Below are 267,161 nucleotides of genomic sequence, written 5' to 3'. Positions count from 1 at the left end.
TGTATAATTTGTAGGCTTTGTAATAATTGAATGCAAGCGTGGAAATTTAGGCTGAACTCTCTATCAAAAGGAAAAATGTGGAGGAAAAGGGAAAAATCAGGAGGGAGGATTGCTTCATGCATTATTTATCTCGACCTTTTAGGGGAGAAGGAACACCCCCATTCTTTTAAGAGATTAAAAATAAATCAACAGTCTGAAAACCTAAGCAGACGTGGAGCATTATCAGGATCAGCCACACACGTGTTCCTTTCTATTTATTATAAAGAAAATTTTCATGGGAAAAGTATGTATTTTTTGTATATCCTACAGAGTTTATTCTAGTATGTATTTACATCTTGAAGAACAAGATCATTGTTCTTGCAATTAAACTATAAATAAAGTATCTAATTTTCATAAGTTTTGTATGTTGTATTCTAACTTTTTCTTGCTTATGTGGTTTTTAGACGCAGAATGAGTTGTGTTTTTCTGAAGTTCTCCCCATGTCAAATTGAATATAGTACTTGTATTTTTTGGCAATGTTTGTGTGTAGAATTTCACTAAGAAATTACAAGAAACTGAATCACATTTGAGACCGTAACACTGAAAGAAGAGTGTAACTCTCAATACAAACACAAATGTTGTTTTTAAGAAATCAATTTCGGAGTAGACAAGCTGAGCAAAAAGGAAGGGGGGGAGAGGAGAATTTAAATGATAATTAAATCACGATAAGCTCAGAAAACCTAGATTAAAAAGTAGTGAAGTTGAGATTTCTTTTATATATATATAATATTATCTCCCCATATACATATATAAAATATCTCTGAGTGCCTATTATGTGTCATTCAATTTAGACTCTTTTGGTGGGGGGCTGCTGTCCAGTGTGGGGATCTGAACCCTTGACCTTGGTGTTAGAACACTGTGCTCTAACCAGCTGAGCTAACTGGCCAGCCCGTGAAGTTAAGATTTCTTGATAAAGTGTGTAGAAATTTGATTCTTACCCTTTACTCTCAGCTTCAATTCTCTTCTGTAAGTGGAAGGGATTGGACAGTGATCTCCAAGGGCTCCCCCCCACCACCATCCAGCTCTAACATCTGTGATGTAATAGTGTTTATAAATTCGTTATTGGAAACTGATTTTGTATTAGCCATTTCAACAAGCTAGTTGGTCTGAAAAGAAAACTCCTAGAAAAAGGAGATACTGAGAATGAGTTGGAATTTTTAAAAATCTGAAAGAAATAGATCTACTTTTGAATCTCTGTTAAACTAATTACATAGGCAAAACTTCATAGACAAAACCTCAAAGAAGAAACAAAAATGTTTTAACATGCAGCTCAATCTCCAAAGCAGAAACGAATGACCTTTGAATGGCCTTGGGTCAGAAGTGATGAAGTAAACCACATTCTAGGTTTAAGCTCCTTGGCAGAGGGTATCTACAACAACACAAGCTAAAAAAGATCACGGTGGTTAAAAAAAAAAAAAAAAAAAAAATAAGTTGGTTGTTCATAGCCTCTGTTCCCCCTCCCCCCCATGAATGTCATATCTGCTTCTGGTTTGAGCTAAATCCTCCACTCCTCTGCATAAAGCAGTGGTAATTTCTCCTGAGATGTCTATCTGAGATTACTCCTCCTCTCCATCAATATGGATAATATTCTGTTTAATATTTAACAACCACGCTTTGTTTATCAAAGGAAGAACCAGCTCAGGGTTTTTATTTAGTTTCATAGCTGGACATAAGAGACACCTGTTGGAAAATTCCTTCTAATTTAAAGATCATGTTATTCTTAGCTATTCTTTTATTATCTGATATGTGGAGAAGTGATATTTCTCTTGCATTAATTAACATTTCTGTTTCTAGGGTTTAAAAAGCCAAGCCAGTGAGCAAAGCAATCCTAATGTGACAGTTTGAAAACATCAGTTTTGATGGTGAACAACACTTCTGGTAATGATACATATGATGATATATGGTACTTCCATTGGGAACTTGCCAAAGAAACAGTTCATGGCAAGGATCTTGGCGAAGACCCTTAGGGTTCAGTTTCTCTTCCAAGACTATGGGAAATCTCCTCAACTGGTGAGGCCATCCCATAAACAAGTGACCGTGATGGCTTAGTTGGAGAGGCAAGGATGGGTAGATGGTCCAATAACATAGCTTTGAGTAAGGGTAATACAGCTGATTTAACTCGATCTAGCAGAATGTAGCAGCCACTTCTACAGTTTCTCCAGGCCCGGAGCCTTATCCACTTCTCAGAGCTGGAGCTTGCAGGTCCTCATACACCTCCGAATAATGTCATATATTCCGGGGGCTTCCTCTACCATCATTCCTTTCTCCATCTAGAGCACACCTTATTTTACACTAAATTGGTGAAATTATTTTGTATGGTGTCTAATCATCGTTAGCGGTTAAGAATGACGTTCTTACTGCCTTAGGCACTGGGAGTTCTCCCCAACCCACGGCAACGTCCACAGCCTTTGTGCTGAGGCCCAGTCGTCTTCTCCCCATCCTGATGGAGATGAGCTACAATTACCAAGGGCCCAAGCCATTGCTTCTGCCGTAGGACGCGAGGCCCTTTTTCCATTTCGTCCAGTTCCCTCCCCACATTGTGCTGGCGCTGTGATGAGCTGGGTCTGCCTGCAAAGCAGGCTCGAGAGCCGCGGAGCCAGGCCGTTCTATTTCTGGCGACTCTCTGATGAGAACTATTTCAAAGAAGGCTGTAGAGATTTTCTTCTGGTGACAGTCCCGCCCTGCCGCCGTTGCTAGATCTTTCCAGCGCCACCGGGTGCGCAGCGGCGCTTTTAAGCGCCCAGAGGCGCGAAGGTTGGTCCTGTCCTCGTCGGGGCGTCGCTTCAGAGCCGCCGGGGCTCCGGGATTGCTTGCATTTGTTTATTCTAAAGTGTCCGGGCCTCTTGTTACGGTTCATTTTTCCTCCGCCAGATTTTAAATACATCCATCTCAGGGCCACGAAGGAGGGAAAAAAGTAGAGAGGCGGGCTGCCAACGGCTGGGCCCCGGAGAGCGGGATCCAGGCCCAGCCCGGGGCGGGAGGGGCCGAGGCTCCAGGGGCCCCGCCGCACCTGGCACCGGCCGGGTGGGCGCCCTCCGCGGCCGAGCCCTGCGAGCGCCGGCTGAGGCAAGGGCCCCGGTAGGCCCCGGGCGGCCTTGGCCGAGAGGGAGCGAGGGCCCACTCGGCCCTTCCCCAAATCTAGTCCGATGGCCCTGGAAGGGCGTCTAGGCCCAAGGCCGGCTTCAGCCGCGCTCACCGGCCCGTCCGGGTCGCAGGGGCTCTCGGCTGCGGAAAGGCCAGGCCTGCGGGCGAGGCCGGGAGCTGCGGCGTCTCCGCCCTCCGGGGGCACCCCCTGCTTTGCACAGCCTCGGGCCGCTTGTGACTTCTGGGCACCGACACCTGGAAGCCGTGAAGGCGCCTCCTGCTCCCTTCGCGGCCTCGGCTTCTCCCCACCCCCTCGGGCTCCCGGGCGGGCTTTGAATGTATTAATTAAATAAAGCGGGCCGCCCTCAAATCGCGCCAGGGCAGGGCGCTCCCGGGAGCGTGAAAGTCCCGGCCCCCGAATCCGCAAAAGAAATGTGTGAAAAGAGAATTAGTGAAATTAGGTTAGACCAATAAAACGTGAGGGCTCCAGCGACTCCCCCGCTTCCCTGCTCCCCCAGCCTGGGGCTGGAAGGGCTATCTGGGCTGATCTATTGTTTCTCGCCCTGGCAGGGGGTTCATTGTGTGATAAATAATTCCCCCTCCACTTTCTTTTATTCTTAAAAAAAAAAAAAAAAAAAAAAAGGTATTTGCATAATCAGCGCTTTGATGTGGCCAGAAATCGGAGGTTTGGGCTCCCCAAGTCTGCTATCGGTAGCGAAGCAACGAAGCGGCCTCCAGATCCTTCACTGCGCTGACAGCGTGCGGGGCGGATCGTCAGAAGCAGCAGCGTTAAGCCGCTGCCTCCCTTTTTAAGGACCCACTTTAATGATTAAACTTAAGGAATGTCCCAAAGGGGGGGGACGAGTGTTCACAGCCCCCCATCTCTCCCTGTCCTTCAGAGTTCATTGTTCTCTGCAGTTTCTTTTCCAAAGCTTTTGGGTTGGGGAGTGGTGCGCCCCCCTCGGGTGGCACCGGCAGGGGTGCCCGGGACTGAGGAGGACGAGGACAGCAGGAGCGGTGCTCCACGCCCCACACCCGCTCATTCTTCCCCAGTCTGGTTTATCCAGCCGAGCTGGGGCCCGTCTTATGGAGGATGCTGAAGTGAGTCGCTCTTTAGTCCCCGAGTGGAATGGGGGGAGGGGGGACGTTCCCTGGGAGAGCAGCTTGGGGACCGTTTCAGATGGTCCCAGACATGAGAAGCGAGCAAAGAAATTCAGTCATCCGGAAAGCAGAACGCGAAAGCCAGTGTGGCCGGAGCTATTATTTCCCTGCAAAGTGGCGTGAGTCGGGAGGACGGAGTGGGAAGGATCCTGATGGTGTGTGCGCGGCAGCAAGGGTCGGGGAGGGGAGACGGGAGCGCTGCAGTCGGCTTTCGCTCACATTCTCAGCTTCTCCTGTTATTCCGAGCGCTAAGAGGGAAATGCCAACTTGGATTGCTGGCTAGGAACACCATGCGATCCAGCCTGGGTCGGTGCCACCTGCGTGAGGGCCGCTCCGCCTCCCGGGACCCGAATGTGGAATGAATAGGATCCTCGCAACCCCCGGCGTCCAGGGTCTCACTCTTCTTCCCCAGCCTGCATCTCACCGAGCTCACCCTGGTCCATTCTTCACGTGTTCCACTAGCTTTTGGATCGCAGAGCTTCAGCTGCGGTTAGCTCACCATCAATTCTCTCTTTATATATCTCCCCCCCCCCTTATCCCCCCAGGCTGTAACTGCATAAGCACTCAGTTTTCTTTATATCAATTTTCTTATAAAACACAAGTGATGTATTTCTTAAGAAATAAAAGGACCTGGGGTCCACGGATCTTCCCACTGGAAGCATACTTTTAAGGTTCGACCTTGGGGGCAGCGGTTACAGGGCCTGGACACTCTACTGCACACTGGATTCCAGGGTTGTAAGAAATCAAGAGGCAAAAAGTTATTTCCAAAGGACACACACCTCCAGGAGAAGGCTGTTTGGAATGTAGATGGCCTTTAAAAGATTTAATAATGAGTGTTTATCTTCTCTTCTAAGTGTAGATCTTATTGAATAGTACAGCAGGCTGTGTCGCCAGTGTTTTTCTCCATTTTCCCCTTTCTTTCTAATGATTTTATCATCTTCTATATGTTTCTCTTCACTCTCCACTCTGTCACTATGAATTCAAACTCTCACTTCCACCTTTACTTTCTTTTACTCCATACCTGGAGGCATACCTGAAGACATTAAATAAGGGAGCAAAGAACCAAAACTTTTCACCTATTTTATTTGATGTAGAAACAATTAAAGTACTGAAGTCCATGTAAAATGGAAACAGGGAACTTTAAAATATAGAGAGAACTGGGGGCTGGTTTCCATGGCAGCAGCTTGCAATAAAGCCTAATTCTATGTGACAAAGAGGTCATCTTCCTTTTCAAACGTGTTTATGATCCCTTTGTGTATTGTATTTTGGCGTAAAAGCTTCTCTGCACTGTCAAGGCTCCATGGGCAGCTCTATGACTCTCAAGGGGGTTTATTGCCTCCTTGGCATAAGAATAGCCAAAAGAAGCCAAACTAGTGCCAGTGTGACAAAAGAGTAACCCCACAGGCTTGCCATTGCTTTCTTTCTCTAATGCATAAATCTTGCTATGCATTGAAGTAATCAAAATGAAGGATTCTGGGATAATTTTAATTTGATTTTGTGTTTTTTTCAACTTTTTACATCTACTGAAATACTGCATGCAAACAAATACAAAAATATTGATTCAATGTGAGGATACAATTAATTTATTTTCCTGCCTTACTTTCCAGAAAATTTTGAAAAAGTCAAGTGAGGTGAAACCTTGACCATATCTGTGAAACTATCTAGAGGAAAGTCTAACTAAAAACTTTAGATAAGCATTGTATTAATGCCTTAATACTTCTTTCATGTCACAGTGCTTAGAATAAAAACATTTTTTTTTTTGATGGCTGTCTGGTAGGGGGATCTGAACCTGTGACCCTGGTGTTACAAGGCTGTGCTCTTACCAACAGAGCTAACCGGCCAGCCCCAAAATGTTTCTTAAAATTAAACCTATCTAAATTTATAATATTTCCCTTAATTCTCAAAATTACCAGGCAACATCTCAGAATCAGATAAGGAAAAACATGATTTTGCTGGTAGAACAGTAAAGAAACTCAAAAGTCCTGAGTTCAAATCCAATTTTTCTCTTGAATTAGATGATTTCGTACTATATCTGATTGACAATGGACATGTGCACAGGCAAACATTCCCAGTACAGTTCTTGATGACATCTGCAATGGAGGCCCTAATCATTTTCAGTAGATCTAGAAAACTCCATCTGACATCTTCAGTCTGGAAAGTATCATAAAGGGTGTAGTGAAAAATGAGTTTTAATATTCTATGAGCAAATAATTTTAAAAGGGTTGCAGTTCTTTGGTAGAACTGTTCCAGCATCTTAGACTTTTCTGCTATCCTATATTGGGGAGAGTTTTCTAGATGTCCTAGAGTTTTTTCAGAACAAAACATTTCTGAACTGTAGAAGGTAAAGCTGAGCAACTGAAGGCACTGGCCAGTGGTACCCCCTCACCTCCACATTACTCTGACTCTTGCTGAATCTCCATAATAACATGTACAGGATGGTAGTGACCATAATACATACAAAGCAGGCTGGAGCAAATTCTGATGGTGACAATTGCTGGTAAGGGATCTCCAGGTAATTGCTGTTTCTTTATCTTTGTATGGGAAAAAAAAAAAAAAAAGCCAAAGTTCAATTTTTTAATAGCTTCCTTTTCCTACTCCAGCAAAATGAATAAAACTCTCCCCAGGGGCATTCTGATCCTGATGCTACCAGATCTTTGGTGAGGAGCTAGCAGGACAGTATTTATAACATTGAGCTTCTCAGCCTTTTAATATTCCTGACACACTTTCAAATTCTAGAAATTTTGTTAGCAAATTTGAAGGGATTAAGAGTCACAAAACAACATTAAACAAAGCAGCACAGTGATTACACCACAGTATCTCAGCAACTCACAGAATCTTTGAGACAGCCATCAGACTTTTCACTCAGTTCTCCTTCAGCACTGTATCACAAGAACTACAGTATTCTTGTTCTAGCAGGGCTCTCCCATATATGCTAGGCAATCTCCCTATGTGTTCCAGGAAATACAATTTCTCTGGCACTATCGTTAGACTCTTATCTAAAGCTTGCTATTTCATTTCATTCCATGATGTTAAATTGCATTATATCTGACAAAACACTGGAGGACATTCCTAGTCTTCAGTGGCAGCTGATTTTCTAACCCTTCTGGTCATGCTCAGACCTCTTATAATTAGGTGGGGCCCCATCTCTGGTCTCTATCTTCCTCTTGTCTTTGAGGCCAAAATGTTAAAGCTAGTTGGGCTTCTGAGTGGTCATATAAAGAACAGCAGTCTTCATGAGTCATCTAAACTCACAGTGGATGTTGCAGGAGGGTAAAAACCATGTAAATTAAGCAATTAAGATTCGGTGTTGTTTGTTATTACATAATAACTTAGCCTACCTTGATCAATATGAACATATATTTATTTGAGGAATGTCTAAATTACTTGTTGCAAAAAAAAAAAAAAAAAAAGTTTTATACATTGACCAAAACTTGGTGGCCTACTTGTGAAGACTTTGAAGATTCTGTTACAAAAGCCATTTTTATTTTTATTATTTTGGACCATGCAAGAAGTCTTTAATGCCTTGAAATTTACAGCTGTCCTAAAAGTGAGTTTTAAAAAACCATCTTAACCATTTTTAAGTGTATAGTTCAGAGTGTTAAGTATATTCTGTTGTTACGCAACAGATCTCCAGAACATTTTCATCCTGCAAAACTGAAATTGTAACCATTAGACAACAACTCTTTTTTTTCTTCCTTTCCCAGCTCCTGGCAACTTCTATTCTGCTTTTTGTTTGGGAGAATTTTATTACTTTAGGTACATCATATAGTAAAAGCCATTTTTATTTTCAAAGCATTTAGTGACCGTGTCCTCATTTTTCTCTATCGCAATATAGAGCTGTCCTCTCCCTTGCGTAGTGTTATTGACTAATGGAAGGCAATTTTTTAGGAAGGAACCCATTATCTGGGTACTTGCTCCTCCTAAAAAAGCCATCTCCTCTTGAGAGAGCCTTGCAGGTAAGTATGTTTTCACCTCAATCTTTCCAGAATGGGCCTGAGGTAGTTCAATGGGTCTGGAGGCCAGTTTGAAGGATAGAGTGATTCATGGAACATCATGGGTAACATTCTCTGGGCTAATGTCATTTGATATTGTTTTATCTAAAACTAAAAGGGGAGAGCACGGCTAAACTATACATTAAGGAACTGTAATTAGCTTATTAACTTAGAGTATGTGCTGAGGTTCTTTTCATTTGGGGGAAGCCAGTGCACTGGGTTGAATCAAGAGGCTGAATTCATGGTTAGAGCCACTTCTGTTACTGAGTAGCTCTATGACCATGAGTAAGTCTCTTAGCCTGGTAGGCCTGAGGTTGGACCAAATATTTATGATTACCCTAAATATTTCCAAAGTTTCTTCTAGCTCTGATTTTCAATGTTTTTAGGAAATGCAATAGTTTTGCTTTTAGAAATTCTTTTGAGCAAAACCTAATGATTTTATTTTGATATCTTTTCAGAAAGATTTTACTTTTCAGAGTCCATATTGATTTTCAAAATTACATGAAGAAACTAAATTTTAAGTAGCCTTCAATGTCTTTAAAAATGAAAACTGGAAGCTTGAGGAAGGCGACTGAAATGTTCCTCAAGCTAGAATATTATTTAACACTGATGTCTAAGACTTGCCATGTACCTTGGATTCAGCCTTGTTTTTCATGCAGCACTTGAGCTGAACAGAGGTCAGTCATTTTAGGTGGGGAGGGAAAGCAAATGTTTGAAAAATGATTTCTCTCTTTTGGGCTGCTTCCAGGCACGGGATGATGATTTCTTTTATTCAGTGACTCATATTCCTTTATCTTCCTTCTTTCTCCCTGATCTTTAAAGGTGTCTCTTGATTTGGGCATCATGGATCTATAAACACATCACACAGTAATTTAAAATTGTTCTTCTTGGGGGGAAAACAGATTAAGTCTCAGCTCCCCGTGAATAGCTCTGCTCTCTTTTTTAATAAAGAAGAGTTAGACTGGACCAGTGCCGATGGCGTATTTACCTTCATGAACTTAAAAAAAAAAAAAAAAAAAAAAGTTAATTACTGCTCGGAGCAAGTTAGTCTGGCTGTCCTGAGCTGTCTTTTATTAGTTGTCCCCTTCATTAATTTCCCTCACTGGATTTGCTGCTAATAGCTGCCTGGTCCCAGTCAGCTCAAAGCCGCATCTGTGCCATTGAGCAGAAAAGTAGGAGCCTGGCCAAAGGGGGCTGGAGATGGGGTGAGGGAGACGCTATTTACAAATCAGTTCTTATTAACATGATGGTCTGAAGCTCTGAAGAGGGGAGAGGGTGGCCTCAAAGCAGGGAGTTGCAGAATAGAGGAGAGGTAGTGAAATCTGAAGGAAACAGCCCCAAGCATGGTGGTTTGGATTTTTTACTTCACTATGAACCAGTGTTCCCTTAGCATCAACTTACAATAATACTTTTTTTTTTTCTAAGACTGGATGAAGTGTTCTACTCTGTCTCTAAACTTCATGAAAAGTTGCAAAAGTAGTGATATTTTAGTAAGGAGGATTGATTTTCTCCATATGGTACAGAAACTTTGGGAGATTCAGGTCAACAAATGATTTTTTTTCCTCCTTTATAAGCTTACACTTTATTTTAGACATTAATTGAGTTAGAGACAGCGTACTGAATGCATATACAATTTTTAATCCTTGTTCCAGTTATGATGTACATTACTTTCATAATGCCTGACCAACAAGCACACTATCATATATTTTCTTTTGTTATATTGTCTCTTCCTGATTAGAATATAAACTCTAGGAGGACAAGTGTGTGTGTGTGTGTGTGTGTGTGTGTGTGTTTGCATGTGCTTTGTTCATTGCTCCTGTTTCTAGCATCTATAGCTTGCCTCCCACATAGTAGGAGCTCAATAAATATTTGACTTAATGTTGATAAATGAAGGAATGTTTTATAGAGAAAAGAACACTGAGTTCTAAATTCCTACTTATAATGATACTTATTTAAGACACATCTCAATGACCTTTTTTATTTTTGATAGGCATAAAGTAGTTGGCTCAAGTGTTAATCCTTCCCCAAATTCCTTCATAAACAGATGTTGTCATAAATGGGTCTGCTTAAACAATCACTTTTCTTCTTTATACAATAGTTCATCTCTTCAAGCTGTACCGAGAATCTTCCAAAGCAGAGAAAAGAATACTTGCAATAATACTGTGAGGTAGTGGATGAGGTAGGAGTTAGTAGATCAGAATCTATTCTGTGTAAACACAATTGCTTGAATAGGTTAAGAGGTTATCATGCCTTCCTATATACATTGTAATATACTTGAGTCTCCATTTGTGTTGCTCTATTACGATAAAATCAAAAAGCTAAATTTGAATACTGAGTACTAGTGCCTAAGTTTGTGAGCCAATCAGCTTGGGTTCAAATTCCACTTCTAATATTTATTAGTTGTGTGGTCATAAGCACCTAAATTTTGGCCTTAGTTTCCTATTTATAAATAGAGATAAATGAGCTAATATGTGTTAAGTACTTGGCACATAGTAAATTCTAATAAATGGTTTTATTGTTACTATTTTCTAGAAATAGATGAATATAATGAATAGATGAATATAATATATATATGATATCTTAAGTATAAAAATTATAGTCTTCAGATTTTTAGTTTGTTAAAAAATAATGTTAATTTTATTGAAGTATCATAGAAAAAAATCCAGATTAATAAAAATCTAGAATAATTGTAACTACCATTGAGTCAATTATTAAGAGTCAGAAATTTACAGTAGCATTATTTGTATTTAATGAGTATAGTTAATATAATTCTTCGAAGAGGCAAAATAAAATATTTCATCCTTTGATGACATATCATGGCACAAAAGAGGAGCCTATGTGAGGTGATTTTGGAAGGAGTGTTTCAAATATTAAAAACCATATATTCTTTGAAGGAGAAATTTTATTTTAAGGAAGTTATCCAATGAAAAGTCTTTCTCACTCTGTCTTTGTACATATACACAGACACACAGACACACACAAATGAAAAGATATTTATTATAGTGTTGCTTGTAAAATGAAAAGTTTGGAATCAATTTAAATGTTCACCAGTAGGGAGCAGGTTAAATACAGCATGGCACACTCATGTGGTGCAATGCTATACACCATCATGTAGGACTGGAATATTGCCAGGTGAACTGACTTACTTGGGTGACCACAAGCTCATCTTCCATTACTGATACTGCTAATGCAGCCTCCAGGAAGCATTGACCTTACATTGTCCTCAAACCTGGCTGATCATCAGAATCAGACATGTTATATTTTATAGATTCCTAGCCCCTACACCAGATCCATGGGATCAGACCCTTTGATGTTAGGGCCCCAGAATCTGAATTTTTTAAAAAAATTAACATGATTCTGATATGACCAGCTTTGCACCAGTTCTGGGATCAACATTTGGAAACTGTGAGGTTAGAAAATAAAGATGAATATGAAGGATTATTTTCAGATAGCCTTGTTTAAAATTTGCATTTATAATTTGGGAGGGCTCTTATGTATTAGCTGTGGTCATACTTCTATTTACAATATTCCTAAGAAAGTCTACCTTGGGCAAAGTTGGGAAGAGATAAATTGTTGACAATATTTTAATAAATGAAAACGTCAAGTTGTAGAGCATTATCCATGGAATCATCCAATTTTAATAAAAATATCAACATTTAAATATGTATTTGTATATTCATATGAACATAGAAAAACATAAGAAAGGGTGCACACCAAATGATAACAGTAGTCACTGGGGAATGGGACTGGATTGGCGTGGTAAGGGAGGCCCTTTACCTTTGTACTGTTTATAATACAATACAGCATGAAATTTTTTGTTTGTATCACCCAGGCAATTAAAAAGAATCAATGAACACATTAAAATATGGTTGGGGCAAGCTTTGCAAGGTTCTATTAAGGTGTATATTTGGCACTTACCAGACTGGGAGATGACTGCCTTCTCTAAACTGGGCTTCATTTTTCTTTAACAACAAGCAAAGAGTCAGAAATTTAAGAACATCAAGAGACCTGGAGACCAGGCAAGGGGTTACCTGGCTGATCCTTTACTCCCTGCTTCTCATCCTTCAGCTTGCTCCAGTCAGCATCAGTCCCCTCCTTTGCAGATTTCTTCCTTTTACATCTATCTAAACAAATCCAGACTCACCAGTAGGGTTTGCCCTCAAACTGGCATCTGCTTCAAAGTCACAATAAAGTTCCCTGTTGGGCAAATAGGAGGGGCAACGATTACATCCAGTCGCAAATTTGTTGCTTCATTTGAGTCAGGTTGAAGTGACAGGTAACGCTCTCTTGTTTGATAGCAACATTAAACAACCAGCTGGTATCAGTTTTGAACAAATATTACCAAAAGGAACTTGGCAAGCATTATGTTCCCTTTGTTGCTCTGTTGTGGGTCTTCTTTTCTTTCTGAGAAAGGTGAACAGCAATCATGCGGGAATTGCTTGAGAATAGTTACAATATGTTATTTAATCTTTTTATAAAGAGATGGGAAAAGTCATTAAATACATTTTGAGTATTATGGGGACTTTAGGCCTATGAAGGGTGATTTAACTAAGGATCTTCCATGATAAGATCACCACATATTCAAAACATCAGATATGCATAAAGCTTCTGATCAAACGCTGGTTTGAGAGTAAAGCAGATGTATGTGTTGGAAAAAAGGGTTAACTATAAGCCATTTGCTGGGACAACTGACATAGGGGAGAGTGAGAATTCTTTCAAGCTGAAAAAAGTCCTATCTCCCTGTGACATTGTGCAATATGTATTTGGTCTTTGCCCCTGTTTCCTGGCATACAATTCTTAAAATCCTTAGAATCTCCAAGGTGCTGTCTTTTGGTATGTTAATTAGTTGACCGATGGTTGGCAGCCCTTAGGTAGTTTCAGGATGGGAGCTGGTCACAGGAGAGACCAAGGCAGGATTAAAGGGTTGGGACTTTCAGCCCCACCCACCAAACTCGGGCGGTGGGGGGGGGAGGTGATCACCAACAGCCAATGATTTAGTCAATCATGCCTATGTAATGAAGCTTCCACAAAAAAACAAAAGGACAGACTTCAGAGAGCTTCTGGATAGCTGAACATATGGAAGATCCTGGAGAGTCGTGTGCCCAGGAAGGAACAGAAGCTCCACACCCCTTACCCCATACCTGGCCCTGTACATCTTTTCCTCTGTGTCATTTGTGATACCCTTTATAATAAACTGGTATACATAAGTACTTGTTTCCCTGGGCTCTGTGAGCCACTCTAGCAAATTAATCAAACCCTAGGAGGGAGTTGTGGGAACCCCAATTTAGAGCTGATTTATCAGAAGTTCTAGAAGCCTGAATTTGCATTTGGCATCTGAAGTGGTGGCAGTCTTGGGGACTGAGCCCTAAACTATAGGCTGTAACACTATCTCCAGGTAGACAATGTCAGAATAGATTTGAATTAGAGGACATCCAGCTGTTGTTGGTTGCAGAATTGCTTGCTAGCTTGCTGGTGGGGAGAATTCCCCACATATTTGGTCGCGGACGTCTTCTGTGTTGATTGTTGATGAATAAGAGTATAGGACAAACACTTCAGTTTGTTTATTTATATATTCTCACTCCCAAAAGAGTCAATGTCTAACCACAGATCCTCTTGTCTATCATACAATGATGGTTAATGGTTTAATAATCAAAAGGACTATATTGAGAGAAAGAAAACAGCATTTATAATCAGAGTCAGGTTTGAGTTTTGTCTTCCTTTGTGTAATTCTGAATAAGTTTCTTAGCTTTTCTTTTTTTCTTTTTTCTTTTTTCTTAAAAGATGACCAGTAAGGGAATCTTAACCCTTAACTTGGTGTCAGCACCATGCTCTCCCAAGTGAGCCACAAGCTGGCCCCTAAGTTCCTTAGGCTTTCTAACCTCTCGGTTCTACACCTGTAAGCTATATTTAGACTGTTTCCAGGGTTTTTTTTTTCCAATATGTGCAATGCTGTGATAAATAGCCTTGTAGGTAAACTTTGTACTCACATTAATTTTCTTACAATGGAAGAGCGCCAGAAATAAGAAATCATGTGTCCTTTTAAGGACATGGAAGTATTTTCCCAGAACATTGTTAGGTTAAAAAGAGCAAGTTATGTTAATGTGTATAAAATTATCGCACAATAGTTATAATAACAGCTAGCATTCATCACATGCTTACTACATGCTAGGGCCATTGCTAAGTCATTTACATAGATTATTTCATAAAAATTCCACAATAACCTTCTGATGTAAGCACTATTATTATTTCAGTTTCACAGATAAAGACACTCAAACTTTAAATATTAGTAATAATCCTCTTGGTGGTTGAATCATGGCTATTTTAAAATTTATTATTATTGTTTACTTGAAATTTTCAATTTTTCAGCTTTGAACACATTGCTTTTTATTGTGGTCAAATACACATAACATAAAATTTACCATTTTAACCATTTTTAAGTGCGATTCAGTGGCTTACATGCATTCACAGTGCTGTGCAGCCATCACCACTGTTCACTGCCAGAACTTGTTCATCATCCCCAGCAGAAGCTCTGTACCACTGAACGACTCCCCACTGCCCTAACCCCCAGCTCCTGGAAACTTCTATTCTACTTTCCAGCTCTTGAATTTACTTATTCTAGGTAGACCGTATAAGTGGAATAATACAATATTTTATTTCTTCTCAGATAGGAAACTAAAATTTTTAATTAAATGTAACAAAATTTATTGCCACCTAATAGGACTGCTATGAAGTTTAAATGATACAGTTTGTGTATCTTGGAAAAGTACAACATGCTATCTGAATATTAATAATTATTTTAAACAATGGTTTCTCTTAATTCAGTTAAAACTCTCACTCTTTCAAGTATTTAAAGAAAAAACCAGAAAGACACAATTTCTAGTTTGTTGAAGGCTGCTGGAGGAGGTATTTTGTGGCAAATGAGCCTCAACAGAAAATAATGGCTACTTACATCTCTGCGTCTATGTCTTTCATTGGCAGGAATATGTAAGGCTTTTTTTTTAAACAATAGTTTTTGAAATATCCTTTCATAGACGAGCTGGCTGGGGCACTGGTTCATGTTATTCCACACTAATATTTAAAAAAATGATTTTCTTTTGTAGAAAGAAATGTTTCTTATATTTGTTACTTAAGACTTAGCAACCACTGATCCTTCTCAAAATTAATAAATCAGTAACAAACAATATATAAATGAAAATCTCAGAAGCAGCCCATCACGTTTATTTCCGCAGCTTTTTTTTTTTTTTTTTTTTTGTACATGTGTGGATTTGGATGCATGTAGTAATGTTGTAAGTGTGAGCATGATATATATAGTCATACTTTTTGTTAGTAAAGTAGTTTCTAGTTTTAGTACAGAATTAAATATTTCAGCTTTTCATTGTGGTTCTCAAAGAGCAGCATAATTTGAATTTCTCTGCCACCTGAACTGATGAGAAAAACTTGCTAATCAGGTAATAAGGTTTAAAAACATGTTAATAGCATGAGAAATCTTTCTAAGGAAGTAATTGTGTTTGGAGAAATATCTCTATACTTAGGCGGTTTCAAGATGGCGGTGGCTGTGGCGGTTGGCGCGGAGTAGCTGAGGTGGAAAAGGCGGCCACTGGGCCTCAGGTAGCTGGGAAACTTGTGGACCTTCCTCTCGCCATCTCTTAAGGGAGGACCACTGCTGGTGGCCGTCGTGGGGGCTGACCGCCACTTTGCCCTCGGCGAGAGGCTGCCTCATTTACAGGCAACAGCTTTGAGGTATGGAACAGGAAAAGAACTGTTTCGTAGCTGCAAAAGTGAGTCTCTAAACAGGGAACATGGCGCCAGGGCTGCTGTGGATGCAGACAGGATCCTGGAGGACGGGGCCGCGCTGAAGGTGGCCAGCTGCCCTATTCATGATTTGAGGTTTCAGGCCAGCATAAAAGAAGATTCCTGGGAGCACCCAAGCCACGCCGCAGGACCGAGCAAGCAGCCTGAGGCAGTGGGAACCGAGAACGGGGAAGGCAACAAACCAGAGGCAGAGAGTGAGCGCCTGACCTGGCACAGTCCTGTGAGTGACCCCTGGCCCGGCCCTGCTTGGGGGGCTGACGCCGACCCGGCTTCCGCCTGCATCACTGGGCCACTCACCGCCCCTGGGCTGCCTCCATTTTCTCAGGTGGTGGCAGCTCCGGCCCGGCTCGGCTCCTCTCTGAGCCTTCCCACTTGCTTGCCCTGGCGCGGGGCTTCCCGGGACCTGCGGGCTGGCTTCCCCTTCCACTCCCTCCGTGGTTCTCTGACATGGGGCGTCCCTGGCCGGTGTCGGGAGGGCAAGGAAGTACGGGCGAGGCTGACTGTCACTCCACCACACCCTGGACTCTGGCCCCTGGTAAACTTCCTGTTACTGGGAGGCAGATACCATCTCTGCGGCCACCAGTTTGGAAAAATGCCTAACCAATTTCTGGTTGGGAATAGTGTGGTAGGAGAGTTCCCAAGTCCACTTAAACCTGCCGGAGAGCTGTCTGCAGGCCGGCACTGGACTCCGTGCCGGGGGGATACAAAGGTGAACCGTGTGCTGTGGGCTCCTCCCCCGAGGAGCTCACACTCTGGTGTGGGAGATAAGACAAGTTCACAAATAACTGCGATACCAGGAGGAAGGTGATAAGTCCCAAGAAAGATCTACACAGTGCTACAAAAGCACCCAGAGCGACCAGTCGTCTGTGCCTAGCAGAAACCTGGTAGATTTCCTGGGCGAGGTGGTGCCGAGCAGGATCTTGAAGGCCCAGCTGATAGATGAGGGTTGCAGAAGACACGTCCCAGCCCAGCACAGTGTGCACAGAGTGGGGAGACGTGCGGCCAGGGAGGCGGAGACTTGAGAGAAACCACACACCCTGTGGGGTCGCCACTGCATGATCCAACAGCCTTGGCCAGAGCACACGGAACAGGGAGAAGTCCAGCACGGGAAGTGAAAGAAGACATAACAATCATAAATATGTATGCACCCAATGTTGCAGCAGCCAGACTTATAAAACAAACTCTATTAGACCTAAAGAAGGAAATAGACACTAATACCATAATAGCAGGGGACCTGAACACCCCACTGTCAATATTAGACAGATCATCTAGGCAAAGCATCAGCAGAGAAACACAAGATCTAAACAATACTCTAGACCAATTGGACTTGGCAGATATCTACAGAACATTCCATCCAACAACCTCAGAATATTCATTCTTCTCATCAGCACATGGATCATTCTCCAGGATAGATCACATATTAGGTCACAAATCAAGTCTCAATAAATTCAAAAAAATTGGAATTATCCCATGTATTTTCTCAGACCACAATGGTTTAAAACTAGAAATTAATAACAATCAAAACTCTGGAAACTATACAAACACATGGAAATTAAACAGCATTCTACTTAATGACATATGGGTCCAAGAAGAAATCAAGCAGGAAATCAAGAAATTTATTGAAACTAATGAAAATAATGATACATCATACCAAAACCTGTGCGATACTGCAAAAGCAGTACTAAGGGGGAAATTTATTGCATTAAATGCTCACCTCAGAAGAAAGGAAAGATGGCAAGTGAACAACCTAACACTTCACCTTAAAGAACTAGAAAAACAAGAACAATCCAAACCTAATGTTAGCAGACGGAAAGAAATCATTAAGATCAGAGCAGAACTGAATGAAATTGAAACCCAAAAAACAATTCAAAAGATCAATGAATCAAAAAGTTGGTTTTTTGAAAAAATAAATAAAATTGACAAACCATTAGCATGGCTAACAAAAAAAAGAAGAGAGAAGACTCAAAAAACAAAAATTACAAATGAAAAAGGCGATATTACGACTGATTCATCTGAAATACAAGGAATCATTCAAGACTACTATAAACAACTATACGCCAATAAATTTGAAAATCTGGAGGAAATGGATAAATTTCTGGACACACACAAGCTCCCAAAACTGAACCATGAAGACGTAGAAAATTTGAACAGACCAATAACAATAAAGGAGATTGAAGCCGTTATCAGACAGCTCCCAACAAAGAAAAGCCCAGACCAGATGGATTCACAGCAGAATTTTACCAAACATTCAAAGAGGAATTGACACCGATTCTTTACAAACTATTCCAAAAGATTGAAACAGACGCAAATCTCCCAAACTCATTCTATGAAGCAAACATCATCCTGATACCAAAACCAGGTAAAGATACAACTGAAAAAGAAAACTACAGGCCGATATCCTTGATGAATAGAGATGCAAAAATCCTCACTAAAATACTAGCAAACAGAATACAGCAACACATACGTAAAATTATTCACCACGATCAAGTGGGATTCATCCCAGGGATGCAAGTTTGGTTCAACATACGCAAATCAATAAATGTGATACACCATATTAATAAAGTCAAACACAAGGACCATATGATCATCTCTACAGATGCTGAAAAGCATTTGATAAAGTTCAGCACTCATTCATGAAAAAGACCCTCTATAAGTTAGGTATAGAGGGAAAGTATCTCAACATAATTAAAGCCATATATGACAAACCCACTGCCAATATCATCCTGAATGGGGAAAAGCTGAAAGCTTTTCCTTTAAGAATAGGAACTAGACAAGGATGCCCATTCTCACCACTCCTATTCAACATAGTGTTGGAAGTACTAGCCAGAGCAATCAGGGAAGAGAAGGAAATAAAGGGCATCCAGATTGGAAAAGATGTAGTCAAACTGTCCCTGTTTGCAGATGACATGATCCTATATATCGAACAGCCTAAAACCTCTACAAAAAAACTGTTGGAATTGATAAATGATTTCAGCACAGTAGCAGGATACAAAATCAACACACAAAAATCAGTAGCATTTCTTTTCTCCAATAGTGAACATGCAGAACGAGAAATCAAGAAAGCCTGCCCATTTACATTAGCCACCAAAAAAATAAAATACTTAGGAATTGAGTTAACCAAGGAGGTGAAAAATCTCTATAATGAGAACTACAAACCACTGCTGAGAGAAATTAGAGAGGATACAAGAAGATGGAAAGATATCCCATGCTCTTGGATTGGAAGAATCAACATAGTGAAAATGTCCATACTACCCAAAGTGATAAACAAATTCAATGCAATCCCCATCAAAATTCCAAAGACATTTTTCTCAGAAACGGAAAGAACTATCCAGACATTTATATGGAATAATAAAAGACCACGTGTAGCCAAAGCAATGCTGAGCAAAAAAAATAAAGCTGGAGGCATAACACTACCCGACTTTAAGCTATACTACAAAGCTATAAAAACCAAAACAGTATGGTACTGGCATAAAAACAGACACACTGATCAATGGAATAGAATAGAGAATCCAGAAATCAACCCACACACTTACTGCCATCTGATCTTTGACAAAGGGACCAAGCTTATTCACTGGGGAAGGGACTGCCTCTTCAGCAAATGGTGCTGGGATAACTGGATATCCATATGCTGGAGAATGAAACTGGATCCATACCTCTCACAGTATACTAAAATCAACTCAAAATGGATTAAGGATTTAACTATACACCCTGAAACAATAAAACTTCTTAAAGAAAACATAGGAGAAACACTTCAGGAAATAGGACTGGACACAGACTTCATGAATACGACCCCAAAAGCACAGGCAACCAAAGGAAAAATAAACAAATGGGATTATATCAAACTAAAGAGCTTCTGCACATCAAAAGAAACAATTAACAGAGTTAAAAGACAACCAACAGAGTGGGAGAAAATATTTGCAAAATATACATCTGACAAAGGATTAATATCCAGAATATATAAGGAACTCAAACAACTTTACAAGAAAAAAACAAGCAACCCAATTAAAAAATGGGCAAAAGAGCTAAGTAGGCATTTCTCTAAGGAAGATATACAAATGGCCAACAGACATATGAAGAAATGCTCAACATCACTCAGCATCTGGGAAATGCAAATTAAAACCACACTGAGATACCATCTAATCCCAGTTAGGATGGTTAAAAGCCAAAAGACCCTGAACGATAAATGCTGGCGAGGTTGCGGAGAAAAAGGAACTCTCATACATTGTTGGTGGGACTGCAAAATGGTGCAGCCTATATGGAAAACGGTATGGAGGTTCCTCAAACAATTGCAGATAGATCTACCATACGACCCAGCTATCCCACTGTTGGGAATATACCCAGAGGAATGGAAATCATCAAGTCGAAGGTATACCTGTTCCCCAATGTTCATCGCAGCACTCTTTACAATAGCCAAGAGTTGGAACCAGCCCAAATGTCCATCATCAGATGAGTGGATATGGAAAATGTGGTATATCTACACAATGTAATACTACTCGGCTATAAAAACGAATGAAATACTGCCATTTGCAACAACATGGATGGACCTAGAGAGAATTATATTAAGTGAAACAAGCCAGGCACAGAAAGAGAAATACCACATGGTCTCACTTATTGGTGGGAGCTAAAAATTAATATAAAAATTCACACACACACACACACACACAAAACCAGAGGGGCGGGGCAAGAAGATATAACAACCACAATTACTTGAAGTTGATACGACAAGCAAACAGAACGGACATTGTTGAGGGGTGGGGAAGGGAGGAAGGAGGGAGGTTTTGGTGATGGGCAACAATAATCAGCCACAATGTATAGCGACATAATAAAATTAAAAAAAAAAATCTCTATACTTACCTGGAGCCTGGATGTTGGCTTGTACCTTGGCTTGGAAAAGGAGGAGTTACTCATCAGAGAGACAGGAGAGAGATTTAAGATTTGAAATTGAAAGATGAGTTAGGTATGTTGATAGTGCCTGGTACTCCATGGTTATAGAATGGCTACTGAATTTTAAGAATGGGGTCATGTACTGAACCAGTTAAATACATTTGCTTTGCTATCATAAAAACTCTTCTTAAATCTTTTTCTAAACTTTTCATTAAGTATAATATGTCGGTGAATGCTTTATGTGGGTAGATTTTTTTGTTGTTGTTATGGAACTTGAAGAGATGTCAAGGTTTACTACTGGGTCAATCAATATAGTGTAATCCAATCTGTATGGGCAAAAACAGGAGACCATGTGGCAGACAGTGCTGTAAGGCTGCGAGACCCGTAGGAGTTCTAGAAATCATGGAAGAGGGATTTGGAATTGAGAAGCAGTTGAAACAATTAACCAGGCTCTTGGGGCAGGAAGATCTTCAGCTGACCTGGGTTTCGAATAGATTAGGCAGATGATAATTGAGGTCATAAGATGTAAGACAAGTGAGTTTCAACAATATTTGATTGGAAAAATAAAGATATGACAAAGAGAAGCCTGGCAGTGACACCGGACTAAAGCAAGTTGGTCTAGGGCAGTCGGGTGTCCAGGATAGCTGCTGGGAAGGCAGGAGAGGGTGCTAATTGTAGAAAGTCCCTGAAGACAGACATTAAATTTCCCCTGCTTTACAAGCTGCACAAAGACAGATGGCTCAGGTGAACTTGTTGCTGTATGCTGCTGAAATGAGATGTGCTGTTTCCAGCAAGGAGAAGATAATATGAAATTTGGAATTAACAGATGAAAATTTAATTCCAAATTAAATTACAGATCTGGCCAGCCTTTTCTAGCCCTAGTCTTATTTTCAAGCCCCAGAAAATGAGTCTGGTAACTTCTGACTCATTTCCTAATTCATTAGATCACTATGATTTCTCCCCTTTGCTAAATGCTGTTTATTGGGGCCCAATTTTCTGCCAGCTATTATGCAAGGCAAGGGAGCTATAAGAATGGATGAAAATTACTTTTGCCTTCATGTGGGAGAGACTGACCACACAAATCAATGTTCACAGAAATTGTGAAGTATTATTGTAGAAAAATGACACATAGGAACACAGAGGAAAAGCACCTAGAACATTGTGGACTGAGAGAAAGGTATGTTAGGTTAGAGAATATTTGTAAAATGAGCAGATGCTTGAGTTGTTATGAATTCTGAATGTTAGGAAAGATGTGATCTGAGAGTATGGGATGATTATATGTTTGGATTTATCATTGAAGAGGTGGAATTTAAGCCACAGGTATGAGTCACATCACCCAAGAACCATATATAAAATGAAAAGTGTACTTGAGAAACACCTTATGGAATGCCAATATTTAAGAAAAATGGAGAGTAAGAGGAGCCTGAAAAGGAGAAGGCTGAAAGGTGAAAGAAAAATCAAAAGAGAGTTGTCAGAATGAGGTTTAATGAAGCAAAACGTAGTCCACACATCAAATGCTACAAAAGTAAAATAAAATAAGCATCTAAAATATTCATTTCATCATTCAGTTAGGGGCTCACTGGAGATCCTAGCAAAGGGAGCCTCTGTGGAGAGCTGGAGGTGATGGCATATTGTAGCAGATGGGAGGTAAGAAGTGGAGACATGGAAGACAGAACTCTTACAAGGAGTTTTAAATGAAGCAAAAAGAGGTGGAGGTGGAGAGAAATCAAGTGAAGAGCTAGCTTTTTTGTTTCTAACATAGTAGTAGCTTGAGTAAACTGGCAGAAGAACAGATGACAAGTGATAGAAAGGGAGAAGTTGAAAATAGAGAACAAAAAAGTTATATATTTTTTCTTACCAAAATGAAACGCTACTGTGCATACTATTTTGCAACCTGTGTTTTGATCACCTTGCATTTCAGTATATTTTAAATCTTATTAATATTTTGAAATTTTCCTGAAAATGTGTGGTAGAATTTTAAAGACAATATATTTTTGTCTATTACATATTTATGTCCACTAAATAAAAATGGAACATGGAGAAAACTAGAAAGACAATTATCCACATACCACTGCTCCAAAAGGTTATCTTAACAATTTTGCGTATTCATTTTATTCCAGTTTTTACCTATATAGATACTAGGTTGCTCTGTGTGTGTTTTACATAGTTCTGATAATGCTTTACACATAATTATGCTTTTGGCTTTTAATAATTAACATTATTCATAAATATGTTTCATGGGTCTGCATCATTTTTAATGGCAGAATATCAGCATGTAGCTATACCATCACTTTTATTTTTCCCATGGAGTTGGACATTAAGGATTCAAAATTTTCATTGTTCTAAATTCTTTTTTTAAAAATTTTTTTAATTAAAAAAATTTTTTTAAAATTTTATTTTGTCGATATACAATGTGGTTGATTATTGTGGCTCATCACCGAAACCTCCCTCCCTCCTCCCTCTCCCCTCTCCCACCCAACAATGTCCTTTCTGTTTGCTTGTCATGTCAACTTCAAGGAATTGTAATTGTTGTGTCTTCTTCCCCCCTCCCCTTGTTTTTTAATTTTTTTTTGTGTGTGTGTGTGTGTGTGTGTGTGTGTGTGAATTTATTTATTTATTTTTAGCTCCCACCAATAAGTGAGAACATGTGGTATTTCTCTTTCTGTGCCTGACTTGTTTCACTTAATAAAATTCTCTCAAGGTCCATCCATGTTGTTGCAAATGGCAGTATTTCATTCTTGTTTATAGCTAAGTAGTATTCCATTGTGTAGATGTACCACATTTTCCGTATCCACTCATCCGATGATGGACATTTGGGCTAGTTCCAACTCTTGGCTATTGTAAAGAAAGTAAATGTCCTTGTATGCGAAACTTCTTCATATTTAGAATTATTTCACTAGGGAAGGTTCTGAGAAGTTAAATCAGAGAACCGGATAATAAACATTTAAGGCTTTTGATATGTATTTTCAAATTGTTATCCAAAAGTATTGCACAAATGCATACTTCCATTTTTAATAATTAAAAAATTCATTGTCATATTAGTAAATCTTTTGCTAACATGAAAAGTGGAAAATATCACAATGTTCTAATAACTTGCATTAATATTTGCATCATTATTTAAGTTGAATATTTTGCCATGCTGTTTAGTAATTAATTATATTGTCTCTTACATGAATTGTATTCTTACACATTTATTAATTGGGGTCTTACTCTATTTCTTTCCGATTTGAATACATTCTTTATACAAGACAGGTATAAATTTCTTGCCTATCATATTCTCTGGTATTTTGTTTGCTTTTTAATTTTGGTGTATAATTTGGTATGTAAATTTAGAAAGGTTGATTTAATTAAACCTGTTTGATTTCTATTATTGCTTTAAGGTTTGGAAATTTCCTTCTCTCCCTCTCCTCTGTAATAGTATTCATTACTATTTTTTTGTTTTGTTTTTATTTCTTTAATCTCTAATATGTTAATATAATGAATACTTTAAGATTAAGTCTCAAATAGAATTTTCCAAAATAGCTAACCAATTATCCAATGACATTTTTACTCTTTCTATTATCAAATACAATTTTTATTGTCTTTAGCATGTAGTAAATATTTATTCTAACTTCTGTGCTGTTTGTTCTACTTATCTCTTGTTCATTCTCAAACAGCAGCACTCTGTTTTCAGAAAGCGTTAAAGATATCTTAACTTCTGATAGATTTTGTTTTCCTTCTTTACACTTTAAAACAATTTTATCTGCTGCTCTCACCTGTTTACTTGCCACATGAAATTTAATAATTTGTCACATTTCAAAAGAAAACTTGTTGTTCTTTTAGTAAGAGATATGTCATCCTACACATGAATTTAGAAAATGTGTGAAGTACAAGGGACTGAAAGGCTGATCTAAACTGACTACAGCTAAAAAAGAAACATTCTGGCTCTATCCAAGGATTATGTTTGGCATCAAATTCAGCTTGACCGGGGGTCAAACAGGGTGATCAGGACCCAGTTCTTCTCTTCCAGCTCTCAGGAACACTTCTCAGGCATGGCTGCCTTCCCGTCACACTTGTCCTTTGAGGCTTCAAGACAGCACCAGGGCACATACTACCAGGTGCCAGTTCGGTGAAATAAATAACCCAGTTCCCTGATTGCTCAAACAGAAGTCTGGAAATTGAGCTCAGTCCTACAGGGTCACCCCTGTAGCTGGGTGGATGTTGAGTGGATACTCTGTTGGGCCTTGTCAGGGCTGGTTTGCCCATCCCCCAGATGCTGGGAATATCAGCTGCCAATGGCTTGTCCACTGCTTAAGAGAACTGACTAACCCAAAGTTATACCCCCTCCCGGGGGTGGCCTGAGCCAATGACTGGCTAACATGGGGACATAAAAAACTAGCTCCCTCGCCTCATATTGAGTCATGCCGGCTCAATAGTTCCCCAGAGAAACAGCTGACACCTCAATTGCAGCCACGTCGCTATTGCATCAGCGCGTCCCTCCACAGTCCTGTCTTCCTTGGGTCCTTAAAGATGTCTCTCCTGAGGGCACCCTCCGATAAGCCTGCTGCATGCCATGTTTTGTCTCAGAATCTGTACCTAGGGAATCCAATCTAAGATGGTGGCCCATCCCACCTGAAACACTTGGCTGAGAATGGAGGAGGGGGTATCTCAAAGGAAACTCTAGGTACTGCGGGCATAGGTTGGGGTGGGGAGGGGTACATTCAAGGGGTGCTACCAGCTAGGGCCCGCTACAAAAAGGACAACATTTTATGACATGCAATATGCTCACACAGTACTGTGGCACAACTTTCTGTTGCTAGATTCTCTCAATAAAATTTAAAACTTTAAAAATATTAAAACTTTTTTTTTAAATAAGTTTTTTTAAATAAGTTTTTTTTTAAAATAAGTGTTTTCTGCTTCTCTACATAGTATATTTTAAAAATTAATATCCCCTTTATAGCTAGCTTTTCAAACTGATTATTACTGGTGCCTTGTAAAACTGTAAGTAGGGTTTGAAAATATTAATTTTTCTTAAAACTTTTTAGGGATACACATATTTAATGCAGCAACATATACCTTTGTGACATTCTTTGGGGAAATTCTGAAAATCAATTTGTGGCTTTTCAAAGGGTAATGTGAGTTAAGAACAAGACTAAAATTTCTCTCAGATGGAGTCATTTGGTATAGCAGGATTTTTGAGTTGCCAAGAAACCAAGATTGGTGAGAAATGCCTCTAGGGGGTTGTTCATTCACCATGTGCTGTATAGTTACTCTGATTCCTTGTATTTTAAAAAAACATCAGACTATAAAAATTCAAGTGAGCAACAGAGTCACCAGCACTATCAACTATGGCAAGAGTGAGTCTGTGTGCCTAAGAGATTGTGTACTGTGTGTTACTCTTTGAAAATCTGCCTGGAAAAAGCTACTACTCCCCTGTGAATTTCCCGACAGGCCTCAGTTGTGCCACGAGGCACTGCAAAATCAATTCCATTGAGGCAAATTTGAGCCGGATGAGCCAGCTCCTCCCACCAGTGCCACATTCCCTCCTCTCTCATTCTGTTGAACAAATTGTCGTCTCCTAGTTGTTCATAACTATCACCAGGAATTCCTAGAATGGCACAGACATTTCAGTGCCAACAAATGTCAGCTTATGCTAGTGAGCCTTGCTGGATTGCATTGGAGACTCAAAAAGCACTTTGCCAGTTTCAGGCCTTCTTCAGTTTTGTCAAGAGCAATAGAAGTCCCAGAAAATTTTCACCTGTTCTTGCAGGTGGTGATGGCAATGCATTTGGTAAAGTCCATGATATAAAATCACTAACAGTTCTCTGTGTGCGAGACTTTACCAGCATTGCTTATTTAATCCTTGGGGAAAACCTTATGAGTAGATATTATTATTCTTATTTTCATTTTACTTGGGAAGAAATGGAAGCTAGGGAAGCTTATGTAACTTGTCTAAGGTCACACTAACAGTTGGTAGTGTCAATGGGAGTTGGGGATGTGTGTGGAAATTTCAAGACGAGCAGTATTGCAGTATAACTTTGGGTTAAATTATATATTTCTCAAAACCTGGCATTAAATTTTTTTTCTGTCAATTTTTTATCAAGTCTGGGCTGGAGGGACCTTGTCAATTTATACCACTAACTAGTAGGTATCTAAGCCCTAAATTCTTCCCCCCCCCCCACACTTCTTACCTTTTCTATATATGAAGAAATATTTAACATGAGAACTTTGAGTAACTGCAGAGATAGGTACACATGGGCCTGCTGACATATCTGACTTGGACTTTGCACTTAGAGATAAGTAAACAGCTTTTTCCAATTGCAGACTATGAGCTCTTAGAGTCTTACTATGTTCCAACCACCTTGACCTAAATGGAAGCCCTGTCAAGTGCAAGGGAAGAAGCCGAGAACCTGCTACCATTATAGCTGTGGCTATTATGCCATCTGCTTAGCATTTTGCAGCATATATTCAATAACCATAATAGCAACAATAACAGCAATGGTGAAATGCTAGTTATTGAGCACTTACTTCATACAAGGCATTAGACTAAGAGCTTTACCAGCATTACTTATTAAATCCTTGGAAAAAAACTTATAAGTAGGTATTAGTATTCTTATTTCAATTTCACATGGAAAAAAAACTGAAGCTAAGGTAGGTTAAATAACATGTTCAAGGTCACACAAGTACCAGAAGAGGGAGATTTGCATCTAGCCTGAATTGCTTTGGAGCCTTAGTGTAAACACTATGCCAAATGTCAGTGTGATTCCAAAGAGAAATATTGTAATAATAACCTTATGGTGAATGTGACTAAATTTCACCTTATGGTGAATGTGGGGCTAGATTGGAAGGTTTATCCTTTTACAGTAAGGCTTATACTGGCCTAAGGTAAAGTGGAAGTAATTAGTTCTGTTCACAAATATCTGAATTTTTCTCTCATTTTAGGCACACAGTAGGGTTTGCCTCCCTTTACCTTTAAAATTATTTTGGCCATGTGGTTTTCTTTGATCATAAATTGTGTGTGAAAGTGGCATTTCTTTTAGGAAGAAGCTTTTAAAAGCCAGTGTATCCAGAAGACAGAGGAGTGACATCTTTAACGTGGAGTAATATTTAAAAAAAAATCCACTTAGAATTCTATACTCAGCAAAAATATCTTTTAGAAGTAAGTTCAAATAATATAAACATGTGAACACTGAGAGAATTCATTGGCAGCAAACCAGCACTGCAAGAAATATTAAAGAAAATCCTTCAGGCAAAAGGAAAATGATATCAGATGTAAATTTGAATATATAAAAAGAAATGAAGAGTATTGTATGGTAAATATTTGGGAAAATACAAAAGACTTTTTTTTTTTTTTTTAAATTTATTATTTATTTATTTATTTAAATTTTATTTTGTCGATATACATTGTGGCTGATTATTGCTCCCCATCACCAAAACCTCCCTCCCTTCTCCCTCCCCCCTCCCCCCCAACAATGTCCCCCCTGTTTGCTTGTCGTATCAACTTCAAATAATTGTGGTTGTTATATCTTCTTCCCCACCCCCCGGTTAGTGTGTGTGTGTGTGTGTGTGTGAATTTATATATTAATTTTTAGCTCCCACCAATAAGTGAGAACATGTGGCATTTCTCTTTCTGTGCCTGACTTGTTTCACTTAATATAATTCTCTCAAGGTCCATCCATGTTGTTGCAAATGGCAGGATTTCATTCGTTTTTATAGCTGAGTAGTATTCCATTGTGTAGATATACCACATTTTCCGTATCCACTCATCCGATGATGGGCATTTGGGCTGGTTCCAACCCTTGGCTATTGTAAAGAGTGCTGCGATAAACATTGGGAAACAGGTATACCTTCGACTTGATGATTTCCATTCCTCTGGGTATATACCCAACAGTGGGATAGCTGGGTCGTATGGTAGATCTATCTGCAATTGTTTGAGGAACCTCCATACCATTTTCCACAGAGGCTGCACCATTTTGCAGTCCCACCAACAATGTATGAGAGTTCCTTTTTCTCCGCAGCCTCGCCAGCATTTATCGTTCATACTCTTTTGGATTTTAGCCATCCTAACTGGGGTTAGGTGGTATCTCAGTGTGGTTTTGATTTGCATTTCCCGGATGCTGAGTGATGTTGAGCATTTTTTCATATGTCTGTTGGCCATTTGTATATCTTCCTTAGAGAAATGCCTACTTAGCTCTTTTGCCCATTTTTTAATCGGGTTGTTTGTTTTCTTCTTGTACAGTTGTTTGAGTTCCTTATATATTCTGGATATTAATCCTTTGTCAGATGTATATTTTGCAAATATTTTCTCCCACTCTGTTGGTTGTCTTTTAACTCTTTTAATTGTTTCTTTTGCTGTGCAGAAGCTTTTTAGTTTGATATAATCCCATTTGTTTATTTTTCCTTTGGTTGCCCGTGCTTTTGGGGTCGTATTCATGAAGTCTGTGCCCAGTCCTATTTCCTGAAGTATTTCTCCTATGTTTTCTTTAAGAAGTTTTATTGTTTCAGGGTGTATATTTAAATCCTTAATCCATTTTGAGTTGATTTTAGTATACGGCGAGAGGTATGGATCTAGTTTCATTCTCCTGCATATGGATATCCAGTTCTCCCAGCACCATTTGCTGAAGAGGCAGTCCCTTCCCCAGTGAATAGACTTGGTGCCTTTGTCAAAGATCAGATGGCAGTAAGTGTGTGGGTTGATTTCTGGATTCTCTATTCTATTCCATTGGTCAGTGTGTCTGTTTTTATACCAGTTCCATACTGTTTTGGTTATTATAGCTTTGTAGTATAGTTTAAAGTCAGGTAGTGTTATGCCTCCAGCTTTATTTTTTTTGCTCAGCATTGCTTTGGTTATGCGTGGTCTTTTATTGTTCCATATAAATGTCTGGATAGTTCTTTCCATTTCTGAGAAAAATGTCTTTGGAATTTTGATGGGGATTGCATTGAATTTGTATATCACTTTGGATAGTATGGACATTTTCACTATGTTGATTCTTCCAATCCAAGAGCATGGGATATCTTTCCATCCTCTTGTATCCTCTCTAATTTCTCTTAGCAGTGGTTTGTAGTTCTCATTATAGAGATTTTTCACCTCCTTGGTTAACTCAATTCCTAAGTATTTTATTTTTTTGGTGGCTATTGTAAATGGGCAGGCTTTCTTGATTTCTCGTTCTGCATGTTCACTATTGGAGAAAAGAAATGCTACTGATTTTTGCGTGTTGATTTTGTATCCTGCTATTGTGCTGAAATCATTTATCAATTCCAAGAGGTTTTTTGTAGAGATTTTAGGCTGTTCAATATATAGGATCATGTCATCAGCAAACAGGGACAGTTTGACTTCATCTTTTCCAATCTGGATGCCTTTATTTCCTTCTCTCCTCTGATTGCCCTGGCTAATTCTTCCAACACTATGTTGAATAGGAGTGGTGAGAGTGGGCATCCTTGTCTAGTTCCTGTTCTTAAAGGAAAAGCTTTCAGCTTTTCCCCATTCAGGATGAGATTGGCAGTGGGTTTGGCATATATGGCTTTAATTATGTTGAGATATTTTCCCTGTATACCTAACTTATAGAGGGTCTTTGTCATGAATGAGTGCTGAACTTTATCAAATGCTTTTTCAGCATCTATAGAGATGATCATATGGTCCTTGTGTTTGAGTTTATTAATATGGTGTATCACATTTATTGATTTGCGTATGTTGTACCAACCTTGCATCCCTGGGATGAATCCCACTCGATCGTGGTGAATAATTTTTTGTATGTGTTGCTGTATTCTGTTTGCTAGTATTTTAGTGAGGATTTTTGCATCTATATTCATCAAGGATATTGGCCTGTAGTTTTTTTTTTTTTTTTTTTTTTGGTTTTATCTTTACCTGGTTTTGGTATCAGAATGATGTTTGCTTCATAGAATGAGTCTGGGAGATTTGCGTCTGTTTCAATCTTTTGGAATAGTTTGTAAAGAATCGGTGTCAGTTCCTCTTTGAATGTTTGGTAAAATTCTGCTGTAAATCCATCTGGTCCTGGGCTTTTCTTTGTTGGGAGCCTTCTGATAACAGCTTCAATCTCCTTTATTGTTATTGGTCTGTTCAGATTTTCTACGGCTTCATGGTACAGTTTTGGGAGCTTGTGTGTTTCCAGAAATTTATCCATTTCCTCCAGATTTTCAAATTTGTTGGTGTATAGTTGTTTATAGTAGTCTCGAATGATTCCTTGTATTTCAGATGAATCAGTCGTAATATCGCCTTCTTCATTTCTAATTTTTTTTATTTGGATCTTCTCTCTTCTTTTTTTTGTTAGCCATGCTAATGGTTTGTCAATTTTATTTATCTTTTTAAAAAACCAACTTTTTGATTCATTGGTCTTTTTTATTATTTTTTGGGTTTCAATTTCATTCAGTTCTGCTCTGATCTTAATGATTTCTTTCCATCTGCTAACATTAGGTTTGGATTGTTCTTGTTTTTCTAGTTCTTTAAGGTGAAGTGTTAGGTTGTTCACTTGCCATCTTTCCTTTCTTCTGAGGTGAGCATTTAATGCAATAAATTTCCCCCTTAGTACTGCTTTTGCAGTATCGCACAGGTTTTGTTATGATGTATCATTATTTTCATTAGTTTCAATAAACTTTCTGATTTCCTGCTTGATTTGTTCTTGGACTCATATGTCATTAAGTAGAATGCTGTTTAATTTCCATGTGTTTGTATAGTTTCCAGAGTTTTGTTTGTTATTAATTTCTAGTTTTAATCCATTGTGGTCTGAGAAAATACATGGGATGATTCCAATTTTTTTGAATTTATTGAGACTGGATTTGTGACCTAATATGTGATCTATCCTGGAGAATGATCCATGTGCTGATAAGAAGAATGAATATTCTGAGGTTGTTGGGTGGAATGTTCTGTAGATATCTGCCAAGTCCAGTTGGTCTAGAGTATTGTTTAGATCTTGTGTTTCTCTACTGATTTTTGCCTAGATGATCTGTCTAATATTGACAGTGGGGTGTTCAGGTATTAGTGTCTATTTCCTTCTTTCGGTCTAATAGAGTTTGTTTTATAAATCTGGCTGCTCCAACATTGGGTGCGTACATATTTATGATTGTTATGTCTTCTTGATGGATCAGTCCTTTTATCATTAAGTAGTGTCCCTCATTGTCTCTTTTTATGGTTTTTAGTTTAAAGTCTATTTTGTCTGATATAAGAATAGCTACTCCAGCTCGTTTATCTTTTCTGTTTGCATGGTAAATCTTTTTCCATCCTTTCACTCTGAGTCTATGTGAATCTTTATGGGTGGGGTGGGTCTCTTGTAGCCAGCATATAGTTGGGTCCTCCTTTTTGATCCCCTCAGCCAGTCTGTGTCTTTTGATTGGGGAATTTAAGCCTTTTACATTAAGAGTTGTTATTGAAAGGTGTTGATTTATTCCTAGCATTTTATTGGTTGTTTGGTTGTTTAGGTGTCTTTTGTTCCTTGCTTTCTGATTTGCTGTTTGGTTTCTGTGTTTGTTGGTTCCTTAGGTTGTAGATAGCGTTTTTGTTTGTTTGTTTTCTCTTCATGAATGCCATTTTTATTATACTAGTGGGGTTTGATTTTTCTTGGGTTTTTATGGCAGTGGTAGTTATTTTTCAGGAACCAAACTCAGTACTCCCTTGAGGATGTCTTGTAAGGGTGGTCGTGTGGTAGTGAACTCCCACAGTTCTTGTTTGTCTGAGAAATATACTATTTGCCCTTCATTTCATAAGGATAGCCTTGCAGGGTAGAGTATTCTTGGCTGGCAATCCTTGTCTTTTAGTATTTTGAAAATATCATCCCATTCCTCTCTAGCTTTTAGGGTTTGTGATGAAAAGTCTGTTGTTAGCCTGATTTGGGCTCCCTTATAGGTGATTTGACGCTTCTCTCTTGCAGCTTTTAAGATTCTCTCTTTGTCTCTGAGTTTTGTCAATTTGATTATAACATGTCTTGGAGAAGGCCTTTTTGGGTTGAATACGTTTGGAGATCGTTGAGCTTCCTGGATCTGAAGATCTGTGATTTTTCCTATACCTGGGAAGTTTACTGCCAATATTTTGTTGAATATGTTTTCAATGCAATCTCCGTTTTCCTCCCCTTCTGGGATACCCATGACTTGGATATTTGAGCGCTTAAGGTTGTCTGATATCTCTCTCAGATTTTCTTCAACGTCTTTGATTCTTTTTTCTTTTTTTTTTGTCTGCTTGTGTTATTTCAAACAGCCCATCTTCAAATTCAGAGGTTCTCTCTTCAACTTCGACAAGCCTGCTGGTTAAACTCTCCATTGTGTTTTTTATTTCCCTGAATAACTTCTTCAGTTCAGCAAGTTCTGCTACATTTTTTTTCAGGACATTGATTTCCTTGTACATTTCTTCTTTCAGGTCCTGTATACTTTTCCTCAGTTCATCATGATGTCTAACTGAGTTTTCTTGTATCTCATTCAGTTTCCTTAGAATTATCACTTGAAATTCCTTGTCAGTCATTTCAAGGGCTTCTTGTTCTATAGGATCTAGAGTTTGAGATTTATTTACCTTTGGTGGTGTACTTTCTTAATTTTTTGTATTTCTGGTATCTTTTTTTGATGTTTATTCATTGTGGCAGGGGGTTTCACAGTCCACTGGTTTGAGACTATTGACTAACTAAGATGTTGTTGTGGTTGCCAATTTGGTAAGGCTACCTCCGTGACTGCTCAGTTGGCCTCTAGTGCCTTGTGTGTGTGGTTGCCTCGGGTCTTGGGCCTCTCCGGGGAGCCACCTCTCTGGTCAGCTTGGACTCTGCTGGGCTGCTGGATCACGGGCGGTACCACAAGGTGTGTGGTCTCTGCTGAGCTTCCACTTCCCGTGCAGGACTTCTCCCTGTTCCATGTGCTCTGGCCCGGGCTGTTGGATCGTGCAGTGGCGACCCCACAGGGTGTGTGGTTTCTGTTGAGTCTCCGCCTCCCTAGCTGGACGTCTCCCCGTTCTGTGCGCACTGGGCTGGGCTGGGACATGTCTTCTGCAGCCCTCGTCTATCAGCTGGGCCTTCAAGACCCTGCTCGGCACCGCCTCACCCAGGAAGTCTACCAGGTTTCTGCTAGGTGCAGATGACCGGTCGCTCTGGGTGCCTTTGTAGCACTGTGTAGATCTTTCTCGGGACTTATCACCTTCCTCCTGGTATCGCGGTTATTTGTGTACTTGCCTTATCTCCCGCACCAGAGCATGAGCTCCTTGGGGGAGGAGCCCGCAGCACATGGTTCCCCTTTGAATCCCCCCGGTGCGGACCGATTCCGGTGCCCACCCGCAGTCAGCTCTCTGGCAGGTTCAAGCGAACTTGGGAACTCTCCGACCACACTATTCCTAACCAGAAATTGGTTAGGCGTTTTTCCAAACTGGTGGCCGCAGAGATGGTATCTGCCTCCCAGTAACAGGAAATTTACCTGGGGCCAGAGCCCAGGGTTTTGGTGGAGTTACAGTTGGCCCAGCCCGTACTTCCTTGCCCTCCTGACGCTGGCCAGGGACGCCCCACGCCACCAGCCCCGCCAGAGAACTGCAGAGGGAGTGTGAGGCGAGGCTGGCCCACAGGCCCTGGGAAGCCCTGTGCCGGGGGCAAGCAAGTGGGAAGGCTCAGTGAGGAGCTGAGCCGGGCGAGGACAGGCTTGGCCGAGCTGGGCTGGAGCCGCCACCACCTGAGAAAATGGAGGCAGCCACAGGGCTGGTTAGTGGCCCAGTGAGGCAGGTGGAAGCCGGGTCAGCGTCCGCCCCCCGAGCAGGGCCAGGCCGGGGGTCACTCACAGGGCCGTGCCGGGTTGGGCGCCTCCCTCTCTGCCTCTGCATCATCTCCGTCCCCGTTCTTGGCCACCGTTGCTTCGCGCTGCTCACTCAGTTCCACGGCGCGGCTCAGGCGCTCCCAGGAATCTTCTTTTATGCCGGCCTGAAACCTCGAATCCTGAATAGGGCAGCTGGCAGCCTTCAGCGCGGCCCCGGCCTCCGGGATCCTGGCAGCATCAACAGGAGCCCCGGCGCCCTGTTCCCTGTTTAGAGACTCGTTTTTGCAGCTAAGAAACAGTTCTTTTCCTGCTCCATAATTCAAAGCTGTTGCCTGTAAATGAGGCAGCCTCTCCTGCTGAGGGCAAAGTGGCAGTCAGCCCCCACCACCGGCCACCAGCAGCGGTCCTCCCTTAAGAGACAGCAAGAGGAAGGTCCACAAGTTTCCCGGCTACTTAAGGCCCAGTGTCAGCCTTTTTCAACTCAGCTACTCCGCGCCAACCGCCGCAGCCACCACCATCTTAGGATCCGCCTAGCTACCTATGTGTGAGTTTTTCTAAAAATTAATGTCAAAAGTATTCTAATACAGGGTTAGAACTTGCTCTCCTGTGATGGAACAACCAGATTTTCTAAAACAAAACAAAACAAAACAAAAAAACTTGATTGCTCTTAATACAAAATTGCAAAAGTTTTTTCTTTGTCTTTTAGATAACGGGCCTGGGGATCTTATTTCATGCTTTATCATGATAAGTTCTTGTGCTCTCTGCCTTTAAAACCCTTTGTCACCTTGGTTTTATTTTTTGTAGTAATTTGTGATTTTATTTAACTAAATCTTTTAAGCTTTTTGTTATTTAATCAAGCTTTCCAACACGAAATTCTGAAAGTTTAAAATAACTTTGAGGAATTCCAAGGGCCGTGGAGTTTCTCAAGGGATATATAAAAGATGTATCAAAACTAATTGGCTTATTTAATAAATTAAACTATATGGGAAAGCATTGTCAGTACTGAAGGTGTTATGGATATGTGTTCCAAAATCTTGTAAGGTTCTTAAATATCTGTGTCTTGATATAAATTGTACCTGTCATAATCTTGGTTTAATTAGAATTTTAAAATGTTATGTCTTCAAATATTTCATAAAAAAATTCTGATAGATACAGTTTCCTGACAAACTTTGAATTCACAGCTTAAACTAAAGTTCCAAAATTCTAATAAAGAAACTGATGGGTTTGTAAAATTGTTCACTAAGGTCAAAAAAACAAAAGTTAATTGGTAAACTAATTAAAAAGTATTATGTGTTTTTACAATTTCCTTATTTTAAAACACTGCTGGTTCTCCTCATGTTTTTCCAAATGTAAGAAAACTCTCCCTCTCTCTCTTAAACTATCTTTAACTAACAACAGTTTGGTAAAATGTCATTTAAAACAGAGATAAAAGCATTTGTTTTCTCCCTATTTGAGCCCCCCAAATTTAATAATTTTAAGTATCCTTATAATTATTATGGCAATGTGGCTATTTTTATAAGTTCAATGAAAATTAACTCTCTCTTTATAGCAGGATATAATTTAAAACTTTGGATATAAGATAGCATGTCTCATTTCCATGTTGCTAACCCCTTTTTTATGCTTGCCATAAATTTGGCCTAAACTGCTGCTTCATCCTGCTGTTCATCCTTCCCCCTGACGTGGGACAAAACACAACCTGGGGAACAGTCTTCCCAGCAACGTGGGACAGATCACTGAAAGAAAGTGAGCTGAGATGCTTCTTCCTATCACCACCTGGGGAAGAGCCTTCCCAACATTGAGAGATTTATGCAATGAAAAGTAAGACCTTTTCAATCTAGGTATTGATCATCAATGCTTTTATGAGGAATGGCTTGATCATAAAGGGGGAAATAACATCTTCTCTACAAAAGCAGCTCTCTAAATTTTCCTGGTCTTAAAGAGAATGTTTATACCTTGGATGAGACATCCTGTTCTTAAACAAAAACTCATAATTGATCAAAAATCTTACAAAAGACTAGATGCTTTGGAAACAGTAATGTCCTGGGAAGTTTTAACATTAACAAACTCCCTGAATTAGAATCAACTATTACATGGAGAAGAATCCCTTTCCTGGAGTTTCAACAATTGCTAATTACACCCAATTCACAGCATCTGGAGTGATGCCCCTGCAGCCGCCCTGAGAGATGTTGACATCACCAGTCCTCACCTGAAGTAAATTAAAAGGACTTGCCATGCTAAATGATACTAACTTTGCTTTAACAAAATGCTTTTTATCTTAACTATGCCAACCTGATCTATAGATTTTGCTTTTTTTAAAAAAATAAATAAAATGGGAGAGATGTGGAATATACTAAAAACCATATGCACTTCACAGGGCCTGGTTTTCCAAAGCCTTGCAGTTTCAAATATTGACCTTGTGGAGGACTGGAAATTTCCCTCAGGCTATAAGTCTCTGTTGCAAGATAAAGATTGTGGCACAGCAGGTTGCTGGTTCAAAAGACAGACTAGTTACTGATTGTTATGTAAAGATACTGAGAAATTGCTGTTAAGAAGGCATGTTTGCTAAGATCAAACTGTTATTGATAGCCTTACTGGAATGTCATCTAGCTTGTTTCACTGAAAGTTACCAGCCTATATTGTTAAACTATAACCCCACCTTTGTTCTCTTCCTGTAACTTCCTGGTCTGGAAAATAAATGCAGGAAGAGAAGCCAATTTGGTGTTAATTTCCCAAGGAAGGGATCCCTCTCACTTGAGGGTTCCGGTGGGAGATTAACCACTTTGGGGCCTTATTACTGCTCAGAAGAGATGGGCTTTGAGTAATCCTTTGCATCTCTGTCACCCAGGGGAAGTGGGGTGACAAATCCATGGGGGGCGAAGTAGTGCAAAGCAACAGTGAAACACTTATGTTTTCCTCCTAAGATTTGACACAAAGCAGGGGTGTTTTTCTCACCATTTTCATTCAATATTATATTGGAGTTTCTAGCCAGTGGTATATGGCAAGAAATATAAATAAAAGGCTAAAGATTGGAAGAGAAGTAAAACTGTCACTGACTGATGACATGATCGTCTATGTATAGAATTTTAAGGAATCTACAAGAAAGCTACTAGAACTAATAATTGAATTTAGTAATATCAAAGGATACAGTTCACTATATAAAATTTAAATATATTTCTGTTTACTAGTAAAGAAAAACTGGAGATTGAAATAAGAAAACAATACTACGTAGAGTGGCATCAAAAATATAAAATACTTAAGAATCTGTTTAACAAAATATGGGCAGGATCTGCATGATGAAAACTATAAAACATTTATGAGAAAAATTAAAGAGGACAAATAAATGGAGAGAGGTATGGTACCCATGGGTCAGATGATTCTATATTTGTTAAGATGTCAGTTCTCTCCTATTGTGGTCAGTGTGCAGAGGCAAAATGAACCCTCTGTCTCATCCAAAATTTGACTTGGCTGTTGAGACGCTGTTGAGACTGAAGATAAAAAGGGCATAAAAAAGTTATTTCTCACAGAATATGGCCTTCTGGGGAGAAAAGGGCAGGCTCCCAAGCAGGTCTGAGACAACTTGAGAGAATGGGAAGGGTGACTGGCTTTGGGTTTTATGGTGGTTAGGGGGTACGGCTGAGGTGAGGGTTCTTTTCATGAGCTTGGGCTCATCTTCTTGGAACTTCCTGTTGGTGCCAAAGTAGAGAGCACCTGGGCTTCCTCGTTAGCTTGCCCAGACATGGGACAGAAAGTTAAGGGGGAGTGAGGGGTTTCAAATTGTCAATAATCAAACATAAAAAATGGAGACTGATGCCTTTTTAGATTCCCAGTTTGATTTATAGACTCAACACTATCCAAATTAAAATTACTCTTTACACCTGATACTAGTCTTTATTCTGAAGTCTGTAAATACAGCTACTACAGCTTTTTTTCTGATCAGTGTTTGGTGGTATATTTTTTCCATCTTTTCATTTTTATTGATGTGGTTGGATTTAAATCTACCATCTCTCTAATTACTTTCTATTTGTCCTATATGTTCTGTTTCACCTTTTTTGCCTTTATTTCGATTAATCAAATGATTTTCTGATTCCATTTTATCTTTGCAATTAACTATTAATTGTACTCCTATTTAATTTTTTTCATAGTGCTTGCTCTAGGGTTTACAATATACATCTTGAATTTATCACAACCTATCTTCAAGTAATATCATTTCACTTCATGTATAATGTAGGAACCTTATAATAGTAAAGTTACATTTATTCTTACCCATCCTTTGTGCTATTGTAATACATTGTCACAATTTTTGCTTCATACAATTTTTTTTGTGATTGAAAAAAAAAGAAAATCATCATTTACTTTTATTTATTTACATCATTTTTGGCACTCTTTAGTTTTTGTAAATTTGAGTTTCTTTCTGCTCTCATACTCCTGCATGAGGAAATTCCTTTTGCACTTCTTGAAGCAGGTCTGTTTGTGATAAAAGCTCTCAGCTCTTGTTTTGCTGAAAATATTTTTCATTTGTAAAAGATATTTTCATTGGGTATAGAATTCTGGTTAAAGGAGTCTATGTTCCTTGCAACTAAAAACCTTAACACTTTTATGAAACCCAGAATCCCAGAACCAGGAGAACTGAACTCACATTGTATGGTAGGAACAATTCTAAAGGTGGCCTTCCAAGATTCTCACTTCTTGGTTATTCAAACAGTAAATAAGTATTGCTATGTAACTGAAGTCCCAACTCAGGTGCAATGGTTTGAATGTGTCCCCCAAAGTTCATGGGTTGGAAACAATCTCTAATGCAGTAGTATTGGGAGGTGGGGCCTAATAAGAGGTGATTTGTTCATGAGGGTGAATAGATTAATGGCATTATCATTAGAGTAGTTTAGTTGTCTTGAGAGTGGCCTTGTTAGAAAAGCAAGTTTGGCCTCCTCTTGCTCTCTCTCTCTCATGCACACACTCTACTGCCCTTTTGCCCTCTGCCCTGGGCTCAAGCAGCAGGAAGGCCCTTGCCAGATACAGGCCCCTCAACCTTGGACTTCCGAGCCTCCAGAACTGTAAGAAATACATACATACATACATACATACACACACACACACATACATATGTATATACACACACACATATGTATATATGTATAAGTAATACATATATCAGTCTGTGGAATTCTGTTACAGCAACCACAAAATGGACTAAGACATAAATTGACCTGAAGATACAGAGATTATACAGGTAGGCCTGACTAAACCAAGTGGCCCCTTATAGAGCAGAAAGTTTTCTATGGCTGGGAGCAGAAGTCAGAGAGATTTGAAGCATAAGAAGAAATCAATGTGCTGTCATTGGCTTTGAAGGTGGAAGTGCCTGTGCAAGGACCACAGAATAGCTGTAAGTAGCTGAGAGCAACCTCTGGCTAAAAGCTAACCAGGAAATGGTAACCTCAGTTCTATAACTGCGAGGAACTAAATTCTGCCAGTAACAGGAATGAGATTAGAAGAGGACCCAGAGCTACAAATGAGAACACAGCCAGCTGACACACATTGGTTTTGGCCTTGTGAGACCCTGAGCAGAGATCCCAGCTACACAATCCCAGATTTCTGACCTATGGAACTGGGAGGTAATAGACTGGTGGTGTTTTAAGTTGTTAAATTTGTGATAATTTGTTACAGTAATGGAGAACTAATACACATTGATTTCAAGCGAAGGAAACCCTTGGTAGCTGTATGATGCTACAGCCCTGATCGTCAATAATTTTGTGATTCTATGTTATCAGAATCAAATGCTTCTGGAAAACCATGTTTTCATAATCAGATAGAAGATTTATGATGCTGAATGGACTTACAGCAGAAATTGAATCATTGAAAACAGGGTGGAAATACCATGAAAGAAAACTTGAATGAGTGAGAAGGAACTGTAGAGAAAGCAGATTCTATCAGTAAACAAGAATTAGGACAACTGGTGTTCATACAAGAGTTAGCCTTCGCTCGAGTGGAAAACAAAACTAAGGCTGCTAACTGCAGCTCTGCGCTGGTTGAGAGGATGGAAGGTTGATGGCTAAATAGTAATAATGATGATAAAACCAGTAGCAACAACTATTTATGGAACATCTACTCGTGTCAAGCTCTGTTCTGGCCACTTTACATGTACTTTTCCTAATTTTTACAAAAACTTTGAGGTTGATACTATTAATCTTCTTTTAATCCTTGGGTGGTGGTAACGAAGAATGATCTCGAGATTAATCAGGAAAGAAAGAGGAAAAGAGAGCAGTATTTTGGCACAAGAAGTTTAAATACCTGTTTTAGTTTCATGATGTGCCCTTAATCTTGGAGTCTCAGTGATCCTTAGCTGCTCTGGATAAAGGAGGAACTACATTTTACTTCATGGAACTTCAGCCCCCCGCCGTCCCCCCCCCTTTTTTTTTTGGCACTGACTGGTACAGGGATCTGAACCCTCGACCTTGGTGTTGTAATACCATCTCTAACCAACTAACTGACTAGCCTCGCAAATACCCTTCTTAATGCACTTAAAACAATGCACTAAACCAGAACCAATAAATTAGGCCTTCTTTATCACCTATTTTTAAAATAATTCATGCTTTATCTGAAGCATATCATGTAATAATGTGGGTTAGCAACATTTACTGATCAACTTAAAAAATTGGATTATTAGTATATTTTGGCCACATAGTAAAAGAGTACTCCTAGAGATAATAATGCCATATCACTAGAGTCTCAGAACAGATGGTAATCGATTTCTCCATTGTTATCTGGTTTGCAGACATATAAAAAATACTAAAAATTAACAATACTACAATGCTAGTAATAATTATTTTTCCCAATTTTAATTTGTGTTTCACAAATAGTTTAATTTTTTTAATTAAATAAGCACTAAAATAAAAATCATAGAAGAGGGTACCAAACCTTCCTAACTCTTGGAGTACTCAAGCTTTTTGGCTTTTTTTACCCAGACAAAAAACAAATAACAAACAAACAAACAAAAAAAACCTGTCCACCCAGGAGCTAATCCATTTTCCACACTCATTATTATTCAGATGAGTCTTTTGTAAGACAAAGATGTCGGCATAGCTTTTTTCAGTGTCTGAGAACGCCTTTCTTGTTTAGATTGTACAAATAAAGAGGACCCTCTGGATCTAATTAAGAGATTTTCACCTGCCATCATTCATTTATTCAGTTCACAAACATTTATGGAACACGTGCTATATTCAAGGCACAATGTTAAATACTGTATTACATTAAGAATTATGCCACAATGGGACAATCATAAAACCACACTCTTAATTAATCTTGCGATTTTTAATGATTTAATTCTTTCATTCAACAAGGCCTTATTAACAACCAAGTGCCAGGCTAGGCACTGGGGCTGCCAAAATGAATTCACAACCTCTGCTTTCACTTGCTCATCATCTAATGGGGGGAGGCAGAGATATAAACAAGTAATTACTGTGCAATTGAGGTCCCACCATAAAGGTCTGTGATGGTGTAATGGAGCCTGTGTGTGTGTGTGTGTGTGTGTGTGTTACTAGAAGGGAGTCATAGGAAAAGAGTCAGAAAAGGTCTCCTTGAGCTGAGTCTTGAAGGACAAGTAAGAGTTTCCCAGGGGAGATAGAGAAGGATATACTAGGCACAGGGCATGTCAGATCTGGGGAATCACAGTCATGTGTGGTCGGGAGCAGGTAAGGCTACCCGGAGATAAGAGTGGAGAGATATGGAATAAGAGAACCATGTCTGAGTATTATTTAGGCCGAACCAGGTGAACTTGCTAATATTAGACTCTCCTGATTTACAAAAACAGCAATTCAAATAATAACTCAAGGTGACATGCTAATGATGAACTAAGTGAACAGAATCAATTATTATTGTTGTTGTTGTTATTGTCACTGTTGTTATTATTTGCATGTCCCATTCCCCACCCTGATCAGAAATAGCTTCTCTCTGGGACCAAAATTGTTCCCTGTGTCTGGGGAGATTCTGAGTTTACGTGCAGTGAAGCAATCTCGTCTGCCATAGTTAGGGAGAGTGGTTCTGGGGAAAATGAATTCAGCAAGACTACATTGGGGAAAGAGCTGGGGTAATAATTGCAATAAAACTCTGTCGTTTATTGTGCACTGAAATGTGCCCACCGTTCTACAGGCGTTGTCTCTGATCCTCATGGCAACTCCCACGGTGGGTCTTTTTATACCCATCTTACTTATGGGAGCTCCAAGGCTCAAGGAGACCAGACGAGTTGCTCGGTGAGGAGCAGAGCTAGGACCGATTTCTGTCTAATTTCCCCAGACACTGCCCTTCAAGGAGGCCTGATGAGAGTGACTGCGGGTAGAACTAGAGAGGACCTGACCACCAGCTGAAGCCGTTGCCAACTACAGAAAATACTGTAAAGTGGGGGTAGCCCCAGAAATTACTTGAGTGTAAGAAGTTTTTGCTTTTTAATTTTAGTTTTTTGACCTTAGGAAGGGAGAAAGAGGAGTGGATATAGAAGATGGGGGTGGGGATATATAAGAAGTTTGATAATAAGGGAAGAAAAGTGAAGGCAGGCCCTCTTTCTTTCCCAGCCCCCCTGGCAAGGCACCAGCTGGCCTTATAATTTAACTCTTTGTTTACTGTGCCAAGAACAAAGCACATTCTGCTTAGTGAAGTCCTTCTCAATGACAGCTACATAGCAGGGGGAAAAACTGTGTGGACTTCATATGATGAAAACACGTCCCTTACTTTATTCCCCTGTAAGATGTGCATAGGAGGGAATATGTGATTAAGAAAATATAACATTAATGTTTGAAACACATTAATAAGGGAGTGTCCTTAAACTGAGGCTAGATGACATTTTCATCCCTTTGGAATGGCGATCCAGTTGAGACCCTGCAGTTCTCCATGGTTTTGTACTCTCGAAGCCACCCAGAGCACTATGACACACAGTGGGAACAATGTCTCAGGAGGCCATGTGATCCACAAGCACAGCATCACATCTATTATCCAAGTGGCCCTTTCTAAAAACCATCTTTTGGGTGTGTCTTTTCATTTGTTCCTTCTGTCTCACATGCTGAGAGTGATGACAAGGGTCATTTCTAGTTAATGTTGTGGACAGTGCACTCAAAGTGACCTTTCCAACTGAGAGGCGGCCATTCACAGTCTGAATTTTTAAACTGTTTTCTTAAAAAAAAAGATCACACTTTGAATTTAGAGTTAGGTGCCTGTGGCTCTCTGGGTCTTACCTCTTTTCATAAGAAACATAGTTTTATTAGAGTCTGAAAGAGAAAATAACTCTAGGAATATTTTTCAGGGGCAAAAGAGAAGTGATTTTCAGCAGAGTCGAATATATAATTACTCTTTCCAATGCAAAACACGATAGTGAATAAGCAAACCACTTAGCAGGGTCTCTTCTTCCCCCTTCTAGCAAATGCATGAGTTGGTTGTACTAAACAATAAAATGCTTCCTGAAAAGTATTTTCTTGATACTGGAATGATTGCTAAAATTTATAAAACATTATCTTTCCTCCAGTGCATTTTTCAGTTGATCTTTTGAGCATTTGAGATACACTTTGGTTGGTAAATATTCTGAGCATGGCATTTTTGGTGTATCTTCAAAAACCATCAAGGAAGTGAAACAGTTGACCAATGCAATTAATTCATCTTGAGCTGTATTTTAATCTAATTTTTAAATTATTGATGACAAAGTCCGGCCTTCTCTTGACATCTACGGCAGTTTGGAGCTGTTTGTGGCCAATCATCTGCTACTATGCAGCCGCTAAACAACAACACAACAAATTGTTATTGGCCTAAATAGGATGGATCTTAAAAAAATCGTCTTTTTGATTATTTGCATTTTCCCCATCCCCTTCGACAATTAGGAGTTGAAGATAATAAAAGCTGATACTTGGCAATGCAGTTTTAGAGGTGCCAACTTTAATTCACCCCTACATGTGATCATGTTGAATAAAGATGCTGAGGAATAATTTTTTGTTTGTTGAGTGCATGTCAGCTCAGACAGTGCAAAGAGGGAGAAGAGGAGGCAGGAGAGGATGAATTCAGGTCTACTCGCATTTTGCAGCAGGTTGTTGAGGTCATGCTGAATTGGGGAACTCTCAAATATCCAGCTCAAGCTCAGGTCGTCTTCCTTGGAATTTGTCTGAAAGTCTTAGGACTTTGCCATTTTCAATTGCCTTTGTCAAAACAACTTACAGCTTTGAGTCTTTGCACGTGGCATGTTTCAAAGACTCCTGAGCTCCATTCCTTTTAACCTTTATCTATACCCATGGAAGGATATTCCTAACTTGTCTATGGTGTGTCAAAGAGGCTGGGCCACTCAGAAGGATGTCTGTGTGCTGCCCTGGCCCGGCCTAGCTTCTCTGCACAAACATGCCCTGGAGGCTGGGGAAGGATACAGCTGGCCAGAGGCTCCCTTCCCTCCACTTCCATCCTTGCTAATGCAGGTGGCCCAGCGACTGCTGTCCAGCCCAAGGGAATGCTGCCCACGATCCAGGTGCTCAGCTCAGAGAGAATGTTCCCTATTGAAATCATGTTGGGAACATAGCCCTTCAAAGCCAGTCGCTGTGGGTCCTTCTGTTATTTGGAAAAGACCATGTCAAATGTCTAACAAAAGTCTTTAAACAGTTCCTCTCCTTTTTAGTGATTTGTGTAGAAAAAGAGGGTTAAATCTGGTGTGTGTTCTTAGAGAAAACTTACATATACTGGTGCCGTTCCTTATTCTTATAGCACACTTATAGAACAGATAGCTGGTCAGAGAAGTAATGTTTGAAAATTTAGTTAAAAGTAACAAAGTAGGGTGTTCTTTGATTTAAAATCCCTCTGACTAGAAAAATGGCTCGTACTCTAAGAAAGAACTTAGCATGGCTAAGTGTGAGTAAAACACGAATAAGGAATTTCTGACTGTGTTGTCTAAAATGCTTGGGAACCTAAAAGAAAATTCTTTCTCTTTAACTTGTGTCATTTCCGGTGTAAAGTCTAAATGGCAAAACACAAATTAAACTTTAAAATTCTTTCAGTCTTATTTTTCTTATGTTAATTTTAATTAATGCACTTATTTTATCTAAAATTAAACACTTTGATACTTATTTTTGTCTTCTGCCTTTTGAAAATTACTTTTAAGAACAAATATACCCCAGTTACAGATTTGATTAAATAAAAAATAATATTTTCTGTAATCTGATAAATATTAGCCTCAACATTCTGAATTAAAGGCTGTATCCCAGCCTTTCATTGTGAGCTTATTTCTATATTAGATTCACTTAAAATTTTATTGCTGTGTGGATCACACAATGAAATAACAGTGTTAATAACTTGATACTGTAGCTGCAGTATTTGCAACCTACTCCTATGAAGCTAACTGCCCCGGGGCCAACGGCTGCTCATTTATTTCACCATATTTAAATCAATTGTGGAGGCAGCCAGACAATAAATTGTGTGTCCATCTCTGGTAATAAAATTGGCATCTCAACCAGCAGGGACTTGTGCAAAGATTTAACACCTCCCCCTTTCGGGATAGATTCTTTTTTGTACCATATCTCATAGGGAATAAAAAAGGTGCTTACATGTAAAATGACATTCTTTTTCTGTACTCTTATTAAATTCTCTGTCTCACCACCTATGGTTGAGCCCAACCATTTCAGCTTCTGTAAAGCTCCCACTTACTGCTTGAGGGGAATTCTTTTGTCTGGACAGCGGAACAAGATAGCCGACTTAATCTTCCTAGTAACACGTGAGTCGCCATGTATCATTTTAATCTGCAAAGCACTAGGGCTGAGTAGTGTCACATGCTGATTTTACTTTTCTATGAGAAAGTGACTCCCTGGCTCAATGATGGATTGCTTGTTCTCTTTAAACAACAGTCAAGATGGTGAATGCCCTGGGGTGATAGACAGAGTGTGCAATGGGAATGGGGGTAAATCTGATGGCCCGGTTCAAGTTCACCTGACAAAGCTGGAGCAGTCTGCAAGCAGCATTCGAGAAAGGATTATTCACACTTGCATTATATTTTTTGAATGCATTTTTCTCCTTGTGCAGCTGCAAGCTCCCTCACACTGAAGGTTTATGCACCATAATAAAGAGATTTATTTTTTTTTTCTCTCACTCTCTCTTGCTTCTTACACTTTACACCTAGTTTCTACTGAACTGTTCAGGCAGAGGACATCTGTATATCCAAACTGCACAGAACAAACATCATCTTCAAAACAATAGCACTGCTAAAAGACAGTAACAAAAGCCTGACATTTCTGATGTCTGAAGGGACAGACTAAGTCTCATTAACTTGAACTCAACTCCTGAAACTTAGCATTTTAAATGTTGTCATTTCACAACTCTGCACACTCCACAAGTAAAAGATTAAGATAAAAAATATTTAGTTTTATTTAGAAAAATGATAATGGAGTTTTCCTAAGAATTACTTGGAAAATTCTCACTATCCATATTTCTCTGAGAAATAAACATTAAAAATGGAGGGATAAAATTAGAAAAGTTTAAACACAAGGAAGCAAAATAAGTTTCTTAAGTTAGAGGTGGGCCTGAGGAAATTCTGTTTTTCTTTCCTCCCAGCTTTCCCTCCTTCTATCCACTCACTTACCACCCACATCCCACTTGGTTGCATATGGCTTTCGGAAGCCTCGAGAGCTCAGACTTTCTTTCCTTATGTAGCAAGAGGTAGTGAGCTAATAAGCACTTACTGAGCATCTGAAATGCATCAAATTATCATTGGTGACTTGCTTATTTATGATTCATTCATTTACTTATTTAAGCAAAAATGAACTGAGCACCGGCTGTTAAGCAGTCACTGTACATAAGCAAGTGCTAGGGGATACAAAGAGGCACAAGGACCAGTTCGGGCTGGCGAGATGGACAGTCATCTCCAAGATGGCCTGCAAGAGTCCCACCTGCTGGTCTTCATGCCCTTTTTTAGTCTCCTCCCATGTTGCACCAGGGTCAGTCTATGTGACCAACAGAATATAAAAAAGCGATGGTGTGTTACTTTTGAGGCTAGGTTATAAAAGACATTGTGGCTTCTGCCTCTCTCCCCCTTGGGTTTAGTTCACAGTCCTCATCTCACTGTCAGTAGCAACTGACATAGTTGATTATTCCTCCTTGATTCATTTTCTTCACTTGGCTCAGAGCATTTCCTCTCTTTTATTCTCTTTTTCTCCTAGAATCCCCACTTCTTCTTTCCTTCTGATCTCTTATTCTCTCTTTTGTATTTTCCATCCCTTTATCTTTCTGCTGTATTCTGGCTAATTTCTTCACCTCTCCCTTCCATTTTAATAATTCTTTCTTGAACTATACCAAATCTGCTGTTTAACCTTTCTATTAAATTATCAATGTCAATGACTGTATTTTTCATTTTCTGGAAAATCAATTTTGCTCTTTTAAAACACATCTGGTCTTTTTTATATTTATGTGAAGCTTAAAAATATATTTCTGAAATTATTGGATATTTATCATTATTTTTATACAGTATATAAATGTATAACAACATTAAATAAAAGTAAATGTGTAATGACATTAAAGGGAATGATAACCGTTTCTGGGCAGTCATTTCCTCTCAGGGTAGAAGAGGAATAGAGATCAGAGATGGAGCCTTTGACAATAATATTACATTTAATTTCTTAAATCAGATGTTGGGTGTATGGGTGTTGACATAAATAAAAATGTAAAGAGATTTTAAAAATGTGATTTCCTGCAAATTTCTCTTAGTACTATTTCTGCCCTTTGTAATACAGAGATATGCATTGCTACAAAACCTTTATTTCTTTCACGTTCTTGACTTTGCCAGTCTCATCTCACTTAGCAGATATCTTAGCTTTTTGACATCACAGAGAAAAGTGCTCTGACATGAGCCTTCTATCAATTTACATCTGTATCATATCCAATTTTCAGTTTCCTCACCCGTCGTTGCTACCTTCTTTTTGTGTGTGTTGTTACATATTCCTTTGTAAACGTGAACATCCTGACCCTTATTCCTGATTTCATCTTCTACAACAGGGGTCGACAAACGTTTTCTGTATAGGTCCATATAATAAGTATTTTGGACTTTGTGACACACGGTCTACTCAACGCTGCTACTGTAGCACAAAGCAGCCATAGACAATACATAACTAAACTGTGTACCCATAAAACTTTATTTACAGAAACAGATGATGGTGGGTTTGACTTATTGACCTTAATTTGCTGACCCATATTCTATAACATCTAAAAGGTCTCTCTGTCAATTCATGACCTCTTTTTGTTGTCAGCAATCTCCTTTCACTGTCCTCAGTGAAATAAATATCCTATTTTTTCTTGATTTTTCTTCAGGATATTATGGTTGACTATACTCCTTATATTCTTTCTAGATTAATTTGATACAAATCTTGGTTTTCATCATCTCTACTCATTCTTCAGACTTTCCCTGGTATTCCTTCCTTTCTATGAACTGACATCTAAAAAATTTTTTTAATGAAGATTTGCAAATATATACAAAAGTGGAAAGACTGGTATAATGAATCCCTATGTACCCATCTCCCTGTTTCAACATTCAACACCAAACAGCCAAGTTTCTTTCACTTCTTCCCCCATTTTTTTTTTTCTTTTTTGGCTTGAGAATTTTAAAGATATCATTTCATCAATAACCCAGTCCTTATTCAAAATCCCTAATTGCCTTAAAAATGTTATTTCATTTCTGGTTTATTGTCCCACTTTTAGTGATAAGATTGATTGAAGTGCAAGCTCCTTATCAACTTTTCTCCTGATAGTTTCAGCAGCTGTCAGTGCTTTTCTCCCAGGTCTATCTTTCGTTAAGAGATGCAAAATTGTGATTTTCTAGTTCTATCATTTCCTCTGTATCTGTTAGTTGGAATTCTTCTCCAATGTTGAATAGATTTGGGATAATGGGCAAATTTTTCTTGTTCTCTTTCTCAAATGGAAAGCTTTAACTGTTTCATGATTAGTTATAATATATATATTTTTTAAGTTGAAAAAAACCCTTTACAAGATTTAGAAAGTTTTCCATTATGATTAGTTTTCAAAGAGCTTTTTTTTTGTTTTCTTGAAACAAGCATGAATTGATTTTGAATTTTATTAAATTATTTTTCTGCATCTTTTGGGATTAAGATAGGATTTTTTCCCCTTATTTTGTTAATAGGATTAATTCCATTTTTTCACATTTCTTTAATAAACTCGTGTTAGTTTGAGTTCTCCAAGAAGCACATATCAAGAAAGGATTAGACATGTAAGATATTTGCTGGGGGAAATGACTGTAAAGGATGAATAGGCAGGAATAAGAATAGGCAGGGAAACCATGATGCAGGTCTGACATCTATGAAACGAGAGGACAAAAAAAGGAGGATTGAGCAGGAAGAGTCTCAGACTACAGCACAATTTTAAGAAAATTATAGTCAGGCTGATGTAAGACTTTGTGCCACAGTCTCCTGTTGGAGGTATTGTTAAACTAGTGCCCTTGCCATGCTTATTCATTGGCCGAGAGCACATTGGGAAAACATGGCTTCAGCATCAACACAGTGATGGATCCAGAGGGATGGAAGCTGGGGTGTCAGTCAACTGTGCTGCCCACAGCAGGAAATCTGGATGGGTCTCCCTTACCCCAATTGCAATTATGAAGGGACATGTGTAGCAACCCCCAATTGAGAAGGGTGTAACTATCAATTTTTCAGATCCCTCATGTATGTAAGGTTGAGTCCTACCACCAGGAAAGCCACCAAGACTTCCTAAGGTAGTTAAGGCTGAGGGAAATTTAGAATGGATAGTGGAGGACGAAGGGAGTGGGCACCAATTGTAGCCCCAAAGAGTAACTGCAGAAAGGGAATTTGTTTATCTCCTGTCTCCCTTTTGTACATTTCTTTGAGCAAGATCATGGAGAAGCTGTTCCCCAAATCTGCATGAAGAAGTAAGGAGATCTGTGTGGGGCAAGGGGTGGACTCTGGTGTCCATGAAAATGTGCCATTCTTCCATCATACTTTTCACAGATTTAAATACACTAGAAGAAAATAAAGAAGAATTAAAAAGAAAGAAACTCAGAGTAAGGAAGATATAAGTATCACATATAACTAAGAAGCCATAAAATAAAAGATTGATGGATCCAACGAGATAAAAAGTTCAGCATGGATAAAAGTTTTATGCAAAATCAAATGTTAAAAGAGAAACAGAAAAAAACTGAAATTCATATCTCAAGGGCCTGATTTTTTTAATATATAAAGATCTCCTAAATCAAAAGGAAAAATCCCAATCTCAATGGCTTTAAACAACGGGAGTTTATTTCTCAGCAGTGCTTTGCATCTATCATAGGTCATACAGGGCTCTTTTCCAAGTTTCCTTCACTGCAGGACTTATGCTCAGAAGCAGATACCTCCTGACATACTCTCGGTAACTGCAGCAGAGGGAAACAGACTGTAGGATCTTGTACTAGCAATTAAATGCAGACCTGAAAGTGACATTCATCAATTCCTCTCACAAATCATTGGCCAGAACCAGTCCCATGGCCTTGGCCAAGCCCCAAAGGACCAGGCTGTGCGATATGTTGTGTGCCTGGAAGGAGAGGAAAATCTGATATTTGTGAGCAGCGCTAAGGTCTGTCACATTACCAATCCTATTCCCAAGTATATGAGTTGTTTGACTTCTCTACTGAAGGTCTAGTCAAAGAAAGACGACGGCATATTTCATTGCATTCCACATGCTGGTTATTAAAGAAGTAAAAAATCCCTCTTTTTCCAAAATTGGTATTGACATCTTTTTGATCAACAGAGTGAATCTGGGGATCTGTGAGATAGATGAGCCCTTTCCCATTACCAGTCACCCAACCTAAAAGAGAAATGAATACATCTGAGTATTAAATCCCCTGTGAAGGTCAGTCAAGTGTTTCAGAAAACACATATATATATATGTATACATGCACACACACACACATACACACTCTTATAGAGACACTTGAAAAACATGGTCATTCTGTGGTTTATATTTAGTAAATTTTTGCTAAAGGGTTTGGGTTGCATATTCCAATTATTGGTTTAAGCAGAAATATTGAGTAATTATATTTGTTAAATATGACATACCCAGATCATCAGTTTTAGAGTAGTATGTTTAGATCATCAGTTTTAATAGTATTAAATATTTCTTTCATGATTCAAAAGTTTCTTTCATGCCTTACTCGTTAATTCATATATTCATCTGTTCATTCAACAAATATCATGGAGTACAGACACTGCTTTGTACAAAACACTGTTTTAGGCAGTGGGGATCCAATGGTGATCAAGCTATTCAAAAATATTCATTGAGTGAACACATTTGTGAAGAGAACAGATCAATAAATCATAAATAAGTTTGTAAAGGGAACAGATCAGTAAATGATAAATAAGTAATGTATACGACAGAGAATAGGGAAGGTTTTGGCATGGTCATGGAATTGTTACTAGAAATAATTATAAGAAATTTTATTTGTTATTTACATGAAGCATAGAGTATCTGCTCTTAATTCTGATGAATAAAATACCAAACTCAAACAAAATTAAAATATTAACGCAGATTTTAAAAAAAGATTCAAATACACAGCTTTCTGTTCCAAAATGATCCCAATTATGTAACCCAACATCACACTTTTAATAAGTGTAAGGGACTGGAGAAAAGTAAAAGTGGAAAGAAGATTTTGACAGGTGAAAAAAATGCAATAATATGAAACCTTGGTCCAAGTGTAATTGTGTGTTTGTTGTTTTGTCTGTCTTTGTGGGAGAGATGAGCGGTGGATCCTTCTAGTCAGCTGTCTTGCTCTGCCCCTCAGTAAAAAATCTACATCACTCAAATCCACTTGAGTGAAATAAAAAAAGCTGTAATGAATTTGCTTTGGAATTAAGCTCCCCAAAATATAAGCCAGACCTTCCCACTGATTATGCATTACCTTAGACACTTGTAGAAGTTTAAGACTTTATTTTTTTCTTTCAAGAATCATTTGCTACAGATAGTAAAATTGACTAATTCAATTCCAAATAATAGTTTAAACACTGAACAATCTACTAAATAATGATTAGCAAAGCTAGTTCAAAACCTCACATTTACATACAAATAATATTAAAAATAAAAAATTATTCCCAGTTTCACGTACCTTGTAAATCGACCACGACGTCTCTACGATTAGAAAACTCATAGGAAAAATGTCCATAAGCCAAACCATATTCTGTGGCTTTGTATTCTGTTTTCACCACTTTTGTATTATTTGATAATTTTACAAATTCTCCCAGGATGTAAGGTTCCACACTGACACATCCCTTTATTGTCTGGTCCTCTAAAATCTGAAAAATAGAAGGGGAGGCAGTATAGCATAATAATAAAGGCTGTGGGCTTTGGACTTGAGTAGATCTCAGTTTGAACCTAGGCTCTGCCACTTATGAACTTTGCTACTTTTCTTCTCCAACTGTAAAATGGGTATAATAATAATTACCTTTTAAGTTTGTTAAAAGGATTATATAAGAAAATGCTTGTATAGTGCTTAACATTGTGGCACATAATGAAACCTAAAGTTATTATTATTCATATATTAAACTGTTCACCTAAAAATTAGGCCATGAAGTGACTTATCCTGGGGGCTAGCTTGCCAGGGCTAGAACATACACTGGGACTCTGGATTGGAATATCAGCTCAAGCATTTCTGTGAAGATGAGATCTACTTCGGGGTGTTGTTTTGAATGTTACAGTTAATGTTTGTAAAGTGCCTGGCATAGTATGTGACATAAAGAAGGTGCAAAATGGATGATAGCTATTGTTATTATCAATAATAAAAGATGGGTCTAAAAATGTCTCTGGGCAATGTAAGAATCATTGTAAATATGAATGCACTAAAGATTTAATATACAAGTATTTGGGGAAGCAGGATATTCTTGATCCAGAGAAGAGAAAACTCAGTGGGGATATTTGCTTTTATTTACTTAAAGGGGTATCTTAGTGAAGAGAGATTGGTCTCAATGGCCCCAGAAGACAGGGCTGTAATCCATGGGTAAAAGTTAGAGGAAAATAGATTTGGGCCAAATCGAAGAACTTCCTAACAATTTGAATTATTTGAAAGTAAAAGGATAATGATGATTTTTTTTCTTACTAAAAGTGATTAAGCTATGGCTTAGTAATCACTTGGTTCCAAGAAGTGGGATAAAAAGATGTAAAATGGGATTTGTGCATCATGTTGAGGGGATAATTTGTACTAGACATGATCTTTAGGGTTCTTTCTCTCTTTGGAAGTACAGAGACAATGCAAAAGGAAAGTTTACTAACAATGCTAACTTGACCATGTGGGACCAGATATCAGGATCAATTGATATTCAAGTGTGACTTGGAAGATCCAAATGATGCATTCAGGATACAGAGGATCGTATTTCTTACCTATCTGTGTAAGTAAATGAAGCAGATGAAGTAGATTAAAGAGCCTGGTAACTGAGTTTGTTGGATTTTACTAGACTGATGGTGGAGATACACAGGTTGGTAATAGAAATCTGACCTAATATACATTTATTGGTCTGTTTAGCCAAATGTTTGCTTTTTTAAATCTTACCAGTAATATTGTGGATGGGATATAGAACATCTGTGTTGGAATCTTTTGTTCATAGAGTCTCTTGTTAAATTCTGTCACATAGTACTGTGCAGTCATCTGCCGCTCCACATCGATGAAGTGGTGCCAGAGCCCCTTCTGCTCCTTATATTCTTTCCCAACATATCTATGAGTGGAGAAAATAACATAGCAAAATGCAAAAGTGATCTTACTCATTATAGAGTAAGAGAGAGGAGATCAAAAGAGATGCAAAAATGCTTGAAATGTGTTACTCTTTCTCTGCCTTAAACAGTCAATATTAATTATCTTGACTTATCTCATGATTCAAATAATTTTGTAAGAGCCACCTGAACAATGACACACAGCTCATGCTAGTTGACCCAGCATGATATCGATTATACAGAGAAAGTGTCTACTTAATGCAGCAGTTCTCAAGACCTCTTTGATAAGTCTAGGGGTCAGCATGATGTACTGGAAAGTGCATGGACTCTGGAATCAGATCATTTACTACCTGCAATGTGGCCTTATACAGTGGCGATAAATCAGTCTGAAGCTTTCCTCTATTCCTTCCTTTTGTGATTGCTTCATCCCTACAAATACTTATTTTCTATCAACAGTGCATAACTCTGTGCATAACATTGTGGTAGTTCTGAGTGTTTTGAAGAAAGTGTGAAACATGTTTTGTATATTTAAAGGGCTTATAGCACAGTTGTGGAGGGAAGACACGAGGCAGTAAGTGACTAAGTGTTGAAAAGAGTAAAGCAGTAAGTACTACACTTTACTGTAGTTTATAGAGTCGTCCCTCGGTATCCACAGGGGATTGGTTCTACCACCTCCTGTGAATACCAAAATCCAAGGATGCTCAAGCCCCTGATATCAAATGGTGTGGTATTTACATGTAACCTATGCACATATAACCCATGTGTATGTAATGCTTCCATGTGTAGCTTTCGTCTCTAGCTCTTTCCTCACCCACCCCTGCTTTGAACTTCATGGAGGGTGCCTGAAGAGTTCAGTAAACACTGTATCCCTGGACCTGCTTCATCCCTGGCCTCAGAGGATCTTCCTGCCTTTTTTGTAGGCTCATCTGTTTACTTAAAAGTGTGGTTTTCATAGTTTAACTAGCCTTTTTGCCAGCATTATTAGTGAGAGTGTTTAAGGCTCTCCAGCCTGACATATGGCCTGGAACTCCATTTTTCTTATGTGTATAATGGGGTTAAAAATGTTTTCCTGATGGGTTTGAGATCATATTATAGAACATCCAGCAAAATGCTGATATAACATGGGTCTTGATATGTGTTAACTGTTATTAATTAACTAATGATGAAGAAGAAGAGGAGTATAAATCTGACAACACACATTTTGGCCAATTTTTTCAGCCCTTTCAAAAATCTCATGAATGAGTACTTAACAGAAGGGCAAGATTAGTGCATTTTGTTTTGGTAATACAGTTGCTTTCAGAAATACCTCCCTAGAATTTCTTCTTGATGAAGATGATGAACCCAAAAAGCATTTCTCTGTCTGCCTTTCTTCTTCACAATCAGGTAGTCCCCCAAATACACAGCAGTTTCTTGTGCTGTCCACAGTTCAGATTTTTTGGAATACTTTAACAAAAGAGCATCTGGAAAAAAGATAAGAAGAAAATGGTTCTTATTTTCAAAAGGATGTTAGAATTCATAAATAAAGTTGAAGTGACACAGGTTCTAAATCAGTTCACTTCAAATCTTCAACTTTTTATACATTTTTTCCCCAAATTTTGGCCTTTTCTATGACTACTGTTTAAAGTTATGAACTACAATAAAAAGGCAACACTTTACAAATTATAAGAATAGCCTTCAAGTCACAAAATATCTCATTTGTTATGGCAAGGGATTAAGACCAGTGTTTCTGATGAAATTAGTGAAAAATAAAGGGCTTTTTAAAACAGCAAAACTTCAGAGACTGTCATGGGACAAGTGATACATGCTTGCAATTTCTTATTATCTGGGGGTCCCAGATAACAGGAGATTGCTACCTATGCCAGATCACATAGATAGAAATAAGCTAAATAATTTTACCTGATAGGCTCTTGGCAACTCCAAGGATCCTAGATTACATATTAAAGTACACACTAATTTTCTCTTAAGTTTCTCAAGAATTACTTGAGAAAATATAGCTATTGAACAAAGATGCAACCTCAACAGAAAAAAGGAAAAGATAAGAAGAAAAAGTAAGGGTGACTCCACCTTAAAGAAAGGAAGACCAGTGATAAGGCAAGAAAGCACTTCTTTGAGCAGAAAGACCAACATGAACCCTTAGGAAGAAATGCAATGTTTTAGTATCAAAGTTAAAGTGAGGTAAGCAAAGACCTCCTGTGTCTAGGTCATGATTATGAAGAAATGAATGGGAGACTTGAGAGAGAAAATACTTAAAGTAAGATAAATCCACAGGTCTGGGGAGGGGATAACTGTGAGCTGGGAGAGATGGTGACCAGGGTTGGGTGACTCGATCAGAGAAGCTGTGATGGAAATGGAAGGTGAACTGCTTGTGCACACACAGGAAGGGGAACAAACTGATGGAAGAAGAAAGGAGGAAATGTATTAGTGTTCTGTTTCTGCAACTTTGGCATTTTCTTCCACCAATGTCATTTTCACCCATAGATTAGCACACAACAACAATAAATAACAATAAAGCAGTTACCTAACTCTAAGAAATGTGGTTCTGAAATTGCAGAATCTCAGAGTAAGTAGGAAAACCTTATTACTAGAAGATGTTGCTATCTTGGGTGACAACTTGATCTGTATTTTAGTCTGACTTCAAGGCATCAGGCAAAACACTGTAATATTTTGAATCAGAAGTTCTCAACATTGGCTTTATATGGAACCACTGGGGAGCTCCTTAAAAATACTGATGCTTGAATCCACACCCCAGACCCATTAGATGGGAATCTCTGGGGTGAGGCATTGGAAGTTTTAAAAAGCCCTCCAGAGGAGTCTCATGTGGTGCCAGGGTTGAGGACTACTTTTTAGTATCCAGTGCTTAGCAATTCATGTAGTTTGTTTCTTCTGAGATTCACTTTGCAATAGTTTTCTCTCATTCGATTAATTCTTCTGCACGTTGGGAGGGCATTATGTTATTCTCTGAGCTAAGAGAATAATTTCCTCCTGTCTTCCTCCCAGCTTCTCTAACATTTTCAAGCTGTTAGACACAATGACTATTTGGTGGCCCCAGCCCAGGTCCCTACTATGGGAAGTGACCCTGGCTGTTCCTTAAGCAAGAAGTAGCTGCTGATTGCAACAGGAGGGATTCTGTGTTCTGAATATTTGCGTCCGCCTCAAATTCATATGTTGAAATCCTAACCCACAAAGTGATGGTATTAGGAGTTGGAGCCTTTGGGAAGTGATGAGGTCATGGGGGTGAAGCCTTCATGAATGGGATTAGTGTCCTTTTAAAAGAGACCCCAGAGAGACCCTTTGCCCTTTCTATCATGTGAGGACACAGAGAAAAGGCATTGTCTGTGAACCAGAAAGTGAGCTCTCATCAGACATTGAATCTGCTGGCACCTTGATCTCAGACTTCTCAGCCTCTAGAACTGTAAGAAATAAGTTTCTGTTGTTCATAAGTTACCCCAGTTTATGACATGTTGTTATAGCAACCCAAATGGACTAAAACAAAGGGGCACCGGACCAATCCATTGGCTGTCAAGAAACCACTTAGGTGGACAGCTATGAAAATCTCTGCCTATTAGAAGGATGCTGTTAGACATAGGTCAACTATGTCTCCCTGGATTTGGAATGTGGAAAAATACATCAGCTGGTTGGTAAAGAGAATCAAAGAAGATAGAAGCTGAGTGAATAATATGGTATCTAGACTTTTAAAGTCAGCTGGTTGGTAAAGAGAATCAATAGGGAAGGTAGACGCTGAGTGGATGATATGGCATCCAGGGCTACTTTAAACCCTGGATGATGGCAGTGCCCAAGTCCTCTAAGACTCCTGTCTCCTTATTGCCTTGTGGGTCCTCATGGCAAACCTCCATCAGGTGAGACAGCCTGAGCAAGTCTCTATTCTTTGCAACCACTAAGGTGTATCGCACAGAGTGAGGGAGGCCCCTGAAGTATGTTTCTCTGTGAGCTCGCAAAGCGTTACAGGGGCCTATATCTTTCACAAGCTTTAAGTGAGCTACATAACAAGCTCTTCAGAGGGCCTCAAACATAGACGCTTCTGGAGGTTGTACCGACTGAAAATGTTGTACTTACTGTGTGCTCGGTGGAGTTGGCAGGGCTTAAAAACTCCCATATTCTTCAGTCTCTGAAACAGCCAGTCACGTCTTACTCCTGCCAAGAGTTTTTCAACGTTATCAGGCTGCAGAATGCGAGCCTCAAGGAACTCTTGCCTCATCTTTCCTGGCAATGAACCACAAGAACTTCCGCTGGAGTTCAGCCAGGACCATGGGTATTCCCCCTCAGAAGAACCGCTGGAGAATGCGGGTGATTTCAACCACCACGCCGAGGACGAGCTAGAATTCTGGCTGCAGTTTAGCACGTTTCCAGGATCATTTCCTTCCTCTGTGGTGGTGCAGTCCTCGCTGAGGACAGGAAAGGGAATGTTACTGCTTACACTGGGAGTCTAAGCCCTCTGAGCGGGCAGCTGCCTGAGAGCACACAGTCTAGGAGAGCCACGTGCCCTTGCAGACTGAACATCAGCGTCATCGAGCAGGTGGCCTTCATCATCCACAGTCGAGGCATCGGGGTCGATGCCCTGCTCTTCGACTGAGCCACCACCCTTTCCTGAGTCAGGATTTTGAACAGGCCAATGAGGAGTGAGAGAGCTATGTGCCATCACGGAGCTATGGGCCAGAGAATTGTCCGTGACTATATGAGAGTCTGAGGGTGCATCTTCTGTGCATTCTGCTGTTTCTCCTTCTGGGTCAGCCTGGGAGGGGCTATCTTTAAATGCAGGGTGGGTGCCTCTTTCATTGATTTCTTTTCCCTTCTCTCTCCCATGCCTGCCTTTGGCATCACAGTTGGTTTCTGCAAACTCATCAATTATTTCAAAGTTTTCTTCTTCTTGGACTGAAGGATATGTGGCCATGTTCTTAAGCCTACCAGAATCAGAAGGCCAAGAAACAGAACTACATGAGGGTCTGGAGTGAGCAGAAGTATTTTGGGGTCCCATTTTTCTGACTTCCTGGATACCTTCTGGAGTTCCTTCCAACAGCTCAGCACCAGAGACCAAGAAAGTGCCTATTGTGTTGTGAGGCAGAAAGGTTGTCAAGGGCATGTGTTTGTGTAGTTGACTTTGAGAAGACTCTAAGTTGCCATCCTTGGACAACTGCAGAGAAAGGCCATGAAGCTCTGAAGACAATGGGTGCGCAGCTCTGCCTTCCCCGCCGTCCTCCAGCTCCTCAGACAAGGCCGTGGAACACTGAGTGTCCACGAGATGTTCTTTGCTAGGCTCTTTTATGGCTGACCTGTCATCAACATAATCCACTTCCTCCCAGCTTGTAGAACTACATGCTGATAACTTACTCCAAGAACTGGAGCTCTGGCTGTCACTCAGAGACTTGTTCAAAACAGCTCTGCCACCACTGCTGTGGTCTAGTGGCTCATTCTCAGCCTCCACATCTTCCACAGAGACTCGAAATGCATCAGAATGGGTCCAGTTTCTCCTTCCCGTCCTTCTGAGTGTCTCCTGACCATTCCTGGCCATTTGGGAGGAAAATATTCCCATGCCTTTTTGAGAGTGCGGTCTGTATTCGATAGTACTCACAGTATCTATGCTTTTTGTTTCTGTTTTTAAAGCAGTGATACAGACTCCTGTTTTTGTATCTTTCTGTTTGTTTTTGTTGTTTCCACAAGTGCTTTCAAATACTTCACACACTGAAGTATGGTGTTGTGAATAGGTTTCAAGGATTTTTTGGAAATCCACTTGCCCATGCAAGATGGGTTTATTCAACCCACACTTAAAACTCTCTGGAACATAAGATCTGTCATCTAAATTTGAGAAGCTTTGAATTTGTAAATGATTCTTCACCTGGGTGATAACTGACATGATTTCCCGAGACAGAGTTTCTCTGTCCTGACTTCTGGAGGAAGTGCTAAAAGTGTACAGCTTTCCCATAGCTTCACAACAGAGCTGACTCGCTGCGTGGACTGTCTGTGTCTCCCCGTGTAGTCTTCGGTGCACTGTGGTGAGACCAAAAGCAGCTTTGACAAAACTATGAAGCTCCTGTTTTCCGGTAACTGGTTCATCGTCTCTCCTGGTGAGGAGGCCGACTTCAAAGGCCTCTTTGGCTTCACACAGATATGCATTTTTCATTCCTGGAGGACAGTCATTAGAACTACTATATGACAACAAGCACGTGCCACGAATATTCTGAGGAAAAACCAAATACAAAATCAGATGTTGAATTGGAAACTGGAAGGGAATCAGGACAAAATTTTTCACTCCTGGAGAATCGTCATTTGAAATATAGTAACATAAACACATATCTCCAGATATTCTAAGGAAAATACACAATCAAACACTGAGTTAAGAACTTGAGGTCTTTTTGGTGAATCAGAAGAAGGGACTGGGATGTAAGTGATTGGCTGGCATGAAGGGGTGGAAACTTAGCTTTAACTACCATCCTATTGTAGCCTTGATACTTTTTGACTAAAGATGATACATTTGTGGATGTTGCTGTTAGTTTTAGCTGAGTCTATACATGGGAATGGACATAATAAGCTTCTCTATGCAAATAAGTTTTTCTTTATAGGTAAACACATTATTCGTTTAATAGTCAGAACAATAGAGTAGTGGTTTCCAAATCCATCTGTGCATTTGAATCACCTGGGTAATATTTTAAAATTAAAGATTTCTGGGAACGAATCCCAGAGATTTGCATTTAGTGGATCAAAGCCCAGGAATACATATTCTGAAAAGGCTCCTTGGGTGATTCTGATGTGCAGCCAGGCTCAGGAACCATTTTTCCACCACAGACAACCTCCTATCCTCAGGTTGAATTAACTTAGCTCCCACCAGATGCTGCCATTCTGACTGAAAAAGTTTTTCCGCATGTGGAGTCTTATCACAGTTGCCCACCGTGAGGCACAAAGCCTACTTTAAGGTTAGACCCTTCCCTCCCATCGCTGGTATTAGAGAGCACCCGGGGGAGAGGTACTGCGAGGGACGAGGGACCGTGCTGTCTTTACCACGGCTGTGAGCACGAAGAGAGGTGTGTAGGCGCTGAAGGCGGCTGCCAGCTTGGAGGCTTCAGCGGCTGACAGCAAATGATGGTCAAACTCCTTCAGCAGGCCCTGTGAGAAACAGGAGGCAAAGTGCAGGGTGATAATTACTTATCCATCAGCAAAAAAACAGGCTATAAAATTCCTTTGTTTTTCTTTCAAGATTCTGAGGAACCCCTTGCTCCTCATCACAACCCATGCAGAATAGTGCCCAGCAAGAGGAAGTGAGTCTAAAGACCCCAGGGTGGTGTCTGTCCTTTCCCCCAGCACCCACACACTCTCTGTCCTCTACCGACATCCCAGAGAGGGCCTAATGTGTGCAAGCATTTATAATGCCTGCCTGTGCAAAATAATTCAGAAGAGCTTCTTTGGAGGATGAGGACGGTTCTTTGTTCACAGGAACTCTGCACATTTTGTAGCCAGATTAGTTTATGACTTCTGCATTGTTCTTGGCAAAGATCTCTTTAATTTATGATTTCACAGGAATTAGGATTCATTCATTCATTCTAGAAATACGTATTGTGTACCTCCATGTGCATGTGCCAGGCACTGTTCTAGACATGGGGGAGACAGCAGACAGTGAGCCCACAGTCAGCTCATTTTCTAATGTGGTGAAGGATCTGTCAATACACAAAATAAGTAAAGTGCGTAGTATTTGAGATGGTGATAAGTGTTCTGGAGAAAAATGAAGTGAGGAAGGGGTTAAGGAGATGCAGGGTGTGAAGGAAGCCTGCAGTTTTGAACAGTCACCAGGGACAACTTCACTGAACAGGGAACATAACTCTTTTTCTGTTTTGGTCTGATAGAAAAAGCAACATCTTACTGAGATTCACATAACTAGCAGCAAGCTGTATGTGTCCTTTCACTACAATAATTATTATTGAGTATGGTCACCAATGGTCATTTTGGGTGTTTAGTAAAAATCTCAATAAAGATGATAATAGTAGAATCTCAGTTTCAGTGCAGTGCAGAGGCAGTTCAATACCTGTGCCAGTTCTCTGGACCAGTCAGAGACCTGGGGTCTGCTCCCAGCTCTCCTTTGTACTGGTTGTGTAAACTGCAGAGGTTATTTAGTTTCTCTGGGCCTCAGTTTATTTTTCTCTAAAATGGGAACAATATATTCTGCTCTACCTACCTCATGGGTTTTATGTGGATATACAGACAGTTTTTGAGTTGTAAAGTTACATATAAATATTAGTAATCATCATTGTTAAGGATAAGAGCTTGGAACAAGTGACTAAAGCTCTAATTTGAACAGACCGTGATTAAGTTTTAAAATTATTACCCCTCATTATGGAGATGGCCCAAGTTTGGAAACTAAATTCTGTGATAATTTGAAAGGAAATAAGTGGGCCCTCCCCCCAAAAAATCACTTTGATGATATTCATTCACTAACCAGTAACGTTTTTGAGTGCCCTCTGTGTATTTAGTCCTGTGCTAGGTGCTGGGATAATGAAGCCAAACAGGACACCATAGGACTGACCTGGGATTTGTGACATTAATCTAGGAGGGGAGACATTGTGCTACCTGACTCGTGGAGAGAGAAAGAGATTGAATAACCAACCACCAAGAACAGCGTTGACAGTTTTCTAGGTGATGCCACCATGTTTTTGGCAAGTGATAATTACCAAGTTAATCTGTGGATTGTTTTTAAACTTTTCATAATCTTTCTTGCTCATGGAAACAAAGATGTCTGCCAGTATACCCAGTGACGTGGAAAGGCCCTGTAAGGCAAACACAAACAAATCACAGATTGAGAATTCACGTCTGTTATTGTTCTCAGCTCATGGCCTAAAGGCAATGATTATCCCTCCATATGGGCCATATGCCTATTATTATTATTATTATTATTATTATGGCTATGACACTGGAAATACTTTTAAACTAGATGTCACAGGGCTTTAAAGATCATCACATCTTGAGGCACATGCACTTAATGTACACACAGATATTTCCTATCTGGGTTTTGTTGGATTACCAACCCTCACTTGTTCATACTGCTAGGCCCAAGAAAGAGTCCTCTCATCACATTTCGATTCATGCAAAAGGAGTGCAGGTAGCAACACTGCTGACACAGCTCAGGGAGAGGGAGAAACCTGGTGCTTCAGTTAATGAGGAAAATATTCCCACAGAATTGCAGAGAATGAAAATATCAAGTAGGAAGGCAAATGATGTTTCTAAATTCTTGAATAAAGATGCTACATAAATAATTGAAGCCTCTGCCCACTCAATTCAAGCAAAACGATTTAACATATAAGCAACTCATCTCAACTTTGCTATGGAATCAGGTAAAGGGTATATATATATATATATATAATAGGACAGATAGATGAATGGATTAGCAGTGATAAATATATAAGCAGTTACTTGCCAATGATTATAGAAACACTAAATATATCCCAAGAGTCTAGCGGTGAGTGAAGACACAGCAAGACACAGAGCAAGTTACTAAATGCGCCTGGTCTTATGATCATGTAGAATAAATAAACATAGAACAGATGAAATTGATTAAATGATAAACTGAATTGTGCCATATGCAGATAATCATCCAAAGACAATTACAAGAAGAGAAAGAAGGGCTAGACGACCTTTTTATCTGGCTGAGGAAGTGTCAAATATCCTACGATTGAGGCCCAGATTAACTCTGCTGCTTCATACCACATCCCTGAAAAAAAAAAGCAGGGGAGGGGACAGGGGAGAATTTCTAGTATCTGTGCTCTTGTGCTAGAAAATACTTTTGAAAACTAATACAGAAAGAAGATTCATTGGATCCTGTTAGGAAAACTCAAGGATAGATTAGATCAACACAACCATCTGTCTTTCCAGATGGTTTAACACAGGTAATTTTTCCATTTCATTAGCAAACAGTAAGAATTATTATATATTTTATGTATCATATACAATTATATACTTTATATAAGTAGTTATGTCCATTATTTACAAGAATAATAATGGCCATCTTCTGTTAAAATTTTTCAAACTCTTTAGTTTTACTTTTAAGTATAATTAGGGTTCTGTAAACCTTGCTTGAAAAATTAATGAATTTCCCAAGGAATGAATAAGTAAGGTGTCATGTGGATTTAGAATCAGGTGCACTATATGAGGGCATTTCAAAAAGTTCATGGAAAAATAGAACTGAAAGATAAGAAGAATCTTTCCATAAACTTTTTGATGTACCCTCGTATCACGCAAATTTCTGCTGAAGTAAGTCACATGCTAGAAATACTACAGGTTGAATATCTCTTATCCAAAATGCTTGGGACCAGAAGTATTTTGGTTTTGGAGTTATTTGGATTTTAGAATACCTTCATAATATATACTGGTTCAGCATTCCTAATCCAAAAATCTAAAATCTGAAATGCTCCAACGAGCATTTCCTTCAGGCGTCATGTAGATGCTCAAAATGTTTCAAATTTCGGAGCATTTTGGATTTCAGATTTTCTGATTAGGAATACTTAATCTGTACTGAGAATCCTATGATTAACAGCCACAATACACATTGTAAATTTCTCTAATAAAACTCAAGAAAAAATATTTTGTTTTATTAATATTAATAACACTCCTAGGATCTTAAATAGCATTCTCTTTTTGATGAGGAAACTAAAACAAGTGGAGATTAACAATTTTAGGCAGATACAGTAATATCTTATAGTCAGACTTTGTAAATGAGCCTTGAGAGGCGCGAATGTTTGTTGACTGTACCTAGCTTTTGCAGAATTTGCCCTCTGATCTGTATACAGACTGACTGCACCAGGACCTTGTCACTTTTATTTCTGTACAGCCACGTACCTAAAATAAAAGACAGAAGAAAGAATTGCCTCAAATTATTAGAAAACAGCCTGGCAAAAGAAAATGGTTTTCATGAAAGCCTTCACAAGCACATGTGATATAAATGTGAGAGATAATCTCCTCTCTACATTTAGAAGAAGGTACGAATTCCTTGATGTAGCCTACAAGACTCCAAGGAAGTGAACTCCTGTCTGGTCTCCGATTCTTCTCTTGCCAGCTGTGCTCTGTCCATTCCGGCTTCATTTGTGTTCTTATAGTAGCAGTAGTCTCTTGCTTCGTGGCATCTGCACTTACTGTTACCCCTGCCTGGCGTCCTCTTTCCTCTGGCTCCCCAAGAATCCCCTTCTTCTTCAGGTCCCAGCTTCAATGCTATTGCCTCAAAGCCCTCCCCAGATTAATTTACCTACAGCATTACCCACTGTCTTGTGGGTGCCTTGCAGAGGGTGGGATCATTCCCATCCAGCCAAAATTGGTTTGGATGTCAAAATTGACGACTCCACACGAGCACCAAGAGGGTATGAAAAGATTTACTGCTCACATAATGAGACCTTCTGGGGAGAGCAGGGCCAGCTCCCAAGCTGGTCTGTTTGACTTGAATGGAGGGAGAAGTGAGTGGCTTTGGCTTTCATCATGATTAGGGTGTGGGGCTGGGGTAAATGTTCCCACAGCTGGGCTGAGGTTTGTGAATGAACGAGTTTCTTTCTTTTTTTCGTAAATCAATGTGTCCAGTGTGGGGCAAAAGGGTAAGAGAAGGCTGGGACCTGACAGCTATCAGTGGTTAAGCATCAAAACTAGAGCCAGGCTGTTTATTACACCCCCCTTATTATTCTCTGTCACATCACCCTCTTTATTTTCTTCGTAGGTTTTAATCCCAGTGTGTGTGTAGAGAGAGTGTAGAAGGTAGCAAGCCTGCAGATTGTAGTTCAGTGATGGTGGCCACGAATGAGTGGGGTGTGGTCGATATTTGTATTCTAAAATATCTCCCCAGTAGAAATGGAACTTTAAACTTTATATCCAAGCACACTGAACTTAAAAGTCCAATGGAAACTGAGCTCAACTTACTGAAAAACTCGTTGGCTAAATGCCCACAATTTCAGACAAGATATCTGAAGGCTTAAATTATGTGTAAGCCAACTATTAGGACTTGTTTCCTTTCATTCATGATTAAATACTAAAATGAGATCCATTTCAAAATAAGTTTTCATTCCAGTTCTTATGTAGCAAAATCAATTTACTTTCCAAATCACTTAAATACTCAAAGCCATAAACTTACTTTTCTTTTTTTATTTTATATTTGAAACATAATCGATTATACATATTTATGTATAATCAAATATGTACAGAGCTATCAGTATGTGTGTACAATATGTTATCAAATCAGCATTATCAGCATGTTCATCATTACAAGTTGTAATTATTCTTTATGGGTAAAGAATTGGGTAATTCTGTCATTTGCAGCAACATGGGAGAGCTTGGAGATAATTATGCTAAGTGAAATAAGCCAGGAACAGAAAGAGAAATACCACATGTCCTCACTCATATGTGGATGCTGAGAAAGAAGGGGGGGAGAGAGAGAGAGAGAGGAAGGAAGGAAGGAAGGAAGGAAGGAAGGAAGGAAGGAAGGAAGGAAGGAAGAGAATTTACTCTTCTGAACTTAGAGACCTTTATTTCCGATCACAGTTCTTTTATTTATTTATTTATTTATTTTTTATTTTTATTTTTTAAATTTTATTTTGTCGATATACATTGTGGCTGATTATTGCTCCCCATCACCAAAACCTCCCTCCCTTCTCCCTCCCCCCTCACCCCCAACAATGTCCTTTCTGTTTGCTTGTCATATCAACTTCAAGTAATTGTGGTTGTTATATCTTCTTCCCCCCCCCCGTGTGTGTGTGTGTGTGTGTGTGTGTGTGTGTGTGTGAATTTATATATTAATTTTTAGCTCCCACCAATAAGTGAGAACATGTGGTATTTTTCTTTCTGTGCCTGACTTGTTTCACTTAATATAATTCTCTCAAGGTCCATCCATGTTGTTGCAAATGGCAGTATTTCATTCGTTTTTATAGCTGAGTAGTATTCCATTGTGTAGATGTACCACATTTTCTGTATCCACTCATCTGATGATGGACATTTGGGCTGGTTCCAACTCTTGGCTATTGTAAAGAGTGCTGCGATGAACATTGGGGAACAGGTATACCTTCAACTTGATGATTTCCATTCCTCTGGGTATATTCCCAACAGTGGGATAGCTGGGTCGTATGGTAGATCTATCTGCAATTGTTTGAGGAACCTCCATACCATTTTCCATAGAGGCTGCACCATTTTGCAGTCCCACCAACAATGTATGAGAGTTCCTTTTTCTCCGCAGCCTCGCCAGCATTTATCGTTCATAGTCTTTTGCATTTTAGCCATCCTAACTGGGGTTAGATCAATCACAGTTTTTTTAAAGGCTGCTCCCGAGCGCTCTCTGAGGCCTTTGGAGTTACCTGCCTTAACAGTTATCATCCATGAGATAACACACTCTACAGTGGAGCAGGGAAATATTAGATTCTTTGTTTTCATTTTGTTTTGTTTTTTAAATTAGAGAAAATGTAGACAGAGAAGTAAGCTGCTTGACCAAAACAACTTCATTCATCAGTGGCAGAGCCAAACACAGATAGTTCTGGAAACATCTAATGTATAGTTACCGTTGGGCATTAAATTGTATTAAATCAGAACTCTGGTGGAGACTGAGGGTGAAGGTCACTGTGGAGATATACAAGTACTTACCTGTTGCTCCATTGTTGCTTATTAGGTTGCTCAGGATATACTCTGCTTTTAAAAGTTTCCCTGAAAAGAAGCAATCAAATACCACACAATTAGTTCTGAACTTTAAACACTACAAGTAGTTTATGCTCTGAGGTTGATACATTTTAACAGAGACCTTAATCACTCTTGGAAACATTCTATTTTAAAATGTAAAATCAATAACTACATCAGAAATTAAAATTGAAAAAGAAAGATGAAGTTTTCAGGAGTTTGGTAAGGTGGAAAGTTGTATTGAATCTGAAATGGCAATTAAATTCATATACATATATGATTAATTCATTCACATACAGCAGGGCTTGAAGACGCAATCCTTTGTAAAGGGCTGTGTCACCTCTCTTGAAAGCTGTACCTCAAGAAGTGGAATAGAGTTGCCCATGAACGGGACTATTTATAGAATTATCAGGAAGGAATTTGGGGGAGGGGAGGAAGGAGGGAGGTTCTTTCTAAACTTTTTACTTATTTTGGTTACCACCACCTAGGAGGGGCCTAATCTGTGGACAGCTGTTTTCCATGAGTAGGAAATGCAATCATTTATCCTTTTAACCATCCCTTCTTCCAGGTGTCTCTAAGTCCTACATGATCTCGCACCTGGGACTTCTTTGACTTCATCTCTAACTATTCTTTCCCTCCCTCTCACTACTTCTGCATCAGTGGCCTCCTTCTTGTCCCTTGAACTGGCCCGGCTTGTTCCCACATCAGGGTATTTATACTTACAATTATTTTAGTCTGCAATGCTTTTATCCCAAATATCTCCAAGGCTTGCTCCCTTCTTCTCAGGTCTTTGCTCAAATGTCACTGTCTCCTATGACCTTCCCTGACCACCCCATTTTAAATAGCACGTGTAGACATACATGCTGGCTGTGGTAGATTGTGTTGCCAAAAAAGACCACAACAATTTCTTCCATCCCACATGCTCTTTTGCAATGTGATCTTGTCATTCCTTCATCAAGAAGTAGAATCTAGAGTTTACCTCTTCACAGGATGAGACTGTGAGGGAGGAGTAAGAGTATTTTGCACGGAGGAGGGATATGAACTATTGTGGCCAGAATATGAACTGCAGTTAAATTGTCATTTCAGGCCACTAAGTTTTGGGGTGGTTTGTTGGGAAGCAAAGGGTAACCAAAGCACTGGCACCTTCTGCCCCTAACCTTTCTCTGCTTTATTTTTCTCCTTGACATTTATTGCCATAAGACATCCTATATGTTTTAATTATTTATTTATTGCCCATCTACTCCACTAGAATGTAAATTCCAAGACAGTAGAGGATTTTGTCCATTTTGTTCACTGCTCTGTCCCATGCACTTCTAACAATGCTTGGAACATAGCAGATATTCAATAAATATTTGTCATTCATCCAAACAAATATGTGAAATGTGCCAAAGACTGTCCTAAGAGCTGGAGATTGAATGGTGAACAAGACAGAGCCTCTGTCCTCAAGGTAATAGTAATAATAGCTGTCATTATTAAGTGTTTACTATGTGCTGGACATTGTTCTAAATTATATGTAGGTATTCTATTATTTCCATTCTACAGATGAGGAAATGGCCCATACAGAAGCTAAGTAAGATGACCAAAAGATGTGATCCAAGGCAGCCTGCCATGAAAGTCCAAACTCTCTCTCACCTGTGCTAAGCTGCTTCCCAGTTACCAGGACTTCAGATTCGTTGTCCAACATGATATTTTTGTAGGGGTGTTTTCAGCCACAAAGAATACAATTTTCTTCACTCACAGTCTCTTTCTGTACTCAAACAGAGGAGGGAGCTTGCAGCACATATTCCTACCTTCTCTCCTTCCCTTCCCAATTTTTTTAAGTTGCTGTGCCCTTTCCTTCTTTCCTTCTTTCCTGCCTCCGTCTCTCCCTCCCTTTCTAATTCCCTCTATGTCTTAAAACCTCATTATTTTATTATTTTTTTGTTATCAATTTATGCGTCTGTTTCCTCTCCCAGCTTGAACCACTTGAAAATCATGAACCACATTTTGATCATATTTATAACTATAACTAATTCAATTCTTGGCACATAGTGGGTTTTCGACATGTATTTGTCAAAAAAAAAAAAAAGGAAAAGAAAAACTAGCATCTGAAATCATGGGTTAGGGGCTGATAACATTCATTCATACCAATGTATTTAAAAAGAGAAATATGCCCTTATAAAACCAAACAAAAAACTTTAAACAAACAAACACACACACACACACACAAATAAATATCTTTGTAAATAAATTTTATCAAAGCTCTCTCTCTCCCTAAAAGTTATATTTTCTAACTAGGTTTTGCTGATACATAAGAATGGGCATTTTGAAAACATTAATCTTATATTCACCAACCATACCAAATCTCTTAATTTTAATAATTAATCTGTGGATTTCCTGGAGTTTTCTGTGTGGGCAATCATATAGTCTATAAAATATGATAATTTTGTTTATTCATTTCAAATCATATAACTCTTATTTCTTTTTCTTTTTTTATTGTTTGGGAGAACTTCCAGGTCACTATCAAATAGAAATGGTAATAAGGTGCATTTTTTTTACCTGATTTTAAAAGGAATCCTTATAAATTTTCATCATTAGTTTTGCTGAAGGTTTTCAGTTGCTTCCTTTTATCAGGTTAAAGAAAGTTCCCTATTGTGCAGTTACCAGCTTATTGACTTTCAGCTCCAAATCCACCCTTCTATACCTGCTTTGTGATACTGGGAATGGGCCTTGTAAATACTTCTTTGCCAGCTAGCATGATGATAAGCTTTGTCATGACAGGATGTGGAGGGACACTGCATGAGGAAGGTGCTTCTCTTCCTGATTGGGTGTGCTCCTCTTGCCAGCCTCCCGCAACACACACAGCTTGTTCAATGCCTGGCTCTTGCAGCATTCCTGGCTTTTTCTCTGCCTGATTCCTGCACCACAGGTGACTTCTGTAACATCTGTCCCCTCAGTGTGCAGAATGCAGCAGCCAGCAGCATCCTCCCAGGTGAATTTATAGTGGAGTGCTGCCAGATAGGTTCATGGTGTTCCATGAACAATGTCCCTTGGCACTCTGTAAAGGCAGCTTTGTGGTGAATTCCAAGGCACAGCATCTCCCTGTGGATGGCATCTCTCAGAATCCAGAAGTCCAGTGACGTCTGGAACTTTCTTGATTTCTCTTCCATGCAGTGAGCCATGGTTGTTTCTTTTCCAACAAGGTCACAGTCTCAGCCCTGATCTGCCTGGGTGTGGGGAGGGAGCTCTTTCTTAGGTGTTCTATCTCAGTCCAAGGGATAGTGGCTCCTCCTTATATCTGCTATTCTGTAGTCTTTAAAGTTATTCTTTAGAGTTTTCTTTTCTTCTTACTAGCCAATCTCTTTACTCTAATCCCATGATACAGTTAACAATTCTTTATATTAAACCTTCCTTGTTCAAATTACTGTGTGTTTTCTATCTCCTAATTACACTTCTATCCCTAGTTTGCATTTTTAACCAAAATGGGTTGAAAATTTTATTAATTACTTTTCAAATCAATTTAGGTCAACATGGCTTTTCTTCATTATTCTGTGCATTTGGTGAGTTGTATGAATAATTTTAAAAATATTTAACTATCCTTCTATATCTGGAATAAATCTTCATTTATTGTAATATATTATTAATTTAATACAATTCTGGTCAATTTGATAATATTTTAAGATTTTTGCATATTATAAATTGTATAAGTGGTATTGCCATGTGATTTGTTTTTACTTTAACTTTATTTAGATTAACCCACATATTTACCAAATTCTTTATTAATTATTGTTTTTTGAATACCCCACTTCACTTTTCTAGGTTCAATTTCCTCCTTAGAAAAAATTCATCCTTTTGTGTGTCTGTGTGCATGTGTGTGTATGCGTGAGCGAGAAAGAGAGAGATGTCTTGAGAGTAATAAACATTTTAGGTCTTTGTCTGAAAAATGTCTATTTTGTCCTCACTTTTGAATGATGATTTTGCTGGGTATAAAATTCTAAGTTGGAAGCTATTTTCTCTCAATTTTTTTGTAGATTCTATTGCTTTCTGGACTCCGTTATTACTGGTAAGATGTTTCTGTCAGTCTACATACACTTCCAATGTTAATAATCATTTTTTTCCTCTCTGTTTCCTTTAAGATCTTCTCATTGCTTGATTTTCTGTAGTTCTAACACAATATTTCTACATGCAAATTTTTAAAAAAAATTTTTGCTCAAGGTTAGGTATACTTCAACTTAAAGACTTATGTTTGTCTGCAATTCTGAATCTAGTCAGTCCTCCTTCAATTCCAGTTTTACTTATGTGCTTTTTAAAAATTTGTTTGAGTTTTTTAAGCTTCGCTTTCATATTTTCATCTATTTAACACTCTGTGCTTCACTCTCCGTATTTTTTTAAAATATAATTTCCAGTTCTGTAATTTTATCTCCCACTGTTAAACCTACTGCAGGAATACATTTCAGGTAGGTCAGTTAGGGGGTTGGAACACCTGAGAAACTGGCCCTAGGAAAATTATCTTGATTTTAAGGTTGTTACTAGTCACTTGTACCAGGTCGGAAGGCAAGCCCCTGGTTAGAATCTTTAGATTGTCCATTGCCAGTCAAGTGAGGTCCACAGAACAGCAGCATCAGCGTCACGTCTGTGCTGGTTGGAAACACAGACTCTCAGGCCCCACCACAGACTTACTGAATCAGAGTCTGCATGTTAATAAGATTGCTAGGGGATTCAGACACATTGGAGTTTTGGATGCAGTGCTGTGGAACCCTCCTACTTGTGCCTTTTTGTTACTGGCCTGAGATGAAATTAAGTGAAAAACTGAGAGTGAGCATTTGGAAATTTTTATAATCATTTGTCCAACTAATTTTATGACTTTTAAATCTAATAATAAACACTTTGGGCTTGTGTTTTGTTATATATTTTAAAATTTTATATTGATGATATTTGTTTTATTGCATTTACCCCAGTGAAGCACTTTGTGTGGCAGTTGGATGCTTTATCAGCACTTGAAACACCAGAAGCCTATCCCTCTAACAGAGAGCCAGAGGGTTTCCTGCTCTCTCCAGCCATTGTTATGTGGTTAAATTCTTGTTCTTGTATTTACAGAAAAAGAACTTGTATGCTCTGCCTGTTTTGTGGGCAATTCCCCATCAATTACTATAACTTCCTGACAACCACAATGATTTGTAATTTCAATGGCTATATTTTTTGATTTCTGAAAGTTCTATTTAGTTCTTTTTCAAATTAATAAACTCATTTTCTTTTCCTATTGTGTTCTGTTCTGTTAAATGTACTTTTTTTTTTTAAACCATATGTGTCTATCAGGCTGTTTTATGTTTGTGTTTTGTTTTCAGTGCCATTTTCCCTCTTGTTGTATATGCCATTGCTCTCTCACAGGTTTCATTTCCTTTTGTTGCTTACAAATTATAATGTAAGGCCATCTTCTGCCAAGAATGTTTTTTTGTGAGATTCCCCTGTCCCTGAGGTGTGGATATTTCTTTACAGCATAGTTTTGCACTTGATCTTCCCTGAGCCCTAGAAATTTCAGTCTTAAACTATTTTTTTCTTAACTATTTGGTGGGGGATTCCCTGCCATGTAGGTAGGGTAAATTCAGACTCCACATTCACATGTGGCATAGACTTGGGTTTTTTATTTCCTTTGGATTTTTTTTTTCTGTCCCCACCAGAGCTTGGCAGAGAGCAAGCTTCTCTGCAAGTTCTCCCAGCAGGCTGGTGGAATGGTTCTATCCCCTTTCATAACCTGTGCTTTAAAAATTCTGGCTTTATGCAAATACTTCACTCTTCATGTGGGACCAAGGCCCTGTCTCTTGTTTCTGCACAGTTATTAAAATGACAGGCCTCTTCCTTTGGACTATATTCAAGTGTAAACCACTTTGGCTATGAGTGTCATAAGCAGTAGTCTACTGTTTTGACTTTGAACACCTTCAATGTTTCAGGCACTTAAAAAAAATATTTAATTCACCATATTTATGTGTTTGTAATGAGAGAATATTCCGCACTTGCTCAATCCTCCATTTTGATGGAATTGGAAGTCTGAGCCTTTATCTTTAATCTCCTAATTTCAGGTAAGAGTGAGTTGAGCAGGTCCAGGGAATCTTCTCTTGCCTCTGACATCCCACTATGTTGAATGTTAGCCCTTTGGTTTGAGTGGATACCAGGCTGGATCAAAGGGGTAATAGTAAGACTGTGCTGTCCGCTCCTATTGCCTTTATTCCTCTTCCTCACTGCTTATAATAGAACATAATCCCTCTTGTTTCTCGATCAAATCCCAAATGCTGGGGTTGAGAGCCCCCTTTCACTGCACCTTCTTCCCTTACCCTCACCCCACCTTATCCCTTACATACCCCTGCCCTAAGTCTCTGAAATACGTATTGTAGGTGGAAGCTCAAGAGATGTTTGGGAGCAGTTTACACATAGAAGACATGACTCTGAGGCTGTGTTTATCTCTTCTTGTGGCACTTCTGTCAGTGTCTTGAGGAAAAGATACCCCCAACTGTTTCAGGACTTTTATCTTAGACATATGGTAGTGTGAACAGAGGAGCACACTATTCATGATGATATCATGAATGGTCGAGCATTATCAGGAGAAAAGTGTTGCACCACCTTGGTTAGAGACAAGAGAAAAATAAAACAAAATACAACAACCAGAAGAAAACCTAAAAGATTAGTTTGGCTGTGTAAAAGCAAAGCTATCAACATACCTGCTTACCTCTGGACCTCAATTTCCATGCTACACCCTTGCAATTCTGTATATTACAAAATATGCTACATTAACTCTGTTCCAAGTTCTTCCCCACCAGCTCTCAGCATTCTGTTCCACACAGAATGCTGTGCTCACTGTGCTTGCCATCTGACACCATCAGAAGGACATCAGTTGTTAGGCTTCATTCAGGCCCCAAACATCATCAATACTATCAGGGTCATTTGGAAGAAGAAATTTTTCCTAAATTCAACTCTGTCCCTGCATTTACCCTAGAAAAGTAAATAATAAGACATGGGCACAATTCATACACAATTGTAAGAACTTGAAAGTGAGTGAACTTGGGCTTTTGAAAAGTTAACCTCCACAAGCCCATTTCTTCCATGTCCTTTTATCTCTTTCTCTCTCTGCATCCAGCAATTGTTCCATTTAGTATAGTTAATATAATTCCTTTTCAAAGGAAGTTATCTAAAGAGATTTTAAAGAGTTATTAAAATAATAGGAATAGCTAAAATCAATCAAAAGAGAAGGCAGTCCACTTTCTAGGAGGGGCAACTTACCTTCTATTTTCATCCTTTAGTCTTTCACTCTTGGAAATGAGAATAGCAAACTACACATTTCTAAATCTAATGGCAATTTACATAATTCAAGAATTCTATGTAAGTGGACTTTACTGAAATACGTAACAGCCCCCCTCCGTCCAGCCCCGTCCACACTACATCTTAAGTTAGAATGTCAGCCTCATTTTCCATTTCATTCAAAGTGACAGGGGGGAAAAAAGATACTTTAAGACCTAATCAGGTACTGTACCGGTGTTCTGAATGATGAAAAAACCCCTCAAATTACTTCAGTGGGTTTGTCAGCTCTATTGTTGGCTTAGTCAAGTGGCCCTACAGACAGGAGACAGGAGAGCTAAGAGAAAATAGTAGAATTCTAATCTGCTTTTTAAAGGCTCTTGGTCAGAAGGATAGCGATTCAGATACCCCTGTTTGAAAGCAGCGGGACAGATTTGTTAGAAGACAAAAGCTCCAATTAGTATTTTCCACACCCTTTCACAATTTTCTCTACTGCTTTTCGCTCTGAAACCCTTTATGCCGGGGCCTTTGTGCTGGCAGAGCGGGTGGAAGGGCGCGGGGCGGGGCGGGGGTGGCACCCGAGGGACGGAGCCCAGGACCGCGCGACACGCGGCCAGGCAGGGAGGCCCGCGGGAGGGAGCCTACCTGAGTTGACCGCGACTCGGGCTTGGCGAATAACCACCTGCGGGGCAATTGGCGTTGCTGGCTGCAGCTTGTGGAGACCTTTGGCGACCTGCAGGAGTTCTCCAGAGACGTCGAGTCCATACAGGAATCTGTCCATCAAGAACACAATAGCCGCGGCGACAGCACAGTCCTGAGCGAGGATGGAGGCTCGAAGGGACTCCTGCAGGAACAGGCAGGGGCTATAACAACCAGACAGAAATACAGCCTGGCAGAAAGAGGAGGCGGGCTTAGGCCCAAGCCTAGTCTTCTAGACATTTTCATTAAAGCATCAACAACACCTATAGCTAGGAGGGGAAACATGCTTTACAATGCGAATAATACTGTATTAGGCGGCTGAACCTAAAGAAAATCAATAAGGAAAGGCTCAACTCAATTGTGGGATAACATAATATTTTCTTCTATATTTCTAAATATTACATTTCTAATATTTCCTCCATTACATTGTTACCATTACATTTCTAAAATCATACAGGTGATAAATTCATATTTCCTGTTGTTTAAAATTCAAACAATATAAAAGTATATAGGTTAACAATTAAAAGTGTCCCATAGTTTCTCTGTTTTATCAATAGACATGAATTGGTTTCTTGTCTTGCCTTCGCCCTCCCTTCCTCCTCTCTCTCTCTCTCTTTTAAATAAATGAGATCACACTAGACATATTGTTCTGCTGCTTTCTTCTTTCAGCCATCATTACATCTAGGAGAACTTTCCACATCCGTTCATAACTCTCTGCTTCATTTATTACCTACATTTTAATTAAGAAGAAATATAAAATTTTAGGTAACATTTTAAATTTGATTTATATTATCAATGTTTAGTTAATGAATAAAATAAGAAAAAGTAGAAAACAGGCATAAAATGAAAGTGTAACACAAAGAGTGAGAGGTAGAAATAAATGAGCAAATTTTTATAAAAAGGCATCATCATCTTTTGCTCTGTTATGGCAAAAGATGTTTATACTGAAGGCCTTTGATTTAATGATCATGCAGCCAGTAGCATAAATGAGTTTATCACCCAATAGTGTTTTCTCCATTTGCTAAACTGAACTACGCTGAGTGTTTTCTGGGCATGTTTGCTCACATATGAAGCTTAGAAAGCGTTGTAAGCATTGCTCGTGTTTCTTACTACAAAAAGCATTGCTGCTTTCTTCATAAAATAATCGAAAGTACTAACACTTATTGGGCAAAACTAGGTGCCAGGCACAGTGCTAAGTGCTTTATACGCATTAATTCACTCAATCCTCACAGCAATCCTAAGTGGTAATTTCTATTACTGTCCCCACTTTACAGATGGGAAACTAGAGACTCAGAGAGGTTAAGTAACATGCTCAAGGTCTCATGACCTGTGACTAAGAGCCCAGAAGGTCCAGGTGCAGACCCCACATGCCCACACCCCTTGTGATACTGACTCTGTATTAGGAAAGCTGGAGGAGTTGGACATCAATGATCTGATACTCATAGTTATGTTAGTGAACACCACAAACACAATCAGTGCTGTTGCACTTGCCGGGCTGAGCAAGGTTTAATTCAAAAAATGGAAAAAAAGAGAGGATGTATTCCCACTGGGAGAGGGTAGTCTCTGCTTTTCAAAATAACTCTTTTAGAGTTTTAGTTTAACACTTGCATATCTCTAAGTAAACTGGTCTAAACTTTTACGTCTGGCCCATTTCAGGATTCTATCTATGGCATTTATTCACATGATTTGATGTCTGGCTCATATTTTTCCTTTTTTGTTTTTTTGGGTTTTTTTTGGTTTGATGATCTATAGTACTGCATGTAGAACATAACATTTATATTTACAGGCTTTTGTGAATTAAGTAATGCCTACCAATAACCAGGACAATTGTCTTTTCAAAGTGATAATTTCTTAACATGTTAAGACTTTTAAACCATCAGTGTGTTTATTAAGTATGGAAAATGATAATTTTCACTTGTAGTTTTCTTTTTTGTGTGTGCTAAGCCAATCATTGTTCTCATTGTGGCAGAGATGCTGACTGTTAGGGGGGAAAATCTCTTCTCTCCTCTTGATGTTTCCTTCCATGTGAAGGGAGCTCGATTACTGTAGCACTCCTGGCCCCCCTCTATTCCTTTCCTCAGTCTGCTCTGCAGGAGGTGGAGTGACTAATCTCATTGGTAAATTTGGGAAGAACAAACTGGGCATGCATGGCTTCACTCCTCCCCTTTTTCTCTTGGGAACAAGCTGTCTTAGGAAACAGGGATTCTTCTCTGCTCTTCTATATCTTAAGTCTTACCCAGTAAGCCGCCCTATATGGGGTGTTCTCCTTAGGCCAGTAATTCCTGTGACTGAATGGGGAAGTCTACATGATTGTGGAGTTCAGCTAGCAGATCCTCTATGCTCTCATTTGAAGCTGTATCTTCCAACTTAGCCTTTATCAGAATTAAAGATAATATTTAGTCTCTTGATTGCCTAACTCTTTTATTTCTAAATTTGCTCAGAATCCAGGAAAGGAAGAGAGATATTACTTATTGGATTCTCCCAAGCACCTTGACATTAACCATTGCTTTTCTCAGGGACACCATAACCCTTTTAAGGGAAATTGCTCTGCCCACAGCCCCCGTCTTTGAAGCAGCCATGTGTTTTGCTACTTGGCCTTGACACCCTTCTCCCCACTCCACCATCATATCAATGCTAACCCAAGAGTAGCCTTCTGATACCTGGTCCCCTGACTCTCTGGACTGGCTTTAAAAAGTGAACTCAATCTGAACTAAGAAATGTAGAAAGAACTTGCCTGTTGCTGCAGGATAGAAAGAAGTAGAAAGTGCAGGGTAGCTTAGCTACGTTTATGGACAACACGAGGGAAGAAGTGAGGATGATGACTGACACCAAATCCACCTTTTCATGAGTGCCGACCTTGGAGTCACATGTCTCCTTTATTGTTCCACGTATATTTTCATAATAATTGAGCTTCTGTTCCATCCAACCAGAAAAATAAAAACAAACACCTAACTAAAATTGAATGCTTGAAACTTCTATTGAGATTGGCCAAATAAACCATCAAACTGAAAAACGCTAGTTTCAAAATGAGAACAATTCAGTCATTTGATATTCATAACATGTAAATTCAAAGATGGAAAAGCAAATTGATGTCTTTTTGTATGCCTGATTCTGAGCAAGAGTCCTTCCTGTGCTAGAGACACATACAGACCCTTGGTTTGCAACTTCAGCTCCTATCTGCAGAACTTGCAGTTTCTGCCACTGCCAGCCTTCCTTCCACTTTTGCTTAGAAAGAACAGTTCTATTCCTGTCACCCTGCTCCTGGATATGTCTCTCGGAGGGTCCTCAGCAAGCCAGTGAGTGCCCTCTCTCTGATGTTGTACTTCTGTACATGCTTGGTGTTTAGTCTGCCCTCCCTTCTCACTGGTGCCCCACATCGGGTTCAGGGTAGCTGTGGTAACCACTTGGGATGCAGTGTTCAGAGGTAGCCTATTCTCCAGGAGAGATTCCCCACCCTTTCCTCACTGATAATAATGGTTCCCATCTTTGTAGCACCATCTAGTTTATGAAAAATGTTCATACACATTATCTCATTTAAATTTTATAGTAAATCTAAAATCTAAATAAGGAAACAGAGGCTGAGAGATTAAGTGACTTTCCAAAGTTACAAAATCAAAAGGGTCAGAACTAGGCAGGAATTAAAGTCTGTCTGTCTACTTTTCTCTCTCTACCACGTAACATAAAATTTACCCTCTTAATCACTGTTGAGTGTATGTTTCAGTAGTGTTAAGAATATTCACATTGTTGTGAAACAGATCTCCAGAACTTTTTTTTATCTTGCACATAGGCAACTCTATACCCGTTAAACAACAACTCTCTTTTCTCTCCTCTCCCCCGCTCCTGGTAACCATCATTCTACTTTCTGTTTGTATGAATTTGACTGCTTTAGATACCTCATGTAAGTGGAATCATACAGCATCGGTCTTTTCGTGACTGGCTTGCTTCACTTAGCATAAGACTTCAAGGTTCATCCATATTGCAGCAAATAGAATTTCCTTTATTTTAAGGTCGAATGATATTTCACTGTGTGTATATACCACAGTTTGCTTATCCATTTATTTATCAATGGACATTTGGATTGCTTCAACCTCTTGGTTATTGTTACTAATGCTGCCATAAACACAGGTGTGCAAATATCTCTTTAAGACCCTGCTTTCAATTCTTTTGGATACATGCCCAGAAGTTGGATTTTTGGATCATAAGAGAGTTTTATTTTTAATATTTTGAGGAACCTCCATACTGTTTTCCACAGAGGTTGCACCTTTTTGCCATCCCATCAACAGGGCACAGGGTTCCATTTTCTCAACATCTTTGCCAACACTTGAGGAACACAAGTTTCTTGAGTGTCAGTTTGTCTTCTGCTTTCCCCCTGTGATTGGATGAAGGTCATTTGGGGCAGTGCCTAATGTGGGCACAGGAAGCTGAGTCTTTGAAGCTAGGCTGAATTTACTATTTAGTCCAGTGACTTTAGGGACCTCATATCCTTCATTATGATGAGAAAAGTCTAGGAAAAAAACAAAAACCAAGGAAAAATAAGAACAAATTCCAAATGAAAGGAGTGTTCTTGTTAAGTATTTGAAAATAAGACAAAGGAAAGAAAACTCCCCAGGAGATGGTTTTTTATTTTAATGCTTTGAAATTCTCTAGTAAAAGTTGATGTCATGAGAGTGAATGATTTGATGATTAGCTTGGATCACTTCACTTGGGCACCCCTTACTCTGAGCTACAAAGGAACTTTGAAAGTCCAGTGGAACTCTCTGTGAGGTGGTCTTCCTGAGCTGAGATCGAGCTTCATGGAGTCTGGGGAGACCGTGGTGGCCAGAGTTCACAGGGCAGAGTGCCAGAAGGAAAGAGCTACACAAAGCAAGACTTTCGGAGATCTGCAGAGGGTTCCCTCTTAGTCTTCAGCAGAATACTGATCAGCTCATGCATGGAAAGAAGCCACCCAAGGCTGAGAAAAGAGTCCCCTGAAAGGAGCAGAGGAAACAATCCTCAGGTACTAAACAGCTTGTGCTTCCACCAGCCAGAGCAGAAAATCTTGTCACTCCCAGGGCATGGAGTAGAGTATCCTAAAGGGTAGCTTCAGTATCATGACAAAATTCACCTTAGAGTAAGACTACCTATCCAACTCTGAAAGTTTAAAAGCAAGCTTCAAAAGGATCAAACTATTTTCTAACTTGACTGAGTCTCAGAACTAAATTCAAGAATATTTATAGGCACACAAAATAACTACCATCCAACAAGGTGGAAATTTCAATATCTGACATACAGTCAAAAATTATCAGGCATTAAATATTGCACAGAAAAATAAATCAATAGAAATTGGCCCCAAATGACAGTTATTATAACTGTATTTTATATTTCAAGAAGATAGAGTAAAAGTTAGGTATCCTGCATGAAGTAGAGACATGGGATATATAAAAAATGATCCAAATCAAATTTCTAGAGATAAAAAATACAGTCCCTGAGATGAAACTATAGGTATCTGGGTTTGTTTCATAGCTTCACTATTTACTTGCCATGGACAGTTACTTAACCTCTCTAGTCTCAGTGTCCTCATCTGTGAAATGTGCATAATATCTATTTGTAGTGCTGTTTCAGGATTAGAGGAAATGCGAGTCCAAATGCTCAGTTGAGTTTGGCAGATTGTGGGTACTTAATAAATGACATGGATCCCTATGAAAAAAACAGGAAAAAGAAGTCAGACACTCATTCCCACTCTCTTGTGTGACAAAATATCAACAACAGGCAAAGACAGGCTCCCAAAATAAGTTTCAGTGGAATTTTCAATAGAATAAAACAGAAATAATGGGTCATGCATATACATCTACAAGGCTTATCTCCGAGAATGGCTAAACCTCTGATTTCTTTTAATCTCTTTCTTCTCTCTGCCAGCCCTGAGGCATGATGTTACTGGAAGCTGAGAAAGAGGAAGGAAAATGAACAGGCTCTATGGCACTTGGTGAAGGAAAGCTGGTTCTTGAAAGGCAGCTTTCTCAGCACGCACGTGCGAGTTGCTTTTGGTTGTCGCCAATGGAGGAATCCCTCCCCGAGCACCTGTAAACTGATGCTGCAAACACCCCATTCTGCATCCCGCATGAACACGCCATATATTTGAGCGGTGAACATTGCCTAATCTATTTTTCCCCCTTCTACTCTTAATAGATTGGAGCACAAAAGCCTGAGAGAGGGTGACCTGCCAGACAAAAGGGCCTTTGAGTTCCTTGGAAAAGTAGACTTGGAGGAGGATGGAAGGAATCCAAGTGGCCCTATTATTTCCACTTGCACTAATTAGACATTTTTCTGTCAGCTATTGAGCACTGCTGAGAGGCCAAACTCACTGAATTCATTTCTAAAGTGTTTACAGAAGTTTGCATCTGTTTGTGTCTCTTCAGGAGGAAAATAAGCACTTCAATAGCATTGTGGAAAATCTAAACGAAGCATCCTATTCTGGACAGCCTGGCATCCCTGCAGCTGCATAATTTAGCTCTGTTCAGGGCCCAAACCTCTTGCATCTCTCTCCAAAACCTAACGACACAAAATGCAGAGAAGTCAACTTGGGAGAATCTTTTCTTTCTTTTTCATTTTCTTTTCTCTCCCTCTTTTGAACCGGCGGCATGCTGTGCACTACATACAGATTTAGGTGGGTATCATTCTTGTGGGCTCTCTCTCGTGTTTCTACCAGCACTCTGAGAAATTAATACCCACTTTCATTTGCTGCCAAGTAAGGGGATAGTAAATTCCTCAGCAGCAGAGCAGAATACATCACCATCCTGGGAATCTCCCTGAAATGTACGCTGGGGGAGCATTCTGACATCAGAGGGAGAGGAATGAAAGGAGGCCAGAGTGCGTGGTAGGGAAGGGACACTAAAGAGAGAGTTTCCCTACGTGGTAAAATGTGCCTGGGTTATGCACAATTAGATTAACATGAAAGAGAGCCCCTCTCCCTCCCCCAGCCCCCCAAAAAAGAAAGAAAAAGAAAACAACACAAAAACCCTAACCCACTGACTATATGGGCAGTGTCTTTGAAATGCATATTGGTCTACACAGAATTCGAACCCCCCTCCCTTTTCTGGGGGGTTTTTAGGCTCACGAACTGACCTGTCATCCCAGAAGACTCAAAAATATGATATTTTTAGGTAGTGTCACAATAACGTTGGGCTGAATGTCGTATATCTCACCATCAAAAATGAGTAGGAATTCTTTCTCTTTCTTCAAAGGTCGACTAAAGGGGAACATTGTCTGAACAGCCACCAAATTGTATTTTTTTTTTGTTAGCTGATAATGTTGAAATAAAAATACGTGGATGTGGATAAGAGAATGTGCTGGATTTCTGAAGAGACAGGCTCACACACACACGGCAGTTGTTTTTTCACCTCTGTTTTCAGGCTGAGAAACGTGGGGTTCTAATTGAGTTTGAGGCACAAAGAGAACTTCCTGGATAGGAAGCTGAGTCAGGTGGTAAAGTTATTAAACTCCACAATGAGATTTCGATACACAGATGATTGGAAAAATGCTAAAGAGTCTTTTTTTTCTAAGGGCTTTTGCTGAACAGCAGCAAGGAAAAGTGTGTGCTGTTTTCATGGTTCCTTGCCTTAGCACGAGCCCCTCCTGATGCTGAGCATCAAGTTTGGGTCCCTGCTATGGGTTCAAAGCCGTGATGTGTTCACAGCAATGACAATGACAGCTGTTCTCGAGGGGGGCTGGGTGAGGGGATGCAGAACCGAAGCCATCTGGCACTGCAATTGGCAGGAGCAGTGTGAAGGGAAATTATTGCTGCATAGCAAATTGGAAGATTGCAAAAAGGCAGGGAAAGATGGAAAGTGGTGAGGGGGGATGTCCTGAGGTGAGGAATTAGCAGAATAAACAAATGACAAGTGATTGATGCCTGTGTAGTTATGTATCAACAGTAAAAGCAGAGTAAGCATAGAACTGATCAAACTGGACTTCTCGAGGTCAGTGAAAGACCAAGCATGTCCATATTTTCCAATATGGACCAAGCACTCCATATTTGTCCACCCACAAAATGTGTCAAGGAGGAGAAAAAAAACAGAACTTTCTTAAGGTTTATGCCCATGGCCTCTTAACACTTTATCACATTCCTGCATTTTACCAATGGAAAATGTGGATTCAGTTACTTCTGGAAAATAGTTGTAAGTTTCTTCTCTATCTCAATACCGAACGATAACATTTTGGTTCATCTCTGTCTGTTTTCTGTCTTGCTTTCTCTCACATCTACTGCAGATGGAGTTGGCTATCTAGTAAAAGAAAAAGAAAGCAGTACCAAAATAGACAATCATGCCCCCAGATCCTGGTGAATCTCACGGTCCCTGGGGAGCTGTGGACCTGCATGTCTTACCTCTCTCCTGGACCCCAGGTTGTGGTGGCCACTATGACACTTGTCATCATTCTTGGTGATTTCAACATCCACGTGGAGATTCATCCAGCACACTGCTCTCTCTTGCCCATGACATCCTTCTCTCCAATGATCTTGTTCTATACCCAGTCTCAGTCACCTACTCCCACGGTTGGTCAAATCCTAGAACTTGCCATTTTGACAGCATCTTGGTCAGCACTGCAATTCAAACATGTGACTCTCTGATATGTCTCTTCTTCTAGCTCCCTTCTTTTATAGATAGGGTCAACTCCAACAACTCAGCAATCCACTGACCTCACTGTCCTTAACTATCCCAACAATCCTCTAGTGTCCTCACTTGCCCCTTTAAATTCTGTGGTGCACAAATATAATGGCATTTTAAAAAGCATTCTTGACTCCTTTGCCCCTTTGTCTGGCAAATTCCAGCCATGTTTATTGTTAGGGGAAAACCTTGGCTTCATATTAAAACCACCTAGGAAGACTTTCAAAAATCCAGATGTCCAGATAGCACTCCAACCCAGTTGATCAGAATCTCTGAAAGTGTTACCCAGGCATTAGTTTATTTTAACAATCCCCAAGTGATTCCAATGTGCGGCTGTGCTGAGGACCCCTGAGCTAGCCTCTTTCCCCACCCCTCACTCTTGCCCCCTGCTGGAGGTGGAATAAGTTATCCGATGCGGGCGGTGTGCCTGGCTCAGAACTTCCTCTCTCCTCACTTCAAATCCTAGTGCCTGAGGAGAGGGTGCATTCTGGCCTGTCCTGCATGAGGGAAGGGGCCTGCCAGCAACAAAATCAGTCCGGAGTGACACATTTTCCAACCTACTTGTCTGAATACCTAAAGCTACATTCCCCTATCTGTTTTATATTTGTTTTTTTGTATCTTTCAGTTGGTTCTGAACACAGGAGAGTAAGATGAGTATTATTCATTGGCACTTAAACTCCCCAAATTATATCTAATTCTCTGCCTAACCTGAGCTTCTATCTAAGCAAGTGGATGTTGCCAGAGAAAAACATGACCATGACAATTTAAACTCACGTCCATTAATCTGAAGTTGGCCCTCAGCCCTGCCCATTCCCACCTTCTGCTCCCTTTTCAACTTATCAAAATGCCTCTAACCCCCTCACTCGCAGCTAATGACCTTGCTTCTTATCTCACTGAGAAAAGAGTCAATGAGAAGAGATTGCCCTTCCTCTTTTACCTAAATTTACCAACCCTCTTGCATCGGAACCCATGTTTTCCCACCACCCTCCTGTTGGTAAGTGTAAGGCCAACTGCTCACTTCTATTCTCAACTCTGTTCCTTCTTTATGTTATGCCTGTAAACACCTCTTTTCTCTTCTGCATCACTAATCTGCTCATCTCTGCTGGATCATTCTCATCAGCACACAAACATGTTGTAATATTTTCCATTTTAAAAAACTCCTCTTTTGGCCATATATCTTCCTCCAGTTTCTGTCCCATTTCTCTGCCTCCCTTTACAGCCAATCTCAAAAGAGTTGTCTAAATGCACTGTCTTCACTTCCTAACCGCTCACTCTTTCTTAAATCTGTAATTTTCATCTCCAACACTCCACTGAGCCCATTCTTTTCAAGGTTGCCAACAACCTCTAAATCCAGTGACCATTTATTAATCCTCATCTTATTCAAACTCCCAAAAGCATTCAGCTGTGTCAGTCAATCCCTCCTGTATTTATTCAGGTGGCTTCTGGCATCGCACACTCTCCTGGTTTTCCTCCTCATTTGCTGGTTCATCCTTTTCCCCAGCTTTGGAATGCTGCAGGCCCCAGGGTGCAGTCTTGAGACTGCTTCTCCTCTCTAGCCACACTCAGACTGTCCCATGACCTCAAATACCATCTCTGTTGATGGATCCCTAACTGAAATGCCCACCTGCATCTCTTTCCTGAAATGCAGACTTGTATATGGAATTGCCCACCACAGCCCAATTGGGATGTCAGTCAGGATCTCAGACTTAAGATGCTTGAAACAGAACTCTTTATTTTCTCCTCCATACTTGCTTCTTCCTCACTGTTCTCCACCTCAGCAATGACACCCACTTGCTGAAGACAAAATCTGTGGGTTTTGACTCCACATTTGTGACTCTTCTTTCATACTCTATGTTCCAGCCATCAGCAAATCCTGCTGGCTCTACCTTTAAGTATATGTATAGGATCCGACCATTTTTCATCTCCTCCAGAGCATCCACTTTAGTCCAGGCCACTGTTATAATCTTGCTTGGATACAAGCACAGTCTCCTAATGAGAATCCCTGCCCTTGCGACATGTTACTCTCCTTCTGGTCTATTCCTGACACAGCAACCACCAACCTTAAAAAGTAAACTAAGTAATGTTGATTCCCTGCTTTTGATTTTAACATGACTTCCCATCACATTTAAAATGAAATTTAAATCTGTTATCATGACCAAAAAGACCCCGTATGATATCATCTCTGACTGCTTTATGGATCTGTTTCCTCTCATTCTCATCATTTCTCACTGTTCTCTAGCCTCCTTGTCAGCCCCGAACAAGCCAAGCATGTGTCTTTGAGCCTTTGTACTCTCTGTTCCCTCTGCCTGCAATGCTTTTCCCTTAGCTATCTGCATGGCTCCCACATTCAGATACGAGCTCCAGTGACCCTTCCAAAGAACCCTTCTTTAACCATTCCTCTATAATAATAGTACCTGCAATTACTTGCTATCAGGATCCAGAGAGAAAGGAACTCTCCCACTTTGCTGGTGGGAGTGTAAATTGGTACTGCCACTGTGGAAAACAGCATAGAGGTTCCACAGAGAACTAAAAATAGATCTGCCCTACAACCCAGCTATCTCACTACTGGGAATATACCCAAAGGAAATGAAGTCAATATATGCACAAGACATCTGCACTCCCATGTTCATCACAACACTATTCACAATAGCCAAGAGATGGAATCAACCTAAATGCCCATCAGTGGATAAATGGGTAAAAAAACCCCAAAACTGTGGTATGTATACATAATAGTATATTACTCAGCTATAAAAAAAATTATATCCTTTTATTTGCAGCAACATGGATGAAACTGGGAACCGTTATGTTAAGCGAAGTAAGTCAGGCACAGAAAGACAAATACCACATGATATCACTCGTATATAGAATCTAAAAAAAAAGTGGTTCTCATGGAAGTAGACATTAAATAATGGTTACCAGAAATGGGGGGGCGGGCAGGGAGATGGAAGAGGAAAAGTGGTGGACTAGCAGGTATAAAACTAGGCTCTCTGCCGTAAGTGAATCATTGTGCAGTATGTGCACATATTGAAACAACACACTGTACCCCACAAATATGTACAGGTAAATGTTAAAATAAAATAATATATTTAAAAAATTACTCATTATCCCCTGACTCTGCTTTATTTGTCTTCATAGCTCTTGTCACTCTCCAATGTTAAATTCTGAATATATTTTTAGTTTATCTTTTTATTCCCTGTCTTCCTGCCAACATGTGAGTTTTTCATTTACTTCAAATGTCAATGTCCAGGCACTGTGTCTTGTTCACTGCTATATTCTCAATGCCTTGAAGATAAGGCAATAAGTAATTGTGAATAAATGAATTCTTTTATGGTTCATGAATTTGTTATTTTCCTGGTTCACTTATTTTCACATATGCATGCATATCAACCCTAGTAAAGCTTCAGATTTTATATCATGATTTGTTATATGAGGCATAAGTGAAAATATTGATAGTTTTTTTCAGGGAGTAAAACAAATAATTAAAGAAGATCAAAGCAGATGATGAAGATGACAGAAGGGATTTTGTTTTCCAAGCTAGCTTGCTTTAAAAGTACAGACTTCTATCACTGGGTATGGAGTCCCAAAACATGTATTAATGATATCTCCTATGTCATGATTATATGCACTATGCAAAGAAATTTTAGAAAAGCCTGAGAAATTAGTACTCTTATTTCTTCTTTTATAACTATGAAAATACCTATAAATTCATAGCAAAACTATATTTTCTTAGAAGGCCTCTTTATTGGAAATAACCATAAAATGGAAAGCAAAATCAAAGGTTCATATTAGCTGATGTAACACTTTGCCGTGGACAGAACTAAGTGATTTGGGGTCCATGAGCTCTAATCTCAGAAACAAGGGGGGATTCATCATTGCAATAAACTTAACACCTGAATCTTTTCAATATAGCCAATGATGTTTGGCATATGATTTAGTGGGAATTCACTCATTCATTCATTCAATAAAATATTGATTGAGCATCTCCTAAATGCATCTGATAGACACTGGAGATACAATAACAATCAATTTAGACATCATGTTTTCTGATCTGTAAACATTTTCATGATGAAAATTCCCACCTAAATGGATTGAGTGGCTTATAGAAATTATAGAATAGGTAAATGTCAGAGTTGGAAATAAAAATCAAATATTTAGACTACAAGATGAGGATTCTAACCAGAGTCAACCCATTGGCTGTACGTCCAAAAAGATGGGCCTCCAAAGGAAAAGTTTTCTGATGAAGAAGAGGATGCATTTTTCTTCCATCACCCAACCACTTGGACCCCTGGAGGCAATGCCTGTCCTCCTAAAGAGTACTTAGTCAGATTAAAAGGCAAAAATCCTTCTTATATAATATGGAATCAGAAGACTCTTATAGCCGATAGTGCAGTGTTTCTTTGTTTCCTGGGGACTAAGTCCACTCTGCATAAATATTATTCTTTGTAACAACCAATGGGTTCCATTGGGTTAAGGCTAAGAAGTCTCAAGCCTAATTGTGCCTGTTGCAATTTAACAGTTATGCATATGCAGAGAAACACACGGAACTGATTTATTACTTTAAAATCTTATAAGAGTCACATTCATGTAAGCGCAGCAAAAATAAATGTTTCTTCAATGAGGGTTCATCTTGCTTTAATAAAACCTCAAAAAAAAAAAAAAAATTCCAGACTACAAAACCAGGAAGTGTCAGCTTAAGGAATGGTTACTTATATCACAAAGTAGTCTTCATTTGGTACAGAGATACCCTATAAGATTCATAAATAAAGAGCTTTCATAATCTATTTAAAATATGATTCAATTATGAATATGTTATTAATGTCATATCTAAGTTATGTGCATTTTAAGCATATTAGACAAAAGTATGGCCACTACACAGAAAGTAATGAGAAGCTGTCATAGTCCTGTAGTCAAAGTAATAAAATGGGAGAGCTACTGAGAGAGAAGGTTAGGAGTCTGACCCAAAAGTCCTTTTAAAGTTCTACCTAACAATGAACCCAGAAGGCCCAGAGACCTCAATTTCATGTAAAATGTCAATGGACATAATTCATGCCTAGTATGATAGGAAGTTTCTAATAACCATGAAAGACACATATTTCGCTTCTGGTTTTCATATGGTGAATACATGTAAAAGTTCCAGAAGTGAGTTGTTAATACTTTCAAAATGTGACTGATTACACAAATATGTGGAAAAGAAGCTGATCTGTTGAGATCACTTTCATGAAGAAGATAGTCAAATCGGTTACTAGAGGAAGATACTGTGGGAAAGTGCAGAAAAAAGAGGGTGAGGGGGTTTGCTGCTTTGAGGCACTGTGTTGTGTAATTTTGAATGTCACTTAACTTTTAGATTTCAACTTTCTCATCTACAAAATAAAGATAATAATGCCATATAGATTACTGAGAAGATTAAAGAAAAATATATGTAAAGTACCTGGCACTTCATAGATGCTCATTATTTTGAGGGTGCATTGCATGTGGATCTGTGAAATCAGTCTCTGGGACTGCAAAGCATAAAGAAAAATTTTAAAGTTTCACCTGAAATTTACCAATGAGAAAGAAATTAAGCTTTACTAACATTTTAAAAAGTGGGTTAAAACTAGTCCCTTATTTTTTCTGTGCATCAGGTGATTACTCAGCACAGATGGCCCCTGAGGAATTTCTCATCTTGGAGAGGGGCTGATGAGAATTCACCCACTGAACTGTCTTCAGTGTATAGTATTGCAGTTTTTTACACCTGGTCCAGTAGATCTACACATTATATTACCACAAATCACAGACACTTTAGAATAATTCATAAGGAGAGGAAGACTACAAAAATCTCAAAGCAAAGTTCTTTAAAGTATGGTCAAATGTAAAGAATTTAGACATTTTTATTTCATAAAAAGATGAGTGCTCCAAATTAGCCAGCCTTTTTTGTGATGACAGGTGGTTGACAACAGCATGCTATCCAACAAGTATTTTGAAAAATATCTTTCAAATAATAAAGGCTGGAAGTGTTTTCCTCATTGTGATTTTGGTACTAAAAATAATGTATCACATATAAAAAAAGAAACACACAAATGGGAAAATTTTAACCTGTTTAAAAATCTTCGAAGTGAAGAGTTTGGATGGATTTTTGACACTCTTCATCAAAAAATAATATTCTCTGATTAACTTGCAGAAAAATGCAGTTGACACTAGGAAAGGAGAAAATTTGCTAGTTGTATTTCAACAAATGATTTATTTGGTAGATGGATTGAAATATAAGTGGTATAAATTAGTAATCATAGCTGACCATTTCTATTTGAATCTACATATCTTTCACACATAATTTTTTCAACTATGGCAGCCATTAAAATCAAATACTGAAATAAATTGTACTAGCCACATCTTCAAAGCAGAGTACTAAGTCAAGATTTTTAAAACTAAACATATTCAATCACAATTGTAACATAAACTAAAAGGTTCTCATGCCAATAATGAAACTTTAAAAATTATTTAAAAATAGTCATTTAATCTTTGTCTCATTCATCTTAAATTTGTATCCTATAGAAATCTATAACACAGTACAAGCATGTCATTTTACATATATGTATACACACACATATGTATCATGGTGTCTGCTCAAAAGTTTTTACTAATGAGATAAGCATTAAAAAAAAAAGAAAGACAACTGAAAAAATCAGTGGCATAACAGCAAGCCTTTTTTGTGCTGTACAAGCACATCCTAAAAAGAAAGTACTAATTCTTAGAATCTATAAATTTGCCAAGCTTAAAAATGTTTGGTTTCTGCCCTTGGGAATGAGGTCAGCTTGTTTAATGAGGCAGACAAGTAATTACAGGTGATAAAACGATGGCAGAGGTAGGTGGCACTGAGGAGGGAGATCAGGAGTATATCCCCGCTGAACTACACTCTGTAGCATGGCTTGGGAATGTCACTCAAGCTCTCTGAGCCAGTTGTCTCATCTGCAAAATGGAATAATTAATTCTACTATGCGGGGATGTTACCAGGATTATATGTTGTGAAGAATATATCAGAATGAATAATATGAAATGCCAGTATTTGATTTCTGTTTACTTACAAAGATGATATTTTCATACAGTTCAACCTCATATAAACAGTGTCAGCTATATGGAGATAGTATTAGTATTTGAGCTCCTTATTTACTTAACATATAAGATTTAGGAGGTGATGTTATTCTTACTTGCGAATGAGAGCGAATGAACACATCCCTAGATTTCTTTCCTGAAGGTCATCGCTTTCTTTTGTCTGCCCAACACTTGAACCGGTTTGTTCTCTGCTAGCATGTTGAGCTGGGTTGCTCTGCCCCCTTGTTTTACTCGAATCAGATCCTTCAGGACTTGGCTCAGCCTTCGGGTCTCATTACGGGGAGACATGAAACTCATGCCATCGGGTTAACCCTCATCAAAGAGTCAACTTACATGCCTGATTCTGTGGCAACCAGTTTCGTTGGTAGAATTTTAAGGGCAATCCACCATTTTAATTTCTCTTCCATTGAAACTTGAAAGTATTGTATTAAAAGGGCAGTTTTTGGCAGACTTTTAGAGAGAGCAGAGTTTAAATCCTTGGTGATTTTAATCATACTCTATCTTAAAGCTGAAAACGGACAGGCCTTGAAGCTAATATTTGTCCTACTAATGCTCCATTCTCTTGGCACCTAAATCACCTAATTTTCACTTATTAAGTGAAATTTATTTTTGAAGAATCCGAACCTTTTTATCTGGCTTCTTTTGAAAACAAGAACTATAGTGTTCAGTAGAAGAAGTTAAAGTTTTACATATTGATGATTAGAAATTATAAAATTTCTGTTTTAATTAATTCTGAATAAAAAAAGTGAAATCACATTAACAGAAGGGGTGGAGGGGCAGGTTATGGGGCAGCAGAGAGAACCTCCATGCAACAAGGGAAAGGCGGCCCCAGGCCCACGACAGCTCTGTGTAAAGGCTCGTTTAACAATGGAACTGTGTGGACCAAGGGAGGAAACGCGCAGCCTGGGATTAGGAAAGCTGGGTGTCCTGGTCCCGTCATTTTCACTGACTGGCTGTGTTACCTAAGGTGAGCCACTTCCTACCCTCTCTGGGTTTCAGTCTCCCCGCTTATCTGACAATGGACTTGAAACAGAGGATCTCTAAATTACCTTTCAGCTTTGAAGTTCTATCATTTGACAGAGAAATAATTTGTATTCAAAACCAATTAAACACACACACACACATGCAAGGGTACTTCAAAAGGTTCATGGACAGATTTGTATTATCTTTCTCCATGAAGATTTTGGAGTACAGACACGCACATGTGTGTGTACGTTTGTGTTCCACAAGCACATGCTAAAATGATCTCCTAAAATATAACAGGACGATAATGATACTTAGCTTGTAGCAGGCCACCAAGTGGGAAGAGAACAGATTTGAAAACAAGAATATTGCATTTCAAATCCTTACTGTATTAGGTGAAAAGATGCATTACCTGAGTCAGTTAATGACTTTGGTTTCTCCATTGCTAAGATATGTGCCCTTCAGTATTAGCACTTGCTCTTGAGAAGTGGCAAGAAGTTTACATTTTTGAACATTTGACCCTGTCTAGATTAAGGGCACCTGCCCTTGTTTTTCTACATTGTAATGATAAGAGATGTTTATTGTGAAGAATCAGAGAAGTACAGAGATTAAAAGTAACTAGTAATCCTGTCACCTCAATGAAAATGTTCATCCAAATTTATTTAGAAGATTTTTTTGTTCAGCATCAGTATTAGGTGCTTTTGTAAGATCTACATGGTTTTTTATTTTGTTGTTGATGTTATTTTTTGTTTTTGTTTTTAATTAGTTGAGATTTCTCCCACCCCTTGAATTTATGCAGGGAAAAAAATTTCAGATTGCTATTTTAGAAAGATGCTTTGTTTGTACTGTGGATAAAAGTTGATAGGCCATGGTGGTGGTCATGGCTACTATCTGCCAATATACTTCTGGGTCTTCTCCTTCTGGGTACATGGCAGGGTTGTTTTTCTCTGGCTCCTTGAAGAGAGGTGTGACCACATGGCTTCTCTTGACCAATTATCACATTTGTATGGAAGAATTTAAGATCTGGTATACAATTTCTCATTTCTGCTTTCCCCTGAGGTGTCAACTATTGGTATTCTAGATGGTAGGTATTCCATCTATCTGGGTCCCTGCAGGAGAGTGACATAAAGGAGAGCTTCCCCACTTGCTTTAAGTACCTACACTTTTTTTTTCCCCCTGTAGCATGACCTTACTGATCTTACTACAGCATTACTTTACTTTCCTTACTGGTACAAGGAACGTGACTAGAGATAGGTTGAGGAGTTGGATATAATCTAGGAAAGAGATGATATAGTCTGAGCCAGTGTAGCTGCAGTAAGATTGGAGAAAGGAAGACATATTTGACAAACATTTAAGAGGAAAATGAGTAGGGTTAGTTAACCAATGAGATATGAGGGTTGGGTCGAAGATAGAATCAAAGGTGATTCCTAGGTCTTGGTTTGGGTAACGGGGTGGACTGAGAGGCTTGTGGAGCCATTTACTGAGATGGTGATCACCAGAGGAGGATAAAATTTGACTGGTGGAGAAAGGAGTTGAGAGATGATGAATTCAGTTTTGGAAATATTGGACTTGAGATATCTCGGAGATTCAAATGGAGACATTTAGTGAGCTCTTGACTTAGTATGACCCTCACACTGAATTATTTAGGAAGAGTGATGTGCTTATCCCAATCTATTTTCCCCAGTCATTTTTAAGGATAAATAGTAGGCACTAGAGCCTACTTTTTTTCCTTTTAGAAACTATTTTTGTTGAAATATTCTGTTGAACAAATTCTATTCTTGACGTGGACTGGGGCTTATTTTGCCTTCTGTCCAATAAAGGCATAGGACTACATGTTAAAAATCTAGAAGTCATTTGAGAGCTTTCTTGCTTCATTATCTTCCACATATGTACTTGTCGTGTTGGTTTCCTGTGGCTGTCATAACAAAGTACTACAAACTGGTTGGCTTAAAAGAATAGAGATGTATTTTTTCACAGTTCTGGAGGCTGGAAGTCTAAAATCAAGGAGTCAGTAGGGTCATGCTCTTTCTAAAGCTCTGGGGAAGAATCTGCTCCATGCCTTTCCCTTAGCTTCTGGTGTTGCCAGCAAGCCTGGGCCTTCCTTGGCCTGCATCTGCACAGCTCCTATCTCTGCCTCCATTACCACATTCCCTGAGTCTCTTGTCTTCACATGACCATCTTCTCATAAGGACACCAATCATGTTGGATTAAGGGCCCAACCTAATCCAGTATGACTTCATTTTAACTTAACTAATTACATCTGCAATGATCCTATTTTTAAATAAAGTCACATTCTGAGGTGTTGAGGGATAGGACTTCAATGTGTCTTTTTGGTGGAACAATTCAACCCATAACACTAAGTAAGACTACGATAATCCTAAAATTTCACTGCCTTCAATGACAAAGTTCTTTGGCGGTTGTTGTTCATATTGCATATTGGTTGCAGTTTGGCTACAATTCTGAGACTTTGCTCCATGTGTCTTGCTTTTTCTAGGATCCAGGCTGAGAGAGCAGCCCCTATCTTGTTCACGAGGCAGAGAAAAACTTCCAACCGCTGAAACACACAGTGGCTCATAAATCCTCTATGTGAGACTGGCATGTGTCACTTCCAGTCACATTTCAGTGGCTAAAACAGGTCATGTGGCCAAACTTGATAACGGTGTGGGAAGGTTTTTTTCTTTCAGAGGAAGACATGCAAGTTCCATGGCAACAGTGAAAATGTGGGAACAATAGTAAAGTCTACCTCAAACCACCTCATCTTAATAATCAATCCCCTTGGGTTGTTTTTCTGTAATGCCTCCTAGATCTGCTTCTTTTCTCCACTTCTCTCAAGCTGATGTTCATGCAGGCCCTCACATAATTATTCTGTCCTCGGCAGGTCAGTGTACTCCCCAAACACAGGATCTCCCCACTCCAGTCTATAATATGCACAATAAATAAAATTATCTTCGACAGGTGTTATTTTATTTTTTTATCAGGAAGCATTCAAGGCATTTACTTAAATGCTTTCCATTTCTGAGAGATATGTGGCTATTATCCCCCTGACCACTGCCCAGCCAGTTGTCTGACTGTGGGCCACACACAGGACACCCTCATTTCTATGCCACAACACATGCATATCAAACACCATGTTTTCCAAACAAGATACATATCTTTTTATTCATTCATTCATTCAAGAATGTTTATTGAAGACTTGTTATTTGAGGGATATAATGATAAACACAGACAAGGCCCCTGTGCTCATGGAGCTTGTAATCAGTCTGGGAGAGAGATAGGGAATAAAAGAAAAGCCATAAAAAAGGTGTGAACTGCAACTTTAGAAAGCTCTACAAAGGTAGTAAATCAGAGTACAGCCTATAATAGGGGAATTTTGATCTAGTCATAGAAGTGAGGTAAGGTTTCCTTGAAGAACTGAGACCTTAGCTGAGATGCAAGAGATAAATAGACACTAATCAGGCAAAGAAGGGGGGGGAAAGTGCCTCGGGAATGGAGAACATCCACGTACGTGGAAAAATCATGGGAAGAGTATGGATTGAAAGGAGGCCATGTGGTTAGAGAAAGTACAGTGAGGGCAGGAGAGAGAAGGACTACATCTTGCAGGGTAGGTGTGTTATTACAGAGTTCTGTATTCCTAGACAGATTGTGGTGACATGACTAGATTGGTAGTTTGCAAAAATCACTTTGTGCATGGAGAAAAGATGTGGGGGAGAGGAGAAGGGCACATGTGGCAGATTACTCAGGGAGCAAGGGCAGGAACCCATGCAAGATATAACTGCACCTTGGAAAGGGGTAGTGATGGTGGTGGAGGTGAACTGGGGAGATATTTAGAAAGTAAAACCAAATGGACTTGGTGATGGAGTCAATATGGCAAGCAAGGGAGAAGAAGGTAACAGGAATGAGTCTAAAGTTTCCAGCTTGTGCTCATGGACCTTGGAAGAGGACCATATCTTGGGGGAGGGCAGAGGATGACCATGAATGTTAGGTGTCTGTAAGACATCCATGAGGAGAAATGAAGAAGGCACACAGCAGCTTCCCACCTGTGCTCTCTATCTCAGGTAATGGTGTCCCTGCCCTTCACATCGCTAGGCTAGAAGCCTGTCATTGGTGCCCACCCCATGCATCCAACTGGCCACCACATGCTGTTTGTTCTGCCTTTAACAAGTAACTCAGCTCCATTACTAATTCTCCATTCCTCTGATGTGCTACCTATCTAGGGGACCAAATCAAATTATTTAATCATTGTTGCAATCTTAGGGACATCAGTCATTTGGCTGGATCAGGGTCCTTTTAGTTTTCAGATCATGGAGAGATCCAGAGGGTCCTGAATTAGGCAGGGTAAGAGTAGGAGCAATCAGGGGCCTCTGGGTAGTAGCTGTTACCAACCACTGGCTCTCAACACTTTAAAAACCAGCATGGCCCTATGGTGTGACCCTGAATGGAAAGAACAGAGATATCTATTTATATTAGTCTGTTTCTGTTGCTTATAACAGAATACCTGAAACTGGGTAATTTTATAAAGAAATGAAATTTATTTCTCACAGTTTTAAAGGCTAGGAAGTCCAAAGTCTGGGGAACACATCTGATGTGGGCCTTCTTCTGGGTGGTGACTCTCTACAGCAACTCAGGTATCATAGTGAAAGAAAATGGCATGAGCAAGAAAGCCAACCTTCTCACTTGCCCACCTTACAAAGCCATCAGAACCACGCACATGACAACCCATTAAACATCAGTGGATTAATCCATTCACAAGGGCACAGTTCTCATGGACCAATCACTTCTCAAAGGCCCCACTTTTTAAATACTGTAATTGGATTTCCTACCTTTTTAACACTGTTAGAATGGAGATCAAGTTTCCAATACATGAACATTTGGGGGACACATTTGACCCATAACAATGTCCATAGGCAGACAGGGAGTTCAAATCATGACCTTGAGCAAGTTATTTAACTTCCCTGAGCATTAATTTTCTTAATTGTGAAAAGGGAATAATAAAACTTTTCTTTAAGGGTTGTTGTAAGAACTGGAAGACTATATATTGAAAACCTGCCACTATCAGGTGGTCAATAAATGGGAGGAACGATTCCAATAAGCAGGTCTTTCACAAGGGTTGCCCTCTCTCTGCAGAAGTTTTTTCAGGACATAAACTGGGTCTTCTACTTCTTTTGTATTTCTCTCAGAGTTCTGTGTCAAACATCTGGCACATGTGGACTGGCACTTGCTGAATGAATGAATAATAGTTTATATTCACTTTGTGTTTTTGAATGCCAATGAAAAAGATTTCAGCTATTAAAACTCCAAAGCACCTGGTTAGAGATTTAAAAAGTCCTTTTGAGAAAATCAGTTGCAGAAAGAATCATAATCCATACAATACCTGCTATGGCTTTTGAATTCTCTATTAATAATATGAAAACTGGCACTAGGAATAAATGGGTTTTTTCAGTTCTAAGAGCATCTTTTAACTAAGAGCTTCTTCATGGAGGGAATTTTATTGTTCCATTGATAGTGCCTCTTACCTAGTCCTCACACCATATAACTGTCTGTCTTCAACTTGACACTTCATTTTCTAACAAATTTATACTCTGGTTATCTCTTGTTAAAGACCCTCTTCACTTCATCTGCCCCCAAGTTAATCAGACCAGACCAGACATTTTTCAAGATTTTCTCTGAAATCTTTTAATGAGCAACTCTTATTTTATTCATGTTTATTTACGTTTTAAGTCTTGTCCCTTTAATATTTTAAGAAGTTCAACAATAAAAATATCAACAAGTTAAAGGCACTGAGACTATCTGAAGAGAAATATTAGAAAAAATATCGCAGAAGCTTAATTTATCAAACTTTATTTATTCACAAAGGTTTTTTCACCCAAGATAGCATAAAAAACAACTAAATATTTATATTTTTTGGTCTCTCTTCAAATCACCTCAAGGTAGCACAGATATTTTTAAAAAATTTTGTGGCATAAAGATTAACAGATTGACAATTTTCATGGTTGTAGAGTTGAAAAGGAAATAGAAAAAAAGTCCCCATTGTGAGCCTGCATCCTCTCCTCAGACTGTGCTATAGTATCAACCTCTAAAAATTACCCTGTATCTCCTTGAGGAGGCACCACAATAAACCCAGGACTGACTCAAAGCAGGTCCTTCCCTCCACAGAAACAGGGCCAGGGAGAGGCCGGTCCCCCGCCAGCATCAGGATACCCAAGCATGTGCAGCGAATGCTCAAAATCAGGCCCTGTCAAACAGTTCTTGGCCTTGCACCTCAATCTGCTCGCAATTGCCATAACATGCAAATCCAAATACACCCTTTATCTCTTTTTAAAAACTTTATTTTCAGGTTTTCTTTTAATTGCTTAGACATTGTTTATTCTAGAAGAGTAGAAGTTATTGAAAAAATTCCAAAAGGTGGCATCCACATTGAGACTTGTGCCTTCCTTCCCCACCATCTCAGAAGCAGGGACGGGTTGTAGCAGCCAGCACTTCACTGCGATGGCCCAAAGCCGAGCCAAACAGAAGCTCATGCTAAATGCCTTCAATACTTTAAAAAAAAATCCATCAAAGGTTTTGCTGAGTGATATTTATAAGGACTTTACTGTTCTCTTTCAAAAACTGAAATGCCCTTCTCTGACACTTGAAAAAAGTTGCTCACGCTTTTCATCTTTCCCTCTCAGAGTGTAAACATTGTTTTGAGTGAAAAGAGCTAAAGGAGCGCTTACTTTCCCTTGAAATTTTATTTTTAAATAAGAGAGGGAGAAAATCCTTTTTCTGACTAATACTAATAATACAGGTCAAAGTGTCAGGCAATATACAATTAAATGGAAAACAAAAAAGGTTCTCCCTCTTTTTCCCACAGTACAATGGCACTGGAATATAAATTACCAATGAAGATGAAATAATACTTCAAAGCCTGTAGGGCAGGGCAGCGCAGTGTTTACAAAGTGTTTTCTATGGCACGATGAGACATTAAAGATGATGGTAACCCATGGACTTGAGGGTGTTGCTGAATAGACTGAAACTAGCATGAGGTAGGATTTTAGGTCCCTATAGCCTGTGACCCCATGATATGCTTTGTTTTACCAGGGCAGCTGCAGTTATCAACAGATGTTTCAGCAATAAATAATTGGTATCATCTCGGAAAGGACCCATCTACCTGGGGAGAGGGCATAATACCAAAAACACTGCCCAGCTATTACAGCCACATTAATCTCCCATCTCTCCAGGTTTCTTGGGGAGCGTACTGCAGGTGTTTTTTCTGGGAGAAAGCGGACAAACTCTCTCAAGTCAGCAAGCTTTGTGTGGAGTGTAAAGGAGGTTGGCCCCTGCCATAAATTTCTGTCTGTGGCCACACACCAAAAGAAAAAAGACTGGGGCTGGGGGGAGGAGGGAAGGAGAGGAGCGGGGAGAGAAGAAACGGGGGAGGCAGTGAACAGAAAGCAAAGCACAAAACACGTGGAATTTTTTCTTATGAAGTTCAGCCTAAGAGAGTAATGTTATAAATGACTCTTAATAGTTGCTTACGACTTGCCTTTTTCTTAAGCATTCTTTGCCTCACTTTGATTTGTTATTTGTGGAATTAACTAAGACATAGTGTTTACACTCTCAGTGTAATGCTAATTTTAAAAATGGAGGGGAAAGTTTTTATGGGAAGGATTTATTTCAAGGTAAAAAAAAAATCATGGAAAGTTTATATTTATGAGTAAATTGTAAGAAGAGATAATAAGAACCGAAAAGACAAACTCAGTAGCCTTTAAATATTTTTTATGTAAGAACGGGATCTCCCAGTTAAGTGGTCATTAAAATGTGACCATCCGGTTTCAGTAAACACTAAAATTGAAACCTATGGTCGAATGGGACAAAAGCAAATCGTGGGATTTTCTCAAGCTACTGTGAACAAGCTAAGATGTTAAAAGTAGTGAGAATTCAGCAGAGCCTGGCTCACAGGGTGCCACTGTTCTCTGTATTTACAAAACAGAGTGGTTTAGCAATTGTGTACCGGGTCTGGCACAATAGGAAAGCATCCTAAAAGTCTTCAGGAGGTGTGGTTGCTTAATTTACAGCTTGCTGGGTAAGGTAAAGAAAATGATGCTCAGAGTTCAAAAAGCTCCCAGATTAAATACATTAGGGACTTAAAAAGGCCTAATAGACTGATTCTTAGAGCTGCCATTGAGTGACCTGTGAGCTGGGTATGAACTGCTTAAATTCTCTATGCCTCTGTTTCAACAACTGTGAAATCCGTGCAACACACAGAGGCATGGTTGGAGGAATAATAAATGGACTCTTAAAACAGTCTAACCACTGTGAGCAGCTTGTCTTCCAACTCACATTAACTCCCAATGCAGCAAGACTTGGAATTTTTGAAAACATCATCTTCAGTTTTTCAGCGCATGTCACTACCAGCTTTGAACGCAACAAGGGTGATCTGGTGATTGCAGGATGGAATGAGAGGAGTAAAATTCTGGTTACGATCTCTTAGCCTATGTTCAAAAGTGAGAAACTTTCTAAGCCCAAAGGTCAAAGCAGGGGTCACTCCCTCTGTGAAGCTATTCTGCATTCACCTTACTTGGAAGGCTTGTAAAGTTCTTAGATGCCACTAGCCTAAGCACACAAGAGATCTCCACGCAAGTGAAGCATCTATCAGCTCTTCTAGCAGAACTGAGGGAAAGAGATTTCTTCTCTGGTTGGTTTCCTACAACCTGCACACTGGGTCCTCATTTACTCCTTATCTTGCCCCTTCTCCACTCACATCTCCCTTCAGCATCTAAGCCTTTCCCTCTTGCTCACTACCCTTTTCTTCTCTTTAGAGCAGTGGTTCTCAAACTTAAGCATCCATCAAAATCATCTGGAAGGCTTGTCTGATGCTGATTGCTGGACCCCCACCCCCAGGGTTTTTTGGTTTGGTAAGGGTTTTTGATTGGAGCCCGAGAATTTGAATTTCCAGCCAGTTTGCAGGTGATGCTAATGCTAATTGTTGGGGTCTTACTCTAAGAACCACTGCTTTAGAGTTGCATTATTCAATAAAATGGTAGCCCCAGCCACATGTGGCTATTTACACAGAAATAAGTAAAAAATAGGTAAAACTAAAAATTCATTTCTTCAGTCAAACTCACCTCATTTAAAGTGCTCAAGAGCCATATATGGGCAGTAGCTACCATACTGGACAGCACAGTTATAGAACATTTCCATCATTGCAGAAAGTTCTGCCGGACAGCCTTCATCCTGCTTTAGAGTGAACAAGTCTCAGGGCTTCTACATGTGCTTTCACTTGGGGCTTCCTGAGGGAGAACTGGAGTCGAATGGAGGAGGAAGCTTTAAAGTCACAGCTCCACGTCTTACTGGTCTGTTCCCTGAACAAGTTAATTTCTCTGTCCTTAATGTCCTCATTTATAAAATGGGAATGATAAGGGCAACAATCATCACAGGGCTACTGTGAGAACAAACTGAGATGACGCATGTACAAGTGCTTTGTACACTCTGTAATGATACACATATTATTGTTATTATTTTGTTCTACTTCTCCACTAATGTCTACCACATTTACTTAAAACCCCTGGCTTCCCACTGCATTCTTTCCAGCTACTCATCTTCCTTTACCTGCAGTCCTCAGTCTGCTTGACCTGTTTTGTTTGTTTTCTGAGGGAATGAGAGAGGTGGGGATTTTACTGTTCCTATTACATCTCTAAAGATGCTGTTGTATGTCCATAGATCAGGGGAGTCTTCCCTAAATTTTTGCTCCAGTAAGCAAAGAAAATTTCTATACATTTATTTTGGGATGAAACACAAGCCCATATAAACCAACAAAGTAAAAATTTTAGGATATCATCATTGCTTCTGATGTCTGATCTCCAGATGAATATATTTTTTATGGAAGAAAAAAATACATATAATCTAATAGACTTTCTTCCTTGACAATCATCTGAGAGAATGTGAGCACAAAACAATGCTCCCCAAATGGAAAATAGTACTCCATGTAACATCCCCAGAACCTAAGCCTGAATCCTGAGCTCTAATTGAGTTTGTGTGCTACTCTTGAGGCTCGCTCTATCTGGAGTGGAAGTACCAGTTCAGTTAATTTACAATAAATGAGTTGAGGAACAAGCATGCCAATGACTTGGACTTGATACTCCCTGAATGACCTTAGTCATGAGAATAAGGGAGTGAACAGCATCCCAGGTGAGGAACAGGGAAGGACATGCCACACTTCAACAGCCTAGAGAGCAAGTCTCACTGATGAAACAGTGGTGAATGTATTTTGTTAAGCTATCCAACTTTTAGAAAGTAGCATTTCAAAATAAAAATGCTGTGAGGCATGGTGGAATCAAAACTACCTCTCTGAAAACAACAACAATAACAACCACAACAAAAACCCCAAACAACAACAACAACAACAAAAAAGAACTACCTCTCTGGCCCACCAAGGATATGTAAATATTTCAGAATGACGGACTTCATGTTAGACCCATGGACCCTCCTTCACTTTTACTAGATTTTGCTTTCCAACACAAGATCTTAATGGCAAGCGACACTTTCCGAACAGCTATTTCCCCCACATTAGTCAATCTGGTGGAGCTGACCATAAGGGTAGGGAGCTGTCTTGTGCCTCAAAGAAATTTAATCTATTAGACCACTTAGAGTCCAAATGCCTCACTTGGGGATGTCGGAGGAACAGGTGGTGGGGCTCTTCCTACCAGTAACTGCTGCAACCCGGCGCCAATCACATCCTGCAGGTTTGTTTTGTCCTCTGGGCTCATGGCTTGTTTGTACTGCCACTTTTCAGGCACGAAGGGCCACTTCATTTCCTTTGCCTCCTGGATCAGGGTCCTTAACTCGCTGGAGAGTGAAGCTGAAAAGGTCAGAGTTCAGGTAAGAAAATTGCAGTCAAAGAAAAGGCTGTTGAGCTACCAATGTTATGATGAAGCACCTCAGCAGCAAAAACACTTTTCCCTACCTCTTGCTGGCTGGGCTAAGCTGTTGGTCCTGACTTGAAGAATAATAGCGAGGAGCTATCGGTCAGGGGTGGCCCTGGTCTACTTTGCCCTACAGGTAAATTGGGGTAGTCAGGCATTAAGAAAGGTTTTTAGCAGGAAGTAAAGCACTTCAGTGACTATCTCTGCATGAAGAATCAGAGAAAGGAATGAAGGAAATATTATTTTCCCTGTAAAATGAGAAAGGGACTGGAATGGCATGGCATTTTGGGCTTGTGGCAGCTGGGTAATGCACAGAGTCCATTTGTACAACCTCTTTTCGCTTCTCTGAGACCTCACCTTATGTCATCCTTTCACTATGAACTATATCTTAATATAAACAACAAATACAAAAAACACAAAGAAGTTTTGAAATGGTGTCAATTAATTGTGAAATGGCCCTGTTTCACATTAGTAGATATATTAAATCTCTTAATGGACACCAAACCTACTTATACTCATCCACAATTTCCTATCCAAACTTTAGAAAACCCAAAAAGCTCTGGAAACTGGAAGTTTCTTCTTAAATTTGGCAACTAAGCCAGACTTGAATTGACTAGAGGCTATTTATAGTCCAGTTTACCCTACTTAGTGAGATTACTCCAAAGTTTTACGCAAAACACTTTAATGTTTGACTATAGGTGCTGCCCCACCTCTGCTGGAGTGTGAATGTAACATATGGTACATGAACCATAAAACTCTCCTAACATTGGAAAGGTTCTGAATTCTGAAGGGCATGTTACCCCAGGTTTCTGAATAAGGAACTGTGGACCTGTACACTCGTATATGACTGCCAGCTATAAATTTCTAACTGCTTGCCTTGCAGGCATCTCACACTAAACATAACCAATACTGAAATCATCACCTTTTTCTAAATCTGTTATCCCCTATATTCTCTGTTTTGATGAATGGTACCACTGTTCACTGAGTTACCCAAGTCTGAAACCTGGGAGGCGTCTAGATTTTTTGTTCTCTCTCCCTACCCAAATGTAATTGGTTATCAAATCCTGTGCTCCTAAACTTCATTCCTCTTCCTTTCCAGTGATTCTTGCTTAAAATACTGCTTCCAATCTCACTCTGTCCACTTCATCTTCCACATTGTTGATCCTCTTTGTTCTAAAAACGAGATGGACCAGGCCATTGCCCTGCATAAAACTCTTTAATGGTTTTGCACACCCTGTTCTGGCTGTTTGGATTGCCCACCCCAATACCTTCATGATCAAACTCAGGTCCCTGACTGTCAGCATTCAATGCAAACACTTCCACTTCTCACCAGCCTGCCATGACTTCAACAGTGGAACTGAGATGCCCCTTCTGCCCACAGGTGCATGCACCTTTCAGCCTGCATCCCACTACCTTGTAACCACATCTGTGTCTCTCACTGGACTGTGAGCTCCCTGAAAACAGGCATCATGTCTCACCACTTTTGCAAATCACACCATGATGGGTAAAAAACCATCATGGTTAAAAGACACGGTTAGTCTTATGTCTATGTGAGACATGCTAAATAGTGCAAAAAGGATATGACAGAAAGAATGAAAAACTAAAAGAAGAGAAGGAAGAAAATCTAACTCTGCCTTGGTTGGTGATGACTTTTTGTGAACTTACCACCAACCTGGCAAAAATAAGGGTTTCCTGCTAGGGAAGGATTGCCTGGCATGGAGGGGCTCTCATATGGGCCAGGCCAGTGAACGATCCACACTGATTACTGAGGATGACTTACAAGCACGCCACTGAGAGGATCCCCCCATCCAGCAGCCCAGAAGTACTGAGCACCTATTGTGTGATAGCACTCTTCCATGAAAGCAGACACAGATTAGGGACCTCCGTGGTCACGTTCTGCTGGAAAGTCTGGCCCTCCTTCCCCACTGACATAACTTCAACTTCTGAAAATGTTTCTGATACATGTGTAGAGAAAATTTCTTCAAGGACATTTCTAAATGGTCATGAGTAGGATAATCGACCGGTTCTGCTTGCTCAGGACAGTCCTATGTGGCCCCAGTATACTTATTCACAGTGCTCCATTTGCTCTCAGAAGTGTCCCGGTCTGATGGATGAATTATTTGGAAATTCTATCCGTGAGTGAACATGAGTAGTCAAATGGTAACAGAAGTGTGATTTCTGGGTTTGTAGAATTTCGTCATACTTTGGACTGGACAGTTTCCATATTTTCAGCTTTCTCCGTCATGGTGGAGAAATGTCGTCTGCTTTGGCCGTCTCCACACCACCCTTTTCCTTACAGGTCATGCCAGAAAACGCACAGTCCAGAGGAGCACGCCGAAATAAAAAATGCCTCTAAAACACGTTTTTAAAAGGCATCTCTGTTTGGATTTCAGTTCCTTCTCCATCTCTGGGGAAGTTACTAAGGGCAGTCGCCCTTGCTGACAAGGACAATTTGCGAGGGGAAAGGATGGGGTGGGGAGGCGGAGGGAAGCGGATAAGACCCACAGGGCTTGGGCTGCAGCCTCTGCCAGCTCGCCCTGCCGCCGAACGTGACCTGCGCTAATGCCTTTCACTCGGAGCACACGCGGTGACGACATCGGTGGCCGCGCGGCCCGCCTGCGAGAGCTGCTCAGAAACCACCTGCCGAGGGCAGGGCTCGGTCCGGGTCCGGGTCCGGGCTCGATGGCCGCGCGTCGGGGGTGTCCTCCCCATGGGTCTGTCGGATCCAGCCAGCGCTGGGCAGTCGGCCCCAGATCGCACAGCAGCCTCCTCTGCCTCTCGGATCACTCGCTTCCCCGAGCAGCTTACCTGTAGGGCCGTGTCTAATTTGGTGATTTTACAGCCGTGATTTGCCTTATCTGGAACTAAACTGATTATTTCTCCTATTCTGTGGCACTTGGGAAGACACAGAAGAAAAAAATGCTACCCGACTGGGGGCTCAGAGTGTTCACCAGGGAGAACACAAAGCTTAAAGGAATTTGAGCTGAGGAGACAAAAGGCACGATGTAGTAAATGGACAAGAGAAAAACTTCAGTAGAAACAACGGAACAGAACACACTGCCCCTGGGGAGAACGAGGACCAGCAATAGTGCATATTCTGTAGGTGGCGAGTACCTGTCATTCCCTGACAAGGGGCTGACAACCCTGAGCCTGGTCTCAGGCTGACAGGCACATGTAACTAGCAAGCAACCAGTCACACATTGATGTATCTGGCTAGTAAAGAACGAAAATCCATAAACTAAGATTGTGAAATGACTGGACATAGAGGATTTTATCTCGCAAGAAGCAAAAAGTATAGGTTACAAATAATTAAGACTTTCATAGGCATCTAAATGTGTACCTGCAAAAATGTATGTGCCTTTTTATAAGAACGTGGGAAAAAAGACTCTCCCAGAATTTTTTCCCATTACATAATGAACAACAACAACAACAAAAGATATAGAGAGTGTGCATTTTAATTGGAAATCTTATTTCTGTAAGGAATAGCAAAGCACTAAAAATGCAAAGAAAATATTAAAAACATGTAAAAGGGACATACTTATAAAAAGGGAGGAAAATTTACTTGAATGCTAAAAAGAAATCTAAAAAAAGAGGATTTCCTCTTCAAAACTAAGCAGTTATAGAAGCTAAAGAAGAAATAAGAATTGGTTTAACTTTTTAGACTTTGTGATTGAAACTTCCAAATAATGACTTACCTAAAACAAAGAATGGTCCAAACTATGAAATGAGCAAAAAAGCTGGATTCTTAAACACTGATAATGATGCAATCAATATTTAACAGGATGAGTAGATTTATTTTACAAATGGCATGACAATATAGCATAAGGAATGTATTGGTGATCAAAAAAAGAGAGACTAAACTAGTGAGATGACATATTTATGGAAACCGTAGAAGTCTATGGAAACTGATGAGGCACAAAATCCTAGTTTGAAAAAAAGTATGTGCCATCATTCAGAAGTTGCTTCAATTTTTTAATAATTGAAATTTACGTGCACCAGCCAACTTGGATCCTTTGTTCTTCTTGAACTAAACTGTTTCTTGTAGCCTCATGTTTACTGAAGCTTAAAATTAGAACTGACAGCAATTCACTGCAACAAAGTGGGCTTCCTCCCCTGCCCGTCTGCCCGCAGCCCATGTCCCATTCATGCCCTAGAAATTCACTCATCTCTCGGTGGTCATCTGCCAAGAGAAGAAAAATAGGGCAGAGATGAGAACGTGTGGTTCATGCAGAGGATAGGAGAGTGAACCTGCTGGCTCACCCCTGGTGCCTCCCATCAGAACCTCACCTCTGCACCGCTGGTCCTCGCTCTTGTCCTCCTCTGACACATCTGGTGCCTCCAACAAGAGCTGGTCCAGTACTTGCTTGCACTCTTGCAGTAGCGCGGCTACAGCTTTTTGATTATTCATGATGATTACTCTCCCTCAACGATGAATTGGGTGTCCTTGGGTCTATGGTAATCAATTACCTAGGAAAAGACATCGATTCTCAATAAAGGAGCTCCTTGAAGACTGAAGTACCTGGTGAACAAAAGAGGGGGAAAGATGATTAACTGAAGCATCATCAATTATCTGTAAGACTCAAGCAGGGAGGGATAATAGAACAAACACATGAAAATACATGACAGCCCCTGAGGACTTTATTAGTGGAGTGTGTGAATTACTGCCGGGCCTGGTCTAGATAGGAAGCATCTCGAAGGCATCAGAGTGCAGAGGGAGAGGGTCCTGGTGTGGACCCCAGTTATTCACAGTGAAGTCAGTGGAATCACATGGGGTCAAATGAAATGAGTATACCCTATGATTTATGTGTATTTGGTTTTAATACACCACACACATACTTTACACAGCTAGAACAGCCAAAGCAAAGCTTTAGAATATTACAGCCTTGTTTCATTAAAAATAACCATGTATTTGTTGATGAGGAACATAAGCAGGGTTCTTGAAGACAGAATTCTTGTTATTTGAAAGAGCATTCATGTAAGTGATGTACTGAAGAATTAGTCACTACAAGCATTTAAGTGTAAGTATAAATTTAATCTCTCTTCTGTTTAGGATGTTTCAGAAAGTATTCCTGCATGGACTGGGTTGTTGGACTAAATGGTTTCCAATGTCATTTTTAGCTTAAATGTCTGTAAGTCACAATGTTTGTACTATAAGCTGACCATTAGTCAGGCCAGCTATGGAAAGAACCAAGGAGTAATGGTCTGGTCAGAATTTTATCCTCATGCTGTTCTTGCAGAAGATACAGGACTGTAAGCCTATTCCTACTGAGTACTGCAGTGAGCTAATAAAAGAGCTAATTAGTGGACTAGAGTGGACAGGAGCCCATGTAGCAATAATATCCCATTCTCGTCATTGCTTGAAAAAGGGAAATATTGGCTAGAATGGAGGTTAGTATGGAGACTGAGATATGCATTTGGTGGTTGAGAAGCTTAAGAAAAAACTTTGTTTAGCATTGCTGTGTGTGAGTTGGACACTTAACTTTTCTATAAGTCCTAAATTAAAGCAAAAAGGGTGTTCTATTTCCTAGAATCCTTTTTAAAGGACTTTATATAGAAAAAGAAGTCTAATAAGGAAATATGAAGTTTATGTACAAAGAAATAAAACTCATTATAATATAATTTTAATAGCCCATCATCCCTTTGTCTAAAGGCTTATAGTAAAGTTTCATTGGTGCTGTATCATCCTCTTAAGGTAGAAAGTAGTCTTTTGTTGAACTCACAGATGCAGAGTAGAATGGTGGTTACCAGAGGCTGATGGGTAGTGGGGTACGGGAGATGTTGGTCAAAGGTACAAAATTTCAGTTAGAAAGGAGGAATTAGTTTAGGGGAGCTATTGTACATCATGGTGACTATAGTTAATAACTATATTTTGTGTACTTGAAAATTGCTAACAGAATAGGTTTTAAGTGTTCTTACCATAAAAAAAAATGGTATGTAAGGTAATACATATGTTAATTAGTTTGATCTGGCCATCCCACAATATGAACATATATCAAAACATCATGTCGTATACCATAAATATATACAATTTTTATTTGTCAATTAAAAAAGAAAGTAGTCTTCTTTATATTGACAAATTAAATTTTAATTTCTCTGTTTCTGTAAATGACTTCAGCAGATGCAACATGTAGTATTAAAAAGAGGACCTAGAAACAGGAAACTAATGCACATAATAGTGCTTCACAGACATTTGTTGACTAATTCCATTTCACACTCTATTAACTATTTGTGAGACCTCTGAGATTCACTTTTGAGATTCATTTTTTTCATCTGTATTTTTGAGGGAGTTGTTTAGAACAGTTGTTAAGATGCTTCTGGCTCTTAAATTACATACTCAGCAGCAGCCTAAATAGAACAGGTTGTATATAGCTGAACACTATCTGATATCTATTGAAAAATCCCTAGCTCTTTTGAGAATCCTTAAGCATACTATTTTTATGTATATTTTTCTCTGTGGCTTAGTAATGTTGGCTTGAATTTTAGAAGTTGATTACTAAATAATTGTACCTCTTTGCTTCTGTTTCTTCACTTGAAACCACAACTCCTGATGCACAAGATCATAAATCTCTTCCTTTTGTCTAAGTGCTGTGAAAGAGAGATAAGATATGAGATTCTATGAGGGCAAACAATAGGACTTGACCTAATTATTTGGGTAAAGCTAGGGCAGGTCAAGGGAGACTTCCTTGAGGATGTGACACCTGAATTAAGCTCTGAAAGAGAAATAGGGCTTAATGAAGTTAGAAGAAATAGAGAGAGAATAAAAGAGAAACAGGTTGGCTGAACTAGAGATAAAAGGAGAAAGTTGATATGAGATGAAACTGGAGAGGTAAGCAGGGGCTGTGCGGGGCTGCGTGTGCTGGGTAAGGAATTTTGTCTTTAAGAGGGATAGGAAACTACTGGTAGCAGTGAGACCATGACCAGACTTGCATTTGGAAAAAACCCTCCATTTTGGCTATAGTGTATATTGGGGGAGAGGGGTAGGTTGGGCAGAGGTATCTGCAGGTAGATCAGTTAGGTACTAATTAGAACCCAGGTGAGAGATGTCAGGACTTTGGACCAGAGTGATAATATTAGAGATGTAGAAAACTGAACAGATTTGAGAGCTGTTAGGGAGTAAATGCAATATTGGCTGTGGATGAATATGAATGGTGTTAAGAGTGATTACCAGGTTTCTGCCTCACCATAGCTCACAACTGAATGGATGATGTTACCATATCTTGAGACAGAGAACATAGGAAAGATCTTCTAGAAAAGGACATAAATTCATCTTCTATTTTGTATTTCTAGCTATAAATATAATGAGGAAGAGAAATCATGCTATCCACAATAAGCAATCATATTTTAACCAAGAAAACATATTTTAAAAGAAGAGATTTCCAAGATAATTAATGTTTAGTACTTGTAACTCCCCAAAATGTCACCAAAGGTATTCTTTATTCATTCCAAAAGTTATAGCATTTTCCCTTTTCCCTGTAGAAGTCAGGGGAGATTATAGGAAGAAAATACTGTAACATGAGAAACACTTTGGAATCCAACCATCTGTCCAGACTTGTATGGTTCATTGTTAGGCATAACAGAGGCTGGAGCCCAGGAAACTTTCCTTCAGGCAACAGTTCTGCTGAAAATTTTGGTCAACTTCATTTATAAAAGAATCATTTTTAATTTCATCATGTATCAGTTTTTGCTCCCCTGAACTGTGGCATTCTGTGAGCGGTACATTGTTTCTAAAATTGAATAATAGAAGTTTCCCAATATTTTTTGTAACCTATGGATTATATTTTTTTCTTAAAAATCAAATGGAAATGGACCAGAAAAAGCAATCAGACATACAAACAGATAACTCTAGAGACCTAGCAAAGTTAGAATCATATACTCTAAGGCACACATGTATGCACTTAGCTAATGGTCATGTGTTCATACATTCTGTGCTTGACTTGACATTGTATTCTTCAGTTTTACTGGTAACCTAAAATTTAGTTGAGTGGGTAAGTTACAGGATAATTGAAAATCAGCCATCTTTAAAAATAAGCAAGCCAGTGGATTATTCAAAGCCCCATTTCTTTTGGCATCTGTGTTTAAGTCTTTTTTTACTGGACAATTGGTACATATATTGGAAGTGGATTAGGGAAAATAAAAGGACTCCAAAGGTCTACTAGCTGCAACCTCTATAATAATCTACCAGCGAAGTGGTCAGAATCCCCAAGCTAAAAGACATAGAGAAGCATAAAGAAGTATAGAGATGGTTTATACTGTCAAGGAGTGTACAATATAAGTAGAGGGATAAGATACTAATACATAAACAAATTAACTAACTAACTATACAAGGCATATTACACATGATTGTATTCTAAAAGCTCAATTTAATTAATCTTTGTTGGAATTCAGTTAATGGTTGGTTAGATTCATAAGCAAGCCCACTGAGCCTATTTAATTCATATGAACATGAATAATTATTTTAAAAATATTTTTTCATCTACATTCAAAATCATTTATTTCATTGTTTCTGTGAGAAAATGTATTCTGGTCACCAATGTACAAAAACAAGAATTCATTTCCCTAATCAGACACCAGCAATGACAATCCAGCCTTTCCCACTTTTAACCTCCCTCCATCCCCTGAGCAATTGCACACACAAACTTTTACCACATTGTCTCTTGCACAGAATGTGGGAGAAGTGAGGAAACAAAAGGAGAAAAAGAAATCTGATCAGACAGTAAAACAAGTGTGGAGCTTGGATAATGGTTGTCAGCATTTTAAAACTGCATAAAAAGCGAGAAGGTAACTTCTAAGTCACCAAAAACCTAAACAGTAGATTTATATTTCTAGTGGTATAGTAGACTATTTTATCAACAGTCCCACTGAAAACAACTAAAAGTGCTGGGAAAACATTTTAAATCTCTACAACGTGTCATTGAAATGTCAAGAAAGGAAGGACTACTCAGAAGACAAAAACCAGGTGAAAACTGGAACCCAGAAAGTTAATTGCAAAACAGAAGCTAGCCTTTGCCTTCAGTGTATTTGCCAGACTCTGTGAACTTAAACTTTGGTTTTCTCTATTTTTCAGTGTGGGAAGATAGGAAATAAAACTAAAGTACTACCCAAGGTAGAAAGTTAAGAGAAAACTTCCCCCCCTCTCTGTACGTAATACTGAGATCTGAAAAGGTTGCACCTTCTAGTGAGCTAAAAATAAAACCTCATCATCTCCTCTCACCTTCCAGGAAAATTGCCTGTGGAAATACATGCTGCTTCATGGAGGGAAACTAAATTTTTCCCTTAAGAATTTGAAGCCAAAAGGTCCATAAAACCTAGTTGATAACTTAACGTAAATTATTTAAACGTGATCCTACATTAGCAGTGTTCTCAGGCAACTGATGGAATTAAACATAATCCTCTCTAAAGGAATTTGACTTCAATCCAAATTCCCACCTATAAAATACCAAGAAGTATGAGCTCCTGGTCAAATCTCACAAGATGTGTAAGGTAAAAAAAAAAAAAAAAAAAAAAAAAAAAAGCAGAAACAATAGATAGTAAAAATCAGACCCACAAAGACTTTAAATAATGGAATTATCAGAAATAGACTACAAAATATGTTTAACATGTTCTAAAAACTGAATGAGTGTGTTGAAAATATAAATAAAAAACAACAAACTATAAAGAAGGTATAAGCACACTGCATAAGAATCAAATAGAATTTCTAGAAATGAAAAATATAATAATTAAATTTTTAAAATTCAATGAATGAATAGATTTGATAAGATATTAATTTGAGTTGAAGACAGAATTTTTAAACTGGATGATAAATCAATACATATCACCTAAAATTCAACAGAAAAAAAAGACAAAGGGATGGATGGAAAACACAAAAGATAGATTAAAAAATAGGAAATGATTGGTCAAAAGGTCTAACATATCTCTAATCACAGTCTTAGATGGGAAGAAGAGAGAGAGGTGGAAGAAATGTTTGAAGAGATAATGACTGAGAGCTTTTGGAACAGGAGAGAGAAATAATGAAAATATCCATGATCTTCAAGCAAGACAGACAGATAAATAAATAGATAGATACATACATACATACATAGACATCCATACCTAGAAATATCACAGTGAAACTAGGGAACACCAGAGACATAGAGAAGATCTTTAAAGCAGCTAGAGAGAAGAGATAGATTACTTTCAAAGAAATAACAATGGATTTATAGCTGGTTGCCTAAAAGCAATCATGGAAAGAAGAAGACAGGGAAAGGATATCCTCAATATGCTGGCAGAAAAAATACCCTGCAAAATAAACATATTTAAAAATGAACATCAACAGATCCTTACTAAACAAATCTTTAAAGTATGTGCTTTAGATAGAAGGAAAGTCATTGCAGATAAAGAGCTTGAGATTCAAGGAGAAATAATAAGCAACAAAAACAGTAGATTATTTGCTACATCTAAACAAACATTGATTGTATAAAGCTATAACAATGTATTGAAGAAATATCTGCTCTCCCATGTTCACTGCAGCATTATTCACAATAGCCAAGATGTGGAATTAACCTAAGTATCCATCAGCAAATGAAAGGATAAAGAAAATGTACACAATGGAGTGAATACTATTCAACTTTAAAAAAGAAGGAAATCGTATCATTTGTGATAACATGGATGAATCTGGAGGAATTATGTTAAATGAAATAAGGCAGACACAGAAAGACAAGAACCACATGATCTCTGGACCAACCAGCCACCAAAACAATAAATAAAATAAACAAACCAAAGTAAATAAATAAGAAATATTAGCAACCTTTAAAAAAAATACTACATGATCTTACTTAGATGTGGAATGTTAAAAAGTCAAACTCATTGAAGCAAAGAGTAGAATGGTGGTTAACAGGGACTAGGGGACAGGGTGGGGAGATTGGGGAGATGTTGGCCAAAGAATACAAAATTTCAGTTAGACAGGAGGAATGAGCTCAAGAGATCTATTGTACAACATGGTAACTATAGTTAATAACTATTTTACTGGCCAACTGGCAAAAAAAAAAAAAAGGATGATCATTATTACTTCAAAGGATTATTATAAGAATTAGAGATAAGGTATATGAAAGCACAATGTAAGCACAAAATAAATACTAAATATAACTTGCACGGAACTCATACAATTCCTTTAATCCTTAAAAGGCTGGCCAGTTAGCTCAGTTGGGTAGAGTGCCGTGTTACAACACCAAGGTCAAGGGTTCAGATCCCCCTACAGGCCAGCTCAAAACAAACAAACAAACAATGTACTATATGCTTGTAAATTGCTAAGAGAGTAGATTTTAAATGTTCTCACCACAAATAGTGAGTATTTAAGGTAATGTATATGTTAATTAGCTTGGTTTAGCCATGCTGCAATGTATACATATTTCAAAACATCATGTTGTATACCATAAATATATGCAATTTTTATTTGTCAATTAAAAAGTTAATAAACTGAAAAGAGAAAAGAAAAAAAGAAAAATACACATACAAACACAAACAGCACGTAAGTCACAAGGAGAGTTACTGAAGTTAAAGTGTTCTAAAATCTTTGAGTAAGTCAGGAGGAGGGAGATATTGACTTTAGACTGTGATAAAACTTTTATGATAGTCTCTAAAAAATTGAAATAAACATATAACCTTGAAACTAGTAGAAGAAAAAAAATGTAATAATCCAAAAGAAGTCAAGAAAAAAATGAAAAAATAAACCAGAAAGAGTCAAGATAAATATGAAGCACAGAATAAGATGGTGGGAATAATTTTAAATGTACCAGTATATCCATATAAATATGAGTATAAATGAACTAAATGTATAGTTAAAAGATAAAGATAGAATGGCTTAAAACAAATAGCTATGTGTATTTTTACTAATGCATAAGAATACAGAAAAATACAGAAAGATGGAAAAATATATATTAGAAAATATTAACTAAAAGAAAGGTGGTATAGCTATATTAATATTACAGAAAATAGATTTTAAGGCAAAAAGCATTGCTAGAGATGTTAAGATCACTTCACAATGATACATGGTTCAGTTCACCAGAAAGCCATAGCAATTCTAACCTAGTATGCATCTAGGAGTATAACTTCAATATATATGAGACAAAATGGAAAGAGCCATAAAGAAAAATATGCAAATTCATAACGATAGTGAGAAAATATAACATATCTCTTTTAGAAACTAATATACTAAGTAGACAGAAGAAATCAGTAATGATATAATTTGGTCAACACAATAAACAAACTCAACCTAATAGATATTTATGAAACAACATCCTCAACAACTGAGAATATGCATTATTTTTGAGCATACCTGGAACATTTACAAGAATTTAACACCTACTGTGCCATAAAGCAAATCTCAACAAATTTCAAAAGATGGCATGGTATGATGAAAAAACAATTAAGCTGGTAATCAGTAACAGAAAGATGACCAGGAAAAAACCCATACACATGGAAATTAATAAATACACTTCTAAATAACTTATGGGTCAAAAAAGTAATCATTATGAAAATTAGAAAATCTTATAATGGAATAACAGATATCACCTATCAAAATATGTGGAATTCAGTCAAGTGGAATGTAGAAGAAAATTTATAGCCTAAATACTTATAGTAGAAATAAAGAATGATGGAAAATTAATGAGTTAAGCTCATGTAACAAAACTCAGAAAATGAATAGAAGAAATAAACTAAGGGACAGTAGAAGATGGGAAATAAAGAGCAGAAATTAATGAAATAAAAAATAAACATTAAACAGGAAGATTAACAACATAAAATATTGATTCTTTCTAATGACTGATGAAGTTGACAAACTGCTGCCACCTTGATTAATAGATAAAGGACAAATAAATAGAAGTAGGGATATGAATTTGGGGAGGGGACTTTATAGAAACTACAGAAATTTTTTTAAGAGCAAAAAAGAATATTGGAAACATTGTATACCAATAAATTTGAAAACTTCAATAAAATGAGTGATTCCTATAAAAATATAACTAACTTGGAAGAAATCAAGAAGAAATAGAAAACCTACATGGTCCTTATCTTCAAGAAATTTAATCAGTAGTTGAAAAATTTTACAAAGAAAACACCAGGAACATATAGTTTTACTAAAAAAATTTTACCAGCCACTCAACAAACCAATAAATTCAATCTTACGCAAAATAGCTTTTACATTATCAAAAATGGTTAAAAAATGTAATGTAATAAAAATATACCACTTACAATGACAGTAAAATATGTAAGTTATAATATAAATAATGCATATGAAGTACTTAAGAATAATCCTAATAATAAACATGCAAGGCTTTTAGAGAGAAATTTATAAAACTTACTTCATTGGAAATCATTTAAGATAACTTAAATACATGAAGAGATATCCCAAGTTTGTGGCCTCGAAAACTCAATGTTATGAAGATATAAATTTTCCCCAAATTAATCTGTAACTTTAATGCATCTGCAATCAAAATCTCAGCTCTGTATGTGTGTCTTTGTGCGTACTGTAACAAGCTGATTCTAAAATTTACATGGCAAGAACAGAGTTCAAGAATAATCAAGACACTCCTGATGAAAAATAGCAAGGGAGGAGAGGAGAGTGCTATACCAAATGTCAAAAATTAATATACAATTATATTACATGATACAAAAGTTACCAGCACTTAGAGAAATTGACCTTGTAAATGAAATAGGGAGTCCAGCAATAGACCCACATATATATGGAAACTTGATTATTACAGACAGAGCTCAATATATGGCATTGAACAAATTGGTCATTTAAAAATAAAAATTAATAGTATTAAAACAACACACGGTACCCCATGAATATGTACAAGTAAATGTTTCAAAAAATGTTTTAAATTAATAAAAGATCAAAAATTTTGTTAAAAAAAGATTTTAAGTGAATGAATTATCAAAGATAAAAACAAAAATATCTCAGATTATTTTTTTAAAAATCAATGCTAGTTATTAGATTAAAAATTTAAATGTGAAAGACAAAATATGCAACTTCTAAAAAAGAATACCTAAGAAAGTATCCTTATTACCTTTGGTTAGGGAAGAATACCTTTAACACTTGCCAAAAAAAAAAAAAAAAAAAAGAAACAGGAAATCATAAGTGAAAAGATTGATACAGTTGATTAATTTAAAAAGATGAACTTCTGATTAGTAAAATAACAACACAAAGAAGAGAAAAAACAAATCGCAAACTGGGAGAAAGTATTTGTAACTTTTGGTAACTAACAAAAGATTTCTATCCAGAATATATAACTAATTCCTGTAAATTAATGAGAAAAAGACCAACAACATAGTAGGAAAAGAGTGAGCAAAAGACTTGAACAGACGCTTCACACAAGAGGAAACATAAATGGCTGATAAACATATGGAGTGTCCAACCTCATTAGTAATCAGAAAATACAAGTTCAAACTACAATGAGAAACCATTCACACCTTCTTGATTGCAAAAACAGGATAATAACAAGAGTTGTCAAGAACAGTCAGTGTTGCTTACTCCCGTCTATCACTACTAGAACCTGCAGTTGCCATTATCTAATAAAATCAAAGATGCACACACATGATGACCCAATGTCTACTCTTAGGTATGTACTCCAGTTTAGAGAAACTCTAGAATCTATGTCTAGAGAACAAATATAAGAATGTTCAGAGTGACACAGTTTGTAACAGCAAACAAACAAAAGGAACAACCTACATGTCCATCAACGGGAGATTGGATTAGAAAACTAAAGTACGTTGGAATGGAGTAAGCAAACGAATGAATGAATTATAGTTACATGTAATAACATGGGTGAATCTTAGAAATATAAAAAGTAAGTCACAAGCAAGTATATCCACAAAATTTACAAACATTTATAGCTAAACAATACATTGTTACGGGATACATATATAAATATACGGTAAAAATTACAAAGAAAAGTAAGAGAATGATAAACTAAAAATTCAGAATCATGGATTTTTTGAGGAGAAAAGGAAGATGAGAAGATGATTGATGTACACAGGAGACTTCAAAGCAAGTGGTACTTTTTTTTAACTTAAATCGATTGTTTGCTCTATGGGTACTCATCGTGTTCTGTGTAAAGTACACCTATTTTATAATTTCTTCATAGCTATTGGACATTTAATGAAAAAATTACAAAGAATAAAACAGAAATTCAGGCCTAGAAATATTGGACAGATAATAAATATCAGTTAACTGCCCTTAGGGTTGAAACCAGTGACTCCACTGAGAGATGGTAAAAGTTATAACCCTTGGAGCAGGCAGCAACACTTGCACAGAGAATCCTAGAAGGGATAGGATTTGCAATAGCTGGAGGGAGAAGTAAGGAAAAGAATTCTAGTTGGAAAATGACATGAGCAGGACTGTGAGGAGATCTTGTGTTGGGATCCATGAGTAAGAACAGGCTATTGAATTCACTGATGTGATAGGCAATTTCAACTACTAATTTAACAAACACTAGATTGCCAAGAAATCCAATTTATCTTTTCATTCCATTTACATAGAAAATGAAGTGTGTACTGATTAAAAAAAAAAAAAAGCAAAATAAATTTTAGGAATTCTATAAGTGAAAATGGAGTTCTTTGTCATGTCTCTTCATATCAAGATTTCCAGCCTGAGGACCACACCTTATGAAAATGGGAAATTGGATGCAAAGGCTGTCCTTCCCTCTGTCTCTTGCTCTTGTGCCCCACCCTCTCCAGTTCCCTGCAGCTGAATGTGTTTACCAAACTTGACTGCACAAGAAAGTGCAATGAGAGTGTTCCGGGTCACAAATGGGTTACCTACTAGCCTCAGGAAGAAAGAAGAGGGAAAAAAAAGAAAAAGAAAAGAAAAAAGAGGCCATCATTGCAGGGCCTGCTGCTCATACTGTCCAGCTACAGTTACCCACTCCATTAGCCACAGTGACATCTGATGAACTATTAGCCTGGTGAGAAGAGTGACATCTCAGGTCAAGGTGCCTGCCATCTGGTCCTGGCTCCAAGCTCCTGCACTGATGACTTCAAAAGGGTACTTCCAGGAGAGTTTTCTTTGAATTTCTGCACCCCAAATGAGAAGAGAACATTCACATAAACTCACTCCCTAAGTCTGCAAATCCAGAGCTGGCATGATGCTAGGAGACATTCATACAACAGGAAATAAGATTTTGTAAACTTGACAGGCTTTTAAATTGAGGCATACTCTCTGGGCAGCAGATATTGTCCACCCAAACTCTAGGTAAAGAATTTGAACCATGGAGGTGAAGAGGCAGGAGGAGGTTGAGTGACTTCCCAAAGCCACTCAACAATAGTACAGAGTGGTGGAAGAGAAATACTGTTGTTTGTCTTCGAAAGGAGAAATGCAGTACCTTGACTATTTAGTCTGTGCTGCACTGGGTGAGGCTACAGCAATGCCTTGTTTATACCAAAGAGTCAGAAAGGCCAAACTGCGGCATGTCTCCAGGAGGAGGCAAGTCCAGGTGATGGTGTGGTACGTAGGTGGAAATGGCATGAAGCATACTGCGATAGAAAACTGTAGGGGCTATGAAGTGTTGCCTACTTTGGATGAAGCCAGCAAATGTGAAGATTAAGGTTAACTTTGCAACATAGTATTTCCAAATCTGTATTTATAATTCCCACAGCCAGGATAGTTCGTTTATTTTGGATAGAACCATGTAGATTTTGAAGTTAGAGACAGCCCACAAAGGAGCAGTCTTTCTTGGAAAAAAGAGATGAGGTGATTACAGGAGCAGAAAAGTGAAGATATTGAAAAGAAGACTTGTGGTTTCACTGTCTTAGTCATCAATAGGCAGCCAAGTTAAGCCCATGCACTTCCCAGTGAGGCTTCCTAGGCTTGAATTTCAGCTCCGCTTCTTGCTAGCTGATTAGCGTTAGGCGAGTCATGTCTCAGTTTTCTCATCTGTAAAAAGGGGTATTGATAGAATCAATCTCACAGAGTTCTATAATGGTCAATTGGATTAATATGTGTAAAACACACAAAAAATTATCTAGAAAGTAATAGTTGCTTCATAGGTATCACTTATTGCTATCAGTAAAATTTTCAAAAAATGTAATTTCATTTTTTAAAGGGTCACCCAATTTCTCCTTAGTTTACTCTGTTTGGATCTGGTTTCCTTGTTGGCTTCATTACCATTTATGTTTTTGAGAAAGAAAGTCTTCAGCCTCCTAATATTTTGCCCAGTTTAAAGCCATGTAATAATGGGATTATCCAGTAAATAATTCTCCAGACCCACATTCAATTAATGAATAGGAATTCTGTGAGGGAATTGAAATACTATGATCAGTTAGATATTTACAGGGAGAAAGATGTGAATTTTATTTGCTTAAAAAAAAACCCCAAACCCAGCCAACTTGGTTTAATCAGCTGTTTGCCTCCAGGCACTCAGCCGGCCTCTGACTGAGGTGTCAGAAAAGTGAGCCCTGAAGTGGCTGAGAGGAAAGAAGAGCGTCCATCGGATTACAGATCAGACAGAAACACCCCCTGCCCCTCATCTTCTCCTTCTCTCTGAGACACACACAAAGCTCTTTATTTATTTTATACTTAAAATGTCAAAGGCGCTTGGGGGTGGGCCTCCAGGCTGGGGATTGGCAGACCACACTCCTGGGCTGACATAATAAAAGTCCACCATGTGGCTGTGTGATTCACACAGTGTGTGCATGTCACCAGCAACCGATGGGCCTTGGCAGGCAGCCTCCTACTGGCTTGGGAACAAATAACGGACTTGCATGTCCTCTAGTAGCAGAAGACTATGATGTATACTGCTTCAATATCCATGCACTTTGAGGGTGCAAAAGCAAAAGTCTCATCCTGTGGGGCGAACATCCACACACCACTACTTCAACATAGGGACAGCGAAGTCCACACCAGCAGCAAAAGACTGTAGGACAAGGAGCTTACAGCAGGGTTTTACCACTCCTGTATGATCTTAAGGAGAACAAACCCAAAAAGCATCTACAAAGAAAAGACAGGACATTACATTTTTTGTTTACTTACCTGTTGACATGGCTGCTAAGCATCCTATGGTCTATACTTAACATAGCTAGTCTTACGAGCCAAAAAGACTCGATTAGAAAACAAGCCCTACTCCTGCTCTTTCCATGACCTGCAATTTTAAGGCCCTCATTTCATCAGACTGATTTGGGAAATGAGTACAGTTTTAGAATTTCAGGATTCTATGCTTTCTATAAGAGTTCTGTTACTGAGTTAAATGCTGCTCAGCCACAGGGTAAATGTGCTCAGAGCATCAGTCACCTGATTTGAGGGATAACTTCATTGTTTTTGAGCCACTTCACTTACTTTCTTTGGTAGCTCTTCAAGCGGAAGAACTCCCATTTTCTCCTTTCTTTAATAAGGAGGAGGTGATCTGAGACTTAGTGTTAATTCTACTCTTTGCTTTTAGCTAATGAAGGAATATTTGCCAGTATAGAACTAACAGTGATACAGAATAATTTTTAAAAAATGAGTATATCAAAATAGACAAGTGAAACATATTACTTTTTATACAATCTATTACTGGTAAAAAAAAAAAAAAAAAGTTTCCTACTCTTTCCATAAGGCTCAGCTTTAATAACTAACTTAGAAGTTTAAAATATATAATAAGGTGTACTATATTTGCAAACTCCTTGACGGCAGTTAAGCATATCGAATATTCTGTACTTGGTATTTTGAAGGTTAGCAGAGAAACAGAATAAATATTTCTAATCCTCAGAGACAGCCTCATTGGGGAAATAGACATAAGTATAAAATTCAACTAGCAAAAAATCCTAAAGCAACATTCTGACCCACAGGATGAGTTCACTTAAATTTAGAAAAGTTGGAAAATTTATTTCATTCTTCCTACTATTGCACTATTTAGAAGAAAAGGTATTGATTATTAAATGATAACAAAGAAAATAGAAGAGCTGGGTTGATTATCTTACTTTCGTAAGATTATGGTAAGGAAGGTAGCAAGGAATATGGTCCCCGTCTGAAGATTAAGTCAAAAGTTTACTGATTTGTCCAAGTTCAAACAGCAACTCACTGCCATTACGTGCCAAGAGTTAGACACAAGCTTTTAAACATCCAGTCCGCTGTGGTTTTTACCTGACACCACTCTGTGTCCTGCTTTCTGTGGGGGAGAAACTAATAATCACACTGAAAACCAGGAAATATTATTTTGGTAGACTGCTGATTCTGTGACAGAAATGTATATTCCAGTCCATGAAAAGAAATGACTATTAGGCTTTATTCTCAAGTTTATAGTACTGAAATAACAACTGCTATATTTTTTCCTGGGGAAAAGTATCCTTATTCTGACCTTCTTCAAGCTGCAGTATAATTCCAAGGGATCAATGAAGGGGAAGGAAAGAACCGATGAAGTCTAAGTGGTGATTGCATTTATAGATTAATACTAACAGGAAGCAAACACCTCTCCTCCCAGGAGGCCCAATATAGTCAACTGATAAGTGGGGTCACTATTTATGAGCATGGTGGATTTTTCCCATTGCAATAAATATTTTAATTATTTTAAGTGAAATACTCTTTTTCTTGGATGGAAGCTTAAAAAGTAAGTACTGTCCTGCCATTTCCCCATGTTGGCTATGCAGGCAATCCTCTCCTATTCTCACCACTGCTTCACACAGCAATCTGTCTTTTCCTAAAATCATAATGGGAAAATGATATACACAGATAAAAAAGCATTTCACATATCCAAACTTGCAAGACCCCACATGGGGAAAGAATGGGCCAAAGGAGTAGTTAGCAGCATGGCCCCAGAACAATTTCATTTCCATCTGTTTTATGTGGTGGCTTTCCACATAGTATTTCATTTGAAGCTAATAAATTTAGAAAACACTTACACAAATGAATCCATGAAAGCGGGCTAGGAGCACAATAATGATGTGATTTCTATTTTTGTATAAGATGAAAAATTCTCATTCTAGAGCACACTACCAAGTGTCATAAAACATGTCAAACATATAAATCTACTATGAAAGCCATTAGCACACAGTCTTTGTGAAACCATTGCGTCATGAAAGCAAAAGAACTAATTTGTTACATGACAGCCAAATAATCAATTTCCTTAAAAAAAAAAAAAATCCCTGTTTTTTGACTGATGATACTGTCATAATACAAGGGTACTTCCAAAAGTTTATGGACAAGTAGAATTAAAAGATAATACAAATCTTTCCATGAATTTTTTGAACTACCCTCATAAATGATATTAAAACACTGATGTCAGTTTTTAAGGTGAGATAATAGTACCGTGGTTATGTCAAAAAGTTCATGTCTTTTAGCAATATACTCTGAAATATTCACAGATGACATTATATGAAGTCTGAGATGTGCTTCAAAATAATTTGGGGCATGGAGCTGGGGAGAAAGTAGGGGTATAAATTAGGCAAGATTTGCTATGGATTGTTAAATGTTGAGGCTAAATAAAAGTATATGAGGTTTCTTATACATCCGCCTCTAGTTTTGTACATATTTGAAATTTTTAATACTAAAACTTTTTAAAGGATTCTGTTTTGAGGACTGCAAGCAAAAAGGGGTAGTCTTGATGCACTCTGAGAAGCAGCAAGAGATCATTCAGAAATTATTTTACATCTGCCTACTCCCTGGTTTAGGCAGCCAACAAAATTGGGCTTTAGCCTTCCTAATGTAACTACTGTATTACTCTACAAAGTGAAGCTACTGCTTCATCCAATTCTGTAATTAGGGCTAGACTATGCACATTTGGAGTCTTTGATTAATGTGTTACCAACAACGCATTGTATTTTTAATCAGGGTCCCTTTCCACCTACATCCCCATCACATAATACTTCTAGACTACTCTGCTGCATTGTCCTGGTAGTACGTGTTTAGAAATCACAAGTGGACTTTAATATTATTTTTAGCCAAATACAAACAAAAAGTTAGATGTGGTGCAAAAGTAAGCAGACCGTATACTTCAGAGTCATTAGCCCTGTCTATAAACACAGGAGAAGCATGCCCCCTATGAACACTGTCTTGGGAAATCAGAGGTTACAGCTGAGAATGAGCATAGCAGCCATGCCTGCTTTTACGAAAACCGATACACTTCTATTACCTACTTTCTACAGAACTCAAAAGTGAAACAACTGAAAACAGAAATTCCACACTATAGAAAAGAAAATCTCCAATTCTTAAAAAAAAAAATTAAGTATGAAAAAGTAGTCTGGTGATTTGAGTGCTTAGAGTTTTTGAACTAAGTTAACTAGTATTTTTAATCCATAGTTTGCTGCCACAGGGACCACCAAAAAGTCAGAATGTGGAGGGAAAATTACCACTGCTTAAATACTTTCTAGACTTTAGGTACTGTGCCAGGCACCTCAGACACAAACCTTACAATCTAGGTTTTATTATCCCCACTTTAGAGATGAGAAAGTTGAGAGTCGTGGAGGTTAAGTAAGTTGCCCAAGGTGACTTACTTAAGGGGTATATTCAGAATTTCAAGAAGATTTTGACCCCATGGGTGTTTTTAAAACTATTTGCCTTCCAGCCTACTGACATAGTCCTGAATATTTCAAAATACACAGAAAAACAGGATTTACAGAAGTCCTTTTAAATGTTTAGAATTCCAATAAAATAATCCTATAAATATATAGGTGTACATCACATATGTACTCTTCCACTTTACTTATGAATCAATTTTTACCTAGCCTGGTCTAAATAAAGTTAATTGAATTCCATATTTTAATTGGAAGGAGACAGCAGCTAAAAAGTCAGAAGACTAATTTAACTGGTCACTCCTCCTATTTTCACGTTGGAAAGATAATTGCTTAAACCTGAATTCTCCCTGGACTTCAACTAGCAGTAATTCAGGCCAGAACATGCTCTCCTGTCACAGTCTATCTCCTCCAAGTGTGGGGGAGTTCTGTCTCATAACAAATCATTAAAGACATGGTGTGCCACTTGCTAGGATTTCACTCTTTCTCTTTTACCTCTTATAAAAGAAGAAACTTTAGTTTAAAGATTAGTTTTTTTTTTTTTTTTTCTTTTTTCTAGACTTGGGTATAGCAACCGGCATTGGTTGTATTAAAATCAGGAGAAACCTCAATCAAAAAGCCTCTCTCGGAAGGCAGGCTTTCTTGTTAATATGCACCAACATGAAAGGCTTTCTTTTCATCCTATACAACTACAGTGTGTGTAAATTGCAGGGGGCTCATTGGCATAAATCTCGGCTGCGACCTCTGAGGTAAACTGGATTTACATTACTTTCTGACAAGAATTAAATGAAGGCCTTGTGGATATATGATCAGCCTTCTAGGCTGCAACAGATGGGCATGAATGTGCTCCCTAGGAAAACTATCAGTGACATCTGTGTCCTCCAAATTCTGGTGGTCTCAGCCAATTAACAGGGGGAGAAGAGGTGGGGGTTGGGAGGCCACAGCACAGCCCCCAGCCAAAACCGAGGCAGAAGTGTTTGTGTTTGGAGATGGGATCAGGCTGGCCCGCAGCAGCGAGGTTAGCACTTTATTGTTATCATTCAAATGGAGAATGTGGCTTACAAGCTATTTGTATACCACAGTGAGGATAATATGATTTTTCTCATTTGACCGGAGGAGATGGCTCTCTCTTGCAGCTGATATCATATTTCAGTTCGATCTCTTTGAGATGGGTGTTTACTTTTGTCTCTTCCAAGGCAGGCTGCTGCTGCTGCTGTCTGGCAGTTTCTGTACTGCATTCACGTGTCACAAAGCAGGTGAACTCTAAGACAAAACAGTCTTTCCCCAAAACATTCTTCCTCAAAATCTACTTCATTCTTCCTCCAAGGGTGGTGTTTACTGATTTTACAAGGAAATCAAACTCAAGGTTTCCTGGTTAAAATAAAGTCAAGAGAAATTGCATCAGAGATCTTTAATGAAGCGATGGAGGATTCCGTGAAAAGACAGCACGATGAACATGAACTCTACTGTCTGAACTTACCAGATTTCAGCCTGTCAATCCACCTGTGTTTAACATGCAGGCGGAAGGAAAACTGAAAAACTGAAGCAGAGGATGAGATCCCTCTCTGGCACCTCTCTCCTTTTCTGCATTCTCTCAGCTCATTTACTTGGGACTGTGTAGGGCAAGGGACCAGGCCTGGGGAGCTAAAGGGATGAGAGGGGAGACAAGAACAAACATTTGCTTGCTCAGTACCAGGAGGAAGCAGGGGAGGCACACTTAGGTATCCCAGGTACTGTGTCTTGAAGGCCCTATAAATTCTGGTTCTACCACTGGGTAGACTGGCTATGAGACAATGGGCAAGTTACTTAGCTTCTTTGTGCCTCGCTTTCCTCATCGGAAAAATTGAGCTAACAATAGTATCTACCTTTTAGTGAGAATAAAATGACATGACACATGGCAAGTGATTCTGATGTTGCTGTGAGGGCTATTTTTATCTTGATTTTACAGTGAGGAGTATTAAAGGCCGAGGAACAGAGTCCGGAACCTCTAAACTAGTTTTTCAAAATGAAAGGCATTATGTTATACTAATTTTTGAAAATTCAGAAAACTGATTTTTTTACAGAAGCAATTATCATTGCTTTTAGAAGCTCGAGGTTATGCTTTAAACTGACATCTTTCCTGTAATGTACAAGATATTGAAATTATGATTTGCTAATATGGATATTTCTAAATTATAAAATAGTCTGTCAAGAGGCAAGTAAAATAATATATTTTGACACCCCCCCCCCCAAAAAAAAGAAAAGAAATTAAGCTGTTTGTTTTAACTCCCTTTTCCTAATTGCAGGAATGGAAGTGGGTAGCTTGTTCTGTCCCAAATTGGTTATTATATTTAATAACGAATTTTTTAGAAGTTTTAGAACACAGTGGTTAATTGTGGTACTTTGGATGTAAACTGTTTACCCCTTTGTCCTAGGTGTTGTTTAAAACACAGTAATTCCACATAATCATTCCTTACAACAACAACAACAACCAAAGGAGGGCAAGAAGGGCAAATAGAATCGTCTTGACAAGAGAAGCTACTGTCTAAGCTGTAAGTGTTCATCTTGCTAGATTTTAAAAGTAAATTTTCACATTTGAATATTTATTCTCTTATTTTCTGCTCTGTATGATTTTCTCACAATCCAATTTATAAGAACTTTTGCAAGTTGAGCCTCAGCACAGTTTAAGATTGATTCTAGAGCAAGCCAAATTATTGGTCAACAAAGAAGTCACTTGCTCTTTCTCCACAGTACTCATGTGCTGGCTTGAGAAATCCATGGACTCAACAGTGAGGGTGAAAACAATTGTAGGCACAAACTTTGTACAAATTGTGAAGGGTTTTTTTTTGTTATTATTAAGCTGCAATACCAAATATAAGTTTGTCTTGTTCTGTTGATACCAATATCATTATGTCGAGCAATGAAGAACAGAGAGGCCTTTAGCCACACAGAGATTCAGAAGAGAATCACCACTGAACAAAAGCACCTGTTGTTTCGTTCTTGTAATGACCTTAGAAGTGACCAGTTAGCTGCCTCCCCACCCCCTCCCCCACTCTTCCTTAGGCTTTTTCCCAACACTACCATCTCACACATCATTATTGGATGTAAAAGGAGAATAATTGAGGAGAAGATCAATAAATTTAAAAGCTCTTTAAGGAAAGACATAATGAATTTGGTACAGCACATATTTTTAGATCAAAGATGCCTTTGAAGTGACAAAATCCTAATCCATAAACTACTGAAGCACTTCCTTTCTCTCCCATACTGCTTGTTGTCAAATAAAATGCAAGTTAAGGAAATTATCTTTATCTCAAAATGGCCAAAAGAAGCCATCACCTAATGACAGCCTTGTCACGAGCGACAATTGGGGAAATTGTCAGGAAGGCAAGGCCTAACAAGCAGAGGAGTGGGCTTGCTGTTTGCACTAATCTGGCCATGCAGCCCCCACACACAATCCCAGTCAGCTTGCTGTGTGAAACAGCTAAAGCTTTGTCAGTCTTAACAGGGACTGGAAAGAGCACTCTTTCATGAATATGTATTGCCATCCCTCCGTGTCTACAGAGACAAACTTTTCAAAACTGAGATATAAAACACACACACACACACACACGCACACACACCACTGACCAAGAGGACCTAAGCTACTCAGCTGAGTGTAGTGAAATGCTAGTAACTAATGAAAGATCACGCGTTAGAAATCAAGCCGGAGGCACTCGATTCCATGTGTTTGCTGGGATCTTTATTTCCCAACAATTGAGATGAAAACTTAAGGAGGTTTTCTATCTTTGGGAACCATGGGTACAGACCCAAAGATGCTACCCATCATTACATGGATTGCAAATCACACGCCTTATAATGAATTCACCTTCCCAATGCTAAACACATTCTGAAATTCTAATACTAAAATAAAAATAACTTTCAACAAAGTGCATGTGCAGTTTTAAGACACTGATCAAATCTCATAGTGACTTCCTATGAAGTAGTAAAAACATGATATGGAAAATTATGATGAAGATATAGCATTTTCTAACATTGAGCAGAAGGACATTGTGCAGGGGAAAAGTAAAAATCACAAATATGGAATTTTAAGGTGAAATGGGTGGAAAATCTACTCTGCAATCCTAATAGTGTTTGTTTTAAAAAGTCCATATTATATGTATATCCTTTTCTACAAGGATGAATTATTTTACAGTACCCCTGGGCATAGATCAAGTAAGATATTTTTGAAAGATCGAACTTCAATTTTTCTAACATTGAAATTTAATTTAGTTTAAATATATATGGGTGTGTGTATATACATATATATTTAACTTCATTTTTCATAGAAGCAGATATATAAGGCAGGAAAGTATAAGGTTGCTTCTCTTTCTTTTCCTCTGATATGATAAAGTTTGGTTTCCCACTGTGTGAGAGACAAAGCTCAGTTTTAAGGGTGTTCAATATTACGCAATGTTTGCCGTAGACATTTACATTTCATTAGCATATTGTGCTCAAAATGAAATCCAGCACTGAATGCTCCCAGCACTAAAGCTAATCCGCTTTAAAGAGCTGCAGGCTACATTACATGTGGCCACAGCAGCAGTTGTACCATTGCTGCATCACTTTGAAGACGATGAACAGAGTTCTCTTGTGCATCTGTACCCAGCCTCATAAACCATTGCTTTCTGTGCTGTGAAATCCTTCTGTTTTCATCAAGGAGAATTACGAGAAGGCCTAAATCCAAGTTACCATTCTGAAAGCTGGACTGCACTTGAAGAGGAGATATTATGCTGATTTCACTTTTTCCTAAGTGTCTTTCCACAATCTTTTCAATTAAGATTAAAATGAACTGTATCCAAGTGTTTTTGCTCCTTTGATTAAGACCAAATGCTAACCACATCTTCTGTCTAGGGAATGTGGTCCCAGATAACCAGGGGAAAGAAATCAGTGACGTCATGGGCCTTTTATCCTTTACCCTTATTTTTACAGGAAAGCATTAAACATTTAGATGCAGTAATTCGTAGGCAGCTCACTTTCCCACAGACAAAGACAACTCAACTGATGATATTGAACTAAGCAGCAGATAGATAATGCCATGATCCAGTTTCAACAAAATACAGCAGGTTAAAATTGTGCAACATAGCAGAAAATTTATGCAATTTTTGAGTTAAAAACAAAGGAAAGAAATTGTAAGGTCCATTTTTCTACAGATGACATTCCCTTAATAGTGTTTAGATTTTTTAAAAAAGGAAATTGCTATATTATAAATAAGACTGATTTGATTTTCTTATTTTGTGGTAGCTAATTTATAAACACATAATTGGTTTATGAATTGTTTGTAATTTTGAAAATAATTATAGTGTATACATTGCTGTTGAAGACATCCATTATACTGTTCAATGTTGTTTTACTTAAAGTCCCACATAGTAAATTCTCCTATGATCTTGGAGCAATAGACGGTTTGATTTTCATATCAAATAGGTATATTTCTTTTTATTTAGTTATGAACACGTGAACCTCATCATATTGTTCCTTTTTGCCTTTACTACCAGGAAACTCAGAGCCAGATTTTGTGCTCAGTTCCAGGGGTGTCCCTCACTCAGATAATCTTGTGCAAACTATCTAACCTAGACCCTTTGTTATTTGGTGTTTACATTCTTTACCCTTGCTTTAATACTTCTAGATATATCTGTGTCTCTCATTGTAAGTAGTTTCGAATATTTTTGAAGATGCGTGCAGGTTAAAGTTCATTTCACGATAGTGCTCCTTGGTTAATTTGGCCATTTTCTTCATAAGCATACGCTAGAGAGGCTTCATGGCACCGTGGAAAGAACTCAGGGTTTGGCGTTAAATAGGTTTGCCTACTATAAGGCAGGCCTTTTTTGCCTGCTCTCCTGGAGTTCCCACGAGGCAGGTGACCAGTTATTTCTGTATTTCTATTCCTTTGGGCCACTTTGGCACTTTCAGAAATTAAACTAAAACTTTGCTGTGAGTTTTCATGCTGTGCCTCCTTTAACACTGGCAATACCTAAATTCAGGCTGAAGTCTCATTTATAATTAATGTAATTGTCTACTCGTTCTTATTTTCCACTTATTTACAAGGTAATAAACACTCTGAAGGATTTTATTGCAACCATCCGCACACTGGCAAATAGCATTCTCAGATGGTGTGCCTCCTTCTGTGTCTGTGCTGCTCTAAAAGTTATGAAAGCATCTCTTCTGTGGGATTTGCCTATTTTCTTTTACACTTCTTCCTAATTGTTTAGTGTCACCTTCTTCCCACACTTCTAATTTAAACAAGGTAGGAAGTAGATAGTAGGGTATATTTACAATTGTTTAAGATATTTTACTCAAAAGTGGTCTTTCAAGAAAAAAAAAACACTGTGTAAATATACTTAAGAATTTTTAAAAAGACATAAAATAGTTTATTAATCAAAATGATTAAAAATGCAAACCCTTCAGCTCTTATTCAAAATAAATATATATTTAAATGTATGTTACTGCTGAACATTTATGAAAATCAATAATATAGCAGGTCCAACAGAAATTTCACAAATCCCCCCCAAAAAAGAAATTACTTGAATGCAATGCATAAAAGCTCTAAATTATTAATAGTAAAAAAAAAAAAATACAATTGAAGCACTTAGAAATTTCAGTAGTGAGTTCTGGTCAAGATGTCGGAATAGACAGTCCCCAGCATCACTCTCGCCCACAAATCAACAAATTTACAACTATAAAAATGTAACATCAGACAAGCTGAGGCCGCTGGAGCTCAGGTGAAGAGGATGAGAGACGTACGGAACTCACGAAGGTGGGAGAAACCATAATGAGAGAAAGAAAAAACTGCTCTCAGCATTTCAGGCCGCAGCTGCTTTAATGCTGGAGCACATGGAGCAGGAGCCAGCAGAAGCTGCAGCTGTGCCCTTCGGATGGAGTTACTTGGAGGCAGAAAGGGAGAAGAGGACTTTGGTGGGCACCAGGACAGCAACACCACTAATAGGGTTCCCATTGCCACACAGGAGTGAGGATCCAGAACAGCTGAAAAAGGGGAGCCATTCAGAGGCTGGTGACTCAACACAAGGGACTGGTGCAGGGCCCGTCCCATGAGAAGTGTTTGGAGCATGGGCGGTGGGGGAGACAGGCCCACTGGGAGAACACTGGGGCACAGCAAGGATGGCAGATCCACTCCCCAATCAGCACAGGACCACTCAGAGGAGACTGGTCAGGAATGTAGAATTGCCTGGAGTGCAGTTTGATGAAAAAACTCAGGCCCAGATCAGAGTTTCTACACAACCCAGGTGCACTGAGTATCCAGAGAGATGGAAATACCTATAAGGTCAACCATTAAATCCTGAGATACACAAAAAGCTTTCCCTAGGGAAACAGCAGCAAAGCAGCAATTTAGCTCAACCACATAGCTCAAATAATGGTTCCCACAGGAAGTTCCCCCATGTTAGAAGTAAGCAAAGGACAAGAAATTAGTTCTGGCCCAGGCACACCGCCAATGCCTTGGGGCCCACTAGGGGACATGAGGTATGGAGCCAGGGCCAGGACCCCTGCCTACAACCACTCACTCTGCCAGCACCTTGGGGCCCTGCCCAGGAGCCTGAGGATTGGAGCTAGGACCGGACCCCACTCCCACATCCAGGCACACCACCAACTCCTTGGGGCCTGCCTGTGGCCCCAAGGCTAGCAGCCAGGGACTGGACCCCCTTCCTACAGCCAGGCCCACCATGACAGTGCCTCAGGGCCCCACCTGGGGACCTGGGGCATGGAGAAGGGGACCGGACCCCCCTCCCACAACCAGGCTCACTGTGCCAGTGCCTCAGGGCTCGCCTGGGGACCCAGGGCATGGAGAAGGGGACTGGACCCCCTTTCCACAACAAGGTACCCCACACCAGTGCCTTGAGGCCTGCTTGGGGACCCAGGGCATGGAGAGGGGGACCAGACCCCCGTCCCACAACCAGGCACATCATGCCAGCACCTAGGGGCCCACTCAGGGACCCAGGGTATGGAGCCAGGGATCGGACACTCTCCACAACCAGGCACACTGCCAATGCCAAGGAGCATGCCAGAAACATTTCCTCCATGTGGGTGGCCCACTGCAGCCACCACAATAACCATGGATAGCACAAGGGCAGCTGGATGCCACAGCCACCATGAAGATGGTCCTCCAGCCACTGGAGTGTGTTGACATGGAGAGGGTCACCAGCAGAGATGGAGAAAGGAGGAGGATGTCTTTCTCCATGGAGCCCATTTCAGAGTGACAGAGGAGGCATCTGCTCTATGATGGTATTGGGGGACCTGATCGTGCCTCTCAGCATTGGACAGATCATTTAGGCAGCTAATCAACAGAGTAACCATTATTCTTTTAGAGGGAGAGAAGAAATCTAGGGTGATTGGGGGGAGGGGGGAGGGAATGGGGGATGGGGTGGGATTGGACAAGGGGCATAAAGAATAACTACAATTTGTAACAATATATATGCTAGTAATATTGATTTGATTAACATATCTCAATGTTGAACCCCCAAGATATGAATAATCAATTTTGAGTCAATAAAAATTTTTTTTAAAAAAAGAAATTTCAATAGCACTCTGAAATCATCTTGCTGTCATTTTCCAATATGTTGTCAAACTTAAGGGATGCAACCAAAACTATATTAAGATGAAAATTCATAGCATTATAATTTTTAGTAGCAACAATGAAGAAGTATGAACCATGCTTTCATCACAAAGAAAGAGGGCAACAAACTAAGACTTAGGAAGTCAAATAGAATGAATAAACATAATTTAAAAGAAAGTAATGATTTATAAAATAGTAGAGAAACTGGAGAGTGATGTCATCAAGATGGTGCAATAGATGATCACCAGTGTCACTACCCATCCCCACATCTGATCAACTAACAACAATTAAAATGCAAAAACGTTCCACCTTCATTGCCAGAGCTTGGCAGAAGAGTGGAGAGGTCCTTCAAGTTCGTGAAGGCATGAAAGGCTGTGGCAAGAGAAAGGAGGGATCACTCTGACCATTCCAAGCCCTGCTACTTCCAGGACCAAAGTGGTACAAGGCAAGAAACAGCTGCCAGCATATGATGCAGCTGTCAGGAGATGGCAAAGCTATAGCAGCATCCTTTGTGTGAAGCTACTTGGAGTCTGCAGGGGAGAAGGGTGCTATGAATTGCAACATCCTATCTCCCAAGCCAGCCAGGCCACTAGCAAGCTTCCCCTGGACCTGCCTAAGAGCAAGGAGCTGCAGCCAATGGAAGGAAAGAACCACCCAGAGGTCAGTGAGTCTTTGTGAAGGACTCGTGCATGGCCTGCCCCATGGAAAAGTTTGGAGTGCTGCGGGGGAGGCTGACCCACAAGGGGAACACTGGGGCACAGCATAGGCAGCTGATCTGCCTTGTGATCAGCAGGCATGGGCACTACACAATGGAGAATGATCAGGATGACAGAACTACAGGGGGTGCAGTTTTCAGGAAAAACTCAGTCCTGGGCTGGAATTTCCACACAGCCCTGTTGTGTCTGTGGTGACCCCAGAGGACCCAGAAGTGACTAAAAGGCCAAAAATGTAAATCTAATTCACACAGAAAGCTTACCCCAGTTTGAGAAATAACAGCAAAGCAGCAATCTAGCTCAGGCACAGAGCTCAAGTTTCAATCCCCACAGAAAGTTTCCTCCAATTTTGGAATTAACCACAGGACAGCAAATTAGTTCCAGTGCAGAGCTGAAATAGTGGTGGTAGCTACTAATACACCACAGAACAGAAAACAAACAAACAAACAAATAAAAACTACAGACCACAGACAAAGATCTGATATTAACCAGTAAAAGTCTAACAACACCAAAGAACACCTACAAAACCTGGAAGAGATAGCCTTCTCCTCAAATGCCTAGACATCAATGTAAAGATAGAATGATAGAGAAAGAACAGAGAAATATGACACCAACAAAGGAAACAAACAAAGAGTCAGCAATGGACCCAGAAGAAGAACAGCAGATTTATGAAATGTGTGACAGAGAATTCAGAATAACTCTCTTAAGGATGTTCAGGGAGCCACAAGAAAACACAGACAAAAATTAAATGATATCTGGAAAGAAACTCAGGAGCAGAGCAAGACAATTGACAAAGGAATAGAATCAACTATATAAAATATAAATTCTAAAAATAAATAATACATTATATGAACTGAAACTCTACAGATAGCTCCAACAGCAGACTTCATCAAACAGAGGAAAGAATCAGTGAGCTTGAAGACAGAATGTATGAAATTATCCAACTGGAGGAGCAAAAAGAAAAACCAATAAGAAAAAATGAAACAGAAATGCAGAAATTATGAAACTTCCTCAGCGAAACAACCTCTGTATAATTGGTGTACGTGAAGGAAATGAAAAAGGAAGAGACTAAGAAAGCATATGTAAGGAAATAATGACTGAAAATTCTCCAAGTATGGAGAAAGCTGACAACATACAAGTATGGGAAGCTCAGAGGTCACCAATCAAATTCAATCCAAAGAAGAACCCCAATGCACATCATAATCAAGTTATCAAAAACCAAAAACAAAGAAAGAATACTAAAAACAACAAGAGAAAAGGAACACTTAACATTCAATGGAGCCCCAATATATATCTCAGTGGATTTCTCAGTCAAAACCCTAGAGGCTAGAAGAGAATATAATGATATATTCAGAGTGCTGAAGGAAAAACACTGTCAGCCGAAAATTCTCTGTACAGCAAAACTAACCTTCAAATATGAAGGAGAAATAAGGAGTCTTTCCCAGACAAGCAAAACCTAAGGGAAATTATCAATACTAGACCTGCCTTACAAGAAATGCTAAAGAGTGTTCTTCAATCTGAAAGAAGAAGACACTAAAGAGTAGTAAGAAAATATTGGAAGGCACACAACTCACTAGTAAAGTATATAGACAATCTCAGAATACTCCAACGTTGTAAGAGGTGAATAAACTATCTATATCCTTAGTATGAAGACTAAAGGACAATCCTAACAAGACAATAACAAATTCAACAATTGTATAAGAGACAGGCAATATTAAAATATGTAATTTGAAACAATAAAATATCATAAAATGGGAGAGGAATGATGTCAAAGTGTAGCGTTGGCTTGGGTTTTTTCTTTATATATATGTGTGTGTATATATATATATATCAAAGTTAAGTTGTTATTAGTTTAAAATAATCAGTTATAACTATAACATATATTTTGTAAGCCTCATGGTATTCATAACACAAAAACTTCAGAGACATACTAAAAATAAATAGTGAGAAATAAAAATACACTGCTAAAGAAATTCACTTGGGCACAAAGAAAGACAGTAAGACTGGAAAAAGGGGGAAAAAAGAGTCTACAAAACAAGCAGAAAAAAGTAACAAAATAGCAGTAACAAGTCCCTGTATATCAATAATAACTCTAAATGTAAATGGATTTAGTTCTGCAATTAAAATACACAGAGTGGCTGAATGGATTATAAAACAAGAAAAAACAATATGCTGCCTACGAGAAACTCACTTCACTAAAGACACACATAGACTGAAAGTGAAGGAATGGAAAAAGATATTTCATGCAAATAGAAAACAAAAAAAAAGAGAGCAGGAGTAGCTATACTTATATCTAATAAAATAGACTTCAAGACAAATAAAGTAAAAAAAAAAAAGACAAGGAAGGTCATTATATAATGATAAAGGGATCAATTCAACAAGAGTATATAATAATTGTAAATATATAAGCACCCAACACTGGAGCACCCAAATGTATAAACAATTACTGTAAGACCTAATGGGAGAGATAGACTCAAACACAATAATAGTGGAGGACTTTGATATCCCATTTCCAGCAAAGGACAGATCATCAGGATAGAAAATTAAGCAAGAAATATCAGAATTAATCTCTGCTCTAGGCTGATTGTATCTAAAAGACATTTATAAAACATTTCATTCAACAGCTGCAGAATGCACATTCTTCTCAGCAGCACATGGAACATTCTCTAGAACAGGCCATATGTTAGGTCACAAAAAAAGTCTCAACAAATTTTAAAAAATTGAAATCATAACAGTTATCTTGTCTGACCACAACAAAATAAAACTAGAAATCAACAACAGAAGGGAAACTGAAAACTGAACAAAAAACTGTTGAAATTAAACAACATGCTCCTAAACGATGAATGAGTCAAAGAAGAAATCAAAAAGGAAATTAAAAAATTCCTGGAGACAAATGAAAATGAAAACACGACATACCAGAACCTATGGGATACAGATAAAGCAGTTCTAAGATGGAAGGAGGTTTATAGCAATAAATGCCTACATCAAAAAAAAGAAGAAAGAATTCAAATAGACAATCAAATGTCATACCTCAAGGAACCATAAAAAACATGAACAAACCAAACCCAATTAGTAGATAGAAATAATAAAGATTAGAGCAGAAATAAATGAATTAGAGATTAAAAAACAATGCAAAAGATCGATGAAAGAGAATTGGCTTGTGTTTTTGGAAAAAAAAAACAAAATTGATAAAACTTTAGCTAGACTAATGAAGAAAAAAAATAAAGAAGACTCAAATATATAAAATCAGAAAAGAAAGAGGAGACATTTCAACTTATACTACAGAAATACAAAGGATCGTTAGAGACTGCTTTGAACAACTATATGCTAACAAACTGGAAAACTCAGAAGAAATGAATAAATACCCAGACACAAACAACTTACCAAGGTTGAGTCATAGAGAACTAGAAAACCAAAACACACCAATAATGAGTAATGAGACTGAAGCAGTAACAAAAAGTTTCCCAACAAAGAAAACCAGGACCAGATGGCTTCACTGCTGAACATTTAAAGAACTAATACCATTTTTTTTTGTCAAACTCTTCCAAAAGATTGAATAGGAGAAAATATTTCCAAACTCATTCTATGAGGCCATCATTACCCTTATATCAAAATTGGGAAAAGACACAACAAAGAAAGAAAACTACAGACCAATATCCCTAATAAACACAAATGTAAAAATCCTCAACAAAATACTAGCAAACTGAATCCAACACATTATAAAGATCATTCACCATGATCAAGTGGGGTTTATTGAGGGACGCAAGGATGGTTCAACATATGCAAATCAATAAACATCATACATCACATCAACAGAATGAAAGAAAAAAATCATATAATCATTTCAATAGATGCAGAAAAAGCATTTGATAAAACCCAACACTCCTTCATCATAAAAATGCTCAACAAATTAGATGTAGAAGGAATGTACCTCAACACAGAAAAGGCTGTATACAACAAATCCATAATTAATATTTTACTGAATGGAGGCTTTTTCTCTAAGATCTGGAACAAAACAAGGATGTTCCCTTTCCCCAGTCTTATTCAACATAGTATTGGAAGTTCTAGACAGCACTATATGGCAAAAGAAAGTAATAAAGGACATCTAAACTGGAAAGAAGGAAGTCGAACTATACCTACATGCAGATGACATGATCATATACATAAAACTCTAAAGCATCCACCAAAAAATTGCTAGAACTAATAAATGAATTCAGGATAGTGGCAAGATACAAAATCAACATACAAAAACCAATAGTGTTTCTAAACACCAATAACAAAATAGCTGAAGAAGAAATCAAGAAAGAAATCCTATCTACAATAGCTACCAATAAAATGAAATACCTGGAGTACATTTAACAAAGGAGGTAAAAGACCTCTACAATGAAAACTATAAAACATTGGTGAAAACAATTGCAGACACAAATAAATGGAAAGATATCCCATGTTCATGGGTCAGAAGAATTAATATTATCGAAATGTCCATATTACCTAAAGCTATCTACATATTCAATGCAACCCCTATTAAAACACCAGTGACATTTTTCACAGAGAAAATGATCTTAATATTTGTATAGTACCACAAAAGACCCTGTGCAGCTAAAGCAATCTTGAACAAAAAGAACAAAGTTGGAGATATCACACTACCTGACTTCAAAATATACTATAAAGCTATAGTAATCAAAACAGCATGATACTGTCATAAAAATAGACAAATAGATCAATGGAATAGAATAGAGAGCCCAGAAACAAACCTGTACACTTACTGACAACGGATTTTTGAAAAAGGAGCCAAGAATATACAGTGGGTAAAGGACAGTCTCTCTTCAACAAATGGTGCTAGAAAAACTAGACATACACATGTAGAAGACTGAAACTAGACCTCTATCTCTCACCATACACAAAAATCAACTCAAAATGGATCAAAGACCTAAATTTAAGATCTAAAACTATGAAATGACTAGAAAAACATAGGTGAAATATTACATAAAATAGGAGTGGTGAGCACATTTTTGAACTAGACTACAAAGGCACAGGCAACTAAAGCAAAAATACACAAAAGGGACAACATCAAACTAAAAAGCTTCTGCACAGCAAGGGACACAATCTACAAAGTGAAGAGGCTACCTATAGAATGGGATAAGGTGTTTGCAAAAAAATACAAATAACCCAGTTAACAAATGGGCAAAGGACCTGAACAGATATCTCTCAAAGGAAGACATACAAATGGCCAACAGGCACATGAAAAAATGCTCAACATCACTAATCGGGGAAATCAGTGAAATGAAAATTAAAACCACAGTGAGATATCATCTCACTCCAGTTAGAATGCCTATTAGCAACAAGACAGAAAATAACAAATGCTGATGAGGATGTAGAGAAAAAGGAACTCTCCTACATTTTTGGTGGGAATGTAAATTGGTACAGCCACTGTGGAAAACAAGGTGAAGTTTCCTCAGGAACTAAAAGTAGATCTACCTTCTGTCCTAGCTATCCCACTACTGTGTATATATCCAAAGGAAATGAAATCAATATATCACAAAGACATTCAAACTCCTGTATTTACTGCAACACTATTCACAATAGCCATGAGATGGAATGCCCATCAATGGATAAATGGATAAAAACAAACAGACAAAACTGTGGTGTATATATATATATATATATAATATATATATATATATATATATATATATATATATATATTATATATATATATATATATGAAAATCATTTCTAACATTTTCAGCAACATGGATGGAACTGGAAACCATCATGTTAAGTGAAGTAAGTCAGGCACAGAAAGACAAATACCACATGATCTCACCCACATGTGAAATCTTAAAAAAAAAAAAAAAAAGCAATTCACATAGAAGTAGAGAGTAGAATGATCAATAATCATTACCAGAAGCCAGAAGGAGAGGGGGACTGGGGAGGGGGAGGAGGAGAAGGGACGGACTAATGGGAACAAAACTGCTATCTACTCTAAGTGAATCATTGTGCAGCATGTGTGTGTATTGAAACAACACACTGTACCCCACAAATATGTACAGGTAAATGTTAAATAAAAAACTAAATTAAAAAAAGAAAAAAATAGTAGGTAAATTAAAAAGCTTGTTGTTTGAAAAGGACTTTTATTTGGATTATTACAAAAATAGAAAAATATAAAATACATTTCTAGTTCATTTTATGGGCTGATATAACACTATTATTAATACCTGACCAAGACCATAAAATAAAAAAGATACAAGTGGCTTTCAGAAAACTCTAATGGAAAAAAAGAAGATGGAATCTTGTCAGATTGGATAAGGGGTATAAACACAACTATAGTTAAGATTTTAGAAGTATAAGAGACTATTGTGTACATATTCAATCTAAAACATGCTAAAATTTGCATGAATTAAAGTACATGTCATATAGGACAATTTTGATAAACTATTAAAATTGACTGAAGAAAATGCCAAGATCTAATTAAGACCAAGAGTAAGTGGGAAAATTTGTCTATGATTTCCAAGAAAGGTACCAGGTTCAGATGTCGTCATAATCAATGTTCACCAAATCTTTTAGAAATACATATATTCTAGTATATTTAGATTTCTACAGAGAACAGAAAAACGTAAAAGACACTCCTAGTTCATTTTAAGGGACTGACATAACGCTATTATTAATACCTGACCACGACCATGAAAAAAAGAGATAACTATAGAAGACACTGTTGCTGCCCACCCAAATCTCCAAAATATAAACTGCCAAGTATATCTTTAATAAGAAATGAATTGGAGCTATTTAAGAGGAAATGAAACTTTACTGGAGTGAATAGAAGAAAAACCAACCAAATAATACTCCTGGATTCGAAGCCTTAATATTTAAAAAAGGTTATTTCCCCCCCAAATCATCTAGATCTTTATAAACTTAATTTAAAAAATACCAACAGGATAAATTTAGAGCTGGTAAATGTTTAACAACTAGTTCTCAGGGGGGTGAAAGCCCTGATTTGTAGCATTTCTCAACTTCCGTGGTTTAAGTATTCCTGCCATGGCTGATTTCAAGCTGTCAATGTGAGAGCAATGAAATAGAGTTTGGAAGAGATGTGCAGCCACTCACCATTACATAGTATGTCCACCAAGGAGACACAATAGACATAAGTAACCTCAAAAGCACAGATAATAGTAAAATGCCATAAAATAATTAGGAAATAAGTTTTGTTTTTAAATAATTTATTTAATATTAAGTTTATACGTTTAATTTTAAATGATGGTTGTGTTAAACAAATGGTCCATAAAGTTTCTAAAAACTTAATAATTGACTCTCATGAACCAGTGCAAGAGAGTTCCAGCAAGCCATGAAAAGTTTCTAACAGAAGAGTGATTAAAAAAAAAAAAAAAAGACTTTAAGAAGATTAACATGACAGCAGTGAGTTAGTGTTTGCTTCTTTTCAAATGTCAATTCCATTCCGAAAATTTTAAATGATCCAACCATATCTTAGTTGTCATTTCATTAGCAATAAAGCTGGCATAAATATATATGTGATTGTTTTTTTCTTTATAAAATTGTGTTCATTATAGTCAAAAAGACAGAAAATAACAAATGTTAGCAAGGATATGGAGAAACAGGAGCTCTCATACACTGCTGGTGGTAATGTAGAATGGTTCAGTCACTTTGGAAAATTGTTTGACGATTTCTCAAAAAGTTAAATTTAAATTTACTATAAAACCCAGTAATTCCACTCCCAGGTATTTACCCAAGAGAAATAAAAAAATATATATATCTGAAGACTTGCCCATGAGTGTTCATAGCAGCATTACTCATAACAGACAAAAAGGAGAAACAACCCAAGGTGGTATACCCATACAATTAAATATTACTCAGCAACAAAAAAGAATTTGCTGCAAAATAGAGGAACCTCAAAAACATGCAAAGTGAAAGAAGCCAGACACAAAATACTGCATATATTGTGAATCCATTTGTAAAAAACTTAAAGAAAAGGTAAATCAATAGAGACAGGGAGTAGATTAATGGAGTGAGAATGAGGGCTGGGGATGGGAACAATGTAAAAAAGCACGAAGGGTATTATTTGGTTGATTAAAATGTCGAAAACTGAATTTTGGTAATAGTTGCACAGCTCGGTAAATTGACTAAAGAGAATTTAATCATATACTTAAAATGGGTAAATTTTCTGGTATGCAAATTGTACCTCAGTAAAGATGTTAAAAATTATATTCAGCTAAGTTCATTCATTAACTTTTTGCTCATCCCTATTTACAAAAGAGGCAAATAACTCAAGGAAATCAAGTAACTTGCTTAGAGTCAAAGCTTTTATTAAAAAATATTAGAATTTATAACTCCAAATGGAGTTTCTGTCTGCCTGTTGTCCCCTGATTCAATACTAAACAACACCTATCTGAATCACATTTTACCCACTCTGTTTGTCAGTCTACTTTCCAGTGTCCAGAGTACTTCATTATCTGTCTCCACTGTGTGTGGATGTTCATTTGATTGTTTTTCTGTTGGGGTTGCTGGGTATGAAAGGAGTAAGTGAAAACTTACATTTTTGATTCATCTATTCACCCACTCATTTATTTAGATAGTCAACAAATATTTATTGAGCACCTACTATGTGCCAGACACTATTCTAGGCACTACACAGCAGTAAATAAAAGCAGATATAATAGTTTTGAGATTTGCTGTTTTCTTGGTTTTGTGTGTATTTATTTATTCTTCCAAAATGCAAAGCCCCAGGAAAGACTCATGGCGAGGAATTATGCTACAATTAACACTTCCCCTATCCATTCAGATTGGATAAAGATCCTAACAGCTCATGGGATGAATCAGAGATGTTGGACTGTGATCCATCTGTGAAAGCCCTGTACCAGTCTGCCTCAGGAGAAGTCCAAGAAAACCCAGAATTAATGAAAAAATGCCTTTATTACTAGAATCTGCTTGGACTTAACTAGGCCAAACTTTCCCTTATCCAGGTGAAATGGCGTCCTGAGATAGATATTACATGAAGTTATTGAAAAGATAAAAAGTCATATTTTTGCCTCCTGATTATGTGCCTTGAGTGTGGCACAGATCCACTGTGCAGGTCTCTCAAAGCTGGGACTCAGAAATATACCTCACACTAATATTAATGTCCCTGTCCCACCTACTCACTCAAATGGGATTCCAAAGAGTTCCCTCATTTCGATCCCAAGATGGCTCCAGCTTCCACTTCCTGCTAAGAGCACTCAATATTACAGGAGGCCAAGAGAATAAGCCCCTCCCTCCCCCAAGACATTAATATCCACCTTTACCAAAATGAAAAGAACCTTAATCATCTAGGCTATCTTTTCCTTTAGACAACACATTTCAATGATTAGAATCGCAACAATAAACCCTCAAATGCAAATGGTTGCATCCCTCTGACTCAAAAAGGGTCTTAATATAACTACTGTGAAGTCCCCCCTGGAATGTGGCAGGATGGCAAAAGAAAATGCAAAGACCCTCATTATCCAATCCACCTTCCTGGCTCTAGCAGCAACTGTACTCATGTATAAGCAACAAGGATTTTACAAAACAAATTATCCTAGGATTTTTTTTTTCTCACCCAGCTTCTGGTAGAGTAATTACATCTGAAGGGAGTTTATAATACAAAAATTTGGATCTAACATTAGAAGATCCTCTGGGTGACCTGGTTTAAAATAACAAAAAATATTTCTCCTTGTCTTGGACATTCTACTTTGGGATATACATATATCCCTTACTAATATGCTAAGATTCCTATAGGCCCAGAACCAAGATGACCACCTTTTAAAACTTCATATCCCCAATGTATACAATATCCTAATGAGTATTGTTTAGACATTTGCCAGTATTACCTGGCCCTGAAAAACATCATTCGTTGGCAATCTGGATTGGGAAAACTGTTTCTCATTTGTGGTATGAAGTGCTTCGAGTGAAATTTGTTCTGTATCCTAACTGAAGTGTTTGTTATGCAGCTCTATTCGTGTTTTAAATTATAAAATAAAGATAAATCAAAAGATTAATTTTTATTGTATGTTAAGTTAAAAAATAAAATAAATAAAAATAATGCCAATATATCTTGTTTACCAAAAAGAAAAAAGAAAAAGAAAAAAACATAAAAAGAAAATGAAAGGAAAAAAAGAAAGAAAGAGGGGGAAGAAAGAATCAAGGAGCTTCAGTGCCTTACCTCTTGGAGCTGTGGTACTGTGTTATCTAAATATCAGAAGGTTAGTCTGACCAAGTAAAACCCAGAGCAGAGAGGGCTTACACACCAAAAAACTGTAGGGACTTTTTCTAATTTATATCAGCAGAAACCAGTGGAATGAATGTGAAAATGTATCCTGAAGTGCTAGACTAAGGAGGAAGAACAGAACATAGCTCCTTTGGGTCAGGTTTATTAATATGGGTTCAGTTGACAGAGATTCTGGATTCATTGTGCTGGTTCTAGTAGGTGGGATCAGTCATGACAATTTGCTCAGTTGGTTGTACTCAGGGGTGGTCTACACTAAGTGAAGTCCTTATGCTAGAAATTTAGTATGATGTGAAAGAAGAAATAGATACTTAGAGGTAGGAATATTGAAATGGACTTATCAGGGTGATCTGCTCACTCAGCCCTTTACTATGTCACTTCAGATTATGTTCCCGAGACACTTCCTATACATTAGTTACATTAGTGAGAAAGTGCCATCACTGAAAAGCAAGATGGTGGCTGTCCTTTGTAATCTGGGGATGAAAGTGGAAGATGCTGCTATTGAAATGTGCTCCATGATACACTCTCTTTGGAATAGAGAGGATATCAGAGAAGCAGAAGCCAAGAAGCAAGGTGGTCATGGTTACGCAGTGGAAGAGCCAGATCAGTGATCAGAATGGTTTGACCTGCAGGGACCTTTAGCTTCAGCTTGAATATATGGGCAGTCCACTAAGGTCTTACAGGATCTATACAATTGAAGACCCTCGTTCTGACGAATAGAGGTGTAACTTGAGTGACTCACTTACTTCCCAGAACTGACTTGGTTCATAGACCCAGAGCCCCTGAATAAAAGGGAGGCTGGGTACCTTTGAGGAACTTCCTGGAAATAGCATCACAAGGCTTCCTCTTAGAATTCCCCAAGGTGATACACAGTAATTTTGTATGGTAAATGTGCAGTGATGAAAGTAAAATATCCAGATATTTTAGGGATTTTTGGAATTGTCTCCGAGCTACAGTTAACCCTAGGGATGACATATAACACCACCTACTCCAACAATCAGAGTAAAGGCTTAAGGGGGTTGGGTGATAAATGAGTTTTGGCCTGAATCTATCTCAGAGTGGTCATTCTGGACTCAAATATTCATCTTGTGTTTCCTACATCTTGAATTCCTACATTGGCTTCCTTATAGCACTGTCATAATTTAGTATTTGGGGACCTTGATCATTTCACCATTTCATAGGACATCAACTACAACCATGTTATTGATGACAACAAGTCAATGGATCTGCTGAGCAGAAAGCAGTAAGTATACAAGATCTCTTGGCCAGATACATACATGACTGAGAATAAGAAAGAAATTCAATGAACACCCAAAGATCTGCTAATTCACTGATGTTTCTGAAAGTCTAGAGATCTGGGATATATGAAATCTCCCCTTCAAAGTGAAGGACAATTTGCTGCACCTTGTATCCGGTTCCAGGAAGAAAGAAGCACAAACATTTGGTGATCTTGCAGTATTACAGAGGCAAAATAATGTTGCATTACTGTTGCTCCTTCCTACTTATTGAATAAACCATGAGGCTTCAATATTTAAGGAAGGCCCTAAAGAAAAGATTATTCTTAGCCAGTTCAGTTTAAAGAATAAGTCAGTTTTACCGCTTAGACCTTGTGACCCAGGGAATCTAATCTGCATAATGTGTCTGTGCTGGATCAGGATACTATACTGAGCCTGTAAAACTCTTGAATAAGAGAATAGTAGTGCATCCCCTAGAATTGAGAGAAAAACCATGCCTCTTTGGAAAATAACTATTTTCCTTGGAAACATCTCCTAGTGTTATTGGGTTTCGGTAGAGAATGAATATTGGTCATAGGAAATGAGCTGATTATATATGAGACCTGAGCTTCCCATCTAAATTATTTGCTATTCAATGGACCTACTTTTAAATTTGAATGTTCACAGCAGCTATCCATGATAAAGTTGAAGTGGCATATACAAGATTAGACTTAAGCAAATTCTAAAGGCACAAGAAAGTTTTGTGAGCAAGTTGCTCAAACTCTCATGCTAATCTTGCTGCAATGCCACCTCTCCCTAGACCCACACATACAGGCTCACGGGGATTTCTCTATGGCCTGGGAAGAAAAGATTCAAGACTGATTTACTGATGATTATGTATAATACACTGCCATAAGTAAACTGATGCAGCATTAGAGCTCTCCTTACTGTGGCCATGAAGGACAATGGGAAGATAAATCTTCCCAATAAGCAGAACTTTGAACAGTACATCTAATTGCACATTTTGTCTAGAACGAAAGATATCCATCGGGCACATTCATAGATAGAGCCTAAAGGTTTGGTTAGATGATGAGGAAATTGGAAAAAACAGATCGAAGGACTTATGACAAGGAGGTTTAGGGTACAAGTACATATATGAACTTCCCAGAATAGGTTCATGGTATAAAGATACTTGTGCCCCATGTAAATATTCGCCAAAGGGCTCACACCACAGAGGACAAGATGATAATCAGATGGGCAAGAAGACCAGCATTGCAAATGTCAGTCTTCCTCTTTCCCCATCCTAACTAATGTTCCTCAGTGGGTTTGGGAACAAAGTGGCCATGGTGACAAAGATGGAGGTGATGCATGGGCTCAATCATGTGCACTTTCCCTTACCAATGCAGCTGCTACCACCACTATTGAATGCTTGAAATGCCAGCAGCAGAGATCCATACAGAGCCCTTTTCTGCCAGCCCTTAGAGATCCATGCAGCTCTAAACTTGCGGGTTGCAGGTGGCACAGCTAACCTCCTGTTGATTGATTATACTGAACCCTTTTCTTTTTTCCCCCTTTTTTGTGAGGGGTAAGGGGATCGCAACCCTTGGCTTGGTGTCGCCTGCACCATGCTCAGCCAGTGAGTGCACCGGCCATCTCACCGGCCATCTCTATATAGGATATGAACCCGCAGCGAGAGCGCCACTGCGCTCCCAGCGCCGCACTCTCCCGACTGAGCCACGGGGTCGGCCGAATACTGAACCCTTTTCATAGTGGACTTGGTAGCAGTGTTTCTCCCTAGAATGAATATTTGTTCTGGATATAGATTTAACTTCCCCGCTATGCTTCTACTAGTAATACCTTCTATGGATTTACTGAAAGCTTAATTCACCCACGGTGATCCATGTAACATTGCTCTTGGCCAAGGATGCTGTGCCCATTTCCCACAGGATTCATTCGTCTTACCATAACCCAGGAGCAGCTGGTCTCTTAAAGCAGTGCAATAGTCTATTGAAGACTCTGTTTTGGAGCCAGCTGGAAGACATTTTATGAGGCAGGGGTTCTGGTCTAGAGAAAATGGTACATGCTCCAAATCAATAACCAATATATGGTGTTGCTTCACCAAATGACAGATCACATGGGTCCAGGAATCAAAGGAAAGAAATAGAAGTGGAACCTCTCAGTCCTCTCCCTCTCCTTCCTGAGAGTACTACATTCAGTAGATTATACATCTAGCCTCATAATTGGTGTCAAAATCAGGGACTATTGGCAATATTTATATTTTCTTGCTTGTGTGGTAGTGCATATGTTCATACATTCATGCATTTCTTTTCTCCCCCTCTCCCTGTTGGATGTTATTTTATATAGGCCATGTTGGTGGTGACTACCTTTATGAATAACATGAATGTATCTTTTACAAAACTGTTAACCAAACGTCTTCTTTCTCTCGTGAAAGTGTACATGCAATAAATTCTTCCTAGAATTAATTTCCAAGAATAAGTCTGCATTTATGGATGAATTTACACACTTCCCTTTACTGGATTTACACACTTCCCTTTACTGGCTGATGAGGACTATATAATCCAGCATTCTTCTGTTCTGACTTGGTTATCAGTAAGCTCAGAACTTCCTGTAAGCTACATTGTAAATAATTCATTCACCTCAGGTTTCCAGGCCATTGCTTGCTTTCTTTATTTTAAATGGTTTCTGACCAGTGTATTTCATTTTTACTTTTCCTACACTAGTTTATATACATTTTAATAGGGCATATCACTTGAATTCCTTTTTATATTTATTTAAGTGAATACACAAGTAAATAAATAAACCCTCCCTTTAGTGAAGCAGTTCATGTCTTCCCCTAGCAGCTCAGCCACACAATGGCCTGTTCGTTCATTTATTGAGCACTTACCAGGTGCGGACACAACAATCCTGTATCTGCCATCACTGTGCATGTTTGCATGTCCTTGACCATCACTCTTTATTTTATGTCAGATGCCCCATTGTCAACTTCATGGGCAACGCTGGGGGAAATGTATTGCTGTTTTTATTTGGACTGTCTTTCAGAGTCAATCTCTGGTTGTTCCTTACTCCCATTCTCTAGGGTCTGCCTTTCACTAATAGGTGCCTTTAAGTCTAAATCCACTCAGATAACATCTTACTATTTCTGAATTTTCTCATAACGTCTACATTTATCATATCTTAGGTTAACTGCAACCTCATGGCTTTTAGAAGCTACCAAAAACCAAAACTACTCATCCAGAGAGCTAAGGACTTTGTTTTGAAATGAAGACATGAAATACATGAATCTGGTTAGGACAATGCTTATAAGTGAACACAAACATTGTAATCTCTGGAAAGATGTGTTCCTCACTGGAAATAGTGAACTAGCATGTTAGTTATGTAAGCTTCTTGAGAATTCAGTAAAAATAAATGAATTGAGATAAACACAATCTACTCATCTTTTCTCTTCTTTTATTCTTTAGTAATCATATTTGTCTAATATAGGTACAATTCCCCATGAGCAGTTGGCTTATCTTTCTCTTTTTTTCTATATTGATCTTTCCTCCTTCCTGCCTTTTTGCTCTTCCCAAGCATGTATATTTATTCTTTCATGCATTCAACATTTTTGAAAGTACCTACTATATGCCAGACACAATGCTCAGGATAAACAGAAGAACACAGCACAATTTCTGGACTCCAGGAGCACACATTTGTGGGGAAGTCAGTGTGTAGATAACAATTACAGCCTTGTGATAAATGACAGGGCAGAGGCACCATGGAAGCCTAGAGATGTCCCTTCACCTGACCCACAAGCTGAGAGGCTCTTTGGAGACAGTGACCCTACTTTATAATGCAGGAAAAGGTCATCAATCTATCATGTGGGTGAGTTGCTGGGCTCTTTCACAGCTTAAAGAACCAACAAAACATCTCAGGCCACTGCATGAGCAGGAACAATTTTGGAAAGTCACACTAATTTTCTCACAAATACACATATCTATAATTGTGACCTAATGCTGTCAAATTAGTACTCTAAAGGAGAATTCGAAAGAAAAAAAACACACACACACACACACACAAAACATGTTTTCAAGTAGGGTACATAGATTACAGAAGAGTACTAAAGAGCTCTCTTACGAGTCTGAATGCCCAGCCTGGCACTCTAGAAATCTCTGTCAGCCAGTGAAATGATGTCAGTAAAGGACAGTAATTGGTCCCTACAGGATTGCCTTGGGGAGTGTGAAGAGCAAATACCTGATAGTGGCAACAAGAGAGCAAGGTAGGATACAATTATTTATCTACATCAAAAGATGTGGATACTTTGGACACGTAGAATGGGTTCGGATAATTAGTGTTACATATGCACATTCTGAGAGGGTAACATTTCTGTACCCCTCAAGAGACTTCCAAGAAAGCTATTTATGTTCCCTACTTGATAGTCCTTTCTCTCCTATCAGCGACTAGCAGCCAATGTGAACGCTCAGCCAAAACACTCCTACCAGCAGCTAATGCACTCTAGTCCCTTCACAGCGCGCATGACTGGGGGGGGACTCACTTGCAACAGACAAATTGACGGTCCCTTCAGAAGAAGGAGCCCGGTGTGTCAGCAAATAATCTTTTTGGCTTGGTGTCGTAACTAGCTGTTACTAATGTATCAATTTTACTTAGTCCTCCCTTCAACAAAACAAAAAACCACTGCTTTCTTCGCCTGCGTCGCGTAGTAATCCCCCATCCAAGGTCGCCATCTACAGGTCATATAGCTTACCTACTGCTTTTAAGGCCTTTTGAAGATCGCTTGGGAGAATTCACATGTGCCTCCTACTGAGGCAGTTCATCCTGCTAGCTGTGGATTCATGCCACATTTGATGGCTATTTACTGCATAACTACCGACTTGTTAGATATTTACTGGGCTCTTCTTTTACATTTCTCTATCACTCAGGGATTGATGTTTTAAAAATAATAGTGAAGAACAGCTATTAAATATATGTTTTATTGCCATGTTTATCAAATTATTTTAACTCACTGTCTTTCTGATTAATATAAAAATATCACTTTCCATTAATGTTTGCCTCACAAAAGCACTAACAATCCTAATAATACAGACCATTTACTAAGCACTTAGCTTGGTACCATTGCACTAAGAATTTACAGACATTATCTAATTTAGTACTTACAGCACATTTATGAAACATAACATCTGTCTCACATCAAAACTATGCTCTGGACAAATCCACCATACTGACTCCAAATATTTTACTTTTCTATTTTCAAACCTGGAATACCAACCTTTTGCCAACAACCTTCCCCCTGACCCCGCTCGCTTTGAGGTTTATATGTGCCCTCCCAGGCAGGGGTGTTTTCCTAATGCTTTAGTGAGCAGGAAAGAATGATTTTTCTCCTCAACCTGCTGCACAATAGCCCAGAGCACAGCCAGAAACTGCAAAGGAGTCTCCTGTACTACCAAGTTAGTCCATCAGCATTCCAGAAGTCCAAGGTGAAACTGTAATCTGTTTCTTCTCTTCCTAGAGCTTAAGCTGGTAAGTGCCTCCTGATCAGACCTGATCCTCTCCATGCGCTTTAAATAAAGTCATGTTCAATCAACAATACCTGTGTTTATGTAAACAGAGGGGCTTAGACCCTCTCTACAAATGAATCTTCAAATTAGAGTTTCTGTCATAATTTTCTTCAGAGGTTGTCTTTTAAGAAGACCATCAAACTTTACTTTTGGAAATAATTCCTTTATTTTCAGTTGAATTTGAGTTTCTGTTTCCTCTTTCCCCCAAAAAGCAAATTGGAGATGTGCCCACTTCTGGAATTCAATGATTTCTGGACAAGTCACCAAGATTTCTGGTTTATATGAGGACTCTCAGCTCTTTGGGGATCAGAGGACTTTAACGACTGATGATTGGGTCTCTCACATTAAGGAATTCTTACGTTAAATTTGGTTTCAAGGAACAGAACACAACCAAACTAGCTTTAGCCTAAAGGCGAATGTATTGGATGGACACAGACATATCTCATAGGCACAAGACCAGGAATGCAGACAGTCTTCATGCAGGGTTAGAACCAGGAAATGGAGAGCTGTTGGAGGTCTCTCTCTCTTGCTCTCTTTCCACAGTCTATTATATTTGTTCCACAAAGACTTGAATGCCTACTATGTGTCAGGCACCATGCCAGATGCTAAGAGGACAGAGGTAAACAAAACAGACATGGTCTGCTTTATTCCTCTCTGTAGACCATCTTTATCCAATCCACTTATCATGGCTTTACACAATCTCCTAATTCAAGCCCTCAGCAGAAACTCAGCTGTAGCAATCCTGAAGTCAGCTCTTCACTCCTGGTCCAAAAGTGCTGGGGGTGGTGGTGGTGGTAAATAGAGTAAATTGTGTGAAAATGGGATGTTGGTAAGAAATGACTGGTGAAATAAACGATCATCTCTACTGCAAAGACTTTCAGAGAAAAAGGATGTTGAAAGTTTGCATAAACTTGAGGAAAGAAGAGGAAAGAGCCTCAGGAAGGCAAGGGGCTCACTCTGAGCTAGGGAAGGGTTCCACATGGCCCATCTGGAGACACGGGTTTGTATCTGAGTATAGGCTTTGAGGAAGGCACTGCTTACTTTAACACCCTCTAACCCAGCCTTAGGAAAGTTCCTGGGTGAAATTCCTTGGCAGGACAGAGGAGAAAGAGAACAGGAAGGGAATTATAGATCTGAAAAACAAGGTCTATTTTGGAGATCCTAAAAAACTTGTAGTTGGTTAAAACCTCAAATTATCTATGGTTGTCTGAAACATTTGTGAACCCTGGAGGCAATCGACCTCCAATTTTGAGAGCAGCAGATGGAGAGCAGTGACACTTGCATCAATAGGTCATGAAGATTGGAAGAAATCCAGAAAAAGGGGGGATAGGGAAGCTAAAAGTTGAGATATGCACTAACAATATTCTGTGTGACTGTACCCTTAATTTTTTAGTCACAAGAGCTAATGTCCAAAGAAACAGGAGTTAAAATCGTCAATGTGAAGGGGAATTCTACTCACACAAGTTTGAACTTCGAACTTTAATGTCCTAAATATGTCTCAGGTACTTCACTTCCAATATACTGAGGAAATATTTCAGGTTAGTTCCTTCCCTGCAAAGGAATCTTGAGAGGATATGATATTTCATTTGTTTAATGATAAATTTCTAAGAAAGTGTCTAATTCTGACCAAATTTATTAATATGACCTACTTTGATTTATAGTTTAATTTACCATTTGGGGGGAAAAACCATGGCTGGTAAAAGTTCCCAAATGGGCATAGAGTCTAAAGTTTTTAAAAGCTTAAAATGAAATTTGGTATGTGGCAAAAGGCTGCATATATAAAGAACTGTAGTTACTGCAATAGTAATTTAGTGAGATACAGGCATTACTTTAGGTTATTTAGACTTAGTGATTAATCGGTGATTGTTTTGGATTATTATTATTACAATGTATTATTATTATTATTTTGGATTATTTCCATGAAGTAAGGTGCTTAGATATTTCATTTGTAATAAAGTCAGGTAGTCTACAATGTCGTAGTTCTTATTACCCTTCTGATTTTTCCTCCAAATCAGGTCTTAAATCTGGAATTGTTCTCTCAAGGGATTTGCTCTATTTGCCTTTTTTTTTTTTTTTTTTTTTTTGGTTCCTCAGTGGTTCCCCTTCTTCTCATTAATTATTTAATTTGATTCAACAAAAATTTATTGAGCTCCTCTGATGTGCCAGGATAACCACAATCCTTATTCTCACAGAATGTTTTTGGGAAAGGCATCAATCCACCTCTGCAAATACTTGGGGGAAGGAAGTGGTAAAGAATGGCAGACCCAACCTCAGCTTGCCTGGGTCATTTTTTTTTGGCTGCTGCCTGGTAAGGGAATCTGAACCTTTCACATTGGTTTTATAACACTGCACTCCAACCAACTGAGCTAACAGGCCAGCCCCCTGCCTGGGCCATTTACTGGGATTGTATTTGCAGCAACCTAGCAGGATAAGGTAATGTCTCTCTCTGGGATGAAGAGCAAGCTTGCTGTAAAAGCAGTGGGTTCTCTAAGCTCAGTGTTCCTTGGTTGCAACATAAACCCACACACTGATGCACAACATCCACTGGACAACTCACTATCATTCCTCAGGGACTTGCAGGATGTGAGGAGCCGAAATCAACATGATGCTCATGCTGCTTACTGTGCTATGAGTAGTAAAGTCCTTTGTCTTTGACCCAGGGTCTTGTGTCTTCTGCCAACATCTATGAAACTAGTAAGCTAGTTTATTAGCCTATAAGATGAGTGAAATCAAATCCTAGACTCTATCTTGATTTTCAAGAATTTTTTGTGCTCTAAATAAGCCCCTCACAGAATGAAAGTTTACATATTCCCTAAAAATCTATTTTAGCTAGAAATAGAACAAAGGCAAAAATGTCAGCTTTGCCATATATTTTTTTTTTTTTTTTGCTTTCTACATTCTCTCAGATTTGTAGCCTGCATATTATAAGTTCCATGCACTTCAAAAATACACATTTTTGAAAATTAAGGTTTTTTTCCAACAATGCAAATTAACCAGAATTTTCTGAGTACCTATTATGTGCCAGGATCTGTGGGGGACATAAGGATGACAGAGACACAGTCCCAGAACTTTTAGGGTTCAAGGTTTAAAAGAAATGACAGAAACAAATGTGTATCTCAAATATGAGACTGAGTGTGATCAGATTTCATTGAATTCCAAGCCAAGAATGAGTGAAGAATGACTCATTGTTTAGGGATGGCGAGATTTCATTAAGTTAGGCTTCATTTAAAAGACCAAATAGGAGCTAGACACTGAAGGATATAGGTAAGACTCCAAGGGGTGGAAATAATGGGGGAGAAAGCATCTGGGAGAAAGGGTGGTGGTGTGGAGAGATGTCCTTCAGACAAATGGGGTGTGATGGAGGGCACAGCAAGAGCAAAGGTACGAAGGACCTTGCAGATCATGATTGCAGGCAGCAGGTAGCCCCTGGTGCCTGCAGCACCACTGAGAGATAATGAGCGAAGAGTCAGTCTGTTTGCTCTCTACAAAAGATGGGAAATGTGAGTTAAACTCAGGAGACAGATTGGAACTGGAAATGAATTTAGTAATCATTCATGCAGGGGGTGATAGTTGAAGGCACTACCTGAGATTAAAAGAGGCAAAGATAGAGTATGAAGAATAGCTGGACTTCCAAAGAATGCCTCTACTCAGAGGCCAGATAGTGGGAAAGTAGCCAGCAAAAGAAGACGCTAGAAATGCAAGAACCAGAAAAATGTGGAGATGTGATACTGTGCATAGCAACAAGTTCTACAGCAAGTCCCGGGGTAAAGGTCAGCAAGAGGCAACTAGATGGGGTGACTGGGAAGTTCTTGCAGATCTTGTATATGGATGTTTCAGAAGCAGACGGACCAGAAGTTATTGGATGAGTGTTAAATAAGGAAGTGAGAGGGATAAATATTTTGGGAAGGTACTATTTTGAGAAGTGCTGCTATGAAGAGAAGGAAAAAGATGGAATAACAGTCTCAAGGGAAATTAATATTCATAAGAATGATTAGATTTGAATATGTGTGTAGACTAAGAAGATGTCAGAGGCAAAAGAAAAGAAAAGGAAAGATAAAATGGAATATGAATAAAGAGAAAAATTACAAAAGAGGTAAAAAAAAAAAGGGGGTTGGCTTAAGAAAATGGGAGTACACATTGTTTCCCTGAGGCAGTGGGGGAAGGAGAAAAAAGTGGTGGATGATTTAGAGAAAATCTGAGTTCACCATAGAAAAGCCAGTAGCCAAAGTCGAACAGATGGAAGTCTGGGAGTTAGGGTGGCTGAAGTGAGTTGGGCTTGCAAAGAGGGATCCTGGATTGAAACGGGTGCTCTGGAGAATTGGAAAAACATCAATCAAGAATGAATAAACGGGCTGGCCAGTGAGCTCAGTTGTTAGAGCACGGTGTCATAACACCAAGGTCAAGGGTTTGGATCCCCATCGCAGCCACCTACACACAAAAAAAGAGAATAAAAGAATTGATGAGCATCACTGAGAGCCCCAGCTATGGCTCATATAATGGATTCAATGAGAGTCAGCTGGGGAATGTCTGAGCTCTGGCCTAGATTGCTCAGTCAACCAAGTTCTGGGAAGTGTGTACGATGGAAGTCAAGGGACAAAACCAAAGTCTAAAGTGCCTGTAAAAATATAGGTAACCTATTTAGTCAAAGGGTGTAGATTCAGGGACTAGAGAGGCTAGAAGTGGGCTTACAAACTGGGCAAACTGGGAATCAGGGATGTTGGAGTTGCCAATGAAGATGAGTGCACAAGAGGAGGCAGGAGACCATTTACATTAGTGGTTTTCAGATTTGGGATCCGGAGTTAGAGTGAATCAAGTAAGGACAGGCTCTCAATTGCAGCTGTGGCTGGGCTGATGACTCACAGAATTCAATCAAGTTCAGGTGGCCAGGGAGGCATGGGGTATTTTACAGCACTTTAAGATGGCAAAGTGTTTTATTGCTGCACAGCAACCACTGAAATACTCTTTAAAAATGTTATTTTCACGAATCTGTAAATTTTACCTTATCCATTGTATTTATTGTCAAAGAAAAGAAATACTATAAATGGGTATTAAGAACTTAAGACAAGTTGTTCTTGAGTCCTGTTTTCAATTTCATTTAATTTCCAGTTTTGGGGTTGAGCCCAAACTTACTGATTTGATGCCCTGTGGTAGATTGTTTTCCATTTCCCCCCTCAAATGTAACTAACTGTGCAATTTTGTTTAATATGTCTTCCCCAATATAATATAAACTCCAAGTGGGCAGAGCATATGTCTATCTTGTTTCCTTTTATAACCTCAGTAACTGGAATAACTTCTAGCACAAACTACATGCTCAGAAAATATCTGTTGTTAAATGTTTATAAAAGCAGAAATAGGTTGAATTCAGGCAACCCTCTTAGTTGCTTAATCATGTGCATTGCTTACTGTTGATAAGTTGGAGTTATTTCTTTTTATTTCAGGGACATCTGTAATGTTCAAAGAAGATAAGATGCTTTTTATTGTCCCTAAACTATTAAATTCTCTGCCTATGCTCTTGAAGTCACAAGAAACAACATGCTTAATTTTATTCAGCCTCTATTCTTTTCCCTTAAAAGATCAGTATGTCATCAGATTTTCTATAAATTCAGTGACAATCTTTATGTCATAGTTTCGGGACTGAAAAATAAGTCAATTTTGGATGTTAATTAGGATGCCAGCATCGACAAATATTTGCATCATTTACATCTCCCTCTGTCTTAATGCTTTTCTGCAATTTCAGAGCCTGTAAATTAGTTCTTTTTAGCACCTCACTGCCACCATCTTCTGGTGGCATATATCAGCACAGGTATAAGCAATGTCACTTTAAACTAGATGTATATTTTTCCTTATTAATGAAAACAAATGGGACACTTTACAGAACAAAAAGGTCTCAGTAATTTACAGAGCTTAGTAATGATCTAAGAAAATTTTTGTGAAACACTAAAATAGCAATACATATTATTCACCTGTTCAATAATCTTTTCTGAAATTCATTTCAGTAAAAATCTGTTAATCTTTTTGAATTTCATCTCAGAAAAAAATTCACTATTGTCTCAAAATCTATGATTTTTCAATGTAGCAATGATAATTATTATAGCTATACTATTCATGGCGAAAAAGTTTGCTAATCAAACTAGTAATGAAAATAGCATTCATTACATGGCATGTTTAAACTGCTTAGGGAAAAAATTCTATTAAACTTTTAGAGTATTTTAGAATGACTAAACATATAAAAGAAATATTGATAATTCAAAAGGGCCTTATCTGTTTATTAAATGCTCCATAGTTCTTTTGCTTGCAAACAATGCTGTAGTTCTGAACATGCACGTGATCTGGGGCCTTTGTTCATGTTGTCTTCTTGTCTCCTTCCTTATTCTCAGTACACATCCCACGGTTGATGAAGTCTGCTAAATTCACCTCATAAATATGGTCTTTGCTCTCTCAGTCTCTCTTCTTGCTGCCTGTTTCAGTCTCTCTCCATCTCCAGATTGGACCATAAACCTCCAGAATGCTCTTCCTGCCACCTGTCCCTTTCTCAGTTCCCATACTCCAGCCTTCACCCCCTGCTAGATAACTTCTTAAGTAGCAGAACTGACTGTATCACTTCCTGACTTAAAAATTTCTCCTGGCCTGTTGTTGCCTATAGGATGAAATCCAAATCCTGAACTTAGCATGGAGGGTCCAATCTACCATGCTCAGCACTACCTGCCGTCAGTGTAGCTTCTGACAATGTGAACTTGCCCTTAGTACTCTGGAAATAGTGTGCCTAGTGCTTTGTTTACAATTCTGTGGCAGAGTGTGACACCAGGCTCTGTCATAAGTCAGTTATTTAACCGTCTCCCAGTAGACTGTGACTCTTGCAGGTGACCATGATATCTCACTTATTCGTTTTCATCTCAGCATCTAATGCTGTGACTAGCACACTGTAGAAGCTCAATGCAAGTTTGTAAATGGACAAATGAATGAATGCTCTTCCCATTTTTAATCTCATGAAATCCTCAGTTTTCAAATCTTAGGTTACAATATTGCTTCTCTAAAACTTCTTGACTCTAATCTGGAAGAATTAATTGCTAACATGGCATTTTTTCCACATTACAGTTAGCTGTATGTACTGCTGTCTCCAGTGTTAGGTCATAAGGGCCAAAAGCAAGCTGCGGGAGTGAAAAGGGCATGAGCTTCGGAGGCAGACAACCTGGGTTGGTATCCTAGCCCTGCATTCAACATCTGTCACCTTCAACCAGTAACTCAGCCTTTCTAAAATAAATACTGGTTTCCTCATTTCTGAATGGGGATGACATCACTTCCCAGTAGAACCGATGCAAAGATTAAATAAGAAAGTGAAAGTCCATAACACATATTAGACTTTCATTAAATTTTAGTATTTATTCCTTTCTCCTGAGGGTGAAGACCCTATTTAATTTATACTAGGTTTCCAGGGCTTCAGAAACCAAAGAGACTCAGTAAATGTTTGCTGAATAAATGAATAAATTCCAGAGTAGTAGTTAGTCGAAAGTAATGTAAGTGTACTTTAACAAAGTCTTTTAAACAAATGCAATTGCTTGTTATTCCTTCCTACTCACTTATTATAAATATTGCCTCCTAATACTCTGAGATGTCTCCAATCAGATTCTTCTCATTTTTTTGATTATAGTATTTAAAGTATACACAGGTCATGTGGTTTGAGGCGTAATATTTTTATGTTTTAGTTATCTTTCAGTTATACTTTCACTTGTACATTTTCCTTTATTTAGTCATTGTAAAGTATGTTTATGAAGTGTTTGAATAAAAGAAAGTAATGTTTGTTTTTTTAATGGTATAAATACAGCTGACCTTTGAGCAACACAGGTGTTAGGGGTGCCAACCTCCCACACAGTTGAAAATATAACTTAACTGTGTGTAACTTTCCCCATGTACTTACTTAAGTAAAGTAACTTAAGTAGTTGGCCCTGTGGAATTTGTGCATAAGAAAAGTTGGCTCCCCATTTACGTGGGTACATAGTTCAAATCTGTGTTGTTCAGGAGTCAACTGTATATAATAATGTTAAGGAAGAAAAAGCAGAATATCAAATTGTTCAGATGGTGATATAGCAACTATGTAAAAAAATTACTGAAGACCACTGCTATTTTTCTGGAAATAGAACATTCCATCCTGAGATTCATATAGAATCTCAAGGGACCCTGAATAGCTAAAACAGTCTTGAAAAAGTAGAACAAAGCTGGAGGACTCACACTTCCTAATTTCAAAACTTACTACAAAGCTACAGTGATCAAAACAGTGGTACCATCATGAAGACATATAGACCAATGGATACAACAGAGCCCAGAATAAACTGTCACATATGCAGTCAAATCATTTTTGACAAGAGCGTTGAGACCATTCAATGAAGAAAGGACAGTCTTTTCAACAGACGATACTGGGAATATGGCATATCCATATGCAAAAGAATGAAGTTGGGCCCTTACCTTAAACCAAAAATTAACTCAAAATGGATCAAAGACCTAAACATAAGAGCTAAAACTACAAAACTCGTAGAAGAATATATAGGGGGAAAGCTTCATGAAATTGGATTTGGTAGTGATGTATTGGGCACGACAACAAAATCACAGGCAACAAAAGAAAAAGCAAAAAACTTCTGTGTTTCAAAGGGCACAATCAACAGAGTGAAAAGGAAACCCACCAAATTGGAAAAAAAAGATATTTTCAAATCATATATCTGATAAAGAGTTCATATCCAGAATATATAAAGAACACCTATCACGTAACAACAAAAGAAATGAAACAAATCAATTAAAAAACGGGCAAAGGACTTCAATAGCCATTTCTTTAAAGGAGATATACAAATGACCAATAAGCACATGAAAAGATCCTCCAACATCACTAATCATTACAGCAATGAAAATCAAAACCACAATGAGATACCAACTCACACCCATTAAAATGGCTACTATAAGAAAAAACCCAGAAAATAACAAGTATTGGGGAGGATGTGAAGAAACTAGAACACTTGGGCACTATTGGTGGGAGTATGAAATGGTGAATCTTCTATGCAAAACAGTATGGCAGTTCCTCAAAACATTAAAAATAGAGTTACCACATGATACAGCAATTCCACTTCTAAGTATACACCCTCAAAAAATGAAAATAGAGATTCAAACAGATATTTATATACCCATGTTCATAGCAGCATTATTCACGATAGCTAAAAGGTGGAAGCAACCCACATGTCCATCCATCAATGAACAGATAAACAAAATTGGTATATACATACATTGGAATATCATTCAGCCTTCAAAAGAAAGAAAATACTGACATATGGTATGACATGGACAACCCTTAAGGACATTATGTTCAGTGAAAGAAACGAGTCACGAAAAGACAAATACTGTGTGATTCCACTTACATGAGGTATCTACAGTATCAAATTCAATTAGAATGCTGGTTGCCAGGGGCTGGGAGGAGGGGAAATGGGAAGTTATTCTTCAATATTTATAGAGTTTCAATTTTGCTAGATGAAAAGAGTTCTGTGAATGGATGGTAGTGATGGTATCACAACATAATGAACGTACTTAATATCATTGAACTGTACAGTTAAAAATAGTTATGATGGTACATTTTATATTATGTGTTTTACCACAATTTAAAAAAAAAAATCAAAGAATAGTCAGAAGGAAATACAACACAATGTTAAGAGTGTTTGCCTCTAAATAGTACTTTTTCATTATTTTCGCCTTCTTTTCATATATCCTACAGTGACTATGTTTCTAGGTAATTAAGGGAAAAAAAACTTATCTCAAAAGTTTCATATGAAAAATTACCCAAAACATGTGTTCATTTGATTTCAATTCATTGCAGATTTTGGGGAACTTTCTAACTAAGGAAAAGACAAACACAGAAGACTTTGTTATAACAAGAGAATAATCAGAACAAGAAATAATCTCTACTATTTATTTCTTGCATTAGGTCATACACATTGTTGGATGTACATCGTTGGATGCTCCCTATTTGAAATATCGGGATAAGGGAAAAGAAAGCTCATACTCCTGATCCCTAAATGAGAGTGGAGAAGTTACAATTGGTATCATCATTGTCCATCACTTCACATATACAAGGAGGAGAAAGGGCACATCAAGGGAGACCAGATCCTGTCCAAAGTACTTGACAGGGGACAGATTTCTTTTGGTTTCTTTTCTCTTTTAAATAGGGGAGGGGGTTTCAAATCTCTCCTTAAACTTTTGAAACAGTTCAACCATAAAGAAGAGAGCTCTCACCATCAGAGGTCTAAACTATCAGTGGTGGTGATATCTTATAATTTTGTTATGTTAGAAAATAAAGGGACTTTGCTTGAAAACCCTTCTGATGGATATCTCATGTCTTGAAGTTCTGAAACTTTCATTTACCAACTTTAATAATTCTATTTATTACTTTTGGGGTTTGCTTCCTGGTTATTTTTACAAAAATTTTCCTAAAAGAATTTAAAATAATAAGCACTACTTCATCATGTATTAAAATGACAACACATTACTTTTTGTAGTGGTTTACATTCTTAACCACCCTTCAACCCTCTCAAGGGGCAGCTTATTCTCCTACAGCCCCTGAACCACCGGTTCTGGGTGAGCAGCCCCGTTCTTCATTGCAGCTTACGGACTGTGCTTTTGCCTCCCTTGTTTAATCCACACACACCCTCCCCATCTTTGAAATTCATTTCAGCAGACTATATCACCCACTGTACCTTGCTGTTGCTGTCAACTGCAACTCTCAGGGCATTTTAGCTCCTGGATCACTGTTACTTTCTCCAAACCACTCTTATTGTTGGAGATTCCAATAATCATGTAGTGATCCAGCACTCTTGGATCCCTGAAGTCCTTTCTTCCAAAGATATTGCCCTTCATCCAAAGTCAGTCTTTCACTTCCATGGTCATACAAACTAGACTTTGTCATTAGCAATAACAGCAGCTCTTCCATACTCTCAGATTCCTGTATCCCACTCTCTGTCTGCTACCACCCTTCTCATCCCCAGTTAGCCTCCTGGTGGAGTTTGGATGTATTGTCCTCCCAGAACTCATGTGGAAATCTGATCCCCAATGTGGCAGTGTTGGAAGTTGTTTGAGTCATGTGGGTGGATCCCTCATGAATGGATTAATGCTCTCCCTGAGGGGTAGGGGTAGTGAGTGAGTTCTCGCTTTATTAGTTGCCCAGAGAGTTGGTTGTTTAAAAGACCCTGGCACCTCTCCTCTCTCTCTCCCTCTCTCCCTCTCCCTCTCTCACTCTCTCTTTCTCTCTATCTCTCACTTCCTCTTGCCATGTGATCTGCTTATACCTGCTGGCTGTCTGACACTTTCCACCATGAGTAGAAGCAGCCTGAGGCCTGTGTCAGATGCAGCTGTCCCAGAATCATAAGCAAATAAACCTGTTCTTTATAAATTATCCAGTCTCAGATATTCTGTTATTAGCAACACAAAATGAACTAATGCAGAAAATTGGTACTGAGGAGTGGGGAGTTGCTATATGATACCTGAACATGTGGAAGTGACTTTGGAAATGGATAATGGGCAAAGGTTGGAGGAGTTTGCAGGACTTAGAAGAAGACAAAAAGATGAGGGAAAGTTGGGAACATTTTAGAGATTGGTAAAAAAAAAAAAAAACAGTCAAGGCCATACTGACAGTAAGGTCTCAGACAGAAATGAGGAACTTACTGGGAATTGGACAAAAGTTCACCCTGCTACACCACAGCAAGGAACTTGGCTGCATTGTGTCCATGCCCTAGGATTTTGTGGAAGGAGGGACTTAAGAGTTGTGAACCAGAATGTTTGGTAGAAGAAATTTCCAAGCAGCAAAGCATTAAGGAAGCTGCATGATTACTTACAACAGCCTATGCTTAGTTATGGCAGAAAAGGCACAATGTAAAGCCAGAATTTAAAAGGGAAGCAGGGCATAAAGATTTGGAAAATTTGCAGCCTGGCCATGTGGTAGAAAAGCAGAGAGTATGAAAAAAATGCCAGGCTGCAGTAGATAGAGTGGTTACTAAAGACTTTGGCTTGGCAATGAGGCAGCCAGGTGCTAATAAGACAATGGGGGAAAGGCCCTGAGGGCAATTCAGAAGTCTGGAAGGGCTCCCCTCCCATCACAGACCCAGAGGCCTAGGAGGCCCATGTTGTTCCAGAGGACAGACTCAGGGCACAGCTGCCCTCAGGAACCTGCTCTCTGCATCTCAGCCACTCTGGCTGGAGCAGCCCTGCCTCAAGTGGCCCCAGGTGTGGTTCATGCAACAGTTCAAGAGAGCATAAGCCAGAAACCTTGGTGGCATCCAATGGTATTAAGTCTGCAGGCCAGCAGGACATGAGAGCAGTGGAAGCATGGCAGCCTCCAAACCACATTTCAGAGGATGTATGGAAAAGCCTGGGGGCCCAGGCAGAGACCTGCCGCAGGGGCAGAGCCACTGCAGAGGTCATCTACTAGAGCAATTGGAACAGGAAAGTGGGGTTGGAGGCCCCACAGAGAGCCCTCGCCAGGGAAATGTCTAGCAGAGACAAGGCAGCAGGGCTGCTGCCAGGAAACCAGAACTGTAGGGCCACTGGCAACATGTAACACTGGCCTGGAAAAGCCACAGGTGCCAGCGCAGCCCAGTGGGCTGCATCCAGCAGAGCTGTGGGGATGGGGCTGCCCAAGACTTTGGGGGTTCAAACCCCTCATTGTGCCCAGGATGCAGGACTTGGAGTCAAAGAAGATTATTTTGGAGCTTTAAGATTTAATGTCTGCCCTGCTGGGTTTCGGACTTGTTTGGGGCCTGTTTCTCCTTCCTTCTGGCCTATGCCTCCCCTTTGGAATGGGAATGTGTACCCAATGTCTGTTCCACCACTGTATCTTTCAAGCAGATAAATTTGCTTTTGATTTTTACAGGTTTGCAGCTAGAAGGAGTTTTGCCTTTGGTCTCAGATGAGACTTTGGACTTTGGACTTTTAAGTTGGTGCTGGAACAAGCTAAAACTTTTGGGACTGTTGGGATGGAATGATTGTATTTTGTATGTGAGAGGGACATGATTTGTGGGAAGCCAAGGGCAGAATGATGGATTTGGATGTATTGTCCTCCCAGAACTCATGTGGAAATCTGATCCCCAATGTGGCAGTGTTGAAAGTTGTTCGAGTCATGGCAGCGGATCCCTCATGAATGGATTAATGCTCTCCCTGAGGGATAGGCATAGTGAGTGAGTTCTTGCTCTATTAGTTCCAGGGAGAGCTGGTTGCTTAAGAGATCCTGGCACCTCCCCTCTCTCTCTCTTGCTTCTTCCTGCCACGTGATCTGCTTGTTCCTGCCGGCTGCCTGCCACTTTCTGCCATAAGTAGAAGCAGCCTGAGAACCGTGCCATATGCAGCTGTCCCAGAATTATAAGCCAAGTAAACTTCTATTCTTTATAAATTTCCCAGTCTCAGATATTCTGTTATAGCAACATAAAATGGACTAATACACCTCCAAAATCCAACAATCGTAAAATCCCACTAGAACCTCTGATCCATTGATCCTACCCCTTTTCATGGACCCTCACCCCCTGAGGTCCTCTCTCCTATCCTTACCCAGTTTAATTTCCATGGTCGATCATGATAATTAAAGGTGTATGCACCTTTGACTCCCCCATCTCTCTTTTGTTTGTGACATTTGTTTAGCAAAATCACTACTGTGGCTAAATCTAGCTTTTGCACAGATAAAAATACTGGGAAAAAATAACCTACCACCTGGACTTCACTTTAAATTTCTGAATATAATCTTCAACTGTGCTGTTAATGCTGCCAGGCAATTACCCTATATTTCTCTGGTCCATTTACCTCTTACTATCTTAGGTGACTGATTCACACTTGTTTTAGTCCATTTTGTGTTGCTATAACAGAAATACCTGAGACTGGATAATTTATAAGGAAAAGAGGTTTATTTGGCTTACGATTCTGGGACAGCTGCATCTGGCACGGGCCTTAGGCTGCTTCTACTCATGGCGGAAAGTGGCAGGGAGCTGGCGGGTACAAGCAGATCACATGGCGAGAGGAAGCAAGAGAGAGAAAGCAAGAGAGAGAGAGAAGGTGCCAGGGTCTTTTTAAGCAACGAGCTCTCATGGGAACTAATAGAGTGAGAACTCACTCATTAGTCCCCCCCCCCCCGACCCCAGGGAGAGCATTAATCCATTCATGAGGGATCTGCCCCCATGACTCAATCAGTTTCCAACACTGCCACATTGGAGGTCAAATTTCCACATGAGTTTTGGAGGGGACAACACATCCAAACTCCATCAACACTCTCTCTCTTCCTCCTCAACCTCATCCTCAGCGATTAGAAGTAGACTTCCACAGACTCTTGCTCACCTCGATCAATTTAAGAGCAGCTGTACCCCATACTCTGCCTTCCCATCTGCTGTCAGAGATAAGCCAGCCATGCTCTTATCTACAACCAAGTGCTCCATTCATGTAGAAATTCCACCTCTCTCCCTATTCATGGACATCGCTGCAGCATTTCTCTTTCCTCTCTCAATCTCTTGCATCATCAAGTTTTGCTCTCCCTTGACTCATTCCTATCTGTTTACAAACATACCATTATTTCTTCCATCTTAGAGAAGAAGTCTCTTGGTCTTACTTCTGTCAGAATTATTGCTCTTTTTAGCAAAATTTGTTTAAAGGGTTGTTTCTGCTTGAGCTCCCAACCTGTCTCTTCCCATTCTCTCCCAAACACACTCCAAGCAGACTTTTGCCCCACTATTCCACTGAAATTTACATTGTCAAAGTCATTGATCAACTCCAGGTTGCTAAATCCAGCAGTCAATTCTCACTCCTTATCTTAGATGACCTACCTGCAGCATGTGACATAGACTCTCCCTCCTCTGTTGTTTTCCAGGACACCCCACTCTCTTGGTTTTCCTCCTATATCATTGGTCACTTCGCCTTAGCCTTTTTGGCTGGTTCCTTCTCTTCTCCTAGACCCCTTAATGTTGGAGTATGCAAAGGCTCAGTTTGAAGTCCTCTTCCCTTCTCTGTCTGAATCCACTCCTTGGTGATTTTGTTTATTTCCTGGTTTTAAATACCGTGTATTTGTTGACAATCATCAAATTCCTTCTCTGGCCCAAACCTCTCTCTTGAATGTCACATGCATATTTTCAGCTTTTAACTTGATATCTGCACTTGGGTATCCAGTAGGCATCACATTCTCAACATGTCCACAGCGAACTCCTGCATGGCCTCCACGAGGGACTCCAGCTTCCCAGCAAAGTGAAACGGAAGGCTGACTTTTAGGTGAACTATGCATTAAGCAGAGGCTGAGTAGGAGCAGACAGCAGATGGGTGACCTGAAGGGATATGCCTTGTGGAAAGATCTTGGCCAGGGGAACTCCTTGGTTCCCTCTTTGTCTACTTAGACTTTCACTTTGTGCATGTGTCGCTGCACTCTAAAAAGACTTTTCCTATGCCGACTATAACTTGGGGGAATAACTGGGTTGAGACACTGTGGATTTCCATCTGTTGCATGATAACTATTGTTCCTCTTTTCTTTCACTGTGAGTTCCCTTTCCATACACCATGGCTACAGGCTTGCAAGTTAGAGGTATTACCCGTCTACCGAATGCTCCCAGATCTCTGAGTAGGGCTAGATCAAGAAGTACTCAAATAAGAAAAGTCTTGAAGTTGTCTCTGACATATTTTTAAGAATCTAGGTTTTTAAAACATGGTGTTATTATGAGAGCAAAACAGCATTATTGTAGAAAATTTGGAGAAAAAATAAGATAAAAAAGAAAAGAATTATCTGTGGTCCCAGTAAGAAATAAGAACTATGGATATTTTTTTACCTTTGATTTTCTGCATGGCTATAATATTTATAATAAAGTTCATCTTTTATTTTATCATTTACTTGTACACATTTGTGGGTTGCACTGTGCTGTTTCAGTACAAGCATATACTGTACTTGATTCACTTGTAAATGATTCACTTGGGGGGGATAGCATAGTTTTGTACTCGTTAGTCCACCACTTTTCCTCCCCCCACCTATAACAAAGTTTTTAAAAAGTGTAAATTTTCAATATTTAACTATGTATTCTTTGTCTAACTATAATTGAGCAGTCTTTTTGCCTCTAGATTGAGATGCCTAGGCATATTCAGGAATGATTTAGCAAAACATTGTGGCCACTGTACACATTCCGGGGGAGTTCCCCTTCACTCGTGCCCTGTGGTTAACTCAGGGATGATTTCCACATGTTATCTTCTGTTTCTCTTTCAACCTTGCTTTAAAACTGGACATACTTGCCACTCTGCCTGCCCCCTACCTCCTACCTAACACAAATGACTAACCCCAGGAGCCAACCATCATCAGTGAGTGTTTACCTTTATCAAGACTGTTAGGTTTGGCGAGACAGAGAAGAGAAAGAGAGCGTCTCACCAGATTTGTGGCCGGGGTGGCTGGAAGCCAAACTACCTAGCCCCACCGTTGGGTGCCAACAAATGTTAGGCTCCATGAGACGGAGGAAAGGGAGAGAGAGAGAAACCCAAGCCAGGCACCATTTCAGCCAAAAAGTTTTATTCCACTAATGTGGAGTGGAGACTGAGCCAGATCGGTTCCCCTGAACCCAGGGAAGCAGGGGGTTTATAAGACTTTTAGGGAGGGTTCTGACAGAGTAATGGGCAATTTTGAAATCAGTGGTATGCAAGGTGACACAGCCCTTGTGGTCCAATAACATCTGGTTGGTTAGGGCATAGGCTCCTGATTAGCCACTATCTCAGTACAAAGCATTCCAGCCTGAGGCCTGCTAAATGCAGCCCACAAGATGTTCCTCTGATGATAAAGGTAATGTTTACCCCTTCCCAGGAGAGGAATCTCGGTTCTGGAGCAGAAAAGGGAAAGGGGAGGGGGAGAAGAGGGAAAGTTGCTTAGCCTTGCTGTGTTGATGTTAAGCTAGCCACAAGGCCTAATAAAAACCTGTTCCTAGGAAAAGATCTCTTGTATCTTGGCATGGGGCAGCCATGGTGTAGTTGATAGTAAGATGGAGGAGAGTGGAGTAAGCCCAGAACCTCTTTTAGAGCCAGCTGTTCAAGTCAGGAAGGCACTCTGAAGGCAGACAAATCTGAAGGTACTGAGGAAAGTCTGGTCGGGCACGTACGTCATCTCAGTCAAAGGAGATATAAACAGATGACTGGCATAGCTCTGGTTAGCAGCTGGGATTAGAGATGGAGGGAGTGTACAGCAAGACGCTGAGTAATGGAGTCCTGCCAACAGCCTAGACAGCAAGGCGGTGGAAATATTTATCACCGCCATTTACTGAGCAAATACTACTAATAATAGGACCTGACTCATAATGCATAGTGAGTATTAAATAAGATAATGCATATAAGCCTTGCATCAGAAAGGCCAACACATAGAACATGCTCAACAGATACTTACTCATGAATAATAAATACTACTTATTGTTATTATTAACCATTATCATTCAGCACTGGTGAACAGATTGAGAGTGTCATTTAAGGTGGGGGAAGGGACTGCTTCCTTGTCTTCTTAGATCTTTAAATACTGCCTGCCTGCTCATGAATTCCCTCCATTCTGTGATCTATTCACTTCATGTTGGATCCCAACCGCACAGTGAGTCTCTTGCTCCCAGGCTCTTCCCATTCACTGCACACAAGGTGACCTGGGTTCTAATCCCGACTCTGTCACAAACCAGCAATGTGTGAACTTGTGCAAGTCACCTTTCCCTGCTAGATTTCAGTTTCCTCATCCCTAAAATTAGGGGGTAAGGTCTCTAAAGCCCCTTCTGACTCTACGTTCTGTCATGCTATTTCCCTCTTGAAGTTCAGCAGCAAGAAACGGAGGATCTCAGGGTCAGCCTGGTCTACTAGAGTCAGATCTATGGAGAGTCTATCCTTTATTTTTGCTAAGTACTGTTACAAGGGTCTTAATGTGCTAACTCATTTAATTCTCATAAAAACGCTAAAAGATAATTAACATTATTATCCTCATGTTATCGATGACAAAATTGAGGCCCTTAGTGATTAGTTAACTTGGTCATGGTCATCAAGCAAGGAAGAGACGAAGCTAATTCTAACACAGGCAGTCAATTCGCCAGACTGAAAGCATCTGGTACCACAGAATCTCGCTCACACTTGAGTAAGGGTCACCTAGAAGAGAAGTTATTTTAAAAAGAGTAAGATCTTGTTTTTAATAATCTGATAGAACAAAAGCAAAATCTTGGTCATGCTATGGACAAGCTGCTTTAACATATAAGCTTGCTGATATAGATAGAATATATGGCACTCGTTATGGAGTATTCAAATATATTTAAATGGAGCAAAAATTCCTGGTGTTTTATTGAGCAATACCAAATCAAAGAAGGCACTCGGCAGGGTCTGAAGCCTCTCAAATGTGACAATCTTCTACTGTCTCTAGTTGAGTAGATATTATTATATATTCATAAAAATTAGATGCAGTTCCTCATGTGTTGTGTGGATAAACTTATGAATTTCTGTTCAATTTAACCCTTTGGGAATATGGTTTCCTTTGTGAGCTAGAGAGCGTTAGCTGTGCTAAGTCTCATTTAAAGAAATGAAACTGGGCGGGGCAGTAGAGATCCATGAAATTTTATTTATTTAGCATTATTTATTAGTAATAATAATATTACTATTATTAATTAGTCATTATTTATGACTACCTACAATGTGTCATGCATTGGGCTAGGTACCGGGAACTCAGAGATAAAAGATAAAGTCTTGGTCTTCCGAAAGAGCTAGTTGTATATAGTGACAAAGAAGAAATTTTCACAATTCACTGCAATAAGTTCTAAGGTAGAGGCATGCTCTGGGTCCTGAGAAATGTCTGACTTAAAAGGACAAAGTGGCCACCCACTTTTGGTAGGTAGTGATGTAGGTCAAGTCTTCCTAGAGTTAGTGATTCTTCAGCTTGGGTCTTAGGAAAAAAAACAGGCCATAAAAGAAGAAAATGGCCTTACAAGCAGGGAAAGCAGTAGTGGTACTAAAGAGCATGATATGTTTGGAGAAGAGCAAGTAGCTTGGTATTATAGGAGTTCAGGTTCATCTGGGGTATTGACAAGGGATAAAAGATGTGGCTGGAGAAGCATGAAGGTGGCAGATCAAAAAGGCAATAAAAATACGTGCTCAGGAAATGAGAAGCCTCTGAACAGCACGATCTGATATAAACTGTTCCACCACTGCCTTGCACCCAGACTAGAGGCCAAGGAGATCAGGATATGGTGCTGGTTGCTGAGGGCCTGTACCAAGTGAGAATAGACAGATATGGGTAGATTCAAAAGACATTTAGAGGATGGAATCAATGTGACTCCAAAATTAATTGGATATTGTTAGTAAAGAAATAAACATTCTAGGGTGACTCCCAAGTGTTTGGTTAAGCAAGTGGGTGAATTTTAGTGCCAGATATTACTATGAAAAATACTGGTGGAGGCAGTAAATGATAAGTCCAATTTTGAAAATGTTAGGTGTGAGATGCCTGGGGAGTGGAGAATAGAAATGCTTACTAGACATCTGGATATGAATCTAGAATCCAGGGAGAGAACTGTGATGCCTTCAATATATTAGCTAAGTACAGCTATAGGCATTCACCCGAGGTGAACATACAGAGAGAGAGAAAAGGGGCAGAAAACAGGAGCCAGCAAGTATAAAGTGGGCAGAAAAAGAATATAAAAGAAAAAGCATCCAGAGATGTAGGAAGAAAAATCAGAAACACAAAGTGATATGGAAACCAAAGGAGAGACTCCAGAGAGGAGGTTACAGTGCCAAAATTGCAAAGAAAGGGAAAGAAAAAAAGATAAAGTCTGAAAAGCAGCTTTTGGATTTGGCTCCTGGGAAGTCTCCAGTATATGAATGTAAAAAGGTTAAGTGCAAGGAGGGGGCAAATGCCAGACTGCAGGGGAGTAGCAAGTAAGTAGGAGATGGAGAAATAGAGAGGAAGAGTAGAGACCCCCCTACAGAGGGGCCTGCCTATGGAGCACAGGAGAGAGAGAAGGGAAGTAGAGAAGAAAATTTGAGAGCTCGAACATGTCTCAGTGATTGTAAGCTCCAAAATGTGAATCTGGGAGTAGGTGGCAAGGGGAGGAGAAGCATATTGGAGTCAAAGAGGTTAAGGAGTGAAGGCTAGGGTGCATGACAACACTGGAATTGAGTAGTGGTAGAGCTTGAGGTGAAATGCATTTGTAAGTCAGGAGTCTAAGTGCCTGATGAACTTGCCGGTGAGACCATTTGCTTGGGGGTAAAGTGACAAGAGGTTGTTTTAATAAGTGGAAATATATTCAAAGAATGTGCCCCAAGAAGAGCTAGAAAGATGAGGGGTTTACTTTATCTGCATACTGAGGCTGGAGCCTGTATGACACAGAATTAACATAGTAAGCGTGTTTCTGACTGCTGCTAAGCTGTCCTGGCAAGCTGTGCCTTTAGAAGCCTAGACCTAGTTCCTTACCCCATCTCTCCTGTCTACCACGGAAGAGGGGAGGTTTGGGGTAGCAGGGAATCTGGGCTCAAAGGGCTTCAAATGTTTCTTATTAAGTAATCTGAAACTTTGAGAAGTCTACCTGAAACTTGATTCGCTAATATCTAAGAAGAGATGTTGTACACCCACAGCTTATTATCTCACAATAGTTATTTGGGGCATGATTCAGGAAAGAAAATTTCCGGGTAGTGATATAGTTATCTTGGAAAATGATGACTTGCAGTGTACAAACTTTAATTAGAGGTTAAGATATTGTGAGGAAGTGACCACCTAAAAGGAAACATGATGTACATCTAAAATATTTTTATAGAAAAGAAAGACAATTACGAATGGATAAAGCTTTTGTTCTGGCAATTGTGCAGATTTTTTGATGCATAAAGCTGATGGAAAATGTGCCAGAGGGACCAGATGTGTTGGGGTGAAGATTCTAAGCAGTGCTGGGCAAGCCAATGACACAACACACTTTGAGGTGCAATAGGCATATAGACAAAGGTATGACAAAATCAAATATAAGTACAATATATGCTGATATAACTAATGAATCCAGGACATGGGAATCCATAAGAATGAGAAACTAGTTAGGAGGTTATTGGCACACACATCGGGTAAAGTTTCCATTCTTCCTTCCTTCCGTTTTTTATTGTCTTTAAACGAACAGAATGAATAGGCTGCAGTAAAAGCTACAGTTGACACCGAAGCAATCAACACAAGAAAAATCAACCAATGGCAAGTGTTCCAATTGGTATTTCCTTCTCTGTTTTATGACTCTGCTGCACCTGTTCCTAGCACTGAGACTCAGTCCCCTTTTCTTCCATATAGCTAGTTATTTATATGTCAAGTAAAAGAAGGTAAAGATTTAGCTTCAAAGGCTGCATTGTTTTATTTACTATATAGCAACATAGTTTTATTTAATGCATTCTAATTTTCTCAAAATGTAATATAAGGGGCTGGCACGTTAGCTCAGTTGGTTAGAGTGTGGTGCTGCTAACACCAAGGTCCAGGGTTTGATCCCTTGGTACCTGCCGGCCCCGCATACCCCCCCCAAGTAATATAAGTATATTATATAATAATATAAAATCTAATATGAGAATATCATATTAGATAAAGAGAAGAGAAAAAGAAGGAAAAGAAGCAATTAATCTACCATTATAAAGACAACAAGCACTTCTAGGATATTTGTGAATTTATATATATACCATTTTACATATGTAATAAATAGTAGTAAGCATGAAAGTTAATTGATCCTGAATCTGTTTTTCACTTAGCATTCTCCGTGCTGTTACTATTCTCCATCCCATCATGTTTTATGGGTATAGTATAATTTGCTTAACCTTCCGCCCTTGTTAGAATGCTTGCAATTCTTTGTTACTATAAATAACTTTATGATAAACACCTCTATGAATTTTTTCCCATATTTCTAATAATTTCTTCTCTAGAGTAGATTCACAGAAATGAAAGTACTAAATATGATCTTTCTTAAGTGGCCACTGGCACATGCATTAATAGCCCCTGACATAGATGATGTTTAAGGTCCCATCCCCCAGTTCAGAGATGTCTGTGTCTTGGTGAAACACACTGAATGGAGCAGCAGTGCTCACTCTGGGACTCACTCTCTTTATGATTTCTATTTGACAACATATTGGCTATCTTCTGCACCCTTTTAATTTTATGATAATTCAAGAGGCGATATGAAGTACTAACAGGTCTGATAAAGTTTGATAAAGCATTTCTTTATCTATCAAATATTTTGTACATTTTATAACTAAAAAATTCAACATATTGTATTATCAGCTGAGCTGTGTAACCAAGAACCAGTGAAGTTCAAGGACACTGCACTGGCTCAGAAAATATTCACTTCTCAAATGCATTAGTGTGGCATGTCACAAACTTTAGCCCCTTACATGCCACCTTCACAGTTTTTGCCATATCTGCATTTTACTTGTTATTTATTTGTTTGTTTCCTTAAAATCAATGGTAATTGGCACAATTTTTTTTACTAAGCATTTTCCTAAGCAATAATATACATGAAATCATAGGTTTTATAAGCAAATTATATTTTTAACTCATATAAAACTAAGCATAAAACTCAAAATTTTAAAGTTTGGACATGTGCCATCTACAATCAGTAGTATATATACCATATTTTGGGAAAATAGTGTTAATATGTATCTGATATTTAAGTTATAATCATCTCATTCTTTTCTTCAGACAGGATAGCACCAGAGAATATTCTTAATTCAAAATTTGTCTGTCCCACAAAACTGTATAAATAAAGCCAATCACAACATTCTGCAAAAACGGATGTAATTGTCAGCAAACACAATAACAAAAATATGGAACGTGTTTACACCAAAACTTTGAATGCACATTTCTGTAAGAGTTCTTTAACCCATACATGCTTAAAATTTCAAGGGAGAAAACCATTCACAATGAACACTTTATTCCAAAAAGCCATCATTTTCTAAAATAGATAAGGGACAGTAACAGCAGTACATGTCTTTTGTTCAGGGAAAAGGGATCGGTGAAATTCTTTTGAATGGGAGGAGCCATGGAATTTCAGAAATACCTTAAAATGCACACACTTAATTCTTAAGGAAAATTCCAGGTTCTAAACCCAAACCTCGATCACATAGCATGTACTGGGAGGTATTGTTATAGCTTAACAAATCAACCATGCTCATCACACAGTATTATTTTATATAAGATTTATAATACCCATCATGATTTACACATGACTCTTCTTAAAATTTTTTTAAAAAAAATTTAAAGTTTAATGTAATTATTGGTTCCCTGCTCATGTAGGTAGGGATGTCATACAATTTTGGTGTCTTCTTGAGGAGAGAACTTGAAGTATTTATCTCAGACTCAGAAGATCTTTGAAGTGAGGAATGAGATATTTCTAGAATAATTTTAAGCATTTTGTTTCTCTCAAGGCTGGTTGATGGGATTGAGAAGGAGGTGTGAGGAGAGAAATAAATTATTTTGGTGAGTAGACATAAAGACTTGACATTTGTTCGGGTCTGGAGTGTCTCCCAAGTGGTAAATTAACTTACATCCACCCCTACCCAAAATCCCACACACCTTACAGACATGTAATTTGCTAGTGTGCCACCAAGACTGGGAGGCACACAGATTCTGTGGTACAATCACTAATGCTCTATATAGTTCTATCGTATTGAGGCCAGGGAGGAAAGGAGAAACAAAAGGGCACAGAGACAGCACTAAAGCTCACGTGTAAATCTGGACGGCAACAGTAAATACACATAAGGAATTGAAAATGTTCTTAATGAGGAGCTATCAGCCAACTCAAAGTGGATATTGTTTCTTTTAAGAGCGTTAGAGGCACTGAGTAAAAAGAAAATAAAAGGCAGAAAGGGAGACAGAAGCAACTACTACAGAGATGCTGTTATATTGTAGCATGAAGTCCTCTCCTTTTTGATCCCGCGCCTCTCCTGTACCCTCACCCACCTGCAAATCCCAAACAAGTTTAAAGGTTTTAATATGTGGCTTTCTGGAGTAATCTAGAACCCTAATTTCAAACACTAGAATTTCTTAATGAAAGGACCCTTCCAAATAGACACATCAGGGAATTTAATTTTTCTAGATGCTTTCTCTCTGCACAATGCTTCCCACATCCAGGGTTCCTGTCAGTTCTTCCCATATGTGAAGAGTAATTCTCTAGCATTATCTGTATCCTGGCAAAATTACTGATGCCATCATATGAGTGGTAGTTTCTATTATCATTACCTATGTACTTCAGGCAAAAGTCCTGGGGTCCTTATTTTTCAAATAAGTCATCCCACCAATCCTTTAATCAGACATCTCAGTCTCAGTTTGGTGACTAATAATGCCTAATGTTCACTAGCAGGTCGAGCAAGCTCCATGACATAAGGGCCTTGTTATTAAACCCTTATAAAAAACTGGTTCATTGTCTCCTCTTCATAATAACTGAAGTTTACTGTTGTGTGTAGCTATTGCCCGCCCCTCGTCTCCACACGCCACTTCCCTTCCCCTTTTGCAGTTTCCAGAAGTGCAAATGTTCTTAGCGCTCTAAAGTTATTTAAATATAGGCATGACCGGAAGGTGGAATCACGGTCAAAATTTATAATAATCTACAATTTAAGAAAATACTTCCTCATACATTATGCCATCCTTTACACTCACATCTTACTGTATTTTGTCATTTAAAGGCTGTCACTCACCTTTATCTCGAAGAAAAGGAGAAACACCAGCAAATCTAACTTTGAAAAAAGTTCATTCAGGTACAACTTCTCTGAGATACACTGTTTTTCATAAACACCCTCAGTTTCAGGAAGTAGGAATTTGAAAGAAAACAAATCCTGTCACCGTCTCAGATTGTGGTTGTGTAATCAACTCCGAGACTTCCAGCAGGGACTTTTGCACCATAAAACACGCCCCTTTAGGAACCGCTTCGGTGAAAGGTATTCTGGGAGTTGTATTACAGCTCTGCAGAGAAGCTCCTTCTCCTAACGAAAGCTCAAGAAAACTCTATTTGGAATAGGTCAGAAGGGAGAGTCCCCTCAGAACCAAGAAAAGAAAACACCATTAAGAAACGATGTACACGACATTGTTTTGGTCAAGAGACAAACGCATGCTGATGTTCCATTCTGTTCTCTAGCGTAGAATGAGAGTGCAGAAGTGAGCTTGTTGTCACGGAGACACGTATATTACCAGTTTTGTTTGAATTGAAAAATGAAGCTAGAACTTTTCTGGTAGGAAGTCTGATTACACTGACTGGTTTGATAGCGAGGACTGTCTGGGTTACATGGTGAACATTGTCCTTCAGTCGAACAATCTAAATATGCAGCTTTAAATTTTAACAAAAAAGATCAAATGTACATGAAAAAATTTTTAAATGTTTATCAAAATACATTTTTATTGGAAAAGTTATTGAAGTCATCAATATTCTAATTTTCTTTATCTTTTCTGAGCCTGTTGCCTTAAAGAAGTTTCCTCTAGAGCGAAGGAGTAACAGATTTTTAATAAAATAGTAATAATAGTAATAGTGATTTGACAAGTTTTGGTCAAGCCTTTGATATACTTCCAAAAACTGGGAGAGCGAATAACTCTAATAACTGGGAAACAAATCCTTTGGCAAGTTGGATGGTTCCCAACAAAATAGAAGGAAATAATTGAGTAGTTAGCTGCTAGATCACTTAAACATTATTTTTAATAGATCACTATGTAATTCTTAATATATGACCTTACGAGTTCAAATAACCAAATGGCATTGCTATAAGAAAATTATTTCTAGCTCTAATTATTTATGTAAACACAGTTTCTCTCCTTTTCCCTGTACAAATTTTTGTGCAGTGCTGTTTTAGTCTAGCTATAAATAATATTCATCCATGAACTATTTTTTTAAAAACTTGTAAATCTCATTAAGAAATGCATTTTTAATAAATTTATTGTTTAATATTCATAAAAATATATCACTTTATTTTTGTCTTAAATTATAAATTAATAATACTTATAATATATAACTCAATCTTTAAAAACGTTTAATAGAGTCAGAGGAAACAAATATGTTTAATTTCAATACATACATATTTTTATTGTAGAGAAATATAATAAAAACCTTCATGCATATAAACTATTTTATATTAGAAGAAAATTCTATGAAGGAAGTAGAATAGAAATGGAAGTTTAAGAAATGGAAGAAATAGAAATTCTCAATTGTTAAGAACTTGTACATGTGTTTCTTTCAAAGTTCCAACAAATCTACTAAGTACTTAAATAAAATGTTGGCAACTTGAATGAAAGCATATAAAATTATTTAACTTAGATTTTCTCGCAGGAACAATGATGTATTACCGTAAAGTGGTCAGAGCACAGGTTTAGAGTGAAATTTCCTGCCTGTGAAGCCCCTTTTCTGCTACTTCCTACCTTTCCATCTGTAGACAGGTTATTTAACCTGCTAAGTCTTAGTTTCCTGTCCTATAGAATGGAAGTTATGGTGCTGTGTATGGCATAGGTTTATTAGGAAAACTAATAGAGATAATACTCAGTATTTGTAAATCTCTGAAGCAGAGCCTTGTACATAGTACACTGTCAAGAAAGATTAATTATTATAATGCAAGACTAGTTCAAAACCTGAAAAGAAAACCACTTTATCCAATACAACACACTATCTAATCCAATAATATAAGTTCTATCATTTTAATAATAAATACCAGAGAAACTTACTATAGTTCTGCAGCCCTTTATTACTATTACACATAATGTGAAATGATTAGAGAAATTGTTCATAAACATGAAATTTAAATTAGAATCATTTTGTAGTCTTTTAAAAAAATTTTAATTGACACACAATAATTATATATATTTATGGGGTATAATACAATATTTCCATACCTATATACAATGTATAGTGATCGATTCAGGGTAATTAGCATATCCATCACACCAAATATTTATCATTTATTTGTATTGGGAACACTCAAAACTGTAGGTGTGTTTTTAAATGGATGATGAAGAGCATAAATCACTAGGACATGTAGTTTTCCTCGGGTACAATTAAAGGGGTAATGTAAGAGTTTCGTTTATTAAGCATCAGACTTAGACCTTTGAACTATATAATGTTATGATAAAAGATGAATAAACTTTAAAATGTGTTAAGGAGTTATTGTTTTTTGCAAAATTCTGTTTGGGGGTAGGTAAGTAAAAATGTTAGAAGTTCAGTGTTTAGGGGAAAGGACTGCATTTTAGGGCCTAAAAGAGGGCGTTGAATACTTGGGTATGGAGAGAGAGGAAAGGATACTGATAGGTGAGAATGGACCTAATAAGGAGACAGTTTAGACAACAGCCACATTTGTCTCCGACAGGGATTCCCAGAGCCACGTAAACACAAAGACAGAATCTCTCATTTATAATTACAGTGTTGAGTTTTAGAAAGATTTTCAAAGAAAAAAATTTCTTGAAATGGAAAATTAATAATACTAGCTTCAACTATTTCAAGTGCTTGAGATGTACACCTATAAAAGAAGTACATTATGACACATTTAGAAAAACTGGTTGTACCATCACATTCATTTTGATTTTCTAGGTTTTAAAATCTTGAATACAAAATGCTGAAATAAGCTGATATCATTCATTTATTCAAATAATGTGTTTAGAGTATCCATTTTGTGCCAAGTACTACATTGGTGCTACGGATTCGATCTGAGCAAATAATCAGTGCCCTTAAGGCAATCACACTGATAAGTGGATTCGTAGAGATGTGGCTAGAAATTAGCTGGAGAAATTTTCAAGAGTTAGCTCATACCATGAAATCTTTGTGTTTCATTCTAAAGAATTTGGACCTGAAAACACTGGGGAATCATAAAAAAATTTAAGGAATAGTAATACAATTATATAATTGTTTTGGAAAGAATACTCATTATAGTGGGTAAATTGGATTATGTAGATAGGATTATATTACAGAGGGATCATGTGGATTAGAAAGCAAGACTAGAGTAAGAAAAATGAGTTAGGAGACTACTGCAATATTCTAGAGAGAAGTGATGACTGGGCTTCATTGGTGACAGTAGCAGTGGAAATTAAAAGCAAGATGCCTTAGTCAGTTTTCTGTTGCTTATAACAGAATATCCAAAACTGGATAAATTATATATAAACAGAGGTTATTTCTTACAGTTTTGGAGGCTGGGATGTCCAAGGTTGAGGGGGCACATCTGGTGATGGTCTGTGACAGAGGGGACTCTCTGGAGTCCCAAGGAGGCACAAGGCATCACATGACAAGAGGTAAGAGCATGCTAAAGTGCTATCTCTGGTCTCTCTTCCTCTTCTTAAAAGCTACCAGTTCTACTCCCATGATAATCCATTAATTCATGAATGGGTTGATCCATTCATAAGGGCAGAGCCCTATGATCCAAGTCACCTCCCAAAGGCCTCACATCTCAACACTGCCACATTGGGGTTAAGTTTCAACTTGAGTTTTGGAGGGGACTTTCAAACCATAGCATAGGGAAAGAAATATTTAGGAGGTAGTTTCACAGGCCTGGGTGAGAGACATAGAAATATGGATAAATGACTTAGAGGCAGTCAAAAAACTATAACTGTAGTTAGAGATTCCCAAGGAGAATGTATAGGACAAAAAGAAGGTGACAAAGAAGAAAGTTGGTAATATCAGTATTTATGCAGAAAAAGAGAAGTCCGCAAAGGAGATAGGGAAAGAATGCCTAGAACAGCAGTAGAAAAACCAAGACAAAATTATTTCATAAAAACAGGACTAGCAACATAATTTGCAGGGCCTCTTATTCAAAAAATATTAAGAATTTCAGGAAGGTGACAGCAGAGCCAAGCATGGGACACTACACAGGTCACACGCTCATGAAGCCAGCCCTGCCTAAAAGCCAAGCAGGTGGGAGTGATGGAGTGCTTGGGCCATCATTTCAGTGAAATGGAAGTGGCCGACAGTACTAAATGATGCAGAGAGGTGCAGTAGGATGAGGACAGAAAAGTATCTATTGGCTTGGCAAGTAGGTCAGGGATGGCTATGACAAACAAATCAGTGCAGTGGTGGCAGACAGCAGATGATGAAATAGTTTTAAAATCTTAGTAAGATGAATAAATAGAACAGAAAGAGAATCTTCCAATCTAAGATTAAATTAAATATATAGGCGGAGCATACTTTGGGAGGGGGTTATACGCTTTCCGAAGGTCCTTCAGTGTTGGATCAAGATGACCTTAAGACCACATTAGCCATTTTATTATGCAATTAATTATGTAATAAATGTGAAGGCCACAAATAGCAGGGAATTGTGATATTTCTGTAGGGATAATGGCCAGAATCCCATTCTGGAACCTTCTTCTCAGAATTATATACCAAATGACAAAACAATGATGGCAAACACAAAGAGAGAACCAGAGATGGAGGATAGAACTCAGTTCAGGCACGGCATTTCTCCAAGCCAATATTTTCTATTTTATGTTATGAGAAAATAAAATTAGTGTGTTAGAAATTAAGTAATGTATATCTTATGATCCTTCATTAGTAGTATAAAATGTTGTTCCCTGTTAGAATGCTAGCAAGTCATAGATTATAAAAACTAATGGAAAAGCACTAACAAATGTAAATATTTGAATATAATATTAAAGAACAGAAAGGTTTTTTTTCTTTTTTACTAAAAGTTACACTGACAAGGAGTACTATTCAAGAAAGTTTAGATTAAATAAGGAAAATATTAAGATACTTGGTTTGGGAGGTATATGACAGGTAGAAATAACATATCCTCCCAAATTGCCTTTTCTATTTCCTGCTTACCTGGCCTTTGGCTCTCATAGTGAGTGTTCTGAGGCTCCAGAATCAGGATCCATGGACTAGGACCTCTAACAAAAGCAACTATGTTAGTTTTCTATTGTTGGGTAACAAATTACCACAAATTTAGCAGCTTAAAATAGCACCTATTGAATTATCTATAAAATATTTATAAATACAGATGCATTTGAAATGTTTATAAACGGTGTCATAATTAGAGGACAAATGTTATATAGGTTTTTAAGAATTTAGAGGAAAAATAAAGGTTCTATGATATACAAAACAAGGAAAGAAAAAACAGCACTCAGTTCTCATCTGAGGCCTGGGGTCCCCTTCCAGGCTTGCTCAGGTTGTTGGCAGAACTGCAGCTGTAGGACTGAGGTCCCCATTTTCTTGCTAGCTGACGGTTGGGTCACTCTCAGCTCCTAGATGCCACCCAAAGTTCCTTGCCTCGTGGCCTGCACAGGCAGTTGGGCATGAACTTTGCTTGCTTCCAGACCAGCATGAGCACGTCTCTGACCTCATAGGGGCTCAGTCTTTTTAAGACCACACTTGATTATGTCCAGCCCAGCCAGATCATCTCGCTTTGGATTAACTCGAAGGCAACTGATTAGAAATCGAATCACAGTAGTGATACTTCATCATATTTACGGGTACTGCCCTCCTCAAGAGGAGGAGATTATACAGATTGCGTACACCAGGAGGCGGGACCTTGGGGGCCATCTTAGAACTCTTCCTAGCACAGCGACTCGCCCACGACTGCTCCAGAGAGGGGCAGAAGGAATGGCCGGGGACGAGCTGACTCCTTCCCCTCCCTACACCCTCCAGGGGCCCTGTCTCTAGGGGTCCACTTTTCTGATCACGATCTAACCACTCTCTCAAGGCTGAATTTTGCTTCTTTGTGCTATGAAAAACACGAATATTAAGGCATTAATGCATTGTGACTTGTCTCTTGAGGGATTTCTCTCACTTGTCCCTTCTTTTAAAAGTTTTCTTTTTCTTTTTCTTTTTTTGGTGTAACTGTAGCACATGCAAATGATTACAAAAAACTCAGTTTAAAGAAGTACACAATGAGAAATATGTCCCCCACCCTCACCTTCTGCCTCTGTCTGCCATATTCTTCTCAGATTAACCAACAATTATTAGTTCCATTTCTTGGGTTTCCTTGCAGGTAAAGTAGTTCATGCATTTACAGTCATAGACATGTTTTTCCACAAATGGTAGCATTTTTGTTCTGCACTTTGTATTTTTTTTTTTTTTTGATGGTGCATCCTAAAGATCTTTTCATATAGATCTAAATTGTTCATTTTAATTGAAATCGCTTGATTCTAGGAATAGGGAGGAGGAAGAGAAGTCCACACTAACTTTTCTTGGTTCTCATCCCAAAACTTTGGGCTTCTTTCTGTCTGCCATTTAGGAACTAATGAAAAAAGAGCTAGGTCAGATATCTCACATGATTCTAAATGTTTTCACAAGTTGGCAGAGAGCATCGGCTGTGAGGTGGGGCTCGCCTGAGCTGAGTCACCTTGAATTTGAAGGTCTGAGCTGGACAGCGGAGGGTTAGATGAGTATGTGCCTGAGATGCTTAGAGCATCTTGAAAAAAAAGCATATAACTCATTCACCAGCAAGTAAAATAAACAAGTAACTTTTGCTTATGTTTTGTGTATGGTGTGATTGTATTACCACGGATTAGCTTCTTCTACTTTTGATTTTAAATAAAATTCAATAGGCTTTCAGACACATTAGCTTAATTATGGGCTAGTGAAGTACCTAAAAACTTAAGATTCTTTCCATGGAAATAATGTCTTTGTATTTCCAAACAACCAAGTAACTTAACTAGAAGTTATGTTGCAACCCATGTCATGGAGATGGGGGGGTGATGACAGCATGTATTAGTCTGTTTTGTGTTGCTATAACAGAACTACCTGAGACTGGGCAATTTATAAGGAAAAGAGGTTTATTTGGCTTACGATTCTGGGACAGCTGCATCTGGCATGGGCCTCAGGCTGCTTCTACTCATGGAAGAAAAACAGCAAGCAGCTGGCAGATATAAGCAGATCACATGGCGAGAGCAAGCAAGAGAGAGAAGAGAGAGGTGCCAGGGTCCTTTAAACAATCAGCTCTCCTGGGAACTAATAGAGTGAGAACTCACTCACTACTCCTCCTCCCCCCAGGGAGAGCATTAATCCATTCATGAGGGATCTGCCCCCATGACTCAATCAGTTTCCAACACTGCCACATTGGAGATCAAATTTCCACGTGAGTTTTGGGGGGACAACACATCCAAACTCCATCACAGCATGAACAGTCAGTGATGGGACATCATCAATTGAATAGGAGAGCTGAGACAAAATTTTACTTTATTTCTTAACATTAATACAATTTGGAAATTTCAAATTGTTTAAAGCCAGATAGAACTATGTTGGATTGCAGGCATTTTACATTATTTTCAAACAAAATGATTTGTCATTGATAATTCAAACAGTAAATCCCTCCTTTTTGTGTCAATACATACATGCCTACTGTCTTTTTCAGTTTTGATTTGTTAAGTAATTCTAGCCCAACTTTCAGTGTTTCCATTTCTCAGAAGTTGTTCCTTGGAATTTCTTCCTGAAAGAATTTAGCTTATTTACTACAGCCCAGAGTAACTCAATACCGCTCTGGGCGTTTGGCTGTATCATGTGAAGTCAGAGTTTAAAAGCCACTGAGGTCTTCTTTAAATTTCCAGGAAAAGAGTTTAAGCACACTTTGTCTAATTTAAACACCCCTTGAGCAGTTCTAAGTGCAAGAGAAAATTTCATACTTCAAGGCCACTTCAGGACCCACAGATGAATCCAAAATTACACAACCACATTGAAACCAAAAAAATGTTTTTGTTCATTTTCAAAAAGGAAACCAGCAAATAAGAGGGCCTCAAAAGTGATTTCCAGCAGGCCCGTTCTCATCGGCAGATTTGTAATATGCTGGAAGCTTTATATTTAATCTGATATTACTCTCACAATTTCTTAATTTGATAATTTGAAAAGAAATCATAGCCCAAGATGAAGATATTTATATAAACCCCTTCCTGAAATGTCTGTCATTAAAATGTAACCTGTCATTAAATGTAACCTGCCATTAAAGTCCTACTGTGTTTCTTTAACAATAAAGTCATTTTCATTACCAAAGAATGGTGTTCATGTTTTTCTGTAAAAGCTATCATTACTCTATTTGCTTAAACTTTGACCTTGAACAAAAATAAGTAAAATCTGTAGTGAAACTGTAAAATAATGTATTTAAGAATAACTGTTTTTAGTGATTTTACACAAAGAAAACAGCAATAAAGCAAATATTACAAATCACCTAATTTAGATATGAGTGATTTAAAATAGTTTCTTTCGTAATGTCACCAGGGGATTTTCAGAAAACTCAATAAATTTAAAGTACAGAAAAAAATAGGCACGTGTAGAGGGTTAGAAATCTTGATTCTCATTTGATTTTTAGAATAGGGTTTTTAGGTAAATACATGTATGGGGCAAAAGTCCTCAGGTAGGAGGCAACGGCCTACAGCCAGAGGGCAACAGCCCATCTGATCAGCTCTAATCACTGCTTAGGTATGGGATTGTATACTTTAATGATTTTAGAGCTAACAGATAGTTGTCATACTGATCCTGTTAAGCGATTTTAAGAATTGCTGAAGGGAAAGATGTTAAAAAGTGTTTGCAAGGGGCAAGCTGTCTGTTGGTGGAAACTTTAGAGATAATTATACTTAGATTTTATGCAACTTTTGCTTATATCATTTAAGGAGAGGTTATACTTTAGATAATGATCCACGGTTTGACCAATTTAGCTTTTCATTAATTGTACTTTGGAATGTCACATTGTTAATTTTATTGATGTTGCTAGTTTCCATTGTTTAAGCTATACTTAGCCATAGATAGTGCTCGCTTCAGCAGCACATATACTAAAATATACTTAGCCATAGATAACTTTTGTAACACTACGCATGTCTTTGTGTCCTTTTGTAATGATTGAATCAACTAATTTTTCTTGTGAAAATTCCTTGTCTTTATAATAAAAAACAGAAGCTAACTTTGAATCGGGGCTGTACCCAGTTTTCTCCTTCTAACAGAGGAGTTGCTGAGGTGCAGTCCCTGCGGGCTTCTCATCACATGCATGGTGCTTTGAGTAATCCTTTTTTCGTCTCCATTACACTGTGAGAAGTGTAACAGGCACATTTCTTTTTGGCTCTGGCTCTATTCAAGTCTTTGGACGTTTTCTGGGCCCTTTGTCAGTTTTCACGAAGTCTGGGAAGCCAAGATTGCAGGGAATGTCCTTGCCTCAATTATCTGAAAGGAAATAAACATGGACAAGCAATGCTAGCCACTGCCAAGTGTCCCTCCCTCAAGCCTTTAAGAAACAGAAACTTTTGGAGTGTACACTCTTGGCTCTTCCTCAATTTCCACAAGCCATTTTCCATGTTAAGTTCCATTATTTTTAACCAGTTGTCAGAGGGAGATAGAGATTAGTCTCTAATGTAGAACTAAAGGATTAAATTCTCTCATTATGGGTCATTCAGTAAATCAAGTCTGTCAGTCATCTTAAGTGAAACAGAGAAAGGTAGAACAATCTCCAGCACCTTGAATTTTAGCAATTGTTTCATTTTTTCTTTTAGTGTTATTAATGACACCTATTTATATAGTCCTTTGCAGTTTATAAAGCATTTTCATATCCTATTTGATTTAATTTTAAAGATTAGAGATTGGAAACTCCAATTCTGCTGATATAATTTTATATGAGTTTATTGGCATAATCAAACTGCATGTCTTATCTTCCATCTGCTCTAACATTCTTCAGCTGAAAGAAGATAACTCTGGCTGTCTCCATTCCTGGAAGAAACAATAAATGTTGATGATTAATGAACAAAATTGCAGCCCGGACAGGAATCTGCCTTACTTGCAGATGCACCCTTCCTTGTCCCTGCTTCCCTGCTTCCCTTCTCGGTTACACCTAACTCGGGGAGTTCAACAATGAACCCCTCCCGCAGAACCTCTTATCAGGTGGGGAGCAACAAGCAGCAATGTCATTTTACGGCCAGTGAAACTGACCTACAAACAAGTAACGCTTCTGAAGGCAAGGACAGAACCCAGACAAATGAGTGGCTTCCACTCATCTCCATCTACCAGAATGGGTGTGCAGTTTCCCAAACCGTGAAACAGGCCACCGTGACCTCAGTCAGGGCAAGTTTTGTCCTCCTTTCTCTATTCTCAAACCTTTTTTTCCTTGTATAGGGTCTCGCTCCTATCCCCCTTCTGACAATTACTGTGTTTAGGCTCCTGCGTACTTAGTTCATTCCAAACCTTCTCTCTGAGACAGAAATGTAGTATTTATTATTTTATTCACTCTAAGCCATAAAGGACTCTGGAGAGGTTGTTTCCCATTCCACCACGTGCCAGCCTTTACCTGTGGAACCCCAGGAGTGGAAGTCCCCGGACTGCTCGGGTGCAAGGCGAGGGAATCCTGGAGCAGGTTCAGATCCTGCCTCTGCTCTTGCTCGCCGCGCCACTTAACCACTCTCTGAGCCTCAGTTTACTCGTCTGTAAGGGGGACCTACTGTCCGGACGGTGGGGATTAGCTGAGATCCTGCATGCAGTGTACCTGGCTTGTTTGGCATCCTCGGAGCCCCGTAAAGCTTAGTTCAACTCCCCTCCTGCCTCCGCCCCCAGGGCAACACTCATTTGGGGGAATGCCGCCCTTTAATGTTTAAGTAATCAATTCCCTTCTTTTCAAAATCCCGCTCTCAAGTCACATGTTCTCCGGGAAGGCCACCTGATTGGTGCGATCTGCGTCCCTGCACTGCGCATCAATCCCGGTCAGAGAGCTCAGAAAGGCGCTGAAGGGCCTGGGCTTCTTACACGAAAGGGTATCCGCCGCCGCGGTCCCGGTGCGGGGACGGAAGGGGGCGGGCGGAGTCTGGGAACGTCCGGGCTTTGGCCGCGGGCTCTATAAAGGCGTGCGGCGGGAGGAGGCGCCGCGCGCGGGGGAGGAGTGGCGATCCGCGGTCTTCGAACCTTCATCTCGGTCGCGCTACGCCCTCCCGCAGGCTCGGCCCCGTCCCTCCCGGACTCCACTTCAGCTCACACCCGGCCCTCGGGGAGAGCAGCCGCAGGGCCCGCGAGCGCCTTCGCCGAGGCGGGGGCAGGGGGCGGTGACCGTCTCCCGACCTTCCGCCTGGTCGCCTCCATTAGCCTCTTTGTGAGCCGGGAAAACGAAGCTGCTCCGAGAAGTTCACGAACTCCAGCGCCCCAAGGTAACTGCCAGGCGGCGATCTGGGGGTGAGGTGGGGACTGACTCTTTTCTGTTTATTCCGCAAAGAGGGCAGCTTTGTCTGGCAGGTTTTAGGGGTGTCACATAGAAGTCACGACCCGCTGTTGCTGCGGTCTTGGCTCACAGGTAGACGCTCAAGATATACTGAGGAAAGGCTAGAAAAATTATAGACAGCACCATCCCAGGTTTATAGAATATGTGAATATAAATGAGGGGAGCACTGAAAGGAAATATTGGAGATGAGGTGCGTTTTCTTTGTACTTTTCTGTTCTCTGCAAGGTCTTTCTATCTAGAATGCTATTTATGCAGTGTGGCTCGCAGAGCAGTTGCGCGTGACCCCCCCCCCCGCCACCCCCACCGCCCCACACCCTCGTGTGCCGAGTGAGATCTTTCTGCAGGGCCTTGGGCTCCCTGGTGAGCCGAATTCCTCTGCTCAGGGTTCATTTAGACCTGCCTCCTTGCTCCTGTCTGATTTATTTGGAAAATGCCCTAATCCGTTGTTTTCTGGGACTTTACCAAGCTTTCACCTTGGGAGGAGTAATTTCCCAAACCCTCTGTAAACCAAAATCCACACTGAACCTCAGCGGATGTCCGCAGCCACCGAGAACTGGGACTGTGCACATCTGAGCTTTCCCAAGGTTTTTCTCCTACTCTGTTTGGTTTTCACCACTCCTTCTGCAAGACCTGTGGCCTTAGTAAATACTGATTCTGCTGAACGACGAAAGAATGCTACTTATGCACTGTGGCTCACAGCTCTGCTTAACAGAGTTCACAGATGTTTTCAAAGCCACGTTGCAGGGTGATAACCGTTCGGGGGTTTAGGTAGGAGGAGAACTTTGTCTTTTGCTGTACTTAAAGTTTCTCTCCCCTGCTATTAGCTCCGTGTTTGCTTTTTATAACGGAAAAAAGCCTTTGATAAAAACAGAAACTTCCTACTTGCAAACACCTAAAGACATACTCTCTCTTGATAATATCAATAGGGGGAACTTGGGGATGGGGATACCTTTTAGAGGAGTACCTTTACTAGCACATCATCCAGAACAAGCTCCATTGTTACAATCAACCTAATTTTTAAAAACAAACTGTTAAAGCATGAGAAACCTTGTTGGCATGCATGACCACCCAGGGGTGCCAAACTTGCTGCTGAAGTGCTTGGACATCTGGCTTCTTTTAGCAAAATTATTTCTGTATATTTTTTTGTTAATGACATCTGAAGGCCAAATACCCATCTGCAAGGTGAGGGTAGTATGTCTCTTCACTGGATTTTGCATGACCTTGGAGTTGAGGTAGTGCCCACGTGTGGCAGGCGGAGATGGTGGTTATGCATGTAATACCTTTACACATATCCATTCTTCTTTCCCTTGAGAGACATCAGAAGCTTTCCTCTGAATCTAACCCTTCTCTTCCCAGCTCTAAGACTCCCAGAGAAGTGTATACTTCCTGGTGTCCAGTACAGGAGAGGTTCTGACTCTCCTACTGACACTCAATGCAGTGCCCATACCTTCAGTATTATGCTTTCGCTGATAAAGATCCTAATAGCAGTTTGTTTTTATTTCTATATTTATTTCTAAATATATTTAGATAAATTATAAAATAAATTATATAAATATTATTTAATTATATTATAATTGTATATTTAGAAATAAATATAGAAATATGTAAATATCTAAATATCTAAACAAATATTTATTGTATTTCTATTGTAGTTCCTTTGTTAACAAATATTACTGTTTGTCACACATCAACAGTGTTTTTACAACTTGTTGATGTTAGATATCACAGAATTTACCACTTTCATTACTTTGCTAATCTCCCATTCCACTCAATTCCATAAAAATTAGATGGTTTGTGATTCTGTAAAGAAAATGTTTGTTAAATATTTGAATAGGCATGAAGTACACATGGTATATAATTCCAAAGGTAGAAAGTGTGTGTTGAAAAATAAGTCTCCTTCCTTCCCTGGGCCCCAGTTTTCCTCTCCAGAGGTAACCATTGTTATCACTAAATAAGCTCATTGTTCTGTTTCTGTGACAATATATGATGAACAGATTTTGAAAAGCTGTTTTGAGCACCTACACACCAGCGATTCTTTTTAATCCACTAATTTTATTATTTTAGTTATTTTTCTATTGACCATTCTGAAATGCTAGGGATTCAGGCCACTTTGTAGAGTTAACAAATGGATCGTTTCTAAGTTCCTTGATTTCAGTGACCATGATTTATTCAACTTTAGTGCTCCCCAAACAACCTGCCACAGTTACTAGTGGGTACTAGGTCCATGCTAATATTTATACACCCAGGCTTAAGAATAACTGATATTCACAGTAACCTGGTACTTCAGAGCCTGTTCCTCCTATGAGGTGGTATTAACGGAGTATTTCCCTCCCCACCACTGGATTCTAGCTTGGTGTCTTGCTGGTTTGTAGCACACACACTCCTATGGCCCCCTTCTCTGCAGGTGAAGTGCTAGTCTGTGAAGTAACTGGTAACCAGAGAGGCATTGTCTGTAATGGTTAAGAAAGGGAGCATTAGAGTTTGAATACTGCCTTTGACACTGGATTTGTGATCTGGTATATTTATTTCAACCCTCCGAGATCCAGCTCTGTGAAGTGGTGATTCATAGAGTTATTTTAAAGATTAGATAGTGGTAGGTGTAAAGGGCTTAGCATTGTGCCTGGCACGTGAGAGACATATGAGGGGTTTTCAAAAAGTTCATGGAAAGATTCATAATTACCTTTTAACTCCATTTTTCCATGAAGTTTTTGAAGTACCCTTGTATAGTAAGTAGTAGCCTTTTCTTTTGGGGTTTGCTGTCATATTATACTTTCATTCGACAGGTGAATGCATTTGTCAGCTCAAACTACGTTATGGTACAGTAACAGATGACTCAGAAATCTCAGTGGCTTACAGGAAGATGGGTTGATTTTCTTGCTGATATTATATGTATTTTATGTATGTCTTCAGCACTTTCCTCTGGGATGCAGGCTGAGCTGCTCCTTTTAGGAAATGATGTTGTGGCAAGAGAAAGAGGGAAAAGGCAGAGTTACAAATGGCTTTTAAAGCTTCTGCTTGGAAGCACCTTCACGGGTCACGTCTTTGTTTCATTGCTATGGTTGTTAGTGGAGTGGATTGTCATTCTAAAGGCTTAGAATCAGTAAGGATAGGCCTGGGAGGGGGAGGCAGCAAATATCTCACAGTAGTACAATCTACTTTGTTGGAGAGAGTCATAATTGTGGACCCAGAGGTTCATCAAACCCTGAGAACTGATTCACACTGATTCATAACCACTGGTTTATAATAGTTTTTACCTCTTGCAGTGGATGGTGCATCTGCCCTCGGTACCAGGCCTAAGAGCCTATATGGAGCAAACTCTTCTTGGTGGTGGATTTGCTCAAAAGACTGAATTATAAACTAATGAATTATATAAAGCATACAAAATCTGAGTATTACTTAAGGACTGTTTATATCCAGAATGTGGCATGGTTTTTAAGTCAGTTCTCCTTTTGGAACTATTATTGTCCAGAGTTCAAGAATGAACTAGAATGATTGCAGTGTATCCTAGACAAGGCTGGAGATCACCAATGGATTCTTGCTCTTCTTATTTAGGCTTTTTACTTGTTAACAGATAATTCTTTTCTTGTCAATTGTAAATTGCATCACCTCATGACTTGTTATAATTATCTCTTTGTAGCTGTCCACTTCTTGAATAATGAGACTTTATTATCAAATTAAAAAGTCTCTTCAAATCACAGTGTATGATGGATTAACCAGTTCGATCCATTATATGTTAATTCTTGTTGGCTTTGGTTTCATAGTAATTTTTACCACCCCTGGCCCAAGATTCTGAGGGTTGCTTTCACTTTTTCTGCTTATAGCTGGGCATGTGATGTCTGCTTGGGTAATGCAATATGATGTTAAGGATATCCAAAAAATCTATTACAAAAGTAAGTTTAAAATTAAATATGTATTTCCAAATCAATAAAAAAGAAACTTTGCTTAGCTATGTTATTTGTGAATAATTGAATAATTTAAGAGTTTGATTTTGAGTAGCATAACTTTTAAAACAGAAGAGTGTATTTTAAAAGTAAAAGTAAATAGCAGCAAACACAGAAAGGGAAAGGGAAGCATTACGGTTTTTTTTTTTTTTAAACCAGTATAATTTTGATACCAACATCTAATATAGATGGCATACAAAAAAACGGTAAAACTACAAATCAAAGCTTTCAGCTTTTCCCCATTCAGGATGATATTGGCAGTGGGTTTATCATACATGGCTTTTATTATGTTGAGAAACCTTCCCTCTATAACTATTTTGTTGAGAGTCTTTATTATGAAGTACTGTTGAATTTTGTCAGATGCTTTTTCTGCATCTATCGAGATGATCATATGGTTTTTCTTCTTCACTTTGTTGATGTGGTGTATCACATTTATTGATTTGTGTAAAAAAGAATGAAATTCTACCATTTGCAACAACATGGATAAGCCTGGAAAAAATTATCCTAAGTGAAACAGCCCAGGTATAGAAAGAGAAATACCACATGTTCTCACTTATAACTGGGAGCCGAATCCATAAATAAACAAATGAACAATAAAAAGAGACAGAAAGAAACAACAATCACAGTAATACATTGAACTTTTAGAAAACTAGAGGTGGAAAAGGGGAGGGGAGGGATAGAGGGAGGGGGGCTAATGAGGAATTGGTCAATGTACACAAAGAATGATTGCATATTGTAATGATGAATAAGCTAACTATACTGATCTAATCACCACACATTCTACATGATTATTGAAAATCAATGTTGTACCCCACATGTATGCATAATAAAAATAAATAAATGAATAAAAAATAAAAAGACTATTGATCCCAAAACCCCAAATCAGTATAAGCACATAGAGAGCAGTAGCACAAGCAAATGAGTCATTCAAGGACTGCAAGGAGCATTCAGCATCTGTTTATTGGTGTAGTTTATCACCACACTAGATTAAGGAATTCTATAAAGCTGTTAAAAAATGAAGTATATTCATGTGCATGGATATGAAAAAAGATCAATTGAAAAGTGCAAGGTCCAGAACTAAATACAGTATGTTCTGATTTGTGTAAGAAATTTTTTTCTCTTTCTGGAGAAACATGTATGTGAGTGCATGCATAGTTATATGCTGGTTGCCTCTAGAAGAGGAAGACAAAGGTTAGGGTTGGAGAAGAGACGTTTTTAATAATCCTTTTTTACTGTTTGATTTTTTAAGTTATGTGCATGTAATCATTTTAAATTATATTAGTTTTTAAATGACAGTTCCCTGCAAAATAACTTCATAAAATTTTAGTAACTAATTCTCCTATCCTGTTATACTACTTTAAATACTCCATTGATTGATTATCAGAGACATATGCAGTGAAGTGTAGGTGGAGGGTAACTTGAGCCATCTGCTCTAGAGGGATGTGGTTAACAGCAGTTAGACTGTGCTACTTGTGGTTAGTGACAGTTTGTCCATCCAGTCATTAGGAAACACTGACAAAAATAAATAATTCAGTACCAGTGCAGACTATGATATTTAGAACTACCTTGTAGAGACTTATTTTTTAAAATTATGTAATATCTAAATTTTAAAATTACAGAATGAAATAACCATTTAAAGCATTTACTATTTTTAATCATTTACCTACTAGAAATTTGAGTGAGGACATAAAGGATAAATGTTGAAATTATTTATTTATAACTTTAAAATTTATTAAACAGATTAAACAATTCATAATACATCTAATTATAATAGTTAAGAAACTATAGCTATTCTTTATGTGTATATCCTTTGAAGGTATTCAAACCAAAGGGATTCTTTATTTCCTGATTTTCTTTTTAAAGTACAGCTGTCATATTTTCTCTGAGCTCAAGTCACTCTATTTAAATGAGAAAGGAACTGAGGTTTCCTTATGCTTTAACGAAAATCACTTTATTGTCAATAACCATTCCTTGTTATTGTCCAGATTACATGTATGGCTATAGTCAAACTAGAAATGAATAAGTAAAGAGATAGTAAAAGGTTCTCAGAGATATGTGGTTCTCATAGGGCTGTAAGATTTTACATATCTACTAGTTAACTGAAAGTGTTCTGAAAGTCTAAATAAGTCACCTATCAGAAGATTTTCATCAAAATATCCGAACTGAAGTTCTCAGTGCTTTAAGTATAGGCATGAACTAACTTGGTGGTTTAATTGTTGCAGGTGGGTCTTCTGGTGCACATCATGTCCAGTTTCGATGATGCAGACACAGAAGAGACGGTAACTTGTCTCCATATGACTGTTTACCATCCTGCTCAGTTGCGAAATGGAATATTTCAATCAATAAAGTTTTGTAACCGAGAAAAACTCTCCTCCAGCGAAGTAGTGAAATTTGGCCGAAATTCCACCTGTCATTATACTTTTCAGGACAAACAGGTTTCCCGAGTTCAGTTTTCTCTGCAGCTGTTTAAGAAGTTTGGCAGCTCAGTTCTCTCTTTTGAAATTAAAAATATGAGTAAGAAGACCAGTCTGATTGTGGACAGTAGAGAGCTGGGCTACCTAAATAAAATGGACCTGCCATACAAGTGCATAGTGAGATTTGGTGAGTATCAGTTCCTGATGGAGAAAGAAGATGGAGAGTCATTGGAATTTTTTGAGACTCAATTTATTTTGTCTCCAAGATCACTCTTGGAAGAAAACAACTGGCCACCACATAAGCCCATACCTGAGTATGGCAGTTATTCATACTGTTCCACACAAAACACTTCTCCTATAGAAATGGATGAAAATGAATTGTGAACACAGAGGTCTAAGAGGAGAAACATGAAGGATGAAGAGCTTTGGAAACATTTAATAAACACTACTTATTAAGGGTTTATTAGTGTAGTATATTACAGTCATCTGCTATGCTGTCAGATTTGGGATTTGGTATCATTTTGAAGTCTGTAAATTATGTTAGTCATCAACTTAGTCACCTATTGTATTCCTGGGTCTATTTAGAATTATTTTAAGTGTACTTCTGTGAGTGTTAATGTATAAAAGATATCCTTTGTGATGAAATAATGTTCTCAAAATAACCTTATTATTTTTCTGCTTGATTTTCATCCTATGTTTTGTTTTCCTAAGGAACCATCTCTTGGTTTGGTCACATCGTTTCAAAGCAGCCATTTGTTTTTAAGGTCAAGGTTCAAGGCAAAATGTTACTGGCAATTGTGGCCTGCTAGTACTTGTAGTACCAGATTACTGGAATGCATTCTAGAGTTGTGTTTGTGCATCACTGTGGTTTTAACATGGACTTGAGAAATAATAACCTTTACTTGCTATAAAATCATAGTGTTTATTCCTAAGATGACAGTTCTCCTTGTCTATATTCAGCATCTAAAACCAGCATTTAAACATTTAAAAGAACTACTATGTTAAGTTTAAAATTATTACCAAATTTGAAGTTTGAGTTTTAAATACTATATACAATTTTTAAGTTTCATGAATTCAAATTTTTAACAGTATCCATGAACACAATAAAGTCAAGGTTTAATTCCCCAACCATTTTCTTTGAAACTCTTCCCAAGGACGGGAAAGAACTGTTCTTAGGCTACTCTATATCAGTAAATATATGTGAGCATTTATAATAAATGCTTAAATCTTTCTAAAATTTTAGCTTAAAAATGTCTTTATTTAAAAGATCCTTATTCAACTCATTTTAACTAGGTAGGTAGTGAATGTTAAATAAATAAATAAGAATGGTAACCATTCAGTTAAGTTAAATTCTAGTGTTACCAGGAAGTGAGGCTCTCTCTATAATTTTCTAGGTAAATGAAACTCTTCCTGCAATAAGAGGTCCATTTGGGGGGGGGGGGGGGGAGGAAGGTAATCATATTTCTTTAACAACCTTTCTACAATATTTTTTTTTATAAACTGTCCAGGCTCTTACCAAGAGAATGTAAACCCTATTAAACTTTTTCTTGACAGGTTTCCTGAGTTCAGTTTTTTCTGCAGCTGCTTAAAAAGTTTAGCAGCTCAGGGAATCTCTTTTGAAGTAAAAAATATGAGTAAGAAGACCAGACTGACTGTGGACAGTAGGGAGCTGGGCTACCTAAATAAAATGGACCTAGACTATAGAATGTGACATCCAGCACCTTTACCTCCACTCCCCAGCCTTGGGACTGTTCAGGCAGATTGAAATATTTGTCCCTATATAAAATGGCTGGAATGACTATTTAAGTTCCTATATCAAGTTTTCCTGCTTACTCCCTGTGGTAGGCAGATTAACGGCCCACCCAAACATGTCCAGATGTCCAGGTGCTATCTCCAGAACCTGTGAATATGTTGTTACATGGCAAAGAGAAATTAAGGCTGCAGATGGAATTAAGGTTGCTAATTGGTTGACCTTAAATTAGATGATTTTTGGATTACTTGGGTGGGCCCAATTAATCATAGGTCCTTAAAAGTGGAAGAGAGGCAGAACAAGATGTCAGAGTGATGAAATGTGACAAGGACTTGACCTGTTGTTGCTGCCTTCAAAGATGGAGGAAGGAGACCATGAGCCAAGAAATGCAGGCAGCCTCTTAAAGTTGAAAAACATGCATTGGACAACCAGAAGTTGGGAAAGGCAAAGAAACCTCCAGAAAGGAAGGAAGTCCTGAGTACACTTGATTTTAGTCCAGTGAGACCCGTGTTTGACTTCTAACCTACAGAACTTTTAAGATGATAAATTTGTGTAGTTATGAGCCACTAAATTGCAGTTATTTATTACAGCAGCAAATAGAAAACAATATAGTCTCCTTGACCTAAGGTGGTTTACTATCACTTCTTGCTACTGTCAATCAATTGCCTTTACTATACTATCTTTTTCTAGGATTACAGCTTCCTGTTTGATGTGGATTTACAAACTAGATCACTCAGCTTGTTAGAATTGTTTACAGTGTAAATACAGTAGTCTCATGGTAAAGGCTTTCTATGAGTAAAGTATTATATATTTTAATATGCACATACTGTCATATTTTGACTATTTTGGAAGACTTTTTCACTTTTGTTCCTTTTTTTTGAGGTCGATGGATGAATTAATAAATTAGTTTTTTAATTTTCATTTAATGTTTAGATAGAAAATTGTTTTCTTAACATACAAATGAAGGAAAACATCACAAACAGAATTTAAAGTCAATTGATAAGGAACAGATTTAACACACAAAGATTAATATCCTTAATGCATAAAGAACTCTTAAAGGGCCGGGCCGTGGCACACTGGGTAGAGTGCGGCGCTGGGAGCGCGGCGACGCTCCCGCCGCGGGTTCGGATCCTATATAGGAATGACCGGTGCACTCACTGGCTGAGTGCCCGTCACGAAAACAACAAAAGAAAAAAAAAAAAAAAAAGAACTCTTAAAAATGAATTTGAAAAGTCTTAACAAAAATTTGAAGGACATGAGCAGACAAGTCACACACACGAAAGAAACACATGTGGCTAATAAATACATTCTAAGAAGTTCTTGCAGGCAGGGGCAGGAGCCCACTCCTCAGGCTCAGGACCCTGGGCATGCTCTATTGCTTGTCTGGTTGTGGGTGGGGCCTACAAAGTTTTAGTATCAAGGAATTCATGTATCATTGTTAAGAAACCCAAACAATGTGTTAGGTGATATTTAGGGCCAGAAAAAACTCATGTTCATACAAAATAGTTAATGATTTCTCCTAATGTATATCCTGGAAACAGTTTTGTTCAACCTGAGAAATATTAACTTTAATTTTTTCTTTTTCTTTTCTTAAAAGATTGGCAAAAGAGAGAGCGGGTTGCTAAATACTAACTTATCTTTGTTCTCCAAAGAACACTTTCCATGGCCTGACTCTGATAGGTAACAAAGAAGCAATAGGTTAGTATTAGGATTGTTTTGATTACAAAGTATAGAATCTCTACCAGAGCCACCTACGTTGTTAGAGGGAAGCTGGAGTATCTCACAGAACCCAAGGATGGAATGCAGCAGACTCAGGCAGGAGTCAAATGCCTCTAGCTCTGCCCTTCAATGCGTATTGGCTCCATTCTCCATTTGTTCCTCACTCCACATGGTGGCGCATGGCTACCAACTTAGCTCCCAAGTTTTACATATTATTGATCACTCCCAATTCCAGTTCCAGGGAAGGGTCGGCTTGGGTCAGTTGTCCACCTCTATACCAATCAATTCTCAGGTAAGGTGGTCTCATTATATAATGGCTGCATGTGGACAGAAAAAGCATTTTCTCAAAAAATGGCCACAATGTGGTGGAGTGGGGGCAAACAAAAATACTGATGTTTGATACAAGGTACTACAGCTAAGTTGTGAAACTTTCAGTACACATCTTAAGGAATCATTTGTCACAGGAAATTGATTTTTCTTGGGCTCTTTAAGTAGAGGGGTGCATTAATCCCTGCCAGTGTTGATTCTACCTCTAAAATAAATGTGCTCTGCATTTCTATAGCCATTATAAACTCAAGCAACACCATGTCCCCTTGAGGGTAGTGTTCATCTACTCTTGCCCTCTTACAACCCATTCTCTATATAGCAATTACAGTAGTCTTTTGAAACTGTACATCCTGGCTTACAAAAAATGTCGGTGGCTTCCTTGTACACATCAAACAAAATTCATTCTTAACCATGGTGTAAGGGCTTGCATGAGATGGCTCCTAACTACCCCTACAATATCATCTCATACCACTCTTCCCCCTCACTCATGATGCTTCAGTCCCAGTGGTCTTTTTATTTGCAGAGCATGGTGGACTATTTCCCACCCCAGGAACTCTGTACTTGCCATTCCCTTTCCTTATAACATGCGTCACCAGGCTTTTTTTTACCTAATTGGTTCCTGCTCAATAATTAAGTCTTAGTTCAAATATCTCCTCACAGAGGATTTTCCTGACCTATCAAAAGTGGTCAACTGGCCCCAGATACCCTCTGTCCTATCGTCTTGTATATTTCCTGTGATCTGTGATTTTCTTACTCATATGTTTACTTATTATTGTGTCTCTCACCAGAATGGTAAGCAAAAGAGCAGGGACCTTGTATGTCTTTTTCTGCTATGTCCCTAACACCCTACCAGACACAGTAGAGTCTCCAATATTTGCTGAATAAATAAGTTATTTCTAGTGTTTTTTTAATAAGTAAAGCGAAAACTTAATATTATTTTTCCTAGCAGTTAAAACACATTTTTAAGTTTAGTTCCATCTTGCTTTCCTAATTCACTCCTTTTTGTCTTCGTATAAGGTTTAATAAAATAATTATAATTCAGAAGTTAGAATACTTGCATGTCTATGGAGTAAAACCAGTAATAATCAAATAATTTTTTACCTTTAAATGTAAAAATGTGTTTATTCACAATCCTTGAGAAGTTACCATTCCTTCAAAAAATTCTCTATGAACAAAAAGCCAACAAAAATTACAATAGTAGCTTATGCCAAACCAAAAATATACATCTGATGTATACAAACTTTACAAAGCATTAACACAGGCAATGTGAATATAGATTACCTTTAAATTATTTTCAATGACATAGCTACAAATTAAATCATGTAAAGACAAACATAAATAATAGCATTACCTAATGTATTATATTCACATATTTAAAGTGTCATATTTATTTCTATGAAATAAAAAAGGAGATAAAACTACAGATGTCATTGCCTAGCAGTTCAAATATTGAAAGGGCCACATGATTTTTTTTTAAGTACGGTAAGAACTTTAAGTTACTATTTATATCTGGACCTTCCTATATTTTTGAGAACATGCACTATTATAGTTGCAAAAAAAAAGAAAAGAAAAAACACCAAGGAAAAAACAAAAATAGTTTGCTTACTAAAATCATATTTGATCCTCAGCAAAATCAAGGAAAGCAATTAGAGAGTGTTTTATATCTCTGGCCTTTTATATTGATACGTAAACTTCAGGAAAAAGGAGAATTAATTGTCTATCATAAAATGCAGTTATACATATTGAAATACTTAGTTCCATCCTATTAAAGCACCTTGTACTACAAGGCAAAGGAAAGTTCAATAAAATTAATGGAGCCTTTCACACCAGAAAGGATTTTTATCCACTTTGAAATACCCGTATTACTTTTTTAGGCTTTCCTTTCTTAAATCATGCAGAGAACATATTCTTTATAAATTTTTTCTAAGCTCATTCCTTGGAAATATAGAATTTAAAAAAATAATGACACCTAAAAACTTAATGTCAATTAAGTTAAAGTCAATATAGTGGCATGTAAAATAAAGTGAAAAGCCTAAATATATATATATTTTCTTAAATATTATTTTTGATTATCATCAACTTGAAATGTCTAAACTCTGAAAGCTTATTTTTATTATATTATCCTTTGTTCAGACTGAATCAACATTATCATCTTAGGATATATAATAAGTATAGAGAGAAATTGATACTTGATTTCTGAATCACCTACTCAAATTAATTGTGCTTACTATTAGATAATAAAATTCAAAGAACTCATAGAAGTAAATAATGCTGCAAAAGGGAACACTACTGTAAATCTGAATCTGACAATCTCTTTATGCTCCTTTCACATCTGCTGAGAATTAACAAGAAAAAGCCTTAATATTTTCACAAATAGACAATGAAACAGACTTAATAAAGCATTTGAAGTAAAATGCTTTATTTTTTTAAGTGAAAATCTGCAATAGTAAACAGGAATGCTATAAAGAAAAGAACTAAATGTAACTGGTAACATGATAAAACTATTAAATTGGTCTTGAAAAGCAGAAGGCAGATGATGAAATTGCACTTAATTCTGAAGCAAATCAAATCTATCCTATCATTCTTACTCCTTTCTAATACAATACGCATTTACAACATGGTTTCTTACCTCCCCCTTACAAAACAATTTATACATTCTAGTTGGTTTTTAACATTTGGTCATAACTGATAAACAGGGTTACGCAATTTTACCCTATCTAGTCTGTTGGTCTGCATCAGATTGCTTTATGCCAGAATCAGACAGTTCTAATACAGGATTTACAAATCCAGAATACTCAGAATTGCCATTATCATCCATTTCAGCACTAACAAAATCATTCTCCCACTCTAGCCCATTGGAATCATCAGAGGCTGATGTAGGATTACTTGTAGACTTCTTGCTGCTATACTTAAGTGCTGCTCGGAGAATGTCTTCCTCTGTTTTGGAACGTTCTCTCATGGGAAGCATTCTATTCATTCCTATCATTTGAACAGAATTTTTAGAGACCTCAGTGAGGATAAAAAGTCATACTGTGTTGACTTTCCTTACTGGAAAGACTTCCCAGTTTAACAATACAGTTTTTATTTAACTATCAGAATTGATTTGTGAATTAACTTAAAGAGCCAGTTTCATGGAGAAATTCTTAAGGGAAATTGTTGGGGTCTAATCCTAAAGTATGCCTTAGATAAAAATAAATATTACTACTCACCAAAGGGCATTTTTGATGCAAAACTGATCATCTGATAAAATAAAATTTCTAACGAGCCATAAATAAAACAGAATGAATGAAGGATTTCAATTGCTATTAATCTCACATGGTCAAATCAGCGTGTCTGTTAAGGTCCTTTCCTACCCTGATGATAATATAATTTCCCAGAGAATGACAATCACTCTAATGATAATGATAACAACATATTCTTTTCCAGCACTTACTAGGTTGCAGTTAATGCTATACGCACTTTACATATGTTAACTGATTTAATCTTCAATAACTCTATGAAGTTAAATATAGTACTGCCATTTTTCCCATTCTACAGTTGAGGAAACTGAGGCAGACAGATAAATGATTTGAGTAAGGTCATGCAGGAAATTATTCTAGGTCTAATTCTGAACAGAAAGTAACTGGTAAAGTGAAAGTGTCAAAATCTTAGAAGGAAAAAACAATGTTATTTTATTGTCAGAAGGAAAGGAGAGAGGACAGAAATGTGAATTTGTAAGTATAGAATCAACTTTGGTAACAGAATTAAAATCCAAGATTGGCAAAGAGATTTATAACAATATCCGTAGACATGTTCAATAATTTCGTTTTCTGACCTTAAAGAATTAGATCCCACAGTACCAAAAAAACCCTTAAATCTGCATCACAGTTGTCTGCTACTCCTGAAAAATCACAAAGACTCAACCCAGTAAAGCGAGTTATTTTTATAGACAAGATAAAAATATGAGCTGCATACTAATATTATTTTGTGGATTTGTATCTGGTGGATTTGTTTCTGTGGATTTCTGTCTAAAGAAAGCTGGATTGTACATCAACCTAGAAGCAGATTTCTATCTAGTGGGCTCCGTTCTCTACCTGGTCTAGTTTAATAATTCCATGAATAACTTGAATAATTACCTAGAAAGTCGTATTATCTACAAATCTGGCAGTGTGGATGACAGAACCAGTAATTAACAGATCTGAAAGGCTTTAGTTCAAATTGAATGAGATGCTAAAATCATAATAAATTTAAAGTCTGATGATTGTAATACATTAAGTATGTAATGTATATACCACTATGTAATAACATTAAGTACGGGATCAGGGAAATGGTGTTCAGCTGAGAAGATGTAACGAAGTGAGAAGATGTAACAAAGCAATCATTGAAGTTCCCCGTGTATCTGTCTCTTTGTTGATAAAACAAATGGCTTCACTAGAGGATATCTAAAGTCCATTCTCCATCTCAATATTCTATAAAATATTTAATGCTTACTATTTTTCTTAAAGTTCTGTATTCTATAATTAAGTCTCCATTTTTAGATTGCTTATTTCTTAAAATAAAAACCTGGGCCTTATTCAATGAAATAGCTTTTTTAAAAAAATAAACATTTCAGATACAATTTTGAGTACTTGATATATGCCACACCCTTTACAGGGTGTTTTATATATATTATTAAATCCTAGCAACATTCATCCATTAATTTGTTCAAATATTTATTGATTGTCTATTATGTGTCAGGCATTTTTAGACCCTAAATATACAACAGTGAAAAATTATTAAGTTTAATATTCCCTTTTTATGATGAACAAACCATGGTTTAGAGAGATTAAGTAATCTACCTAAAGTACTACAGCTCTGAAGACATAAGAAAATTCAAACTCATATATGAGTTTTTGTTCTATCAAAAATGCTACTAATTAAATTATTAATTTATAATGAATTAAATGTTAATTCATTTTTGCCATTAGATTGCCCACAAGGGGGCAGTAATCCTTCATATTAAGTAATAGGGCTGGTTTACAAAACCCTTAAAGTACAAAATTAACATTTTCTAAATCTCAAGAAACATTAAAAATGAGGCAACTTTCCAAACTGTTCATCAACAAATGATAATCACTAATACAATTAACAGGCTAAGAAATTTTTATATGATTTTTCAAGGTTTTGCATTTATTTAAGTTTAAATCAAGTAAAATACCAAGGTAGATTTGTATAAATCAAAACATATTAAATTTTTAAGGTAAAATTGAGAATTATAAAATACCTTCTTCATCTTCCCATTCTAGATCTAAGGATGTGCTGTCATCATTTCCACTAGTTGATTTAGTTTTGGTCATTAAATCACAACTGCTTTCTGTATTTGGTGTTAAAACTGTGGCATCTGATGAGAGTCCTAGAATATATATTAAATACAATTAAAAGTCTGTACTCTTTTACCATAACAGCCATTTTCTTTTGCAACAAATGGCTCTCTCCTAATGTTACTATTCCTTTAACTTCATAAGAAAGAATTCTTGAAATCATTACATTGATAAGTTTCTGTTAGGAATAGTATAAGAGCTTTTTTTCCTTTCTCTTTCTTTTTTTGCCATGTAAGCATAGCAATCACGCAAATTTAAATAAATTAAAAACATCTCAAATATGACAAATTCTAGGTAATGTTAACTAACAGTCAATTACAAAGGGGGACAAAGATCAAACAAACAAAAAAGGTAAACCAAATAAAAAGTAGCCTGTACTTTCAAAAGGAACTACTACTACTATGCTTCCACTACTGGGAAGCATAGGAGTTTTGACTTCTGAAACCTGAAGAAATATTTTAATCTTATAAATCAATTTGTAATAAGTAAAATAAGTACACTTTTGTATCATTTCCTCCCACCTTCCCTTTCTTGTTTTTGGTAAGGGGAGTGGTGGAATCAGAATAGAAATGGAAAGAGGAGAGCTGAATTCTCTATATGGACCTACAGAAACAGCTTGAGATTTTTCTTTGCTCTAACTTCTTTTCAAAAAGGAAAGATGATATCATATAATTAATGACTAGTTAATTGACCTATCTGTGCAATAGAAATTGAAAGGCAGGAAGTTCTTCTATAAAAACAGAGCCAGGATATCCAAAAATATCTGTTTAATGTTCCATAAAGTAAACTTAAAATGTACAGAGAATATTTTAAGAGACTTACTACTACTTCGAAAAACTTCATACTGTGACTTTATATTTCTCAAACAGGACTCAAAGTCGTCTTCTGGTCCTGAACTGTAATAAAAGTGAAGTAACTTTTTCATATACTCATGCAGATACATAGTAGATGCAACATAACAAATATTTAAGTTAATGACAGCATATTGGTTTGAATACCTATCTTGCACAAATTCACAACTGCTCTACAATTAGAATAACCTAATAAAAACAGGTCTTAATTTTCATAATGCTAGCACGAAACTGAAAATAATAAGATTCTGGTTAATCCTGAGGTCAAACCTCTAAAGCTTAGCTATGAGGCCAACTTTACAATTTGTAATAATGAAGCATGAATGAGTAGGGATACTTGTGGAAATGGGACATTAAAATGTCTCTTCCAAAAAATGATTACACGTAAACTTTATTACAAAAAAAGAGAGTATCTAAGAAAAACACAAACAACTAAAATATAAACAACTTACCCAAAAGCATTCAGCTATTGAATCTCTTTCTATATGGAAAATGTGACCACTCTCAAAAATGCGATAAAATCAATTTAAACAAATGATGATCACATTCCAACTTAAAGAAAACAAATGCTCTCAGTATTCTTCCAAGACAGTGTCTTTGAGAAGCAATAACTCTTAGGGAATACGTAAACATGAATAAGTATACAAACATCCTGAGGTAAAGTGTTCTCTATTTGGAAATAAAATTTTCTACTACAAAGAGAGGAAGAAATTGTCTCACTATTTACCTTTGATATTCTCCATGGTTGGAAGGATGATATCGCTGCACAACTCTCTGCCCTTCTTGCTTTGGAAACATAACGTAATACAAAATCACTCTTGTAAAAGTATGTTTTTTAAAACTACTCATGCAACACCAAAAAAGCTTCTTCTAGCTTCTAAAAAAACACAACAAAGTTATTCTGTTGAAGTCTTTTTCCTTAAAGTCATTATTACTCACTTCTATATCCTCTTAATTACAGGTAGAATTTTTCTCAATTTATCAGCATATAGTCCATAAGTGGTCAGAATATTTATAGTATCATAAAAACAACACAAACTTGTAAAACAGATATATATTGGTATTCTCAACATTTTTAGTACACTTAAGGAATTCCTAATAACTGAAAGGATAAGGGGCAGGAAAGAAATAATTAAAACAGTATATGAAGTTCTATTTCAGGTGAAACACATAATAATAAAACAATTTATAAGACCTGGCTGAGGTGACTCAGAAAAAAATAAAAGCAACTGACTGACAGAATTTAGAAGACAGTTATTAGCTGTATATCCCCAGCATGGCCTTTATCTTTTGTTTCTTCACCTCTAAATTATAGATGGCTGTATTACTGACCCAGCAAACTCAGAGTTATTATAAAAATTAAATGAATTGGTAGGTGTCTGTGTATGTCTGTGTGTCAGTGTATGCTGTATAAACTGTAATGTGTTCTTATATCAAATATTTAGCCTGGGAAGGAAAAACTCAGTGAACCCTAGAAATCATCCAGATAGAGCTGCATATGAATGCATTTAGTCTTTAAAAGGAGATAGTAGAGAATTTTATAAGTAAAAAGAATTTTCTATACTATAACCAGAAAGATACTTTTATTTCTTAGAAGATGAAAGTTAATTTTTAAACTTTTCCACTATTTAGAACTTACTAAAAAAAAGAGAGAGAAAGAGAAAGGACACAGTTCACGTAGAAATCACATTGCAATATAATAGACATGATTTTTCAGTTTCTCTAAGTTTTATTATGTAACGTGATCTACTACTCCAATTAACACTACAGTAGTGAATCCACATAGGCAAAATATCAAGGCAGATACTAAGCAGGACACTGTCTTAGCACTGTTGTGCTTGAATTCTGGCTCTGCCATTTTATTAGCTGTAGGATCTCAAGCAAGTTATAAAACATAACGGAGATTAAAAACACTATATTATCTCCTAAAATTGTCGTGAGGATTAAACTTGGTAAAACATGTAAACTACTTAGAATAGTTTCTGCAACTTAGACAGAGTTCCATAAATATCAGTTATTTATAGCTGTTAAGTATTATGGTAATACCATATTACTATATGACATGGTAAGATACGGTAAATCTGCTGCCTTCCCTGCCAACATACTAAAGATTTCTCAAGACCCAAACTCCTAATCTTCTAAGGACACAAGAATAAAGATGAGAAATAAACAATATCCCTATGGGGCAAAATTGCATAGCTTATCTGATACTAGGAAGTATAAGAAATTCCAGCAGTTTCAGAAATTATTTAAAAAAAACCAAAAACACAACTCACAAAACACTACAAGATGCTTTGGAAATTATATTTCAGGGCTAGTTTTGGAATGTTTTCTCTCAAAGAGTATATTTATTTTTCCAAAAGAATACTAAATTTCGGACCACTAAAATTCATCTTTAGGATAAACAGGAATTAGCTTCTGCTACTCTAAAGCTAAACAGCATTCAGTATCAAGCATATTATTTGATGTTATTTCTAGCTGTTAAATTGACTAATTAACTAATTTGCCCTTAAAATTCCCAAGAACATATGCATAAATACATTCATTGTTAAACAAGAAGCCCTTGATTCTAGGGGGAAAAAAAAGTCCCAACTAAGATTTGTCAGAGAAAATAAGGAGAAAAGCAACCCTAATATATGTCGGGGTCTTTTCCCCTCACCTCCAAGAGCTTTCGCTGCTTTGCTGCCCTGGCTGCTTCACGCTGTGCAGCGTATAAAGCTTCTTCTTCTAGTCTTAACTTCTCTTCTTGTAAGGCTAACTGTACATGAACAAAACGATAAGGATTAACAAAAATCAGAACCTGTCTAACTGCCCTAAAAATAAAATGCTTCTATTTATAAAATAAAAAATAAATTATTAAAAAAATAATTGATCTCTACAACGCATAACAGAATTGAAATTTTTGTGATTGCTCGTTTCAATTTCTCCTTTTACAAAATAACCCAAATGATATAAAAAACATTACAGAATTATTTAGAAATTGAGTTCTGAAGCAGTAGCATCTAATTTGTATAAATACAGAACTGTTAATTTCTTTAGACTATTCAATGATCTTCATTGTCAGCAATCATTCCAACACCTATCATTCTGACTTGCTGAATGGTTTTGGCCCTCCTAAGTCTAAGATTGTTAAAACTATACCAATCATATCAATATAGTTCACTTACTACCAAAGTGAACTTACCTTGCACAAAATTCATGTCTCTCCATCTAATTAACAAAGATGCAAGATGTCTCCTTAATTTTATTACTATCCAGTTATTTAAAAACTACTTTAAAATTTATGTTTTTGAGTCATAATTGCATACAAACTGCTTTAGTGATATCTACTGCACGTCGAAGCTAACTTACAAATTAAATTTCAACACAATTTTGTTCTTTAGACTAATATCAGCATCTATTATGTCACTTATATTGATGCTTTTGAAATAACTAATTCGTACTAAACAGACTATTTTTAAATGTATAATGGAATATGACTAATTCCATTTAGTTTAGTGATAGCAAAACTATAACTACAGGCCTCTTCTATAAGTACATTAAATAAACAAAACATTTATGATTGTTAGAAGTACTTAGTTCACTGAAAACAAATCCAAGACAAACAAAAACAGTTAAAAAAGCCACTTATTGTGAAACAGAGTAATTTTTCTCAAAAGCTGGTTTTAAACACAAAGGTGCATATTCTTGCCAGAGTTCCTAACTTTGTGAATTAAGAAATTTTTTTTTAAAAAAAAGGTACTATCTCATTTTTTGGCAGCATATGATTTCTGATAAACCAAGCTAAAAAAAAATTATAATAGGCTGGAATAATTTTTTTACTTGTAAATCATTTTCATCTGTATATATTTAAATATAGGTCCAATGACTATATGCAATATATTTATTATTTAATGACAACTCTCCCTATAAATGAGGCTTTATGATAACATATTTAAGCAACCTAAAAGACTACTTACCTCTTTTTGAATTTTCTTATCAAGATCTTTCTGTTTTTCAGCAATAGAATCATAATGCCTTTCTCTTAGGTCAACAATTTCTTCCTCAGTAAGAGGCCTAGAGGAAAAAAAAAGGAGGGGGAAAAGAAAGAAAAGGAAAAAAACAAAAACAAAAAAACTTCAAATGAGTCTTAGTCCAAATAAAATACTCATAAAGCCAGTGAAAGTCTGGAACTCTGCTGTTAAAACTGTATTAAAGCAATTTGATACTACAACTTCAATTGTTAAGGGTAAAAAGTATACATTCTAACACTTGCTATATTCTCATATACAAGGGTATTTCAAAAAGTTCATGGAAAGATTCATATTATCTTTTGGTTCTATGAGAGTACTTCAAACAGTTCATGGAAAGATTTGTATTAACTTTAATTCCATTTTTCTACAAACATTTTTAAGTACCTTCATCTAAGTGAATAAGATGATATATTATCAGAGTATTTTTTTAGCATTATAACCATCTTTTAAGAAATATGAACTTTATTTACCCTCACTCTGGCTCTGCTTCAGCCATCTAACCTATGGGAATAAACCCCAGACCATATCCCGAAATGTTCATCATAGAATGTAACCTTCAGTATACTACAGCCTGATCTTATCCCTATACCATTCTGGAACTCTTAACCCTCCTATTTATCCTGCTCAATCACTCTAGCCTCCCCAGACCTCAGGATCCTTCTCTTTTCTCCCCGTCTGTGTATCCCGATCATCTCCTGGACTCACTTCACTTACAACCAGTGTGGACACAGCAGATGTGAATTACTTACTTACCAACATTCTCACCTTCTTACACTCCTACTACTATGCCATATTCATTCAGTTTACTTGCTCACATTCCAAATGTGGGTCATTTTCATGATTAGCCCTTTTTGTTGTGGGCTGCTAGAGAAAATCCAACATCAATTTGGCCCTCAGCCCCCAGCAATAGTCCTTTTACCCATGGTCAATTCCACCTCACATCCTACACTAACTACTTCAATATACTCCTTAAGTTTCTTACTCAAACTTTTTTTCTCTTAAAAGACAATTTTACTCCACTTTGAGAAATGCAGAGTATCAATGTGAATTTCCTCAACTTCTTGCCACTCTCCCACTTAAGTATATCCCCCAACTCTTTCCTGCATCCTCTGAAAAGGCAGTGTTCCTCAACTTGTTCAAGGTCATCTACTACACTCACACTCTGGATTCATTCACCAGTGATACTCCCGCCCCTCCCCCACTCCAGAGAATTCTCTGGGACCTTGCTCCAGCTATTAGCCCCTCCTTTTTATCTTTAACCTATTCCTTTTGTCTGTTTTCACCTATCTTCCATAAGGAAGATGACAGGAAGGAGGAAAAACCTTCATTTGACCTGAATCTACCTCTAGCTACTCCTCCCTTTCTTTCTCCTTTTCAGTCAAAACTCCTGAAATTAAATGTACTGAATATCAATAGTTATTAGCACATCTAGCACTTATTATGTGCCAGTCTCTTTTATAAGTACTTTACATACATTAACTAATTTTAATCCTCCCAAAAACCCTACAAGGCAGATAGAGATTATACATATGAGGAAAATGAGACAAAGAGACTAGGAGCATATCCAGATAAGTCACACAGCATGTGGAAAAGCTAGAATTTGAACTTAGGTAGTCTAGCTCCTTGCTCTTAACTACTGTGCAGCTCTTCCCATGCACTCATCAACTCACTACAGTCCACCTCTTCTTCCATCACTCTGATAACTCTAGCAAAGGTTATCAAAAGGTTAGCAAAGTGGCTTCTACACTGCCAAATACAGTAGTCAATTTTAAGTCCTATCTTATTACTGCAGATTCATGTGACAGTATTGACCACTCTTTCCAGCCCATCTGTCTGTCTCTACCTCCTCCCTTGGTTTCCCATGTTCTCCTGCTTCTTTTTGCTGACTACTTCTTGTCACCTTCAGACTCCTCTTTGAGTGTCTGCCTGTTCAATTCTCAGACCACTGCTCTCTCACCATGCTCCAACCACCCCCTCCTCTTCTCCTCCAAACCCTCCTCAGGTAGGTGGTCTTGCTAACTATCATGATTAACTAGCCGTGTATAAGGTAACGTCTTCTGTTTTTCTAGCTCTAACTTCTGCCTAGAGATATATATATATTTTTGAGGTATAAATTAAATAAAATAAAATACAGATTTTTAAATGTTCAGTTCGTACAGTTTTGACATTGTATATACTCATGTAGTCTCCACCCAAGGCTGATACAGAACATTTTCAGAACCCATCCCCAGTTTCCTTGTGCTCTTTTCCAAACAATTCTCTCACTGTGCTCATGCAATTTCTTCTCTCTGGAATGTTCTCCTCCTCTGCCTGGAGAGTTACCACTAACCATCCCTTCAGGGATCAACCCAGGTGTGAATCCCTTACAGAAGTCTTCTTAGACACACCTTCCCATACACATTTTGGGCAAAGGGCCTGTTCTCCAGGGTTTCCAAACATGTTCTATAACTGCTATTAAATTGCTTTTTCTCACCTCATATGGAAATCAGTCAACTTTGAGATTTATCTCCCAGACCAGATGTTCTTTCTTCTAATGCAGAGACCATGTCTTTTTTTTTTTTAATCCTAGTGTCTAGCACAGTGCCTGGCACATGATAGTTGCCTAACAAAAATGTTTACTAAACATTTTTAAAGTAAGGAACATACATTCAAAATATGAAACATATGTATTAAAAATATTTTCTTAATATTAAGAACTATCTTTTGCATTAAAAGCCAGACACTTTTAAAAAAATAGTCCATGTAATTTTAATAAAATATAAAAAGACTGCTTAAATAAATAATAATATCAAGATTCTAGTTACTACCAAAAATGTAAAAAAACTTTTGAGTAGTAGAACAAGTTTAGGAATGTCATTAGGAAAGAAAAGGGAAAAAAAGTTTAAAAACTTAAAAGAAATGTATTTATCAATATTATATGGTTTTAAGAAAACTGAAAAACACATAACAACTTATGTTCAATAGGAAAGCACCCAGGCACTTATATACATTATATTCTTTAATGTTCAAAGCCATCTTTTGAGATGTATGTCATTTGCCTCAATCTCACACAAAGAGAAAACTAAGGTTCTGAAACATAAATTGCTTAATGTCTCAAAGCAAGCAAATGACAGAGCCTGAATTCTTAGCTGCTGTAGTACAGTTCACATAGAAATTTTTGACTTTTTGTAAAAAAAAGCCTTACCTATGATTGCTTCCTGGGCTCTCCCCCTGTACAAAAATTAAACAAAGAAATTTCACTAGCTGAATTCTATTTAAGGCATACCAATACAGTTTTCACTTAAAAATATTTTCTACTTAATTTTTATCATAAAAAATAAATTTCATTTTAGAAGTGTTTGAAATAAAAAGCTTTAAAATTTTACTATTTCTCAAAGGCAAAATTTAGTTTACTATCTAGCTTAATAATATAACATACTTTTGCTGGACATTTCTTAATCTTTTCTAACAAATATTTTTTATATATTAAATCAACTTTTGGGGTCAGAATGATATTCTCCAGGTCTTCACCACTGATAGTTGATTCTTATTATTCACAGATTCCATTATTTGCAAATTTGCCTAATCACTAAAATGTATTGGTAACCCCCCAATCAATATTCCCTACCCTTTCTCAGTCATTCTTGATATGAACATAGCATCCAAAAATTTGAGTTGACCGACACCAAACATTCCCAGCTGAGGTTGAACAAGTGATACTCAGAATCCTTATTTCAGTTCTCTTATTATAAAACAGTGCCCTTTTTATAGTCTAGTTAGTGCCATGTTGTTTGCATTTTTGTGCCTTTTTTTGTTGGTGATTTTCTGTTTAAAATGACCCCCAAGGGTAGTATTGAAGTGCTACCTAGTGCTGTTAAGCACAAAAAGGGCACAATGTGCCTTATGAAGAAAATATGTAAGTTAGATAAGCTTCATTCAGGCATTGGTTAATGCTGTTGGCCATGAGTTAAATGGAAATAAATCAACAATATATGTTAAATAAAGTGTCTTTTAAAAAAAGCATACAGAAAACAAAGTTATATACTGATTGGTTGATGAAAATGTTGTAACTAGAGGCTTACAGGAACCTAACCCCTTTATGTCCCCTGGGAATAATGTTTGTGTATTCACAAATTCAGCATTCACAGCAACTTTATAGAACATAGTTATTACAACAGATTATGAGAATTGACTGTCTCTGTTTTCTTTTACAGGGCAATGAAATTACCTATAATTTTTTCCTCTATGGTAAACCATAAATATTTTCAAGACAGGTTTATGCATGTTTCTTACACATTTAAACTACTCACATCTGACAGTTAAAATATATGACTAAGTTAAAAGCAGGAATAAAATTCCAAATTGTCCAAATTAATTTAGAAAATAGCATCACAAAATGAGATGATATTCAACTAAACCAAACACAAAATGTGACTCAATAGAGAAGATTAGTTAGCAAAAACAAAAACAAACAAAAAAACCCTCCAACCAACCAACCAAACAAAAAGCACCTTAGGAAAACACATGAAACCACAACTTCTTTTGAAAAGCAGTGTGATGCTGGGATAAACTGAATTGGAGGCTGAAAGAACACTTACATTTAGCACTTGTCAGAAGCTTTAAAAATTTTACGCCTAGTGTTTGTTTAAACTTTGTAAAAGACAAAGACAAGAAGATTAAAGCGACCTTTGAGAAGGGGAAGAAATAGGTTCTATGAAACTCTGAGTGATATTTTACCTAGTAAACAAAAAGCTAAGATAGTTTCCCAAATGTGTTCTACCAGATAATAAATATGCATTATTATTACTATTATTATTATTTTTGTGTGTGTGTGCGACCGGTAAGGGGATCGTTAACCCTTGGCTTGGTGTTGCCTGCACCGTGCTCAGCCAGTGAGCGCACCGGACATCCCTATATAGGATCTGAACCTGTGGCCTCGGCGCTCCCAGTGCCGCACTCTCCCGAGTGAGCCAGGGGATTGGCCTATGCATTATTATTTTTTAAAAGAATTTAATTCAAATTAATTTGGGAAATGCTGATTTGAACAAGTTCAAATAATTTTAATAGTTTTTCTCAGAACACTTGATATGCTAATTTACATTCTGAGACTGGTATTCTATACTTCTCTCTGGGAAATGCTGGGCTAAACAATAATTTAAATTTTTAAAGGTAAAATTTGATATATTTTTCTCTTTCCTTAGAAAAAATGGCAAAAGGTCAGAGCTTTTTGCAGTGTTCTTCCAGTCTAACCAATTTTTGACTGTGTGAAACCAATGTGTAAAGTAGGCCCAGGGAGGTTAAGTAATTTGTACAAACTCATACAATTAGTTTAGTGAAGTTAGAAATTAGCACAGAAACTAAAGCTCTTATAAATATGCCAGTGAATAAGAAATACACACTTTATTTTGCTGATTCTAAACTGCACTTTTCCTTCCATATTTTAACATTTCTGTATCTGGAATACATCTTAAAATTGACTGAGTTTAAATGAGATGAAATGCAGACAATCAAAATAAAGAATAATTGATAAAAGAGAAAATGGCTAAAGTCAGAAACTGATTGTAGAATGAATATGTATATATTCCACCCTCAGAAATCCATGAAAAAACTATGGTTAAAGAATAAGTGTACTCCACAGTTGATGTATTTTACCTACCTAATGGCAAGAGGTTAGAAATATCCCTTCTTTGAGGTTCCTTGAGTTCTACAGAATTAAAAACCTGTATATGTGTGCATGTGTGTGTGTGTATATATATATTACTGTAAATATTATACAGTAGAAAATTCTGAATTTTTTGCTAAAATTAGTAAAAAAAGGAAATGACACAGAAAAGACTAAAAAGTAAAAATGAAAACCAGAGTAAAAATTCTAAAACCAAAAATAAAATAAAATTTAAAAAAATAATTGTTAGAATTAATGAGATGATTAATGAGGATAACAAATATGGGTTTTGCACTACTACAGAAATACTTACCTCATCACTGTCTACTAGATTCTCAAACTGAAGAACAAGAAAATAATAGTTAGGATATTTTTCTAAGATACATATCTAAAAAGAAAGTATGTTACTTTTTTCACATTAAAAATAATATACCTTAAAATTGAAATAATCTTTTTGTTATTATTTTCTAACATAATTACAATGTGGTGAGATAACATCCTCTTTATGAACCAAACACTTTAAAATTTGTCAAGGCTTTTGTATGGTCAGATGTTCCATTCCCTACGTGCAATCTGTTGTTTTTCTCTGGACCCTTTAAACATTTGTTCTTTATCTTTGACTTTTGGGAATCTGATTATGCTGTGTGTGTAGTTTTATTTGTATTTATCTTTCTTTGGTTCATTTAGTCTCTTGAAACCGTGAAATTATGTTTTTCACCAAATTAGGAAAAATGTCATTATTTCTTAAATGTTTTTCTCCTTGTTTCTATCTCCCCTTCTAAGTCTCTTATTGATATGATTGATCACTATATATTGTTCCAGTTTACTGATATTCTGTTCATTTTTCCTTAATTTTTATCTCTGTTCTGATGATTAGATATTTCTATTGATTTATTCCCAAACTAATTGAGACTTTTTTTTTTTTAAACTCTCAAATATGCTGTTAAACCCATCTGGTTATTTTTAAATGTTTTATAAATACTTTCTGGACAAAGAATTTCCACATGGTTCTTTTTTTATAGTCCTAATTTCTCCACTGAATTTCTCTCTTTTCATTTCTATGCCTTTATTTTTCTTTAAGTCTTAACATATTTATAATAGCTGCTTTAAAGTCTAATTCCAACATCTGTGTCATGTCAGAATCAGTTTCCCTTTTCTGTTTTACCCTTATCTATGAGTCACATTTTTCTGTTTTCCTGTTTCTTCTCCATTGTGTTATAATTTTTTATTTTGTACTGGACATTGTGATTGATTATTCCAATACTCCATGCAATTAAAATTTTAGAAACTTCAATAATATACATACCTTTATATTTCTAAGATACTTAAGTCAAGTGCCTTTTATACATTATCTCATTTGATATATTTAACAGTTCTACAAAATGGCCAAGGTAAGATTACATTATTTTTATTTATGACTTTATATGAAAATCAAAAAGGAGAATTACAACAATTTTCTACATAAATCAGAACTAAAACGGTCACCTGAATTAAATATTTCATATGGGTATTTTAAATCCACTACCAGAATTTTCCACTTCATTTGAGTTCAGAACAGATTATCTAATGTCATAAAAGGAAAATTACTAAAGAAACAGGGACTAAAAAGACATCCCAATAAGAATTTCTTTAAGTGTTTATTTTTAGTCATCTACTTATTCATAAAATTATTTACTGAAAATCTATTAAATGGTAGTCACCATTCCCAAATACAATGTCTTTCTAGAGAGAGTAATGTAAATAATTTGACCATAATGTAATGAATTCTAGTAGGTCAAATGACCTAATGAAAGTCATTACTATTAAATTTTATTATTAAAATATTTGTATTTTAAGTATAAATAATTTGATAAATAACCAGTTGAAAGAAAGAAAAAAGTGTTTTATTGTTAATATTGTTTTGTTTAAAGATCGAGGAAACAATGAAATCAAAAGGTTCAGAAAATAAAAGAATCTCTCTAAGGAGATGATATAACTATTTAAAATTATTATCTTTCGAGGGGGGGAGGGAGAAGGGAGGGAGGTTTTGGTGATGGGGAGCATTAATCAGCTACAATGTATATCGACAAAATAAAATTTAAAAAAAAAAAAAATAAAAATAAAATAAAATAAAATAAAATTATTATCTTTAAATTATTTTTTATAATAGTTTGTGATTTTTTAAAAAACTAATTCTTGCTTTACATGCTGTCTTATCTAATATAGAAGGCAGTGAAGTATAGTGTTCAAGCTTTGGAGCCAGCAGTTTTGGACTGGAATTTAGGTTCTGTCACTTATAGGTTGTGTAATATAGCCAAATTTCTCCACCTGTCTAAGCCTCTGATTTCTCATCCATAAAATAGGGTACCTACTGCTTGTTTACAATAGTGTTATAGTAAAAATTATGTGCAGTAACATCCCTAAACTGTATAGTAGAGTGGCTGCTTCACAGCAGAGACTGAATAATAGATTCTACTATGTTTTACATACAAAGAAAAAGTGACTCAGTAATTCTGCTGTGGAGGGGCTTAACATCAACTTGCCCCTTTGATTCTGCTACACCTCCCTGCTGGGGCAGGCCAACCATCTGCTGCTATAACCACTGCATTAGTGAGCCACTACTACTGATAGAAAAGCATTCTCTCCTTGAATTGTGTAGGGTGAAAACAAACAAACAAAAACAAACTTAGAAGATTAGGACTTTAACCTTACACAAACTTCTCCCTAATTACTCGCCTCTGCCCCACCGCAATTCTTTCCTTCTTCACTAGCATCAACAATATTGACACGTAAGGAGTCCATACTAAATTTGGGTCTAGATCCTTCCCCCTTAATTAAAAACAAAAACAAAAACAAAAAACTCCTTTCTGCTCTTCTGAAAGTACTTTTAATCCAGTCAAATTCATGACTCTACTTACCTCTATAGTTAAGTGCTCACCTCTTGAGCATGTTCTAAAATACTTAGATCTGGAAAGAAAAACAAAATCACAATAAAAAATCACAATTCAAACATTTATGCAAGAGCAACTTTAAATTCTCTAACATATAGTACCTTATACAGTTGTCCCTCGGTATTCTTGGGGGATTGTTCAAATATGAACAATCTGCGGATGCTCAAGTCCCTTATATAAAATAGTGTAGTGCTTGCACGTAACCTACACACATCTTCCCATATATTTTAAATCACCTCTGGATTACTTATAATACCTAACACAATGTAAGTGCTATATAAATGGTTGTTATACTGTTTTTCTTAATTTTTATTATTTATTATTGCTTTTTTTCCCCCCAAATATTTTCAATTCATGTTGGTTGAAGCCATGGATGTGGAATCCACAGATATGCAGGGCTGACAGAATTTATAAAAACAACCAAATTTACCTAAGAATATAAATATTCCAGATTTTCAAACTGTTGTAAGTTTGTGTTTAGTCAACCAATATTTCTTTTTACTGGTGCTCACCTTTACAAAATATGTAATAATAAATTAATTTACTATCTTTACTGCATAGAAGAATTCAATACAATTACATTTTGAAACTTGTTTCATGTTTACTGTATCAAGAAAAATACCTTGTTAAAAGTACTTACGTTAAATAATACATAAAAAGAATATGTTCCCAATTTTGTTAAACATAAACTATCAAAAATCTAAAAGAATATATGTCAATATGCTAAGAGTAGTTATTTCTGGATGGTGAGATCATATATTTTTTACATAAGCCTTTTTATTCTCTTTCTACACCCTCACAAATAAAAGAAAGAGGAAAAGCAATGCATATACATGTCAACCAAACAATACATTACATTAATTTTTCCAGCGAGGGCCAAATAGTTAATCATTCTCTTCTGCTCCTACTAGACAAAATTACATATAGTCCAATAAGTGTCTTCTCTATTATATCTGCTCCAAAGATATGTCTGCATTCTACTACAGTATCAAAGTTGCTATAGGACAGAGCAACACAAATTCTTTACTTCTGGAAGTGCTAGGAGATTACAAGACTTTTTACCCATAATATGGTTCCTGTTATAACTGCCAAAACAGAGGGAGGAGAGGACTCCCTAACCCACCCCACCCCCTATGCAATGGGAATCCAAATTCATATTTACACTTCCTAATATGTCAGGATTCTTAGACAGAAAACATCCCTTTAAGAAAATGGGGAGAATCTGAGGGTTAGGACAAGTCAGAATGCTTTGTATTATGTGTATATATGTGTGTATGGAAGGGGCTGACAGGTTTAGTGAAAAAGAATGCCATATTATCAAGACTGAAGAATAAAGATAGCAATGAAATCATAGGTGCTACTTTTCCTGCCACAATCAGATAAAGACTATATCTTCTGATAGATGCAAAGCAATTTTACTGCCATTAAGATATCATTGGTTAAAGGATTTGGTATTGCCATGCCATAGATCTCATGAAACATGTCCAATATAAACACAGTATCCTTAATCCTCTAGCCATCTAGTACCTCCACTCTCCTCCCTTCCTCATTTTTCAAACAAGAAGAGAAATGATTTCAACCTTCCAGGAGCTCTGTGTTCTGTCATTAGGATTCCTGCTTACAGTACTATATGTTTCTCTCCTTGCAACCATCACTCTTTTCCCTGAATGAAGAAATTTGTCTCTGATTTCCTCTTCCAGGCTTACCGAGTGGTAATAATGAAATAATGAAATAAAGTTCAGTAATCCTAAGTATCTCAATATAAGCCATAAGTATGACTTCACTGCTGAAGCAAAGCCTAAAGCTAAGTAGAACACTGTCCAAAGCAAGGGAAGTAATTATTGCACTATTCTTAAATCAGACGACAGAATACTGTGTTCTGTTTCAATTATACATAGATATTATAAGCTAACTTTAGAAGCTAAATGTGTCTGTTGTAAATGTCTCCCTTTTCTGTCTCCTCTATCCATATCCAGCTACAGTGAGGACAATCACGTTCTTGTGTAACTCTGATTCCCTGATTATCTGACCAAGCTAGACCACAGTCATCCCCCAGACCTCACTTAATTGGTTCAGGGTTATACAGAAACTGAGCAGACAACATCCGCCTGAGAGCTATAGGGAGCTGCTGGGGATTATGCTTCCTGACAATCTGCAAGGAGGGGAATGAAGCCCACTGTAAGAGTAATCTGACAGCATTGAAGTCATCTATAAAGACCAGTTGCATCCCTGCTGCTCATGGTTTGGTTATTACTTTATAAACCTAATATCTCTATAATAAATTCTATCTTTTGTCTAAGATAGTTTAATGTGTCCCCACAAAGCCCTGACTAATAAGTGATGTGTCTAAGTGATATAATGACAAATAAGCAAATAAGTAATTTGTCTAAGTGATATGACAAATAAGCAAATTAAGTAATAGCAATAAACAAAGTGGAAGGTAAACAAAAAAGCAAATAATTTGGAGGGGAAAAAATCAAACTCCTTTTAAAATGAATTAGATTGAGACTTTAATCACAAAGGGTATATATTGATTCCTATCATCAATACTAAGATTACATTGATAGATTAAAGTAAATACTCAGTTTGGCAAATTCAAGGGCAACATTTTTATCAGAGGAGCTTTATCCTGGGATTTATCTGAAAATAAGAAATATTGTGATACATATTAATTTTTAATGAATTATGGATGTCTTTACTTTTTTACTTATTCAAACATTGTTGTTGCCTAATTAGAACCCCCAGACATGTGCAATAAGCATTAAATTCAATCACTGATATTTTGCCAACTTTTGGCAATATAAAAACTGTAACTTTTTCATGATATCTTTCTATATTTTCTATTTTCCTATGTGATACATATTTTTAAATAATTAGAATACCAACTGTTTGAAAGTACCATTTCAGATTTCAGAGAGCTCTCTATTACTTAAGTCAACAAAATAAATTAAAACTAAAATCTTTCCAAATTATTGGATGCATATAAGCCTAACAAATTTGAAATGTAAGTTTTTCAGTACTTCCTGTAATAAGCTACCCTGCTATTTTATATTTTCTACCTTGCAGTTTTGTTTTAGAATGAGGAGTGAGGCTCTTGGCAATCCTTCACTACTTACTCCTAGGTCAAGATGAGAATATAAGTGAAGGGTAAGCAGAACAACTGGGGAGAGGTAAGGAGACACTTAACTATTAAACACAGCTTCAGGTTTTTTTACATTTATTTCACAAATATTTACTGAGTGCCTACAAATTTCCTGGCACTGTTCTAGGTGCTGGCAATACAACTGTCAAAGAATAAACAGACAACAGCCTTGCCACCTTGGAGCTAACACTCTTGGGAATGAATGACAATAAACACACAGATAAATGCAGCAGGTGGTAGGAACTGCCATGAAAGAAAAAACTTCAGAGTAAGCAAGGACAGTGACTGGAGGAGGGAGGTTATTTTATGTATGGTGGTCAGGGCAGACCTTCTGTTAAAGCAAAATCAGAACAAAGACCCCAAGGAAATGAGGAAGCCAGCCAGACAGAATCTATTTAGAAAGAATTCTAAACAGAGGAAAAGCAAACACAAGGGCTGAGGTAAAACTGTATTTGGCACATTCTAAGAAAGTGAGGGTGCCAGGATGGTTGGAATAGAGAAGAAAGGAAGATGAGGCCTGAGAGATGGCCAGGGTCAGATCACAGGCCTTTGTGGGCCATGGGAAGGGTTTTTGATTTTATTCTCAATTAGATAAGAATTCACACAAGCAAATTTGTCTTTGGCATTCACTTTTTTTTTTTTTTTTACTTTTATCACAAAAATTTTCAAATGTGCACAAAAGTAGAAAGGAGTATTATAAACCTCCTTGTACCCATCACCCAGCTTAAAAAGTTACCAATTCTCAGATCTTGCTTCACTTATACTACATACCCGCTTTGGTTTATTTTATTTTGGTAAAATATCTTACAGCAAATCCCAGACATGTTGAGATAATTTGCCCTTACCTCAAATTATATCTCTAATTATTAAGAACATTAAAAAAAACCTTAAACCCATATTATTATCACACCTAAAAAAATTGGAAATAACTCCTTAATATCATCTAATATCCAGTCCAGTACATATTCCAATTTCCCAAATTATCTTTTTACAGATGATTTGTTCAAATCAGTTAAACATTTGCTTGTTAGGCCTCTTAAGCCTCTTTTAGTCTATAACAGCCCTCTTCCCTGCACCACTGCCTTTTTTATGCTGTTGATTTGTTGGCGAAATTGGCATTTGCCCTGTAGAATTTCTCACTTTCTGGATTTGGCTGATTTTTTCCTCTTGGTGCTGTTTAACTTTTTCATCTATCCTCTGTATTTCCTGTAAACTGGTAATTTGATTTAAAAGCTTGATAATATCAAGTTCAAGTTTTATAGGCAAGAATCCTTCATATATGTGGTATTTGTGAAACAGTAAGGTTAGGCCTGTGAACCAAACTGACTCCATTTTCCCTGCAGAGGACACTGTTATTTTTCCATTCCTCAGTCATGAGACCCCCCCAGGGCAAATGATTACCCCATGGGCTACCCTAACAAAATAGACTGAGATAAGAAACAGATATTTACTGAGTTGCAAAACCCCTCCCCAAGGCTTGTTTACTATAATTGTAAAAGTTACATATTAACCTTAAGACCCCTTTAGGAATTCCCACTTGTGCACAAAGCATCACAGTGACTGCTACAATGACCCTCCTGGGGTGACAATGATGAACACCATTGCCATTTTGGACCCACTGAGCATGCGCCCATGACACAACCAGGAACAACAGAATGGACCTCCTCCAGTGACACTGGCCTATACCCCTTAACTCCTTTCCCTATAAAAGACTCTGAACAGCTCCCCTCAGGGGGCTAGCTTTACTGTTGCTACCCCCTTATGCATAAGTCTTATCTCCTCTTTTAATAAAGCGTTGCTTGCTTTACTGTTGGGTACACTGTTCATTTCTATGACCTTGGAATCCGAGAGGCTAATTTAATCACTGGCAAAAATTGGGAAGCTTTCGGCGCCAGAGAAGACTCTAGCTGCAAGAGGCAAGTGGCCACTGGGACTATTTTGCTCCCATGTCTCTGCTGCTCCCATGTTTTTCCTGGAGTCCCTGGCCTAAATTCTGACAAGGCAATGTTTTATTCTGTTTACCTTTCTCTGATTTTCTGAGCCCTCTCCTGCTGTTTGGTTGGATTGTATCCACTACTACATAGGTGCACCCTGGAGGGCTCCTGGCTATCATTTGTTTCCGATTTTCTGAGCCTTTTTCTGTTCTGTATAGGTGCACCCTGGAGGGCTCCTGGCTATGCTTTGTTTCTCTGATTTAAATCTAGTCGATACTTTTTTTCTTTATGCTGAAAACAGTGGGGAGAACTGCTTTTATCAATTATTGTTAATAGAAAAAGTAGGCCCCGCCGATTGGGACTAGGATAAACTGGACCCCACTGCTCCTCTTTTCTCTTTGTTTGCTTGGTTAGACATTTAGTTGAGTACCGGTAATCTGAATAAACCTTCCAATCCTTGCACCAACTTTTGGGCTTTCAGGTCATTTGTTTAATGCGAGAGGGCAAGCCGAGCCTGGCCTGTCGGTAACACTTGCTATTGAATCGAATCATGAGAAACTTAATTTTTATCTTCCCCAGTCATATTGTTGCTAAGATTGATCTGTAGGTTCAGGTATTGGCGGTCTAATCCATCCATCATAAAGTTTCACATCAACCTTTTAGCAAATGATTTTAGCACCCATTGATAATCACTCTCAACTCCATTATTTCATTTGAGGATACAAAAATCATGATTTTCTAATTCTATCATTCCTTAAGAACTTATTAGCTCTATAAGAACTGCATTGGAGGATCCTGAACAGACGATCTGACATATGTTTTAAGAGTTCAATTGGAAAGCTATTGTAAGAGAAAGGATCACAGTGGCTTAGATCACAGGGAAAACAGTGGAAATAATGAGAAGTAGTTCTGAAGGCAGGGCTGACAATTTGCTAATATATTAGATGAAGGGGTGTGTAAAAAGGAAGAACCAAGGATGTCTCCTACGTTTTTGGCCCAAACAACTAGAAGAATAAGATTGCTATTTACAGAGAAGAGGAAGGCTGGGAAAGGAACAGGTTTGTGTTTTTAAATGCTTTGAGCTTAACATTCATACAAAGTCAGAGTCTGGATGACAGTCCTCTATTCAAATTCCAAATCTACAACATTAACATTAGTATCGGTCCAAAACCCTCCTAAGAGTACTTTCTATAATAAACCCTGGGGCTACTTCTCAATCCCAGATCAGTAAAAGCACTTTTCTTCCTTGCTTCAAACCCAGGACATATATCTTGCTTTCTTTTCTTATCCCCAGGAACTTTAGCTGTAGACAAAAAAGCAGTGTCAGCAATTTCTCCCCTCCCGTACATATACTTCATGTTACTACCAATACATACATATGCCTATTGTTTTTAAGGATTTTACTTCTAATCACTATGGAGAAATGGAAATACAGCCTATTTCTGGGAGACAGAGGGAGAGTGAGTTATCTCTCAGTAAGTTGGAAATATAGAAAACAAAACACAATGGATCAGTCACCTCGACATGCTAAGACATCTTACAGAAACATAATGCCTCCGAGATTTTAAGACTAAAAGAAATAGAAGGAAGTCAATATCTAAAAAAAAAGATTGTGTTAGGTAGAAGAAACACAAGAACAGAAAACAGAAGCCACTGTTGGTAGGATTCATCCAAACTGTCTGTAGAAGAGCCCCCTGGTTCCAGCACCTGAGCTGTCCGGTCCCACTGGCAGATAGTGCTCCAGGCGATGGGTTATTTAAATTGCATAATTAACTTTTTTTGTTCTGAATCTGTACTCCCCAAGCATCTCCCACCCCATTATTCTTTACTCACAGTAAAAGAATGTCCTTACCTAAAGATACAAGTACTATGCTATTCCTTGACAGTTATATTTCTTATTTTAAATTACTAAATTTACCTTTTGGTTTTCTATATCTGACACAATAAGGCTGAAGGCAAGAGCCTGGGACATGGTGAGATCATCAATGAGGTTGCCCAAAAAAACATCATTATGTATTAATGGGGCAGCAAAACTAGCCACAGGAAAAAAAATCACAGGACTCATTCTGGTCTCCCAAGTCCTGTGTAGTAATATTTTATTATAGTATATACATGCTGGTTGAGAATATTTTCTTCAAGAATAAAGTGTTAGTTGTGTATAAGGCTGCACCATTGAAAAAGAGCAAAGAAAAAAAAAAAAAGAAAAGTAAGTTGAATCTTAGAAGACAGAAAACAAAATGACAGAAAAAGAATCTTAGAAGACAGAAAACAAAATGACAGAAAAACAAAAGATAGAAAATATGTATTGCAAAAGCCTGACTCTTGATTACTGTTAGAGAAATATTTTGCTTTTTTCAATTTCAAATATAAATATATATATATATTATTTACTTGAAGTTTCCAAATACATATGCTATAAATGCCAAAACATAACAAGCTATTAATATAATGGAGAGCAAAAAAAGACTTACGCTTACTGAGTACCTACAATGGGCCATGAACTGAGCTTAGTTTTTATGTATTTTATATACATTTCCTTTCCATAATAATCCTATGAAGTACTATTATCCCATTGGATAGATCTGCACTGTTCAATATGATAGCCACTAGCCACATGTGGCTATGAAGCACTTGAAATGTGGCTAGGCTTATTTTTAAAGGCTATTAAGTGTCAAAAACATAGATTTTGAAGACTTAGTATAAAAAAAATTAAATATCTAGCTCTAATAACTAAGTTACTTTCAACATATATCCATGGTCAAACATAGATAAATATCTTTTAGATCTTCCTCTATTCCTTCTCCATGTTCAATCAATCACAGTTCTATAGCTAAAAACATTACTATGCATGTTACAATACCATGTGTGCAGCCTGGAATCTAAAAGTGTGCCAATTTTATTTGTAACACTGTTTACAGTATATGCTTTTAGTACACTAGTAAGGAAAAATAAGTTTGTATTATAAAACATTTACTATTTTATTATTCATAAAATGGCTATTATTCATAAAAAGTTTTTCACTAAATACTAGGGGTAAATAAAAGCTCTTGTAATACTTTCCATCATAACTGCTTAATCTAAAAATATAAGAGAATAGCTATCCTACTTTTTTAGACCTACTGTTAGCATATAAGTCGACAAAGTACATATTGTACAAAGCTCCATAAATTTACTAAAAAAAATACAGAGTAAATCGGTACAGAACAATTTAAGATTTTTCTATTATGCAAACATAATTGCTTAAAAATAAAAATAGGAAGCTAAAAACCAGTATTCTCTGCTTTCATATTTGTAACTTTGACTAAGGCTATTGAATCACAAATTAATTTCATTTATAGTGGAACAAAACTACTCATGAGAGAACTCCCAAGTTCATACAGACCAGAGATTCTTGGAGGTGTGAATGTTAGAGTGATCATAGAAAATAACATGAGAAAATGGCAACAGTAAACCTAGGGAGAATTCAACCCCCACCACGGGCAAAAATCAATTTAACAGTGAGTTATTATTACTGACAGGAGACTGATATACACCTTTGGTGGTTGAGGTAGGGAAAGGAAAAAAAAAAAAGGTTATGAGTCCCTGAACAAGACACAATACATAAAAATACCTCCAATAATAGATACTTAGTCCTAACAACTCTGTTTTAGTAAAACAGTTATTCTCATACTTAGGCATGAAATAATCACCTTGTTAAAAGTAAAGACTACTGAGCTTCGCCCTCAGGTTGACTCACAGAACCTGGGTATATAATCTATTTTGCTCACCAATTATTTTCTATCCTTGTGCCAATACAACAGGGTTTTAATTATTAGAGCTTGTTATCTGACAGGACAAGTTACATTTTCCAAAAGTGTGGGCCATTGTTGGTCCTTTGTTCTTCATAAAATTTGTTGGAATCAGCTTGTCAAGTTCCAGAAAAATCCTGTGTATTAGTCCATTTTGTGTTGCTTATAACAAAACACTTGGAACTGGGTGATTCATAAAGAAAATGAAATTTATTGCTTACAGTTTCTGAGGCTGAGAAGTCCAAAGTCCATCTGGTGGTGGCAACAGGGGTCTCACATTGCAAGATGGTGGGAGCAGAGAGAGGAGAAAGACAGACTCTCCTCTTCTTTTAAAGCCTGCAGGACCATGCCCCTGACCACCACTTTTAATCCATTCACACTACTGCATGGTCCTACAATCCAATCACCTCTTTAAGGCTCCACCTTTCAATTATCATAATAGGATTTCCTACTCTCTTAACAGTCACAGTGGGGGTTAAGTTTCTTTTTTTTTTTTTTTTTTTTGTCTTTTTCGTGACCGGCACTCAGCCAGTGAGTGCACCGGCCATTCTTATATAGGATCCGAACCCGCGGCGGGTGCATCACCGCGCTCCCAGCGCTGCACTCTCCCGAGTGCGCCACGGGCTCGGCCCCGAAGTTTCTAATACATAAAACTTGGGAGACAATTCAAGCTTCAATCATTTTGGGGGGACATAATTCAATCCAATACATCCTGTTAGGATTTTAATTGGAATTGCACTGAATTTCTAATAATAAGTAAATCTTAAGCACAGCAACTCTTTATATCCACAGATATGGTATTGCCCTCTATTTATTTTTTAAATTTAAACATAGTTGATTATACATATTTATGGGGTACAGAGTTGAATATCAATATCTGTGTACAATGTGTGATCAAATCAGGATAATTAGCTTGTTCATCATTACAAAACGTAATTTAGTTTTTTTAAAAAAAAGTGTTCTAGTCTTATGCAGCTATTATTGATCTATTTCTATTTTCTTATATTTTTCATTGCTATCAAAGAAAGTAATTTAAAAATATTCACTATTTTTCATTGCTGGTTTGTAGGAATACAATAAAGTTTTAATACAAATATTAGAAAACATTTCATATTAACAGGTTAAAAAAAATCTGACAATACCAAGTGTTAGAAACTGGAACAATAAAAACCCAATGGTGGTAAACATATAAACTGTTATAATTGCTTTGGAAAAGGGTGACATTTTCAAGTAAACCTGAGGATGTGCATAAGCTATGACCCTGCAATTCCACTCGTAGGTATACATACCTAAGGAATCTACTGCATGTGTGTACAAAGAGACATTTATCAGAATACTAACTAATCTGCAACAGTAAAAAAACCTGTAAATAATCTAAATGTCCAACAATAAGAGAATGAATAAATAATTTATGACCTATTCATATACCGAAACACTACACCTGAATAGAAATGAATGAATGAACTAGAGCTACATGAATAAAATGAAAATTTTGAATGCACATCCCAGTTAAGAATCACTACCCTAGATCCAAGACAAACCTATAGAGCAAATATAATCAATGTTTAAATGTATTTAAAGCGACTATAGTGACTAAAGAATGAGAATATCATTCTTTCCTTCATCTTAGAGGAGTAAACCTGGGTCCACATAAGGAGATGTCCACATAAAGTCCTCCAAGTGTGAATAACCATGTGAGTCCTAGAGAGCTTAGTGAAGATAAATACACAGAGTGAGTGAATGCATGATTAATGTATGCAATCAAATTTGAGGCTAAGCAAGAAATGACGATAGCATGAAGTAGGGTGGAGTCAGTCAGAGAAGTGGATGGATTAAAGAAACATTTAGAAGATAAAGATCATCTGGTTTTGGGGATACACTGGAAAATAATAATTGATGGGGAGAAGCGTCAGAATCCCAATAGGGACATGATAAGAAAGAAACAGGAGTCAAGAGTGGAAATACAAGAGAAAAATAAATGTGGCAAATCCAGACATGACTTAAATGCCAGGGGCGAAAGGATAAGGGACAAAGTGATGTGATAAACTGGAAGAATCCTCTAGTCATACAGGAGTATCACATAAAGCTGAGATGCGAAGAAAAGCTTAAGGTCATAATGTATGTCCATTTAACTTTCATGAATTTAGTCATATTCCCTGGAGGGAATGGGAAGGTGAAGAATAATGTGGGCAACAGTACACCATTCTATGGTGTATTAATTAGGGTGAAAGCTGAGCAACTGAAGCTCCAAAAACAATGATTTAAAGAAAACAGAATTGATTTTTCCCTCTTTCTTCATAGTCTAAATCTCCCCCAAATCATTCATGGACATTCATTTCTATATAATCCTTATGTCCCTGAGAGTTGTCTCTAAATGAAGATAAAGTAGGTTTCTGTATATCAATCCATTCTACTACTGCTGAAGATGTGAAAGTGGACTCAAACATATAAAGGATATGAAAGGGGTAGACGGGCTACAGTTGTTTCCTGGAGCATTAATACTCTCAGTGATGGTGGCGTATAAAGGAATTTGGAAGTTTGAAAGTAGTATAGTGCAAAAGTTGAGATTCTTGCATACATGTTTATTTATCAATGTTATCAAGGTAGATATCAAGACAATCTTTTATTAAGTATAAAATCGGTCTTGTTAAGAATAGACTGAAAATGAAATTTTCATGCTTCTTGTGTTTGCATGGCAGATAAATACTTTTATAACAAAGTGACTTATGTAAAAGGTGATTAAAAAATTCTCACAAACTCTACACTGGTATTGTTCCTTTTCTTCATATTCCTCTGTATAATATATTAAAATAAGAAAGTCTTTCCTTATATCTCCTGTTTGACAGTATAAGTAAATGATGAGCAACCACGGTAAATTGTTCCAAAGTCTATTAAAAATTAAAAGCTTCCCAAGACTTTTTTTCTGAACAAAGACTAGAAAGGTTACCAATCAGATGCCTGACAAAAACTATTACAAAGAAGATGTTTTTCAATTAATATTAGATATTTCGATGGAGGTCTAACCATTCAAATCTCAAGGGATAAAAATTAACATATTTTCCAGGTAGGGATAGCACCAACATAGGTGGTGCAATGATTATGTGTCAGCTTGACTGTGTTACCAGATGCCCCAATATCTGTCTAAACATTATTTCTGGGTGCATCTGTAAGAGTGTTCTGGAATAGATTAGCATTTGAATGAGAGGAGTAAATAAAGCGGATTGCCCTCTCCATTGTAGGTGGACATTGTCCAACCCATTAAGAGCCTGAATAGCAAACAAAAAAAGGCAGAGGAATGTTGAAATCTTTTTGCCTGAGTGCTTGAGCTGAGACAATGGCCTTTTCCCACCCATGGACTGAGATTTACACAACCAGATTTCCTGGGTCTCCAGCTTGCAGACAGTAGACTGTGGGACTTCTCAGCCTCTATAATCATGTGAGCCAATTTTTTACAATAAATCTCATTTTATATCTCTATATAGGTATATCTATAGGTAGACATAGAGATAGGTACTTGTATATAGATATCTCCTATTCATTCTGTTTCTCTGGAGAACCCTGACTAATACAGGTGGTAACAGTAAAGTAATATTTACTGTTCAATAAGCCTCTTTCTAATGAAGACAAATTTAGAAAGAATGGATGTTCAGAAAATTAGATTATATGTAGATTATACCTTCTGAATGGCCCCTACATCTTTCCAACCTCTACATCCTGAATGAGAACAAAGAGTGAGATTATAGATATCCATATGCAGAACTGCTATAATCCTGAGTATATAAATGGACATATGTTGCACATTTGAATGCCATGCAATTCATTATGCTGCCATAAAAGAAAAAAAGACAGAAATTTAGCTGTAGGAAATAGGAAACAGATGGTAGTCATTAAGCAAGAGAATAGCATGATCCAGTATGAGTTTTAGAAAGCATAACTCCAGTGCTGTGAATTGAATATCCCCCCAAAACTCACTGAAGCCTGACCCCATTGTAACAGTGTCAAGAGGGTAAGAAATCTGATTATAGTATCTGAAAGGTGGGGCCTTTAAGAGGTGCTTGGATCATGAGGACTGCTCCCTTGTGAATGAATTAATCCATTCGTGGAGTAATGGGTTAACGGTTTAATGGGTTATCAGGGAGAGGTTATGGTGACTTTATAAGCAGAGCAAGTGAGCATGTGAACTCTTGCTCATGCATGCTCACTGTCTGATATGCTGTGTTGCCACAGAGCTCTGCACAGAATCACTGCCAAGAAGGCCCTAACTGGATGTGTTCCCTGGACATTGGACTTCCCCAGCCTGCAAAACTGTAAGAAATAAATTTCTTTTCTTTATAAATTACCCAGTCTCAGGAATTCTGTTAAAAGCAACAGAAAATGAACTAATACATCCAGTGACAAGAATAGAGGATGGGGTGAAGTGTGAGAGAAGTAACAGGGAGAACAATCTGGAAGCCGCTAACTAGGCGATTTGAAAGGCAATGTTTAGAGCAGAAGTCACATAGGAAGGAAAAGGTTCAGTATGTATAAGGAGACTGAATAAAATACATAGATTGAATTGAATACACCCAACTGACATCCTTCAATCAGGCAACTGAAAAGAGGTGCCTGCAGATGAAATTTGGAAGTGGTGTGGTTGAAATTACAGAAAAGGATAAGATTTCTTCAGAGGTAGGTAGTATATGTGTGAAGGAAATTAAATAGAGTAAGAATAGCCAGGAAAGGAACAGGAAAATAAGAATATAAAATTGGTGCTGCAGAGGTGAAGTGAATACTTGTTAAAAAAAAAAAAAAAAAAGAATAGCTTACAACACAGAATAAAGAGTCAAGCTGCTGAGATATATTCATAAGATATTCTGGTGACAAAGTACAAGATAATGCACTGAGAGATAACAACCAATTGTTTATCCACAGATTAAGAACCATGAGCTATTAGTAGTTAAGGGTAAGGGCTCTGAATTCAGAGGGACCTAAGCTGCCATCCCAGCTCTGCTATCCTGGGCCAGTTAAACATTCTAAGCTTCAGTTTTCAACCTATAAAGTATGTAATAGAGCTTACCTTCCTCATAGGATTGTGGTGATGAATAAATGAGATAACATAGAGTACCTGAAACAGTGTCTGGCACATAGGAAGTAACTGAATGTTGGCAGCTATTATTAAAATCATTTCTACTAGGAAAGAAAAGGCAAATCTTTGTAAACTATTGGCAGAAGGCAACTGCTGCTGGAGCCAAAAAGACCAATAAATGTTAAATATTGAGAAGGATACAAAACTTGATAGCTTTATATAAAACTATAGTACAACTTAAGTGGAACCACTGTGTAGAATTATACAGTAATATAAAGATGAGAATCAAAAAACAACAAAACAAAACATACTTGGGTCTTCAGTCTGAGAAAGAAAAAACTAAGGGATACAATAAAAGTCTATACATATTTCTAGTACTGCCCAGAGGAACAGGGGAACTGACCAGCAGACGGAGCCCTCTAGAACGTGTCGGGAGGCAAAACTCCATAAGAAGGATGACTCACTAGAATGTCTAAATTTTATTCCTTAAAGATATTTAATTCCCCTGCTTTAATCATCAAATAACTTTATTCATAGTAAGGTTTCCAACATACCCAAAACTGATATTGATATTTTGACTAACTGACAGATATTCTAGTATATACTAGAGTTCTCTAGTATTTAATAAATTTTTAAAAAATGGTAATTCTGGTTTTGAGATTGGAAAGTGTAAAATGAGTGATCTGCTTTTGAGATACTCGTGGGAAATCCACAAGGTTAACAAACCTGGCCTTAAGCACCCTTGTGAAGTCCAGCTTAAATCAGCCCAAGAAAGTCCCAGGATGCCCTATGCTTCTACCTGTGGTTACTACAGTGACATACAAAACCAAGTTTTTGTGATTACTTCTAAACTTTTTGACCCTTAGAAGAACTACTAGTTGACTATCCAGGCCTATGCCTGAAAGAAAATCAAAACTACCAGGTGATTTAAAAAAAAAACCCAGCAACTAAATGAGAGGCAAAGTTTAACCTTATTGTGTAAATAACTATATCCACCCATCTACACATGCTTACTGAAAGCTCCTAAAACAAAATCCAAACTGATGTTAAACAGTAAGTTAATCAGAAGATTCAAGTAAGGGAACTGTTAAAATTTGTGTTTATGGATTAAAAGAAATAGGATCGATATCACCATTATATGGTTTTAGATGACAGTGTCCACAATCCACCAACTCTCATTGCCTAAACAGGACTTATGCAAGGAGTTTTGCCCAAAGAGAGTACAGATCCAACTTTAATGTTTTTAGGGCATACCTACAATTAACACCCCCTCTGATTCACTGATTTCCTCTTGCCACTCTGTATGATGTCAAGTTCACGTGCTCAGGGAGTAGAATCTACAATTTTAATGCTATACTCTGAAGAAAATCATAATCAGTTTGTAAAATCACCATGAAAAAACAAAAATCCCGCAGACAACAATAACGTAGCCCAAAAGTTAAACATACATAATGTTTTGCTTATACATTTAGAAGATAAGACCCCTTTCTTTTGAGTTAAAATTTAATACCCTACAAGGCAACTACAAATAATAATGAAGCCAAATATTGTGGGGCATCTAGTCTTTAGGAAAGCCTGTTTTTGTTTTTTGACCGGTAAGGGGACTGCAACCCTCGGCACGGTGTCGTCCGCACCACACTCAGTGCACCGGCCATCCCTATATAGGATCCGAACCTGCAACCTCGGGGATACCAGTGCCGCACTCTCCCCAGTGAGCCACGGGGCCGGGCCCTAGGAAAGCCTATTTAAGAAGCCTCAATATATAGCTGCATCCACCCCCAAAATTAGAAGTAAATCAGATTCTGGCTGACAAGGCAAGAGAGCTGTCATATCCCCCTGTAATAGCCCATAAATCAGGGAAACCAAAATATTAAGCTCAGCTCAAAATCTACAAGTCTTTACTCTTCCACTCGAGTCCACGTAGTGCAAAACCTTAACTACTTTTTATCAGAGAGGTGACACAATGCCTGATGAATAAATGAGTGAATCCTATTATATTTTATAAGAGTTCCATTACCAAAAGATTCAAATTATAAATTACTTGGTTTCAGTTTATGCTGAGCACCTTATTACCTAATAATGTTGGTTAAATGGGACAGATCCTGAAAATTTAGCAATCTGTTTCATAATGTGCAAAACAGTCTTATTCCTTACACAAAATGTCTGGGGTTCAGCTTTTCAATTCTAGGTTTGAATTCCTGAGAGATATTTAATAACAACTACAAAACCAATTCCAAAGGAATGTGTCCTAATTTTTCAATACCCTATGAAATAAAAAACAAAAACAGAATAATTATGAAATTCTATTATTCCGTGGATGGTGAGGATAGAAAATCTAAGCGTATCCCAGTTTTACTCAAGAGAAGTTCAGAAATACTGCAATTTACCTAGTGCTACAGATTGTGTGAGTAGCAGAGTATAGCATTCCTCTCGAAATTACAAAAAAATTAATATGAAAAAACTACACACTGCCTCTCTTAACAGCACCCACAGGAAACGCAGGAATTCAGTAAGTCTTTGGACCTATCAAAGACTTCATCAGTACATGGAACGTTATTTCACTCCATCATCCAAATGACTTCTACTTAAAATCCATCTGCAGCATCAACTTTGGAGCCAGACCCTCACCTGCTGTCAGGGCTAAAGAGGATCAAATTACAGAGATACTAGCTTTGGCATTAAACCCAAACTCAACATAGGGTGTGTCCAGGTTGCTGTGGAGCCCATCCTACGGCCCATTACCAAGACGGTGCTCCGTGCATCCTCGAGATGATGCCTCCCGTGACTCCTTCCCCACGTGACAGGGCGCCCAGCGGGAGTCTTGCTGAGCTGCAGGAACGACACTCCGCCCCCTCCTCTTGCTCATTCCCGAGGAGGCCCTGAGACCGCCCACCACAACCCCGACCAGGGCCTGTTAAGTGGTAAGGGTTGCGGGATCCCGGCCCCTTCTCAGCCGGTAGGGGACAGTGTCAGCGGTCTTCCCAGCGAGAGGCCGAATAGGAGGAGCCAATGGGGGCCGGCCCCTCCCCCAGCGGGCTTACCCTCCGCCGCCTCCTACACGCTGCAGCCGCCCGGCTCCCTTGCGGAGCAGCCCGAAGCACTGCGTCCAGCAGCAGTTCCCCATCGCATGCCGCCAAGGCACCGCCGCTCCTCCTCTCCTCCCGCTCAAAGCCCAAACCCAGGCCTGGCAGCCGCATCCGCGCGGCACGAGCCGAAGAGGGTTTCGGAGACCAAGGGCGGGCCGGCCGGAGCGCGGCGGCGTGAGGAGCTGGGGCGAGGGGAGGGACGAGGCGCTCGGAACAAAGGCAGCGATTACTCCAGCGGCCGCCAAGCCGCCGCCGCGCGAGGGAGGAGTGCCGGGCTGCGAGATCTGGACTCCCTCGCCCTCCTCATGGCACCTCTCGTCTTAGCCCCCAGCCCAGTACCAGTGACGGCCTCCAGCCACTAAAGGAGGCCAGTCACCGCCAGTGGTGCGCCCAGGCCCCGCCTTCTCGCGCGCCCCGGCCCACGCCTCGCCGCCGACGCCGCCACCCCACCGTCCTCTCCCGGCTCCGATTGGGCGCGCTTACCCGGCGGTCCCGCCTCCTCCGGCGTTCCTTACGTCACTTCCGCTAGCTCTTGGTTCAGCAGCCTCAACCTGGAAGCCAACTTAATTCTTGGGTGTGGACGTTTGTTTTGTTGGCTCTTGACCCGATTAGAAAATTTCGTTCTTTCCTTAAAGTTTCCGGCTTCTTGGTCCCGAGCGTGCTGAATGTTGCATAGTCAAGGCTCAGCGTTCGAACTCTGTACTAAAGCCTCGTGAGCGTCTTACCTAGAGCTGCAGGCTAGAAGTCATCCAGAGTTAAGGGGGATTTCTCTGTGCGGCGTGTGCTTCGTTTTCGTTAATATGGCACCATAAGTGGGAAATAGAGTCGGCGAGGGCGGGGTACGGGCTGATTGAAGTTACTTTGAACTCACCATAAACATCTTTTCCTTCCGATCTCTGGTTTGCGTCTCAGTCTACATACTGTCAACGTTGTAGGAAAATTTATTAATAGTGCACTACCGGCCTAATTTTGTTTTGTTTAAAATCAAATCTTCAAATACTTCCGAGTGGGGCAGTTGACGTCCAGAGGAAATCGGCAAGAGGGCTGGGGTTCTTCAGGGGCCCCAGCCTTGCCAATGCAAGCATGCTCTCCAGCACTGTTGGAGATGGGAAGAGAAAGCTACTCTGACGCTTCCTGATCTGCGGCACCCTACTCACGTGCTACTTTAAAGTTCGGTTTTTGTTAGCGGTTGGTCTTAAAATTGGATAGAAGGCGTGGCTTAGTAAACATCTAATCCAGTGGTTACAATGCTCTTATTGACTAACCAGATACGTCAAGTTTTAGTTTGTTTTATAATTAAACCTGGCGAAATTGTAATTTCGCTGTTATTAATGATAAAGTGTTCTTTGAACTATTCGTCTTCTTGTTTCTTGAAACCTAGACCGACATGGGTTTCAATTTTGGCATAGCTACTTATCTAATCTTGAGTTTATTTGTTTCTTAGTTGTTTTTGTAATCAAGTGCATAGGATATTTGGCCCAATGTTCTGCTCTCAGTGGATGTTGGTGAAATGACTGACTGACTTCCTCAATAGTGATTATTTTCTTTCCTCCTTCCAGCCCCGGAAATCAAGCAAATATATTAATGAAATAGTCTTTAAAATTCAACGATAAATGTTTAATGAAGTTGGTACATCCATCCTATGGAATACTACTCAGAAACAAAAAGAAACACTATTGATGAACATATCTTGAACGAACCTGCAGGAAATTGTGCTGAATGAAAGAGCCAATCTCAAAAGCTTGCATATTGTATAACTCTGTGTACAACGTTATGTAACATTCTAGAAATGACAAAATTGTAGAAATGGAAAACAGAATAATAATTGCTAGGGGTCGAGGAATTGGGCGTGGATCCTCGTGGTGATGGAAATCCTGTCACTTGGCTATATCAATGTCAGTATCCTGGTTGTGATATTGCATTATAGTTGTGCAAGATGTTACCATCAGGGGAAACTAGATTAAGAGTACACGTGGTGATCTATCTTATTTCTTAAAACTGCATGTGATACCACAATTACCTCAAAAAATTTAATTTAAAAAATACAGCTATAGAGTTGTTAGGACACTTTTTCCTATAGGAACTCTTATAAACCTTTATTTAAAAAAAAAACAAAAACTTTTAACGAGATTTTTTAAAAAGTAAATCCAGTCTGTCAATTAAGGATGTGAATGATCCTCAGAATCAATACAAATTATTAAAACATTTTTAAAAAAAGCAAAACAATGCAAATAAAAACAATGAAAAGTGATCTGGTCACTCGTGAGGTTAACAAAGATTTATTTTTAATTTTTTTATTATTAGCATATTCATCCTTACAAATCCTGATATTTCTTTATGCCCTTTGCCTGACCTATCACTTCCCAACCCCCCTTCTTTCCTCCCCCCTGATCTCTAGTATTCTTAGATTTGTTCTCTTTTGAAAGTTCAACATATTGCTGTGGTCTTTTCTTTCTTTTCTTCCTTCCTTCTTCCCTACTTTCCCTCCCTCCCTTCCTTCCTAGCAGCCAGTTATGAGTGAGAACATGCGGTATTTCTGTTTCTTTGGCTTATTTCACTTAACAATTTTCTCCTGACTCATCCATGTTGCTGCAAATGGCAGAATTTCATTCTTTTTATGGCTGAGTAGTGTTCTATTGTGTATATGTACCACATTTTCTTTATCCAGTTATCCATCAATGGACACTTAGGTTGGTTCCATATTTTGGCTATTGTAAATGAAGCTGCAGTGAACATAGGAGTGCAGGTATCCCTTCGACATGAAGATTTCCACTCTTTTGGGTATATACCCAGTAGTGGGATTGGGGATCTTATGGTAGCTCTATCTGTAGTTGTTTGAGAAATCTCCATACTGTTTTCCATAATGGCTATGCTAATTTAGCCACCAACAGTGTAGAATAGTTTCCCTTTCCTTGCATCCTTGCATTTGTTATTCTTGGTCTTTTCAATAATGGCCAGTCTAACAGGGGTTAGATGATCTCAATGTGGTTTTGATTTGCATTTCTCTGATGACTGGTGCTGCTGAGCGTTTTTTCATGTACCTGTTTGGCCATTTGTATGTCTTCCTTTGAAAAATGTTTATTCATCTCCTTTGCCCATTTTTTGATTGGATTATTTTAACAAAGATTTTAAATAAATTGTTTAGTATTTGCAAGGGTATGGTGAAATGGTACTCTCCTAAACTGCCGTGGAGAATGAAACTCATTCTGAAAAGTCATTTGGAAATATTTATCAAGAGTCAGAAACAAACTAAATGCTTGGTAATTGAAGAATGGTTAAATTTGCTAGTATATTCTTATAATATTAGGTAGCCATGAGAAATGTTTTTTGAAAAGCTTAAATAATATGGAAAAGTGCTTGCTCAATAATGTGTGAAAAAAATCAGAATAGAAAATTATATATATGTTCCAAATCATATTTAAAACGAAGTGTACACATTCTTACACAATTCTTTCTTACATGTATTCCTAGGGGGAAGTAAAGGCTGGATGATAAATATCAAAATACTAATAGTGATTATTTCAAGATTGTGAATTTGGGGAGATTTTTTTCTTATGCTTCTCTGTATTTTCTCAATTTTCTGCAGTGACCATTTAATACTTCTCAAATCAGAAAAAACATTTTTTAATCTGGCCCATTGGCAGAAAGTATTAGTTGATAACCAGTTCAATTAGAGTTTGATAACAAATGCAGACATTTAGAAAGTGATGAGAACTTGAATGTAGGTAGACTATAATAAATTGAGAATAGCTACTTAATTATTTTTCTGCAAATACATTAGATAAATCATCAAGTTAATAAAGAGGTTATTAGAATTTTCAATAATATACTTTTTCACTAATTTGACATCAAGAATCTTATCTTCATTGTGATATAGCTTTAACACTTTTTAAACATTCAGTTAAGTGATGATCTGTTATTAATCAGAGTTAGCAGGAAGAAACCCTATAACTGAGAGGTTTGCGAGGCAGATGAGCTCCGTTTTACAGATGAGAAGTACACCTAGAGGAATTAAATGGTTTGCCCAAGGTCATACAGTGAATTAAAGGTGTAATATAAAGAAAACCCATCTCCTGACAGTGAGGCTTGTGCTCCTGCCTTGATACAGTACTTCTTCCCCAACCCTTACATTTGGGCATAGGTATAATGTCAGTAAACACAGTAATCAAGTGTATTCTGATAAGATACAGGCATTTAATTCATCACAACTAGAGAGTTCATTTATATAACAATTGGCCATGTAGAATATTCAACTCACCAGTAAGAGACACACTTAGATTATCTACAGTGATGGTTATCTGTACTTCATGTCAGCTTGCCAGAGAGACCCCACCCCACCTGCCCGCCTTTCACGTAGCAGGATCTCTCTCCTTCTTCCTCAACCCTTTCAAAATTCCTTTCTTTCTAGTATATTATTCTGAAGTCAAAGGGAGTATTTCTCATAGATGCTCTGGAGTCAGTTAGGATGTGATATGTTCCTCCAACTGTCTTCTAGATTATGTGGTTCTAAATTTGAATCTCTTTTGTTTGCTCAGTACTCCTCTATGGGCTATTAATCATTTTTCATCAGTTTGAGATTACTTGCTGTTATATGAGGGTACTTCAAAAAGGTCATGGAAAGATTTGTGTTACCTTTTCACATATTTTTCCACCATCTTTTTGAAATACCCTTGTACTTGTTCTGGGGGGCAGGAGGTCCCTACAAGGGAAATAATTCATTGCTCTTCATTACCTCACTGGTCCAAACATAAACACAGGTTTATCCTTTTGATTCACTGGAGCACAGTTTAGATTACCAAAACTTGTATGGTTACTAGATATGACCACCATAAAATGGAGATAATAAGGATAAAATTTACCTTTGTTGTCAGGATAAATGATTAAGGACCTATTAAGTTCTTAGTAAAATATAGTTATACTATAATTCCTATAATGTACTATATATACTATACTATAATTATCTACTATGCCATAAATGTAAATTTTAGCTGTTATTACTATTATTATTACAGACTGGAGGAGATTTTCATAAAGTTATACTTTTCTTTGTAGGTATACCCTTGGCATTCTGTGAATGCTAGCTTTTTCAAAATTCTACTTCTTAGTATGCCCTAAATAGTACTGTGGAGGCACACTCCACACTACTACTTGAAGTCAGCCTCCAAGAAAATGTGGCCTAGATAGAGGAAAAGGTTTCCCAACTCTCAGGCCTTGCCCGTTCCATGATCTGCCACTTTCCAGGATGATTAAAAATGAGACTATCCACTGACCTAAGGGGAGACCTTGCCCCTACCAATTAGGAGTATCTTGTCCTAGGAACCCAAATAAAATAATTTCATCTTAACACAACAATCCAGTGGCATTATCATTCCTAAAGTTTTATTTATTCAGTCTTAAATAATACCATGTGAAAGACCAATAGTCCAGTCCAGGTTTAAGTTGAACGAGCTTTGCCTAATTCTTTTGTACATACGAGTATTTACCTCCATTATGAGTGAGGATATAGGTGTGCTGTCTAGTCTCAGCTTCTTCGCATGCAATAGTGACTTGAACAAGAGCACATTTCCACAAGAATAACTCTTGGCAGGCATATCACAGCTTATATTCATACTTAAAAAACAAACGTTTTTTTTTCCAAAAAAAAGTCCAAGAGAACCAACCCTTTCTATAATGCAAACAACTTTTTACTTTATCACACAGAGTATTTTGGCTCCTTAAAATCACTGCTCGCAAATGCCTTTATTTCTTATGATTTTTTTTTTTTTACTTTACATTTGCATAGCTAAATAAGTAAATGGAACATTTGAGTGATTTTCCAAGAAAAAGGCACAAAGAAACATGCTTAAAGATACAAAGGGAAATTACTTAACTCTTGGCTTAATCACCAGCAACCCATTTCTTCTTGGTTTGAATGTGTGATGAGCTTCATTAGTTTGGTCAGTATCACTGAGTACAAGACACACAAAGTGATTTGCTTCCTTCTTTGCTCACCCAACATTTACATTTCACAAACAGAGGAATTAATAGAATGGTTATGATTAATACAGAGTGCTTCCACTGGGAGAGTTTGTTCCAGATCTCTCTTGCCTAGTCAGAAACTGCACTAGTAATTTGAACAGGTAAAATTTAACGTAAAGAATCATTAAGTAGGTCAGTGGTGGTTGGTGCTAGAAGGAAACTGTAAGGTCAAACAGATGTAGCTACTACAGGGAGCAGCTATCATCCCTGGGACTAAGGAACAGTGAACAAGGAAGGAATTTAGAAACTTAGAGGAAGGCCCTACATGATAAACATTTAAATTTCTGAGATGATATGTGATGCCTTAGAAACATGCTGCCTGCCACTATGGTAATGAAATGTGACGGAAGATGCCCACCTGTGAACCCACCTGTGTAGGCCAGGGAACACTTGCCACTGAAGCAGGGGCTACAGCTACCATGATAAACACTGCCAGGACTCCTTCCTGGTGATCCACTTGTGACCATATGAACATAACAATAGAAAAAGTTAAGTCACTCTTCCCGCCCTTCTAATGTCCTTGCAGCACCCCCTATTAGATCTTAACATGGAACCAGTGACTAAAACAGAAAAGTAGTAGAGAGTTCACTTCTAGCATCAAAAATCAGGGCAGAGAAAGATGGGTAGTAACTGGCACAGGTTTTAACATCCACCTAGGGACAAGAGACAAAGCCTTGGACCCACACTAGGGGAGGAGTTGAGACTGAGACCACTGAGTAAAGACAGAACACTTGGAGGATTTCACTCAGCCTTAAGGAAATGATTGGGGGTTGCAGGGAAACCACCTACTGTACTGGGAGATAAAAAGAAAGCTTGTTAATATTGATATGATCTTAGTTAGAAAAAACAGGCCTCTCTTCTTCCTAGTCGAGGAGTTGGACTCTACATTTACATCAGAGTCATAAAACCCCAGGCCAAGAAATTAGCATAAAAAGTGCCATGGGATTAATCATATCCTTGAGATTTCTTGGAAAGCAAAACAAAGTCATGAGGGGGGAACCTACTTTTTGCCTAGGTTGCACAGGATTCTCACAGATATAAAACAATATTGAAAGTGAACCTGCAATCATATATTGCAAACAAAATGCCATGACTTAGTATTGGTAGACATTAAGGAATTGCAAAGAAAAATGTCATAAATTTTATAGAATAAATATAGTAAAGCAATCAGATGGACATTATAAAATAAGCATGTTTGCAATAATTAAAAAAGTGTCATAAAAATAAGCAAGAAAATGCAAAAGAACAGGTAATCAAAATAAAGCAGAACTAACAGAAATGAAAGATGAAGACGTTTAAATTAAACAATTAATGGGCAGATTTATGCTTCAGTTAATACGTGATAGGACATTAAAGACACATGGTAACAACAAGAAGAAAAACCCCAATAAAATTAAAACAATATTTTTCTATGAGATCAGCAAAAGTATTAGCCTGTTTCTGCTGCTGATGGTAGAATACCTGAAGCTGGGTAATTTATAAGAAAATGAAATTTATTTCTTACAGTTTGGAGGCTAGGAAGTCCACAGTCCAGGGTGCGCATCTGGTGAGGAGCCTTCTTTTTAGTGGGAACTCTACAGAGTCTTGTGGATACCAGGGTATTATATGGTGAGAATGGCTGAGCAAGGGAGCTAACCTGCTCACTTGCTCTCCTTGTAAAGCCATCGGAACCATGCCATTACTCCATGAATGGATCAACCCATTTACCAGGGCACAGTCCTCACAATCTAATCACCCCCAAAGACCCTTTCAATTGCCATAATAGGATTTTCCACTCTCTTAACGCTGTTACAGTGGGGGTTGAGTTTCCAATACATAAACTTTTGGGGAACACATTTAACCATAGCAGCAGGGAGTGGTGAACAAAAGAAAGCCTGGATGAAATAATTTTCAAAGAGAAACAAGAGATTCATAAATGAATAGAAAGGTCCAGTAGCTTTTTGCTTAGGAGTAGGTGCCTGGTTTCAATATGGGCAGATAGTTAGCCTGCCAAAAATGGAGATAAGGAGAAACCACCCAAGATTTGGGCAGTAAGCAGTGTGGGCATGTGGGATGCACTGGAACCTGGAAGAAGCCTAGTAGATTGAGTTTTCCAAAAATAGCCTCAGTAATATTTCCCATTCTACATTCTCTTTCCTACAATGTGACATTGACATTACCCCCAATGGGTGGTAGGTTTCATGATTTCTTCCTTGAATCGGGCCAAGTTTGTGACAATGAAGAAATAATGATATGTTAATTTGGAGGCTAAGTCATAAGAAGTGATAAAGCTTCTGTCTGGTGGGACACATGACTTTGCAAACCTGATTGCAACGTAAGGAGTCCATGGATGCCACTGTGTGAGGAGAGGTCAAAGGAAGGTGTTCTTGGTCATCCCTTGCTGAGGTCCCAGCCAACAGTCAGCATCACCAGCAGGCATGTGATCAGAGCTGCCTCCTATTGATTCCTGCTCCTTGCCATTGGGTCACCTACAGCTTGATTCACATAATCCCTGAGCATAATAAAATATTTGTTTTTATTTCAGATATTATTGTTTTACTTCAATTCAAGTGTCTTCATTTCAGATGTTTAAACTGCTAAATTTGGGGTAATGTATGATGGAACATTAGGTAACCAGAATAAGTCCCAGATTTGAAAATAAATTGCTCACAATATTAGTTCATTTCTGTTGTTTATAACAAAATATGCGGAATTGGGTAATTTATATAGAAAACAAAATTTACTGCTTACAGTTTCTGAGGCTGGGAAGTCCGAAGTCCAAGGAACACATCTGGTGGTGGTGACAGTGGCTCAGGGGTCTCACATTGCAAGATGGTAGAAACAGAGAGAGCAGAGAGAGAGAGAGACCGAACTCCTCATTCACTTTCTTTTTAAAGCCCTCTGAACCATGCCCCTGACCACCATTGTTAATCCATTCAATACGGCACAGTCCTACAATCCAATCACCTCTTCAAGGATCCTCCTTTCAATTACCATAATAGGATTCCCCATCCTCTGATAGTCAAAGTGGGGGGCTAAGTTTCTAATACATAAAATTTGGGGGACACAATTCAAGCTTCAGTGAGTTTTGGGGGGACATAACACTCACCATTACACTCACCTTGAGTGTTCTCTTCTCCCCACACACCACTCACACCCAAATATTGCCAAGAAAGCAGTAGTGGAGGACGGGCTAGAAAACAGAAAAAATACGTATTCTTCTACATCCTCACAGTACTTGGATTCTGGGCCCTGCCATAGATGAATCTAAAGATAAGCCCAAAACATCTGAAACTTTAACCTAACCTCTTCCAAGCTCAAAAACAATAACAACAACAACAACAAAAATCAAAGACAGTTAATGTATTGAGAGTTAGGCTGATTGCAGGTAAATAAAGCTTTAAAAAATGTGGCTTGACTTTGTTCAATATGAATCTAGGATGAACCTGTGTAATCACCCTCAGCCTAACTGAGGAAAGGGATTGTACTCTTTGGGAATAATGAAAACAAAACAAAACAAAAATTACACTTCAGTCTTTATTGTTTTATATACAATGACTGTAAATTAATTTTTAAATGGACATGAAAATAAGCAAAAAAATGAGACCCATGATAAAGAGACAATACAGTCAGTAAAAGTATATCTAGAGATGTAGATCTAGCTATTCTACTTCACAGAGAAAAACATAGGTGAAGATATGTGATATTTCAGAAGATAAATAGAAACATCAAAATGAAGTAAACAAATTTTGGAACTAAAATTAAATGAAAAAATACAATATCAAAAGGAAAAAGTTATCAGTTGAGCTTAACAGCAGATGGCATAGTGCAAAAGAGAGGATTAGTGAACTTGAGGACAGTTCAATAGAAATTAATCCAGAGAAAAACAAGACTGGGGAAAAGTCAGAGTGTCAGCAGTCTATGAGTTAATATCAAGTGGTTCAATATACTTCCTTGTACTTGAGTTTAAAAGGGAAAAAGAGAATTGAATAGAAAAAAATTATTTCAAAACAAAGGCAAAAAATTAATTACATTTGATTAAAAATATCAAACTTCACATCAAAAAACAAACAAACAAACAAAAACCCCTCAACAAAACCTAAACAGGACAAATATAAAGAATCCACACCCAGGCATATCATAGTCAAATTACTGAAATAAAGATAAAGAGAAAATCTCAAGAAAAAAAAAAGCATCTGGAGAAAGAGAAAAAACCCATTACAGGAGAAAAACAATAAGAATGCTAGCTGACTTATCAGAAAGACTGCAAGCCACAATGCGATGATATCTTTAAAGGGCTAACATCTTTAAAGGAAGAAAAAAAAAAAAACAAAAAAACCTGCTATCAATTAGAATTCTATACCTAGGGAATATATTTTTCAAAAATGAAGGCAAAACAAAAATATTTTCCAGTAAACACAGCTGAGAGAATTCAATGCAACAGAGTTTTACTATGAAAAATGCTAATGGAAGCTCATTAGGCTGCAGAATAATACCAGATGGACACTGATATTTATAAGAAAGAATGAAGAGCGCTAGAAATGTGGATAAATATAAAAGACTATTTATTTTCTTACATTTTTAAAAGGACAATTGACCTTATGAAGCAAAAGTAACAAAAATGTATTGTGGGAGTTGTAGATAAAGAAGTATATGATAACGATAGCACAAAGGGAGGGAGAGGCTAGATGGAAATATACAGTTCCATTAGTAGGGAAGTGGTTTAATATAATTTCATGGTAGTTCATGGTCAATTTAGGATGCGTATAGTAACCCCCAGAGCAGGGTTTCTTAATCTTAGCATTATTGGCACTTTGGACCAGATAATTCTTTGTCGTGGGGGGCTGTCCTGTGTCTTGTAGTATGTTTTGTAGCATTCTTAACCTCTACCCACTGGGTGCCAGTTGTGCCTACCTTTCCCAGTGTTTCACCCCAAATTTCTTCAGACATTGATAAATGTCCCCTGGGGATCAATATAGCTCCCTGTTGAGAACCACCATCCTAGAGCAATGACTAAAAGACAAACAATTAAAGAAACAACACACACACATACATTCAAAATAAATAGTTATAGTTTTAAAGCCAATAGAATATGTAAAAAGAAATATTAAAAGCAAGGAAACAAACAAACAAAAATAATTCAAAAGAGTGCAGTAAATAAGAAAAAAAAAAAGAAAGAACTGATGGGACAAATGAAAAATTCCAAGATGGTAGACTTAAACTGAAAATACACATAGTTGCCTTAGATGTAAATGGACTGAGCACACTAACAAAAAGATGGGGATTTTTTTTCAGACTGGATAAAAAATGAGATCTAACTATATTTTGCTCACAAAAGACTCACTTTTAATATGAAGACATAGATTGGTTAAAAGTAAGGATGGAAAAAGATATAACCATACAAACATTGATCATAGTCATAGAGTGTTATAAGTTATTACTATCAGAAAAATTAGACATCAATACAAGGAGCATTACCAGTGATAAAGAGGAGTGTTTTATTATAAGAAGAACATGCATTAATCAAGAAGACATAGCAATCCTAAATATTTATGTACCTAATAATTGACTCTGAGAATCCAGCTACCATGCTAGAGAGACCTTGTGGAGGACTAAAGGGGTCGGCCTGACAGCTCCATCTGATCTCCGACCCACCAGGACCAACTGCTAGCTATGTGAGGTTGTTCAGACCTTCTAGTTATCCAGAATTCTAGCTGATACATAGGAAGCAGAAGAACGAATTGACAGAACTGTGAGAACAATAAATTTTTGTTTTAAGCCTCTAAGTTTTGGGATGGTTTGTTATGCAGCAATAGATAATAGAAATAATATCTAAATCTGAAAAATTAAAGCTACCAATAAAAGCATTGGTGATACAAAAGTTATAACTAAAGGAACCAGTAAAAAAGTTAAATTGGTTGCCACTTTGATACATTAAACCATTTGTATGGTTTACCTTGATGCAAATAAAAAAATTTTTTTCTTTGTTTTTTCTTTATTTTAAATTTTATTTTGTCAATATACATTGTGGCTGATTATTGCTCCCCATCACCAAAACCTCCCTCCCTTCTCCCTCCCCCCCCAACAATGTCCTTTCTGTTTGCTTGTCGTATCAACTTCAAGTAATTGTGGTTGTTATATCTTCTTCCCCCCCCCGTTTTGTGTGTGTGTGTGTGTGTGTGTGTGTGTGAATTTATATATTAATTTTTAGCTCCCACCAATAAGTGAGAACATGTGGTATTTCTCTTTCTGTGCCTGACTTGTTTCACTTAATATAATTCTCTCAAGGTCCATCCATGTTGTTGCAAATGGCAGTATTTCATTCGTTTTTATAGCTGAGTAGTATTCCATTGTGTAGATGTACCACATTTTCCGTATCCACTCATCTGATGATGGACATTTGGGCTGGTTCCAACTCTTGGCTATTGTAAAGAGTGCTGCGATGAACATTGGGGAACAGGTATACCTTCGACTTGATGATTTCCATTCCTCTGGGTATATTCCCAGCAGTGGGATAGCTGGGTCGTATGGTAGATCTATCTGCAATTGTTTGAGGAACCTCCATACCATTTTCCATAGAGGCTGCACCATTTTGCAGTCCCACCAACAATGTATGAGAGTTTCTTTTTCTCCGCAACCTCGCCAGCATTTATCGTTCAGAGTCTTTTGGAGTTTAGCCATCCTAACTGGGGTTAGATGGTATCTCAGTGTGGTTTTGATTTGCATTTCCCAAATGCTGAGTGATGTTGAGCATTTTTTCATATGTCTGTTGGCCATTTGTATATCTTCCTTAGAGAAATGCCTACTTAGCTCTTTTGCCCATTTTTTAATTGGGTTGCTTGTTTTCTTCTTGTAAAGTTGTTTGAGTTCCTTATATATTCTGGATATTAATCCTTTGTCAGATGTATATTTTGCAAATATTTCCTCCCATTCTGTTGGTTGTCTTTTAACTCTTTTAATTGTTTCTTTTGCTGTGCAGAAGCTTTTTAGCTTGATATAATCCCATTTGTTTATTTTTCCTTTGGTTGCCCATGCTTTTGGGGTCGTATTCATGAAGTCTGTGCCCAGTCCTATTTCCTGAAGTGTTTCTCCTATGTTTTCTTTAAGAAGTTTTATTGTTTCAGGGTGTATATTTAAATCCTTAATCCATTTTGAGTTGATTTTAGTATATGGTGAGAGGTATGGATCTAGTTTCATTCTCCTGCATATGGATATCCAGTTATCCCAGCACCATTTGCTGAAGAGGCAGTCCCTTCCCCAGTGAATAGGCTTGGTGCCTTTGTCAAAGATCAGATGGCAGTAAGAGTGTGGGTTGATTTCTGGATTCTCTATTCTATTCCATTAGTCAGTGTGTCTGTTTTTATGCCAGTACCATACTGTTTTGGTTATTATAGCTTTGTAGTATAGCTTAAAGTCAGGTAGTGTTATGCCTCCAGCTTTATTTTTTTTGCTCAGCATTGCTTTGGCTATGCGTGGTCTTTTATTGTTCCATATAAATGACTGGATAGTTTTTTCCATTTCTGAGAAAAATGTCTTTGGAATTTTGATGGGGATTGCATTGAATTTGTATATCACTTTGGGTAGTATGGACATTTTCACTATGTTGATTCTTCCAATCCAATAGCATGGGATATCTTTCCATCTTCTTGTATCCTCTCTAATTTCTCTCAGCAGTGGTTTGTAGTTCTCATTATAGAGATTTTTCACCTCCTTGGTTAACTCAATTCCTACGTATTTTATTTTTTTGGTGGCTATTGTAAATGGGCAGGCTTTCTTGATTTCTCTTTCTGCATGTTCACTATTGGAGAAAAGAAATGCTACTGATTTTTGTGTGTTGATTTTGTATCCTGCTACTGTGCTGAAATCATTTATCAATTCCAACAGTTTTTTTGTAGAGGTTTTAGGCTGTTCTATATATAGGATCATGTCATCTGCAAACAGGGACAGTTTGACTTCATCTTTTCCAATCTGGATGCCCTTAATTTCCTTCTCTTCTCTGATTGCTCTGGCTAGTACATCCAACACTATGTTGAATAGGAGTGGTGAGAGTGGGCATCCTTGTCTAGTTCCTGTTCTTAAAGGATAAGCTTTCAGCTTTTCCCCATTCAGGATGATATTGGCAGTGGGTTTGGCATATATGGCTTTAATTATGTTCAGATACTTTCCCTCTATACCTAACTTATAGAGGGTCTTTGTCATGAATGAGTGCTGAACTTTATCAAATGCTTTTTCAGCATCTATAGAGATGATCATATGGTCCTTCTGTTTGACTTTATTAATATGGTGTATCACATTTATTGATTTCCATATGTTGAACCAACCTTGCATCCCTGGGATGAATCCCACTTGATCGTGATGAATAGTTTTTCGTATGTGTTGCTGTATTCTGTTTGCTAGTATTTTAGTGAGGAATTTTACATCTATATTCATCAAGGATATCGGCCTGTAGTTTTCTTTTTTGGTTATATCTTTACCTGGTTTTGGTATCAGGATGATGTTTGCTTCATAGAATGAGTTTGGGAGATTTGCGTCTGTTTCAATCTTTTGGAATAGTTTGTAAAGAATCGGTGTCAATTCCTCTTTGAATGTTTGGTAAAATTCTGCTGTGAATCCATCTGGTCCTGGGCTTTTCTTTGTTGGGAGCCTTCTGATAACAGCTTCAATCTCCTTTATTGTTATTGGTCTGTTCAAATTTTCTACGTCTTCATGGTTCAGTTTTGGGAGCTTGTGTGTGTCCAGAAATATATCCATTTCCTCCAGATTTTCAAATTTGTTGGCATATAATTGTTTATAGTAGTCTCGAATGATTCCTTGTATTTCAGATGAATCAGTTGTAATATCGCCTTTTTCATTTCTAATTTTTTTATTTGAATCTTCTCTCTTCTTTTTTTGTTAGCCATGCTAATGGTTTGTCAATTTTATTTATCTTTTCAAAAAACCAACTTTTTGATTCGTTGATCTTTTGAATTGTTTTTTGGTTTTCAATTTCATTCAGTTCTGCTCTGATCTTAATGATTTCTTTCCATCTGCTAACTTTAGGTTTGGATTGTTCTTTTTTTTCTATTTCTTTAAGGTGAAGTGTTAGGTTGTTCACTTGCCATCTTTCCATTCTTCTGAAGTGAGCATTTAATGCAATAAATTTCCCCCTCAATACTGCTTTTGCAGTATCCCACAGGTTTTGGTATGGTGTATCATTGTTTTCATTAGTTTCAATAAATTTTTTGATTTCCTGCTTGATTTCTTCTTGGACCCATATGTCATTAAGTAGAATGCTGTTTAATTTCCATGTGTTTGTATAGTTTCCAGAGTTTCGTTTGTTATTAATTTCTAGTTTTAATCCATTGTGGTCTGAGAAGATACATGGGATAATTCCAATTTTTTTGAATTTATTGAGACTTGATTTGTGACTTAATATGTGATCTATCCTGGAGAATGATCCATGTGCTGATGAGAAGAATGAATATCCTGAGGTTGTTGGGTGGAATGTTCTGTAGATATCTTTGGTCTAGAGTCTTGTTTAGATCTTGTGTTTCTCTACTGATTCTTTGCCTAGATGATCTGTCTAATATTGACAGTGGGGTGTTCAGGTCCGCTGCTATTACAGTATTAGTGTCTATTTCCTTCTTTAGGTCTAATAGAGTTTGTTTTATAAATCTGGCTGCTCCAACATTGGGTGCGTACATATTTATGATTGTTATGTCTTCTTGATGGATCAGTCCTTTTATCATTAAGTAGTGTCCCTCATTGTCTCTTTTTATGGTTTTTAGTTTAAAGTCTATTTTGTCAGATATAAGAATAGCTACTCCAGCTCGTTTTTCTTTTCTGTTTGCATGGTAAATCTTTTTCCATCCTTTCACTCTTAGTCTGTGTGAATCTTTATGGGTGAGGTGGGTCTCTTGTAGGCAGCATATAGTTGGGTCCTGCTTTTTGATCCAGTCAGCCAATCTGTGTGTTTTGATTGGGGAATTTAAGCCTTTTACATTAAGAGTTGTTATTGAAAGGTGTTGATTTATTCCTAGCATTTTATTGGTTGTTTGGTTGTCTTAGGTGTCTTTTGTTCCTTGCTTTCTGATTTACTGTTTGGTTTCTGTGTTTGTTGGTTCTTAGGTTGTAGATAGCATTTTTGTTTGCTTGTTTTCTCTTAATGAATGCCATTTTTATTATACTAGTGGGTATTGATTTTTTTTGGGTTTTTATGGCAGTGGTAGTTATTTTTCAGGAACCAAACCCAGTACTCCCTTGAGGATTTCTTGTAAGGGTGGTCGTGTGGTAGTGAACTCTCGCAGTTTTTGTTTGTCTGAGAAATATACTATTTGCCCTTCATTTCAGAAGGATAGCCTTGCAGGGTAGAGTATTCTTGGCTGGCAATCTTTGTCTTTTAGTATTTTGAATATATCATCCCATTCCTTTCTAGCTTTTAGGGTTTGTGATGAAAAGTCTGATGTTAGCCTGATTGGGGCTCGCTTATAGGTGATTTGACGCTTCTCTCTTGCAGCTTTTAAGATTCTCTCTTTGTCTCTGAGTTTTGCCAGTTTGACTATCACATGTCTTGGAGAAGACCTTTTTGGGCTGAATATGTTTGGAGATCGTTGAGCTTCCTGGATCTGAAGATCTGTGACTTTTCCTATCCCTGGGAAGTTTTCTGCCACTATTTTTTTGAGTATGTTTTCAATGGAATCTCCATTTGTCTCCCCTTCTGGAATACCCATGACTCAGATATTTGAGCACTTGAGGTTGTCTGATATCTCTCTCAGATTTTCTTCAATGTCCTTGATTCTTTTTTCTTTCTTTTTGTCTGCTTGTGTTATTTCAAACAGCCCATCTTCAAGTTCAGAGGTTCTCTCTTCCACTTCGACAAGCCTGCTGGTTGAACTCTCCGTTGTGTTTTTTATTTTGCTGAATAACTTCTTCAGTTCAGCAAGTTCTGCTACATTTTTTTTCAGGACATTGATTTCTTTGTACATTTCCTCTTTCAGATCCTGTATACTTTTCCTCATTTCATCATGATGTCTAGCTGTGTTTTCTTGTATCTCATTCAGTTTCCTTAGAATTATCACTCGAAATTCCTTGTCAGTCATTTCAAGGGCTTCTTGTTCTATAGGATCTAGAGTTTGAGGTTTATTAACTTTTGGTGGTGTACTTTCTTGATTTTTTGTATTTCTGTTATCTTTTTTTTGATGTTTATTCATTGTGGCAAGGGGTTTCACAGTCCACCGGTTTGAGAGTAATGAATAACTAGGATGTTGCTGTGGTTGCCAATTTCGTATGTGTACCTCTGTGGCTGCTCAGTTGGCCTCTAGTGCCTTGTGTGTGTGGTTGCCTCGGGTCTTGGGCTTCTCTGGGGCGCCACCTTTCTGGTCAGCTTGGACTCTGCTGGGCTGGTGGATCACGTACCACAGGGTGTGTGATCGCTGTTGAGCTTTCACTTCCTGTGCAGGACTTCTCCCTGTTCCGTGTGCTCTGGCCCAGGGTGTTGGATCGTGCAGTGGCGACCCCACAGGGTGTGTGGTTTCTGTCAAGTCTCCGCCTCCCTGGCCGCACGTCTCCCCACTCTGTGCGCACTGTGCTGGGCTGGGGCGTGTCTTCTGCAACCCTCCTCTATCAGCTGGGCCTTCAAGACCCTGCTCGGCACCGCCTTGCCCAGGAAGCCTACCAGGTTTCTGCTAGGCACAGACGACCGGTCGCTCTGGGGTGCCTTTGTAGCACTGTGTAGATCTTTCTCGGGACTTGTTCACCTTTGTATCCCCCCGGCATAAACCGAGTCTAGCGCCTGCCTGCAGCCAGCTCTCCGGCAGGTTCAAGTGGACCTGGGAACTCTCCTACTACACTATTCCCAACCAGAAATTCGTTAGGCTTTTTTCCGAACTGGTGGCCGCAGAGATGGTATCTGCCTCCCAGTAATAGGAAGTTCACCGGGGGCCGGAGTCCAGGGAGTGGTGGAGTGACAGTCGGCCCGCCCATACTTCCTTGCCCTCCCGACACTGGCCGGGGACGCCCCACGCCACCAACCCGCCAGAGCACCGCGGAGGGAGTGGGAGGGGAGGCTGGCTCGCAGGCTCCGGAAAGCCCCGCGCCGGGCCAAGCAAGTGGGAAGGCTCAGTGACGGCCGAGCCGGGCGGAGCTGCCAGCACCTGGGAAAATGGAGGCAGCCCCAGGGCCGTGAGTGGCCTGGTGATGCAGGCGGGAGCCGGGTGGGCGTCAGCCCCCCAAACAGGGCTGGTCCAGGGGTCACTCACAGGGTTGTGCCAGGTCGGGCGCTCACTCTCTGCCTCTGGTTTGTCGCCTTCCCCGTTCTTGGCTGCTGCCACCTCGGGCTGTTCAGTCGCGGCGCGGCTCGGGCGCTCCCAGGAATCTTCTTTAATGCCGGCCTGAAACCTCGAATCCTGAATAGGGCAGCTGGCCGCCTTCAGCGCGGCCCCGGCCTCCGGGATCCTGTCTGAATCCACAGCAGCCCTGGCGCCGTGTTCCCTGTTTCGAGACTCACTTTTGCAGCTAAGAAACAGTTCTTTTCCTGCTCCACACTTCAAAGCTGTTGCCTGTAAATGAGGCAGCCTCTCCTGCCGAGGGCAACGTGGCGGTCACCCCCCACGACCGGCCACCAGCAGCGGTCCTCCCTTAAGAGATGGCAAGAGGAAGGTCCACAAGTTTCCCGGCTGCCTGAGGCCCAGTGGCCGCCTTTTCCACCTCAGCTACTCCGCGCCAACCGCCGCAGCCACCGCCATCTTGAAACCCTCCAAAAATTTTGTTTTTTAAAAATAAAAAGGAATCTTATATACTAATAAAAAATCCTGAGGAAGTTACTTGGGACTTAGTACATAAAGATGAAACTGAAAGAGAAAAATTCCAGAAGGAGAAGTAAGAAAAAATGGGGTTTGGAAATATACTGAGATAACAGCTGAAGTACCATCAACCTGATGAGATATGAATCCTCAAATTTGGAAAATATAATTCCTCAGAAATATAAATAAATAAAAATCCATATCTAGACACATCATATGAAAACTGAAAAACACTCAAGTCAAAAAGAAGAACTTAAAAAGAGCTCAAGAGAAGAAACATATTATATATACAGAAATGATGGACCCTCAATAGTCTTAACAGTAACAATAACTGTAAGACCATGAAGATATATTCGAAGTGCTGAAAGAAAATAAGCAATAGCTAACTAAAATATTGTTGAACAGTGAGAACAAAATAAGGCATCTGCTATATCTGCTGTCCAGAGAATCACACAATTGTGGATTTACTGTCATTCAGATCTTTTAAAAATGATTTAAAGGAATTTATTCATTATTTAATTGATATACATTGATTGTACATATTTATGGGGTACAGAACTATATTTCAGTACATGTATAAAATGTGTGGTAACAAATCAGGGTAATTAGCATATTCATCACTGCAAAACTTTCTCATTTCTTTTTACTGAGAATGTCCTCTCGTCTAGCCATTTGAGAACATAGAATAAATCATTATTAATTATAGATGCCTAGCACTACTGTACACCACTAATTTAGGTAGTAAATGTTAAAAATACACACACGCAATGATAAGCACAACATTCAGGATAGTATCTACAAGGGAAGAAGGAAAGGAAATAAGATCGGGATGAAGCAGAGAGAAATAGAGGGGAATTTTAAAAAGTCAGAATGGTAAGGTTAACTAGAGCTGGAGAAAAGTGTATATATAGGTTTATGCTATTCTACATACTTTTTTAAATGCTTCAAAAATTGAATAATTAAGAGTGGTGGGCACTGAAGCTTTTTGGATTCTACCTTTAGTCTATTACAACAAAACACTTTCAGGTATATTAACTTGTTGGATTCTCACAGTAGTCCAGTGAAACAGGTTTTAGTGTTACCCCTTAGGGCAGGAACTGTATCCATATTTTCTCACCACTGAATCCCTAGCTACCAATGCAGTGTCTGGCACTTAGTATTTGATCAAGAAATATTTGTTGGGTAAACAAACAAATGAATAATGAATGTGTTTGTAACTGTGGAAACCCAGCCAAGCAAAGTGGCTTATTAAAGTGAAACCATTCATGGAAGAGTTAGCATTTGAATTTAACTGGCAGTTAATCTAGTGTCATTTATTATACTCCAAGTCAACTTCTTCTCTCCTCCTTTTCTATAATCTGTTATGCCTTTGAGCTAATGGTCTTGACTGGAACCATTAACAAGAAGAGAAGAGATGAACTGTCTAGCATTTCCTGCAATTATCAGGAACAATCTTGAAAATATCAAGTTAATGATTTTATGTTTTTTGTTGTTATTTGGTATATAGAAGAATGGGAATGTAACTTGGTTAACTGTTTCTTATGGGATTGACATTTTTTATTAATTACAAATCTGGGAAGAAAGGCTAGGTTCACTGGTTAAACAGGATAGTTGCCTAGAGGGTGGCTTGATTTGCTCTACAAGTCCAACATTAATATTATTTCTAATGTAATTATCTTTGCTAGTAATTTATTTAATAGAAAGAAAACATGCCCTACCAGCCTTCTCTTTCATGCAGCTATTTTAGCACTTCCTTTTTTTCCCCTAATGTCTAGACTATAATAATTGTGGGTAAGGTAGTCACACTATCACCGCCACCATCAGTACCAACCCTGCCATTGACAAAAACACACTTGCATGGCTATTTAGAATCCTAAAGTAGTTTCACACTGCTTATTTCATTTTTCTTTTTAATGAGGTCAGTTAGATTTACAGATAAGAAAGCTGAAGTTAAAAGAGTTAGGTGCCATCCAAGTTCACAAAACCAACATGAGACAAAGTTATGATTTGGGCCCAAATTTGATTTCCAAAACCATTTTCTTTATGGTTCTAGGGGCTAATATCAAGTTGAACATGGAAAACTGAAAAGCAATCTGAAACAGTACTTTTCTTGATCTTAGAAGTTTATTTGGTTTGTTTAAATTTCAATTAATTTTTAGGCTTTGGCTTTGTTATTTTTAATTTGAAATACCTGGTGAGTTCCAGAATTGCATTGGCATTTTTGACTGAGGATACAAACACAGTGTCTGTCATATAGCCTGTACTGCACACGCTTGCTCATGAATGGGTGCTTACTCCACGGTGGACTTCTTCCCAATCTGTGGACCCATGGTGGTTTAGACCTGTGGTGCTAGGGCTGGCTGCAAACCAAATGGCTCAGCGTTGCAGAGAACATCTGCCTATGTTTTCCAGTTCATATATTTTCCTAAGCTGTATAAAATCTCACTTTTGTGGGACAGATTTGTAGCCATATACAATACAGAATATTTTATTTACCATTGCTAATGACATAATAGACATGAGAGGTATAATTTAAAGACAGGGCATGACATGAATACACCCATTCATGGATCTGCCAAACAATATTAAATTCTAAACGGAGTAATAGATAAGGAAATATATTAAGTTAATCTTCTTTAAAAGGAACTTATATCTGAAACTTACACAATGTAAAAGATGAAAGTCACGATCTGTTTTGATTTTTATGAGTAGGGAGGAAAATATTTTCAAATGCAAATTTTGAGGTATCCCTGACCCTCTATGTCTGTGCCTCTCTGTGCTGTTCCTTTCAGAACATAGGAACTGTGCTGAGTACCTGATGGATATCAGAGCAAAAGATTCAATATTTCTTTCTAGAGTTAAATTGTTTGATTTGCTTCTGTTCTCATTTCTCAGATTTTCTCATTGGTATAAGTAGTAAATCTCATGACTGGATTAAAAGACTTTTTAAAACTAGTTAGACAGCCAACAACCATTACAACCAGGAAAGTTAAGAAGCAGAGACAGAACTAAATCCAGAAGTCCAGATTAACAATGTTAACTCTGACCTCTGTGAATACAGTCATGCATTGCCTAATGACAGTGGTAAGTTCTAAGAAATGTGTTGTAAGACTATTTCATCATTGTGTGAACATTACAGTGTACTTACACAAACCTAGATGGTACAGCCTGCTACGCACCTAGGCTATCTGGAACAGCCTATGGCTCCTAGGCAACAAATCTGTATAGCATGTTACTGGACTGAATACTGTAGGCAATTGTAACACAATGGTAAGTATCTGTGTATCTAAATATATCTAAACATAGAAAAGGTAAGGTAAAAATACAGTATGAAAGGTAAAAAATCATACATCTGTATGGGCACTTAACACAGTTGGAGCTTGCAGGACTGGAAGTTGCTCTGGGTGAGTCAGTGAGTGAGTGGTGAATAAATGTGAAGGCTTGGGACATTCCTGTGCACTACTGTAGGCTTTATAAACACTGTACACTTAGGCTACACTAAGTTTGTGAAAAAATAAACTAATTGCACTACAATGTTATGACTGCTACAATGTCATTAGGGGTATGCATTTTCCAGCTCTCTTATAATCTTATGGAACCACTTTCATATGTGTGGTTTGTCATTGACTGAAATGTCGTTATGTGATGCATGACTGTAGTTCAGTTGCTAGTTCTTATTGCAAATTATTTTAAAATTTTGGATTGATCTGGTTCCTTCAAAGTACACTGACCATTCCTTGGACCAAGCATTTAATACCCTTAGATATCTACAGTATTTTAAATTGAACTTTGTGCTTCTAGTTTTTACTCCATCTGTTATTATTTTTTGTTTATGAATTTATTTACTTCCTATGAAGTGCCTTAAGTAATCTTAAAATTTAAAAAAAATCATCAAATATTTTATCTCTACAAAATATATTATCTTAGATCAGAAAACACACTCTGAGAGGGAGATTTATGCTCAGGAAGTTTACTGGGGCATGCTTTCAGGATCAATGCTTATAAGGGGAGGAAGAGAGTAAGATTGGGCAAAGGAGGGAGTTGAGCAGCTCTGGAGACCAGGCTTTCATGCTCCTAAATCCATATCAGCAGTCATTGGATGCAGGTAGCTTCTGGGGAAGGGGTATGACCTTGGGAAAAGTGACACTCTTTGGTTAAAGGCAATTCTTGGGACTCATCTGAAAATTGTCAGCTGCCATTATTTCCAAAAGCCAAGGGAATGAGAGCCCTAGGCCTGCAGAGGGATCAGGTAGCCAACCACAGCATCCACTATGAATGTATATAATGTATAAATAAGACATACAGAATGAAACAGAGACTAATTATGTGAGAAAGAATAATGCCCCCTTCAAGACATCCACATCTTAATTCCTGGAAACTGTGAAGTGATATCTCATTGTGCTTTTGATTAGCATTTCCCTGATGATCAGTGATGTTGAGCATCTTTCTATATTTCTGTTGGCTATTTGTATGTCTTCTCTGGGGAAATGTCTATTCAAGTCCTTAGCCCATTTAAAAATCAGGTTACTAGTTTTGTTTGTTACTCCTACTGTTGTAGGAGTTTCTTACATACTGGAAATTAACCCCTTATCAGATATATGGTTTGCAAATATTTTTTCCCATTCCATAGGCTGTCTTTATACTTTATTGATTGTTTTCTTTGCTATGCAGAGGTTTTTATTTGAGATAGTCCCACTTGTCTATTTTTGCTCTGCTTTTGGTGTCATATTCTTGACTGCATTGCCAAGGTCAATGTCATGAAGCTTTTCCCCCATGTTTTCTTCTATGAATTTTACAGTTTCAGGTCTTACATTAAAGTCTTTAATCCATTTTGAGTTGGTTTTTTGTTTATGATGTAAGATAAGCATCCAATTTCATTCTTCTGCTTTTGGATATTCAGTTTTCTGGACACCATTTATTGAATCCTCTTCTTATTGTGTATTCTTGGCACCCTGTTGAAGGTCAGTTGACCATATATGTGTGGAGTTATTTCTGGGTTCACTATTCCATTCCACTGGTTCCATGTCTTCTTTGGGACAGTACCATAATGTTTCAGTTACTGCAGCTTTGTAATATATTTTGCAACCAGGAAGTTTAATGCCTTCAGCTTTATTCTTTTTAAAGATTGTTTTGGCTATTCAGAGTCTTTTGTGGTTCCATATGGATTTTAGAATTGCTTTTTCCATTTCTGTAAAAAATGCCATTGGGATTTTGATAGGGATTATATAGAATCTATAAATTGCTTTGGATAATATAAACATTTTAACAATTAGTTTTTCAATCCACATATGTGGGATGTGTTTCCATTTGTTTCTGTCTTCTTTAATTTATTTCATCAAAGTTTTGTAGTTTTCAGTGTACAAACCTTTCACTTCTTTAGTTAAGTTTATTTCTATTTTATTATTTTTATGCTATTGTAAATGGGATTGTTTTCCTAATGGTCATTTTTTAAAAGTAAGCATATGCCCTGGTGCCCCATATCACATCCTCTTAATCTATTTCTGATTTCAGGTGCATCTGAGGTGGACATTTCTGTGCAAGCTCATATTCTCTTAACAGCATCCCTCAAGCATGAGTCATTTGTTTTACAGCTTTCTGTCCAAGGGCCTTCTCAGAAGCTGCTGGAGCCCATTCACTCACATACAGCACAGCCCAAAAATGTGGGGTTATTTCTTCTGGGGCTAACCCTTAACCAATGGGGAAAGATTGCAGATGGGTAAGTGCTTCTTCCTCCTGATCCTCGGGCAGATAATTCTGGGAGATATTACCTCCCAGAGTTAAACTATTAAACTCCTTTGAAGGTCCTGGTGGCAAGCACTGTCCACAATGAAGACCTGGTAACACACCTTTAAATTGGCTTTTCCACCTTCCCCATCACACTCTTCACCCTCCATCAATCCTGCTTTATGCTGTATGCTCCCAAATAAGTTGTACCCAAGTCCTTATGTCAGGTTCTGCTCTCATGGAAACCTAGACTGATACAGATAGCCGAAGTCAGTTTCTTTTGTTTGCAAACAAGTGTACCTATACTCCCCACCTGTTGTTCCAGTGTTTCCTTTTTCCATTAATGGTACCACTACTCACTGATTATGTGACCGCAGGCAATACACTTAATTCTGTGCTTTAATTTTCTCATCTGTAAAATGTGAATAATAAAAAAAACAACCTAAAGCAATATTCTGAGGATTAAATGGGTTAACACATGTAAAATATGTAAAATAGTTCCTGGCACATAGCATTACTATGTGAGTGTTGGCTTTTAATATTATTAATCAGTTATTGGTACTTGGATTAGGCAACACTTTTTCAGGGAAGGCTTTCCTAACTTTCCTAAGTCAAATACCTTCATTCTAGGCTTCTGCCCACCTTTTCATAGCACTAGTCACAGTAATAGTTTTACATTTATTCATGTGATTTTTTCGTAACATAGATATTAACTACACAGGTGTTCATTTTATTCTTTTACTTTAAACTACATGTATATATTTTAAATTTTCCTATAAAATTTCTACACATTTTATTGAGGTATAATTGACATGCAATAAGTGCACAATTTTATAACCTTTGTTCTGAGTTAGGTCTTAAATGGCTTTGGTTTGAGGTGCTGTTGGGCTATTCCTATCAGAAAAAGCTAAAAACGTGGCTGTCGAGCTCAGGACATATGTATGTATCTGTGAAAATATCACCACGATAAAACTTATCAAAGGTTTAAGTAAATGTATGTCCTATAGAGCTCAAAGCCACTAGAAATATTTTCCTTGTTGTTGGAACACTTTTCCAGGAGTATTTTCGAAGAAGTTCTTTATGTGATGAATGTTCTGATGCCTTGTATGCCTGAGAGCATCTTTATTTCAGCTATGCACTTAGATAATAGTTTAGTTTATGTAAAATTCTAGTTTGGAGTTCTTTGAATACTTTGAAAAGATTGCTCCATGTTATTCTTACATGCTGGTTTTACTCTTGTTATTTTTTATGTGATTATTTGACTAATGCTTTTTTCCACAACTAGACTGTAAACTCTTTAAAGGCAGAGGTCACATTGTTTTTGCTCAGCATCGTACCAGAGTATCTAGCACAGTTTCTCAGAGGTGCACATTAGCATTTGTTGAATGAGGGTTAGGGTGAGGCAAGACTAGAAAGATATTTGGGATAATATTTTGCATAGCCTTGACTGCCAGTTGGAAGAGTTTGGTAAGCAATAGAGTTGCACAAGTTTTTAAAATAGTGTAGTGACATAATTAGGGCAGCACTTTAGGAAGCTTATTCTGACAGCAGTATATTGAATACATCTAAGTAGGGGAAACCAATTACAGCACCATAGCAACAATGTAGGCTAGATAATGAAGGCCTGAACTCAGAAGCTAGAAATTGGAAAGTGAAGATATGCAGGATAGAACTTGACGAGGGTACTGAATTAGACTATGATAACTTCTAAATTTCAAGTCTGAATGAGCAGAAAAAGGGGATTTCAGACAAGGAGGCAGATGGTTTGGATGAGGCATATGTTCAGAGTTAGGTTTTAAATGGCTTTGGTTTGAGGTGCTCTTGGGATATTCATATCAGGATGGACAGGAAAAAGCTGAAAATGTGGCTATGGAGCTCAGTACTTAGGTCAAACCTAGAGATATGGTCTTATACAGGGCTGGCTAACTGTGGCCTGTGGGTATCCAGCTTACTGCTCACTTTTGAATAGCTCACAAGCTAAGACTAAGTTTTACATTTTTAAATGCTGGAAAAACGATCAAAAGATGAATAATGTTTTGTGATATGTAAAACTTATATAAAGTTAAAATTTTGTTGTTCACAAATAGTTTTATTGGAACAGAGATACAATCATTTACTTCCTTATTGTCCACAGCTAGTTTTTGCTATAACAGCAGAGTCAGGTAGTTGAATTAGAGATTATATGGCCTGCAAAATCTAAAATATTTACTATCCAGCCCTTTACATAAAAGGTTTACCACTGTATACATACATTGCTGAGTTGTTAACTGTTATCTCTCTTTGTAAGGCAATTTGGTCAGAAGAGACAAAAAAAGTGATAATATCTGTGTTAAAATGACAAAATGACAAATTTTTCTCTCCTTTTACAAATTCTTTCAAGTATTCTGATAAGACACTGATGAATTTTTAGGTTGTAGTATTTAGGGAATATATACGAGGGTACTTCAAAAAGTTCATGGAAGGATTCCTATTATCTTTTAATTCTACTATTCCACAAACTTTCTGAAGTTGCACTGTATAAAGTATCTGCCATAAGGTTTGGTACATTCTGTGCACCTTATACATGGTAGATGCTAAGAATGCATCAGCAATTGAGGAATATTGGGATTATGCAAAAAGAAGAAGAAAGAGGAAGCTGGTAAGAGAAGTTTAAGAAGCAGGAGAATCATTTAATTAATGACGGAGAACACTTCATAAAATTTCTTCATCATCGGGGTCCTCTCTTCCAGGATTGAAATCTACTTAAGTAGCTGCAATAGCTGGTAATAAAAAAGACTCAAAGTTCATTTGGCGAGAAAATTAACTTCTGTATGCTGAGTGAAGTTACAACATTGACAAACAAGAAGATTGCTAAATGCAGACGTCATGGGATGGAAATGTAATAATCATAGCTTGTCAGTTAATTCTTAGGGCAAATTACTCACCATTGTTTCCAAAATGTTCTGCTTTCAGAGGTGAAACTCTTTACTTTATAAATACAGTTTGCCACAGACTATTCTATTTTAGAATAAACATTAATTGTAAAGAAATTTCTAGAATATGAAGCCTAATCTCTTAAGTATTTCAGTCTTCAAGCAATTGTTGAAAACCTTTTTATTCTGAGAATTTTCAAACATATTCAGGATTAGAAAAAAAGAATATAATGAATCTCCATCTGCTTATCACTCAGATTTAACAATAATCCGCATTTTGCCAGTCTTGCTTCATCCATTTCCCTGCACACTCTGCACCCCTAAAAAACGTTGCTCCCACCCTAACAATGAGAAAAACCCAAGTAATCTATAAAATCATAACTTATTGAGCCCATCAAAGAACTGATGTTGCAAAGCAAACAGATAAATTCTAACGGGTGACAAGTCCCTCCAAGGAGAAATGGCACCTGTAATCTGTTCCATTTTTGGCAGAGGAGAGAAGGAAGAGGTTGCTGCTATAAACGCAGGAAGAAGAAAACAGTTGAAGTTTTAACAAATCCTTAAAGGCTGAGTGTGGGCTAGTGTGAGAGTTTAGAATCTTTGGGAGCTGTAGACACAAGGGGAGTCCTCACTCACTTGCCAGTTCTTTTCTGTTGGCCTCTAATCAATGTAAAAAGGAAAGATTGAATGCAGGCCAGGAGATTTGAGAGTGCACCCCTTTTGTCTGGAACACAGACAAGAAAATTTGTCTGCTTTCTGGACTTTTAACGCATGCAAAGAAAAAGCTGTTAGCATCTAAGGGAGGCAGGACACAACTGCATTCCCAGGGCCCAGCTGGGGATCTACTGCCACAGAGAGAAGGTTAGAAGCAAAAATCATCTGCTGCTGGAGGAGAGGAGGAAGCCCTTGTGCCCCCAGATCCAGGCAAAATTCCAGTGCCACTGAGAGAGAGGTAGAAGCAAAAGCCATCTGCTACAGAGAGAGGGACAGGAAACCTGCTGCCCCCACCAAGACCCCACTGAGTAACAGAAAAGCAGTGTGCTCCTGGAGGAGAGACAGAAAACTCTCACGCTCAAGACTCCCTAGAGCTTTATCCATGGAGTAGGGAAGGGCAGAAACACTGAGAAAGCCACCCCCAAGGCCCAGGCACACATGGCCTGCATGAGGCTGAGGATGGACAAAGAAAAAAGGGAACCTTTCCATCCCATCATAAACTACCCATCAAGTAATAAGCAATGAAAGTTGACTGCAGGGGAAGTAGAAAACAAATAACAAGTTGGTAGACTCAAATCCAACCATAAATAATTATATTAAATATACATGAATAAAACACCTCAATTATAGGACTGACATTGTCAGCCTGGATGTGTAAATAAGATGCAACTATATGTTGCCTGCAAGAAGCCCACTTTAAATCTGAAGACATGGACTGGTTAAAAGAAAAAAGATTGCGCGAACAGAAACTGTGCATTAGCTAATTAAAAGTAAGTTTGAGTAGCTATATTAATATCAGAAAAAGCAGATTTTAGAACAAGAAATATTGTCATGGACAAAGAGAAACATTTTATAATGATCAAGGTATCAATACATCTAAAAAACCCATAACAATCCTAAATGTGTATGCATCTAATAACAGAATTTGAAAATACTGAAGCAAAAACTGATAGAACTAAAAGGAAAATAGACAAATTCATAAATATAATTGGGATTTCAACATTCCTCTCTCAGTAATTAATAGAAAAAGTAGAACAAAAGTCAGTAAGAATCTAGAAAACCTGAACATCAGCTTGACATAATTGATGTTTATAGGAGACTGTACCCGATAACAGCAGAATATACATTCTTTTTAAATGCAGATATAATATTCACCTGGGTAGATTATATATATAAATCTTAACAAATTTGAAGTGATTGCAGTTATACAAAATATGTTCTTCGAGCACAGGAGAATTACATTAGAAATCAATAACAGAAAGGTATCTGAAAAAATTCTGAAACATTTGTAAATGACACAACACAATTCTACATATGAATCCCATGGGTCAAAAAGGAATTCACAAGGGAAATTAGAGGATATTTTGAATTGAATGAAGATGAAAACCCAACATATCAATATTTGTGTGACAGCTAAAGCAGTTGTTAGACAGAAATGTACAGCATTAAATGTCTTGAATCAATGATCACAATTTTAACCTTAAAAGGCTAGAAAAGAATAACAAAGTAAGGAAAAGAAAGGAAATGATGGTGAGAACAGAAATCACTGAAATAGGACATAAAGAAATACAGAAACAATCAATAGAATAAAAAGCTGTTTCCTTGAAAAGATTAATAAAATTGGTAAACCTCTAGCTAGAATAATCAAGGAAAAAAAAAAGAGAAGACAAATTAGAAATATCTGAAATGAGAAATAGACAAATTCACAAATACAATTGTAATTTCAACATTCATCTCAGTAATTGATAGAAAAAGTAGAACAAAAGCTAGTAAGGATACTACAGATTTCACAGACATTAAAATAAAAGTAAGTGAACCTCATGAACAATTATGCCAATAAATTTAATAATTTACATGAAATTTGTCCCACTAATTTTCTTCATCCAAGAAGAGATAACTGAATAGTCCTGTACACATTCTATTAAAGTAATCTAATTTGTAATTAAAAACCTTCCCACAAAGAAAGCTCCAGGCTTAGATGGCTTCACTGGTGAATTCTACCAAATATTTAAGGAAGAAATATACCAATTCTATTCAAATTCTTTTGGAAAAATAGGAGAAAAGGAAACACTTCCCAATTCATTTTATGAGACTAGAATTACTCTGATTCTAAGATCACAAAAAGGCATTTCAAGAAAAGACAATTTAAGACCAATGTACCACATAAACATAGATTCAAATATGTTCAGCCAAATATTAGCTAATCAAATCCAGTAATATATAAAAAGGATAATATATAATAACCAAGTTGAATTATCTTAAGAATGCAAGCTTAGTTCATGTTCAATAATCAATCAGTGTAATTCACCATATTAGTAGGCTAAAAAGGAAAACCCACACGATCCTCTCAACAGAGAAAGAATAAAGCATTTGGCAAAATTTAACATACATGCATGATAAAAATTTTTAGCAAGCTAGGAATAGAAGGCAACTTTCCCAACTTGATAATGGTGGTCTATAAAATACCTGCAGCTATTACCATACTTGAAAGAGGGACTACTTTTTGCAAAGATTAAGAATCAGGTAAGGATGTCTGCTCTCACGCTTTTATTAAGCTAGAAGTTAAAACTTTAAGTCTCATCTGAAATTTTTTAAGTGAGAGCTGGGGTTTAGTTCTCAAGATTGATTACGTGAGAACAGTGCAGAAATCCTCAGGAACATTTTCATTATATATTTAGCAGAAGCTGCCACCTACAGGTAAAAAAAAATAATTATAATAAATTCACTGGGTCTTTTCTCTTTGAATGAATCAAATTCACTATCCCTGTGATCTGTTTTTCTTTATCTGAAATAATCTTGCTCCCTTTTCCTCCCACCAATTTACTAGTTTTTCCTGCTTTCCCTTTGTTAGCTTTTTTCTTAATTCCCAATTCTTTCACTTGTTCTTTTGAACACAACCACCCTCTTCACCTCCCTCATTCAGTCTATCTTCTCCTTCACTAAAGATGCATGTGACAAGATGTCTAAAAGGTAACAATTGGGGCCGGCCCGTGGCTCACTTGGGAGAGTGTGGTGCTGATAACACCAAGGCCACGGGTTCGGATCCCATTTAGGGATGGCCGGTTGGCTCACTGGGTGAGCGTGGTGCTGACAACACCAAGTCAGGGGTTAAGATCCCCTTATCGGTCATCTTTAAAAAAAAATAATAATAAATAAATAAAATAAAATAAAAGGTAACTATTGGATTTAGAAATTTAATTTTAGATTAGTTAGTATGTAAATAGCTCTAAGTCTTGTCACACATAAAATATCTTAGATTTTAGCTTCCAAATATTAGGAATACGCTTATTTGATTTGTTTCTTCTTTCTTCCGTGAATTATTTTTTAAGTCTTAGATTCAGCTTTTAGAGGCATCAGTTTAGAGCGAATTCAACATAAGGTCATGAGCTTCTTGTACCATTTCTCTTCATCACTGGATTCTTCTGAGATTGAACTGCTGTTGCTAATTCTTATAGATTCTTTGTACTTGAGGTCTACAGTGAGATCACAGCTACTTGGGATCCAGTATCAGACTCTGTTGCCTGGACAGAGTGTAAGTTGCTATTATTTATTCTTGAGTGGGAATATCTTAATTTCCAACAAAGATAAAAATATTTGTATAGGATGTAAGAGAATTGTACTTCTAAATGTTTAGCTAAAGTGTAGCAGTATGAATTAGTCACCCTCTGCTATGCTGACTAAACAATTAATCCTCAATTTTAGTGGCTTAACATAATAAACATTTATTTCTCACTCACAACACAGTCCACTGACTATAGGGATACCATCTTTCTTCTTGTAGCTCCACAGCTGGAAGATATGCTGTTCAAGGTTGCCACTGGAGGGGCTGGCCCGTGGCTCACTTGGGAGAGTGTGGTGCTGATAACACCAAGGCCATGTGTTCGGATCCCTATAAAGGGATGGCCTGTTGTCTTATTTGGGGGAGCATGGTGCTGACAATACCAAGTCAAGGGTTAAGATCCCCTTACTGGTCATCTTTAAAAAAAAAAAAATTGGAGCCAAATCAATACTGATGTGAGGTTTATTTTTAAAGTATTAATTTTACTCATGCCAATCAATTGATTTCAAACAGTTTGTGGAGATTTTAAAATATGTCTACAAATTCTTCATTTTTCCTGCCTTCTAAAGGTGCAATCTAATTCCTCTCTCTCTTAGTGTGGGCTGCACTTAGGGACTTGCTTCTAATGAATTGAACATGATGGAAGTGATGATGAGCAACTTCCAAGACTAGATCATAGAAGGCTTCCTCCTTGCTGTTTCTCTGGGATAACTGGCTCAGGGGAAAACCAACCAATAGGTTGAAATGATACATCAAAAAGCTCTATGTGCAGTGAGAAACTGAGGCATCCTGCCAACAGCCATGTGTGTGAGCCATCATAGAAGTGGATTCTGTAGTCTCAGTCAAGCCTTCAGATAGTTTCAGCAACCTCATGAGAGCTCCTGCGCCAGTGCCGCCCAGCTCAGCTGCTTTTAAATTCCAGGCCCACAGAAACTGTGAGATAACAAATGTCTTTATTTTAAGTCACTGTGATTTGGAGTAACTTGTTATGCAGCTGATTACTAATTCAGGGTTATAAGACATAGTCTACTTTATTGGCATACAAATTTTCTACTGAAATGCTAAATAAAACATTTTAATTAACACTTTTTAAAAAAGAAAATGTAATTTTATTAATATTATTTTTTACATTTTAGGATGTTGTTGCAGAGCAGTTGGGAAGGAGGGGGAGATGGGAAAGGGGAAGGAAATGGGATGGAAGAAGGAGGAAGGAGGAGGGGCAGGACTGAGGCCTGTGGCACCCACTCATTCCCATAGGGGAGACCAGGGGGCTTCCAGTGGTGGATTGGCCATTGCCAGGCTGGGTGCAGATGTCAGGGGGGTGTGGCAGAAACCCTTACCCCCCACCATCCCAGCTCGGGAACCTGGTACCCTTCTTGCTGTGGCTTGGTGGTCGTCATTGGGCTGGTTGCATGTGTTGGGGGGGTGTGGTCGAGGCCTGAGGCCCCCCACCACCCCTTTTTGGGAGATCCCAGGGTGCTTCCTCTGGCAGCTTGGTGTTTGTTGCTGGGCTGGCTGTGGGTATTGGAAGTGTGCGGCTGAGGCTCTCATCCCCCGCCCTGGGGATTGGTTGCAGGTGTCAGTAGGCTTTGCTGAGGCCCCTGGCCCTCACTCATTTCTGGCTTGGTAGCCCAAGGACCGGAAGTCCCTCTAGGCGTTATAGGTGTTCTTTGGTGAAATGAGACCTTTACTAGTTAATATGAAACTTTTTCTCTGGTTGCGGGTACTCTGTCTTTTCTTTCATTTCTGTGTTGGATTATTTGCTGTTCCCACCATTTAAACTCTGCACTGGAACTAATTTGTTGTCCTTTGCTTACTTCTGAAATGGGGGAACTTCCTGTAGGGACGAGTACTTGAGCTGTGTGGTTGAGCTAAATTGCTGCTTTGCTGCTGATTGTCTAGGGAAGGCTTTTTGTGCAGCTCAGGGTTTCATGGTTGACTTTATAGGTACTTCTAGCTCTCATGCAATCCAGTGCACCTGGGTTGTGTAGAAACTCTGGTCTGGGCCTGAGTCTTTTCATCAAACTGCGCCCCATGCAATTCTATATTCCTCACCAGTCTCCTCTGAATGGTCCTGCACTGATAGGGCTGCAG

At 38.0% G+C, this 267,161-nt stretch overlaps 3 protein-coding genes across 3 annotated transcripts; 1 reads left to right on the top strand and 2 right to left on the bottom strand.

Moving 5' to 3' along the window:
* Nucleotides 1–51,270: 51,270 nt before the first annotated feature.
* ALPK1 (alpha kinase 1) lies at nt 51,271–176,086 on the bottom strand. Its single transcript, XM_063107469.1, is given in 15 exon segments — nt 51,271–51,482; nt 52,777–52,963; nt 54,214–54,376; nt 55,678–55,831; nt 58,446–60,564; nt 61,383–61,487; nt 63,044–63,139; nt 64,004–64,080; nt 65,118–65,204; nt 67,974–68,033; nt 75,915–76,113; nt 103,339–103,493; nt 107,845–108,024; nt 110,065–110,142; nt 176,007–176,086. Coding segments are annotated over 13 exon segments (3,735 nt in total). The 5' UTR covers nt 107,966–108,024; nt 110,065–110,142; nt 176,007–176,086.
* Nucleotides 176,087–187,114: 11,028 nt separating this feature from the next.
* Nucleotides 187,115–194,781, top strand: TIFA (TRAF interacting protein with forkhead associated domain). Its single transcript, XM_063108686.1, has 2 exons — nt 187,115–187,371; nt 193,606–194,781. Exon 2 carries the CDS (start codon nt 193,627–193,629, stop codon nt 194,179–194,181), a length of 555 nt encoding a protein of 184 aa, XP_062964756.1. The 5' UTR covers nt 187,115–187,371; nt 193,606–193,626; the 3' UTR covers nt 194,182–194,781.
* A 5,302-nt stretch (nt 194,782–200,083) lies between these two features.
* Nucleotides 200,084–233,768, bottom strand: AP1AR (adaptor related protein complex 1 associated regulatory protein). Its single transcript, XM_063108369.1, has 10 exons — nt 233,338–233,768; nt 216,335–216,383; nt 213,751–213,777; nt 210,981–211,006; nt 207,743–207,839; nt 206,443–206,541; nt 204,511–204,569; nt 203,755–203,828; nt 202,836–202,964; nt 200,084–200,572 (listed from the first exon to the last, which is right to left on the bottom strand). Exons 1-10 carry the CDS (start codon nt 233,418–233,420, stop codon nt 200,307–200,309), a joined length of 909 nt encoding a protein of 302 aa, XP_062964439.1. The 5' UTR covers nt 233,421–233,768; the 3' UTR covers nt 200,084–200,306.
* Between the last annotated feature and the right edge of the window lie 33,393 nt (nt 233,769–267,161).

This window comes from Cynocephalus volans, chromosome 9, assembly GCF_027409185.1.
Source record: "Cynocephalus volans isolate mCynVol1 chromosome 9, mCynVol1.pri, whole genome shotgun sequence".
Classification (NCBI taxonomy): Eukaryota; Metazoa; Chordata; class Mammalia; order Dermoptera; family Cynocephalidae; genus Cynocephalus; species Cynocephalus volans.
This window is presented reverse-complemented; position numbering and strand designations above follow the sequence as displayed.

Excerpts from the sequence above, each read along its gene's own strand:
- TIFA (XM_063108686.1), top strand. The coding sequence starts at position 193,627 with ATGTCCAGTTTCGATGATGCAGACACAGAAGAGACGGTAACTTGTCTC.
- AP1AR (XM_063108369.1), bottom strand. The coding sequence starts at position 233,420 with ATGGGGAACTGCTGCTGGACGCAGTGCTTCGGGCTGCTCCGCAAGGGA. Across the intron at positions 216,384-233,337 it reads CGTGTAGGAGGCGGCGGAGG|ATCTAAGTATTTTAGAACAT; the intron begins GTAAGCCCGCTG and ends TTTTCTTTCCAG. Across the intron at positions 213,778-216,334 it reads GTGAGCACTTAACTATAGAG|TTTGAGAATCTAGTAGACAG; the intron begins GTAAGTAGAGTC and ends CTTGTTCTTCAG.